Here is a 232,428-nt window from a genome sequence, read left to right as displayed (position 1 = left end):
TACTGGGAAGGGTGGGCACCCCTAACCACTGAGTTGTTGAAGGGTCAACTGTATTTATTTGTTGACATTATATTGTCAGGAAGAGCTTTCCTTGAAGAAAAATTTCCAATAAACACTTGGTTGCTAGGAACAGCATAAATCAAGACAGAGAATTAGAATGCCCAGGGGGTATTTGAGAGGGGTGGCAAACAGTCTAGCTGATTTGGTGCATTGAGTATAAATAGAATAATAGGTTGAAAATATTGGTTGAGGACAGATTATGGAAGGCTTTGAAATCCAAACTATGGAATTTGGACTTACTTTGTACTATATATGAATTTGTTGGAGGGGAATGACATCATTACATCTTTAAGGTAATTGTGACAATGGTGTTTTTTTGTTTTTTTAATAAATTTATTTTATTTATTTATTTTTGGCTGTGTTGGGTCTTCGCTGCTGCGCGCGGGCTTTGTCTAGTTGGGGCGAGCGGGGGCTACTCTTTGTTGCAGTGTGCAGGCTTCTCATTGCAGAGCACGGGCTCTAGGCACGTGGGCTTCAGTAGTTGCAGCACGCGGGCTCAGTAGTTGTGGCTCATGGGCTCTAGAGCACAGGCTCAGTAGTTGTGGCGCATGGGCTTAGTTGCTCCACGGCATGTGGGATCTTCCTGGACCAGGGATCGAACCTGTGTCCCCTGCATTGGCAGGTGGATTTTCAACCACTGTGCCACCAGGGAAGCCCTGTGACAATGGTGTTGATAAGAAGAATTGATTTCTACTGAGAGGGCTGTGAGAAAAGTAGTATGGGAGGAATACTGGATCCAGTTAAGAAGGTAGAAGGAGTCTTGGAGGAAAAAGTAGTGATTATGGAAAAGTCTGTTCTTAAAAGAATGATTCACCTTTAAATTACTAAATGAAACAAAAAGAAACAAATGAAGATGAATGTTATCACAGAAAAATGGTCAAGAGACATGGTCAGTCATTTTATAAAAGGAAACATTGAATGGTCAATAAATAAAATACTGAATCTTACTAGTAATTCGGGTAATGCAGTTGAAAATAAGTGAGATGCCATTCTTTTCCATCAGATTGGCAACAATTAATTTATGCCTAAAAAGTGTTGTCATAGGATAAATTGCTTTTATTTTAGAGAACATTTTGGCAATATCTAGTAAAAGTGAAGATGTGTACAACCTGTGACCCAGCAAGCCCAACTTTAAATTTATATCCTAGGAACTCTCTGAGAGTATATAAAATATTCTGTTTGTAGTAAAATTTGACTCCTATAGATTTAGAATCAGTTTGATGATTTATGTTACATACGGCATTTATAAAAATTATATACTTCATTGTTTCTAGTAGTAAAAAATTGAAAATTATATACATAGCTATCAATAGGGAAATGAAACTGTGATATGTTCTTATGGTCGAATTCTTTACATCAGTGGAAGTGATTTTTGAGACTCCTGTTGCCTACTCTGCAGAACAGATGAACCACTTTACATTCCTAACAGCAATGTTGTAAAGTACCTGCCTTACTGTACTGTACTCTTACCTGTGTTGTGGTGCCTCAAAAATGTTTTTGTAATTATAGACAAAAAAGTGCCTCATTATTATGTTAATTTACATATTTAGACATTCAGCTCTTTTTCCTTAAATTGTCTACAAGAAATGAAATTAATGAAATAAACTGATTTGAATTTGATAGGGCCAGATAGTAAATATTTTAGACTTTCGAGGCATACAGTCTCTGTGGCAGCTGCTGTGCTGTTGTAGTAGGAAAGTAGCCATAGACAGTACGTAAACAAATGGATACGGCTGTGTTCCAATAAAACTTTATGGACAGTGAAATTTGAAATTCATATAATTTTCACATGTCAGGAAATATTCTTCTTTTGATTTTATGTTTTACCACTTGCACTTTATTCCAGAAAAGCTACTTTTCACGAACCCATTCTAATTCAAATTATTTCAATTGAAAGAAAGGGTCTTAATTTCATGAAATACTGAATTTTTTTGGTTTTTACTTTTTCTTTTATTTATTTATATTTATTTATTTATGCATGCATGCATGCATGCATGCATGCCACGCCACGAAGCTTGTGGGATCTTAGTTTCCTGACCAGGGATCGAACCTGGGGCATAGGAGCGAAAGCACCGGGTCCTAACCACTGGACCGCCAGGGAATTCCCAACGTTTTCTTTCCTTTATAGCAGAGCTGACAGGATTGAACATGTCAGGAATCAAAAAATTTAATTTGTAATCTGTATTCTCCCAAAGGTTTTCAAAGTAACCTGTATTACTTGTTCGCTGTTCCTTTAACCTGAAAATACGAATAATACAAAACTCTTGTGGGGACTTCCCTGGTGGTGCAGTGGTTAAGAATCTGCCTGCCAATGCAGGGGACATGAGTTTGAGCCCTGGTCCGGGAAGATCCCACATGCCGCGGAGCATCTAAGCCCGTGCGCCACAACTACTGAGCCTGTGCTCTAGAGCGCACGAGCCATAACTACTGCAGCCCGTGTGCCTAGAGCCCGTGCTCCGCAACAAAGAGAAGCCACCACGATGAGAAGCCCGCGCACCGCAACAAAGAGTAGCCCCTGCTCGCCGCAATTAGAGAAAGCCCGCGCACGGCAACGAAGACCCAACTCAGCCAAACAATCAATAAATAAATTTATTTTAAAAAAAACTTGTGAAGCTATTGAAGATTTTTCAAAGAGAAGAATCATATTATTCGTCCAGATAAAATCTAACATGTGTTTCTCAACCTAATATTACTTGGTTCTCAGCTAAATCGTAAGAAATAAGATGGGATAACCCAAAATATAGCCTAGCACAATTTGGTACTTTCTGTATATGGTTGGTATTTATAAATGATTGTTGTGCTAACTCCAGGTGTGATTATTAACAACATAAGTTAGCCTGGGCTTCAAATTAAATAGGTAGTATAGTTGATAAATGCTATAATAGCTTAAGAAGTAGGGTAAATAGATTTTAAGGTGAGTTTTTAAGTAAGGGTAGGACTTGGACTAGAATGAAAAAGGAGACAGAATTTGTGTGGTTGGAGAGAGGAATAAGAGATAAACAGTGGAAAGATTATGTGTCACCTTGAGAAGGGCTTTTTTGAAGGGTTTTGAGGTTTCCAATTCTGTAACTAGAGTTAACACTAAATAGGTCATAGGAAGTATAATTTGAGTGCCACTCATTCTTGCAGATAGAAAAATTTGAAAGTCGGCTTGGACTGGGGTTTTCTTTTTACAGTGTGCAGCACTTATAGACTGCCATTGTGTGCTAGTTTGCTACTCCATCTAGTTCCCATTCAAGAAGTGGTATTTTTAAGGCCTCTGCAGTAATGAAGAGTATAATCTTATCTCTACATGTGATCTGATGGCTTAGCTTGATGGACCCAAAATATGGAGACAGTAAAGGACTGTCTTTATCAGGTTAGTTCTCACCCTGTGGAAAGCTTTATATTTGAGTGACCAACTTTATATATTAAGTGGCGTAACCTAGAGACCTTTTCATGCCTTTTGGTGCTAACAGGGCTGGCTTAGAAAAGAAAAATAAAATTTAAGTCAGTAAATATGATGTAGGAAAAAAATAATGTTGGTATATTTTTCATTACTGGAGTGTCATGGAATGAACAGTAATTATATGGTTGTATACTGTACAACATTAAACTCACAGTTATTTGGAATATAAGCAACAAGGAAAAGGAAGTAAACAGGCTTTGGGTTTCTTTTACATAATGCACTTTTATCAGCCATGACACATGGAGGTATGAGGTATTTAAAAAACAGTAATTTCTCGTGTCCTATATTTGGTACATATTCAGATCAGGCTACATTAGCAAGAGGAGTATACCAAAACTTCACAGTGATTAACCTGAGGCCTTTAAGATTCAGAATTTATTTCCCCATATAAAAATATTTTTTAAAGCCTTTCAAAAAATTTTAACATTAAGTGTTTAACTTTTTATTGTTATGTACTGAAGTGTTTGTTGACCGAGTAGATTATATTTCCTTGACTTTGCTATTATTGAGTTAACCAAAACGTTACCAAGCCTCAGTCCTTAATATTCTCTTCTGAGGAGGAGTTTTTCACCGTAACAAGGCTGCATAGGTGCACTGTTATTTGTAGAACTGTCTATCCCTGGAGTGTGACAGAATTTTAAGCTTGCTGACAGAACATGTTTGTGGGTTCTACCCTGCTTTGGAGACAGTAATAACTCCAGGAGGTAAAAAGAGACTGTTCTACATATTTAGAAAGGAGTGGGGGGAAAAGCCCAAAACAATCATTCCCACATCCTGGCCCTCATGGCCCTTTCATTCTGTAGATCCTCTCAAGCTTCTTTTACCTTTTGTTTTTCCATTTGAAGGGGATGTTGTGACTAGCATCTGTTGATCAGTAGTGTTATAACTCTTCTGGTTTTTCTTTCCCCAAAGCTCTGTGTATCACTATATTTGAACCAACTTTTCTGAGATGACTTTTTAAGGTAATGTTATGAGCTATTTCATTCCTCTGCTGGGATCTGATTTAACCTTTAGAAAACATGGGAGGGGCCTATATAATATGCCAGATTCCAGATTGTATTTCCACAGGGCTAGTCTTGACTGTTCACTTGGAACATGCTTGATCCTGACACAGAATAGATTCACTACAGATCTTATTGCTGTCCATGACACATTATAAAAGTTGTCTATATAAATTAGGTTTAGCACAAGCCTGAGCAGTGAGTGATAATTGAGTTTAAGTTAAGGTCCATTTCATAATAATATAAGACCGTGAAAATTTTCTTCTTGCTTTGTAAATGTTCTTTTTGGGTGAGCTTTGCCTATAATCAGTGCCTTGTACAGGACCAAAATAAAGTGGTTATTTATGTTGACTGATACCTGAGCCACTTATTGGCCTTTGATAGGGTCTTTATCTAATCCTGCTGGGATTCATATCAGTGGCCCTAGGGGGCTGAGATGTTTCTCAAAGCTGCCGTTTAAATGGCAAAACCACTCGTCTTATTTAGGTAATGCTAAAGTATATCCCTCTTGGTTTCATTAAAATCTGAACTTTAAATATTTGGTACAGTGGGTTGGGTTTAAACTTCTGCTTTAAAATTAATCTCTTCATGTTTGAGAAACGCCTTTACTTTGTGGCTTTTGCAATGCAGCTAGTTCACGCTGTTTTTAAAAGGTCAAGTTAAAAGGCAGGGGCCTTAAATCCAGGGTTGCTTGAAGATGTAAAACTACAGAGGAATCCTACAATGAAATGTTTTTCTGATGTGTCATTCCCATTGGAGGATATATATATATATGTATATATATGTAAAACAGGTCCTGGCATAAAATATAAAATTAGGGACACAATAAAGTTTTCTTGTATAGGTTTTGAGAAACTGGCACTCCTCAAAATAGCAGATGAGCAACGCAGTTTTTGCTAATGGCACTTGCTGTGACTCAGAGCAAGGACCTACTATTGAATATTCTGCTCAAAATACCTTCAAATTCAAAGAATTTGACGATTTATTTTATTAACATGGCTACTTTACTAAAACATTTTCTGAAACCAAAAGCCATGATGATAATACATTTATAGTCTTATTAAAAGACTGTCATAGTTGGATAACCTAATAAACCAGAAAACTTTTTTTTTTTTTTTTTTTTTTCTATCTTCTCTAACTTAAGGTAGTGCCTGAAAACAAAGGCATTCAGTTACTGTTCAGGTAACCGTTAACACTGACTCAGCCTTCGGGGCTTCTAACCCAAGTATTGACAACCTTTTGTCCTGCCTCTATACCTTTTGAAAGAACAGTGTGCTTTTCATGAAGCTCTCTCATTACCTCAGCCAAAATCATTAATCTTTAAAAGGCATCGGTTTGGGTTTTGGGTTTTTTTTTTTTTTTTTTTTTTAACGTTTACCATCTAGTACATTTTTTTCTCTTGGAAATTTTTGGATTTATTGATTTGAAGGACAGTGTTCAAAATGAGCTGGTATACTGGAATCTATTTTTCTTCCCTCTAAATGATTCTGAAAACAACGCATTCATTAGGTTTCTGTGTGATGACACAGCAGTCACTTTAACAGAATCTCAGTGCAGTTTTGGTTAGATATTCCACACACCAAATATCCAAGCTAAAATCAATTGCTTTGGGGATTCTAAACGTCTTTAAAATTACAGGTCTGTCTGAAAATGCAAGACAGTTACTGAGAAAGAAAATTTTGGTGGCCAGTTCATAATATAGCTCTTGTAACCCAGATTCTGAGATTGGAAATGTAACTTGGTTAAGCTACTGCTTTAACTGTAATAAAACAGTAACTCCTTTAGATTTTTAATTTAGAATTTGTATACTTCCAAAAAAGATTCAAAGTAGCTATACTGTTAAAGTGGTATTAGAAAGGTCATTTCAAATGCTGCAGAATACAGAACATCTTCAAGTATTTGGCTTAACAAAACATAATGAAATTTTGCCAAGCATAAATATTCACTCTGATGACATGGTGGCAAGGCTTTTCTTTGCAGAACAGTCTCTGTCTGCTCTCTTAACTGACAAAGATTCTTCTCTCACCCTCAGTATGTGAGGTATACTTTGGGGAAAACATTAAAAGCAATTTAAATGATTAAGCAAATTCTCAGCAAAACTGCTTAACACACAAAATTATTGTATACCTAATAGAGTTTTCTGTTTAACTGAAAAGGTTACTAAAAATAATGTGTACTTGAATTCTTCCTCAGGATCTTTCTGGAATAGCAATCACATCTCTTTAAGATGAAAAGCACGGAACGAAATTCTTTTATGCTTTATTATATTTGTGCTATTATGAAATATTATTACAGCTTATACTTTAGCAATAAAGTGCTGGGAAGGTTATTAATCGATAATGAATACCGTAGATACCTTAATGCTGTTAGAAGACACGATGCCCCCAGCTTTGAAACGCTTGCATTCCCAAACACTGCTAGTTTACACTGTTGAGGCGGACCCACTGAAATACAATGCTAATAGTTAATCCCTTTCTCCAAGAGTGTACCTTAGCCACACCGAGGAAAAACATGAAGGTTTTACAAACCATCTTTAACCTAATTATCTAAATCTTTGAGGCTCATTAATTATTTGATATGGCTGGGAAAAAAATCCTGCTACAATTTTAGTCCAATTCTTTAGCGTATTTATGACACTCAAATTCTTCACCCAATTTATTACTCAGCTAGACCCATATATATATACATCCGCCAAAATTTCCGCAGAAACGTTAAGAAAGGCTATCACAAGGCCAGTTTGAGATACCTCATAAATGGCCTTCACTGCCCTTTGAGTCAATTGTTTAACGTCCCAAGAGACTACTAGTTCTGTTAGAACCTAAGCGTCAGCTTCTCCAACCGTCCGAAGGGCGTGCGTAAGGGCAGATAGGATTTTTAAACCCCATTTCAGTGTTTCAGTGCCCCCCTCCCTGGGATGTAACAAACCACCCACCACATGAGACTAGGCGGGGGAGGAGCGCTGCAGCCGGCAGCCAAGAGCGCTCTGCAGGGGGGCCGTTTCCCTGAGTCACGGAGAGGGCGGGAGGCTGGGCCCATCTGCCCACGCCACGTCCTCTTCGTAAGGGACTACGTTTAAATAGGCAGGGCCCATTCGGAAAGGGACCAGCACCGCCATTCCTCAAGGCGGCCCAACAGCCACCTCATTCCCAGGAGACGCCGCACTTCCCTAGAACTCGTTTTGCATTCCGGCAGCAATCAGCAGACCTTTCCTGACCAGCGTCACGTGCACCCGGAAGTACGTGGGTGAGACCTAAAGCGCCCACGGAAATGACGTTGATCGCCCCTAGTCGCATGATGTGGCAAAATGCGAAAAAAAGGGGGGGGAGGGAAAAGCAGGCGGCTGGGGAAAGTGATGAGACAAAAAGTAGTCCCTCCGATTCCTCTATTTATCTCCGTGTCGCAGCAGTAAGCGAGGCCCTCAGCGCCCTGCGCCCCACGCTCCGAATTCCTGCGCCCCGATGCACCGCGGCGCTCCGTGGAGGAGTACATAAGGCGGAGGGGGTGAGGTGACCTGGGCGGAGTTCTGTCGCCAGGATCCTTCCGCAGGGCTCAGCCGTTTCCGGAGTCTGCGCTGCGCCCGGTTCCGCCATTGCGGCTCTCGCGGACCCTGGAGCCTCCGCCCCCGACCTGAGCTCTTTCGTCTGCCTGCCAGTTTCCTGCGTCCCCGGAGACTCTCCTGCTGAGCCCAGCCTCCCCCCCTCCCCCTTCTCCTCCTCTCCCTTGGAGAGCCCGGGCAGCCACTGCCCCGCAGCCCCAGTGACAGGAGGAGACCATACACCCCCGACAGCGCCATGGCCCAGATTCTGCCAATTCGTTTTCAGGAGCATCTTCAGGTGCGGTGGGCCCGAGCTAGTGAGGGCTGTGGAGAGAGGGAGGTAGGAAGGAAGAAGCTGGAGTCTGAGCCCAAGCAAAAAGAGGAGAACCGGGGGGGAGGGGGGATGGTGGTGGTGGTATCGGTTCCTGGGGTAGATGGAGGATGGGGCACTGTCTTGGAAAGCTTGAAGGGTTAAATGATGTGGGGCTTGGGTGGAAAGGAAGCGAGTCGGGGTGCATAGGGCAGTGAGGCCATACCTGGGTTTGAAGGCCTCTCTATCTTCGCTTCCTGGATGGCAAGAACTGCGCATAATAACCCTTCCACCCCCGGTTTTATTCAGTTCATTCATTTGGGTACGTTGCGGGGCGGGGGGGGGGCGCGTTCTCCCGCGTTTCTTCCGGAGCAAGAATTCTCTTCCCCTAGGGCAGCGCAGGCTGTCACCTCCCATTGCCCTCTTCCCTTTCCCCCATCGTGTCTGCACCCGGGAGTTGTGGCGCGGGTGGGTTGGGGAGAGGCGACCTTTTTTCTTCCTCCCTCTGCGGCTCTCAACGGGAAAGGCACCTTCCCCGGGCATGCGGAGAACGGCAGTGGCTCCTCTCTTGCCTTCCCCCAGGCAGTAGGAACAGGGAAGCTCACTGAAGGAAAAGAAAGTGGATAGAATGGGGGAACGTATTTCTCAGGGCGGTGTCAATTTCAGAGTGCGTGGGGTCAAGGTTCCTAAGGGGGCTCGCCTTTTTTCACTCTCTTGATGTCTCTGGGAATGGTGCGGCTTTTATGCCCTCTTCGGTTCTAGAAGGGAGAAAAGAGTTGTTTAGAGGTTATTTTTGGGTCTGCTGGAGTCTAGCAGCTAGTTGGCTTGGCGTGAGTACTTCCCTCAGGATTGCATGGAATTGAACGACCCCTGGGGATAGAGCACACCTGCCCTGAGATTTGCAAGGTTATTTGGTCTGTAATTGGTTTCCTTTAGTAGGTTCTAGAGTTCTTCCCCATGGTGCATTATCCTGTAGGCAACAGACTGTCTTATCTGGCAGCTTGCCCATAGCGGGCCCAGGCAGGTGATCATTGGAGGGCTTGACTGAATTAAGTCTCTTCTAAGCTTCTGATTTTCCTGGTTCACCAGTCCTGGTTTTACTTTGGCTGAAATAATTTATTCATAAAGTATGCTTTCTTTCTAATTACCTCCTTAAAGAGGTCTGTCTCAGCTCAGTCATTTGAAGGACTAATTTGTAATGAAAAGAGATGCCAGTGGTTTGATATGACACTAATACTAAGTGGCCTTTTGGACACTTTACCATTGAAGGCTGTTTACTTTCTGCCATTGTTAGAACAACAAATAAATGTTAATTAAAAGGTTTAATATTCTGGCTATCAACATGATTTCATTTTTTTTACAGGTATCACCTTTGCTTGCATCAGCAAGACTTCTTTGTCTTGAAATGTAATGAATTATAAATCTTTACTCAAAAAATGAGTTAAGTAGTGTACTTTATTCAGTCATTTTTGGTTTTCAGATAACTCATCTGATGTAATAGAACACTATTTTACAAAAGGTTAAAAAACATTGTGACAGAATGGACCCAGAAGTTTTTGTTTATGCTCCATCCAAATTTGTATTGCTGTGGTTACTTCTGTTGAATGTTAGGAAAATAATGTTTTTGAGTCTGAGGGGAAGACACAACCTTGTCCTGACGCTAAAGTGCTTCTGGAATATAATCTTCCTGCAGACAAAAATGTGTAAAATCATACACAAGAAAAGCAGTTATAGTTGCTGTTTACTTTACAAAACAGATATAGCCCACTAGTAAATCTTGTTTCTTGACTGGTGGTCGTTTGAGCAATAGTTTTGCATTTCTATTAATGAGGAGACAAGATTGTTGAATAATCCCAAAGACTGGACTCCAACCATGTCACTGATTGAAGACAGATTTAATATGGGTCTGATTTCTAAGTGGTTCAGAGTTTTTGCAGACACTTGAGTGAAGCCATTTCCTTCTCAAATACTTTGAAGAGTTGCGTATAAAGTAGCTTTGCAAATAAACTTGAAGAATTCAGTCATTCATTTTTTGGAGTAGTATATATGCCATGACTAAGTTTAAGCTTGCTTTGGTGGCTGTGTACTCAAGCTGATAATGATTAATTATTGTGCAGAGCCCCAATCACCAACCTCTTCCAGGCTAATATAATTCCTGACTTTTGATTTTTATCCCTTGCTGTATAAAAATTAATAAGGATTATTTTAATTGGCAACTTAGGTCTTTGACCTCTCAGCCCCTGCCAGTTTGCTAAGTAGCAGAAAACTTTCTGAAACACTTAGGATAAAAATTGGGAACAAGAATTGAGGAACTTGCGTGTAGAGTTAACCTGTGAAATCTTCAAAGGGTGAACTGTAAATGAATTTATTTTTATACCGTGGAACTACTTTGGCCAACTGAAGGGTCTGTCATCAAGGACTCAGAACTACATCAAGTGAAGCTTAATATTTTAAGTTATAAAGGAGTTTTTTTTTTTTTCTTTTTTAGGAGGTTTAGGCTGATAGCAGTGAACAGATGAGTGCCTATTTGAGCAAGATTTTGCTAGGATTGCAGGTTCTGAAAAAAATCCTAGGCTACCTATAGTGTTGCCTGCAACTCTGATTTCTTGGCTCATTAAGTATCTTTATGCCAATGGACATATTCTGCTGTATTCCCAGGTTCTTTGGGTCTGAAATTAAAAATCTCCCAACCCTGCTCTTTTCCCTTTGATCCATAAATGTGTTGTGCATTCAATGGTAGGGGTTCTTGCTATGATTATTTTAATTTGCAAAGAGAAAGCAATGCTGAGTATTACTGGGATATGTTATATGCTTAACCGTACTGCCTGGAAGAGGCATACTGCTTGGAATTATGTTGCAGTCTACTTTAGGAATAGCTTCCCAGTTTAAGATGTATCAAGGTTTTCAGAATTTTCCTAATGGTCAGTTTACTCAACTTAAAGGGGTGTGGCTAATTCTAGTGAATGTGCTTTCACTCTGTTTAGGAAATAATTTAAGGCATGAAACTCTGTGTGTAGAATGACAATCACTTTCATTTTGGTGTGCAGTGAAATACATGATTTCAGGAACCTTAACTTAATGATATTTGAATTATATTTAACAGGATGTTTTTCTGTCATTGTTACTGTGTGGCTTTTGCTTTTTGAGAGTTACTATCCAATAGAACTTTCTTCCATGATGAAAATTTATACTAGCTACATAGGCATATTGAGCACTTGAGATGTGGTTATTTTGACTGAGGGACTAAATTTTTACTTTTATTTCTTTTCAATTAATGTAAATGTAAATAGCTACATGAAGCTATTGACTACGACATTGGACTGCACAATTACAGGCCATTCTGATGTGCTTTTTTTTTTTTTTTTTTTCCCCCTCCCGGTACGCTGGCCTCTCACTGTTGTGGCCTCTCCCGTTGCGGAGCACAGGCTCTGGACACGCAGGCTCAGCGGCCATGGCTCACGGGCCCAGCCGCTCCGCGGCAGGTGGGATCCTCCTGGACCGGGGCACGAACCCGTGTCCCCTGCATTGGCAGGCGGACTCTCAACCACTGCGCCATCAGGGAAGCCCCTGATGTGCTTTTTAAGAGTGAAGATTTATCTGGCCACCCATATTTATATGTTTAGAACACTTTGCTACCTAAAATTAAAACATTCATTAATAGAAAGTGTTGGTTGAATACTGTCTCTTTTGGGAAGTGATAATGAACAGTGACTAGTGAATGGAAGGAACAGCAGACTTCCTTTCTTGTGAGAGTCTGTTGTGTCCTTTGAATGTGGCTGGGTGCTTCCAGGTCTTCACCTAATTCCCCCAGACATCCTTCTTAAACAGTAGGAGAAAGTGAGACTCAAACTAGTGCCCAAGGGAACCTGTCAGAGTGGGATTTGAACCTAGATCTTCTGACACTAAATATTTTGAAGAAAAACAATGATTGACCTTAAGAGGAGAAGGTATCAGTATCCTAGTGTGCTTTTTTATCTGTTGGACTTTTCCCTGAGAAGGTGACTTCTCTTCTGGTGTAACGTGTGGTTAATGATGCGGTATAGTAGACAGATCAGGGGTTTGGAGGTTGTTGAGACCAGTTCCATCCAGTAGAAAAATATGAGCCACATCTGTAATTTTATGTTTTCCAGTGGCCATATTAAAAGTAAAAAACAGGTGAAATTAATGTCTCATTTAACTCAGTGTACCCCAAATGTTATAATTTCAACATTGCAATCAGTATAAACTTTTCAGATGAGATATTTTACATTCCTTTTTGGGGGGTACTGAATTTTCAAAATCTGCTATATATTTTACACTTAGAGCACATCTCAATTCAGACCCTATTTTCATTGGATATATTTGACCTGTATTTAGCTTTCATAAAATTTACAGTTGGAAAAGCAGGTTTGCATATGTAGGTTGTTCCAAACATAAGTTTTCCATAATTGACTCGATTATCAGTTACTATTTAATTTTAATTAACTTAAACTTGAAAATTCAAAGTAGCCACATTTGACGTTCTCAGAACCACATGTGGCTTGTGAAATGTCGCTACAGTATTGGAGAAGGCAGGTTAAGACTAACCTCTTGCTCCGTTTTCTCTGTAAGAAGTGTGCTACCCTCACAAAGTGACCGTGAAGGTCTGAGGTCGTGTATGTGAAAGTACTTGGTGTAGCACTTGAAGGGTATTAATTGTTGGCTATATAATTTGTGTCCAATATATTTTATTCAGGTATCTCTTAACCAGTGACAACATTTTATTTTGCAGATTTAAGACCTAGATTTTTATGGTTTATAAATATTTGGTACTCACCTGAGATTTGAATATTTACTATATATCAACAGTTATGTTACACTAGGGACAAAGTGGTGAACAAAACTGACTGCAGCTTGCATATGTGCTTGCATTGATTAGTCGGCAGAGGCTGTCCTCACATAATTGTAACCATGGATGTTATTGAATGTTTGATATTGTGCAGGATTTAATACAAATATTCATATGACACAAAATTGATTCTGCTCTGAAACTGCCCAAAAGGAAGAAAAAATTTTAATTAATCTTTTATAATATCCCATGAGTGCTCACATGTGCCATTGGTACATCTTTAATTAATGTTCCTTGGTCAGACTCCTGATAAACCACATCTGATAAAATACCCACCTGGAATGCCAGTCAGGCCTTTGTTAGTATTTATATGTCCTATAAGATGGTAGTGCAGAAGTGTATGTTCTCACTTAGATAGGAAGTGAGTTCATAGCTGATATTTTAGTCCTTCATATTAGAACAAGGCTGTTTTTTAAAATTTATTTACATAGCCATGCTAAAGCTATTTCATAAAATCAAATTCTAAGCTGTAGCAAAGTTTCCAGCTCTTAGGTATCTTTTCTTTTTTTCCCCCCACCGTTACTTGGCCAAGTGCCTGAGGCTAATGCTCTTAACTCAGGGGGTGGCAGGAGGCTTGGATCTGAATGTATTATGCAAAACCCATCTGTCAGACTCAGATTTTTGTGTCTCATCTTTTGTGTTATGAAAGACATAACTTAAGATAGTTTACATAATTTATGATAGTTTATCCTAGTTCAGAGGGAATAACTATTCATCAAATCCTAATTGTCCTGAAATCTACAAGATCAAAATAAATTGACCATTATAGCTATTTGAGCACCTACTGTGTGCCAAGACCTCTGCTAAATCTTTTATGTTCGTGATCTCATTTGATTGGCAAGAGCATCCCTTCAGGTAGGTAGGGTTAGCCTTATTTTGCAGATGGGGAAACTGAAGCTCATAGCAGTTAACCTGTAGAGTCACACAGCTAGTGAGTGGTTGGTAATATTTGCTCTTCTTTCATTGTGGCACATTGCCTCATTTGGTGAATGATCTGTATAATTTGTTTGTATGCTGTGGTGTTCCTTGATGTATACATTCTACTAGTATGGTTTTTTGTTTGTTTGTTTTTTTGCGGTACGCGGGCCTCTCACTGTTGTGACCTCTCCCGTTGCGGAGCACAGGCTCCGGACGTGCAGGCCCAGCAGCCATGGCTCACGGGCCCAGCTGCTCCGCGGCATGTGGGATCTTCCCGGACTGGGGCACGAACCCGTGTCCCCTGCATCGGCAGGCGGACTCCCAACCACTGCGCCACCAGGGAAGCCCTTACTAGTATGTTTTTAGGTCAGTAGTTTTTATGAGAAAATTAGGGGCCAGTGAACCAACGTCTGGATTTTCTATGCCTTAAGTGGTTATTGAGATGATGTTTTTTAAAGGACTTTATCCAAGTTTCCACTAAAAAATTGTGCAGAATGATTGGAATTGGGTTAACTTGTAATAACCAAGATTATCTATATCCCTGTCATAAGGCTGAACTTCTCAAATTTCTCTTAGACTTTTCCTTAGTGACAAGAGAGTGAATATGTTCTAGTCTGAAGCCACTTGTGAAAGCAGGAAACTTCTGCTTTCTATTTTATTGTATTATTTAAGTTTTTCTGTTTATTCTAATGTAAAACTTGAATAGAACTCAGGGAAGACTGTTACGCTTGGGGAGGGAGGATGGGAAAAGCGGGAGTAGAACATGCTTGCTCAGTTTGAATAGCATAACTGTAGAGGGGAAAATGGTTACACATTTGTAGGATTGTGCTTTGGAAACAGAACTGCCAGTGATACTGGTACTTCCTTGTCTGAATCATTGGGTAAAGTAAGAACTTGTCTTTAAGTTCTGAAGTACAGCAGATTTTATTATCTATTTATTTATTTGGCTGCGGCGTGCAGCATGCAGGATCTTAGTTCCCCAACCAGGATCGAACCTGTGCCCCCTGCCCTGGAAGCGCGGAGTCTTAACTGCTGGACCACCAGGGAAGTCCCCTGAAGTACGGCAGATTTTAAAGCTTATTTTTGAAAGAATAGGAACTGGGTCCATTAAAACCATATGGTCATGTTAAAAAATTTAAATTCTGCAATATACTGTTGTGGAAAATGTTTCACATGTTTAATCCGAGCTCTTATCTTTTTAGCTCTTCTCAACTTTCTCTTTTATTAAATATTTAAAACAATACTTTCTGGCAGTTGTAAAGTTAGCCTATAGTATGTGGTTGTATTTATATCATGATACTTAGCCCGTACAGACACTCAGATATTAATCCTTAGCCCCTGTGCTGGAGGGGAGTCTCTCTTTATCCATTTGAGTTGAACATATATGCTATGCTCAAGGAAAAAATTACCCATTTACCCAGTTATTGAAGACAAGATCTTAGAGTTACAGCAGACTCTCTCCTCCTCATTTTGTACATCCAGTCCATTTATGAAGTAGGGAAGGTGATTGCAGTGTTTAATGACCCCCGTCTGTTGAAACTGGGAATCATGGTAGATGAAAAATGAGAATTGGGTTGAGAGTTGCCTTCATCTATTTCTGACCAGCTGCTCATCTTAGAAAGAGGACTTAAAAACCACTAAAGTGGACAGAGGGAAGCCAAAGGCTATCCACATATGCATAGCCTGGCAAAAAACTAACTTTGGGTAGATCTTATTATTTGAGGATTAATAATTAGGGGAAAAAACCTATAGGGAGAACATGGTTCAAAAAATCCATCTCTTTCCCAACTCTCTACAGTACTTTACATTCTTTCCTATTGAACTATGCAAATCTAAGGCAGGTGTCTTTTTTTAACCATAAAATATCCCACAGGAAAGAGTTTCCTTACATTAAAAGTCTTACCAAGTGTCTGTATTACTGAGTCCTTTACAGTTGCTTCTGTTTTAATTGAATACTACAACACTGTTCAGGGAAGGCTACCATGGACTTGAAATCAGCTGGATTGGTAAGAGGTAAATTTAACACACCTAATAATTATTCCTCTCTGTATGGCTTCCCAATTACAACTGTTGGATGTTGTAAGCAAACATTTTAAATTTCACTCAAAAACCAGTCCATTAGGGACGTGTTTCTGGAGATTGTAATCCAAAAACAAGTGTAAAAACACCTCTCCTAATACAGAAATAGAAATTTGAGGCATGTTATACATTTCCCATGATGGTACCATAATGAATTTTTAAAAAGCACTTTGATGGATGCAGATGACTTTCCACTGCTCATGAAGACACTGATGTAAACAATGCGCATGAAGAGTTTAAAATGGTTCCTGAAATATGAAGAGTAGAAACACATTTCCAAGTTAATTATTTTATAATTTTAAATGTCTATATAAACTGTCAAATGACCACATGAATTATATATTAAGCATATCTAAAATTAAAATTAACCATTTTAAAGTGAACAATATAGTGGTATTTAGTACATTCACAGTGTTTTGCAACCATCACCTGTATCTAGTTCCAAAACATTTCATTACCCCAAAAGGAAACTCCATATCCATTAAGCAGTCTCCTTCCTCCCTCCTCCCATCCCCCAGCAACCACTAATATGCTTTCTATCTCTATGAATTTATCTATTCCTATAAATGGAATCATACAATGTGTGACCTTTTGTGTCTAATTTCCTTCACTGAGCATACTGTTTGAGGTTTATCCATGTAGTATGTATCAGTACTTTATTCATTTATGGCTGAATAACACTCCATTGAATGGATATACCACATTTTATTTGTCCTTTCATTGATCGATGAACATTTGGATTCTTTCCACCTGTTGGCTATTGTGAATAGTGCTACTGTGAACATTACAGGTTTTTGTTTGAATACCTATTTTTAGTTCTTTTGGATATATACCGAGGAATGGAATTTTTGGCTCATATGGTAACTCTATATTTTAACTTTTTGAGGGACTGCCCAACTTTTTCACAGCAGCTACACCACTTTACATCCCCATCAGCAGTATATGAGAGTTGCAGTATTTCCACATTGTCTCCAGCAGCTATCAGAAGCTTTTTTGGATGACCAGGGAATAGTCTACTTGGGACAATGAATACCCTATTTGGTGTTTTTACTTCCGTGTGTTCTCTCCCAATCTTTGTAGTTCTGCCCTCCCTTAAATTGTGTGTCCTGCTTTAGATTGCATTTCCATAACCAGTCATAGCTTGGGTAGCATTCAGTTGTTCTGTGCCAGCTGAACGGCATTTATACAGGAAAGGGCATAACCTTGGGGAGTCATACCTATCTGCAAGGTTTGGGGTGTAAAAAACTTCCCTGTATTTCCCTGCAGCTTGGTCAGAATTGATATGTGATATTTCATCAAATTCTTGGATTATTATTTTTAAAGAAAGAGTCACATTTAAAGGTTTTTAATTTTCCAGTTAGTAGTTGGCTACAAGTAGGAAAAATTCTTCGAGTCTCTTGATAGTTTACCAAAGCTAGTAGTCTTATGGTTCCTGTCTCCAACTGTGGTTCCTTCCTGAATGTATTACTTAACAATATGGAGTGACCAGAATAAAAAAATTCTCCTGAGAATGATTGCCTCAAAGACTAACATGGAGTAGAAATAAATCTATATGTTTAAGTGTGGGGTCCACAAGGGCATTTTTATTTGTTGCTTAAAATGTGTGGAGCGCATAGAAAACAATGGCTGGTATACTGTTGATGAAAGAATTAAAGGAATGCTGCACTTTCAGCATTTTTTTTTTTATTTCCTGTAGAAGACAGAAACTGCAGTTTTTATTTGACATTCTGCTAGTTTCCTGGAAGGGCTCAATGAAGTTACTATTGTCAGCATTTTCTTCACTGTGATTAATACTAGTGAAGGTAGAGGATGTTTTGGAACTTTTAAAGGAAGTTATGCTGAGTGAAATCCTTGGGATAGGAAGTTAACCACATCTTGAAGCACCTAAAAATACCTGTATTGGGTGACATCCACGTATCAGCAGGACTCGAAAATTGTTGACCTCTTCACTCTGTAGCAGTAACACTTAAGTCTTTGTCAAGATACAAGATTCATTTACAGAAAAGGTAACTGAAATAGGATTCTACATAGAGCACAGCACAAAATTGCCTTGTCTGAAATACAGTAGCTGTACGTGCTTCCTTTACATTCTAACTATTCAGATGAAACGAGGAGGAAGGAACTGGAGAGTGTAAAGCCAAGCACTACTTGTGAAACACAACCCTTGATAATAATGCTGTCGTAAACACGCATGTTAACGTATTTTGAGTTTCAGCCGATTCAGCTGGTAGATTGAGGTCTGTTCTGAGTCTACTAGTCATTCGTTCGGAAGCATACTTACCGTGTGTGCTTATAAAGAAGCCTATTTCCAGTGAGTGTTCCTGTCTGACCAAATGTAATAAGCGCTGGTTGAAATTAGTAGGCTCAAAGCAAACTTATTACTCGTTTAATTATGTGAGATTTGTAGGCATAGACACAACTGTGATTGATTGCTGAGACAGATGTTGTGCTGGTGGAGAGTATCATCCTTAGCCAGTCAGAGAATTGGGCATTGAAAAAGTAGTCTGGTTTTCCTTGGTTGAATTGTCACATGCCAGAATTTTCTACCCTTTTTATTTTATTATTTTATTTTTTTAACTTTTGGCTGCACACTGTAGCCTGCGGGATCCTAGTTCCCCGACCGTGGATCGAACCCACACCCCCCACAGTGGAAGCTCGGAGTCCCAACCACTGGACCGCCAGGGAAGTCCCTCTACTGTTTTTAATACATGTATACTATTGGATTAAATATATATATATATATATATATATATATATAGAGAGAGAGAGAGAGAGAGAGAGAGAGAGAGAGAGACCATTCGGTTCCTTTAACAATATTTTCATAGTTTGATCACTAATGTATTCTACTAAGATGCTGACTCACCACCAGTGGGTTTCCTGATTCCTTGATATAAGAAGGCTTTGCTAACTGTCTTTAGTAACAAGAATTTTGAAAAAAGCAAGTTGGGTTTCCCTGGATTTGACTATGTAATGTTAATAGCATGACATCAGAGCCAATCTATTTTAGAATAGTTTGTCATGATACCATAGTCCCAGAGCTAAATAACTGTAAAAGGATAGAAATCCCTAAAATAGAGTGCTTATGTGCCCCCACTGTGTTCTAAGTGCTTGCTGTATGTTAAATCACTTAAACCTTTTATGCAGCACCTAGGCATGCCTTGCTCCCCCTCAAACAGGGATGGACACTTTCTCTTTCCTGTTTGCCACATGTACAATTAAATCAAGTACAGTTTCAAAACCAAGACAAGAAAAAACAAAGCTTAAAGCATTAAAAACTGATGAGCATGTAACTTAGATTTCTGAATCTAATATTGCTGAAGTTAAAAAAATTTTTTTTACCATATTTAATTTTAATACAATCTCTTTCACAGTTAACATTGTTGAAATGGGGGATTCATCTTACAGTTGTATACTCTTCCCCCAAAAGCTTTATGATATTGATGAGCATCTTAGAAACTGAGGCAGTGGTGGTTTCTCAGGCGCAGAGATGGGCCTTTCTTTTCTCATATTCTCTGAAGGAATTACATCTTATTATTATCTGTACCTTCTCAGTGCTTCTCAGCTCCGTATAACTTGGGCCTTAGCTATTTGAATGTTTAGTGATCTCTTGAAAGAGGCACCGAGACTTAGGTGGGCTCTTCCTTGTGCTACCACTGAACTTTGTAGATTTTTTTCCCCCAGAGCCTCCCGCAGCTATCTGGACTTTGAAACCTGAAAGTTCTAGTTTTCCCTGCTTCTCCTTGTCAGAAATCCTTATATAAGATGAAAGTGTTTCTTTGCCAACTATCCTTTATATTTTGCCAGAGTTTAATGTAAAAGAAGTTCTCCCTTTCTCCTTGTCGGATTCCCAAGAAAAACTTGTGAAAACAGTGCTCTCCAGTAGAACTGTGCAATGATGGAAATGTTCTATATTCTGTGCCTTCCAATACAGTAGTCACATGTGGCGGTTGAGTACTTGAAATGAGATTGATGTGAATGAGGAACTGAATTTTAAATTTTATTTACTGAACAAAATTAAATAGCTGCATGTGACCAGTGGCTGCCATAGTGGACAGTGTAGCAAACCTCTCAGTTCTGATAGGGCAGACATTATACAGCTCTTTTACAGAGCATAAACTCTTGCTCTGGAATTATATCACTCTTTGAATGGTTTGATTTTCATCTTTACCTTTTGAAGTTGTGTTCTTCCTTCCAGCCCTACAGGTAAATTGCCCAATAAAAGTCTAATCCCTACAATTGCAATTTAATTTTCAAGTTCTGTAACCTATAAGAGCAGAGATTCATCCCTTTTTTAAAACTTCAAAAAATAATAAATTTGCAAGTTGTCATAATACTGGGAAGAGCATATACCCAATGATCTAGATTTTTAATAATATTTTGCTGTATTTGCTTTTTTGTTTTAATGAAACATTTTTTTTTAATTCAGGCTATTATGACATTTTATAAATATTCCAGCCTGCATCTTTAGAAGATAAGGACATTTTCTTACAATCACGATATCATTATAGCATCCTAATAGTTAACAGTTCCTCAGTACCTAAAAACCAGTCGGAATTCAGATTGGCCCCAAATGTTATTTGGTTTGTTTAAAGCAGGATCCAAACAAGATCTACATGTTGCTTTCAGTTACAACTCTTAAGTTTCTTGTAAGAAACATTTTATTCATACAGAGTTTGAGATTTATGGAAAAGTTTGAAGAATGGTACAAATTCTTTGTACACTTTACCCAGATGTGTCAATTCTTTCATTTTTTACTACATTTGACTTATCCTCTTTAGCCTCTCTATGTACATTTTTTTACTGAACTGTTTGAAAGTAGTTTGCTGATGTGATGTCTCTTTGCCACTGCATACCTTAGTGTGTTTTTTTTTTTTTTTTTTTTTGCGGTACGTGGGCCTCTCACTGTTGTGGCCTCTCCCGTTGTGGAGCACAGGCTCCGGACGCGCAGGCTCAGTGGCCATGGCTCACGGGCCTAGCTGCTCCACGGCATGTGGGGTCTTCCCGGACCGGGGCACGAACCTGTGTCCCCTGCATCAGCAGGCGGACTCTCAACCACTGCGCCACCAGGGAAGCCCTAGTGTGTATTTAATAAGAATAACAAAATGGTCTTCTATAGCCATACTGCAGCAATCAAGGTGAAGAAATTGACTTTAACAGAATACTGTTATCTCGGGCTTTATTCAGATTTCATCAGTTGTTCCAATAATGTTCTTTATATCAAAAGAAAACTCAGGATCATGAATTGCATTGAGTTGTCCTGTTTCTTTAGTTGTCTTTAGTCTGGAACTCTTTGTATTTCAAGACGTAGATATTTTTAAAGAGTACAGATCATTTATTTTGTGGCACGTTCCTCAATTTGTGTTTATCTGATAGGTCATATGGTTTTGGCAGGAGTACTACAGGAGTGATGTGTTCTTCGTAACGCATCTCACTGGGAAGCACATGCTGTCGCTTTGACCCACTGCTAGTTACATTAACTTTCTCATCATTTGGTGAAGCTTATGTATAACAGGTTTCTTCACTATAAATCTCTTTTTCCCTTTGTAATATCTTGTGGGGAGATATTTTGAGACTTTGTAAATATCTGTTACTCCTCAAAATTTCATCCATTAATTTAATATCCATTGATGATCCTTGCCCAAATCAATTATTGTGTTGACTGCAAAATACTGACTTTTAAAGAATTCCATTGGTCTTTCACCATTTTTTTAAAATTAGGGTATAGTTGCTTTACAATGTTGTGTTAGTTTCTGCTGTCTTTCACCATTTTTAAGTTAGCTTTCTTCTCCAAGAAACAACTTTTCCTTTTATATTTATATTATTTATATTAGTGTGGACTCCTGGGTTTCATAAATCTCTTTTAATCTATAATTGTCCTGAAAAGTAATTAGCAGTATACATATAGTAAAGGAATGTTGTCCTTCTGTGTAAGAATATTTGGGCCTCCAGAATTCTAGGCATATTGAAAAGAAGAGTTGGGTAGGATGGGGAGGGTGGGAGGGAGGGAGACACAGGAGGGAGGGGATGTGGGAACAGATGTATATGTATGACTGATTCACTTTGTTGTAAAGCAGAGACTAATAAAAAAAATTAAAAAAATAAAATTAAAACAAACAAAAATATATATAAAAAAATAAATAAATAAAAAAGAAGAGTTGGGAGAGGCTTTCATTCTTTAAGAAAGTTCTTTTACCTGAGGAGCTTAAGGTTTAGTTGGGTAAATGGATCTGAAATTGTGGGGCATGGGCAGTGAGGAAAAGTTGGGAAATTCTAGTTTTGGAAAGCTACAGTAGAGGGGAGAGGAAGAGGCAGCGCATGTGTCTCTGGATCAGGCAGTTTCAACTCTTCTGCACACCAAGGGGAGAAACGCTGAGCCTGCTTTCCATTTCACCTTCTATTTCTTAGCCTTGAGCTCTTTACAGTAAAGAATTTTTTATGATACCGTATGCCTTTTGTTTGCATTAGCTTTCCCGGCTTGCTGCCTAAACAAAGGTGTAGGAGACATATTTGCCAAGTTTGTTAGAAAGCCTTAGCAATACTATTCCAGGGTGCCCCTAAAAATAAGAATTGAAATAAAATAGGGTTACTTAGCATGAATATGTTACATGCTTCCATGTTATGTGATTCTGAAGATTCTGATCTCTAACTTTATTTTTTAAAATTGTTTTTAAAAGTCTTTATTGAATTTGTTACAATATTGCTTCTTTTTTAATATAAATTTATTTATTTTATTTATTTTATTTTTGGCTGCGTTGGGTCTTCGTTGCTGCACACAGGCTTTCTCTAGTTGCGGCGAGCGGGGGCTACTCTTCGTTGAGGTGCGCGGACTTCTCATTTTGGTGGCTTCTCTCTGGGAGCACGGGCTCAAGGCACGCGGGCTTCAGTAGTTGTGGCTTGCGGGCTCTAGAGCGCAGGCTTAGTAGTTGTGGTGCACGGGCTTAGTTGCTCCGTGGCATGTGGGATCCTCCCGGACCAGGGTTCGAACCGATGTCTCCTGCATTGGCAGGTGGATTCTTAACCAGTGCGCCACCAGGGAAGCCCCTGCTTCTGTTTTATGCTTTGGTTTTTTTGCTGTGAGGCATGTGGGATCTTAGCTCCCCGACCAGGGATTGAACCTGCATGCCCTGCATTGGAAGGCGAAGTCTTAACTACTGGACCGCCAGGGAAGTCCCTCTACCTAAATTTAGTTAGGCAAATTAAAGAGCAGAGTTGGAAATTTTAAAGAGTAATTTCCTTCTCTTGAAAGAAAAAACAAACAAATTCAGTGTCTAATAAGTTAAGCACCCGGAGACCAGTAATCTTTTATCAGTAATCAAAAGAAATTCACACCCAGAATTTCAGCCAACTTCTAGGACAGCTGTATTAAGCAGATAAAATGCAAATACAAAACAGCTTACCTTGAGCTGGCCTAAGTACTGATGTGTTGTACGTACTAATAGTATCTATTGAAGTCTTACTATGTGTAAGGCACTGTTCTGAAAGCACTTCACAGTAAATCCTCACAATTGTGGGATAGGTACTGTCATCTCACATGTTTGAGGTGAGGAAATGGATATACAGAGAGAATTGATTTGCCCATGATCATTTATATGGCAAAACTAGGGCTAAACCCAGACGTTTTGGCTCTTACGAGGAACCCACAGAACTAATTCTGGATAGCACTTGTTTATAATCAGAGTTATACACGTGTACAGTAATTGTCTACTTGAATGAAGGACCCTCTGTGTTCTCTAGGTTATGTGGAATCTGAAATACTATTTTTCACTTCAAAACTAAGAATGCAGTGTCTCACTTTTTTCTCTTGGCATGTTAATCCATACTGGGGTGAGGAGGGGAGGAGAGGGAAAAGGAATCATTTTTGTATCGTTTGTAAAATGTAATTCCAGGGCACTCCAGAGTGTTGGGTGTGCTGATTAACAGTAAATCTATTAATATTTACAGTCAGCCCTCCCCTCCATATCTGTGGTTTCCCATCCATATGAAGGACTTTCCAGCATCTGTGGACTTTGGGTGTCTGCGAGGGGTCCTGAAACCAATCCCCAATGGATGCTGAGGGATGGGCAACTGTACTTAATTTTTGGAATCTGAACTAGATTTACGTGTCAAGTCCTACAGTATTGCCACTTACAGACCAGTGTCCAAAATCTAGCCTGGAAACTAAACAAATTACACAGTTCGGGTGGCTTTCTTTAAAGGGGGAGCAGTTGATAGTTTGTGTGCTTTTGTGCATGTGCCATTAATGTTCTTTTTAAAAGGGAGAATGGAAATACATACTTGCATCTGTGCATAGGATATCCAAGATGGAAAAGTATCTCTTATTGCTTGGGGGAGAGAGGTATTACTGGAAACATGGAGTGGGTGACTTTTCATAGTGTATATACCCTTTAGTATAGTATGAATTATTTGCCATGTACATGTAATAACTATTCAAAAAAAGTAATCCCTTTTCTTGGGCCTAAGTTTATTGACTCCATATTCTTATTTTATAACAGCAAAATAAAAGTTCTTTGAAGTTAAAAAAAAAACCCACTTAATTATAGAAACTTCCAAGTATATCTCAAAATAGAATGTCCCCATCTTCAACAGTAGCAACACTTTGCCAATTGAGAGGATAAAAAATGTGGCCAGAATTCTGATATTGTTGTATATTCTCTGTAAATAGCTGCAAGTTTGGAGATGCTTATACGGTCTCTGAATTTATTAGTGATTTCTTCCACAGTCTGTAATTCAGTTTCTGTGGTAGATAGCTCATACACCATCAGACCTTTATGATTGACTAGAATATTTTATGGCTAGTATGTGCTGTTTTGAAAATGAAATCTGTTTAAAAACATGACGGTGTTTTTTGGGTTTTTTTGTCTGCGCTGAGTGGCTTGCGGGATCCTAGTTCCCTGGCCAGGGATCAAACCCGGGCCTCCAGCAGTGGAAGTACGGAGTCCTAACCTCTGGACCACCAGGGAATTCCCTATGTTGTATTTTAAAGTTTTAATCTGTATGAATATTGCTAGACACAGTTATCTAGTATGGTAGCCCTTTTATATGATTCTATTTTAAGAGTGCACCTAACCCAGAATTGTGATTAATGATGGTGACCTGTCCTATGACTGTTTTGGGATGTTTTCCTTTTGAATATATCCTAGGAAAATATGGGAAGAATTGGTGAGCGTTCTGGGCATTCTCACTGAAAAGTATCACCAGAAAGGAAAAATTCTTACTGACATTATTTGAAGAGAAGGGAGCAAATGTAACTTTCTGTTAACTGATAGGAGTAGGTCACTTGAAGTTCTGTCACTTATCCTAACAACTGGGATAGGCTTTTTAGGAAGTAGAAGTTTCCTATTTAGTTGTATAAATGGGCATTACTTAAGTAGGCTTCTTAAAATGTTTAAATATGTGAATTGGTGAGAATTTGCCATCTACCTCTTGTTTAATTTTTTGTTGTTTTTTTGTTTGTTTTTTTGCGGTATGCGGGCTTCTCACCCTTGTGGCCTCTCCCGTTGCGGAGCACAGGCTCTGGACGCGCAGGCTCTGGACGCGCAGGCTCAGCGGCCATGGCTCACGGGCCCAGCCACTCTGTGGCATATGGGATCTTCCCGGACCGGGGCACGAACCCGCGTCCCCTGCATCGGCAGGTGGACTCTCAACCACTGCGCCACCAGGGAAGCCCTAATTTTGTTTTTTAAATAAAGGGTGTATGTTTGTTTCACATGAAGAACATTCTTGATAGAGAAGATTAAAAGTATATATATATGCATATAAAATATATATGCATAGCTTATATGCATATATGTGTTTAATGAGAAAAGAATATAAGGATTACCTAAATTGTGAGGAGTACAGGAACCCCACCCCCTTTGAACCAGATCTTTGCTTTTTCTGCAGATAAAACAGCTCTGAGGCTGAAGGTCAGTGCTAAATTTTGACAACATGTGCCTTTCTTGCTGCATTTATCTGGAGATCTAGCTGGGAATAAGAAACACATATTTCTTGACTTACCTTTTTTCCTCCTCTCTACTGCATTTTCTAATAGTGTTTTCTCTTACGGTTGTCTTGTACCTGCCTCTTTTGTGGAGGGGTGAAAAGGAATCTATTAGACTCATTTATGGGTTCACTTAGTAGTGTTTGTGGTTTGCATCCTTGTTTTACTTTTAATTTTACTGTTTGACTAACACTATTTATTTTTACTTTCTCAGACACTGTAGGATTTAAGCTGTGACAGTTGGGACTCAAAATTGCCTTAGGTGAATGCTTGGTAGTGACTTAGAAGCGTAGAATTCTTATTTTACAGAGTAGTCTAGAAGATAACTCGTTGCTTTTACATATATAGTTCTGGGAGCTCTAGGATCTACTGGAATATTTTTTTAATTATTGGAAAGGTAGCTATCAATTAAGCTTAAGAGTCTGAGGACTGGTCTACTCAGAAAAACGAATGTATCCACCTCACGTGAAATTAGACGAACAATTTGGTTTGTACGAGGCTTCCTTTAAGCCCACACACAGTGTCTTCATATATTGTTGAGGACCACTTATATTTATCTTCCTCCATTAGTTCTGAAACTAAAAGTCACTAAAAGTTAAAGTTAGGAAGAAATGAAAATTGATAATTAATAAAGTTTTGTTGTAACCAAACTCATGTATAAGTTACATATCTCACAGCTTGTGTATTTGGCTTGCACTGCAGCAGATACTTGAGCTTGTACAACTAGTTAATCTTCTACTTTATTACCATGTTTGTGTTAATAGTTAAAAAATTGCTTGTCTCCTTGCCCTGGTATTCAGTGACTAAGTTACTGTAACTATACTTCATAATTGGTTGTGCCTGCAGTCATTGAGGTACAAGGGGGAAGTGAAAGTAAAATGTAGTCTCTTAATCTTATGTTGTATCTTTTTGAGATCCTGGTCTAGTTATAGTTAAGCACTATTGGCAGAAGAGTTTGACAAAAGAATTTAAGTTAAATACATTTAATTTGTCTCAGCCAGTCCACAAGAGAGTAGTGACAGTGATGGTCTCTGGGAAGGGAAATAGGCTATCTGGGGAACAAAGGCAGGAGGAAGACTTGATTTTTTTTTTCTTCCTGTGCTTTTAAATTTTTGTTTGATTTTGTTCTGTGTGAATTTGTTGTCTATTGGAGGAAAGGAAAAAAACAAACAAAAAACCCTAGGCTGGTCAAAGCTAAGAAAGCCTTCAGATAGGCTTTGAGTGGTACTTAGTCTATTATACTACATTTAGTCGCTCAGAGAAATGACCCACTCTGGTAGAAGTCTTCTTTTAACAAGTGCCTTTTGTTCTTAACACACTTAACTAGTTTTCAAAGACCTGCTGTCTTTAGGTCCTATATATTTGCTTAGCAAATACTTTAATAGCTTCTGAGTACACAAAGCAAATGTGATTCCATTATTTTCCTTGTTAAAATCCCTAAGTAGCTTCCTTTGCCTATAGAATAAATTCAGGACTCTTACTGGGGTACATTTAGCTTATCAGTCTAGCCCTTGCTTGTGTTTATAACCTTAATTCTCTACTCTGAAAGCCTTTCATAGTCTATGTTCCCAATGTTACAAAAGTACTTACAGTTCCCTTAGCAGACCACACTTTTGTATCTCTAGGCCTCAGCATTTGTTCTTCCTTCATGTTGAGCGTTCATTCCCTTGTCTGTAGGCCTCCTTTGACAGGATCTCTCTTTCCTATCTTTGTTTTGGCACTTTTTGCAAAGTATTGTTTGTCTGCTCTGGCTAATCCACGTTCCTTTAGACCAAGAACCCTGTGAAATTTTTAAATCTCTCATTTTATGCTGTAATTTAATTTTCAGATACCTGAGGTCCAATGCATATGAACAAGTAACTACTAATGGCTAAAGGGGATTAGAGAGGACAGATGCAGTAGTTCAAAGATCTTAAACCAAGAAACACTGATTACCTCAGGTCCCTTAACCCATAAAGGCTAGCTCTCAGATGTAGCTCTTTCCTTTATCTTTATATCTATTTATTCTGCCTCTTAGTTGTAATCAGAGGGTTATACATCTCAAGTTACAACTACAAGGTTATAACAAAACAATTGAATGCCATATTTGTTGGAAGAGAGAAGGTCCATTATAGTAATTGCCTCACTTGAATCAATGGAGTTGTCACTGTTGACCTTGAAGCAACAGTGAGGATTTGTAATGATAACAATACGTGAATATCAAGTCTTTCTAATTTGCTTTGTAATATGGTTTATTAATATTTTTGTTTTTTTCCCTCAGCTCCAGAACCTGGGTATAAACCCAGCAAACATCGGCTTCAGTACCCTGACTATGGAGTCAGACAAATTCATCTGCATTAGAGAGAAAGTAGGAGAGCAGGCCCAGGTGGTAATTATTGATATGAATGACCCAAGTAATCCAATTCGAAGACCAATTTCAGCAGACAGCGCCATCATGAATCCAGCCAGCAAAGTAATTGCACTAAAAGGTATAAAAAGATTGTGGGTTTTTTTTTTTCTTAAAACACTTTTCCATGTATAATTTATTCAAATACAATAATTAGGACCTATTTTTTTAGTATATTGATTAAATTTGGTTAAATAGATCTGCAACGTTAAAGCTGTTACCGTATTTGATTTTTAACTACTTTCATGACTTTTACTTGGCATATTTCTGTGAGATGTCTTACTTTCTACTCATAAGATCTACTTGGAAAATTTTAAGTTTTAGATGAAATGAGTTTAAATTTTATACCTACAGTGTGATAAGATTGTACTGAAAACATAACTCCATATACAGAAGACATAAGTTAGTGATTCATATTCTGGAATAAAATATACTTTACTAATACTAGCACCTAAACATTGCAGAAGTTTGTTATGATGATAAACTTGCTCTTCATGCTGTGCCTTTTTTATGCTTCAGGCTTGTGTTTCATTTAGATTATCAAGTTCTAAAAATGGCTTGAATTTACACTCATTTTTAAAAGTGTGTGTGTGTATAGGTGGGTATTAAATTTTTGGAATCAACGGTGTTAGAGTTTATTCAGACTAACTTTTTAATTGTCACAACAGGGAACTGTACAGCCTGTCAATCTAAACAGAGTTCAGAGAACCTCATACTCTCTGGGAGTCTATGTTAATTTTTTTCCTTTGAATTATAGACTGAGTGAAATTGACCGTTTAGTAGAGTTTTTAAGAGGACTAGGTAACAAACTGGCTGAATCTGAAAGGCACATTTAATTGCCTATTTTTTGCTCTGTCGTTTTTCTTCTTGGTTGTAGGAGGAAGAGTTCAGATTCCTAGTAATTTCTTGATAAATTTGTGGGTGACTTGTTAGAGGTGCTGAAGTATTTAAATAGACTTTTAAATACATTTTTTTCCCACATGATTTATACTTTGTATTTAGTAGTAACTCTGGTTGGAGATTAAATTGGTTGGCTGAGGGTCGGGGGCAAGCATATTCAAACAAATAAGTTTCCATTACATATCCAAGATAGGAGTTGATCTCATCTCAAGGAAAGATGGTCCAGCTTTTTTAACTGGGATGCTTGTTTTGTGGCAGTGATCTATTATTTGCTTCCATTAAACAATACATATTATACTTTAAGGTATTAAGCTCCCTTTAGCCTCCTTAAAGAATTTGAATTCAACTGCTTAGCAGCTCTCACACCTCTATTAAAAGGCCATCGTTTTAATTTTCTCAAAATTCTTTGCTATTTTTAATGTTATTGTTATTTTATCACATTTCTTAATGCTTTCTTATGTGTGCAGATGGTGAGTTATCTTAATTTAGATTGTATTAGTTATTGTCCTGTTCTATAAAAAGAATAAATTGAAATGATTTGTGCCTGTATGTCTACGTTACAGAGTTAAGCTGTCATCCCTGCCCTCCTCCCAAAACCACCCTGCCAACGCCTTTCATGTAAAGAATAAACCGTGTAATTAACTAGGGGCTGGGGAAGACAGCAGAGGAAAGTACGTCATTCCCAAATCCTGCTTCCCTCTGAGTCCAGTTTCTAATCCCTTGGTTTCTTTTTATAAACAGGACTATAACTCTCACAATTGTTCAAGTCTGGTTGTGGTTTACATATTGTGTGGGATGGGAATAACATTTTTCGTTTTATGGAAGAAGCTTTGACCCATGTAGTAATTAGGAAGGGTCGTGGTACAAAGCTGTATGTTTTGTGTCCTGTCCCATCCCTCTCTCCACCCCGACTCCCACCCCCGTACTATCTTATAATTTTTGTTCTTCAGGAGCCAGATTCTCTGTGGCTCAGTAATGGAGTTTTCCTTAGTCTCTAAGGACTAATCTGAATTAGATAGCCTAGTGTCAGCCGTGGGCTTTTGACCTCTAGTAATTTAACCAAAATCACTTTTCGGACTGTGATGGATTTCAAATTATAAGTACAAGCCTTTGCATCTGACTCAGTGAACTATTAACATTCAAGGCGAATTTCATCCTTCTTTTACTAAATGTTTGCTGTCTTAACTGGATGAAGCTTGAATTTTGTTCTTATCTCTAGTATATTAAGATCTGAAACTGTCCTCCTTTGTCCCCCTGTCCTTTCCTCCAGCACCCCTACCGTCCCTTTGTATCTTAAACCAACTAAACGTAGCATGCACTTCTCTTATGTGCTAGTGGTACAAAGTAGAGTTGAAGTAGATCCTCTTCCAAAGAGAAGTTTCCACGAGATTTAGTTGAATGGGGCGGGGCTCGGGGGGGGCGGGGATGACTGCCCTTTAAAAAGTAGACATTTCCCCCATGTGCTTGAATCAGATTTGCTTTGCTCTGTGTACCTGCCACTAACTCAGTTTATGGGTAAGCATTCTTAATTAAGCATAAAGATTACAACTTGTTTTCCATTGTTAAGTGAGCTGTTCTTTAGACTCATTTTTAGTTGAGATTTAGAATTCTTTGGAAGTCATGCTGTCTGTTTAAAATGTCTTGATTAGAGGTGATAGAGTTTTTGTTTCACAGTTAGGTGTAGGTTACTCAGTTTCAGCTATCTCTTCAATGGTTGCTAGTCTGTCAGTGTGACTTCTGTAGTTGGTTATTAGTCTCATGATAGAACCATTTTGTTTGGAAGTTACAGATTTTGCTGCAGAGAGAGTCTAGTCTAGCTAGATATTAATTTATCCTGAACTTTGCTTTCTTAGTGATTCATAATTCTTAATTTTGTTTTTAGCTGGGAAAACTCTTCAGATATTTAACATTGAAATGAAAAGTAAAATGAAGGCCCATACCATGACCGATGATGTCACCTTCTGGAAATGGATCTCTTTGAATACGGTTGCTCTTGTTACGGATAATGCAGTTTATCATTGGAGTATGGAGGGAGAGTCTCAGCCAGTGAAAATGTTTGATCGCCATTCTAGCCTTGCAGGGTGCCAGATTATCAATTATCGTACTGATGCAAAGCAAAAGTGGTTACTTCTGACTGGCATATCTGCACAGGTAACATTTTTCTAGTTTTTAATAAAAGGTTTAGAGAATTAATGGGCTCAGAACGCAGTTTATTTTGAAATTAGGTTGTCTTTGCAAATCTGATTTATTTTGGAAGACTGGTTTTTTTCCTTCCTTTTTTTTTTTTGTTTTTAGGAAATAGAGGTTGCTGGCTTAATGCCTTTATACTAACATACAGTTCAGAGTACTCTTACCAAGGTGTTTTTAGGTCTTATTTGAAGGTTGAGTGGATAATGAGTTCCTGTATGAATGATTTGCAATTTATTGTGGATATTTACTGCAGAATAAGTACTCCTGTATCTTTCTTTTTTTAAAGATAGTGTAAAGAGATGGTTGTATATGAGGCACATTTTAAACATTCATGTTAACGCTTTAATAAGAGAGTGTTTGCAGCTAAATTTTAAATTAAGAGGTATCAAATCTACATTGAGAGACTAACAAGGAATTGTAAATCCTTGTAAAGCATTCTAGTTATTTCAGTAGTTGTTGAATCTGGGAGTTATTGGGTCCCCAAACTTTATTCTGCTTGATCTTTTGTAGCAAAATCGTGTGGTAGGAGCTATGCAGTTATATTCTGTAGATAGGAAAGTGTCTCAGCCCATTGAAGGACATGCGGCTAGCTTCGCACAGTTTAAGATGGAAGGAAATGCAGAAGAGTCGACGTTATTTTGTTTTGCAGTACGGGGTCAAGCTGGAGGGAAGGTAAGTTTTGCCTTTGGAAATTATTTTAGTGAGAACTTATCTTTTTTGTCTTTCTGTTACTAATTAGTTACCTAATTTCAAAATAGTCTTCTCCCTTTCTTGCTAATTTGTTTTTAACATTCAGATTTTTGGTGACTTAATTTGTTTAAATTCTGTTTCTAGTGATACTTGTCAAAAATGAATGTTCTTTAACAGCTTATTTGTATCAGCTGTTTATAGTAAGACTTTATTTTCATTGCCTTTACCAAAGGCCTTAATTAGATGTTTTTCAACTTTACAGTGCATAAGAATCACTAGGGTGGCTAAAGTGTACATTTGTGTGCCTTGCATCTAGAGAGTCTGATTCAGTAAGTGGAGCTCATAATGTGCTAAATTTTAAATGCTCTAGGTGACTAGACAGAATATGTGGACCACAATTTCAGTACCATCGCCTTAAATCAGAGCTTCTCAGCGCTGACTATACATTGAAATCACCTGGACAAATTGAAGTACTTTGTACGGTTCTTAGTTTCAGACAACAGAAACAGGGTGTGGTTGATTAGAGCATAAACAATTGAATGAAAGGATATTGGATAGTTTTCAATAGCTAGGAAGGTTAAGAACCAAGCTTGGGAAATTAGGAGGAACAAGGGAGAATGGGCAGCAGCCAAAAGCCCTGACCCGGAGCTCTGCGGACCTGCTGCTGCTGATTGCACCGCTGGATGCCACAGCTGGCACTGCTGCCCCTGGAAACTCAGTTTGCCTGCTTTTCTCATTGCCATAGCAGAATCTCGGACGTCTTAATGTTTTTCCATGCTAAGTAGTTTTTAAAAATCAAGACAGAGATTGCCTAAAATATGGTAATCGATAGCCTTTAAGCTGAATGGCTAGTCATCCTAATTAAGGATGAGACCACCCTAGTAACTTTCATATGGTTATATATCTTGGAAACGGAATTATTTATTGTTTAGTCCATTCCTGACATGACTAAGCAAAATATATAATACTCTTTCATTGATATTATTTGCTTTCTCTGGCCTCGCTCACCGATGTGAAGCATCGGACATTTTATTTTTTTTATTTTTTTTATTTTTTATTTTTTTTTCCGTACGCGGGCCTCTCACTGTTGTGGCCTCTCCCGTTGCGGAGCACAGGCTCCGGATGCGCAGGCTCAGCGGCCATGGCTCACGGGCCCAGCCGCTCCGCGGCATATGGGATCCTCCCAGACCGGGGCACGAACCCGTATCCCCTGCATCGGCAGGCGGACTCTCAACCACTGCGCCACCAGGGAGGCCCGCATCGGACATTTTAAATCAGAAAGTTCTCATCCAAATTTGTGAGGTGTATGTGATTAGAGCGACAACTCAGCTTAAGTGCATACTTATCTAAAGTGCATACTTTAGGGTAGGTGTGGGCAGAGAAGAACTTAACAACTTAAGTTAGATTTCTATTTGGAAAAACTAAATTATAATCAAAAGCCCTTTTGTGGGTATTGTTTTACCATTCTTAATTTAAAGTAGATTGAGGTGTGATGGAGCTATTCAACCGACTTTTTAAAATTTTTATCTTGAAATAATACATATTATTCATGGGAAGCTGCAAAGACGGTACGGAGAAATCCACCATCTTTAACCCCTGAAAATCACGAATTTACTCTCCATTACTAGAATTTTGTCTCTTCAAGAATGCTGTGTAAATTGAATCATATAGTATGTGATCTTCTGAGAGTGCCCTTTTTGTGTGTGTTCCCACTGGGCATAGTGTCCGTGAACGTTCATTTTATTCCTGAGGAGTTCCATGGTATGGTTGTACCATATAGTTTAATGTTCTCCTATCATAGGACATTTTGGTTGTTTTTAGTCTGGGGCTATAAATAAAGCTGCTATGGTCCTTTTAGCATTTGATCATAAGTTTTATTTTCTTTTGAACAGTTACATATCATTGAAGTTGGCACACCACCTACAGGGAACCAACCCTTTCCAAAGAAGGCAGTGGATGTTTTCTTTCCTCCAGAAGCACAAAATGACTTTCCTGTTGCAATGCAGGTATTTTAAGCAAAACAAATGAACTTAAAATCTCTCCTCTTAACACAATTAATTCAAAAACTACAACTGATAGTCAATATAATTTAAGTGGTGCCTTTACTCAAAAGTAGTTTGTTAGTGAAACTTTGTAAAGTAATACACTTTCTTTAATGTAATATATAAATTGGGTTATCCCAGGTTGTTCAAAATGATGTTTTTCTCTTTTATCTTATATAATTTATTAATATTCTTGTGTTTTATGTAAGAGCTTGGGATATTCCATATTTGAATTTGCTGTAAAAATGAGGAAGCCATAAATACTAGCTTTTAATTTTTCATATAAGCCTCTTGTCAAAGTTCTAGAATTTCACCATCTCTAAAATGGAATTGGACTAAATTTTCTGTTTATAGATTCATTATTTTACTGAAGTGTTGATCTTCTTTATACAGATCAGTGAAAAGCATGATGTAGTATTCTTGATTACTAAGTATGGTTATATCCACCTGTATGATCTTGAGACTGGTACCTGCATCTACATGAATAGAATCAGTGGAGAAACAATCTTTGTCACTGCACCTCATGAAGCCACAGCTGGAATAATTGGAGTAAACAGAAAGGGACAAGTAAGGAAACTTTGAAAATTAAATTAAGTGATATAATAAAATAGCACTTATTAGTGTTAGCTTTTTTCAAAAAGTAAATGGTAACTTTGGATGTCAGAAAATAATATATACCTAAAAATGCAGAAGCATATGATAACAGTCTCTCTTTAACACTGTCTCAGAGAGAGAAACTATTTGGCATACAGTATAGCCACCTAGGATTGTGTGTGTGTCTCTATTATCAAGAGAAGTAACTCTTCATGCAAAGAAACTAGTAGGTTCACATTTGACAGACTGTGTACTTTATTTTTTTTGGCTGCACCTTGCGGCTTGTGGGATCTTAGTTACCTGTCCAGGGATTGAAGCCAGACCCCAGCAGTGAAAGCGCCAAGTCCTAACCACTGGACCAACAGGGAATTCCCAGATTGTATACTTTTTATAGGGGTTTTCTTCCTGTGATCTCTCTAAGACAAATTATCAACTACAAAGAAAAGAATTCTTCTTACATCTTTTTCCCTACCTCTTTAATTATTACTAAATGTTTAATGTTGGAAGGTGATATGTTACAGTAGCTATGATATGTTCAGTGGGGGTACTTGAAAAGTTATCCAGTTAGGGAGTATATTAGCTGTTCTGAATTTGTCACATTTGACATACCTCCTCATACCACCTAACACAAGTGATCCTTCTTCTGTGTTTTAGTGTTTCAATGTAATTTAAAATATTATACCAGGAGGTATCTTTTTCCCTAAAAAAAAAAAAATGGTTAAAATTTCAAAAACAGTACTGTTACTGGCCTTGCCTTTTACTAGTTTTCCTCCAAATTAGTATTTTCCCTAGATGGTAAGCAAAAGAAGTAAATAGTTTTTTTCTCCTTTATTCTATTAATTTCCAGAAAATGGTATGTATATGAAGAGAGAAATACTCTAGAGAGAGAGTCTTTCCCTACTTACCCATCTCCTCCCTCAATTGCACACCTGGTTAGGTGCTTCTGCTCTGTGTCCCTAGATCTTAGGTAGCCCTCTTCGTGGCACTTACCACAATGAATTACAGTTGTTTCAGTCACTATTCTCCCTTAGGAAAGGGGCTTTTCTTTGTTTAATTGTATTTCTACACCAGTCAATGTCTGGCCCAAAAGCTACTTTAAAAATATAGTAGCGTTCATCTATTCAGTTGCATGTGTCTCTCTTGGAAAAAACAAGAATGAATGGGTCCTTTGGTGAACTAGGTTAGTGATAATTTTATAATGATAAATTTTTTAAGCCAGAGACTACTGTTTTTTGGCGTTTTTTTTGAGACTATTATTTTTTTTTTTTTTTTTTTTTTTTGCTATACGCGGGCCTCTCACTGTTGTGGCCTCTCCCGTTGCGGAGCACAGGCTCCGGACGCACAGGCTCAGCGGCCATGGCTCACGGGCCCAGCCGCTCCGCGGCATATGGGATCCTCCCAGACCGGGGCACGAACCCGTATCCCCTGCATCGGCAGGCAGACTCTCAACCACTGCGCCACCAGGGAGGCCCGAGACTATTATTTGAACTAAAGTATCTTGCATAATTTTACCATATATATTTAATATTCATAACTTTGATTCTGGGAACTTATTGATTGTTTTCCTCCCCTTCCCCCCACAAATCTTCTGTGCCAGCTGCTTTGAATAAGAAGATGAATGTTTACAGTGACCTTTAGGCTTCAGGGCTTTACTCTTTTGCTCAGAGCCAACCAACTATAGCTGGACCTATGCCCTGAAGGAATGAGTGTGTGGTTTCTGTTGGTTGAAAAATCAAAAGTGATCAAGATGACATTGTTGCCAATATCTAGCTTACATTCTGAACTTGGTAGAACTGAGTACTTTAGAAGGTACAGGAACCTTCTCTGTCCCCTGTAGATCTTAAATACAGGTTTCTAGAAATCTGCTAGTACAGTCTAAAAGTAGGATAAAGATGAAACTGGTTTGGTGTTTGGGGAAGACTACAGAAAGTATAGTTAGAAGCGGGTTTGTTCATCTCTCTTATTTTTCCTAGGAGGTAAGTATTAAATTAAAGATGGGTGGAATGCAAATGACTATAAAGAAAGTAATTCTTCCTTTTTTTAAAAGGTGGTTCTTAATACGGAGGAGAGTGACACATGGCAGATAGAGGGTGGCCTAAGCTTTTGGCGATGGGGTCAGATCTGTAGAAATGAAAGAATTTCGGAGGTTAAAATTTTTTCACTTTCCTCAAAAGGAATAATAGAATAGGCAAATAGATATTACCTATCTGTTTGATTATTGAGTTCTCATTTATTTAACAAATATTAAGCATTTACTTTGTGCTAAACACTGCCTGGTGCTAATAATACAATTAAAGATAAGTCCCTTTCCTTATGTGGAATAGTGACTGAGAAACACTTAGATGAGAAATAATAGTATGAGAACTGCTGTTGGGGTAATACAAGTAGTTTACTGGGATGTATACCAGCTCTGGTGTTGGGGAGAGGAATGGATGCATAGTGAAGGGCTCCCTTTCTCTTTGGCAATTGACAGGAATTCAGCTTTTAAGCAGTGTTCTGTGACTTATTAGGAGGACTGAGGGTAGGTAATTGTTCTTCAAAAAGAAGCAATTAGAAGTTCCTCTTCACTTCCGGGTAAGATGGCGGAAGAGTAAGACGCGGAGATCACCTTCCTCCCCACGGATACACCAGAAATACAGCTACACGTGGAACAACTCCTACAGAACACCTACTGAAGGCTGGCAGAAGACCCCAGACCTCCCAAAAGGCAAGAAACTCCCCACATACCTGGGTAGGGCAAAGCGGAGAGATCCTCACACAGAGGATCGGTGCCGAGCGGCACTCACCAGCCCGAGAGGCTTGTCTGCTCGCCCACCGGGGCGCGCAGCGCTGGAAGCTGAGGCTCGGGCTTCGGTCAGAGCGCAGGGAGAGGACTGGGGCTGGCGGCGAGAACTCAGCCTGAAGGGGGCTAATGTGCCACAGCTAGCCAGGAGGGAGTCCGGGAAAACTCTGGAGCTGCCGAAGAGGCAAGAGACTTTTTCTTCCCTCTTGGTTTCCTGGTGCGCAAGGAGAGGGGATTAAGAGCGCTGCTTAAAGGGGCTCCACGGACGGGCACGAGTCGCGACTGAAAGCGCGGAGCCCAGTGACGGGCGTGGGACGCTGGGGCTGCTGCTGCTGCCGCCAAGAAGCCTGTGTGCGAGCGCAGGTCACTGCCCACACCGCACTTCCGGGAGCCTGTGCAGCCCGCCACTGCCGGGGTCCCGGGATCCAGGGGCGGCTTCCCTGGGAGAACGCACGGCGTGCCTCAGGCTGGTGCAACGCCACGCCGACCTCTGCCGCTGCAGGCTCGCCCCGCACTCCGTGCCCCTCCCTCCCGCCCGGCCTGAGTGAGCAAGAGTCCCCGAAGCGGCTGCTCCTTTAACCCTGTCCTGTCTGAGCGAAGAACAGACGCCCTCCGGCGACCTGACCTCAGAGGCGGGGCCAAATCCAAAGCTGAGACCCAGGAGCTGTGAGAACAAAGAAGAGAAAGGGAAACCTCTCCCAGCAGCCTCAGAAGCAGCGGATTAAAGCTCCACAATCAACTTGATGTACCCTGCATCTGTGGAACACATGAATAGACAACACATCATCCCAAATTGAGGAGCCGAGAGTCAGTGCTGTGCCTCTGAGGTGAGAGAGCCAACTTCAGGACACTGGTCCACAAGAGACCTCCCAGCTCCACATAATATCAAACGGCAAAAATCTTCCAGAGATCTCCATCTCAACACCAGCACCCAGCTTCACTCAACGACCAGCAAGCTACAGTGCTGGACACCCTATGCCAAACAACTAGCAAGACAGGAACACAACGCCACCCATTAGCAGAGAGGTGGCCTAAAATCATAAAAAGTCCGCAGACACCACAAAACACACCACCAGACGTGGACCTGCCCACCAGAAAGACAAGATCCAACCTCATCCACCAGAACACAGGCACTAGTCCCCTCCACCAGGAAGCCTACACAACCCACTAAACCAACCTTAACCACTGGGGACAGACACCAAAAACAACGGGAACTACGAACCTGTAGCCTGCAAAAAGGAGACCCCAAACACAGTAACATAAGCAAAATGAGAAGACAGAAAAACACACAGCAGGAGAAGGAGCAAGATAAAAACCCACCAGATCTAACAAATGAAGAGGTAATAGGCAGTCTACCTGAAAAAGAATTCAGAATAATGATGGTAAAGATGATCCAAGATTCTATTTCCCAGATCCAAAATCTTGGAAATAGAATAGACAAAATGCAAGAAACAGTTAACAAGGACCTAGAAGAACTAAAGATGAATCAAGCATCGATTAAAAACACAATACATGAAATAAAAAATACTCTAGATGGGATCAATAGCAGAATAACTGAGGCAGAAGAACGGATAAGTGAGGTGGAAGATAAAATAGTGGAAATAACTGCTGCAGAGCAAAATAAAGAAAAAAGAATGAAAAGAACAGAGGACAGTCTCAGAGACCTCTGGGACAACATTAAACGCACCAACATTCGAATTATAGGGGTTCCAGAAGAAGAAGAGAAAAAGAAAGGGACTGAGAAAATATTTGAAGAGATTATAGTTGAAAACTTCCCTAATATGGGAAAGGAAATAGTTAATCAAGTCCAGGAGGCACAGAGAGTCCCATACAGAATAAATCCAAGGAGAAATACGCCAAGACACATATTAATCAAACTGTCAAAAATTAAACACAAAGAAATCATATTAAAAGCAGCAAGGCAAAAACAACAAATAACACACAAGGGAATCCCCATCAGGATAACAGCTGATCTCTCAGCAGAAACTCTACAAGCCAGAAGGGAGTGGCAGGACATAATTAAAGTGATGAAGGAGAAAAACCTGCAACCAAGATTACTCTACCCAGCAAGGATCTCATTCAGATTTGATAGAGAAATTAAAACGTTTACAGACAAGCAAAAGCTGAGAGAGTTCAGCACCACCAAACCAGCTTTACAACAAATGCTAAAGGAACTTCTCTAGGCAAGAAACACAACAGAAGGAAAAGACCTACAATAACGAACCCAAAACAATTAAGAAAATGGGAATAGGAACATACATATCGATAATTACCTTAAATGTAAATGGACTAAATGCTCCCACCAAAAGACACAGAGTGGCTGAATGGATACAAAAACAAGACCCATATATATGCTGTCTACAAGAGACCCACTTCAGACCTAGAGACACATACAGACTGAAAGTAAGGGGATGGAAAAAGATATTCCATGCAAATGGAAATCAAAAGAAAGCTGGAGTAGCAATTCTCATATCAGACAAAATAGACTTTAAAATAAAGACTACTAGAAGAGACAAAGAAGGACACTACCTAATGATCAAGGGATCGATCCAAGAAGAAGATATAACAATTGTAAATATTTATGCACCAAACATAGGAGCACCTCAATACATAAGGCAAATACTAACAGCCATAAAAGGAGAAATCGACAGTAACACAATCATAGTAGGGGACTTTAACACCCCACTTTCACCAATGGACAGATCATCCAAAATGAAAATAAATAAGGAAACACAAGCTTTAAATGATACATTAAACAAGATGGACTTAATTGATATTTATAGGACATTCCATCCAAAAACAACAGAATACACATTTTTCTCAAGTGCTCATGGAACATTCTCCAGGATAGATCATATCTTGGGTCACAAATCAAGCCTTGGTAAATTTAAGAAAATTGAAATTGTATCAAGTATCTTTTCCGACCACAATGCTATGAGACTAGATATCAATTACAGGAAAAGAGCTGTAAAAAATACAAACACATGGAGGCTAAACAATACACTACTTAATAACGAAGTGATCACTGAAGAAATCAAAGAGGAAATTAAAAAATACCTAGAAACAAATGACAATGGAGACACGACCACCCAAAACCTATGGGATGCAGCAAAAGCAGTTCTAAGAGGGAAGTTTATAGCAATACAATCCCACCTTAAGAAACAGGAAACATCTCGAATAAACAACCTAACCTTGCACCTAAAGCAATTAGAGAAAGAAGAACAAAAACATCCCAAAGTTAGCAGAAGGAAAGAAATCATAAAAATCAGATCAGAAATAAATGAAAAAGAAATGAAGGAAATGATAGCAAAGATCAATAAAACTAAAAGCTGGTTCTTTGAGAAGATAAACAAAATTGATAAACCATTAGCCAGACTCATCAAGAAAAAAAGGGAGAAGACTCAAATCAATAGAATTAGAAATGAAAAAGGAGAAGTAACAACTGACACTGCAGAAATACAAAAGATCATGAGAGATTACTATAAGCAACTCTATGCCAATAAAATGGACAACCTGGAAGAAATGGACAAATTTTTAGAAATGCACAACCTGCCGAGATTGAACCAGGAAGAAATAGAAAATATGAACAGACCAATCACAAGCACTGAAATTGAAACTGTGATAAAAAATCTTCCAACAAACAAAAGCCCAGGACCAGATGGCTTCACAGGCGAATTCTATCAAGCATTTAGAGAAGAGCTAACACCTATCCTTCTGAAACTCTTCCAAAATATAGCAGAGGGAGGAACACTCCCAAACTCATTCTACGAGGCCACCATCACCTTGATACCAAAACCAGACAAGGATGTCACAAAGAAAGAAAACTACAGGCCAATATCACTGATGAACATAGATGCAAAAATCCTCAACAAAATACTAGCAAACAGAATCCAACAGCACATTAAAAGGATCATACACCATGATCAAGTGGGGTTTATTCCAGGAATGCAAGGATTCTTCAATATACGCAAATCAATCAACGTGATACACCATATTAACAAATTGAAGGAGAAAAACCATATGATCATCTCAATAGATGCAGAAAAAGCTTTTGACAAAATTCAACACCCATTTATGATAAAAACCCTGCAGAAAGTAGGCATAGAGGGAACTTTCCTCAACATAATAAAGGCCATATATGACAAACCCACAGCCAGCATCGTCCTCAATGGTGAAAAACTGAAACCATTTCCACTAAGATCAGGAACAAGACAAGGTTGCCCACTCTCACCACTCTTATTCAACCTAGTTTTGGAAGTTTTAGCCACAGCAATCAGAGAAGAAAAGGAAATAAAAGGAATCCAAATTGGAAAAGAAGAAGTAAAGCTGTCACTGTTTGCAGATGACATGATACTGTACATAGAGAATCCTAAAGATGCTACCAGAAAAGTACTAGAGCTAATCAATGAATTTGGTAAAGTTGCAGGATACAAAATTAATGCACAGAAATCTCTGGCATTCCTATATACTAATGATGAAAAATCTGAAAGTGAAATCAAGGAAACACTCCCATTTACCATTGCAACAAAAAGAATAAAATATCTAGGAATAAACCTACCTAAGGAGACAAAAGACCTGTATGCAGAAAATTATAAGACACTGATGAAAGAAATTAAAGATGATACAAATAGATGGAGAGATGTACCATGTTCTTGGATTGGAAGAATCAACATTGTGAAAATGACTCTACTACCCAAAGCAATCTACAGATTCAATGCAATCCCTATCAAACTACCACTGGCATTTTTCACAGAACTAGAACAAAAAATTTCACAATTTGTATGGAAACACAAAAGACCCCGAATAGCCAAAGCAATCTTGAGAACGAAAAATGGAGCTGGAGGAATCAGGCTCCCTGACTTCAGACTATACTACAAAGCTACAGTAATCAAGACAGTGTGGTACTGGCACAAAAACAGAAAGATAGATCAATGGAACAGGATAGAAAGCCCAGAGTTAAACGCACGGACATATGGTCACCTTATCTTTGATAAAGGAGGCAGGAATGTACAGTGGAGAAAGGACAGTCTCTTCAATAAGTGGTGCTGGGAAAACTGGATAGGGACATGTAAAAGTATGAGACTAGATCACTCCCTAACACCGTACACAAAAATAAGCTCAAAATGGATTAAAGACCTAAATGTAAGGCCAGACACTATCAAACTCTTAGAGGAAAACATAGGCAGAACCCTCTATGACATAAATCACAGCAAGATCCTTTTTGACCCACCTCCTAGAGAAATGGAAATAAAGACAAAAATAAACACATGGGACCTAATGAAACTTAAAAGCTTTTGCACAGCAAAGGAAACCATAAACAAGACCAAAAGACAACCCTCAGAATGGGAGAAAATATTTGCAAATGAAGCAACTGACAAAGGATTAATCTCCAAAATTTATAAGCAGCTCATGCAGCTCAATAACAAAAAAACAAACAACCCAATCCAAAAATGGGCAGAAGACCTAAATAGACATTTCTCCACAGAAGATATACAGACTGCCAACAAATACATGAAAGGATGCTCAACATCTTTACTCATTAGAGAAATGCAAATCAAAACTACCATGAGATATCATCTCACACCAGTCAGAATGGCCATCATCAAAAAATCTAGAAACAATAAATGCTGGAGAGGGTGTGGAAAAAAGGGAACACTCTTGCACTGCTGGTGGGAATGTGAATTGGTACAGCCGCTATGGAGAACGGTATGGAGGTTCCTTAAAAAACTACAAATAGAACTACCATATGACCCAGCAATCCCACTACTGGGCATATACCCTGAGAAAACCATAATTCAAAAAGAGACATGTACCAAAATGTTCATAGCAGCCCTATTTACAATAGCCCGGAGATGGAAACAACCTAAGTGTCCATCATCGGATGAATGGATAAAGAAGATGTGGCACATATATACAATGGAATATTACTCAGCCATAAAAAGAAATGAAATTGAGCTATTTGTAATGAGGTGGATAGACCTAGAGTCTGTCATACAGAGTGAAGTAAGTCAGAAAGAGAAAGACAAATACTGTATGCTAACACATATATATGGAATTTAAGGAAAAAAAATGTCATGAAGAACCTAGGGGTAAGACAGGAATAAAGACACAGACCTACTAGAGAATGGACTTGAGGATATGGGGAGGGGGAAGGGTAAGCTGTGACAAAGTGAGAGAGTGGCATGGACATATATACACTACGAAACGTAAGGTAGGTAGCTAGTGGGAAGCAGCCGCATAGCACAGGGAGATCAGCTCGGTGCTTTGTGACCGCCTGGAGGGGTGGGATAGGGAGGGTGGGAGGGAGATGCAAAAGGGAGGGGATATGGAAACATATGTATATGTATAACTGATTAAGTTTGTTATAAAAAAAAAATTTAATCTTGCAAAAAAAAAAAAAAAAAAAAGAAGTTCCTCTTCACTGGTGCCACATTTATAAGCACCTGCTGTATACCTTGCGGTATATAAGGTGCCTGAGGATTCAGTGGTCCTCCCCTCATTGAGTATATAATCTGGACTCTGGGAATGTAAATGTAGTTAAAATTACTGAAAAACACTAGAGTTAGAAGGAATGTACCTTAAACTTCTTCCAGGTGAACTCATACCATGTTAAGAATGAATGAATGGTAGCAAAGCAGTTAGAGTTTGGACAGTATGAAGTGGGGAGTTATTTATATTATAAGATGGCCATATTTTAGGAAACCGCAAATAGCTTAGTATCCTTTAGTCTTCTCTTTTCTGCCCTTTTTTTTTCTTTTTTTTTAATGGCAATAAGAAAGCAGCTGTCACAGTTTTATTACCTTTGTGACTCAGTAGTCATCAGCTCTAAATGGATTTGGTTTCACTGATGCTCACATGAACACATTGCAGCTATTCATTAGATCTTAAATTGCAGGTTCTCTCAGTATGTGTGGAAGAAGAAAACATAATTCCTTATATCACCAATGTCCTACAAAATCCTGACTTGGCCCTGAGAATGGCTGTACGTAACAACTTGGCTGGTGCTGAAGAACTCTTTGCCCGGAAATTCAATGCTCTTTTTGCCCAGGGAAATTACTCAGAGGCAGCAAAGGTGGCTGCTAATGCACCAAAGGTAAATAGTTATGAAAGTGAAGTTGCCATGATTGGATTAATGCTAATATGCTCTATTTCTAATACTGTTAGAACTGGAACCAGCTTTCCACAGAGAAGCTAATCTTTTTTAGGATATGTTTTCCAGTAGAATGAGTTGCTTGTCAGTACCTCTAGATTTAATTACTTTTCTGTGCTCTAGATTTGGTTAGCTTCTTAAAACTCCGAATGTCAGAATGATATATAGATCTAACAAGCTCTGATTTACAGAGATGTAATACTGTTTAGTTACTCAGTTGTTATACTGTTTGATCTTACCTGTGATAGCTACTGATTTTATTTCTAAGAGTTGAAAATTAAACAGATCCTGTTCAATTTATGGTAGGAAGAGTTGTCTGAAATTGAGCTGAATTTATCCTCATCACCTTGGTATTATGTTGGACTGAATTAACACCTTACTCCCTGACCAATGTAACGAAATTTCCACTTAACCTAATGTGAACCTGGAATAATAGCTAGTTGTAACTTATTGTCTTACACATTGACATTATTATAATTAGGTTGGTAAGTTCCTGATTCAGGATAATCTCATAACATTGAACCAGAAGTGTGACTGAATCTTTACTATTCAATATATTGAAGATTTGAGGTTTGGTTTTAGTAGATGGAATCATGCCTTTAAAATTGACTTAAGAGACCCATGGAGTTATTAGTGTGATGTTGGATCATCTTTAAAAGGAGTGTGTAACATTTCTGTTTCTTAAAGGGAATCCTTCGTACCCCAGACACCATCCGTCGGTTCCAGAGTGTCCCAGCTCAGCCAGGTCAAACTTCTCCCCTACTTCAGTACTTTGGAATCCTTTTGGACCAGGGCCAGCTAAACAAATATGAATCCTTAGAACTGTGTAGGCCTGTACTTCAGCAAGGGCGGAAACAGCTTTTGGAGAAATGGTTAAAAGAAGATAAGGTATATTCTGTTAACATATTTTTGCTTTGATTAAATACCATGTTAGCAAGTTAAAAACATAGGCTGTGCCAGAATATCTCCATCCATTATTTATTGCTTGTAGGAATAGAACAAGAATAGACATTGCATGAGATGCATAAACTTACTTCCTTTTGAAAATGTATTTATTTTCTGGCATGTTGAGGGTAGGATATCTATTTTAAAATGGAATCCAGGATTACTTGCTTGGTGGTTAAAACTCTAATCTGGAAGCAAATTGCTATCCTTTTGCTTCAGGAAAAGCTTAGTGTGAGACGCTTTGCACATTCATGTTTGTCAATGTATGTAACACTCACTTGGACCTAAGAATGTATTCCTTTCTCCCACATCCCACACTTGATATGCCCAGTAGTTTCAACCATACAACATCATATCTTTTCTTGTAGAACTTCCCAGGTATCAAAACTGTGATATTTGCTGCTAGTAACCATGTTTGGGTGTGCAAGGGAAACATATTATATAAAATGTTGGCTCAGAAATATGTTAACAAGACAGCAGGGCTGTCTAATTAGCAGTGATATAGATTCCCAAAGAGATTTCACAGAATGTTAATTGGCATTACATGAAAAAATATTTAACTAGTTTCTTGAAATTATTTAAATATAAATCTTTAAAAACTGTTGTTAACCAGCTTTCTTTACTGTAGGATTTCTCTATGCCTTTTAAATTCACTCAGTACTTACTAATTTCTTTTTACATAGAGTACCTAGTGGTATTATGTTTTCTGGAGCACATTATGGAAAATGTTGCTTATTTGTAAGGCAACTAACAAGTTTAAACAGGCCTTTAGTGGTATTATTCCTTTCATACCACCATAGAAAGCCTTCCTCCACAAAGTGGCAATATTGAATTGCCATGTCTTATGCCAGTGTCAAGAACTGAGGTGGTACTGTTTATAGCACTCTGAGTAGTGAATAACTTTTAATGTTAGACTTTTTGGCTTTAGTGTTATGTTGGTTATAGTTTTGCATTACTACTTGTAAGTCCTTGTTTCTTGACCCAGCTTCTGGCAATCTTGTAGGATATTGGAGGATAGTACTCCAGAGTTGGGATGCTTGGACAGGAGTCTGCTGAAGAATAGTTACTAGCCACATAGCGAGTATTTGAGGTCTGTCCTAATTGCTTAAGATAAGGGAGGATGGGAACAGCCAAGGTAACTTAGTTGACCAATATAAGTGTGAAAGCTTTTTGGGTATCATTACCTTTTTTGGTGAATGGTCACATAGGATTCGTTGGTAAAAAGGACACTGATCAACTCTTCATTAGTTAACGTGTTCGGTTGAGAGGTGTAGACTCTGATAGAACTTCTCATTGAATGTCGGTGATAATCATAGAAAATCAACTCTAGTATATAAAGCAGAACTCTTTTAGAGAAGCTGCTTTCCAGATTGGGCAGCTGACTAAGACAGGTTGAATAGTACAGAGGAGGGTATCTGCAAGTATACCACCTAAAAATTCTAAAATTTTTATCTGTTTGACCTCTTGAAATTAATGTCCTGCTTTATAACCTTAAATCCAAAAATCAAGAAGATAATGAAGCTTAGATCCTTCAGACATACAGATTATACCCTAATTTTAGTAATGGCCTTTATGGTAAGCCTCATCTGGCTCCTTGAATATCAGATTTTCATTTCATAACATTACATTAGGAGCTGCATTATTCTTGAAAAATTAAGACCATGTGGGTCTTATATCTGAATACTCTTAATAGTTAGAGGTGCAAGATTCTGCTTTTTAAGTATTTATGTTCCTAACAAGGTAATTGGTAGTATCTGTACGTGTGAAGTCTTGGTGGGTTTTTATCCTTGATTAAGTAGAATGTGTGGAGAATGCTGAGTTACTGCTGTGAATACAAAATCAAGAGTCTCGGGCTTCCCTGGTGGCGCAGTGGTTAAGAGTCCGCCTGCCAATGCAGGGGACACGGGTTCAAGCCCTGGTCCGGGAAGATCCCATGTGCCGCGGAGCAACTAAGTCCTTGTGCCACGACTACTGAGCCTGCACTCTAGAGCCCTCGAGCCACAACTACTGAAGCCCGCGAGCCACAACTACTGAAGCCCGCGAGCCACAACTACTGAAGCCCGTGCGCCTAGAACCCGTGCTCCATAACAGGAGAAAGCCACCTCAATGAGAAGCCTGTGTTCCACAACGAAGAGTAGCACCCGCTCGTCACAACTAGAGAAAGCCCGCACACGGCAATGAAGACGCAACACAGCCAAAAATAAATACATTAATTAATTAATTAATTATTTAAAAAAATCAAGTCTTTATAACCACAACCCCTGTATATTTATAATACATTCTGGGACAACTGAGAAACTAAGTGCCTGTCATGTTAGTTATTATTTATAGTGGAAGTAGTGTCAATTGCTGATTTATACAACAGCTCATGGATTACTAAACAGTCTCTGTTTTTCCTTTGGACAGCTGGAATGCTCTGAAGAACTGGGAGACCTTGTGAAATCCGTGGACCCTACATTGGCACTTAGTGTGTACCTAAGGGCTAATGTGCCAAATAAAGTCATTCAGTGCTTTGCAGAAACAGGTCAAGTTCAGAAGATTGTTTTATATGCTAAAAAAGTGAGTTCAATGAAACAGATTCTCCACATAAATTCATTAAAACATTGAGAAATTAGCTTATAGTAACTCTCAGTGAGTTTAATAGTAAATTTCCTTAAATATAATTACTTGGAAAAGTATAAAAATGCTGTTACGGCTCACATATAGAATTACACTTCAAAAATGGAGATGGGCTCCCCTGGTGGCACAGTGGTTGGGAGTCCGCCTGCCAATGCAGGGGACACGGGTTCGTGCCCCGGTCCGGGAGGATCCCACATGCCGCGGAGCGGCTGGGTCCGTGAGCCATGGCCGCTGAGCCCGCGCTTCCGGAGCCTGTGCTCCGCAACGGGAGATGCCACAACAGTGAGAAGCCCGCACACCACAAAAAAAAAAAAATGGAGACAGTTACTCTTGTATGACTTATAGAATTTAAGCTGCTAGGGCATGTTTAACCTGTTAGAACAGATTTTTTTGGTGGTCAATGATATTGAATAAGCCAATTATAAAAATTTATAGCTATTTGTTCAAATATGTTATCACCAAGGTGTTTATTTGTCTTGTATAAACCAAGATCAAATTGAGCATCTAAGTTAAAACTGAATTTGTATTTTCACCATTAGCTCTGTCTGTAGTAGCAAGATTCTATTGCAGAAAAAGCCTTTAAAGGATATAAAAATGGAACTTTGCAGCAGGTCTTAAGTTTTTGTCTCTTTGTAGGTTGGATATACTCCAGACTGGATTTTTCTGCTGAGAAATGTTATGCGAATCAGTCCAGATCAGGGGCAGCAGTTTGCTCAAATGTTAGTTCAGGATGAAGAACCTCTTGCTGATATCACACAGGTAAAGGAGTTAAAATGTAATTTGTAGAAGTTGATTTAAATAGCGATTGGGGGAGATCTGAGTTTAAACAACTTTGGAGAAGAATGGGTTAACTTTTTTATTTGTAGAAATTAGAGCTGTGTTGATCTACATGGATAAACGTTAAGTACGTTACCAAAAAAAGCAACTTGCAGAAGATACCATCTATATACAGTTCTAAAACATGCAGAACAAATACCATCTCATTTAGAGTGGTATATGTGTTAAAAATATGAAAAATATATGGGAATAATAAAACACAAAGGATAGCCGCTGCCACTAGGTGAAGGGAGAGGGAAGAGATGCATGTATGAAGTGGGAGTCACAGACTCTTTCATTTTTATGCTTTTGTATATTTTAAATAGTTCATCAGGGAATTCCCTGGCGGTCCAGTGGTTAGGAGTCCGTGCTTCCACCACACGGGGTACGGGTTCGATCCCTGGTCGGGGAACTAAGGTCCTGCATGCCGTGTGGCGTGGCATGCATGCATGCATGCATGCATCAATCAGTCAATCATCAAAATTTTAAATCTATCAATTTTATTCTGCTATTATATAGTATCTTGAAATATTTTGTGGTAGTTTTTACTAGAACTAAAAGTAACTCCAGAAGACAAAAACTTACTCTTAAATTACAAGGTTATGCTGTCCAAATAATACTCTTTAAATCTGGGATTTGATCTGGCAGTGTTTTATATGTGAAGAAAGAGATAATGTTTCATTTCCTTTCATTTACATATATTGTCAACAGTATCATAAAGCAGTTTTTAAGTATCTTAAAACGATTTCCTTTAAATCTTTTTTTTGCAGATTGTCGATGTGTTTATGGAATACAATCTAATTCAGCAGTGTACTGCATTCTTGCTTGATGCACTGAAGAATAATCGCCCATCTGAAGGTCCTTTACAGACAAGGTTGCTTGAGATGAACCTTATGCATGCACCTCAAGTACGTGTTTTCATGCTTTTTAGGCATGTTTCCAACACTGTTTTTGTAGTTATTCAGAGCTTCTTAGATTATTTGAAGCTACTGAGATGCCTATTCCTCGTTTTAGAAAATTTTAGCTAACATTCTTTTGTACTTTCTCTCCTTTACCAATTAATTCACTGTTGAATCTTAATATGTAATCTGCATATGGAGTTACTGATATAAATGGAGTAGTAAAATAAACTCATCCTTTTTGTGGTTTTATAGGTCGCAGATGCTATTCTGGGGAATCAGATGTTCACACATTATGACCGGGCTCATATCGCTCAGCTATGTGAGAAAGCTGGCCTCCTGCAGCGTGCATTAGAACACTTCACTGACTTATATGATATAAAGCGTGCGGTTGTTCATACCCATCTTCTTAACCCTGAGGTATTTTAGGCTCTTACCTAACTGTTATGATTAATTGGTATACTGAAAATGTGTCTGTGTTACTGAATGATAGTAATTTCATACCACCATTAGGTTTAACATTGTTTCATTTATTTATTTACTTATTTATTTTGTCCTCTAGTGGTTAGTGAATTACTTTGGGTCCTTATCAGTAGAAGACTCCCTGGAATGCCTCAGAGCCATGCTATCTGCCAATATTCGTCAAAATCTACAGATCTGTGTGCAAGTGGCTTCTAAGTATCACGAACAACTGTCCACTCAGTCTCTGATTGAACTTTTTGAATCTTTCAAGAGTTTTGAAGGTAATTAGGAGTTTGAGTTGTTTTAAATTATTTAAGGTAGCCAAGAGGGGTACTGTTATACGGACAATGTCATAGGCTATATGGACTTGTCATAGGCTGTTGGAAATTCTTTCTACAAGCTTACTTTGATGGGATATTTTAAGTCTTATTATTCAGTAACTGTTGTCAGGCATATTCTATACCAGGTTCCAGGGACATGCAGTGAAGAAGACTGTCTGCATGGATATTTTATAGGTGAATTAAAGGCAAAATTTTAAGATACAAATATATGTAGTAGCTTTGTCATAATTGTATAAGATGAAAATACTAATGATTAGGTATGTAATGATTGTGTTTATATTGTCTGACTCTTATAATGGCTAATGATTCTAGCCAAGGAAATTTTGTGACTTGTCCCTGTAGCAGGTTTTCTCAACCTCAGCAATACAGACATATTGGGCTGGATAATTTGTTGGGTTGGGGGGTACATTTTTGTATGCATGCAGGATATTTAGCAGCATTGCTGGCTTCAGTCCACTGGATGCCAGGAGCATTAGCTCCACCAGCTGTGACCACTAAAATGTCTCCAGACCTTGCTCAATGTCTCCTGGGAAGAAAACCATCTTGCCCCCAGTTGAGAACCACGGTTGTGCTGAGTATTAATGTAATCACTGTTGGTGGCTTTTAGGTTCATTAGCTAAATATCTGGTCTCTACTTAACTTTTCCTCCCTCTTCTTGTAGTACTGCTCTAGACAGAAGGAATAAGCGATTCCTACTAGTTTTCTTAATTTTTTCAGTTTCTATGTTAACTGTGCACTACATTTATACTGTTCATTCAGTACAGTAGCACTAGCCACATGTAGCTATGTAAATTTAAAGTAATTAAAATTGAATACAATTAAAAGTTTAGTTCTTCAGTCACACTAGCTACATTTCAGGTGCTCAATAGCCACGTGTGGTTAGTGGCTACTGTATTACATAGTGTAGATATAGAATATTTGCATCATTGCAGAAAATTCTGTTGAATGGCACTGCATTAAATTCTTTTTAAGCTACTGATGTGTGTTTCCTATTAACTGCGTATAGAAAAACACCTGCTATTGTGGACTTCATTTAAAATTTCTCATATGGCATATGGTATGATATTAAGTAGCTGTCTCCTATTTCTCAACTACTAGAAAACATTGAATTTTCTGTTCTGTAGGGATTAAAGTACAAATCCATTTATTGAACTGATTAGTGGACTATTTAATATTCTTATTGAGCTTTTTGAGCAACCAGTTTTTATTTGGGACTATTCAGTATAACTGTGGTTTTTTTTGCTTGTTTTTTAAATTGAGGTATAATTGACATAATGTTTTTTAATTGCTTAAGTATTTTTCAGGTCTGGTGCTCTCAAAGGTACACCTGTGCTTAATTTCAATTATTTGTTTCTTTAAGGTCTTTTTTATTTTCTGGGATCCATTGTTAACTTTAGTCAGGACCCAGATGTGCACTTTAAATATATTCAGGCAGCTTGCAAGACGGGGCAGATCAAAGAAGTAGAAAGAATCTGCAGAGAAAGCAACTGCTATGATCCTGAGCGAGTCAAGAATTTTCTCAAGGTAAGAGTGGGTGATGCATTTTCTGGTTGGGTTGAAGATCAGCAGTTCTGCAAGGGTTTGCTCACAGTTTTAAAGTATTTTTTTTCCCCTAAAAGTGAAATTCTTAGCATTCTCAAATTGTATGCTGAATTATTTCTTCCAAATTTAATATTCTGTGGTTTCCTTTGAAATAAGGAAGGAAATTCATAAGTAGTACTTAGGAATGACCATCTGTTTAAATGAAGAGAAAAATAACACTATCTCTAAGAAATTTCCTTTCTTTAACTTTAATTTTAGAAGAAAATTTTTGAAAAGTGATTGTAGATGCTCAGTGTTTAGAATATCATTTAGGCGCTTTTTGAATATTAAGATCAACTTGCCCTCAGTGTTATTTTAAGGGGCTTGTATTATATGCCAAGGGTTCTGTTGTGTAAAGGACATGGGTTAACCTCTGTCATTGATAAGCCTAACTCTAGAAACTAAATATTAATCATGTGTAATTCATAAATTGAAGGTACAATCGAACAAAAAAACCCTCAGCTTTGTGACACGAATTTGGTTATGGAGAAGTAAGAACTGCCTGTGTTGGAATGAGGAGTAATGGTTTAAAGATTCTTAGACCTTTACAGCATACCTGAGGGCAGTTGATTTTTGTTTAATGGTTAACTTAACTTTGGCTTTATTCTCATACATACTAATTACTTTGTGAGGAAGGTAAGACTTTAAAATTGGCAGTCGTTTATAAAAATTAGGAAAACTACAGAACATTCAGATCCCCCCAAAATACATATTTACATACTTTACATTTATATTAAAAATATATTAAATGATTCCAGAGATTGTATATAAAGTTCTTAAGTATTTTTTTCTTCTGGAAGAATTTTAGATTGAAACTAAAACCAAAATGTTCATTGTGCAGTTTAGTAGGAAAGATCAGGCTTTTCTTACTCCTACACTGATCATTTTTAGATAATCTTTAGTTGTTTTAGCTGATTCTTCTTCTGAAGAACTTAATACCTAGATTAAATAGCGAAACCCTTAGGTGTTTTAGTGTAATGATGTAGTTAAAGTGCTGAAGTTGCCCTATGTTTTGGATTAAAAGATAAACATTCCCCAAAAGTATAGCTTTATAATGTCTTGGCCATCATGAATATTCTGAGGAGCCTGGCTAGTATATGTTTGAACCCATGACTTCCTGGTGTCATAAAAAAACGTCCAAATGAGAAAGATTTGATACTCTGTGCTTGACTAGTATACCCATAACACCAGTCCACTTCCTCCTTTGAGTAACAGTACTGTTTCCTTTTTTAAAAAATACTACCAGATCCACACTGATTTCTTTTTGTTTTCATTAAGCTCTCAGCTTTTACACTTCAATTGTAATTTCTTGAGCATTGGGTTATAATATTTGAGTTATATATATGTAAAGCAGGACTAAATTAACTATTTTCACCTAATTATGATGATCTTGAGCTTCATAAAAAACCCTCTGGAAACTAGGATGTGGCAGCCTTACATTGCTTAGCCCATGAGATCTAATTAGATGAGGAACCCCCCTCCACACTTGTGAATTGGATGCAAGTCTAATAGAGGAGAGTGGATGTGAATTATGGGCTTTTGAAAAGTCAGACCTGGTTCAAATTCCTTTTCTTTCTATAAAGCTGTTAACCTCAGGCCAGTTAACTAAGGTGCCTCAGCCTTGGTTTCTTCAACCATCAGCTGTGTTTATCAAGTACCTTGTATGCCATAGGTGTTCAAGTGATAACCGTGGTTAATAAGCTGTGTTGGTGGGCCTTGAAAATAAGGTATTGTCAGCCTTTCTATCAGGCAAGTTTTGTTTCTTTTTGGTTTTAAGTTATTCCTGACTCCTTGAAGGAATTTTAATACCAGCCTGACTTAGAGGAAAAAACCTAGTCTCTTATCATTAAATAATCTGAGATGGGAGCTCAGTGCTAATATGCTACTATTGGATATTCAGCCTTTCACCCCAGTAATGAGAATGAACATACTAAACCATTTACTCACTTTCCTTATTGATCTGTAGTTTGTAGCGGCATGCTACATTTCATCATCACCGTTATTAAACTTCATTTTGGTGTTACTAGCTGTATTATAACTGATGTTGTATGCAAACTGTGATAATAAGAAAAATACTTCTCTGAATCTAATCTTGAACATTAGACAAGTGCCAATTACATGCTAGCCACCAGGAATGCAGAGATTGATAGAATATGATAGCATATGAATTCTCCTTTAAAGAGGCCTGTAAGGATGAAATGGTGTCAGTAGCCTTGCATAGAAAATGTAAAACTGTTCTTTAGACCCATGCCTCTTGCTACCTTTGATCTTATTTTCCAGGTTTTGTATCAACCTCACTGGCCTGCTTGCTATTCCTGGAACTCCCCAAACCCTCTCCTGCCCCAGGGCCTTTGCTTGTGCCCTTTCCCACTTTCCTCTCAGACTTTCATGACCTGCTCCCTTACCTTCTTTCAGACTTCCAGTCAAATGTCACGAGAAAGGATGTCTCAGCTTATCCTTGTCTAAAATAAAGTCTATTCCTGTTCCATCCTCACTTCCCCCTTGTCTTGTTCTCTTTTTCTTTATAACACTTAGCACTGTCTCTTCCCACTAGAATGTAAGTCTCTTTGGGGAATGCTTACTTTGTTCTCTGCTATATCTCCAAACTTTATGTTTAAGAAAACCTGAATATGTTTATATAATTGCAATTTTGATCCTAAAATCTCTAATCATAATACCTAAAGGGTAACCTTTAAATAAAAATTTAAAATATTAATAGCATTATTTTCATATATGAAATCATATGCAAATTTAGGTAATCAAGAAAGTATCCCAGTTTTTGTCTGCTTTTTTCAAATTTAAATTTTCTTTGTGAATACAAATAGTTGTCTTTTGCAGCAGAAATCTTAAACCACCCACGCGTGAGACTAGAATACCTAAGTAATCTTAGATTACTTGCCAAGTATGTTTTATCCCCAAGTGGTGAAATGCAGAAGGTAATATTTTATATGTATATTAAACAAGATAAAGAAGATTAGTGTGTTGATGTTTGTTTAGTAGGAAAAACTTGGCCTGCTAAAATCTTTTGCATAGGTAGATCAAACATTCTCTTTAGAAATGATTATAGCAGCTCTTAGTACAGAGTTTCCATGGTGCTAAATAATACTTGCTTTAGACTTTCCTTGATGGGAAAAATCTGCAGCTGGACTTCCACTTCAGATTTACAGCCATTTTGTTTTTTTTTTAATTCAGGATTTCTTATGACTCCAGATGTAGTTTAGTGTTCTCTGAACACTTCATAGACTAATTATAATTGTTTATAATTGGGTGACTTATAAGTGCTAGACTTAGGATTTATTCTAACCTTGCAAATAACGTTTTTTGTGGCTGTCATTGAGGAAAGTCCTGCCCTGCTTAGTTCTTCTTCTTCAGTAGACAATCCATAGAGGAATCATTCACTGAGGAATGTTTCACTGTGTATAAATGAATTCCTGATGGAAACTGTTGTTTTTTGTGCTGTACCTAATGTCTGTGGAATGTAACAGGACATGTATCAGGTAAATGCCCAGTACAGGTGTTACCTACCTGTCTATAACATCTATGTCAATCTGTAAGTAGGATTATAGCTTGGTATTTGTAATGGTAAAAGCAGTTGGCAATTTTAAAGATGCTTTAAATGTTTTTTATCTTCTAAACCTTTTTTTTTTTTATAGCAACATGTGGTATATTTAAATTCATGGCCATCACTATCATGCTGCTCCTTGTAGGCTTCATTATAACAGTGTTAGAAGACAGTCATATAGATTGGAATGGGGAGGGGTAAAAAACAAGTCATCAGTTTGAAACAAATGTGAGCCAATATGCCTAATTTTGACAGTGTGATTATACCTCTTAAATCAACTACAAATTCAATTGTTACTATTAATGAAAGTCCCAGTGTGATGATTTTATATCCTGAGTGCCACTGATGGCTCACAAGTCTTGTTACTTTTTTGGCAAAGGATTATATGTGGGAAGGACCTGGTATTTTGCTGTGACTCTAGGTATTACTTCATAAAAATTTATGGAAACTGGGTTGGGCACTTCTAAGAATAGCCAAGTTTATGTGAGCCTCTCCCACAAGTGTAGAACAGATTCTCATATTTTACACTGATAAACTCACAGAAGAAGAAAATTAAGGTTTCTTTTTTTTTTTTTTTTTCCAGGAAGCAAAGCTAACAGATCAGTTACCACTTATCATTGTGTGTGATCGATTTGACTTTGTCCATGATTTGGTGCTCTATTTATATAGAAATAATCTTCAAAAGTATATAGAGATATATGTACAGAAGGTAAGTAATACTTAGATAACTTTAAAATATAATCTTGTGGATTTTGCTTCTCACACTGGAAATCTTCATCCTTTTGAAACTCTGTGTCCAGTGAGAGTGGTCTGCTACAGTGGCTTTCAACTTTTCTTTTTCCCAGAAGAATCCTTTCTTTGATTAAAATTTTACGTGCATTCCAAGTAGGTAGAACAAAACAGAACTGCTGTAGTTGAAAAAATTGAGTGGCCTACACCCTACTTATTTGATAGCCCCTGCGGTATCCGTATGGAGGCCATAGGCTGCAAAGCATAGTATTAAAACCATCTTAAATAAAGATATTAGAAACTTTACGTTCTAACTCCAGAAACAGAAAGGCAGTTTTGCTATGATGGAGGCCTTTTTATCAGATAATGTTTTCACAGTCATTCTGTGACTTTAGCTTCTTTGAACTTATTTGTCCTTTGGAGCAATGCTGAAGTAATTAATTAACCAAGGCAGACTTCCTGCTAAATTTCTTTGTCTAGTTGTAAATTTAGACTCAGTTTATTACTGAATTTTGAAACTGAGCTTGAAGAGGAAAATGAGTTTTATTTTTTAAAACTCCTTTTGGTTTTGCTTATTAGTAACGTAATGACATTTTTCTTCTTCTTCTTTTTTTTTTTTAAACCATAGGTGAATCCAAGTCGACTTCCTGTGGTTATTGGAGGATTACTTGATGTTGATTGCTCTGAAGATGTCATTAAAAACTTGATTCTTGTTGTAAGAGGTCAATTCTCTACTGATGAGCTTGTCGCTGAGGTTGAAAAAAGAAACAGGTGTAGTACTGTTTTAATCTTCATAACTAAAGATAAATTATTAGTCTCTTTTAGCTTGGTAATGAATAGAAGTATAACCTGTCAGTTGCCTAAAAGCTACTCAGTAACTCAGGGACCTTAATTCCTTGGAGATACCTAATTTAGAAGTGATAAGCTAGCTGTAGCTTGCTCTATTTCTGAAAAAAAAAAGTTTTCTTAACTATTACAGCTGTCATATAGAATATCTGTTAATCTAGTTGATCACCTTCTTTGCATGTTTATACACAGAGTCAGTGTAAACTATTTTAATGTAAACTATGTAAAAAGCCTCCTTTTGGTTAGGTATGATACCACCATATTTAATAACTAATTCTTCTCTGATAAATTCTTCTCAAGCCTGACAAAAGAAAAGAGTTCCCTGTGTAACTCTGGGTTAAACTCATTTTTAAGTTGAACCTTGATATGATAATATGAATTACGAATTTCTAGTAAAGGAGAACATAGTGTGAGTGCTTCTAATACTTATACTGTGAAGTCTTTTTTTAGCCGGGACATTTTGTGTTCAGAAAGTGCTGACGTAGTAAATGAGGTTAGTGGGTTGGTATAATAGTAGGAGGTTACTCTAGCTATGAAAAGATGATCAAGAATGGGGTTTAATTTTAACCTGGGGTGGTACAGGTGTTCTGTTAATGGTATTCATAGAATTTATATCTGAATGTTTCAAACATTCAGAAAATGTTTGAGAAATTCTCCCGTTAAGGACAATGGAGATGTAGAATATAATACTGATTTTTTTAAAGTTTGAGACTAAAGTGATTATAGGTTGTAACAATTTTGTTATTTAAACCATGGTAAAAGAGTGTTGGTCATCTGGACCATTGAAATATAAGCTATAACTTAGCAAAACCATGGCCCTTGGTGGAGTGATTGTATGACTGCTAGAGGTATTAAAGCTAGAGCTTCTAAAGCTACCAGATTTTGTTCCCAGTATATATTTAGGGTACTATTTCTTTTGGCTTTAGGTAATGTTGTATGTTACTTGCGTTAAAATTAAAAGGAACTTCAGATAATCAGGCCTATTTTTTCATACCACATCTCTATTCTACTCCTAAACAAAACTTATCCAAAGTCCAGCCATTTTGTCCAGTTTTAAGAACAATCTATGAACCTATAATCTTTTTTTTTCTATATCCTGTCTAGATAATGTAGCAGATAGATCTGGGAGAGTATGAAAGACAGTCTTATATATACCTTCTGTGTAATCTTGGGCAAATCATTTAACCATCTCCAAGTCTTAGTTTCACACTTTGTAGTAGGCGTGTTGAGAATTCAAAATAGTATATGGGAAAGTACATTATAGACCGTAAGGTACTTACATAGTGTGTCAAGAATGTGCTATTTATAATATAATATGTGTATATGTGGGGTTTTTTTGTGTGTTTCTTTTCCTTTTTTTTATTTTTTTACTAGATTGAAACTGCTTCTGCCTTGGCTGGAGGCTAGAATTCATGAGGGCTGTGAAGAGCCTGCTACTCACAATGCTTTAGCCAAAATCTACATAGACAGTAATAACAACCCAGAGCGATTTCTTCGGGAAAATCCTTATTATGACAGTCGTGTTGTTGGAAAGTATTGTGAGAAGAGAGATCCACATCTAGCCTGTGTTGCTTATGAACGTGGCCAGTGTGATCTGGAACTTATTAATGTGAGTACTGCTAGCTGAACGTGTACAGAGAAGACTGCATTTTTTTTTTCCAAAATAAATTTATTTATTTATTTTTGGCTGGGTTGGGTCTTCGTTGCTGCACGCGGGCTTTCTCTAGTTGTGGCGAGCAGTGCTGCTCTTCGTTGTGGTGCGTGGGCTTCTCGTTGTGGTGGCTTCTCGTTGCGGAACATGGCCTCTAGGCGCAGAGGCTTCAGTAGTTGTGGCTCGCGGGCTCTAGAGCACAGGCTCAGTAGTTGCGGCACACAGGCTTAGTTGCTCCGCAGCATGTGGGATCTTTCCGGATCGAACCCGTGTCTCCTGCATTGGCAGGTAGACTCCTAACGACTGTGCCACCATGGAAGTCCCATGACTGCATTTTTTTAAAACCTGTTATATAATGTTGGATTAGTGAATTTTGAGGGTTTCAGAGTGGTTTTAGGTAATATGGAGCATCTTTGAAAGATACATTCTTTTTTTAAAAACTTTGCTGATAATTATGGACTTAAACTGGCCAAAGTAGTTGATTAAGCTTATATTCACCCATTAACATTTAACCCCACTAGTTTTATCACTTATGTTCTCATACACTCATATGTACACACGCACATGTATGTATATATGTTTATATATGTATGTACGTATAGACACATCTAAATTTTTAACCATGTGAGAATAAATTGCATACCTCATGGTCTTATACCTCTTCATTGTGTACTTATTAAGAATAAGGATATTCTCTTTCATAACCACATTGTAGATGGCAACCTCAGTCAGTCTGACACAAGTAGAATACTTTTTACAGTCTGTTTTATTCCAGTTTTGTCAATTGACCCAACAATGTCCTTTAAAAGAAATTTTTTCCCTCCAGTCTAGGATTACATATTGCATGTAGTTGTCGTATCTATCTTGTCTCTTTTAATCTGAAACAATTCTTCACACTTTCTTTGTCTTTTATTGACAGACATAATTGTAAAAATAGTCTTTTTCTCTATTTGTAACTTTTTATTGAGGTAAAATTCACATTACATTAACCATTTGAAAGTGAACAATTCAGTGGCAGTTAGTACATTTACAATGTTGTGTAATCACTACACCTCTCTCTAGTTCCAAGTTTTCATCACCACATGAGGAAATCCAGTACTCATTAAGCAGTTGCTCCACATTCCCTGCCTCCTTCCAGCCCCTGACAACCTCCAAACTACCTTCTGTCTCTGTGGATTCACCTGTTCTGTATATTTCTTATAAATGAAAAGTCTTTTTAAAAAAAAAATAGAATGTTCTTCGCTTTGAGTTTCTCTTATTGTTCCTCCTGATTAGATTTAGATTGTACGTTTCCATCCAGAATTTATTACTTAAGTGATGTTTTGTTTTTCTCATGCTATAACATGCAGAAGCACCTAATGTCCTTTTGTCCTTCATTTTCGGGGTCACTTTTTATCAAGTTGTCAATTTCTCCTATTGCCTAAATATATTTCCCCTTGCAGATATATTTCCCCTTGCAGATATTAAGTAGTTTGTGAAGAGACATTTAAGACAATGCGAGTATCCTACTGTGTGTGTGTGTTTGCGTGCGTGTGTGTGTATGTATGGCTCCCCTGCCCCCCAGTTTTGAATCTATTGATTCTTATTCAACCAGTCTTAATGTGTTGGTTGCAAAATTGTTAACAATTTTCCAACTTTATCCCTTTCTCCACATTTATCAGTCAGCATATATTCATGCACTCATGAGTTCTGTGGGTTATCATCCATTGTTTTGATTTTCAAATTACTCCAGTTTTGACTGATAAAAACCCCATCAACCTGCCTCTCATGGCTTTGTGTCGTGGTCTCATTGCTCTTGGAGCACTTCTTTGTTTCCTGGCCCAACAAGTTATACCATGCTCATTTTATACCCTCCCCAGCCCTGAATCATTCATTTTTCTGGGGAACTTTGATCCCTTTTAGTGGGGAGTACCACTAGAAACCCAGATCTAGGCTCTAGGTATATTTCCTTCTAGGATCTTTCAGTCGTCAGAGCTAGGAAATAATGCATCTATGTACATACACATTCATATATGAATATATGTATGCATCTACACATGGGAAAATAAACACATAAGAATAGCTCGTAAAACACTGAAAAGAAAGCTATGAAGGTGTACTAGCCCTACCAGTTATTAAAGCACATTACAGAGCCTCTATAATGAAAACTTGGCATCCTGGTGCATGAATAGATAGTCCGGTAGAGTAGAATATGAAGTCCAAATATAGATCCCACATCAGGGTGCTTTTTCAAAGCCTCCAAAAATTAATAAGTATGTTTTTTCTGTTGATTGAATTTTAATAAGAAAAATATGGTTGTGACCTATTAAAGATACATGTAAAAGTAATGGATTTTTTTTTTGCTATAAAAAATAAACAGGGTATAATGATAGGAAATAACCTTTTAAAAGTAAAGTCAGTCTATAAAAAGGTTTTATCTTTTACCATGAAATTAATCTTTAATATCTCATTTAGGTTTGCAATGAGAATTCCCTCTTCAAAAGTCTTTCCCGCTATCTGGTACGGCGAAAGGATCCAGAACTGTGGGGTAGTGTGCTGCTGGAAAGCAATCCTTACAGGAGACCGCTCATTGATCAGGTAAAATGGGCAAGTGTGTTTAAGGCTCATCTTTTTAACTATGAATAAAACCTTTTGCCTCATCATATACCAAATGTACTCAAATGGACCATATTTAACCATGAGAGATGGCAGTAAAAAGTAGAAGAAAATAAAAATTGTACTAAAATGTATATATATATCATAAATGTTAACAAAAGTGAAATATATCCTCTCCAAGAAAATACATCCCGAAAGAGAGAATTTAATTATATAAGACTTCCTCAATTCATCACAGTTAAAAGGATAACAGTAAATTAAACATTTAATAAAATGAATAAGAACTGCTATTTATTAATACTTGAGAAGTGAGTCAGTTGATTAGAAACATTCAAGACAGTGGTAAATCAGCAAAGGATAAGAATTGGTGAGAAAATACAAACGACCTAGTGGGTACATGTTAAATAAATCTCAATAGAGTAAGCATAGACCTGCAAAGGAGATGCGGGTTTATATCTATATAAAAATTGAAAACATTTTTTAAAACCTTAAAAATTGAAGGTTGTTAATAATGGTTCTTAAATTGTTGGTAGAAGTATAAATATAGAAGAGAATAAATTGAAGAATATTAATTTTTCATTCTTAGGAAGTATTTCTAAGGAAAATTCCCAAGTTAATACAAAGCTTCCTAGAAAAAATGTTCATTGGTGCATCTGGGAACTATGCAAATAGCCAGAAATAGAGGAATTACTGAGTATATAATGCCACATCTGTATGGTTGAATTGTATGTAACCATTAAAGTGATAATGAGGAGTGGTTATTATGGATAATATTTTAATCAGGGAAAAGATAGAAATTATGTAATTAGGGTGATTTTTTTTTTCAAGAGAACAGAAGTATATGTGTTACAGGTATATGTGGATTTATGTAAAAAGACCTTTGGGTGGTAAATTTAAAGGTATTTTATCTCGTTCCTCCTTCTCTGCCTATTTCATTTTCTACTGAGGCCAGCTTATTCTTATTAGATAATATCGTCAAAACCACCTTGACTCTCAGTACTTATTCCCTGTATATCCTCTGCAGGTTGTACAGACAGCCTTGTCTGAGACTCAGGACCCTGAAGAAGTGTCAGTAACTGTCAAGGCTTTTATGACTGCAGACCTTCCTAATGAACTCATTGAACTGCTGGAGAAAATTGTCCTTGATAACTCTGTATTCAGTGAACACAGGTATCCTGTGAAGAGGGGTCTCGGCTCTTTAGAGTTAGTCTTTAATTATAGCCTGTCAGTTTGGAGAAGGAACAGAGACAAAGATTAGAGAATGTTGTCTAAATTCTCACTTTTCTAATACCCTCTTGTCACCCTACCTCCTGAGGCGAAATACTCTTTAGCTGCAGTGTTTTTTCTTTATGACTAATGAGCTTTTCAAACATTGCATTCAAATCTTTCTTTCTTAAAGGAATCTGCAAAACCTCCTCATCCTCACTGCAATCAAGGCTGACCGTACCCGTGTTATGGAATATATTAACCGCCTGGATAATTACGATGCCCCAGATATTGCCAATATCGCCATCAGCAATGAGCTGTTTGAAGAAGCATTTGCCATTTTTCGGAAATTTGACGTCAATACTTCAGCAGTGCAGGTAAATCTACAGATTACCTGAGTTGATTTACTAAGTGTAATACCTTCTCTTGATTCAATGTATGTATTGTCCTGTGTGAATGGGCATAATTTATTGCTGTGGCAACAGAAGAGCAATAAAATCCTAACCGTTTAAATGTAATTGCTGTGTGGTAAGATTCATTGTACTGTAACTCTGATTAAAAATTGGTTGCCTAGGTCTTGATCGAACATATTGGAAACTTAGATCGGGCATATGAATTTGCTGAACGCTGCAATGAACCTGCAGTCTGGAGTCAGCTCGCAAAAGCCCAGCTACAGAAAGGAATGGTGAAAGAAGCCATTGATTCTTACATCAAAGCAGATGATCCTTCATCCTACATGGAAGTTGTTCAGGCTGCCAATACTAGTGGTATGACTTCTCACTTTTATGTGTTTGCCACCTCAGAAAATGTACCTAAGCTAAGCATTAAGTTATATGTCTGTTCTGTATTAAGTAGGAGTTAGAGACTGCATGGCTGTTTGCCCTCCGTCTTAGTTCAGATAAAGAGAGTCTGTGTTTTGTGAATTTAAAAGCTCCATGGGGAAGTTTAATTTTCTGTTTTGAAGTCTCAAAATTCTCATCTATCTCTAATCCAATAACTTTAAGGAAAAAGGGGATTCCGCTATTCATTTGGTCAGTAATAATACAGAGGCATAATAGAAGTTTCACTATTTTGATGCCTTTCACTGTTTATATTTGTTATTCTCTATACTGTCTCTTTGAAAGGGAAATTAATAGCAATTCTCATTTGCTTCAGTGAAAAGATAAATGTTGGTACGTTCGTGTTTGGATTTACTTATTTGTTTTTCTATACCTAGGAAACTGGGAAGAACTGGTGAAGTACTTGCAGATGGCCCGTAAGAAGGCTCGTGAATCCTATGTGGAGACAGAATTGATATTTGCACTGGCTAAAACAAACCGCCTTGCAGAGTTAGAAGAGTTCATCAATGGGCCAAATAACGCTCATATCCAGCAAGTGGGTTTCCTGTTCCGATTTTTTTTTTAGGAGTGTAAAAATAGTTGAGCAACTTCATTAGCTTAGTAGGATCAACAAGTGGCAACTGAAAGTTTCTAAGGAAAAATATTGTTTCTTAGTATTAAACTGAGTTGTAACTTTGGAAAGAAGATGGAATTTAGGCTTACTGAAAATGGTTTTTGTTTTTTTTTTCAGGTTGGTGACCGCTGTTATGATGAAAAAATGTATGATGCTGCTAAGTTGTTGTACAATAATGTTTCCAATTTTGGACGCTTGGCATCTACTCTGGTTCACCTGGGTGAATATCAGGCAGCTGTTGATGGAGCTAGGAAAGCTAACAGTACTCGAACATGGAAAGAGGTAAACAGTTTGAGTGAAGAATTAAGATGCTATTTAGGAATGTTCTTTAAACTGATTAATTGAATTAACCAGCCATGTTTACACTTGAGTTCACATAATTGCAATTTTTTAAATTGTAGGTCTGCTTTGCCTGTGTAGATGGGAAAGAGTTCCGTCTCGCTCAGATGTGTGGGCTTCATATTGTAGTACATGCAGATGAATTGGAGGAACTTATCAACTACTATCAGGTAATGAACTGAGTCTTTTGTATTAACTGAGATCTTTCGCCACAGATATTCTTGTCTTTAATTGCATTTTTCTCTTACTTAGGATCGTGGATATTTTGAAGAGCTGATAACCATGTTGGAAGCAGCACTGGGACTTGAGCGAGCTCATATGGGAATGTTCACCGAATTAGCTATTCTGTATTCTAAGTTTAAGCCACAGAAAATGAGGGAGCACCTGGAGCTGTTCTGGTCCAGAGTGAATATTCCTAAGGTAACCAACCTTTAATTTTAAGGCAACTTTGTAGCTAAAACGAATACTTTAATTTAATTAAAAGAAAGGGTTTTTTTGCTATTAATTAGAATTAGAGACCCCTGTCTATCTAAAGCAATTAAATCTTTCTTATGCAGGTGCTAAGAGCTGCAGAACAAGCTCATCTTTGGGCAGAATTGGTGTTTTTGTATGACAAGTACGAAGAATATGATAATGCCATAATTACCATGATGAATCATCCGACGGATGCGTGGAAGGAAGGACAGTTCAAAGACATCATCACCAAGGTGTGTGCCTTCTGCAGAAGAGCAAGTCTTCAGAGAGAGAAAGCTCACTAGGAAGTAACTCTACCTCACGTATGGATTTTTGCTGTTTTAGGTTGCCAATGTGGAACTGTACTACAGAGCAATACAATTCTACTTAGAATTCAAGCCACTGTTGTTAAACGATTTGCTGATGGTGCTATCTCCACGGTTGGATCATACTCGTGCAGTCAATTATTTCAGCAAGGTAATACTTTTTAAAACCTCAAAACTTCATAGCAAGGAGGTAAGACATTCTTGGATAACTTTTGTCCATGGAACTTTAACAGTGTACGACCTTTGTAACAAACTCTTATTTTAAAGGTTAAACAGCTACCACTGGTGAAACCATATTTGCGTTCAGTCCAGAACCACAACAACAAATCTGTGAATGAATCACTGAACAACCTCTTTATTACAGAAGAAGATTATCAGGTAAAGCTTTTTGGTTCTTTCATGTATTCTCAAAACTCAGGTTATCATTGAGTTGTAAAGTTGGTATGTTCTGCAGTAAAAAAAAAAGCCCATCATCCCTTAGGACTGTAAATAGCAGGTACTTGAGTGCCGCGGATCTAAATTTAGTGAACTTTTCAGGATTGATAAATCCGGTGTCTCCTAATTAAATGCCAAGTTTGCAGAATTCTGCTTAGATCTTGTCCAAGTTAATGCTTTAGAAAAATACCTAAACATCTAGACTGTAGATTGAGTTGAAAAAGTTTTTGAGCTCTTAAACTAGTCCATAAAACTTACACAGTATTAACTCTTTTAGTCACTCTTTTTCTTGCCCAAGAGCGTATTAGTACCTGTCTTTTAGTAAACTTTCCCTTGTGAAGGATTTTGCAAAAACAAAATTAAAGTTAAGGTTAAGCTAGTTGCCTTTGTCTTTCTCTTACTGTCAACATGGGTTTTTTTCAGTCTCAGATCCCATGCTGATCTCTATGACTGAATATCATGTTGAGTTGTATCAGGAGTTTACCTAGAGCATAAAACCTTACCCTCCAAATTACAAATCCTTCCAATTTCATAACGATTCAAGTTAGTCCTTGATACTGAAAACTTTGGAGAAAAAAATTGTACCTTTAGAAATTTTATAGTGCCTTGAAGGACTTTATTGTTAAACAGTTAGATTGAGGAATGTTGATACTTGTTCATATTACAACTTTGTGGTTTGATTCTTGAATCTAGGCTGTCGTATTACAATAATGGCTCATTGATCAAGTCATATTATACATATATATCATGTAAGGTATTGATCATATTACATACAGTCAGTCATATACAGTAATGGCTCATTGATCAAGAACGGTGGGACATAAAAGTTAAACTAAAATGAAATACTGGTTTGGCATTTGAATGGCTTTGTTTTATTTTTTAAGGCTCTGCGAACATCGATAGATGCTTATGACAACTTTGACAATATCTCACTTGCTCAGCGTTTGGAAAAACATGAACTCATTGAGTTCAGAAGAATTGCTGCTTATCTCTTCAAAGGCAACAATCGCTGGAAACAGAGTGTGGAGCTGTGCAAGAAAGATAGCCTGTACAAGGTGAATAAAGTTGGTGGGGGTGGGGCTCTTAAGCCAAATACTAGATGATCTGTGTTAACCCTGGAATGGTATATTATAAGTGGTTATGGTCTATAAAAGTATTAGTTTTTGCAAGTATGAGAACTGCCTTTAAGCTCCTGCTTGAGGAGATGATAATTAAGTCGATTTCTTGATTCTGGAGGCTGTCTTATGTTTATGTCAGACGTCTCTCTGTTTAAAAAAAAAAAATGCTTTACCCTGTCTTTTCCTTTTCTTTCAGGAAATCCTTAATTTAAATGATATAACTGGGAGGTTTTTTCCCCATTCTATTACTTAGTTTACCAGTTCAGTGTATTTGAATTTAATGTTTGACCTTCATTCTTTCCTTTAAATAGGATGCAATGCAGTATGCCTCTGAATCTAAAGATACTGAGTTGGCTGAAGAACTCCTACAGTGGTTTTTGCAGGAAGAAAAAAGAGAGTGCTTTGGAGCTTGTCTCTTTACTTGTTATGATCTTTTAAGGCCAGATGTTGTCCTGGAAACTGCATGGAGGCACAATATCATGGATTTTGCCATGCCCTATTTCATCCAGGTCATGAAGGAATACCTGACAAAGGTAATGGCACCTCTGAGAACTAATTATCTTGAGGATATGTAAAATTCCATGTACAGACTTTGTTTTCAAATGTTTTTTTCTCTAGTAGAAGTAATTCAGTTGATCATAAAATATTCCTATCCTCCAGTAATTTTTAACATCTGACAAATGACATTGAATGGAAAGGGAACTCAAACATAACGTCAGAGTGTTTACCCTCAGAATACCTCAGAATGTATTTCTGAGGGGCGAATAGTATTATGTCCATGTTGTATGGGTTTTTTTTTTTTTTTTTTAATGTTTGATAGAAACCTTTTTGTCAAAATAATGTCTTCCTCAAATCAATTCTTGTAACTCAGATGACCATAACTTAGTAGTGTAGATTCCCTTCTGTTTGGTTGGTTCTTGACTTTAATATGTATGTCTGTTTCCCCTAGGGAAGCTACACCTATATTCTTAATACCCTGTTAATCTTCTCAATATTTTGATAGTTTAACCCCTTATTTAAAAATATTGTAGGAGGTTAACAATTAATGACACATTTCGTAAAAGTGCATTAAACAAGTTGGGGGTGTAATCATTTTATAAACTTCACTTATTCATCTTAATGTTCATTTTTGATGTTAAGATGTTTTTTACTTACCCCTGTCCTCCACAGTTACTAGCTTTCATACTATAGAACATATTTAAATGATGCTAAAGAATCCCTTTTGTCAAAGCGAAACATGCTTATTAAACTCAGAGTTTCCTATCTGATCTCTTCAGCATGCCTGGTTAAAGCGGGGGGAGAGCACTGCTAACAACCCCCAGCATGCTTGAATATTTCCTGGGCCGCCATCTAAGTAGACATCATGTGTTCGTTATGATTGTTTAAGAATTAACATTGTCTGTGTATAAACTGCTGAAAGTCCAGTGTGAGAGGAAGAACATTCGCCTTGTGTCTTAGCCGTACATGAGAATAGCTTCTTTTCTTATGCGTAATGCCGACTTGTGAGACCTGGCTCTAAGCTGCTGTTAACCGAAGTGCTGTAAAGTTTACTAGTGATTAAGCTGCTTTCTTTCACACTGACTCTAGCATAAACTCTTCTGCGATAAGCTCTGAAGTTAAAAACAAAAAAAAATCCTAAGTTTTGCTTCCAGTATGCCCTTTATTTTCACTTTCCTCATACCTTTTTTAGTGGTTAGATGTTTCTCCCCTAAACCTTTGTTGCTGATTCTACCTTTTTATGCTCAATATGGAATTTGATTTTTTTCTAAGCTGCACCTTCTGAATTCCTTTGCAGGTTGATGCAATAAAGGAAAAGGTGAAAGTTGATTCTTTTCCATCTTTAAGTCTGGAGGACTAAGTCTAAGGAATTTGCATGATTTTTTTTCCTTCCTTTTCTACACTGCTGCTGCTGCTTTTTCCCCCCGATAAATTTTCACTAAAGCCTCTGCAAGTCCCTTGAAACATAACTATAATAGAGCTCTAGGACATTAGTAGATGTTTGCTACTAATCGGCTAATAGGCTTTAGGAAGGGCAGGAGGCTAATCAGTAGTTGGTTCACAGTCTCTCTTAAATATATTATTAAAAACTGAGCATGTTGAGTTTCCATATTAATTCCAAAGTTTCAGGAAATTTCTCTTCCCTGTCAGGGTATCTGGACCATAATAGGATTTTCTCAATACTCTAAGTAAAATTAAACAGCCTCTGGTTTTATTTTGTAAGCGTGCCTGACAGTTGCTGAATTTATATATGTATATACATGCCCTAAAAGGCTTTTTGGGGTTTTTTTGGTATTGAAGGACTGTGATCCAGTTTCTGATCTCTTGATTCTTACTAATTTTTTGCTGAAAGTAGATACGAGAGATACTAGCTGCTTCCGAAGAGACTTTCCTCATGTTTCTCCAGGTGTCCAGTTCTTATGGTGCTAGTCCATTTTCAAGAGGAATCAAAACTTTTAAAACCATCAGAGTAGCTTGCTGTAATTGTTGCTAAGCAACATGGATTACTTCTGTATATAATGAAACAATATTAACTTATACTTTCTGTAATAAGGTACATCTCTGAAGCTACAAATTTGCTCTTATCCATCCGTTGGCTTGTCCAAGGTCAAATTTAGGTACCTTTTGGTCACTGCTCCCTTCATTGGCTTGTCTCCATCCCAGTATAAATGAAACAAACTTAATAAACTTACGTCTGGTATCAAATTGTGGTGAGAAAAGGGTGGGAAGGTAAAGGACAGCTGAAACAATTTAAAAGAATTTGGAGGGGGGACAGTGCCTTGGAATTATGTTGAACCAAACTGGAGTCACCATTGGAACTTAGGGCAAACCTGAGTAAAATGCATTGTGTGTGAGGCCCTTCAGCAGCTAGTAAGCAAGGCAGTTAGAAAGCGTGTGTGTGAAAAATAGGTAATTGAACTGCAGTGTTATGCATTGTTTTAAATCAAGCATGTACAACAGTCATTGCAATTACATCATACTACTTTTGAAACTCTTAAAGCATTGCTGTGGGCTGTGTGTGTTTCTTGAGAGCCTGTATAGCAACAGTCATCTTCAGATCTCACTTCTTGCTTCAGTACTTTTGCCTTTTTTTCATGCACACATACACCAAAGTAACTGACTGCATGTTAACTTTTCCTCTGCAGCATATTGCAGTCTTTGTGGAAAAGCCTTTTACATTATAGTGAATTTTCAGTAGTACAGATGGAACTGAACTCAGTGACATGCTTACCTGTAATTTTTCTTTTTTAATCCAAGGATCAGAAACTTTTGTTACAGCTCTTAACAAAAGCTTGTGTTCATAAAAGCCTTCTCTGCTTTTCTTTTTTGAGCAGTCTAAATTGGGTCAGTGGAAACAATAATTGGATGTTGCTGTGCCAGAGGCTGTCCCATTAAATAGAAAAATCAAAAATTTTTTTGCTTAGCTCGATACTACTCCTTCAAAGTTGTTACTTTTTGTTTCGTCCCTATGCCCAACCTGCCTGTGTCTGTGCCTGGGCATTGTGATATTGCTAGCTCTTCTAAGTCTTTAATGTACTTCTGTAATAGGACTTCTGTCTTCAACATCTGACTCAGACATTAACTTTTCAACACGTGTTCACTTTAGATTCCTTTCCTTGAAAGTCTAGAGATGTATTATGCAGTGGTGGTTTTTCGCTGTTGTTTGATTTCTCTTCTTAGAAGTTATCAGCATACACTCATCCATATTTCTTTTTGTATAACCTCTTTAGCTATACTTACAGTTTTGTATAATTATTTAGGTTAACAAAACCCCATCTGACTGCCCTTGATGGCACAAACTGTGCTTTAAAGTATAAAAAGCTGCAGTAAGTTTTGTCTTAAGTTTGGGTGCCAAACAGTGGGTGTTCCTCCTGGTACTTATACTGCGCAGTAGTCTTTAATTTGATATTGGGGTAATTTGTAACACATGAGCACTTAGGTTGTAAAATAGAAAAATGGTATACAAAAGCAAACTAACCCATCTTCCTAGGGTAGAAAAACCACATTTTATCTGGAGGTGTCTAGAGTCTACCTCAGCTTACTTTTGTCACATTTTGCTCCGTGACAAATTAGGATGGATTAGACCCACATTTATGGTATTTCATAGAAACAGTTAAAATATGTATAAAATACTGTCCTAACCTTAATGGCTTATGTGAGGATTGAAACACTATTTTAAATAATTTCAAATAGAGACTAGGTGCTGTTTTAACCTTTTTGGGACCCAGTCTATAATAGCCTTTTCACTGAAGTCTGCATGTCTTTTTTTGGGAGTGATTTTTCACTATTGGCTTTTTTGAAGAACACGCAGTGAACATTCATAAAAAAGTTCTTTCCTACACTCTCTGCCTCCCCATCTCAGCGCACTTAGGACTTTGAAAGCCACTCTAGGTAACATTGAGATTTGAAGTTTAGTTTTACTTCAAGTATAATGTTAGACCAACTATACGACTTTTAAATACAGTCTAAGAGACAAATACAGTACAGTTTAAAAGGTAAATGGAAGTGGTACGGTGGAGATTCCCTAATCCCAGTGTCCTAATGTCATTCTCCCAGTCCTTCACAGAATTCCAGATTCAAATCCTGTTAATCCTAGAAGGAACTCTGTAGATTATCTCATCCAACTGACTCACTATATAGACAAGGAAATTTGAGGGTCAGTACAATGGTTTGCCAAGGTCACACAACGAGTTAGTGGAAGGATCTATGTATTCCAGCTCTTTCTTCCACTAATATATTTGGACTCCTCTACAGTATTATTTCTGTCTGATACTATCCAGTTTTACTTAGAGTGGCTAGCATATAGTAGCCATTTGCTTCTTTGGCTTAATTAAAAGCAAAAAATGTCTCCCTCAAAGAAGTTGGGGGAAAATCAGGCATTCCTAGTTCCTTCTTAGAAAATAGAGCATCAACACATGCAGCCTGGCTTTATACAAAAAGATTGAATATGGAGCCACTTGAACCTTAAACTTCAGTCCGCACGTAATCAATATTGACAGAAGCTGTGCACAGTTGGCAAAAGATAGCTCATTCTGCACAAGTGCTTATCCAGTCACTAGGCTCATTTCACTTTTTTGAATACCATTTCCTTTGGGGAGGGAAGTCTTGCCAGGTCATGAGTTCATTATCATTATCTTTGATAGGGTTTAAACCTCATTTGAGAAAGTGGTTCCTTCTCGTTATCTACCTCCCTCAGGCTGGCTGCATCCTAGCATGCCCAGTTTTAGCCTGGCGTGAGCTTTTATGGCATTTATAAATCCCTCCTTCCTGAGGGTTTATAATGACAGTGCTAAAAATCACCTTGACTGAAGTATGAACATTGCCATTGAATTTGAGGGGGCCTGAGAATGTGCTTTCTACTCTAGTCTGTTTTATTTTGACAAAATTTAACATACTAAGGCTTTTCCACTTTCTGCCATAAACTAGGTTTATAATACTTTTGAGGTGCTAATTACCATTACCTTGTTTTTCTCCAGGTGGATAAATTAGATGCTTCAGAATCACTGAGAAAAGAAGAAGAACAAGCTACAGAGACTCAACCTATTGTTTATGGTAATCTCTTTCTCTCTTTAACCTCACAGAAATATAGTAGACAAACAGTTCATTCTGTGGGAATTCTATCTCAAAATAGAAATGTAGTAAGCTCTAAAGTGCAAAAGGCTCACTGAGTTAAGGAATAAGTCTATTATTTTTTTCTGAAAACAGTCTTAAAGCGGACATTGACATTATTCACTAAAATGATCTTTTTTTTTTTCTGTTGCTTTACTCACTAAGATAATCTTAAATGCAAAGGTAATTTCAAAAAACAGTCAGTTGAGATCATAACCTAATTTACCTAATGCCTGGTCACTGATTGCTTATTCATGAATTACTGAGAAAGACGTGTTGGTGAGCTCAATTTTCAGAAGTACAAAAGGTGAGAGAACATGCCAAGGTCATCTTAAGTGTGCTTTACAGAAATAGTACATCTCTTTAAATTCTGACTAGGACAGAGAACTGGATAGCGTTTCCATTTGAGAACTTTCCAGAGAGGTAGGATCTTCAGACTCTCAGTGAATATTTAAGGCAATTTAGTTTCTTCTTACATGTGCCTTTCTGAAATACTTCCCCTTTCCATTTCACTCATGGTGAACAGATTGATTTGAGAGCGAATTTGAAGGGTATAGTTTACAGCACTTTAACCAGGTGGTGTTGGGGGGAGGGTATAAAATTATGGCTGCTGTATCTCAACCTGCTAAAGGAAATGATAGTATACAAATCTATTATGCCATTATCTCCTTTTTACTATAGATAAGGACTTTGGGAATTTAGAGGACAGGGTAGTTTTGATAAAGTTGGAGAACATAAAGTAGGTTCTTAGAGATGGGAGCAAGATGTTTGACATATTTGATGTAGGAAACAAAGTAGAAACAGAAACAGGGTGGATGTAATAATTGGGGGGCATCTACTGAATTTGGCTTATCTTCGGGGTATTTAAATGCACAGTCCTTGTAGGCAGTTGAAAATGGGGTTGAGCCAAGGACAGCTGTGACAGTGCCAGCTTCTCACCATTCCACCTGCCCAGCTGGCTAAGGAGAGGCATGATGTTGGAACTACTTTGGCACTTCTTTCAAGCCTCTCCTTCCCTCCCCCTCAATTGCCTTGAAGTCTCTGCTGTTTGTCAGAGATTTGCAGACTCATGGGGTTTTTCTTTGTTGTTCTTGTTTTCTCATCATTCCATTGTGATACTAAGAAACTAAGAAACTTAATGAAAAAATAAAATGCTTACGTTGTTAAAAAATGCGGTTGAAATTTCAAGGTAGATGCCAGTATCAAGGTTAGAAGTGTTTTTTAAATAAACTGCTAGTACCTAAAGAGTTCACTCACTGAAGACGGTTTTGGTTGTTATTCACAAAAAGGAGAGACATGAGGTCACTTGTGGGAGAAATCTCGCCCTAGGTTTACTTTATAGTGGGAGATTAAGAGTAGTACCTCTTTTGCAGGGGGTGGGGAGAAGTGTTAGGTGTATTCTCCCTCTAAGTAAGCCAGGTTCTCAACAGGTCGTTTCCTGTATGTGTCAATAACTATTCAAACTTCATAAGAGTGTTAACTTAGTATTCGAAAGAGGTTGTTATCCTCTAATGTATTTCACACCTAATGCATATTTGAATATGTCTTGTCTTTGACTTCTTTTTTTTTTTTTTAGTACTGGATACTTTGCTAGAAATGCATCTGGTTTTGTTACCATTTAGACATGTCCAAATCAGGAATTTAAATCTAACTTTAAAAGTTCAGTTGTGTTAAAAATATATCTGTTAAAAAATTGTTTTCCTGTGCTAATTATATTGTCACCACATAAAATGTGCAAACACCATATGGTGATAGGCTTATTGCTAGATGTCTTGCCTAAGCATGTCGAGCATGCATGTGCTTATTGCTTTAAATGATGTATGAAGTAACATAATCACTGTTACAGTTCTGGCCCTCGGCCCTGCACGGTTTTTGTTGGCTGTTTAGGCAGGACCCTTCTCAGGGTGACTGTCATGGTGAAATTCAGACAGTCAGAAGTGCCCCCACAAAATTCATTCAAAGTAGAATGAATTATGTTGCTAGAGTAGGGAGACTGGGGTGTGATCATCCTACGATGCTAACAGTTTCTCCCACCTCCTTGCCCCCCACCCCTGCTCCTTTCTGTTTTCTTCTGTAGGTCAGCCCCAGTTGATGCTGACAGCAGGACCCAGTGTTGCAGTCCCTCCCCAGGCACCTTTTGGTTATGGTTATACTGCACCACCCTATGGGCAGCCACAGCCTGGCTTTGGGTACAGCATGTGAGACGGAAAGCTGATCCTGTAGTCGCCTATTTTCATACCGAAACATCGTCTCTACCCGCTTCTCAGTTTATAACGGGGGAAAACAGGCACATGTTCTTGTAACCTTTATTTCATGAAGGACTACTTTTTGTTTCTAACTGTAAACTTGGATCACCTATGTTAAAAGCTTATTTCACATTCCGCATCATTTTAGAATTTATTTTCAAAGGGGAATAGTTTCAGTGTTTTATTCACTTGGGCTTTTTTTCTTCCCTCTCATTCTTTGAAGAAGTGCTTAATATTCAATCTGTTGTGAAGAACCTGATTTGCACTCTGTAGTGTTTAAAGAAAAAAAAAAAAAAACTCTAATATTGAATCTCTTAAATTTAGTGTATGTAAACAGCTTACAGTATGTATTGTCTAAATGCATTTAAATCTCTTTTATTCAAAGAAAAGCTAAAGCAGACATATTGGTATGTGACCATGCAAGACTGTCAATGCCAACAAAGACAACACTAATCAGCATATCCTACACTGGATTGCAGTGCTCTCCAAATTGTTTGAAAAATGCATCACAGACAACTTGCCTGACTTTTAAATGAGCGTAAAAGGCCCTCTAACCTATGCAGGTTTCCTCATTACACATATAGAAAATGCTAGTGTGTTTTTGCTCACTTCATATGTAACAGGTGCCCTTATGTTGTGCTGTATCCTGTGCTTTTTTTGTGGGACCATTCCATTCAGGAACAAAGAGCACCATGATTCCAATCTGTGTGTATTTACTAACCCTTCCCTGAGGTTTGTGTATGTTGGATATTGTGGTGTTTTAGATCACTGAGTGTACAGAAGAAAGAATTCAAACAAAATATTGCTGTTCTTCAGTTTTGTTTGTGGAATTTGAAATTACTCAAATTTAAAATAAATTACTGGACTGTGGAAATAACATGTAGAATGGCAGTTTTACTTAAATATCTCTCAAACTTAAACCAAAAGAATCGTTTCATATTGGATACTGAGGCAGTATAGGAAGGCACGAGAGCAGAAGTGGAATGAGGATTGGGACGTGTGAAAACACTGCATTACACTGCGTGCATTCCAGTAGTTAATAAGGTACATGCAGTTGTCTAAAGAACCAGTCAGTGCTGAAGTGGGCTACACTTCTACTAACTCCATCACTTTAACCAAGGGGGACACTTTAGGTGTTTACCTAATCATTTCATTTATGAAGAGGTCATGGATGTTAAATTATATTAGCTTGAAGTAAGACTATACAAGCATGTAGTTAACATGCTGTTCTTCAGCATGAATTGTAAAGGCCCCCAAATTGTGGGTATTTTAAGTTGATTTCTTTTAAACCAGTGTTTGAATTCAAGTTTTTTTGCTTATGGCTGAGAATGTTACTCTAAGTTCATTTCACGGTTAATTCTCAATAGTTAGAGAGCCCCCTACCTAGCTTTGTATTGCTCTATAACTCTAAGTCAAGCCATTGACCATAAACTCCACAGAATGGTTTTTTAAAACTTAGAACTCCTGCTTTTCCCCACCTTCGCCTCCCCCCCCAACCCTCCAATATTCCTATAGGAAATTATAGTATTAGTTGGAAAAATCCCTTTTCCTTCCTTGGCTTGTCATAGGGAAAACACCTTGCTGCTCAGGTCCTGGGCATCCTGTTGTTTCTCCTGGATCTCGGCCCCCTTCCTTCATCTTTGTCAAAATCGAGAGATTTTTCTCTTTTCCCTTCCCATTTAATAGAAACAAGTTAAAATACTTTAGTAAAGGTTTTCTTACAGCATACTTAAGAGTTTTTTTGTTTTGAAGGCTTGTTTTAATCTGGTGCTATGTCTGTGATGCTGAGTTGCCCCTTAAAACCATCCATAATGGGCTACAGTAGAAAGAGAAACATGCAGCATATAACTTAGGTTCAAATTGAGAGCAAGCTGAACTTTTGAGCTTGTTCCTTCACCTGTATGTTAACACTATGAGTAATTTTCAGGATTATTTGTAGGAGTATGTTTAAATTACAAAACACCTAGCTCAATACTGGGCAGTAGTAAGTGCTGTACAATAAGAGACAATGAATTGGTAATAAACTGTAATTTAAGGGATCTTCCCTGACTTTCCTCTGAATAGGATGATGGTCGATGGTCTGGGAGAAGGAACTAGAAACAGAAAGCCAAGAGTACTAAGAGTTCGTTACCACTCTCTAAAGGTAACTAAAACAGGAGGGAAGAAGGGGAAAGAGATTCACAGGAAGCTTTTCAGGAGGTAAGCGTGCTTTCAGTTATCTGCCTCCCTAGGAAGAACACTGCTTCCTCTTCCTCCCTAGTATCCAAATACAGACATTATACCAAAAAACACCTGATAATTGTTGACAATCATGTCAACAGACATTAGTACAATAGCAAGAGACTGATGATCTCCAAGTAGGAGATCATCTACTTCGTGAATTTTCCATAAATTGATTTAGTCATGCAGATATTCTCACTGTTGTGCAGGGGTCCCCAACCCCTGGGGACCTGTTAGGAATGGGGCCTCACAGCAGGAGGTGAGCAGTGGGCGAGAGAGTGAAGCATCACCTGTATTTACAGCCACTCCCCGTTGCTCGCATTACCACCTGAACTCCACCTCCTGTCAGATCAGAAGCAGCATTAGATTCTCATAGGAGCGTGAACCCTACTGTGAACTGCACATGCAAGGGATCTAGGTTGCGTGTTCCTTGTGAGAATCTAATGCCTGATGATCTGAGGTGGAGCTGAGACAGTGACGCTAGCGCTGGGGAGCGGCTGCAAGTACAGATTATCATTAGCAGAGAGGTCTGACTGCAGACTCTCATCAAACCCTATCAGTGAGTGGCAAGTGAAAACAAGCTCAGGGCTCCCGGTGATTCTGCATTAGGGTGAGTTATATAATTATTTCACTATATATTACAGTATAATAATAAAGTGCACAATAAATGTAATGTGCGGGAATCATCCCCAAACCACCCCCTGCCCCCACCCCAGTCCGTTTAAAAATTGTCTTCCGTGAAACCAGTCCCTCGTGCCAAAATATTTGGGGACCGCTGCTGTAGCGGTTCTCAAACTTCTTCTTAGGACCCTTTTTATACTCAAATTACTGAAGATCCCAAAGAGCTCTCGTGTATGTGGGGTTTTATCTATTCATACTGACTGTACTTTAGAGTTTTAAAACAATTTTTTTAAACTATTAACCATTTAAATAGGACAAACTCATTGAACGTTAATATAAGCAATAATGAATGAACCGTATTTCCCCAACCAAGAGTCAGGCAAGAAGAGTGGCACTGTACTCTTTGTAAAGAGTCTCTTTAACGTTTGTTGTCACAGAAGACTGCTGGACTCTCATATCTCCTTCTGCATTCAATCTGTTATGTTGTGAAGTATATGAAGAAAATCTGGCCTCATACAGGTATTTAATAAGGAAGGGAAGGAGTATTTTAATAGCCTTTCCAGATACTTGTGGTTAGTTGAAATGTGGACTCTGAAATCATGAAGATGAACTTTTTGTAGTTATATCTGCCAAACATCCAGGTCGGGTTAACTAGATTTTGTCAGTTCTTGCAAGTAAAAATGTTTGATGACAAAAGCAGCTAGTTCACCTCAGGACTCAGCCACAAGTGTTTTTCCTCAAGATGACAGTCACACTTCAGTGTGCACCGGAAGTGTTTGGTGTTACATAAAATATAAAGACAAACAGTCAAGGATCAAATTTAATAATTTTTTTTACTGCTTCGTCAAGGACATGAAGTGAATTTTTTTTTTAAACTAAGTGTAGGGCAGTGAAAACTACAATGACTACTTGTACAGGTAGGTGCCCCTGCCTTGATCTGTGAAAGGTGCCAGCAGTATTACCCACCACTGCTTTTTTATCATCACTGCAAATGTCAAAACAGTGGAAAAGGAGAAGAATGTCTTAGTATTAGGAACATTGTTTAGACCCCCTGCCAGTGTCTTAGAGACCCCAAGGGCTCTGCAGAGTATACTCTGTGAACCGTAAGACTATGAACCCTATAAAATAAATATGAAAGGACAGGTGAGCTAGAAAACAAACACGATGTTTCCATAGCTACCAGAATTTGTGGACTATTCATCCTAGCAGATATGCCATGATTTATTACAATTACATCAGCCACGGCAGACCATCCTGTTGGGAATGCACTTTTGAACCTAGAACCCTGAGTCTGAGGCGAGCCTCAGGAATTACCAGAGCCAGAATCATACATGTAGGACTGGGTTCTCTTCAACTCAGTCACGTGCTGTGGCATCACCTTCCAATCCAGTATAAACATTCCATTTAGAAACAGTTGCTATTGTGGCATCCTTCATAGTTGCAATTTCTTCTGTGCTGTCAGATGCCAGTGTAAGCTACAAAACGGACAACATAGAACCTTTAAGGCTGGCTGCAGTAGTCTTTCGTGTTCTACCCAGACGCCGCTGACCTTAGAGCGTGCAGTTGTGCTATATTACTGCTTCTGTGGAAGTTAACTGCTAACCGATATTAACCGCTGAAGGTAACCATGGAGAGCTGCAGTCACTTAACGTGTGCCTGTTACCAAAATTCTCCCTGACATCATCATAGTCCTTAGGGATATACTGAAATTAGAAATCCTGTCAGGATCCCTTTTTGCAAAAAAGCGATCAGGAAGCTATGTGGCTCCTGGGAGCTGGAACCTTCATATTCTGGGCAGCTGGTATAACATAGTAATTATTGGAATTATGTCATGCTAAGTGTATAACGATCAAAAGGGAAATAAGGTGCCCTTAAACAATTGTCCAGTTCCTTAAGTTCTAGGTAAAGAAATAGTGGGATGTTGGGCTAAGCTACATTCACTTTACAATTACCATAAATTCTTACGTGGGCCCATTATCACCTTCAAGGTCCATACAAGTCACTTCGCAAGTTTCAATGCCTTCACTGTTAGGAAAGGGGGGGGAACTAAAGAGATGCAGGACCACTGCTGAGAAACTTTAGCCAGTGTGGGTCAGGGAATGAACATGAGACACAGCACGGGTGGGTTATATCAGTGCTATAAAACCTCAGCTTTAAGACAAATCCACGAAGTTAGATTTTAAACCCATGATCTATTAATAATATAGGCAGTCGTCCAAAAACTGAAGGCAGGAAAAACAAACTACAGTTTGCACCTAATGGTAGTACCCTTGACCCCTGATCCTCCAAGGTGGGTAACAGAAGAGCTATTAACACACAAAGGGACCAAACCACACATAGGAAATGCTGTTTCCCACCTCGTAATCCAATTCTGTTGTGACCTTTGCCTCTCATCTTAAATATTTCTTGTTTCAGCACCTATCTCTTGAACCACCAGGACTATTTATTAATCAAACTTTTTTTTTTTTTTCCAGCCCAAGATAACTGTGTAACCAGGCCAAGTACATGATAGAAGAACACAGGAATGAATTTTCATCTCAAGAATACATAAGTTGGGGGAAGAAATTCAGCTTTTATTGTTAGAATTTTAGTTTCAAACCCTTGTGGTGGTGGGATGACCATCATCATACAATATTCCACCTAGTAAAGTTTTAGGTGACCAGTGACCTTGTCAATTAGGTCTACTGGTCCTGGCCCAATTCCTAGAACAGTTCGAGAGCCTGGTGCAATCTGAGTACGTCCTGCATCTTGGATTAAACTTACAGTCAGTCCCAGCATTTTTGCATGGGTCAATAATTCAACTAGAGTTTCTTCATCGGGAGCTCTGACCACCACTTTGGGCTGGCCACAGTATTCCCATTGTTTGAGTAATTCAGGGTTTCTCCTTTGAATTTGCTTGTAGGCAGAAACAGCAGCATGAGCGCACTGGGCAGCCACTTTCCCTTTTCCCATCTTTAAGTCACTTCGAACCACAAGAATCATTTTGTACTCCCCATCCTCTCCTAAGATGCTCGCTTCTGTTTTCGTGTCAGTGTCTGTCTCGCTCACCGAGTTCTTGGGGATTGTTCCAAAGCGTACTCGGAGTCTCCAGCCCAGGCACATGCCACAAGCAACTCCGGCAGCCAAGCTGAGTGCACCAGGATTAGTCAAATATTCCATAACCAAGGGTTTGGAGAGCATCTGAAAGGAAAAGAAAGTTGTCACTATCTAGCAGTGGAAAGTTACAGGCTTATCAGATAAAACATCCTGACAGTATAGAAGCAGCAATATCTTAATTCATCCAGAAAAAAGGCAAAGTATGTTTTGGATCTTAGGCATGTACTATTTTTTCTCCCCTGTGTGCTAGAAAAGGTTCAAGAATACAGATGAAGCAGTTTAGGTCATTTTAATATCAATGTGAGGAGTACATCTCTTTCTTGGATACAACGATGCTCCGTTCCTCAATTTTTGCTAAGTCTTGTGGAGAAAGGAAATGTTCTGTTTTACCAAGATGCCTAAAGGATCTAGAGAAACCAAGATTCTCGCTCTTTCTGGAATATAGTGAGTGCTTATTTACTTGTGTCTTCGTACTGCATTAATTCTTAATGGGGATGGTACCAACCCCTCAGAGAAGTTCCTGGTTGTCACAACAACGGGCCTGGAGTGAGGTGCGCTGCTGACATTTACTAGACCTTGGCATGGAATGCTAAAAGCCTTACACGTGAAGATTTGTCCCACTGGACATTTCTGTAGATGAAAAACTATTCATGTCTGAGAGTAGAACCCAATTTCATTTTGCATACGAACACAAAGTATTTTTTGCATAGTTTTAACACTCAATTTACCAGTAGTATAACTATCATATAAATCAAAGGAAGATGATCCTTTATCCTTATTATTTTAGAAATTCCTATTACCCCAGCAAAGCTGTTCATGGTATTTGAATCATCAATAAAGCACTTAAATCAGTCTACATGTGAGGCTGTTGGATTCATGACGCTTCAGTGTATAGGCACAAACAGTCATCAGTTTCTTCTGGTGGAATAAATAGTATCTAAGCATTTATACATTGAAATACATGGGGCCATCATGTTTGTAGAACTTACAAGTGGTGCCCTTGGAATTGTACAGTGCATAATCTGCGTGGCATAGATGGCAGTCCTGGAAATACATATTTTACCATAAAGTTCTTTTTTATTCTTTTTTGTTAAAATTAGAACATACTAATGTTTTTGAAATTATATGGTAGGCAAAGTATGCAATGTTATCAAATATTTAAAATGAGGATAGGGGCTTCCCTGGTGGCGCAGTGGTTGAGAGTCCGCCTGCCGATGCAGGGGACACGGGTTCATGCCCCGGTCCGGGAAGATCCCACATGCCGCGGAGCGGCTGGGCCCGTGAGCCATGGCCGCTGAGCCTGCGCGTCCGGAGCCTGTGCTCCTCAACGAGAGAGGCCACAACAGGGAGAGGCCCGCGTACCACAAAAAAAAAAAAAAAAAAAAAAAGAGGATAATACAGGGAGTCAAACTTTTTTGAGATGTAATTCACATACTATAAAATTCACCTTTTTAGTGTACAATTCAGTGTTTTTTAATATATCTACAATGTTGTACAATCATCACCACTATCTAATTCCACAACATTTTCACTGCCCCAAAAAGAAACCCCTACACCCATGAGTAGTCCCTTCCCATTTCTCCCTCGCCCAGTCTCTGGTAACCACTAATCTACTTTGTCTTTATGGATTTGCCTATTCTGGACATTCATATAAATCAAACCATACAATATGTGGCCTTTTGTTTCAGGCTTCTATCATCCAGCATAATATTTTCAAGGTTCATCCACACTGTAACATGTATCAATACTTCATTCCTTTTTTTAAATACATAAATTTATTTATTTATTTATGGCTGTGTTAAGTCTTCGTTTCTGCGCGAGGGCTTTCTCTAGTTGTGGCAAGCGGGGGCCACTCTTCATCGCGGTACACGGGCCTCTCATTGTTGCGGAGCACAGGCTCCAGACACACAGGCTCAGTAGTTGTGGCTCACGGGCCCAGTTGCTCCGCGGCATGTGGGATCCTCCCAGACCAGGGCTCGAACCCGTGTCCCCTGCATTGGCAGGCAGATTCTCAACCACTGCGCCACCAGGGAAGCCCCTTCATTCCTTTTTTACTGATGAATAATATTCCACTGTATGGGTATACCACATATTATTTATCTCTTCATCAGTTGATGGACATCTGGGTTGTTTCTACCTTTTGGCTATTATGAATAATGCTGCTATAAATACAAGTTTTTGTGTGGACATTTGTTTTCATTTGTCTTGGGCTTATACCTAGAAGTCTAACTGCTGGGTCATATAGCAACTCTGTAACTTTGAGGACCTGCCGAACTATTATCTAAAATGGCTATACCACTTTATATTCGTTGCAAGTGACTTTATTTTTTAAAAAACTGTGTTGGGCCTGGTAGGGTTGAGAGCGACTTCTCTAGTGCCTTATGACTCAAGTTGCTAATTCAGAAACAAAAAAACCAATGCCTTTGCAAACAGATCTTCATATAAGTCATGGCTCTCTCCAGATCTCAAAGAAGGATTGGGAGGATTATGAGATAAACCGGGCTAACAGACCTTCAGTAATTGTTAGAGAATGATGGAGTACACTTAATATCTGAAGGAAAAGAAAATGACTATAAATTCTTTTGTCCCCAAACTATAAAAATATAACTTAACACATTACACTGCTATACTATGTATCTTGCTTTTCTAAGTCAAACGTACAGTTAATAAAAAAGTGAAACCACCCAATATCCCCACATTTGCAATCTCAAATTCAAACCCTGCCCTCCCCAGAACAAAACTAATTTCCCTGAAATTGCTACTTAATGTTATAAAACCTGTATCTCCACTTCCTTGGAGTCCATTAGAATCCTTTACTATTCAGTTACTTTCTGAAACACCTACCAAAAAAACTCTGCATTTTATAGTAGTTCATGCATCTCCTTCTCTAGTTGGATCCTGTCTGGAGCTCTTTTTTTTTTTTTTTAAATGGTTCAATTTCTCCATATCCTCACTAACACTTGTTATTGTCTTTCTTTCTTTCTTTTTTTAAATTTATTTATTTATTTTTGGCTGGGTTGGGTCTTTGTTGCTGTGCACAGGCTTCCTCTAGTTGCGTGAGCAGGGGGCTACTCTTCATTGTGGTGCATAGGCTTCTCATTGCAGTGGCTTCTCTATGTTGCGGAGCATGGGTTCTAGGTGCGTGGGCTTCAGCAGTTGTAGCACGCGGGCTCAGGAGTTGTGGCTCGTGGGCTCTAGAGCGCAGGCTCAGTAGCTGTGGTGCACGGGCTTAGGTGCTCCACGGCGTGCGGGATCTTCCTGGACCAGGGCTCAAACCCGTGTCCCCTGCATTGGCAGGCGGATTCTTAACCACTGCACCACCAGGGAAGTCCCTGGAGCTGCCTTCTTAAATGGCCAACTTTTACAGACAGAGGCAGGAATACCAGGACAATGTGGTGAGGAACATATTTCCAGAAGTTGATAGCACTCTGAGACAGTCTGTCCATTAGTTTTGGCAAAAAACTAATGTGGGGCAGTTCTGGGGCAGAAGCTAGTTTGAGGCGGGGTCAAGAAAGAGAAACAAAGTGAAAGCAAAGCAGAAAGAAAAAGCAACAGATACAAGGGGCTGTGAAGAAAAAGGTTTTTTTTTTTTCCCTCTTAGGATGGAAAGATGAATATATACAAATGTTGAACATATTTAAATGTTAATGGATGGACCCAGAGAAAAGGTAGGTAGATGTTCAAGATAGGGAAAGAATAAATAATAATACAAAGCAGTAGGTGGGAGGCACCTAAGTCCCTGTGAAGAGATTTGGTCTTGGAAAGAAGGGACACCTTTCCCAATGTGACAGGTTTAGATGCAGGTAGGGCTGTGGATTTGGAAGCAGGAAATTCTTCCTTGAAGGGAGTTATTTGTACAAAAGTCAAGCTGGAGTTGAGAAGAGGAAGACTGAAATAGAAGTTACAGCAAAACACAGCAGGATTGCAGAGGAACATTGAAAACGGTTAGGATTAGTAATGATTTTGTAACACTACCATATCTACCAGTTATGATCCTCTCCAGCAGTACTTAGCAGCCTGAGTATAGGTGAAAATATAGAAGAGATGACTTCATACTTCACAGAGAAAATAGAAGCCAGAAGACTAAAACCACATAATCACTGCCTCCAAACATATAAACTAAATCTGCTGCACCTATATTCTTCCTTCATCCTCCCCGTCTATGACAGATAGTTGGATTTATCCAAGTTTGAATTCTACTAAGAGTAAGCACCAAGACACAAGGGCGTAAGGGAATTTAGGGTGAAGGCAAGAATGTTTGAAATGAAAAGCCCTGAAATCCACATTCTTATAAAATGATTTAAGGACAGGAAGGTGACAGAGGATATGCACATGCTATTAAGAAAAGGTATGATGGAAGTAAGCTGGAAAGGCAGATGGCTGTGGTTAGAGAGAGATGTCTGGGGTTTTGAGTTTGGAAATGGAACATTATAATGTGATGGAAAGTCCCGAGTGTAGCTACAGGAATAGGTTATCTGAATTACAGTCGGACGTGTGTCATTAAGCTCATCTGCTTTCTGAATTCTTTTACTTTTATGACATATTGCCTCCTTCCACAAATACTAACTGGTTCTGCTCTAGGACCTGGGGGAATACAGGAGCACGCAAAGGAGAAAAAGTCCCTTCTCTCACGGAGCTTACGTTCTGGTAGTGGTTTAGAAATGACTCAGTCCTAATGTTGAATTTCTTTCATTTTATTTTAAGAAAACTTCATGTTGTCATAGCTCAAAGCTTCAATGGTACTTTGAATGTATTGTGTCATTTGATCCACCTAACTGTAAGAAGTTAGCATTAATTCTATACATTGAAAATGAGGAAACTGAGGCAAAGAGAAGTTAAAAAAAAACCCAAACGTTTGCTGACTTCCTATGTACCAGACACGTACCTTGTTAGACTAGGAATACAGTGAACAATACAGGCCACTGCCAGTTGTTCACAGACGAGTGGAGGAGAAGACAAATAATTACATGGCTGGTAAATGTTATGAAAAGGCATTAGGGAGGACTTCCCTGGTGGTGCAGTGGTTAAGAATCTGCCTGCCAATGCAGGGGACATGGGTTCAATCCCTGGTCCGGGAAGATCCTACATGCCACGGAGCAACTAAACCCGTGTGCCACAACTATTGAGCCTGTGCTCTAGAGCCCTTGAGCCACAACTCCTGAGTCCACGCACCACAACCGCTGAAGCCCATGCACCTAAAGCCCGTGCTCCACAACAAGAGAAGCCACCGCAATGAGAAGCCCGTGCACTGCAACAGAGAGGAGCCCCTGCTCACCGCAACTAGAGAAAGCTGGCGTGCAGCAACGAAGACCCAACGCAGCCAAAAAAGAAAAACGAAAAAACAAAAAAAGAGTCTGCCTTCTAATGCAGGGGACACAGGTTCGATACCTGGTTGGGGAACTAAGATCCCACATGCTGCGGGGCAACTAAGCCTGCATGCTGCAAGTACTGAGCCCATGTGCCGCAACTACAGAGCTTACGTGCTCTGGAGCCCACATACTATAACTAGAGAGCCTGTGGGCCACAACTACTGAGCCCTCGTGCCACAACCAGAGAGCCCGTGCATAACAACTACAGAGAAGCCCATGCGCCGCAACGAAGAACCTACGCACTGCAACGAAAGATCCCACGTGCCGCAACTAAGACCTGACACAGCCATAAATAAATAAATACATACATACATACATACATAAATATTATTTTTTAAAAAGGTGTTGGGGAGTACATAAAGTGCTTTAGCTCAGTGTAGGAGGTCAGGGAAGGCCTCGCTGAAGAAATATTTAAAATGCAACAAAGGATCAGTAAGAAGATAGAAGGATGGAAGATCATTTCAGGCAGAAAGAAGGCCAAGTGGGCAGGCCAGAGGAGAGAAACACAATATGTCAATGACCGGAAAGCAGTCCAGACTGCTGGAAGATGGAGAGAAAGAGCTGCAGAGAACCAAGTGAGAAAGAAGGGCAGATCACAGGAGGCCTTGTAAGCCATGTTAGACGGTTTGGAATTTACCCTAAGGACAATGAGAAGCTGCTGCAGGGAAATGACTTTTGTTTTCTAAGAGATCACCTGGGACTTCAGTATAAAGAATGAATTAGAAGCTGGTAAGAACAGATACAGGGGATTGATCAGGAGGCTGCTATAATGTAATCATAGTAACAGTTAATAATTGCTAAATTAGGTTTTATATTAGATATATATTAGGTATTGACACTCTACATGAATTGTCTCCTTCAATGTTCCTAACAGTCCTTTAAGGTAAATACAGAATTATTATCCCCATTTTTTCAGATGTGAAAATTGGGGTACAGAGAATATAAGTTTAGCTCACCCAAGTTCACAAAGCTAGTAAATGGTAGCCTGACTGCAGAGCCTGTGTTCTTAACACTACTCTGTTGCCTTTCCCAGTAGTCTAGATGAGATGACAGTCACTCAGAGAAGAGTAGTGACAATGGGAAAGGAAAGAAGTGGCTGAGGCACACCTGTATGATTTGGTGACCCACTGGAAGTCTGATGATAAAAGAAAGGGAGAAGTTTAGAATGACACCTAGATTTGAACAAATGGAGATTGGAAGTATACTATTTACTGATGAAAGGATTCTGGTGAAAGAGAAGGTTTGAAAGTAAAAGATACTAAAATCAGTTTTAGATATATTACGTCTGGTTTGACCAAAAGACATCCTGGTTGAGATGTCCAGGAAAAAAAAAAAAAAAAAAAAAATATATATATATCATTTAAGAGGTCAGAAGATAAGCTTAGGCTAGAAATACATATTTAAAAGAAATTAACATATAACTGAGATTACTGAAGTGATGAATGTGGGTAAGGCCACTGGGTCAAGTATATCGAGGGAAGAAATGGCTAAACAGAACCCTGAGGAAACAAGCATTTAGGGATAAAAGGAGAATGACAAGGAATGACCAGAGGGTCATAAATGGTTAAGTCATCAGCACCTAGTTTCAGTCCTCTTTCACTGGTGTACCTAAAATGGTGACAGGGCTGTACTGACATGGTACTTTAAGGCTCTAGATGTCTTTGCAGCCGCAAAAAAAAATAAAATTTAATTCTTATTAGAACCCACATTATCTCATAATGCATCTATCATTTAGTTACTACATTATGCTTACATATCAGGACTTCTGTGTGATAATCTAACAACCAGACTACAAATAGAACAAATATTCCATTATATATATATATATTTAAAAAAAAATACACACACACACACACACACACACACACACACAAACTTCTATGCCAAGAATTAGAAGGATTCTCTGCACCAATTTCTAGGTTGCAAAATAACCAAATATCCCACATACCAGACTCAGGTACTATCTGGAGAAAGGAACTACACATGAGTATATGTTGAACATACTCATCTAAAAGGTCATGATGGAAAGCTTCTCATTTTCTCAGCTTTATTTAAAAACAGATATACCAGTAAGAGTCATCATAAACAGAAAGCAGAAAAAGTTCCAGAAATAACCAAGCTTGTTTATCACTTCTGTCCCATATCTTATGAGGTCTCTAATTCTAAAATGTTGAAATTAATACTAACATCTCTGTTCTTCACGATGTTCTAATCTCCTATCAGCCTGATCAGATCAACATCTAACTCCTGTAACAAGTGTTCCAGCCTGTCCCCTGTTCTGCATATCTGTTATAAACATGTATCAGTAGACCCAGTGCTTGAGACTAAGGTAAACATAACCGCCTTAGTCTCATAGACAATCCCGGGCAATGACAGCACTGCCGAACGAACCTGTCCTATGAAACCCTCCTCTTGGTGCCTTCTACTTTCTCAGCCGGATGAAACCTCTTTCACCAATGCTCGCGATTCCATTACCTTCTGAAGCATGCTACCCCCATTTATCCTGTTCCACTGGCTCCTGCCCCTTGGCCTTTTCCAACCTAAACATCCTTCCTCTTTGACCCTTAAAGCACTGCCTCACTTTTCCTCTTCCCTTCATCTCTAAACGTCTTCAGTTACCTGTCTCCCTTCCCCACTCGACTGACACTGCCCAGGAATCAGACACTAGCTAATGGCCAACTGCAGTTGCCTCTGTTTAGGCCTCATCTTGAGTTTTCTGCACCACTCACTGATCACTTTTCTTTAAGCTTTCTTCCCTTGAATTCTTTTTTTTTTTTTTTTTTTGCGGTACGCGGGCCTCTCACTGTTGTGGCCTCTCCCGTTGCGGAGCACAGGCTCCGGACGCGCAGGCTCAGCGGCCATGGCTCACGGGCCCAGCTGCTCCGTGGCATGTGGGATCTTCCCGGACCGGGGCACGAACCCGCGTCCCTTGCATCGGCAGACGGACTCTCAACCACTGCGCCACCAGGGAAGCCCCCCCTTGAATTCTTTAACCCAACATTCACCCTATTATCATCCTATCTTTCTGATACCTTTTTTCCAGTCTCTCTTTCTGGTTATATGTCCTCTGTTGTCTCCTGATGTATGTATTACCCAAGCTTACACATTTGGTCCTCTTTTCAGTCTGTACCTACATTGTCCTATTCAGCAACCATCGGCCAAACGTAGTCATTTAAGCTTAAATTAAAACTAAATGAAGATTCAGTTCTTCAGTTACATTTAACCATATTTCAAGTGCTCAATAGCTCAACGGCTTACAAGTGGCTAGGTGCCACTCTATGAGTTAGCGAGGTATGGAACATTTCCATGACTGCAGAAAGTTCTGCCACTCCCTTGCTTGGGGCCCTGCAATAAAGACTGTGCTTTATTTCACCACAACCCGGCGTCAGTACCCTTTGGGTACCCGTCAAGTTCGGTGGGGTAACAATAAAACCTAAATCCCTTCGCAGGAATTCAAAGAACTACACAATTCGGTTTCAACCTACTTTATCCTCCTCTCCCGCTACACAGTGTACTCTTCAGCCACACCAAATGACGAGGTATTTTCAAGCAGCAATCTCACCCTGAAATAATTTTCTCCACTTAAAACACACAAAAAATCCTCTTCACCCATGAAGGTGTAGTTCAAACCAAACCTGTCTCTTAAGTCTTTACCACCCCCCAGTCAGTCTTCATTATTTACTTTCCAGAGCCGCTGTAACAATAACACATAACCACTGTAGAGCATAATTCTCAACGTCTAGTACAGTGCCTGGGATTGTTAAAGTATTAAATACCCCTTTAGACATTATGTCTGTGTGATACAGGGAGGCAATTTTTCGATCATATTCTTAGAGGCCTTTTCTCTCCTCGTAGGATTCAACAACTTGCTACGCTGTGGCTACTCAATAAACACTCAGCAGAGTGTGAGGCCTGCTCGGTATTTTCTCACATTCGGAGCGAATCCATCAATGCTGCCTCAAGGGAGGCGTTGCCTGGGAACTAGAAATTCTGGGTCCTTCCCCTCCCCAGCAGCTTGGTCCTTTCTTCCAAAAGACGACTGGCCGAACCGGAACAGTGGCTCCGGCGGCCACTGGGCGGAAGACAGTTTACGAAGGAGAAGATGAAAGGGTGAGGGGGTGGTTATAAAATTAGATGGGAAGAAACATTCCAATTGGAGACAGAATGAAGAACATCCCCCTACCTGTGAGAGGCTGACCTACCTAGAGAACCTCTCCTCCGCCTCAGTCGCGGCTCTGCGTTCTTCACTTCTGGGTAGCGAATACGCTTCTCTCGCGCGAGTTACCCCTTCCGGGGTCCCTTGACAACAAGTTCCGGATCAAGAACCGCGAAGAGAACAGTCATTCTTCCTCTCGCCCCGCCCACAAGTCCCTAACCCAGACTCGAACTGAAATTCCACGACGATCAGCTGAGGCGGCCGAAAAGAGGGGGGAACGCTTTTCTTCTGGAGGCGGTCTCCAGGAGGGGAAACGGACCGGAAGTGACGTGGCTAGTTCCGGTTGGCCGGAGCCCTGCGGCGGTTGTGAGAGTCAGTCGCGAGCCGCTTCCAGGATCTGAGATCCGGAGAACCGGAGAACCGGAGAAGCCGGAGTCAGAGCGGGTAGGTAAGCGAGAGCGGGGAATTGGGGACGGACGCCTGAGGCTATCCTCAGAGCTTGGCTTCTTCTGCATTTAGACGGTGCATATCTAGGGCACCGTGATTTCGACTTCAAGCAGTGCTTTAGAGCGCTGCTGACTGTCTCAATCTGGCAGTAGATTATTTGGGACACCTCCCCGTGGTTGGCCACCCGTACTGGACTCCCAACCATTCCCTCTCATCGTGGCGAACTTGGAAGCCGTTCTGAGCTTCTGTAGAGTACCCATCCTCTCTTCCTCTCTGGGTGTCTAGGACCTTAGAGTAAACGAGGAAGGTCTTCCCTGCTGATGACCAAGCTGTTTCTCAGCATTTGTCAGTTGGTTTCTTGCCGCCCCCCACCCGCCGCCAACCACTAGCACATGATTCTATTTTGTATCCATTTCTAAACAAAATTCAGACGTGCAAGTGCCTTCTAAAGCGTTGGTGGCCAAGGGAATGGGGCCTTCCCTCCGTAGATCTCTTGCAGAGGACCTTCCCGTTATTTCCCACTACTTTCATGAAGAATAGCGTTCTCTGCCTTTTCCAAATCCCTGACCCCCTGTATTTCTTTACAGTGGAGGTATTTGCAATAAAACATGAAGGTTAGCTTAATCTCTGAACTTTCAGTAAGCCATATGTGACCCTGTGTCACGCTGCTTAAGATTATTTGTGACCTCCAGTAAGTTTTGCACTGTTGTCTTTTGTTTTCCTGCAAATTGATGCAAAACTCTCATATAGGCTTTGGCACTGTTTACCTGTCTTAATAACATAGCTCCTTTGCCTAACTTTAATGTCTTTCAATTCTCCTTTGGGGCTTGTCAGAAATTCTGTAGACGGATTGCACTGATCCTTTGGAGAAGTTCGTACAAGTATTTCTAATGTTGTAATGATAAAGAATTTAATGTTCTGCTACTACCTATTAATTGTATTATCATTAGCCCTGATTTTAGTTGTGTATTCTTAGCATAAATGATGATAATAAGAAACTGTTATTTACTAGGCAACATTTTATGCATTATAGATTATTTTTTTATTGATCTTTGGAAGAGGTGGTGGTACCCAGACAAATGTGGCCAATTTGTGTAGGTGTGAAATGACTCTACAGTAGAAATCTTTTATATTTTACTTATTTGCCTATATTATTTTAAAACACTGGAGCATTTTTTTTCCTTTGAGGAATATATCCTATTTGATTAACATAGTTTAATTCCTTGATTCACAGTTCAGAATAACCAAGTTTCTGAAATACTTCAGTAAATGATTTAATACCTTTTAGCAATTTAATGCTTTATAGCTAGTTTAATCAATTTGTTGTTTATTTACATATTGTTCTTATTTTTGAGTTAGAAATTTTTTCACACTTGTCTTTGAAACGAGGCAACAAGATTTTTGAAATGTGAAATTATATAAATTAGATGTTATTTTTAACAGCTGGTAAATTTGCTTTTTTACTTTATAACTGCCACACCTGGTCTTATATTCTTTTTGTTCAGTCCAGTTATCCAGGGACTGATTATCCAAATTTTCTCACTTGCCAACTTCTTCCTGCCTTTGGCTTGAATTACCACTTTTTAGGATTGCAAACATCATTAAACTTTAAATCAGAAGACCTAGATTGGAATCTGGTCTCCAACATTTATTGAGCATAGTTTGGCAAGTTACCTAACTTTCTGAGCTGATCTTAATTGTGTTGATTAAAGTACTGCTCACTTCATAGGATTGTCACAGCAATGAAGGGAGATAGTAAATGTGAAATCACTATGTAAATGAAAATATGGTGATATAGTCATTTTACTCTGAAAGCAGGAAATATATCAGTGCAGAATACTGTTACTCTGCATCATTTCAAAATTTGATGTTTTATATTAAGTGTGTTATTTATCTGAAATTTGTCACACACTTTTCTGAGATGATCTTTGCCCTCCTTTTGAACGCAATAAAAGCTAATCAGGAATAGTTTGAAACTGTAATCCACTGTATTAGTCACCTTGGTTTATAAGTAGGTGACTTCAGAATGAGTTTAGTTTTGCATTTAATACCTTTTAGCAATTTAATGCTTTATAGCTAGTTTAATCAATTTGTTGTTTATTTACATATTGTTCTATTTTTGAGTTAGAATTTTTTTCACACTTGTCTTTGAAACGAGGCAACAAGATTTTTGAAATGTGGAATTATATAAATTAGATGTTATTATTTTTAACAGCTGGTAAATTTGCTTTTTTACTTTCTAACTGCCACACCTGGTCTTTAGTTTTGCATTTGGGAGTTTAAATTTGATCCTTTTTGGCCATCAGGTATTGTTACTTAAGAATTTCCAAGTGCAGAGGAAGTTGAACTTTTGGGTGCTTACATATAGTTAACTAAAGCCTTACTTGCTTATATTATTTCACTGAAACCTATTGAAAGCAATATTTAGAATTAGAAGCAACTTCTGTGAACACAGAGTTAGATTCTTCTCATTTAACAGGGGAGAAAATTAGGGCCCAGAAACAATCAGTAATTGGCTTGCCTGAGGTCATATGGCTTAGGTAGTGCCAGAGCCTGAACTGGAAATGAGGTCCCAAGTGTTCTTTCTTTCTGCTAAGATTGTCTCCAGACATCTTTATTTGGTTTCGCAGTATTTCCTGGTTTGCATGAAAATGGTTTTCTTATGTATTAAAGGGATCTATATGTGTATGTACATTTTTTTTCCCTTTTTACCTGATTTTCAGTCTTGTAAATTCTAGGAAAACAAAAACTATGCCTGGCAAAATTTGTGGTGGAATGGAATAAGGATAGAAAAAAGTTAGTTCTGTTCTTCAGAATAGTTATTCTGAGTTCATGCTTCATTACTATCAGGTATCAAGGTGTCTTCTTTCTGGCAAGTGGAAAAGACAGAGGATCTTTGTAACACATGTCTCTACTGAGTGAGTGTCGTTGCTAATGAGTAGGAGGAAACTATAATAATTTCTTTGCTCCTGATAAAAAATTTTCCCAAGCTATTTGTAATTTTAATATAATTATTTCATTCTGGGTAACTAGCCACTGTAGAAGAGTTTATTTTTTGTCTTGGTGAGAATCCTTTTGCTTCCATTGATTTCACAAAACTTGTTTAGTCTCTGACTATAATTTAAAGAGTTTGTCAGTATTCCAGAAATAAAAAATCTTCTTAGTAGGTCACCGTGGTGTTTTCTTTTGTTCTAGAGGTTCATTAATAAAACCTTGGTCTTTACAGGTTTTCCTGGAGGGACTGTGTAGATAGTGTTAAGAGCCTAGGCTATGAATTTAGATTGCCTTAGTTCAAATTCCAGGTCTACTACTGTGCAACCCTTGGGCTAGTCTAGTTACTTAACTTCTTATTATCTCAGTTTCCTCCTAGATATTGAAGTTAGTACACACCTTTATTGTTAGGATTAAGTGAAAAGATTTAAGTAAAGCATTTAGAACAGTGCCTGGCATATAGTTAACCATGATTGTTATGTCATCATTATCATGTGGCCTACTGAGCAGTTGCTAAGAACTTTTTCCAGCGCTCTTTCGAAAGCATATCTTTGTGTTCCTGCTTACTCGATTATTGTTTGCTCATTATTAATGAAGTTTCAGTAAATATATATATGTATATATTTACATTTCGTGAATGTTTTACAACATATGCGGGATTCTTAACCAAATGAGTCATTCTTGTAGGCCATTATCTCAACCTTTTTGTGTTATTAACAGTTTACATTATATGTGTAAGCCACAATACAGAATTTGAGAATTGAAATTTGGGGGTTTGATATTTAACAATGTCTTCCAGCACTTACTTTCTTTGCATGAGAAGATTATTTTGCAGTGATATCTATTGTCATATTTATCTGTTCATTCATCCAATCAATGAACAAACATCTTGTGTCTTAAGCCTTTTGCCAGGTTCTGGGAAAAACAGTGGGAAACAAAAACTAATAGATATTTTAGTTAGGAGCCTGACAGAGAGCAAAAAAAAAATACAAAAATGAAAGAATAAGCACAGTGTCATAAATGTTATGAAGGAAACAATCAAGGGTCTGAGAGAGAGTTAATGTGGATATATGCTTGTTTAAGACTCTAGTATCGTACACCTAGAATATAGTGACATGAGATGAGATAGGAAACATTCATGGTCCAAGTTATGTAAAACTTTGCAGGCCATGGAAATGAGTTTGGATTTGATTTTGAGTGTAATTAGGAAGTCATTCTACAGTTACAAGTAGGAGAGTAGTATGATTTATAAGTAGTTTACTCTTGCTCATGTGTGAAGGATGAATTGAAGGGGACAAGAGGAGAAATGGAGAGAGACGTTAGAAGTCCATTGAGTAGTCCAAGCGAGAGATGAAAATGGCCTGGACCAGAGTGGTGGCAAAAAAGTGGAGAGCAGTGGGTGGATACTACATATATCTGGAACAGGATTGGTCCTGGATTAGATGTGAGGTGTAAGGAATTGAGAAGAGTCAAGGATGGCTGTGCCTCTGGATTTAGTAACTTGGTGGATGGTTGTGCCAAGTAGTGGGAGAGGGAAGGTTTTGGGAGGGCCAGGTTTGTTACAGGAAGAGGGCTGGGGAGGGAGAAAAAAGCGCGTGTTAATAAATCTGAGGTGCCTAGGAATCATCTAAGTGCTGCTATTAGGTATTCCAGTCTAGAGGTCAGTTCAGGTCAAATTCAAGCTAGTATTTTAAACTGTGCAGCTAGATAAGTCACTTGGGGGAAACAGGGAAGAGGAGAAGTCCCAGGTCAGGTAAAAGAGAGCTGGCAAAGGAGACTAAGGAGTGTTTAAAGAAAGAATGATGGGGTACTCAGAACTCATACACGTGGTTCCACCTAGAGAGTACTAGACAGATGAGGGACAGAGGGGAGCAAGATTTTTCATTTTTTTTTAATTTTATATTTTAGAGCAGGCGGAAGTCTTTGTTTATTCAGAATTCTCTTAAGAAATGGTTGGGTCTTTCAAATGCCGCTCTCTGGTCTATATGAGGACAGAATAAAGTCCAGTAAGGTTGAATTGGTTGCTCTGACTAGCTACTTCTAACCTCATCATTTGAGTCTGGTTCCAGAAACTTTCAGGTCACCACATTTGAAAAGCGTTCAATCAAGCGAATATACAAGATTCTTCTGCTCCTTATAAGTTTTTTTTTTGTTTTTGTTTTTGTTTTTGTTTTTTTTTGCGGTACGCGGGCCTCTCACTGTTGTGGCCTCTCCCGTTGCGGAGCACAGGCTCCGGGCGCGCAGGCCCAGCGGCCATGGCTCACGGGCCCAGCCGCTCCGCGGCATGTGGGATCTTCCCAGACCGGGGCACGAACCCGTGTCCCCTGCATCGGCAGGCAGACTCTCAACCACTGTGCCACCAGGGAAGCCCTCCTTATAAGTTTTTAAGATCTATTTAGAGGAGATTTTATTTTTTATTTTTTTATACATATTTTTCAATTTTTGCTTTAAAGTAATTATAGGAAGTTGCAGAGATAGTACAGAGTATGATTGGTAGGTGTATGATAATTGCATGTTTAGTTTTTAGTTTTTAGTTTTTTTGAGGGGGGCCCCGCGCCACGTGGCATGCGGATGTGGAATCTTAGTTCCCCAACCAGGGATCGAACCTGGGCCCTTGGCAGTGAGAACATGGAGTCCTAACCACTGGACTGCCAGGGGATTCCCTAGAGGAGCTTTTAGTACTGCTTCTATGGGGCAGAGAAATTTTCTTTAATTTTTAAAAATAATCAGAGAGTATCTATAGTATTTCTATATCTATGAAACTGTAAGTTTTAGAAACTTGTGTTTGAATTTATCAGTAACCTTAATAACTATTGGTAAGTGGAACATGCCAGACAGACTCCTGCCTCAAAGTCTTTGCACTTCTTTTTTTTATTTCCCTACAGTGCCCTTCCCCATATTTTTCCATGGTCCTTTTCTAATGTCAGATTCTCAGATAAAGCTTCTCTATCCACCCTGTTAAATATTGTGCACAAACACATACATATGCACACATACCAAATTTCTTTATTTTTCATTTGTAGTACTTACTCCTATCTGATAATATGTTTGAATATTTGTCTGTTTACTGCTGTGTCTCTAGCATCTCACACTGTGCCTGGCACATAGTATGTACTCAGTAAATATTTGTTAAATGAGTAAATGAAAAAATTTATTTTCACAGCTGTGTAATATTTCATTGTACCTTAATTTATTTATCTGTTCTCCTGACAGTGGACATTTGAGTAGTTTATAGCTTTTGCTATTAAGACCAGTGTTGCTAAAAATATTATTGTACATATTGGCTCTTCACATGTGCAAGAGGTTCTTTTGGCTATATACCTAGGCATAGAATTCCAACAAGGGTATGCCAGGATTCAGCTTTACAAGTTGTTTCCCAAACTCTGCTATTGTCGTCCTTCCTAATTCTTGCCAAAGAATGCATGTAAAGAGTGATGTAGTGGATTATACATTCTTCTCGTCATCGTATGCATACCCCTCTGCAATGATTTTACTTCTAGAGTCTCTTATTCCATCCCTTGACTCTGTACTTGGCTGTGAGACTTGCTTTGGCCAAAAGGACATCAGCAAGTGTGACACAAGGAGAGGCTTGAAAAGCACTTGCACATTGGGTCCTGTCTTCTCTTACTGCTCTTTTGAACCCGTAGCCCACCATGTGGAAAAAGCCCAGGCTAACGTACTGGGGCATAGAGGACTAGCTGGACCAAAACAAGGCATCTCAGCTTAGACCTGCCTAGCTTAAGAGCCAAGCTAGCCCAGAGCAGAACTGCCCAACCTAATTCACAGAATCATGAAAAATACTAAATGATTTTTTAAGTTGCTAAGTTTTGGAGCTACGTTGTTAAACATAGCAAAAGATAATGGATATACAACACTGTAAATTAACTATACTCCAATAAAAATTTACAAAAAAAAGATAATGGATACAAATGATACCTCATTGTGATCTTGGTTTATATTTTTAGGATGTCAGTGAGGTCAAGTAGATCCTCTGACACATCTTCATTATTTATTACTCTAACATATGTACAGAGAGATAGATATACTCTGGATTCGAGAACTTTGTCAGATACATGTATTGCAAGTATTTTCTCTCATTCTGTGGCTTACCTTTTTTTTTTTAACAATGTTTCAAAGAGCAAAAGTTTTTAAATTTGTTAAAGTCCAGTTTATACATTTTTTCTCTTATGGTGCATGCTTTTTAAATCCTAAGAAATATTTGTCTACCCCAAGATCACCAAGATTTTTCCTGTGTTGTTGTTGTTTTTTTCTGGAAGCTTTATGGTTTTAGTTCTTGCATTTAGATCTATGATCCACTTCAAATCAGGTGTTACATATGAGAGAGGGTCAATGTTCACTTGTTTCATAAGAATGTCCAGTTGAAGTAGACATTCCTTTCACCATTAAATTGCCTTATACTTTTGTAGAAAAGTAATTGACCCTATGTATGTGGGTCTATTTCTGTATTATCTGTTCTGTTCCATTGATCTATATCTATCCTTTTGCCAAAGCCACACTGTCATGATTACTGTAGCTTTATAGTAAAGCAAGACTTGAAATCAATTAGTGCAAGTCTTCCACCTCTCTTCTTTATCCAAATTGTTTTAGCTATTCTAAATTCTTTGCATTTCCATATAATTTTGAATCCATTTGTCACTTAAAATTTTTTTAAAAGCCTGCTTGAGTTTTGGTTGAGATTGCATTAAAGCTGTACATTAGTTTGAGGGAAATTGACATAGTAACAGTATTGAGACTTCCAAATGATGAACATATGTATTTTCCTATTTATTTAGGCCCTCTGTGATTTCTTTAAAAAAAATTTTTAGAATAGGTCTTGTATGTATTTTGTCAAACTTACCTCTAAGTCCCTCTAAGTACATGAACTTTTTTTTTAGACCCACAGAATATTTTTATTGAATTTTTTTCTTTTTAACTGTATATCCTCACCTTGGTATAGGTGAAAATCTAAATATAAATCTCATAAAAACAGTAGTTGAAAACAGAATTATATATATATATATATATACACACACACACACACACACACATATTTATATACCTCAGAGATTGAATTGACAGTAAGCATAATTTTTCCTTAGAACCAAATGGATATATAAATCATATATAAATACCTAAGGATCATCTAAAAATGAGATATTCATGAATATTTCTAGGCCACATGCAGAACAAGTATATACATTGCGACATCAATAAATACTTTCTGAATTAATGAAAACAAAAGATCTCAGGAGGTTTGTGAGTCTTACAACACGTTGTCTTCAATATTTCTTTCATTGTTTGCTAAGTGGACACTCTAAAAGGCATAGCAATTATTTAGTCTATCCTTGTTCATGTGACAGTCACCCCCAAATTACAAAATTAATCTATATTTCTTCTGCTTTCATAGAAATCTATTTAACATTATGTCCTTAGACTTCTGCCAAAAGCCTGTGTTGAAATGACCATGGAAGGAATATTTTGGCATCTTTCATAAAACTGCAATTTGGGGACTACATGAACTTTTAAAAAATTCAACTTTCTGTGTATTCCAAGTATATAATAGAGTATTGATTTTGACCTTTAACCTGTGACCTTGCTAAAGTTCACTTATTAGTTCTAGTAGTTCTGAGCATTTTTCAATTTTCTCTTATTCTGACCCGAGTTATTTAGAACTGTGTGCATTAACTTCTAATTGTGTACAAATCTTATATTTTTGTTGCTAAAGTTTGACCTAATTTCTGGGTTGAGAATGTGGTCTGTGATGCCCATTGTTTGGAATTTGTGTGACTTATTTCTTGGCTTAATTGTGATAAGTGGCTTATGAAAAAATATGTATTCGCTAATTGTCAGATGCTGAATTTTATACATATCCCCCCTATATTTTATTTCTTAATTTTATTGTTAAAATCTTCTATCTTATTGAATGTCTTGTTTTTGTTTTTGTTTTTGTTTTGTGGTACGCGGGCTTCTCACTGCTGTGGCCTCTCCCGTTGCGGAGCACAGGCTCCGGACGCGCAGGCTCAGCGGCCATGGCTCACGGGCCCAGCCGCTCCGCGGCATGTGGGATCTTCCCAGACCGGGGCACGAACCCGTATCCCCTGCATCGGCAGGCGGACTCTCAACCACTGCGCCACCAGGGAAGCCCATTGTTTTTGTTTTTTGTTTGCTTGAAATATCAGTTATGAACAGTTGCTTTGAAATTTCCCAATATAATGTTGGATTTATTCATATATCTGTGTATCTTTATCTATTTTTATGTTGTCAATTTTGATGCTATATTCTATTAGGTGAATTCAAATTTACAATTGTTGTATCTTCCTGGTGAGTTGAACCTTTTATCATTGTTCTCTTTCCCTAATAATGACTCTTGTCTTTTGTTTTATTTTCAACCTTTAAAAAATTATTTATTTTTGACTGCATTGGGTCTTTGTTGCGAGTGGGCTTTCTCTGGTTACGGTGAGTGGGGGCTACTCCGTTGAGGTGCATGGGCTTCTCACTGCAGTGACTTCTCTTGTTGTGGAGCACAGGCTCTAGGCTCACAAGCTTCAGTAGTTGCAGCACGCAGGCTCAGTAGTTGTGGCTCGTGGGCACTAGAGCACAGGCTCAGCAGTTGTGGCTCATGGGCTTAGTTGCTCTGCGGCATGTGGGATCTTCCCGGACCAGGGCTCGAACCCGTGTCCCCTGCATTGGCAGGTGGATTCTTAACTACTGCACCACCAGGGAAGTCCTCAACCTTTTTTTATCCTTATTTTTAAAAGGGTGGAATTTTAAAAAATATAATTTGCAATCTTTTTCAAGTGATGAGTTTAATCTGTTCATGTTTATTTTGATTATTTACATATTTGACCTGTTTGGACTTGTTTCTATCAAGTACTGTTTCAATGCTCCCCAACTTTAGAACAGTTTAGCTCTGGTCTTTCGCTTTCTGATTTATATACCTTTGTCCAAATTTCAAAATCTGTTTTGTAAATCATAAATTTTAGAATTATCTGGATTAAATATTTTATTTTGATATAAGTAATCTGAAGCATGTACATTTGTCATTTGAAAATATTCTGTGACTTAACTTTTCATATTAATGACATGCATAGACCAGTTTATATTCCTCAGGTATTTAGGGGCAATAAAATAGTGAGGTCTATTAAGCAATCTGAATGTAAAATTTTGTCAGAGAAATATACAAACAGTAATAACCTACAAATGAGTCAGTTTGAGTAATGAGAAGCTATGGAAATGAGTGTTCTCTTAATTCTAGTAATGGGGAACATTTGTAAATACTAGGACAAGCTAAACCTTTAGGACTATTTTTTTTCTTTTTTTTTCTTTTTTTTTTTCTGTGACTCCAGAATTACTTGGTGAGCATTGAAAATACTATCATCAGACTGTTTTGTGTAGTAGAAGAAACATTGAATTTGGACTTGGGAAAGTGAGGTTGAACTCCTACTTTGCCGTTGATGTGCTGCTGAGTTGCTATTTGGGGCCCTTTGAGCCCTCAATTTCTCATTTGTAGAAGGCAGGAGTAAAAATAACGGTTTCCTACAAAGTGTTGTTAGCATCATATTAGCTAATCTATATGCAACCTATAACTCACTATACAGAAGTAGTTGTTATTACAGAAATCCAAAACCCTGGCCTTGGGCTGGGTAGGATTCATAGACTACTAGAAGAGAAAGAAAATTATGGCAGTCTTTTACTCTATGTGCCTGATAATTGGATGAGGAAAGGGAGAATAGGGGTGTGAAATGACATTCCGAAGTTCTTTCAGTTAGCTGAATGTCCCAAATCTAGACTGTTATTCCTTTTTCTACCTTAATTCTTTTTTAAAATTTATTTATTTATTTATTTATTTATTTTTGGCTGCGTTGGGTCTTCATTGCTGAGCGCTGGCTTTTCTCTAGTTGTGGAGAGTGGGGGCTACTTTTCGTTGCAGTGCGCGGGCTTCTCACTGAGGTGGCTTCTCTTGTTGCAGAGCACGGGCTCTAGGCACTCGAACTTCAGTAGTTGTGGCTCGTGGGCTCTAGAGCGCAGGCTCAGTAGTTGTGGCTCACGGGCTTAGTTGCTCCACGGCATGTGGGATCTTCCCTGACCAGGGCTCGAACCCGTGTCCCCCTGCATTGGCAGCTGGATTTTTAACCACTGCGCCACTAGGGAAGCCCACTACCTTAATTCTTGACTTCACTCTTACTCGCCCATCTTTTTGGTGAAAATGTTTTGCTAAAATTGCACTGGTTATGAAAAACTGAATGAACATTTAAGAAGTAGATTGAGAGAAAATGAAAAATGGGATTTTTCAAGTTGTAATTTTACAAGTTATGCATTTTCCCTGTGAAAATAAAATCATGTTTTTACGCATAGGAACATAAGATATTTTTACATATTGGAAAGTGAGAGATGAAGAAACCTTCCCCAAAGCCTATCAGACTCGCAAAAAGGGAGTCCCTAAAGTGTCTTCCAGGTTATATATATATATTTTTTGCGGTACGCGGGCCTCTCACTGTTGTGGCCTCTCCCGTTGTGGAGCATAGGCTCCAGATGCACAGGCTCAGTGGCCATGGCTCATGGGCCCAGCCGCTCTGTGGCATGTGGGATCCTCCCGGACCGGGGCACGAACCCGTGTCCCCTGCATCGGCAGGCGGACTCTCAACCACTGCGCCACCAGGGAAGCCCTAAAATTTGGATTTTTACCTAAAATTTTATCTAATTAAAAATTAGATCTGGAGCAGTGGCCTTTGTCAACAGTTAGACTGATGAGTTGAGTATACTTTATACTTCACTTAATTAAGTTGAGGGACATTTTAGGCCAGAAAAATATACACTTATAACCTGCTAACCCATTATTAGGAGATTTATGGAGATTTTGAAGTCTTTTAATTGTTACCTAACTTGGGATTTTAGCTTTTTAATTTCCCAAAGCTTTAGAAAGTTCAGAAAGATTCAAGGAATGTTTTTCATATATTCTCATTCAAATAATGACTTTTCAGAGAACACATTGTTAAACTGTCCGCTGCCATGTGATACATACTCTCTGGCTCTCAAAGCCAGATGATCTGATAATCACTCTGATACTGTGCATGGTGTTGGAATTATCTTTGTCTTTATACTCCTGCACAAGCAGAAAACTATATCAAAACCTCACTGGTCAAGACATATTACTCTTCGCTTACAGTATTTATTTATTAAGTTTCCAAGAATAAATTGCAGTTTCTTAACGGTTTTAGGGAAATCTACAGCTATTTTGGAACAGTCTGTGACTGAATGTACTAAGTAATCCAACCAAGGACACACACTCTGAAAGCAAGAAAGATTACTGAAAGATATAATATTCTCAAGTTGGATATCTTTATATGCCTTGTATGATTGAGAAAGCTGACTTGATATTTTTGCAAGAAAGTAGAATCATTTGGATAGATGATTTTCTCTTTTTTTAACATCTTTATTGGAGTATAATTGCTTTACAATGGTGTGTTAGTTTCTGCTTTATAACAAAGTGAATCAGCTATACACATACATATATCCCCATATCTCCTTCCACTTGCGTCTCCCGCCCACCCTCCCTATCCCACCCCTCTAGGTGGTCACAAAGCACCAAGCTGATTTCCCTGTGCTATGTGGCTGCTTCCCACTAGCTATCTATTTTACCTTTGGTAGTGTATATACGTCCATGCCACTCTCTCACTTCATCCCAGCTTACCCTTCCCCCTCCCCATGTCCTCAAGTCGATTCTCTACATCTGCGTCCTTATTCCTGTCCTGCCCCTTGGTTCATCAGAACCTTTTTTTTTAGGTTCCATACATGATTTTCTTAAAAGGAAGTGTGTTCATTTTATTTTGGAATTCAGTGATGAAGAAAATTAGAATCAGTGGCTTCACTATATTTTCTTTTTATTTTCATCTTGGTAAATTCTCCATTAACTCTTATATTACTCAGTGAATTGCCATTTTCATGTCATCCTTAAATGTTTTTTGTGTCGCTTTGGGGAACTCACAGTAATTTAGTTTTACATTGTTTTTGCATTACAAGGGTAGCTAATGTTTAAAATGAATGGAGTATTATAGTCTTAGCACACTGGATATACAGCCTACAAAGAACCTTTGTGAGCTGATTTTAGCAGTATTTTCTGAGCACTTCTGCCAGAAACAAACAAAAGAACTCCACATGTTTTAATATCAACCTTAGATTTTAAGTGCTTCAGCTGTATTTAAAATCTGCTAGTTACAGCCTTTTAAAGCATTTCTTGCATCTAGATATATCTTCACAATGAAAATAATTTGATGTTTGAGTTATGCTTCTTTTCTGTTTCTGTCTTCTCATCCCATCCACAGACCTATAGAGTTTATTTCAACAATTTTATTCTTAGAAACAAAACTAACTTAGATGCATTCTGTTCAAATTGATATTACAACAGTCTCACTACAAGGCTGCATTGAATGTCAAAATATGTCATGTGCTAGATTCCTTTTTGAGGAGATTTCAGTCTTTTAAACAGGCTAGTAATACTTTGGATTCACTCCCACATCCAGGAATCTGACTGACACCGTTTAGTAACAAATTTCCAAAATTTATGCTACCTCATTAAACTGTGAAAAGTGGTTCTCCTTAAAAATGATTATTTCCTCTTACCCTACCTACATTGGCTAGAGCTTTTTTACCCTGTAATAATTTTTTTAATATAAATTTATTTATTTAGTTTTGGCTGCGTTGGGTCTTCCTTGCTGCGTGTGGGCTTTCTCTAGTTGCAGCGAGCGGGGGCTACTCTTCTTCGTTGCAGTGCGCAGGCTTCTCATTGCGGTGGCTTCTCTTGTTGCAGAGCATGGGCTCTAGGCCTGTGGGCTTCAGTACTTGTGGCACATGGGCTCTAGAGCGCAGGCTCAGTAGTTGTGGCGCACGGGCTTAGTTGCTCCGCGGCATGTGGGATCTTCCCGGACCAGGGATCGCCCCCGGGTCCCCTGCCTTGGCAGGCGGATTCTTAACCACTGTGCCACCAGGGAAGTCCCTACCCTGTAATAATTTTTAACAGATTGTCCTTTTGGTACTTTTTAAACTGTTTGCATTGATGAAAAGTAACTTATTTTTGTTATCCAACATAAACTAAGATTTTTCTGTGGATGCTTCTGTAGAAATCAGTTGTGCAGTCTCTTCTATAGTATAGAAATACGGAAAACAAGTGTCTGTAAGTGAACACTTGGATAGTATTGACTATGATTATTTTGGAAAATTGAGACATTCATGGAAAGGGTGTGGAGAAGCTAACATTAAGTGCCTGCTATGTGCCAGACTCTGTGCAGGACAATTATATATAATTGTTTTTTGACGTAGAGAAAATAAATAACCGAGAGTCCCCCAAAGCAACACAAAAGACATTTAAGGATGGCATGAAAATAGGAATGGGGATATTTTACAAATAAACTCAAATGCAGAGGCTTAAATTACTTACCCAAGGCTATGCAACTAGTAAGTGATGTTGGTAGGATTCTTTTAGCTCCAAAGAAGTTAAACTACTTTCAGGTGGGAAGGTGAACAGACTTAGAATAGCGTGGATGCATTCAGTCTTGGAGTGTGGAGTACAGGTGAAATGCTGCTTGCCCTGATTTGGCCCTCGAATAGACATATTGGCAGCGTTGGGGCACCGAATTTATGTTGTCAGTTCTCGATGCTGGAAGGCCACAATTAAGGTGCTAGCTGTCTTCCTGGCTTGTACATGGCTGCCTTCTTGCTGTGTCCTCACATGGCCTTTCCTTTGTGTGCATGCAGAGTATATCTCTTTTCTCCTCTTATAAGGACACCAGTTCTATCGGACTAGGGCCCCACCCTTAGAACCTCATTTAACCTTAATTACCTGCTTAAAGGCCCCAACTATAAATACAGTCACATTGGGGATTAGAGCTTCAGCATATGAATGGGGGAGGGATACAATTCAGCCCATAACTAGCATATTCTCTCCTGACGGAGTAATTGTGGCATAAGAAATCTATATTTGATCTTTGTCCCAGTTCCTGGCACAAAGCTCCTAAATCCTTTGTAGTTTTCCTGAGTAATGTGAGTGATAAGAACATCTTCTTTTCTAATGAGGCAACTTTTGTCCTGCCCCTAGTTACCTCCAGGATGGGGACTAGTCACCAAAAAAACCAAAGCAAGATTAGAGGGTTAGAACTTTCAGCCTCAACCCCCAACCTCTTTGTAGGGGAGTGGGGCTAGAAATTGGCAAAAGTTTTTCAAAAATTGTTTTTTATTTTTATTTATTTTTAAATTTATTTTATTTTATTTTATTATTATTATTTTTTTGCAACTCTGGATACTTTATTGTATCAAAGAGGAAATTGAAAACAGTTACATATTATCTAGGAAATAACATAATGAGATCAATGTATATTCATGTCTATGGGAGGTGGCCAAAGCCAAATTTATGAGAAAACATCCTGAATAACTGAAAAAGAATAAAAATTAAATACTTTACTTAAGAGTATTAAAAGGAAACAATGAGGGCTTCCCTGGTGGCGCAGTGGTTGAGAGTCCGCCTGCCGATGCAGGTGACACGGGTTCGTGCTCTGGTCCGGGAAGATCCCACATGCCGCGGAGCAGCTGGGCCCGTGAGCCATGGCCACTGAGCCTGCGCGTCCGGAGCCTGTGCTCTGCAACGGGAGAGGCCACAACAGTGAGAGGCCCGCGTACCGCAAAAAAAAAAAAAAAAAAAAAAAATGACACTGATTTTGTAGAAATGTAGTCAATATTGGGAAATCTGTTAGTAAACAGTAAAGGAATTAAAAAGACACCTCTAATAAAATTCGACATCCATTCTTTTTTTTCTTTTTAACATTTTTTTATTCAAACAGAAAGTCACAAAAATTATAATCATCCTCATCAGTTCACTCAGTCCCATGTAATTAATTTTTTTCATCTTAATCTTTTGTTAGCACTTTTATGAATTCATCAGTTTTCCGTTAGAGTTCTGAAAATGCTTACTCATTCAGTTCAGCAGTATAGTCAGTTACCAGAAACCTGTACTTGTCAGTCTTTTCCATGAATTCCTTGAAGATGAAACCCTTTTATAAGAACATTTTTGCAAAAGCATCAGAGTACACCCAGAACTGTCTGTAAATGACAAAAGACTTAAAAATGACCACGTTAAAGATTTGATGAAAGTTCATAATAATGCAATTGACAAGGAAATTTTGTTATTTCTGAGATATACATTTTAAAGTAATAATTAGAATTATGACTTATAACATTATACCGGAACTTATAAGATTTTTAGGAATTTCATGTAATGTCTGAGACATTTATATTAACATATTTCCATACAAATAACCCAAAGAAAGTTTAGTATTAGTTTTTTTATTTTATTTTTTATACAGCAGGTTCTTATTAGTCATACATGTATACATGTATACATGTATACATGTCAATCCCAATGGCCCAATTCAGCATACCACCATCCACACCCCACTGTGGTTTTCCCCCCTTGGTGTCCATACATTTGTTCTCTACATCTGTGTCTCAACTTCTGCCCTGCAAATCGGTTCATCTGTACCATTTTTCTAGTTCCACATACATGCGTTAATATACGATATTTCTTTTTCTCTTTCTGACTTACTTCACTCTGTATGACACTCTCTAGATCCATCCACGTCTCAACGAATGACTCAATTTCATTCCTTTTTATGGCTGAGTAATATTCCATTGTATATATGTATCACAACTTCTTTATACATTTGTCTGTTGGTGGTCATTTAGGGTATGTCCATGACCTGGCTATTGTAAATAGTGCTGCAGTGAACATTGGGGTGCATGTGTCTTTTTGAATTACGGTTTTCTCTGGGTATATGCCCAGAGTAGTGGGATTGCTGGGTCATATGGTAATTCTATTTTTAGTTTTTTAAGGAACCTCCATACTGTTCTCCATAGTGGCTGTATCAATTTACATTCCCACCAACAGTGCAAGAGGGTTCCCTTTTCTCCACACCCTCTCCAGCATTTGTTGTTTGTAGATTTTCTCATGATGCCCATTCTAACTGGTGTGAGGTGATACCTCAATGAAGTTTTGATTTGCATTTCTCTAATAATTAGTGATGTTGAGCAGCTTTTCATGTGCTTCTTGGCCACCTGTATGTCTTCTTTGGAGAAATGTCTCTTTAGGTCTTCTGCCCATTTTTGGATTGGGTTGTTTGTTTCTTTAATATTGAGCTGCATGAGCTGTTTATATGTTTTGGAGATTAATCCTTTGTCTGTTGATTCGTTTGCAAATATTTTCTCCCATTCTGAGGGTTGTCTTTTCATCTTGTTTATGGTTTCCTTTGCTGTGCAAAAGCTTTGAAGTTTCATTAGGTCCCATTTGTTTATTTTTATTTTTATTTCCATTACTCTAGGAGGTGGATCAAAAAAGATCTTGCTGTGATTTATGTCAGAGAGTGTTTTTCCTATGTTTTCCTCTAAGAGTTTTATATTGTCCGGTCCTACATTTAGGTCTCTAATCCATTTTGAGTTTATTTTTGTGTATGGTGTTAGGGAGTGTTCTAATTTCATTCTTTTACACGTAGCTGTCCAGTTTTCCCAGCACCACTTATTGAAGAGACTGTCTTTTCTCCATTGTATATCTTTGCCTCCTTTGTTGACCATAGGTGCACGGGTTTATCTCTGGGCTTTCTATCTTGTTCCATTGATCTATGTTTCTGTTTTTGTGCCAGTACCATATTGTCTTGATTACTGTAGCTTGGTAGTATAGTCTGAAGTCAGGGAGTCTGATTTCTCCAGCTCCGTTTTTTTCCCTCAAGACTGCTTTGGCTATTTGGGTCTTCTGTGTCTCCATACAAATTTTAAGATGATTTGTTAAACTTCTGTAAAAAATGCCATTGGTAATTTGATAGGGATTGCATTGAACCTGTCGATTGCTTTGGGTAGTATAGTCATTTTCACAATGTTGATTCTTCCAATCCAAGAACATGCTATATCTCTCCATCTGTTGGTATCATCTTTAATTTCTTTCATCAGTGTCTTATAGTTTTCTGCATACACGTCTTTTGTCTCCCTAGGTAGGTTTATTCCTAGGTATTTTATTCTTTGTGTTGCAGTGGTAAATGGGAGTGTTTCCTTAATTTCTCTTTCAGATTTTTCATCATTAGTGTATAAGAATGCAAGAGATTTCTGTGCATTAATTTTATATCCTGCAACTTTAGCAAATTCATTGATTAGCTCTAGTAGTTTTCTGGTGGCATTCTTAGGATTCTCTATGTATAGTATCATGTCATCTGCAAACAGTGACAGTTTCACTTCTTCTTTTCCAATTTGTATTCCTTTTATTCCTTTTCCTCCTCTGATTGCCGTGGCTAGGACTTCCCAAACTATGTTGAATAATAGTGGTGAGAGTGGACATCCTTGTCTCGTTCCTGATCTTAGAGGAAATGCTTTCAGTTTTTCACCATTGAGAATGATGTTTGCTGTGGGTTTGTCGTATATGGCCTTTATTATGTTGAGGTAGGTTCCCTCTATGCCCACTTTCTGGAGAGGTTTTATCATAAATCGATGTTGAATTTTGTCAAAAGCTCTTTCTGCATCTATTGAGATGATTATATGGTTTTTATTCTTCAATTTGTTAATATGGTGTATCACATTGATTGATTTGTGTATATTGAAGAATCCTTTCATCCCTGGGATAAATTCCACTTGATCATGGTGTATGATCCTTTTAATGTGTTGTTGGATTCTGTTTGCTATATTTTGTTGAGGATTTTTGCATCTATATTCATCAGTGATACTGGTCTGTAATTTTCTTTTTTGGTAGTATCTTTGTCTGGTTTTGGTATCGGGGTGATGGTGGCCTCATAGAATGAGTTTGGGAGTGTTCCTTCCTCTGCAATTTTTTTGGAAGAGTTTGAGAAGGATAGGTGTTAGCTCTTCTCTAAATGTTTGATAGAATTCACCTGTGAAGCCATCTGGTCCTGGACTTTTGTTTGTTGGAAGATTTTTAATCACAGCTTCAATTTCATTACTTGTGATTGGTCTCTTCATATTTTCTGTTTCTTCCTGGTTCAGTCTTGGAAGGTTATACCTTTCTAAGAATTTGTCCATTTCTTCCAGGTTGTCCATTTTATTGGCATAGAGTTGCTTGTAGTAGTCTCTTAGGATGCTTTGTATTTCTGCAGTGTCTGTTGTAACTTCTCCTTTTTCATTTCTAATTTTATTGATTTGAGTCCTCTCCCTCTTTTTCTTGATGAGTCTGGCTAATGGTTTATCAATTTTGTTTATCTTCTCAAAGAACCAGCTTTTAGTTTTATTGATCTTTGCTATTGATTTCTTTGTTTGTATTTCATTTATTAATGCTCTGATCTTTATGATTTCTTTCCTTCTGCTAACTTTGGGTTTTGTTCGTTCTTCTTTCTCTGGTTCCTTTAGGTGTAAGTTTAGATTGTTTATTTGAGATTTTTCTTGTTTCTTGAAGTAGGCTTGTATAGCTATAAACTTCCCTCTTAGTACTGTTTTTACTGCATCCCACAGGTTTTGGATCGTCGTGTTTTCATTGTCATTTGTCTCTAGGTATTTTTTGATTTCCTCTTTGATTTCTTCAGTTACCTCTTAGTTATTTAGGAAAGTATTGTTTAGCCTCTATGTGTTTGTGTTTTTTACGTTTTTTTCCCTGTAATGGATTTCTAATCTCATAGCATTGTGGTCAGAAAAGATGCTTGATGTGATTTCAGTTTTCTTAAATTTACTGAGGCTTGATTTGTGACCCAAGATGTGATCTTTTCTGGAGAATGTTCCATGCGCACTTGAGAAGAAAGTGTAATCTGCTGTTTTTGGATGGAATGTCCTATAAATATCAATTAAATCTATCTGGTCTATTGTGTCATTTAAAGCTTGTGTTTCCTTAGTAATTTTCATTTTGGATGATCTGTCCATTGGTGTAAGTGAGGTGTTAAAGTCCCCCACTATTATTGTGTTACTGTCAATTTCCTCTTTTATGGCTGTTAGCAGTTGTCTTATGTATTGAGGTGCTCCTGTGTTGGGTGCATATATATTTATAATTGTTATATCTTCTTGGATTGATCCCTTGATCACTATGTAGTGTCCTTCCTTGTCTCTTGTAACATTCTTTATTTTAAAGTCTATTTTATCTGATAGGAGTATAGCTACTCCAGCTTTCTTTTGATTTCCATTTGCATGGAATATTTTTTTCCATCTCCTCACTTTCAGTCTGTATGTGTCCCTAGGTCTGAAGTGGGTCTCTTGTAGACAGCATATATATGGGTCTTGTTTTTGTATCCATTCAGCCAGTCTGTGTCTTTAGTTTGGAGCATTTAATCCATTCACGTTTAAGGTAATTATCAATATGTATATTCCTATGACCATTTTCTTAATTGTTTTGGGTTTGTTTTTGTAGGTTCTTTTCTTCTCTTGTGTTTCCCACTTAGAGATGTTCCTTTAGCATTTGTTGTAGAGCTGGTTTGGTGGTGCTGAATTCTCTTAGCTTTCCCTTGTCTGTAAAGCTTTTGATTTCTCCATGGAATCTGAATGAGATCCTTGCTGGGTAGAGTAATCTTGGTTGTAGGTTCTTCCCTTTCATCACTTTAAGTATATCATGCCACTCCCTTCTGCTTGTAGAGTTTCTGCTGAAAAATCAGCTGTTAACCTTATGGGAGTTCCATTGTATGTTATTTTTCATTTTTCCCTTGCTGCTTTCAATAATTTTTCTTTGTCTTTAATTTTTGCCAATTTGATTACTATGTGTCTCAGCGTGTTTCTCCTTGGGTTTATCCTGTATGGGACTCACCGTGCTTCCTGGACTTGGGTGGCTATTTCCTTTCCCATGTTAGGGAAGTTTTTGACTATAATCTCTTCAAATATTTTCTTGGGTCCTTTCTCTCTCTCTTCTCCTTCTAGGACCCCTATAATGTGAATGTTGTTGTGTTTAATGTTGTCCCAGAGGTCTCTTAGGCTGTCTTCATTTCTTTTCATTCTTGTTTCTTTATTCTGTTCCATGGTGAATTCCACCATTCCGTCTTCCAGGTCACTTATCTGTTCTTCTGCCTCAGTTATTCTGCTATTGATTCCTTCTAGTGCAGTTTTCATTTCGGTTATTGTATTGTTCATCTCTGTTTGTTTGTTCTTTAATTCTTCTAGATCTTTGTTAAACATTTGTTTCATCTTCTCTATCTTTGCCTCCATTCTTTTTCTGAGGTCCTGGATCATCTTCACTATCATTATTCTGAATTCTTTTTCTGGAAGGTTGCCTATCTCCACTTCATTTAGTTGTTTTTCTGGGGTTTTATCTTGTTCCTTCATCTGGTACATCGCCCTCTGCCTTTTCATCTTGTCTGTCTTTCTGTGAATGTGGTTTTTGTTCCACAGGCTGCAGGATTGTAGTTCTTCTTGCTTCTACTGTATGCCGTCTGGTGGATGAGGCTATCTAAGAGGCTTATGGAAGTTCCCTGGTGGGAGGGACTGGTGGTGGGTAGAGCTGACTGTTGCTCTGGTGGGCAGAGCTCAGTAAAACTTTAATCCGCTTGATTGTTGATGGGTGGGGCTGGGTTCCCTCCCTAATGGTTGTTTGGCCTGAGGCAACCCAACACTGGAGCATACCTGGGCTCTTTGGTGGGGCTAATGACAGACTCTGGGAGGGCTCTTGCCAAGGAGTACTTCCCAGAACTTCTGCTGCCAGTGTCCTTGTCCCCACAGTGAGCCACAGCCACCCCCCGCCTCTTCAGGAGACCCTCCAACACTAGCAGGTAGGTCTGGTTCAGTCTCCCCTGGGGTCACTGCTCCTTCCCCTGGGTCCCGATGCGCACACTACTTTGTGTGTGCCCTCCAAGAGTGGAGTCTCTGTTTCCCCCAGTTCTGTCGAAGTCCTGCAATCAATTCCCAGTAGGCTTCAAAGTCTGATTCTCTAGGAATTCCTCCTCCCATTGCCGGACCCCCAGGTTGGGAAGCCTGACGTGGGGCTCAGAACCTTCACTCCAGTGGGTGGACTTCTGTGGTATAGTGTTCTCCAGTCTGTGAGTCACCCACCCAGCAGTTATGGGATTTGATTTTACTGTGATTGTGCCATTGTGGCTTCTCCTTTGTCTTTGGATGTGGGGTATCTTTTTTGGTGAGTTCCAGTGTCTTCCTGTCAATGATTGTCCAGCAGCTAGTTGTGATTCCGGTGTTCTCGCAAGAGGGAGTGAGAGCACGTCCTTCTACTCCGCCATCTTGGTTCCTCCTCTATTTTATTTTATTTTTATTTTTGGCTGTGTTGGGTCTTGGTTGCTGCGTGCAGGCTTTCTCTAGTTGCAGTGAGCGGGGGCTACTCTTTGTTGCGGTGCTTGGGCTTCTCATTGTGGTGGCTTCTCTTGTTGCAGAGCACAGGCTCTAGGCACACGGGCTTCAGTAGTTGTGGCACATGGTCTCAGTAGTTGTGGTGCATGGGCTTAGTTGCTTCACGGCATGTGGGATCTTCCCTGACCAGGGATCGAACCGATGTCCCCTGCATTGGCAGGCAGATTCTTAACCATTGCAGGGAAGCCCCCCAAAATTGTTTTTTAAACTGTGAATTTATTTTGTTTTTAAAGAAGTAGATGGATTAAAAGAAAATAACTTAGCCTCCTATGCTATTTCTTTTTTTTTTTTTTTTTTTTTATGCTATTTCTTACAAAACAAAATTCCAGACTATTTTTTTTTCTAGAGAATTTTTTGAGTAGGAGATGTCTGTAGACTGTTTTCTTTTTTAGCATATTGTGTAAGAACACATTATTTGCTCAAATAAAAATTCCTGTTGAAATGTCTTTAAAAACATCTTTGCATAATACCATTGTTATTAAGTAAGAACTTAAATGGACCCAAGTTGTTTTGGATAAAACTCTTTCTGTCAGGGCTTCCCTGGTGGCGCAGTGGTTGAGAGTCCGCCTGCCGATGCAGGGGACACGGGTTCATGCCCCAGTCCCGGAGGATGCCACATGCCGCGGAGCGGCTGGGCCCGTGAGCCATGGCCGCTGAGCCTGCACGTCCGGAGCCTGTGCTCCGCAACGGGAGAGGCCACAGCAGTGAGCGGCCCATGTACCACAAAAAAAACCCCCCAAAAAAACCTCTTTCTGTCTCTTAAAGATGATACTATGGGAAGGAGTATAACTGGGGAAATGAGCTCAATTATCAGTGTTTTGCAGGGGAAAGGTTTTAGAGTGTTTTCTTCATAACACATAAGCTCTTTTGTGCCTTCTTATATCTTTTCATCACAAATTAATTAAATGTTATTTTTTGTGATGTAGGTGAAGGGCTATTCATCTGTAAAATGAATTGCCTATAGAATTTGGCTGAATATGAGTTCACACAGTTTTAAGTATTTACAGAAGTTAAGTATGGCTTCAAGTTGAATGATTGGAAGATGGAAAATCTTTAATTCCTTTATTATATGGTCCATTTTAAATATATTCAATTAATTTTATTAATAAAACCAGAAAGCATGATTTGTGGAATAGATATACATTTTGCGAACTTATTGTGATGCTTTGATCTTATAGATTTTCACAATTTATCTTCATCTTTCTTTTTTTGTAATTGCTTGTCTTTTGAAAACATCTTCACAGAACTCTGACTTAAATTTGCAGAATCAAATTTCATCTTCTAGTACTACTCTGAATGTATTGACTTCTGAGCTCTCATACTTTTTCCTGTACTTTCTTTCTCCTTATCATCATTATAAACCAGTATATATTGAGTTCTTATAAAAGGTGGGAAAATATACTAGTATTTTATGTACATTACGTTATTTAATCCTCAGAGTAACCCTTTGTGTGTCGTGTTATCTCTGTTTTACAAATTAAAGAAACTGATATTTAGAGAGATTTAGAAACTTGCCAAAGCTCAAAATAGATAATTGTGAAGTTTGAGTTTGAATCCAGTTCTGTTAGATTCTAAAACCTGTTTTCTTCCCACTAAGTTATTTGCTGTATATCTGTTTCATTGTTTTATGTTATAATTGAAGTCTTGTGCTCATCTGGCTTCCCTACCAGATTATGACCTGCTGGAGGAGAAGGATCTTGTCTTACTCACATTTATATCTTCAGTGCCCATTACTGACCCCAGAACTTTTATAATGAGTGTTGAATGAAAGGCACTGCCATCACTGATATGGTAGCAGTGAGGCATGTGCTATGAAGTAGTTTCTCTAGTATAGACAGTTTCTAGGTTTACTGCGTCAAATACCTCCTACCCTTTCCATGTATTGCCATTTATAGTTATACACACCCTTGCATGCCCAGACACACACTCTTTCATCCTCATTAATCCTGTGAAAGTGAGAATTTTTGTCCTCCTTTTGTAGATCCAGAGAATCAAGATCTAGAAAAAATGAGACTTGCTTAAGGTCACACAACTAGTTAGTGGCAAATCTGGTATGCAAATCCAGATTTTAGACTTATAATCACCTGCTCCAGGCTACCCAGCTGTGCTAATGGAAACCTATACTTTATTTCCTAATATGTTTATTTGTTTATTGAGAAATGAAGGCAACAAAACAGAGGTGTCCACAAATGGATTGTGTCTAAAAGAAGAAACCTTCTGTTGGAGTGATGAATGTATGCTCTTTGTTCTGTCTTTATAGCCTTTCACTTATTTTCCTTTATGAGGCCTAAATTATGGTTAGAATTTTAGTCAAGGGATAAAATAGCTCCAGCTAACAAACCATAGGAAGATTGAACCCATGACCATGTCATATTCTAATCAGCTGAGTATAAGAGTAGCAGGACTCATGGCACATGCAGAGGACTCAGCATTGAGACTTTGAAGTGACACGCTTTTTGAGTAGAAAGATTTGCTTTACCAGCACCTGAAAGAATGATACCTGCACAGGTAATCTGGTGTTTTTGTGTAGAATAATTATGTCAGCACAACTTATATGTTGTAATACAGGGATTTAAAGTAAAAATGTATATCATACCTATAACTGTAGTATGAATCATGCTATAAAAAGTACATTTAACTTATCTTAAACTTTAAAAATTTTCACCTTCTGTGCCCATATCATTTTTTTTTCAGTAGAATTGTTTCCTAAATAAAATTGATCTTGGATCTGTGTGTCAGCATTTTTGACATGTTTGATAATATAATCATTTTTTAAAGTAATGCTAAAAGGACTGAAAGATTGGTAAAATTTGTGTAGATAGTATGTATAATATTCAGTTTTGAATTAGAAAGACTTTAGACCTTATAGGTTATCAGTACTTGAAGGTGCTAGTATTTTATATCCTTCTGTGGACAAATTGCCTCCAAATTTTAATCTGGAAAATCACTGGGATAACTGTTTGGAAAAGGATTACAGCAACATGGCTTTTATATTTTTAATACTTCTACTACAGTTTCTATACAAATTATTAAATCATGATTATAAAAGAGAAAATTAAGGTGTAAACACATTATTGAGATAGCATGTGGGGATTACTCCCATGTTGTTTCTGTATTCAGTTTCATTCAGCCACAGATGCAAAGCAGAAGTATGTAACATATCACTGGATTTTATTTTGTTTTATTAGCTCCTCAAGAGTTATTGATCTATGAAATGGCAGAGAATGGAAAAAATTGTGACCAGAGACGTGTAGCAATGAACAAGGAACAATATAATGGAAACTTCACAGGTGAAGTATGGTGGTTTGGAGGGAGAAGATCTGTGGGTTTAAATGATAACTTTTTCATTGGAATAAATTAGAAATATATTATATCTAATATTTATTATCTTTTGTTAATAAAATAATATCTTATATAATAATATAGGATACATAAAATTCTTATAAATCTTGTAAAAGTTTGATTATCTTTTGTTTCATCTTCATAGTAAATTAAATTATGGGTATATAAGGGCCTATGAGGTGATTTTTCACAGTGATAGCAGAAGCAGCCTGGCCATAGTCACATCAGCAGTGTTCTAGGTACAAGATTATTATTTTTTAATCTTGTGGTGTGGTAAATATTTATTTGGCTTTGTTTGGCACTTAGTTTTATCATGCTATTTTGTAACTTTAGAAGTAGATTATAAATTTACTTATTATGCTAATCCTAATTTTATAATTATCCAAAAAGTCAGAATGTGATTATTTTGGATTTATTTTTAAATTTTAGTTTGAAACAAATAAATTTATATTTTAACCAAACTAGGAATTTGTGGTAAATTTCAGTATATTTGACTCTTATTCACATATTTACCCTGAAAATTACAGCTATTACTTATATAGATGATTTAAGTAGGAACTTTCCTTTTCGTGTTTAAAAGAAAATGAAAGGTTTTCCTTTTCTGTTCATTGTAATGGTTTTCTTTTTAACTTCTAAATCATTTGGCATCTCAAACACATTGCAAATAATACTTCAGCATGGTAATATTTTACCATAGAAATTTTCTTCTATTGGAAGAATTGCAAGCTATCTGAAGTAGCAGTTTCCATTTGTTTGTTTTGATCACTGCATTGCCTTGCAGAACATATTTTGCAGCACTTACTGACTTTTGGGTTACTTTGATTGTCAGTAAGTTTTGCATCGTTTCACCAGGAGTTTCAGGATTCGGAAATAGACATTGCATGTATCATAGTCTCATCCCATTAGGAGCTTTTGCATGTTATTTTTTCTTTCCTTTCTTTCAACAAGCACATACATTTATGTATTCTTCCACTACTGCCCACCCCTTTGGAATTTAAACTTAATGTTAGAATGACACACTTTCTATTCTATACCATGGTGTGTGTTGTTTGGGGTTTCTTACTTAATATTTCCTAGAGATTGAACGTGAAGAACGTATTCTTTGTTACGGCTGCTTCGTATTCCACTGTTCAAGTCTGTCATATTTTAATGGCTCCTCTGTTCTCTGTTGGTTACATTTGTTTATAACCTTTTGCTAGAACCAGTAACACTGTATTGAGTAAACTTGTACAAAAGTCATTTCTCCTTACAGCTAATCATTCTTAGAAATGGAATTATTAGGTGACAGGGTATATGCATGTATAATTTCGAGAGATGATGCTGAGAGAGTTACTATTATTACCAATAATAACTAACCTTAATTGCACATATACATACATGTATTAACTCATTTAATCTTTACGAGACACTAAAAAATAAGTACTACTTTAATCTTCATTTTAGAGAAGAGAAAACTGAGGCATAGAAAGGTTAATTAACTTGCCCAAGATCACATGACTAGTAGACGGCAGTGCCAGGATTTGGAACCAAGTAGTTTGCCTTCACGTTTTGAGCTCTAAACCGCTTTGTCCTATGATATGGTGCTAAATTGCCCTTCATAGAAAGTGGGCTAATTTAGCATTCCAGTAACGTATAAGAAAAGAAACTTGTGTCCTGACAATAAAATAATTCCAAAAATAATGGTAAGAGGAGAACAGCAGGACATAGCCTAGACTTGTCACAAGGTGAACCAGATTGTTTTTTGAGGTTTATATGCAGTCCTTCAAATGTGGGATGGGAAGGTAGGTGAATTTTGAAAGTGACTGGAAAAAGTGAGCATCGTGTTTTAACTTCTACACTAATGTTTTTCAGATCCCTCTTCAGTGAATGAAAAGAAGAGGAGGGATCGGGAAGAAAGGCAGAATATTGTCCTGTGGAGACAGCCACTCGTTACCTTGCAGTATTTTTCTCTGGAAATCCTAGTAATCTTGAAGGAATGGACCTTAAGGTAAAGAGTCTTCCGTTTCCTTTTATATAAACCATATTTACTAATTTTAGAAATCTTCAACAGTCTCCCTGCCACCTGCTCTATCAAAATGGATTAATTAAATTTAGAATGTTATAGGAACATACTTATTTTCCTTTTTATGTGTAGTTTGAAGAAAAATAGATTAGGGAAACTTGTTGCTATTTGTTCACTGGATTGTTACAGTTGACCATTGTCTCATGTTGAATCTTTTATGCAGAGGAGAGCACTGAAAACAAGAAGTTTTTTCTTCTGGCTTTACCTTCAGGAGAAATCAGGCCTGTGTACATTAAATACACTGATTCTTTAGTAGGTCAAGGTTCAGGATACGTGGCACTACTGATAGTTTGAGCCAATAAAAAAGGACTCTGCCACGGAAATTGTGTTCTATCTTTAAATTTAGTGCTTGTAAGCCCTGTTTCTGATACCATAAAGAACAAGTTGAACTTTTACTTGCCTTAATCATTTTCTGGTTTACTTTTCCAAGTTATCTGTAATAATATCTTACCTTTTTATGTGCTTACAGTTTATAAAGCATTTTGTAACACTTTTTAAGTTCATTTGATCCTTATAGCAATTCCATGAGGAAGGTAAAATAAGTATACGATCATCATGATTTTAAAAACAAGAAACAGAATCAGATTGGTTGAGTGTCTTACTCAAAGTACAGTACTTAAGGGACTCTGATCCAAGTCCTCTGACTAAAGGCCAGTGCCCTTTCCATTATATCATAATGCCTGTCCCAATTAGAAGTTGGGGTGTATATAAAAGATTAGTTTTGGGGTATGGGAAAGGCTATGATGGAATTTCTTTTTATAAAGTTGTTTATGTTTGTTTGTTTGTTTGTTTGTTTGTGGCTGCATTGGGTCCTCGTTGCTGCGCAGGCTTTCTTTAGTCGCGGCAAGTGGCAGCCACTCTTCGCTGCCGTGCGCGGGCCTCTCATCATGGTGGCTTCTCTTGTTGCGGAGCACGGGCTCTAGGTGCGGGGGCTTCGGTAGTTGTGGCGCACGGGCTTAGTTGCTCCGCGGCATGTGGGATCCTTCTGAACCAGGGCTCGAACCCATGTTCCCTGCACTGGCAGGCGGATTCTTAACCACTGCGCCACCAGGGAAGCCCCTACGATGGGGTTTCTAATAAGTCAATCCAGCAAGAACAACTTCTAAAGCTGAGCTAAGTAATCTAATTGCTTCAATAAGAAATGTTTTGAGAGTGATGAATCCTGAAAATGAGACTGTGACATATTTCATTTTTTTAAAATTTGTTTTTAAGATTATGGCATCGTCAAAGCGTTGTGGTGTCTTTTTTACTGCTGCTTGCTGTGCTTATAGCTACGTATTATGTTGAAGGAGCACATCAACAGGTAAGAGGTTCAGCACCTCTGTTTCTATTCTTGTACCTTCCCTAATCCCAAACAGTTTCAAAATGGAGCTTTTGTGGATTTCATTGATTTTTTAAAAATTTATCTCATAACTGTTATCTTAATGTCTTACTTTTAAGGCCAAATATTAAAAATATTCTTGTGGTAGTTCATGGCTGCTCAGCATTTATATTGGACATATATCAATCCCTTTTACCTTTAAGGATTTAAATGTAACTTTCCTAACAGTGTTTAGTCAAAGCAGCATGAATCCTTTAATCACTACCAAAGTCTTCATATTTTTTATAACACACTCCTGTGATCCATCCAAGCTGATATCCTCATCCTAGATTGAAGATTAGGTTTTATATGTATAAAGTGGGGGGAAGTTCACTTGCCTATCATCTGTACAGCATAAATGAAGGGAAAATAGGACATTTTGTTAATAACTTTTGATAAAACTGCAAAACGTTAATGTATTCTATTAGGAAATAGTTCTAAAATGGTATCATTTCATATTTTAGAGCAGTTTACCTCTAAATGCATCAAAATGCTGATGGTGATTATCTCTGGGGGGGTGGAGATTATGGGTAATTGTTTTTTACTTTACGCTTTTATGTGTTTCTAGTTGTCTGTAATAAACATATATTGCCTGTAAAATTAGAACAACAAATGGCATTAAAAATGGGGAGGAGCAGCAGTTTACCTCTAATCAGAGAGGTTTTTATACTTATAAATGCAGTAGTTGTGGCTCACAGGCTTAGTTGCTCCGCGGCAAGTGGGATCCTCCCGGATCAGGGCTCGAACCCGTGTCCCCTGCATTGGCAGGCAGATTCTTAACCACTGCGCCACCAGGGAAGTCCCTATCATGCTTTCTTAAATTTTTTTAACTTTTAAATATCTTTTTATAACTTAAAAAGTTTTATCTTTTTATAACTTAAAATTTTTATAACTTTTAAGTATCTTTAATTTTTTTATTCTCATAGTTATCAATAACTTGCATTTATTGTATAAATGTCATTGTAATAATAGGACTTATAAAATGTAGAAATGAGCTTTATTGCCATTTTTTTTGCCATCTCTGCTACCACATATTAGAGGAACTTGGACTCTTCAAGGAGCTTTTAATCTTAATACTTTCTTCCTATTGGAAAATTAGTTGGTTTGTTTTATTTTTATTATAGTTGACAAATACCATATTTCTGCTTAAGAATTCTGATTTTGTTTTCACGTCATCCCTTTTGTTTTTCAGTATGTGCAACGTATAGAGAAACAGTTTCTTTTGTATGCCTACTGGATAGGCTTAGGAATTTTGTCTTCTGTTGGGCTTGGAACAGGGCTGCACACCTTTCTGCTTTATCTGGTAAGTAATTTTAATAAGCAAGATTGAAAGAGATTATGTTTTAGTTGGTGCTTTTACTATAGAAGTTAAAATTCTAGGATTTTTACTTAATTACCTTTGTGTTTTATATGTATTCTGATCCTCAAGGCAGTGATTTGGAATTCTGTTTTGTTTTTCCTTTTGGGTTGAGAATTTAAAAAGAGAAGGGAGGAAGAACCCTTAGGCAAATGAGATTGTTTACTTATATTAATTCAGCCAGGAAATGTTTTTTCCTTCCAGATTTTGGAATAATGGTTCTCTTGCTTATGCAATTGTCTTTGTAATAGTTGAAGTTATTTAATTGTACAAAATTCCATGTAAGACCTAGAATTAATTTGGTCAGTTATTTTCTTTGTTAATCTGCAAATGAGAAATGGTATCTTCCCTCACGTCCTCACACACCATGTACATACTGGATAGTTATTTTGGTAATCTTATTGAGTGCAGTTAAAGAAGTATTACATGCGTACAGCTAATGCTTTCTTAAACTCTTTTAAATCAAAGTATAAAATGTACCCCTCCTAAAAAATTTTTTTTTTACTTAGTTGAAATGAGAGAGATAAAAGATAGGTTTTCTTTTGGCTATTTGCAAATATACTGAAATAATGGCAGGGCTAGGACTAGGGGGTGACAAGCAAGACATCTAGGGCACAGAATTTACACTGGCACTTTTAGGGTCATGTAAATGTGGGGTTGATGAGTGAATGTCTCATTAAATTTTGTGCCCTGGATGCCTCTCTTGTTTCACTCTATTCCTGTCTCTGAATAATATATTGAAAACAATTTCATATTTGAAAACAGCTTGATCTTGATGGAGAAAACAGGTGAAAAGTTGTCACAGCAGTACTGATTCTGAATATAGTTCAACAGTGCAAACACTTCCAATCTCTGTGCTTCAGTGAATTCATTTCTGAAGCAGGTATGATAAATATTAAGAAATGATTATTCAGAAGACTGCTGAATTAATGGTCTGAAGAATAATTTAAGAATTAATCTATAATACATAACTTCTGTAAGTTTATGGGAGTTTAAAACATGGAATTTTAGAATTCCATTCATGATTGCTTGCTGATTTTATCCCAGATAGAAACATAAATCCTAGATAAGTAACCCATATCAGTGTTTCTTTAATAACCACATTCTAGGGCTTCCCTGGTGGCGCAGTGGTTGAGAGTCCGCCTGCCGATGCAGGGGACACGGGTTCGTGCCCCGGTCCGGGAAGATCCCACATGCCGCGGAGCGGCTGGGCCCGTGAGCCATGGCCACTGAGCCTGTGCGTCCGGAGCCTGTGCTCCGCAACGGGAGAGGCCACAACAGTGAGAGGCCCGCGTACCACAAAAAAAAGAAAAAAAAAAAAACTACATTCTAGAAGTATAATGCTATACTAGAGGTTGAAGCAGAGGGAAAAAAAGGAATTACAGGTTACAGGTTACCTTTCTGTTCTTTTCTAGACCTGTCCTCTTAGAATCCTTAGGAAAACCAGACTAAAGAACTCATTTGTAGCATTTGATTTATTTGGAAGTATTTGAAAAGCAACCCAGAGAGCAGATTCTGCTGAATTCTAATGAACCTTATAATTCCCATAATAAGTAAGAATAAAGAAATTTGAAACATGGAAGTTTCATGTTTCCTGTTTCTTTTTATATCCTTGAGAAACCTTTATAAAATGTGTTGATGTGAAAACATTATTTTAATTCCATTGATCCATGTATCCAGTAGAGAATTTAAAACATATAAATAAGAATTTATTACAAAATTCATTTGAGGGAAAAGTCAAGTCTTTGCTTCCATAAACTAAGTAGTTATTTCTGCCCTTGATCAGAGTGCAGGTTTAAGGGAATGTAGTTAGATTTTTCACAAGTTTAGAAGGAATTCTTCAAGAGCTATTTGAAGGAAAGTATCACTCTCTCATTATACTCAGGGCCATATGTATTATACTAGTTAAGCAAGTGTGGAGATAAAATCAAGGAACATCTGAAGCTGTGTTGCATTATACATAAAAGCCATATAAAAACATTGTGGGATTATCATTGCTAATAATAAACTGGGGTCCAGAGTGGATCAGGCCATGTTTTTCAGCATTAGGTTAATTTGATTTCTGTTTGTGAGTAGTGATTAGAATTATTTTAAATGCCCTAAAATTAAATAGAAGCAAAATAACCAGATCTGTGTTTTATGAATATATAATTCTAGCTATAGTGTGGGTGATAGATTGAAGGTGGAGGAGAAAATGGTCAGTTAATGGTAATCCTTCTGAGGACACAGGCTTCCATGGAGGTAGCAAGAAGTATGGAGAGGAAGAGGTATTTACTAAAAAAAGAATATGCAGAGAAACTAAGCAGAATGAAGGCAAAAGGTGACATAAACCTTTAATATTTCAAGAGAGTGGTTGGAGTGGCAGTGGCACTGGATGAAACAGGGCAAATCTTAGGGAAATTTTATTTGTTTAGTGTGGAGGAAGAAGGAGCCAAAGATTACTGTTGGTTTTTGACTTAAATGAGAAGATGTTGATACCATTAACTGAATAGAAACCTGTCATGTGGTCACTTGTTCATTCAGTACATAGTGTAAGTTCTGAAAAGAGAAATTTAAAGGGATTTGTAATTATGTTGCAAGGTAGATGAGATCTTCACCTGATCCCAGTGGGTTGCTGGTGCCAGTGGTTGGATGGAAAGGAAAGGGAAATTTGTAAAGGACTAAGAACACTTTCTTTTCCTTTTTCTTTTTAATTAATAGGCTTTATTTTTCGGACCAGTTTTAGGTTTATACAAAAATTGAGCAGAAAGGATAGAGTTCCCTTATACCTTTACACATACACAGACACGCACACAGAGCATTTCCCTATTTTTTTTTTAACCTGAGGTATAATTGACATATAACATTATATTACTTTCAGGTGTACAACATAATGATAGTTTCCCCTATTATTAGTATTATTAATATTATATTTTTCACAAGTCTAATGATTAATTAGTGTTATTTCCCCTATTATCTTGCTTTACTGTGGTACATTTGTTACAACCGAGGAACCAATACTGATACATTACTAACTAAAGCCCATTGTTTACACTAGAGTTCACTCTGTGTTTTATAGTTCTGTGGGTTTTGACAAGGGCTTAATGTTATGCATTCTCCATTACAGTATCACAGAATAGTTTCACTTCCCTAAAAATACCCTGTGCTACACCTGTTTATTCCTACCCTTCTCCTTCCCCCTATCCACAAACCCTTAGAAACCACTGATCTTTTACTATCTGTATAAGTTTTGGCTTTGTCCAGAATGTTATATAGTTGGGATTATGCAGTATGTGCCTTTTTCTGCCTGGCTTCTTTCAGTTAGCAATATGGTTTTAAAGTTCCTCTGTGGTCATACAGAGTGAAGTGAGTCAGAAAGAGAAAGACAAATACAGTATGCTAACACATATATATGGAATCTAAGAAAAAAAAATGTCATGAAGAGCCTAGGGGTAAGACGGGAATAAAGACACAGACCTACTAGAGAATGGACTTCAGGATATGGGGAGGGGGAAGGGTAAGCTGTGACAAAGTGAGAGAGTGGCATGGACATATATACACTACCAAACGTAAAATAGATAGCTAGTGGGAAGCAGCCACATAGCACAGGGAGATCAGCTCGGTGGTTTGTGACCACCTAGAGGGGTGGGATAGGGAGGGTGGGAGGGAGGGAGATGCAAGAGGGAAGAGATATGGGGATATATGTATATGTATAACTGATTCACTTTGTTATAAAGCAGAAGCTAACACACCATTGTAAAGCAATTATACTCCAATAAAGATGTTTAAAAAATAAATAAATAAATAAATAAAGTTCTTCTGTGTCTTCATGGCTTGATACCTCATTTCTTTTATTGCTGAATAATATTCCATTTTCTGGATGTACCACCACAGTTTGTTTATCCATTCATTTATTGAAGGATATCATTGTTGTTTCCAAGTTATGACAATTAGGAATAAAGATGCTGTAAACATTCATGTGCAAGTTTTGGGGGGTATATAAGAATTCAGCTCATGTGGGTAAATACCTAGGGGCATGATTTGTGGATCGTGTATGTTAATTGGTGATATATAGGAAAGCAATTGACTTTTGTGTATTTACCTTGTATTCCATAACCTTGCTGTAATCACTTAATAGTTTCAGGACTTTGTCGTCAATTCTTTAGGATTTTCTATATAGATAATCATGTTGTCTGCAAATACGGTTTTACTTCTTCTCAGTCTGTATACCCTTTCCTTTTTTTTTCCCCCCTCTCTTATTGCACTAGCTAGGTCTTCCAGTCTGATGTTGAATTGAAGTGGTGAGAGGGACATTCTCCCTTGTTCCCAGCCTTAATGAGGAAGCCTTTACTTTCTCACCATTAAGTGTCATGTTAGCTGTAGGTTTTATCAAGTTGATAAAGCTCACTTCTATTCCTAGTTTGCTGCGAGCTGTGTTTGTTTTGGAGGGTTTTTTTTTTTGAGAGTTTTTATCATGAATGAGTGTTGATTTTGTCAGAAGAACACTTTTTTAGACAATAGTGATCAAAAATGGATAAAAGGCCAATATAGCAAACAAATTCAGTATGTAAAAGCTTGAAGAGCAATATGTTAACGTTAAAAAGAAATATAAAGAGATACCCAGCATATGCCATTTCCATTTGAGCAGATTATCTTTAGATCTTAGATCTGTTAGTTCTTGGACACAGGATTCCTTCCAGGATTCCCTAGGTATAACAGGGAAAATGAAGGAAAACAAGCATTTGCAAAAAATAATTTTCAGGGAAGTCAAGCAAAAGAAAGACAAAAGATGTCACTGGTTATGGTTTATTTTCAGTTACCTGGTTGGGATGGAAGTCAGATTACAAGAAGTTAACTATAGCTGCTACTACTACAAATACTGAAAATGGCAAACCTTATCATCATCATTGTCATCAGAGTAATGCTAGTTGAAATCAGGTCTATTTTTTTTTAAATTAATTAATTAATTTATTTATTTTTGGCTGCATTGGGTCTTCATTGCTGTGCACGGGCTTTCTCTAGTTGCGGCGAGTGAGGGCTACTCTTCATTGTGGTGAGCAGGCTTCTTATTGTGGTGGCTTCTCTTGTTGTGGAGCACGGGCTCTAGGCGCGTGGGCTTTAGTAGCTGTGGCACGCGGGCTCAGTAGTTGTGCCTCGCGGGCCCTAGAGTGCAGGTTCAGTAGTTGTGGCACACAGGCTTAGTTGTTCTGCAGCATTTGAGATCTTCCTGGACCAGGGATCGAACCTGTGTCCCCTGCATTGGCAGGCAGATTCTTAACCACTGCGCCACCAGGGAAGTCCCAGTTTATTATTTTTTATCCATATTTGGTATTCATTTTTGTGGGGAGATGTTGCATCCCCATCCTGTTGAACTCCAGCCATATGATTTGCTTTGAAATGTGAGCATAAGTGATAGGTGTTGCTTCCTGGCAGATGCTTCAAGGTTTGTCATACTGTCTTTCACCTGGAGCCTGAGTCTCTGACTGTGATGAACAGATTCCCTTTGCTAGCCTCTGATGGATATGTAGAGTAAGGGAGAAATAAACTTTGTTATCTTAAGCTACTGAGGTTTTTGGGCTGTTTGTTGTTAAAACCTATCCTGACTGATAGACTAACTAACACTTATTGAATGTTTTCCACATGCTAGGCTTTTTGCTCAGCACTTTACATGAATTATCTCATGTAGTCCTCCCAAGAGCCACGGTAGTCAATAACCAATAGTGTAGCAAATGTATAGTAAAAAAATTTCATGAGTAAGTATAGACTGTGTATTTTGTGAACTTTGGCAATTATGGAGAAAAATAGCCAGGAAACCAAAGGCAAAGCAGAATCAAATAAAGGTTTAAGAATTTGATCTCTGTTATTATTTAAGAAGCTATTCAAAATAATCTCTGGTTAGATTTTTAAAACATAACATTTTCTTGGTGATAGATGGTTGACACAGTTTTATCCTTATAGATCAGCATTCCTTTTGTTTTATATTTGTCAAATGTGATTGTATCTGGAAAGTCCTAATTACATCTCCTTTCATTTATGAGCCCTTACATAATCACCTAGGGAGATGTGACATTAACATTCTCATGTCATACATTTTTGTGCTGATGAATTAGGCACTCTTTCCATATACCCATATAACTCCTCAGTCAAGAAAGTAATTAACTGTATTGGAAGTCTGGTCAGAAAAATGATCCTTCTTTTGACAATAATTTACAGCAAAACAGGTGAAAGAGAAACTGAGTTTAACAAAGGGAAAAGATTTAATTCATTCTTGATCACGGTTCTCTTTACTGGAAATCATGGCTTTAAAGTGAAATAGGAAAATTTTTCCTGCATAGACAGACTTTCTCAATTACATTCTTCCCAGCATGGAAGTTAACCTCTTTTGGAAGTAATCATTTAGTTAATTTTAACTCATTGTGCAACTAAATGGTGATCTACAAATGTTAACTATATTTCCTAAAATATTATATACCTATATATCTGCCTTTAAAATGGAAAAGTTATCTTGATTTTTAAGTTTATCAATCAACGATTTCATTTATATTTTTAGATATAATTGAAAAGTTTTAACTTAATTCAGATGTCCTGAAAATTGTCATCACTTCTTTAAACATTAGATGTAAAAATAGTTGTTTGATTAAATTTAAAAATTAAATTTAGTGAAAATCAACAGGGAAAAATGACTACTATCAAATTTTGTAAATTGATTTGGGAACAGTAGAAATCTAGTAGTTTGCCGAGAACAGATATGTAGCCACAAAGGAAGAGTTAGATACTGTTTATGCAGGAATAGTGATTGCTAACCAGAGAGGAAGAGATGAAGGGAAAAGTGAATGGATTCCTTCTCAAGGCTCAAGGGGTGTTGGTTGGGCCTCTAGGTTAGTTGGTTTGTTCCATTAATTCTAACAGGCAACACATGGGCTTCAGGAGGTCTGTTAATTCCCTGAACACTGTACCTGTTATGTGTCTTCGCAAATATGCATCTTTCTGGCAGAAAGGGCCTATAGTATTAGATTCTCCAGATTCTGTAACCCATAAAATGTTAAGAACCACTCTTATAGGACTTTTTTTTCTAACTATGGCTATATTAGTTTGCCACTAGGTGGCATTGCTAATACAACCAATATACTCTACTATATTTGCAGGTTCTATTCTGGATAAATATGAAACCCTCAAATAAATTAGAGGCATATTCTATTATTTATCGGCATTTATGACTATATAATGCCAGTTAATGCATGTGAATGAAAATAAGTTTTCTTAATAGTTTTGCACATTCATTAATTAGTTTCACAGTTATTAGACTTTCCATTGTGATATATATTTACATGCAGGACATACTCCCATGGCATGCATAGTTTCAGATGTAATGCCATAATTCTATCTTTTTCTTTAATATTTAAGAATATGCAATTGATGGAGGGTGATTTTGTTATGGCACTAAAATCTTTTATTCCTATCATGGGAGATACTTAATAGGGCATATTCAGAGCTGGATTTGAATGCATAGTCAGATATTACTAACGCTGTGATATTTGGCAAATATCTTAACTTTTTAAGCCTCAGTTTATTCAACTGTAAATGGAAAAGATAATAATAGTACCTATCTCATAAGGCTGTTTGGAAGATTAAATGAAATAAAACATGTACACTTTTCATTCAGTGGCTAGTATATATAAGGTGCTCAGTAAATGTTAAGCGACTATTATAATTATTATTGTCATTTTTCTTGCTCTGATTTTATTTTTAAAACAATCATTTTCAATTTTCATGCTTTAGCTATTATTCTTAAGAAACTATAAGCAAGATTTCCCACAATTGATTTTAATGTAGCAGAATGTAATACCATAGTTGAAAACCACAGATTACTGTTCCATTTTCAGTGACAATAGATTAGGCAGTTTGGATCAACTCGCTTGTGAAAGTATCTTAAAAAGGTTGATAAAAATTTAAAACATCTGTTTAAAGGCACCATAGAGATAAAAAGATAGCAAAGAATTACAAGGCCAACATCTAGATTAAAGGGGAAACCCAGAGAGGTGAAACCAGTCAAGTATATGGCCTAATAAACCCACAGGCTTTGGATTGGAACCTGATGGGCCACACTTTAAACATAAGGATGAACTAGATACAAATCAGCCCATACAGGGACTGAAGCTCAGGCTAAATCTTAAGTCTGGAGGAAAATAAAATAATCCTAGGCATCATATTATATTAAAAAAAAAAAGTCTAGCCCTTAATCAAAAGTAATCAGATATCTGAAGCAACATGTAATTTGGTCAAAACAAGAAATAAGAGAAATAGATCCATAGGGGATCTATTTAATGAAGTTATTAAATGTGTACTTTAATCCAAAATCAATGTGTTTCAAGGAAGTAAAAAACAAGTTTGAGTATTTTTGCAGAGATTGAAAACTACAGAGGAGAGCAAGTGAAAATTTTGAATTAAAAAAACATTATCTGAAATTAAGAACTCAATTAATGGACTTCAGTAGACAGCAGCTAAGACAGGACTAATAAACTGCAAAATCGGCCAGAGAGAAATATCCAGAACAAAAAAGGAGAGATGGAGAAAAAGACATACTATCTTCAGAGGAACTTCAATAAGACTGATTTGCTGTCATTGATTTTTTTGTTTGTTTCAGAGATGAAGGACAATTTATTTTTCACAGCAATAGCAGTAGCAAGTGCATCAGCTTTTTTTTTTTTTAATTGGGGTATAGTTGCTTTACAATGTTGTGTTAGTTTCTGCTGTACAGCGAAGTGAATCAGCTATATGTATACATATATCCCCTCTTTTTTGGATTTCCTTGCCATTTAGGTCACCACAGAACATTGAGTAGAGTAAAAGTCAGCTGACAGTGGAATGTCTTTAAAGGGCTAAAAGAAAATAACTCAATGTATCCCCTGAACAGTATAAAATAAAGATACTTTCAGAAAAACAGAGCAGTTTGCCACCAGCAAACATGCTCTAAAGGAAATACTAAAAAGTGTTCTTTGAATGGAAGGAAAGTGATTCTAGATTGAAGCTCAGATTCAGGAACAGGTATATATATGGGTAAATTTAAATGAAGATTGACATTATGGGTTTTTTTCTTTTTTTGTTTTGTCTTTCTATTTTTTTGACATTATGTTTTTTAAATGTATTTATTTTATTTATTTATTTTTGGCTGCGTTGGGTCTTCGTTGCTGCGTGCGAGCTTTCTCTAGTTGTGGTGAGCAGGGGCTTCTCATTGTGGTGGCTTCTCTTGTTGTGGAGCACGGGCTCTAGGCGCACAGGCTTCAGTAGTTGTGGCTCACGGGCTCTAGAACGCAGGCTCAGTGGTTGCAGCACATGGGCTTAGTTGCTCCGCAGCATGTGGGATCTTCCCTGACCAGGGCTCGAACCCGTGTCCCCTGCATTGGCAGGTGGATTCTTAACCACTGCGCCACCAGGGAAGCCTGACATTATGTTTTTAATGATAATGTAGTGATAATGTTTTGAGAGATTTAAAGTATTTAGGGGGAATTAAAATACATCATCTGCAAATCACGTGTGGAGTAATTGAAATTAAATTATTCTAAAGTCTTTGCATTGCCCTAGAAAAGGTAAGATATTAATTTATATGACATTAATTAATAAAGATCTATATTATAATCTTTAGGGTAAGCAGTACAAGAATATATAACTATCAAGCTAATAGGCACAAGTAAAAACCAAGTAATTTTTAAAAAGCCAAGCCAAAAGAGGGAAAGAAAGCAGATAAAAGGAACATAGAACAGACAGCATAAGTAGTAAGCATTCAGTGGTATATTTAAATCCAAATATATCAATAAATGGAGTAAATGTTTCTTCCAGTTATCCAAATAAATATTTTAAAATATTCAGCTATTTGCTAAATCCAGCCTTCATACCTAAAATATACACAGAAAGAATACACAGAAAGATTAACGGTAAAGGATGGAAAAAGATGAGCCATTTGATGCCAACCAAGAAGAAGCTCATGTAGTTATATTGAAATCAAAGTAAAGTATGGGGCAAGAAGTGTTAATAGATAGGATGTGTTTGTTGGTAATAATAAAAGACTCAGTTCACCAGGAAGATATAACAGGTCTAAATTTGTATTTAATAATATATACTTAACTTATGGAAAGCAGAACTTGGCAGAAATTTAGAGAAGGAGATAACTTCCACAAACTTGGAGAATAAGGAAGTGTAACACAGTTACTGGCTATACGGTCAACGTGTATGTAACAATTGTGTTTCTGTATACCACAATAAACATTTAGGGAGTGAAAATTTTGGAAAGCATCATTTATAATAACATTGTTTTGAAAAGCAAATACCTAGGAATAAATCTAACAAAAGATGTGCTTGGCCTCTATATAAAATTATAAACTATTGTTGGAAGCAAAAAGATGTAGGTAACAGAAGGTATATATTATTTTCATGGATTAGAAAACACAATATTGTAGCTGTTCTTCCCAATTTTGTTTACATAATCAATGTAATATCAGTCAAAACTTGAGTAGGTATTTTTGTAGAAATTGACAAAGTAATTGAAAAAAGATTTTCATCCTAGCAGCTTTGTAGTAAATCTTGACAACCAGTAGGATATGTCCCTCTTGTGTGTTTCTAATATTTCTTGATCTGGATAGAGGATACCTGTGTCTGAAATAATTCATTAAGATGCTTGCATTATGCACTTTTCTATATTTACTATACTTAAATAAATATTCTGTTTTAGTACATCTGCTCTTTTGTTTTAGAATTTTGAAGTCATTTTGCATAAATACACCTGTAATAGATGTCTAATTCATGAGCTAATTTTGCCTGGCAAGTAGTGCAAGTTTGCTGATTTCATTCATTTACTTTACTCATGTTTTTTGTAAGTAGATCAGATGCAAAAAAAGTTTCTGTGGCTGGTAGTTTTTTCTAAGATCATACCTTCTGAGCCCTCTTCTCTTGGATACTAATTTCCAGAAATCCATTAATGAATTTATTTTAGTCTTAGCATTTATGTAGCAGGTTTCCATTCCAGGCCATCCAGGAATGCTTATTTACCTATGGAAATAATGCCCAGAGTGAAAACAAGTTAATGAAGAGAACATGGCTGCTGTTAACCTCTTTGATGTATCTCTGTGGTTGACTGTGTCAAAATTTTCACCTTAATAATGATTTGACCCAAGGGGAGGCAGCCCAGGGGCAGCACTTTTGCTGAAAATGGACCGTAAAGGGATAGTAAATATTTTAGGCTTTGCGGGCTATGCAATCTCTTTTGTAACTCCTCAGATCTGTCATGGTAATAAGAAAGCATCCAGGGACAGTGTGTAGGAATGAATGTGACTGTTTTCCAGTCAACCTTTATTCACAAAGAGAGATAGCAGACTGGATTTGATCTGCCGGCTGTAGTTTGCTGACCGTTGCTCTAACTCATGGGATGACAGGAGTACACCAGAAGAAGCATATTGAGCTTGGGAGCCTTAGTGAGCTAGCCACCCCCTAAGGATTTTTACGTGACATGTTATGCATTTGATTCCTCCATTTACCAAAAAAGGATTATCACTTCTCCCAGGTCATGATATTACACTTAACATGATGTTTTAGAAGAGAATATAGTTGTGTGAGTGCTTGAGTGGTCTGTAAGACCATCAAGGGGAAAAAAAAACAACCTCTCATGAAGAGAAAAGTAAAAGAATTTCTTCCACATGAGCTGCCTGATGACAGCAAAATTTAGTTCTAATCTCATGTTTTAAACCATTGATGTGTGCAATTATTAAATACCGGTCTTCACAACACAGCACTTATTTAGAGAAATAAATAATTTGTGGATTACATTTAGATTAATACAAACAATTAGGAGAAGTGATAGGGTCATTTCAGTAGCCACCTTAAAATTATTTCCCATTACTAGAATATATGATTCATAATATATTCATAATAATAACCTGGTAAAAAACCAGTTTAACAAAAACAAGAACTTTGGTACTTCATAATGAGAAATATATCTCAGACATGCTCCTTATATGCATTCACATTATTATTCCTCAAGTTATAAGACAAGCAGATGATTTAAGAGCCATTTGTAAACTGCGTGCCATTAATGATTATAAAGTCTGTTCTATTTAACAGTAACAAAGGAAATGAGTCCTTCGGCAGGAATTTACAAATAATGTGATACATGAACAGTTTTTGACACTAGGTGGAGGAGTTTCCCGGAGAAAGGCTTCCCAAGCCCTATATTCCTTTCAGAATAAGCCCAGCTCTTAGACAAAGAACTCTGAGAACAAAAACTATCAACAATCATTAAAAAATGTTAAAGGCACTCAAATATTGAGCTATAAATAGAAGGCTGAATATATTTTGCAGATAATTTTTCTCTTTGTCATGTATTTTAACCACTGAATTCTCTCACCTTTGGGGATCAAAATGGTAGGGGTTTTCTTTTTTTTTTTAATTTTTATTTATTTTTGGCTCTTCGTTTCTGTGCAAGGGCTTTCTCTAGTTGCAGCAAGCGGGGGCCACTCTTCATCGTGGTACGCGGGCCTCTCATTATCGTGGCCTCTCTTGTTGCGGAGCACAGGCTCCAGACGCACAGGCTCAGTAGTTGTGGTTCACGGGCCCAGTTGCTCTGCGGAATGTGGGATCCTCGCAGACCAGGGCTCAAACCCGTGTCCCCTGCGTTAGCAGGCAGATTCTCAACCACTGCACCACCAGGGAAGCCCTGGTAGGGATTTTCACATTAGAACTGCCCTATCTAGATGGCAGTTGGTATGTAGAAAAGTTTAGGAACAATTCAGTTACATTGTAGAGTAGATCAAGGTTTATAAGAAGATATAACATCAAGACATTATTATCTGAATGGTATTTATGAGTCATTTGTTTAATATGACGATTTTAAATTAAGAATATAGTTTTATAGATAAAAATTGGTAGTTTAAATTCACTGGAATTAAGTTAGTAGATGTCAAGAGTGTTTTAAGTACCATGAGAAACCATGGCCATAAAACTGTAAGTTCAGAATGCCGTTATCAGGTGTAAAAATAAGATATAAATGAATAAAGAATTCTACTTAAAAACAAAAACAAAAAAATGACCTTTTTAAAATATTTTATTTATTTATTTTTGGCTGTGTTGGGTCTTTGTTCCTGCACGCAGGCTTTCTCTAGTGGCGGAGAGAGGGGGCTAGTCTTCGTTGCAGTGCGCGGGCTTCTCACTGCAGTGGCTTCTCTTGTTGCAGAGCACAGGCTCTAGGCATGCGGGCTTCAGTAGTTGTGGCACACGGGCTCAGTAGTTGTGGCTCGCGGGCTCAGTAGTTGTGGTGCACCAGCTTAGTTGCTCCGCAGCATGTGGGATCTTCCTGGATCAGGGATCGAACCCATGTCCCCTGCATTGGCAGGAGGATTCTTCACCATTGCGCCACCAGGGAAGTCCCCCAAAATGACCATTTTAATAGAAAAAAACTTTGGAAAAAAAATGTTTGGCTCTTTGTTATAAAATAAGTACAGGGAAAGTTAATTGTGAGATATTTGCCCCTGTGTAAGACTCAGAGGTCTCTTTCTGCCTTAACGTTTAGGATCATTTCATCACTAAAATGGGGTAAAAATTGTACATTAAAAAAAATCCAACATCTTGATTACTATCAAATGTTTATAGAACATCTCTGTCTATAGCACCCTGTTTCCTTTAGTGAACAAGTACTTTATAGTATGTATATAATACTTTATAGTACTGTTTTATATATATAAAGCTGTTTCTTACACTTTTTGACTCTTGGCTATTTATTGCCTAAAGTAAGTGTTATTTGGAAAACTGCATGGACATAGGTTGAAGTGAAATAGCGAAGCAGTTTCAGTAAGAGAACTACTGTAGTAACTGTTTAATGCCATGAGGTGGAATAATTCTTTTAAAAATTGTTAGCCAAAAAAAAAAAAAAACAAAAGAAAAAATAAAAAATAAAAAATAAAAATTGTTAACCAACCTGTTCACTATTTTTCCTGCTTGACTTCTGATTGTTGCTCCACAGCTTACGTGTCTACCCCTCGATAAGACAAAAAAAAGAGAAGAAATTGCCAAAAGTAAGGTTCTAGTGTGACTTAATATTGCTCTGTATAGGTATAATGACTCTGGCTATAAGCATGCAGTGACTCAGGGTTCTTGCGGGAAGACCAACAGGCCCTTCTTAGAAAAGAACTGTTTGCCTTTTTTTGATGAGGGCATGATCAGCTATTCTCCCTGTGTTTCCCCAAGGAATGACTCATGTATTAACTCTTAAGAGCATCACCACATCAAAAGTAGAAACCAGGGTCTCCAGGACATAGGGCTGGGTTTTCACCAAAGAGAAGGGTATGCACAGACTGACTGACTTCCTGCCCTTAAGTCACTATTTATTAATGTGTGTTTAAATGAAAACTAAGAAGATTCAGTTTTGCTGAAATCTGTTCTGTTGGGTATATATTTTAAACAATTTATAACCTTTTTAAAAGCTCTCTTTATAAATATGTGGTCCATTCCTCCTAAACACTTAAACCAACTTTATGATCAAAATTGCTCAGGCTTAGAGAAGAAAAGTGAAATATGTCTTTATTTATGGATTCATTGAATATAATAAAAATGACTTTAAAAATAGGTCCTTATAACCTGAAGCATGGACTATAGAGTTTACACATTTTTTGTTTTGGTTATTTTATGCTTATCGTAACACTTTTACTACATAATCTCATACACTGCCGTGTTACCTAGGTTGTGCAGGCGTTATTATCATTATTATTTCCAGGCTTTTCATCAAATGAGGAATGTGAGATAGAAGTCTGATTACATCTAGTAAGTTACTAACAGGTTTAGAAAACTAAACTCCACATTAACTAATGGCCAAATTCCTGCTTTTTTACATATTATACTGCATTTTATAGGGAGGGACCAGGGGCTTAAATCTGTGAACTCGGGACCTTCTTCACAAAAAGAATATAAACACTAGTTAAACTTCTCAGTGCCCATTTGGAATCAACAGTTTTATCCTCTAGCCTTCTAGAATTATTTATTGTATACCATAACCTTAGGTAAGTTGTTTTCTGACTGCGATGAGAAGAGCAATGATTAAAAGAATTTGAAGCGTACAATTCCTGTTCGTAAAAGCATTTCTAAACTCCCCTAAAAGTTGGACTTAAAGGAAACAAAGGTTTTGCAAGTCATACAGACAACCATCTGTCATCTCCTTTCATTTATTTATCACCCAGATATTCCTAATGAATCACATTCCAGACTAACCACTGACTCCTTTTGTTCCTCAGTGAAGGAGTGTGGCAAACAAATGTTTTCCCAGTGACTCAGCAGAGGATTCTTGATTTTATTACCTTTGTCCTGAACTTTCCAGACAAAACTAATTGGGAATTTTGCCTTTGGGATCTCAGTTGACTTCTGTGTGTGGATGATGAATTAGGCTATGAACTGACATTACAGATGTGCAAACAACTCCAGTCTTTAGGAATGTTTTATCGGTTCTGAGGGAACTGCCTAGAGTGGAAGAATGTCTGTCTGTCTGTCTGCTCATCTTCCTTAAAAACCTCATGCAGGGACTTCCCTGGCGGTCCAGTGGTTAAGATTCTGCACTTCCAATGCAGGGGACACAGATTCGATCCCTGGTCAGGGGAACTAAGATCCCACACGCTGCAGGGCGCTGCCAAAAAAAAAAAAACAAACCCTCATACGTACACATACTGTGCTCTTAATGTGACATCATATTCTGCATCTTGGTTGGTAAAAAGGCTTGGCTAAATTAGGCTCATAATTAACTAATATGATCATTTTAGGTTTTCACTTTTTAAAAAATGTCTCTGGAAGAAAGGGCCCCCAAATGAACTGAACAATAAAGTTAAAAATCCAGAAAACACTTTTCCTTAAATGAAGTAGCAATACACAGACTAGTTTGTCATTTACTAATATGCTTTTTTTTCAGGTTTTAAGGTGTGACTGTCCCACACCTTTCTTACAAAGACCCTAATTTGTATTTGTGGCACCAGGACTGCTTTCTCAGGGCTTACATAGGTAGTACATTATTATCAGGGCACGACTTAGAACTTCTCTTCTCTACCGGATTAAGATATTTTTGTGTGTTATAATTTCAGGAATGATAATTTTACCTCTAGGATAATTTTTTTTAATTCTAAATTTCTCTTAATTTGACAGAGCTAGTAGGATATTTACTATTCCTGAATGAATGTAAATTTTAGAAGTGTAACATTTAAAATTTATCTTAAAAGAATGTCTTAAGTTAAAATACTTTTCCACAAATACCTATATCTGCTCTTATTAGAAATCCTACCCCCTGATCTAACTATGGTTTTGCTCTCACCCAGACATCTTCTTGCCTGGCCAAGCACTACATCTTTTATCCTGGACAAAGCAAAATTATTCCATTATCAAAACTTTGGAAAATATAGTGTAATGCGGCTCATGAGACTAAGATATATGAGGCTTTGAACTGAAGCAAAACCAGATGTTTGATATGTCACAAATAGCTGAACTATCTTGTTGAGTTGACTTCACTTAGCATGAGTATACTGAAGTACCCACCCACCCCAAAAAAGGACCCTAAAAACCTGTCACTGATGAGAGTGTAACTTTTCATCACAGTCATAAAATTTGACCTTCGTATCATTAAAGGGAACTTCCACTGGCCGTAATTAGGAACTCTCAGGGGCAGTTAGTGAATGTTACTTATGACCTGGTTGGTAACTAGGAAATTTATAGAGCTTCCTGTGCTGGGGAATAACAACCCGGGCTGTATATAGCTGTTTAACTTCCTTTGATTACCACTATATAGATTAAAGGACACTGTCCTTAAATAGAAGAATTAACCTTTGAGGACTATCATTTGCTACTTTTCCTTAAGAAGTACTCCTCGTATTGATCTTTACTTACCTTGCCACATGGCACATTCTTTTCAATGTGCTGAGATTTGTTTTATACCACAGTATATGGTCTATCTTGGTGATTGGATTTCATGTATACTTGAAAAGAATATGTATTTGGCTATTTTGGGGTGTAGTGTTCCATATTGTTCAAGTGTTCTATATCCATACTGGTTTTCAGTCTACTTATTCTATCAACTAAAAAGAGAAGTGTGTTGAAATTTCAACTCTAACTGTGGATTTGTTTATTTCTCCTTTTAGTTCTATTAGTTTTTGCTTTATGTATTTTGATATTCTATTATTAGGTGCCTGCACATTTAGGATTATTCTGTCTTCCTGAGAATTAGCCCTTTTATCATTATGAAATGTCCTTTTTCATCTCTAGTAATATGCCCTCTCCTGAAATCTACTTAATCTGGTATTAATGTAGAATACTCTGTCTTTTGTATGATTATGTTTACATGGTTTATCTCTTTTCATCCCTTTACCTTTACTTTTGGATCTGGATATTTAAAATGGGCGTTTTATGGACAGCATGTACTGAGGTCTTGCTCTTTAATTCAGTGTGACACTCTCTGCCTTTTCATTTGTATGTTTGGCCCATTTGCAATTAATGTCGTTGTCAGTATGGTTGGGTTTAAGTCTGTCCTCAAACTGTTGGTCCCCCCTATTTTTTATTCTTTTCCTGCCTTCTTTTGAATTGAACTTTTTTTTTTTTTGGTAAATATAATGCAACCACATTACAGTATTATACTCCATTTTCTCCCTCCCATACTTTATGCTCTTGTTGTCATGTATTTTACTTCTACATATGTCATAGCTTTTGCTTTAAGCAACTAGTTATTTCTTTAAGAGATTTTAAAATGAGGAAAAAAGGTATTCTCTATTTCCAGTGCTCTTCAGTCTTTTATGTACATTAAAGTTTCCATCTGGTATCACTTTTCTTCTATCTGAGAACTTCCTTTAACATTTATCTCCTGGAACAAATTCTTTTGGCTTTTGTTTGTCTGAAAATGTTATTATTTCATCTTTATTTTTGGAATATATTTTCCCTGAATTCTAGATACACAGATTTTGTTTTTTCCTTTCAGCACTTTAGAGAAGTAATTCTATTGTCTTTTGGTCTGTTTCTGATGAGAAGTCCTATCTGTATTTCCCTGTAGATGACTCAGTCACAACTTGGACATATTGTGGGTTTGGTTCTAGACCACTGCAATAAAACGAATATGCTGATATATAGCAAGTCACACGAATTTTTTGGTTTCCCAGTGCATCCAAAAGTTATGTTTATAATATCATGTACTCTATTAAGTGTCTAAAAAACAATATATGTACCTTAATTTAAAAATAATGCTGTTGGAAAAATGGTACCAATAGACTTGCTTGATGCGGGATTGCCAAAACTTTTAATGTGTAAAAATCACAATGTCTGCAAAGTGCATTAAAGTGAGGTATGCCTGTAATGTGTTTTTATCCCCTCGGATTGCTTTTAAGACTTTCTTGATATTGCTGAATTATAGAATTTGATTATGATGTGATTATGGTGATTCTCAACAATTTGATTACGTGTTTTATTTTCTTTATGTTGATCTTGACTTAGGTTTGTTGAATTTCTTAAATCTGTGAGTTGATGGATTGATATTTTACATCAAATCTTGAAAATACTTGGCCATCCCTTCCCCAATGTGTGTGTGTGCGCACACACACACACACACACTTCACCCTCTCTTTCTGGGGTTCCAGTTACATGTATATTAGACTGTTTGGTATTATTCCACAGGTTACTGAGGTTCATTTCTTCCATAGCCTTTACTCTCTGTGTCCTTTAGTTCAAATACTTTCTATTGCCTTGTCTTCAAGTTCTCTAATATTTTCTGCTGTGGCATTTAATCTGTTGATTATCCAATGAATTTTCCTATTCGTATATTATATTTTCAGCTCTATAAGTTCCATTTTGTTTTTTTTATACTTTATATATATATATATATATTTTTTTTTAAACTAGCTTTATTCAGTGGACTGAATCCAATACACCCTCTACATCCGCTGTTCTTTTTTTTTTTTTTTTTTTTTATTTTTGGCTGTTTTGGGTCTTCGTTGCTGCGCATGGGCTTTCTCTAGTTGTGACGAGCAGGGGCCACTCTTTCTTGTGGTGCACGGGCTTGTCACTGCGGTGGCCTCTCCTGTCGCAGAGCATGGGCTCTAGGCACACGGGCTTCTGTAGTTGTGGCTCATGGGCTCTAGAGCGTACACTCAGCAGTTGTGGCACACAGGCCTAGTTGATCTGCGGCATGTGGGATCTTCCCAGACCAGGGCTCGAACCTGTGTCCCTTGAATTGGCAGGTGGATTCTTAACCACTGCACCACCAGGGAAGCCCATTTTGTTTTCTTTTTATACTTTATATTTCTTCCCTCATTGTGTTTATCTTTTCCTTTAAATCAGGGATCAGCAAACTATTTTGTAAAGGGCCATATAATAAGTGTTTTAGACTTCATAGGCCATAGAGTCTCTGTCAGAGCTACTCAGTTTTGCCATTATAGCACAGAACTAGCCAGAGATGATATGTAAATGAATATACATGGCTGCATCCTTTGAAACTTTATTTATAAAACTGGTGGTGGGATGAATTTGGCCCCTGGGCTGAAGTTTGGCAATTGTTACTTTAAATCTTTGAACATATTTATATTCACTGTTTTTAAGTCCTTGTCTGCTAATTCCATAATCTCTGACATTTCTGAGTCTGTTTCTATTGATTAATGTTTCTTCAGGTTATGTGTCATATTTTCCAGACTGCTTCACATCATATCTAGTTATTTCTTATTGGATGCTGAATGTGGTATTAAGTTGCTGATTGTATGGATTTTGTTACCTTCTTTTACAGAGTGTCAATTTTTTGTTTTGGGGGCGGTACCAGTGGGTCAACTTGATCTATTTAAGGCTTTTTAAGAAACCCTATTATGGTCTGTCTAGAGTAGCTTTTACTGTAGGCTCTTTCCAAGGTCTTCCCTGAATGTTGAGTCTCTCCACTCTAGCTAGATGAAGTTCAGGTGTTTCCCAGCGCCGTGTGAAGTCTAGGAATTGTTCAGCTTACAACCCCCTATTGTTCTTTTCTCACTAATTGTACTTTGCCTGGCCTTATGAAATCTCATCATAGCATGCAGTGGAGCTTTGTGTGCCAGAGTCTCAAGGGGACCCCCATGCACACATGTAGAGTCCTTTCTCTGCATAGATTTCTCTTCACTAGTATTCTACGCCACAGATTTCAACCACCCAGCCCCCCTGAACTCAGATTTTCTTCTCAATGCAGCAAGACCACCATGCTTTGCTTAGGGTCTTTGTCTTTGGACTATGGGTTTTACTGCAGACACAGAATGTCTACAAGTGGAAAGCCAGAGTCATCACAAGGCTTCTCATTTGTATCCCTTCTCTCAGCAGTCAGAAGTATTATACTGTGGTACAGCCTGTGGTACAGTGTCTGAAAAAAATTGTTCCACGTATTCTGTTTAGTTTTCCAGTTGTTTAGTGTAGGAGTGTACATCTACCAGTCACTTCATGATATGAGGCAGAAAGCCCTCAGCCACAGGCCAGACTCTCTAGCCCATACATATCAATACTTGCATACTCCCATGAGAGCTGGAACGGCCTGCTCAGTACACTGTGTTCTTTTTATGTTTTATAGTGGATCTTTCCAGGTAGACTTTGCAGCTTATACTGTAGCTGTGTGTCTTTATCCCTCATTTCTTCATTTAGTATGGTTTAAATGTGATTCTTTCATACTTGATACATTGTAGTAGGAATTGTAGGTTTTAGAAAACAGACTTAAAAGGTAGTTTGAATATGTGTAACTTTTAAAATTCTCTTAATCAAAATGATTGTTTTTTAGTTTTTGTGTTTGGATTTTTCATGTAAACTAATATTTATCTCAGTCAATTCTGTTATATTTAGGAACCATTAACCTATAATGTTGAAAAGAACTTGTGAGGTTTCCTATCAGTTAACACAGTCTAAACTAAAATGTCAAGGTACAGGTTAAATGGGCTCTTGAGAATGAACAAAGGACAAGAAGCTGAGTTATTCATGTTCATTTTGTCTGGGAACCACCACATCTGCCTCTAAGGCTAAGTAATCATGACCTATTAGTGTGGTTATGAAAAGTATATATCAGTTTAACTGTGTGAACCATCCTTTCTTTAGGGAAAATATTCTCATCAGATTGCTGAAAATTTCCCTTTTTAGAACATTTAAAATTAAAACTATGAATCAGTCTTTTATCTTGTTGGATAACCTGTTTAATCTGTTGGGGTGCATATTTTATTTTTGTTTCTGGAATAGAAATGTAGGTTTTTCCTTCCTATATAATCCCAGAAATCTTATTTTAGTGTCTAGGATGGTTCAATTTTTGTTCACCTAGGGTTCATTTCTAGAGGACAGTTGTAGGGATATCATGGACAGACTCTTGAATTTCTTTTGTTTTGCCTAGTAGTATCACATTTCTCTTTTGTGTTTTCAAACAGTAAATGTGGAAGTTACAGGGGTTTATTTAAAAAATTTGTTTATTTTCTTTATTTTTTTTGGTTGTGATGGGTCTTAGTTGTGGCATGCAGGATCTTCATTGAGGCACACGGGATCTTTCGTTGCGGCATGTGGGCTTCTCTCTAGTTGTGGCACACGGGCTCCAGGGCATGTGGGCTCTGTAGTTGTGGCGCGCAGGCTTCAGAGCACATGAGCGCTGTAATTTTGTGGCAGGTGGACTCTCTCATTGAGGCACACAAGCTCAGTAGTTGTGGTGTGTGGGCTTAGTTGCTCTGCAGCATGTGGGATCTTAGTTCCCTGACCAGAGATCGAACCCGTATCCCCTGCATTGGAAGGCAGATTCTTTACCACTGGCTGCCAGGGAAGTCCCCCCCTCCTTTTTTTTAATTGCATCTGATGTTAGCTATAAGTAGGTGTACAGTGAGAAATTTTCCACTAATTATTTAGTTACTCTGAATTCTACAAACTTTAAACTTGGTTTGTGTGTGTGTGTGTGTGTGTGTGTGTGTGCAGGATCACAAAATAATTCTTTATTCTTTAACTGAAATCTCTTGTGCACATAATATTCAAAGAAACAGTTGTAGATTTCATGGTTAATCACAACTTTTCAAAAAAAGAAGTTCCTTTTTTAGAGATTCTATAATCATTTTTTAAACTTATTATCACTATTTATTGATTTCTGTGAATTAAAATTCAAGCAAAAGATGAACAGACTAAAAATTCACATAGTTTTTTTTTGTTTTTTTTTTTTTTGGTCCAGAAGAAAACGTTATAGTTAATTGAGTCAGTGCTTAGTGTAGGATTTCATTTTTTAGATTTTTATTTGAACACAAAATGCAACTGTATTTACGGAGAAATGTAGCTTAGATTTATGAATGTCTTTCTTTTTCGTATTAACATGCAACAGAAAAATTTGTTTAATGTCACCTTTTATCTAGATAGCAGTAGGAGTTCTTTAATGTTTTATTTCCATCACTACATCTTATGCACTTTGTCTTTGAGCCACAAATTCTTTCACCATGTGGTTTAAAAAGACCTTCTTATGGGCTTCCCTGGTGGCGCAGTCGTTGAGAGTCCGCCTGCCAATGCAGGGGACACGGGTTCGTGCCCCAGTCCGGGAAGATCCCACAGATCCCACATGCCGCGGAGCGGCTGGGCCCGTGAGCTGTGGCCGCTGAGCCTGCACGTCCGGAGCCTGTGCTCCGCAACGGGAGAGACCACAACAGTGAGAGGCCCGCATACCGCAAAAAAAAAAAAAAAAAAAAAAGACTTTCTTATATCCAAAGATCACTTACTGTATGTGTATCTATATATACATACATATGTATGTGTGTGTGTATATAATTTTATTCTACAGATACAGTACTTTTGTTCATAACAGCTAATGGCTAATACTTTTTGAGGGCTTATTATATGCCCAACACTGTTCTAAGCCTAGTACTTTATATGTGTGTTACAGTAACATGTTAAGAATATCCAACTTCTAGAGCTTACACTTCATGAGAACTTTGGAAATTAGCAATAGATTTTATTGACATCTTGATTATGTTAGGGGTTTTTGAATTTTGGAGCTAGATAAAAACATAAGATGAATCTAATTCTTTAGCCTTACAGAAGAGTAGCTTGAGGTCCAGAAAGGTTAAGTGACTTGCCTGAGTTCGCTTATTTTCTGACACCTAATAGCCTATTAGAACCTAACCTATTTGAAACTCTAAAGGAGCTTGTTTAAAACATACAGGTTGGGGGGCTTCCCTGGTGGCACAGTGGTTAAGAATCTGTCTGCCAATGCAGGGGACACAGGTTCGAGCCCTGGTCTGGGAAGATCCCACGTGCTGCAGAGCAACTAAGCCCATGTGCCACAACTACTGAGCCTGTGCTCTAGAGCCCACAAGCCCACGTGCTGCAACTACTGAAGCCTGCGTGCCTAGAGCCCATGCTCCACAACAAGACAAGCCACCTCAATGAGAAGTCCGCACTCCACAACGAAGAGTAGCCCCTGCTCGCCGCTACTAGAGAAAGCCTGTACTCAGCAACAAAGACCCAATGCAACCAAAAATAAAAATAAATAAATTTTTTTAAAAATCAGTTAGTTAAAATAAATAAATACATAAAACATACAGGTTGGGAATTCCCTGGTGGTCCAGTGGTAAAGAATCCGCCTTAAAATGCAGGGATGCAGGTTTGATCCCTGGTCAGGGAACTGGGCTTCCACATGCTTCAGGGCAACTAAGTCTGCACGCCACAACTACTAAAGCTCGCATGCCTCAACTAGAGAGCCTGTGTGCCCGCAAACTACAGAGCCCACATGCTCTGGAGCCCGCGTGCCACAACTACAGAGCCCAGGCACCCTGAAGCCTGCGCGCCACAACTAGAGAAGCCTGCGTGCCACAACGAAAGATCCTGAAAGATCCTGCATGCCTCAACGAAGATCCTGCGTGCCGCAACTAAGACTCGATGCAGCCTAAAATAAAACAAATAATAAATAAATCTTAAAAAAAAAATAAAGTAAAATAAAACATACAGGTTCCCGTGTCCACCTACTGAATCAACTTATGCTTAGGGGACCCTGAAATTTATATTTTTAGCAAAGTCCATAGTTGATTCTTATGCAGACACCTCGTCTTGGCATACATGTTAATTTGGGAACAACTGTGTTTAAACCTTTATCACACTTCTAAATGTTAATTCATTTTAATCTATATGATTATTATTAATTTGTAATATTTCAAAATAAAGGTACAAAGCAGCCCAAAAGCTTCCATAGAAAAAATTAATTTAAAAGAAAAACTAACTGATACTCGTTCCACAGTTTTATTTTTGTTTTAGGATGTCAGTGGGAAAGATAAGTGAGGTAATTACTTCATCAACTATTTTTTTTGAAGTATAGTTAATTTACAATGTTGTGTTAGTTTCAAGTGTATAGCAAAATGATTCAGTTATATATGTATGTGTGTGTATATATATATATATATATATATATATATATATATATATATATATATATGTATGTATACTTTTTCAGATTCTCTTCCGTTTTAGGTCATTGCAAGATACTTAGTAGAGTTCCCTGTGCAACACAGTAGGTCCTTGGTTACCAGTTTTATATGTAGTAGTGTGTATCTGCTAATCCCAAACTTCTAATTTCCCACCCCCACCCCCACTGTCCCCTTTGGTAACCATAAGTTTGTTTTCTATGTCTGCATCAACTGTTTTTTAAGTAAGGACAAAATATAGTATTCTCAAATTATGCCTAAAGGAATAGGGGCATAGGAGGTTTTTATCACAGGGGATGGCATTCTTACAGATGAGATATGTGGATAAATAAAATAAGAATCAAGACAGAAATCATATGGTTTCCAGGCTCTAGTGTTGGGGGAAGGAGATTGACTACAAAAGGACACAAGGGGACTTTTTGCAGTGACAGGACTATTCTGTATCTCTATCTTGATAGGTTATGGTTATACGACTGAATATAATTGTCAAAGCTTATTGAACCAGTGACCTAAAAAAATGGCTCTTACTATATGTAAATTATACCTCAGTAAATTTGAAATTGGTTTTTAAGAAAGCAAACCATGAAGAGATTCTGGAAAGGATTATTTTTTCAAATTATCAGTTGCATCTTGAAATATTTAGTTAGGTAGATTCTTGTTCTTTAAAAGCTAACATTTTTCTATTAATGTAGAGTGATTAAGGTACCATTAAAATAACATGTCTATTAATAATTGCTTTCTCTTTAATATTTCTCATCAGAGATTTCTCATATTTTTTTGTAGGGTCCACATATAGCTTCAGTTACATTAGCTGCTTATGAATGCAATTCAGTTAATTTCCCTGAACCACCCTATCCTGATCAGATTATTTGTCCAGATGAAGAGGGCACTGAAGGAACCATTTCTTTATGGAGCATCATCTCAAAAGTTAGGATTGAGGCCTGCATGTGGGTAAGATGTCCGTTTTCATATTTGTCCAAAATTAACCTCACTGTCTTGATTCTTTGTACCTTATTGAAATTGAAGCCAGACATATACCAAGTCAGTAGATAATTAATTCATAAAGTTACCAGCTACCTAGCTTCCATGTAAAAGAAACCTTTAGAGCTTCTCCTGTTCATGAATAACATTCAGAAGGAAGGCAGGAAACCTTAGGTACCAGGAAACATTGATACCAAGTAGACAATAGCAGGGAAAAGGAGTATAGATGGTGCAACTATACTACTTTGTAAAGTTTTACTAACGTTTATAAAACTTGATAAACACATAGCAAATGGTTATTATCAGTCCAAATTAGGTAAGTATTATATGTCTCTCTCCTAGATTTAAATACTCTCTGTGTTTATTCTTAGAAGACTCATTTCATTTTCTGAGTTGTTGTAATACTAAAGTAAGGTCAGACATTTCTTAATAAACTAAGCTTTACTGTATTGGAGGTATCAGACTATATGGTGACCTTACTTTCAGAAGTTCCAATTATTCTTTTTATGGCTTGCTTAATATATTTTGGGACATTTTGGACTACATGATCAATGGTAGATGTATTTTAATCTGCATATCCACACAAAGCATTTTTTATATGCTTAAATTCATTCACATGTATATCATTGAAGAATAGTTCATTTGCTAAAGACTTCCGACTACCATTTGAATTCTTTTTTAATTCATCATTTGGAATCATTAAGTTTTCTGTTCCCTGTAACTTTTTTTCCCCTAACAGTTTCTCATAAAATGAAAAATGTGGAGCACATCACTTAAAACTCTTAATTAAAATGAACGTGGGTAGAATGCCCACAGAAGAGGCAGAGTTTTCAAGCACATTCAAGCGTTTATGTCGTGTTTTAAAAGAATTAAAAGGGAAATGCCATATATTGAATTGGTTGGATGTGAAAGACAGGAAAAATTGTCATATTTCCTGTTACTCTTTTATAAATGCTGGAAACAAATTCATTATACTAGTTGCATATGTATTATAAATTTTACCACATTAGTCTTTTTTTGTTTAACATCTTTATTGGAGTATAATTGCTTTACAATGGTGTGTTAGTTTCTGCTTTACACATTTGTCTTTTGATGAAAAGCTATTCATAAGATAACTAGATACTCAGAACATGCTAGAAAAGGAGTATGTATATAGGCTTCAATTTTCTGTTGTTCTTTTGTTCTTTCAAAAATGATTTACGTGGCTAGATTAAGACTAATGCCAACAAAGAAAAATTTTCATCCCAGCTGGCAGTGATAACTGCCTCTTCCGAAGTGCATACTGTCTGAAGCACTCATTTGGCCTGGCTCCATGCATGCCTCAAATTAGTTAAATTGGCTGGTGTAGTGGCTTACTTCCCCAAATAAATTTTAAGCTCCTCAAAAAATTCAGACTGTACCTTAAATTTATTACTCACAGCAATCAGCATTAGGCTTTGCTCATAGTTCAAGAATACCAATAAATACTGATTGTCTGAATGTTTGTTCTTCATATTCCCTTCTTTGAAACTGTCTTTTGTTATGTAAAAAAGGTAGCACATATCAAGTTATGCTTAAATTGGTTCCTTTTGTTACAGTCCTTTCATCAGAGGGTGCTGGGAAAACTGAATATCCACATGCAAAAGAGAGAGGTTGGATCCTTACCTTACACCATATGTAAAAATTAACTCAAAATTCATCAAAGACCTAAACTTAAGAGTTAAAAACTATAAGACACTTAGAAGAAAATATAGAAACAAATCTGCCTGGTGATTTGGCAGTGGTTCTTAAATAAGACATCTAAAGCAGAGGCAACAAAAGAAAAAAATAGATAAATTGAACTTAGCTAAAATTAAAACTTCTTGTACATCAAAGGACACACTATCAAGAGAGTTAAAAGACAACCCACAAAAAGGGAGAAAATGTTTAAAAGTCATATATCAGATAAGGGTTTAATATTCAGTATGTTTAAAGAACTACACAACTCAACAACAAAAAGACAAACAACCCAATTTAAAAATAGGCAAAGGGGGCCTCCCTGGTGGCGCAGTGGTTGAGAGTCCGCCTGCCGATGCAGGGGATACGGGTTCGTGCCCCGGTCTGGGAGGATCCCATATGCCGCGGAGCGGCTGGGCCCGTGAGCCATGGCCGCTGGGCCTGCGCATCCGGAGCCTGTGCTCTGCAACGGGGGAGGCCACAACAGTGAGAGGCCCGCATACCGCAAAAAGAAAAAAAAAAAAAAAAAATAGGCAAAGGATTTGAATAAACATTTCTCCAAGGAAGACATACAAATGGCCAATAAGTGCACAGAAAGATTCTCAATATCATTAATCATTGGGGAAATGCAAATCCAAACCAGAAGGAAATACCTCTTCACACAGATTAGGATGGCTATTATTTTTTTAGAAAATGAAAAATAATAAGTGTTGGTGAAGATGTGGAGAAATTGGAACCCTCATAGATTGCTGGTGGAAATGTGAAGTGATTTAGCTGCTGTGGAAAAGAGTTTGGTGGTTTCTCAAAAATGTAAGCATAGATTTACTATGTGACCCTCCTCTAATTCCATTCCTACATAAATACCCAAAAGAACTGAAAACTGGGACTCTAATATGCACAGAAACTTGTAGTTCATTGTTCAGCAACATTATTCACATTATCAGAAAGGTGGAAACAATCCAAGTGTCTCTTAACAGATAAATGGATAAACAAAGAGTAGTATATACACATAATAGAGTACTATTCAGCCATAAAAAGGAATGAAGTTCTTATACATGCTGCAATATAGATGAACCTAGAAAACATTATGGTAAATGAAATAAGCCAGACATAGAAAGACAGATATTGTATGATTCCACTTATGTGAGCTATCTAGACAATTCAAATTCATAGAGACAAAAAGTAGGTTTGAGGTTACCAGGGTTGTGGGGAATGAGAAGTTAATGCTTAATGCGTATACAGTTTCCATTTGGGTGAAGAAAAATATTAAAAATATAATGATGATGGTTGCACAACATTGTGAATACAATTAATGCCACTAAGTCTTATATTTAAAAATGGTTAACTGGGGGCTTCCCTGGTGGCGCAGTGGTTGAGAGTCTGCCTGCCGATGCATGGGACACGGGTTCGTGCCCTGGTCCGGGAAGATCCCGCATGCCGTGGAGCAGCTAGGACCGTGAGCCATGGCCGCTGAGCCTGCGCGTCTGGAGCCTGTGCTCCGCAGTGGGAGAGGCCACAGCAGTGAGAGGCCCGCGTACCGCAAAAAAAATAAAAAAATAAATGGTTAACTGGGATACACTCATAAAAAGTCAATACTGGGACTTCCCTGGTGGTCCAGCAGTTAAGACTCCACTGCGTTCCCAATGCAGGGAGCCCGGGTTCGATCCCTGGTCTGGGAACTAGATCCCGCACACCACAACTAAAGACCTGGCGCAGCCAAATAAATAAATAAATGTTAAAAAAAAAAAAAAAAGTCAATACTACTAAAGTTGAGAAATGTTGATTTAGAGTGTATTGGCCTTGATTCTTATATTTTACCCTTTCATAAAATTGATCACATTTGTGTTCACATCCATTTTTTTTTTTTCAGGGGAATGTCTTGCTTGATTAAAAACTGTTATGTTATTTAAAATTTTTACCTAATTTGTACTTTGCAAAGTAAAATATCTTTACAGACTTCACTATCATTATAAATATAGTAAATCAGTAAAATCAGTAAAATGCATAGTACCTCCAATTATAAGATAAAGATCAGGGTCAACCTCAGTTTCAACTTGTTGACGTAAGTCTTTGGAGCCCATTAAAATGAATTGTTTGGTGTTGCTGATAAGTAGGTTACCTTTTTTCAGTTTGTATCTTTTTCATCTTTCACAATTTGACTATATCACTAGTGAGTGTAAGGCTTCACAAATTTTCTTTGCAGTTATAAATTCCAATAATAGTTATTAAGCCTCCAAGCATTGGAGATTCAGACTGAGCAAAACTTAACAGTCTCTACCCTCATGGAGCTTTACATTCTAGTGAGGGAAATAATTATGAAAAAATGTATATATAAGTATTGTCGAAAATTATATATATAAATATTTAAACAAATTGAGATAAGTGCTATGAAGGAGAAATTTATTGCATAACACAAAAATGTTTTCCTAGTCTGTGATTCAGGGAAGATTTCCTTGAAATAGCAGTGTTTCAATGGATATCTGAGGATAATAAGGAGTACAGTGAGGAGGCAGGATGGTGGCAGGACAGAGGAGAGGAAGCATGTATGATGACTTTCAGATAGAGAACATCACCTTTTTTTTTTTTAACATCTTTATTAGAGTATAATTGCTTTACAATGGTGTGTTAGTTTCTGCTTCATAACAAAGTGAATCAGTTATACATATACATCTGTCCCCATATCTCTTCCCTCTTGCATCTCCCTCCTTCCCACCCTCCCTATCCCACCCCTCTACATGGTTACAAAGCACTGAGCTGATCTCCCTGTGCTATGCGGCTGCTTCCCACTAGCTATATATTTTACGTTTGGTAGTGTATATATGTCCATGCCACTCTCTCACTTTGTCCCAGCTTCCCCTTCCCCTTCCCCGTATCCTCAAGTCCATTCTCTAGTAGGTCTGCATCTTTATTCCCATCTTGCCCCTAGGTTCTTCTGACCTTTTTTGTTTTTTTTGGATTCCATATATATGTGTTAGCATACGGTATTTGTTTTTCTCTTTCTGACTTACTTCACTCTGTATGACAGTCTGTAGGTCCATCCACCTCACTACAAATAACTCAGTTTCATTCCTTTTTATGGCTGAGTGATATTCCATTGTATATATGTACCACATCTTCTTTATCCATTCATCTGTCGATGGACACTTAGGTTGCTTCCATGTCCTAGCTATTGTAAATAGAGCTGCAATGAACATTGTGGCACATGACTCTTTTTGAATTATGGTTTTCTCAGGGTATATGCCCAGTAGTGGGATTGCTGGGTCGTATGGTAGTTCTATGTTTAGTTTTCTAAGGAAACTCTATACTGTTCTCCATAGTGGCTGTACCAGTTCACATTCCCACCAAGAGTGCAAGATGGTTCCCTTTTCTCCACACCCTCTCCAGCAATTATTGTTTGTAGATTTTTTGATGATGGCCCTTCTGACCAGTGTGAGATGATACCTCATTGTAGTTTTGATTTGCATTTCTCTAATGATTAATGATGTTGAGCATTCTTTCATCTGTTTGTTGGCAATCTATATATCTTCTTTGGAGAAATGTCTATTTAGGTCTTCTGCCCATTTTTGGACTGGGTTGTTTGTTTTTTTTGATATTGAGTTGCATGAGCTGCTTGTAAATTTTGGAGATTAATCCTTAGTCAGTTGCTTCATTTGCAAATATTTTCTCCCATTCTGAGGGTTGTCTTTTCGTCTTGCTTTTGCTTTCCCTTGCTGTGCAAAAGCTTTTAAGTTTCATTAGGTTCCATTTGTTTATTTTTGTTTTTATTTCCATTTCTCTAGGAGGTGGGTCAAAAAGGATCTTGCTGTGATTTATGTCATAGAGTGTTCTGCCTGTGTTTTCCTCTAAGAGTTTGATAGTGTCCGGTCTTACATTTAGGTCTTTAATCCATTTTGAGTTTATTTTTGTGTATGGTGTTAGGGAGTGATCTAATCTCATCCTTTTACATGTCCCCGTCCAGTTTTCCGATCACCATTTATTGAAGAGGCTGTCCTTTCTCCACTGTACATTCCTGCCTCCTTTATCAAAGATAAGGTGACCATATGTGTGTGGGTTTACCTCTGGGCTTTCTATCCTGTTCCATTGATCTATCTTTCTGTTTTTTTGCCAGTACCATACTGTCTTGATTACTGTAGTTTTGTAGTATAGTCTGAAGTCAGGGAGTCTGATTCCTCCAGCTCCACTTTTCGTTCTCAAGATTGCTTTGGCTATTCGGGGTCTTTTGTGTTTCCATACAAATTGTGAAATTTTTTGTTCTAGTTCTGTGAAAAATGCCATTGGTAGCTTGATAAGGATTGAATTGAATCTGTAGATTGCTTTGGGTAGTAGAGTCCTTTTCACAATGTTGATTCTCCAATCTAAGAACATGGTATATCTCTCCATCTATTTATATCATCTTTAATTTCTTTCATCAGTGTCTTATAATTTTCTGATACAGGTCTTTTGTCTCCTTAGGTAGGTTTATTCCTAGATATTTTATTCTTTTTGTAGCAATGGTAAATGGAAGTGTTTTCTTAATTTCATTTCAGATTTTTCATCATTAGTGTATAGGAATGGAAGAGATTTCTGTGCATTAATTTTGTATCCTGCTACTTTACCAAATTCATTGATTAGCTCTGGTAGTTTTCTGGTAGTATCTTTAGGATTCTCTCCATATAGTATCATGTCATCTGCAAACAGTGACAGCTTTACTTCCTCTTTTCCCATTTGGATTCCTTTTATTTCTTTTTCTTCTCTGATTGCTGTGGCTAAAACTTCTCAAACTATGTTGAATAATAGTGGTGAGAGTGGGCAACCTTGTCTTGTTCCTGATCTTAGTGGAAATGGTTTCAGTTTTTCACCATTGAGGACGATGTTGGCTGTGGGTTTGTCATATATGGCCTTTATTATGTTGAGGATTGTTCCCTCTATGCTTACTTTCTGGAGGGTTTTTATCATAAATAGGTGTTGAATTTTGTCAGAAGCTTTCTCTGCATCTATTGAGATGATCATATGATTTTTCTCCCTCAATTTGTTGATATGGTGTATCATGTTGATTGATTTGCGTATATTGAAGAATCCTTGCATTCCTGGAATAAACCCCACTTGATCATGGTGTATGATCCTTTTAATGTGCTGTTGGATTCTGTTTGCTAGTATTTTGTTGAGGATTTTTGCATCTATGTTCATCAGTGATATTGGCCTGTAGTTTTCTTTCTTTGTGACATCCTTGTCTGGTTTTGGTATCAAGGTGATGGTGGCCTCGTAGAATGAGTTTGGGAGTGTTCCTCCCTCTGCTATATTTTGGAAGAGTTTCAGAAGGATAAGTGTTAGCTCTTCTCTAAATGTTTGATAGAATTCGCCTGTGAAGCCATCTGGTCCTGGGCTTTTGTTTGTTGCAAGATTTTTAATCACAGTTTCAATTTCAGTGCTTGTGATTGGTCTCTTCATATTTTCTGTTTCTTCCTGCTTCAGTCTCGGCAGGTTGTGCATTTCTAAGGATTTGTCCATTTCTTCCAGGTTGTCCATTTTATTGGCATATAGTTGCTTGTAGTAATCTCTCATGATCCTCTGTATTTCTGCAGTGTCAGTTGTTACTTCTCCTTTTTCATTTCTAATTCTATTGATTTGAGTCTTCTCCCTTTTTTTCTTGATGAGTCTGGCTAATGGTTTATCAATTTTGTTTATCTTCTCAAAGAACCAGCTTTTAGTTTTACTGATCTTTGCTATTGTTTCCTTCATTTCTTTTTCATTTCTGATCTGATCTTTGATTTCTTTCCTTCTAACTTTGGGGTTTTCTTTGTTCTTCTTTCTCTAATTGCTTTAGGTGTAAGGTTAGGTTGTTTATATGAGATGTTTCTTGTTTCTTAAGGTAGGATTGTATTGCTATAAACTTCCCTCTTAGAACTGCTTTTGCTGCATCCGTAGGTTTTGGATCATTGTGTTTTCATTGTCATTTGTTTCTAGGTATTTTTTGATTTCCTTTTTATTTCTTCAGTGATCTCTTGGTTATTAAGTAGTGTGTTGTTTAGCCTCTATGTGTTTTTGTATTTCTTACAGATTTTTTCCTGTAATTGACATCTAGTCTCATAGCGTGGTCGGAAAAGATACTTGATATGATTTCAATTTTCTTAAATTTACCAAGGTTTGATTTGTGACCCAAGATATGATCTATCCTGGAGAATGTTCCATGAGCACTTGAGAAGAATGTGTATTCTGTTGTTTTTGGATGGAATGTCCTATAAATATCAATTAAGTCCATCTTGTTTAATGTATCATTTAAAGCTTGTGTTTCCTTATTTATTTTCATTTTGGATGATCTGTCCATTGGTGGAAGGGGGGTGTTAAATTCCCCTACTATGATTGTGTTACTGTTGATTTCCCCTTTTATGGCTGTTAGTATTTGCCTTATGTATTGAGGTGCTCCTATGTTGGGTGCATAAATATTTACAATTGTTATATCTTCTTCTTGGATCGATCCCTTGATCATTATGTAGTGTCCTTCTTTGTCTCTTGTAATAGTCTTTGTTTTAAAGTCTATTTTGTCTGATATGAGAATTGCTCCTCCAGCTTTCTTTTGATTTCCGTTTGCATGGAATATCTTTTTCCATCCCCTCACTTTCAGTCTGTATGTGTCCCTAGGTCTTAAGTGAGTCTCTTATAGACAATATATATACAGGTCTTTTTTTTGTATCCATTCAGCCAATCTATGTCTTTTGGTTGGAGCATTTAATCCATTTACATTTAAGGTAATTATCGATATGTATGTTCCTATTCCCATTTTCTTAATTGTTTTGGGTTTATTATTGTAGGTCTTTTCCTTCTCTTGTGTTTCCTGCCCAGAGAAGTTCCTTTAGCATTTGTTGTAAAGCTGGTTTGGTGGTGCTGAGTTCTCTTAGCTTTTGCTTGTCTGTAAAGGTTTTAATTTCTCTGTTAAATCTGAATGAGATCCTTGCTGGGCAGAGTAATCTTGGTTGTAGGTTTTTCCCTTTCATCACTTTAAATATGTCCTGCCACTCCCTTCAGCTTGCAGAGTTTCTGCTGAAAGATCAGCTGTTAACCTTATGGGGATTTCCTTATGTGTTATTTGTTGTTTTTCCCTTGCTGCTTTTAATATTTGTTCTTTGTATTTGATTTGTGATAGTTTGATTAATATGTGTCTTGGCCTGTTTCTCCTTGGATTTATCCTGTATGGGACTCTCTGCACTTCCTGGACTTGATTAACTACTTCCTTTCCCATATTAGGGAAATTTTCAACTATAGTCTCTTCAGATATTTTCTCAGTCCCTTTCTTTTTCTCTTCTTCTTCTGGGACCCCTGTAATTCGAATGTTGGTGCGTTTAATGTTGTCCCAGAGGTCTCTGAGACTGTCCTCAATTCTTTTCATTCTTTTTTCTTTATTCTGCTCTGCAGTAGTTATTTCCACTGTTTTATCTTCCAGGTCACTTATCCGTTCTTCTGCCTCAGTTATTCCGATATTGATCCCTTGTAGAGAATTTTTAATTTCATTTATTGTGTTGTTAATCACTGTTTGTTTGCTCTTTAGTTCTTCTAGTTCCTTGTTAAATGTTTCTTGTATTTTCTCCATTCTATTTCCAAGATTTTGCATTTTTACTATCATTATTCTGAATTGTTTTTCAGGTAGACTGCCTATTTCCTCTTCATTTGTTAGGTCTCGTGGGTTTTTAGAACATCACCTTTTAAGCTCATTTCTTTTCTTTTTTTTTTTAAGACTTATTTTATTATTTATTTATTTTATTTATTTTTGGCTGTGTTCGTTCTTAGTTGCGGCATGCGGGATCTTTTGTTGAGGTATGCAGGCTCTTCGTTGCGGTACATGGACTTCTCTCTAGTTGTGGCATGTGGGTTTTCTCTTCTCTGGTTGTGGCATGCACGCTCCAGGGCATGTGGGATCTGCAGTTGTGGCTTGTTGGTTCCTGAGCACATGGGCTGTGTAGTTGAGGCTCGCGAGCTCATTAGTTGTGACGCACAGGCTTAGTTTCCCCTCAACATGTGGGATCTTAGTTCCCTGACCAGGGATCGAACCCGTGTCTCCTGCATTATAAGGCGGATTCTTTTCCACTGGACTACCAGGGAAGTCCCTAAACTCAATTATTTGTTAAGTTCATGGTTTTGTTTTTTGGGAGTTTTTTTCCTATTGTGGTAAAATGTACATAACATAGTTTACCATTTAACCATTTTTAAGTGCACAATGTACTGGCATTAAGTACATTCACAGTGTTGTGTAACCATCACCAATATCTACTTCCAGAACTTTTCTGTCATCCACAAACAGAAACTCTGTACGCATTAAACAGTAACTCCTCATTCCCTCCTCTCCCCAGCCCCTGGGGAGAGAGTAACCTCTCGACTTTCTGCCTCTATGAATTTGCCTATTCTTGATAACCAGTATAAATGGAATCATACAGTATCTGTCTGTTTGTGTCTGGCTTATTTCACCTAGCGTAATGTTTTCAAGTTTCATCCATGTTGTAGCATGTATCAGAACATCATTCCTTCCTGAAGTCATTTTAAAACTGACCTTAAGGGAAACTGGAAGCACATTTTCTCTCTTTTTTCGTTTGTAAAACAATCTGCTAATTTTACTAAAATTGGTATAATTGTTTTTTAAACATTGCTGTAAAAGCCTTGAATTTCACAGTGGTTCCAAGTTACCCTCCAAACTTTGGCTTTTAGCCTCTGTTTCATGTTTGCAGTTGGAATATTTAATAGAAAATGGTTTTGTTTTTAAAGATTATTAACACACTGATAATACCAAACTACTGTAATTTCTGAGTAGTCAGCATATGTAAAATTTTCTACTCCCCAGATTTTTACCATTAAACTTATAATTCCTACATAGAAAAGCAAGATGCTGGTGATTTACCTGTGAATCCAGTTGACAAAACTTTTGAAAGCACAAAAATTTAGGATTTTTGTCCTCCCCAAAATCTTTTAATAAAATTGACACTCCAGTAAGATATTGTGTTTCTCTATTGGTTTTGCATATTTTGTGCATATTAAACTCTCCTCTAATTCAAGAAGCAAGGACTTCAGGGTAATAAATTGATATGCAGTGGACAGTTTTTAGAAGAGCTTTCTGAATTATTGCTTGACTAAATACCACTTGTCTTTCTTTTGCAATAAGGAAGCCAGTCATTTCTTCCCCTTAATTAAACTTGGGCTGACAGCTTTTAGTGTTCCACAATTTAGTTTTGTTTTTTTATGTTGATTTTGCAAGAATTATAAAATTGTTTTGAAAGAATCATGAAATTATGGGACTTCAGTATCTAATTTGAGATAACTGACTAAACACACTTCTGTGTCTGGAGTATAATGTGTCTTAAGGGGACCTGTCTGGATGACTATATTTCCTTTTTATTTATATGCATAAAAAATAGAACACTGGCTCATGATCACCATTCTTACTCCTTGCTAATATGGGAAAACATGAACAGAATTAAAATATAACAATGAATATGGTCAACTAAGTATAAGACAGTATGTAGCTCTTGATTTCATTTCAGTCCATTATTACTTCCTTTTTAACTTTAGGGAAACTTGTCATGAGTTTGAATCATATGATTGCTTTCAGAACTATTGAAATTTGACTTCACATGTTTTAAGAGAAGTTTATGTTTTGAATAAAATGTTGCAATTAACTTTTCTTCCTACTTTTTGTCATGAAAATTTTTTTTTTGAGTACAGGGAATTATATAATTAATTCAATATATTATCACCCAACTTCCGCTAATATTAACTCCTGGCTAATACTTTCATCTAGACCCCTCCTCACACTGCTCACAATTATCTTGAAGCATATTCCAGGTAACATATCATATTTTATCTGTAAATATATCAACCTTAGGACTTAAAAAACATTGTCATGCCTAAGAGAATTTAGGAATAGTCTCTTCAAATCAGTTACCCAGTTAGTGTTCAGATTTTTCTGATTGTGTTTATTTCTTTGTTTTTCTTTTCAAATATATTTGTTGATGAAACTGGATTGTTTGTCAAGTATAGTTTTCCACGGTCTGAATTTTACTGATTGTATTCCAGTTGGTGTAATTTAAATATGTTCCTCTGTCTCCTGTGAATTGATAGCCGGGTTGAGAGGCTTGAAAAAAAAGTTTTTTTTTTTACAAGAATACACTTTATAGTCTTACGTATTCTATCACAAAGTGCAATAATGTCTGGTTGTCTTTCTGTTTACGATATTAACACCATTATTATATAAGTCCATTATTTTACTAGGGTTTATAAAATGGGGGCATTCCAGTTGCATCATTTTTTTCTTTAGTTATTGACTGGAATACTTTTATAAAGAGAAACTTCTCCTTATCACCAATTTGGTTACCCTGAGATATCTTCCATATAGGTAAGACAGGATAAATAATTGATTATTTCTCTTTATTTACCAGTTTTTAAAATAATTAGTTGGTTCTCTAACATCCTCCAAAAGTGACTAAATTAACTTCTCTTATTTAGCAAAATATGATTTGTGTTTTCTTCCTATATCCTTCTTTGTATATATATCTCTCTCTCCTCTCCCTCTTCTCTCTGTTCTTTAACTAAATATGGTCTTATTCTTTTGGCACTTAAGTATGTTCTTTTCATAACTCTTGGTTCACATGTGGATAATGCAGTTACACTTGGAGATGATTGATTTCACACACTGGAGTATAACACTGTGATTGTAAAATGTTTGAATTTCGTAATGTCCCTTGGGGATTCTTGTCAAGGCATTTGCAGGCAGAGCCATAGGACATAGCCAACATAAAGCCTAAAGTTGCTTCTGAAAACTACCAAAGCTTTTTCATTCACTATGACTCAAGGCAGAGAAGCATAGCTCAAAGTTAAGAATTCTCCCGGAGACTACAGGCCTCTTGCATTATTATCTATCCTGTATTTAAGCCATATATGTCCAAACCAAGTTCCTGATTCTTTTACCTTTGTTTTCATCCTTATGTTCTAAGTTGATTAAAAAAAAAAATTTCTCTTCAAAAACAAGAATCCACAAAGTGACTGAAACATGAGTCACTCAGTGTCCTGAGGAAATCAACATTTTTCCTGTGGTGAAAATTTATCCGTCCTAATGTTGAGATTTCAAGGGGCTTCCTGACCACAGTGTGTTAAAAGCTTTAACTCTGAACAAAAAAGTTGTATTGGGATTAAAACAACATCCTCAATATCAGAAGATTTCCTATATATCAAACAGCTATACTAGTGAATGCTCATTAGCAAATCATTTGAATATTTGAAAAGAGGGGGAACTGACAAAAATAACAGTGTGTATATATATATATATATATTTACATATAAAATCTAAAAAACTAAAACAAATGAGTGGTTATAACAAAACAGAAACAGAATTTCAGATACAGAGAACAAACTAGTGGTTACCATTGGGGAGAGGGAAGTGGGGAGGAGGGGACAAGATAGCCATAGGGGATTAAGAGGTACAAACTACTGTGTATAAAATAAATAAGCTACAAGGAAAATAGGCCAACAGTTTATAATAACTTTAAATAGAGTATAGTCTATAAAAATTTTGAATAACTGTTTTATACCTGAAACTAATATTATATTATAAATCAGCTATACGTCAATAAAAAAAAGGAAATAACATTTCAAAAGTCTAGAAAACCATGTGCTATTTCTTTTTTTTTTTTTAATTTTTATTGGAATATAGTTGCTTTACAATACTGTGTTAGTTTCTGCTGTTTCTTTAGCAAGTTCTTGTTTAAATTATCATTTATTTGACGAGTGAAGTTTTTAACTTGCTTTGCTGTGTGAAATTTTAAAAAGGGATGTTTTTCCAGGCTGAAACAATAAATGTCACTGTGCAGTTAAAAAAAAAATGGTGTTTTTTTTTCTTATTCTCTGACAGGTTTATTAGTTTTCAAATTAATGTAGGTTTTTAATCCCAACACAACAATATTGTGTTGTTTCAGCAAAGTGAATCAGCTGTACGTATACATATATCTCCTCTTTTTTGCATTTCCTTCACATTTCGGTCACCACAGAGCACTGAATAGAGTTCCCTGTGCAATACAGTAGGTTTTCATTAGTTATCTATTTTATACATAGTATCAATAGTGTATATATGTCAATCCCGATCTCCCAATTCATCCCACCCACCCCTGCTATTTCTAAACTTAATAAAATGAAAAGAGATGTAAAAAGTAAGAACAGAGGATACAAGTAGAGATGCTAGAGAACTAACATTAATTTAGTGTCTGCAGCGTACCAGGGATTGTCTAAAAGTTTTATGTATGTTATCTGGCCTGGCATTGTGTAGGTCAGTATTAGGGTATGATTCAAACTCATGTCCTCCTGATTGTGTGATATATCTTTTCCTCCCTAATACATACATCTTAACATGCTTTTGGTGATATTGAAAAATAAAGATTTGATCTGCTTAGTTTCACTGTGTTGAGAAAATCTCATGTAAGTATTTTGGTTTTTTTACGTAGGGTATTGGTACAGCGATTGGAGAGCTGCCTCCATATTTCATGGCCAGGGCAGCTCGCCTCTCAGGTGCTGAACCAGATGATGAAGACTATCAGGAATTTGAAGAGATGCTGGAACATGCAGAGACTGCACAAGTAAGATCAGTGGGGAAAAAAGTAGAATACTTTATTTATCCCTTAAAGAGGTTATGATTAAGGTAAATTTTTTAATAGTTACTCTGAAGAAGAAAACTGCCAATGTAAACACATAGTTTAGTATAAAATATTTAGAAAAGCTGAAATATGAAAATGATTATACTCATGATCTTAGAATAGAGAAATACAGAAAGAGGCAACAAGACAACTCAGACTAAACCAGGGTAAATTCATGTGGCCAGGGAGGATAAGGAACTGAAACATTATTTGTCCATTATGTGTTTATAAGTATTATCAAGCAGACCAGTGAATAAGTAAGGGGGATAAATAGGTGGACCAGGCTGTGAATCAAAAATAATAGAACTTCCTAATTAACTTTTTGAAAATAACACCAAAATACTTTACCATGTTTAGAGGAAACTTAACTCCCAATTAAGAAGGGGCAATTAGGGCTTCCCTGGTGGCGCAGTGGTTGAGAGTCCGCCTGCTGATGCAGGGGACACAGGTTCGTGCCCCGGTCCGGGAAGATCCCACGTGCCATGGAGCGGCTAGACCTGTGAGCCATGGCCGCTGAGCCTGCGCGTCCGGAGCCTGTGCTCCGCAACGGGAGAGGCCACAACAGTGAGAGGCCTGTGTACCGCAAAAAAAAAAAATAAAATAAAAAGAAGGGGCAGGGCTTCCCTGGTGGCGCAGTGGTTAAGAATCCGCCTGCCAATTCAGGGGACACGGGTTCGAGCCCTGGTCAGGGAAGGTCCCACATGCCATGAGCAACTAAGCCCGTGCGCCACAACTACTGAAACCCATGTGCCTAGGGCCCGTGTTCCGCAAGAAGAAAAACCACCGCAATGAGAAGCCCGCTCATCACAACAAAGAGTAGCCCCCACTCGCTGCAACTAGAGAAAGCCTGTGTGCAGCAACAAAGACACAGTGCAGCCAAAAATAAATAAATTAAATTAATTAATTTAAAAAAAAAAAGAAGGGGCAATTAAGATAAAATTATCCTTTGTTGGGGGGGGGTGGGGGAGGCTGAGGCCTTTTACACCTGAGCACAAACTACATATCAACATGTATCTTAGTGTTACAAAATAGGTGTTGTTTCTTTGTAGGAAAATTCCTACGAACATTATCAACTGATTGAATCTCCATCTTAGGGAGGATAGTAGAAATCAACATAGACATAAATAAAAAGGATATAAAAGAGATTCTTGAAAGTTTTCATATAAAATACATCTCACTCCCCAGATTTGATCTAAATTGTCTTATTATTGTGCGTCTGTAAGTGCATGTGCCCACGTAAGTACGCATAGATTTTTTTGTTCAATTAGTTCATAGTTTTCTTCTCAGTGGAATCTGAAACCCCAAACCCACTACCCTAGAGAGGGAAAAAAATATTTTTTTTAAATGACAGATGTCCTTTTTTTAAAAAAGCGTTATTAAATGGAAATCAACTACGGATAGTTATAGTTTTTAATTGAAAATAAACTTTCAAATATGAATGTAGAATAGCCAAACATCAAACAAAGCAGTCAAAGAGCTATGGCCATCTGCCCGGAAAGAGGCAAATTGTCCTTGTATCTGCTTTGTTTTAACCAAATATTGTGCCTTTCTTCCTCACATCATAATGTTTCTATTAATGCTAATAATTATTACTAATAATACTTTTTAATTATTTTTAATGCTTTTTAAAGTCCACTCTCTGATTTGACCCTAGTGTTAACTCTGAGGTAGTATGGAAAGGTACCATTTTTCTAATTTTATAGAAAACTGCAGATCTAGACATTGTTCCCTCCCAGGTTTCACGTGCTTAGAAGTAGAGCTGGAACCAGACCTCAGAATGGCAGCGTCACTGGTAAATTCCATTTCCTGGAACAATGTCCAGCTATAGACATAGGTGGTTGAGTATCCCGATTTGTGATAACTGATAACCTCTGTCATTTGTGGCACTAATTAATGCATGTCCTCTAACATAGCACAACCTTTTATCATCTATATAAAATCAGCAAGTTGAAGTAGGATCAGTCTAAGATGGTGTGCGGCTTTAAATTTTCATGCTGTGGTTGGATCCCAAACAGGTATAAGTACTGTTCTCTGTTAAGCCAACTAATGTATTGTGATTATTTTCCTTCAAGTTTTTTTGTTTTGGAATGAATATTTTTTTTTATTTGCATGGTTTCTTCAATCTCTTCTTTCTACCAGCTCTGTGAAACACGTCTCAAGATCACTTTCCACTTGGTAATGCACTTTTCTTGGAGTCATCACTCTGGATTCCCCCACGCTCCCACTCTAGTCTGTATGTGGTGTTTTCTTGGCCCTCTGCGCCATTGCTTCTCTCTTGATTTGGATCCCTTATCTTGCTCTTTCTTGATTTACTCCCTCCTTTTAGTTGAACATATTCTGCGGTACCTTTCTGAGAAAGGATAAGTAGAAGGAAAATTCTTAAAATGCTGTATTCTTCATTCACACTCAGTCAGTTAGATGAATATAGGATTCTACGTTGAAATCATTTTTTAATTTAGGATTTGGAAGGCATTTCTCAATCATCTTCAGGCTTCTGGTGTTGATAGTGATATACCTAATGCCATGCTGAGCCCTCTTTATAGGTAGTCTTTTTGGTTGTTTTGGTTTTTTCTGCAGAAGCTTGTAGATTCATTATCTGAGGTATGGGTCTTTTTTAATATTTACTCTGCTAGGCACTCAGGAAACTTGTCAACCTAGAGTCCACTAGTTTTGGGAAACCTTTTTTTTTTTTTAAATAAATTTATTTATTTTTGGCTGCCTTGGGTCTTTGTTGCTGCACATGGGCTTTCTCTGGTTGCGGTGAACAGGGACTACTCTTCGTCGCGGTGCGCGGGCTTCTCATTGCAGTGGCTTCTCTTGTTGCAGAGCATGGGCTCTAGGTGCGTGGGCTTCAGTAGTTGCAGCACATGGGCTCAGTAGTTGTGGCTCGCGGGCTCTAGAGCACAGGCTCAGTAGTTGTGGTGCACGGGCTTAGTTGCTCCGTGACATGTGGGATCTTCCCGGACCAGGGATCGAACCCGTGTCCCCTGCATTGGCAGGCAGATTCTCAACCACTGCTCCACCAGGGAAGCCCCATTCTTGTATTTTTTCTGTGTCAGTTTACCGTCTTTGGTCTCTACTCTTGCTTTCTGGAATTACCATTATTTTGATATTGGGACTCCAACACCCATCATTTTAATTTTTTTTATAATTTTCCTCCTAATATTTATCTCATTTTACTGTGTATGCAATTTCCTCAACTTTATCTTCTATAATCTAATATTAAAATGTTTTTCCACTGTCATATATTTATTTTCAAAAAGCAATTTGTATTATACTTCCCCAAAAATGGCTTATCCTATCTTTTTGAAGGTATTTAGTTTCTTCAAGTTTTCAATACTCCAGGCATTTCTTTTTTTTTTCCCCCTTTGTCTGTTCTGTTTCCTGTTGGAAGCTTTCCTCAAAGTCTGGTGATCCTTGTTTTTCTATTTATATGTAAGAATAAGGCACATAAAAGCCAAATGGAAACTATGTGTGTGGAGGCAAGGTATAGGAGTGGCAGGCCACCTGGTTTATTGGAAACTCTGTATATCAGTTTTTGTGCATCTTTCCTTTGGGATAGTTCAGTTTCTTTAGTGATGGATCTTCCAGTTCCATACTTTGGGGATATAAATCTTGCTGCTGACATTCTAAAGCTAAGTTGTAGAAGGCGGGTTACAGATCTTCATTTACTGAGTAGACTTTCACTTAACCTACTTTGTGGTAAGACCGTGGATGCCTGCGCAAAGATATCCTGAGTACAGAACCTTTGGTATACTTTCTAGAGACTATACTTGATGTCTTTTTCGGGACTAGGGGAGGAAGATGTCTGGCTATGCTAAGTACTTTGTATACAGTCTCCTTGTTTTCAGCCCTACCCCAGTTTCTTCTGCAGTTCTGCTGATGATCCTTTGTGGAGTTCTGTAGTGCAAATCACTTTGCTTCTCTTCTATATCTTCCACTGCAGCCTCTCTGGTATAATCTTTCCTTCCCATCTGCCCGTCTTCATTTATTAATACTAGTTTCATCAAAGACAGAGTTCAGTGTTTCTATTTGGGGTTATTATTAAGATAAAGGGTGTTCCAGTTATCTATTGCTGAGTAATAACCCCCCCCCCATTATTTAGTGCTTTGAAACAAGAATAGTTTATATTGCTCACAGCTGTGCAATTTAGGCAAAATGGTTTGACTGTAAATCGGAGTATCTACTTCCAAGATGGTTTGCTTATATAACTGACAAGTTGATTCTGTCTGTTGGTTTGGAGTTCAGTTGGACTGTTGGTTTGGGACCTCAGGTTACTCTTCATGGGGCTTCTTGGGTTTCCTCATATCATGGCACCTGAGTTCTAACAAGTGTTCTGAAAGAACCTTGCTGGAAGATGCAAGGCTTCTTGTAACCTAACCTAGAAATCCCAGTCACTTTGCCACACTGTTGGTGAAGTAGGTCACTAAAGCCAGCCCATGTTCAGAGAGGGGAATTAGACCCACCTCTCAATGAGAGGAGTAAGTAAAGAATTTGTAGCCATCTTTAACCTATCACAGGGGCAACGGTCTTATTTGGTCATCTTGAAATAGAACACTTACTATACAAACTAGAATTTCTCTAGGAGGGGGAATGGGATGGTAATTGATCTTGAAATCATATAATGTGAGAAACTGTTGAAAAGAATTTAGACATGTTTCCTTGAAAGGGGGAATTGATGAGCTTGTGAAATATTCAGAAGTTGTTATACTCATGCTGAGAAACAATAGAGGTAAACTTTGTCTTAGAATTAGCCAGTGAAAGTTTTCTGAGGCTCACATTGGCTCAATATTTTTAAAAAATTCCTATAAATTTTAATTGTGTACAAATGGAATTGCTATTTCAAAAAAGAATGAGTTCCTTGTCTCCCTCTATGTGATACCTTTCATGGATCCATGCATAGCGACTCCCTGCATTGAGTAGAACATTAGCTGGATGACTCATTTCATTCTTCACTATTTTTTGATTCTTGGATTATAGATAATACATTCTGTAAATTTGTTACCATCTAAAAGCTCAACTTCCAAAAATTCAGGTCTCCTAGAATTTGATGAAGAAGTAAATCACGCTTCATCTTATACGTGTAATTTGAGCTCTCGAAGACTTTTACATCTTGAAGACTCTAAATCTTTATCTACCATTAGGGTAATAATCTTTTTCCTTCATCCCTTATGGTCATTATTATTATTATTATCTTTTTTTTTTTTTTTTTTTTTGGCTGCGTTGGGTCTTCATTGCTGCATGTGGGCTTTCTCTAGTTGCGGTGAGCAGGGGCTACTCTTCGTTGCAGTGTGTGGGCTTCTCATTGTGGTGGCTTCTCTTGTTGTGGAGCACGGGCTCTAGGCGCACAGGCTTCAGTAGTTGCAGCACGCGGCCTCAGTAGCTGTGGCACGTGGGCCCTAGAGCACGTGGGCTTCAGTAGTTGCGGCACGTGGGCTCAGTAGTTGTGGCACACAGGCTTAGTTGCTCCACGGCATATGGGATCTTCCCGGACCAGGGATTGAACTTGTGTCCCCTGCATTGGCAGGCGGATTCTTAACCACTGTGCCACCAGCGAGGTCCCCACAATACTCTGATGGTCATGAGGTTTGACTGTTTTCATCCTATAAGGCCAATAATTACCATCACTGTTTTAGGATAAACTTTATATTTCTTATTCCCTAATTTCATATTTGCTTATATTAAAAAATCAAGTAAGCAAAACGTACACTTCTGTTTCATGTTCTTTAGTCAGAAATTATATACTCTTTATGAACATTTTATTTAAAATTTTTACCCCAAATTACAATTGTATGTACTGTCAATTGTTTATATAAACTAGAAAACAATATAATAAACGAGTAACTTATTCCTGACAATTTTGTCATCTTCCCTATTAATTTTCTTTGTCAATAAAAGAAGGTCAATAAAAATCTGTGTGTAAGGCACTTGAATGAAGTGCCTCGGTACAAACAATGAAGTAGAAGATATTTTGCCTGATTTGAATAGGAAAAACATTCAGGAGCACACAGCTGGTGAATCTCAGAGCCAACACCCAACCCAGTTTTCTGACTTTGAGATTAGTGCTTTGCTTACTGTAAGCCAGCATAGCAACATTTTCATCCAGGTTAATGCAACAAAAAATGAAGAACAGATTAAAAAAATTTTTTTTCTTTCTGTTACATTTGATTTGATTTTTCTTTTCTTTCTTTATTGCCTTTCATGCTTTTTTTCACCAGTATCCATCAGTTTTGTGGCTTATTATAGATTTCAGTATATGTAGGTTTACTTATCCGTACATACTTTTTCCCAGGTGTAGACAAAGGCTTATGAGGTTTTTAACTTTTGTTTATTTATTTTGCAGGTTGGGGAGGGGGCTGTTGCCAGTTTTCCACATTTTAAATTAGCTGAGAGAGTACTAATGTTTTAATTCATTAGTCAAAGAAGAGTTTTGCAAAATAAATTTGTCAAATATAAGGTTTTTGTTTTTGTCTGTTCTTGCTTAACACCGTGTAGAATATTACTATATCCAAGTAAGATACCTCACCTGCTTTTTTTTTGTGTGTGTGTGTGTGTGTTTTTTGTTTTTAATTTGGCTGAGTTGGGTCTTAATTGTGGCACGCAGGATCTTTCATTGCAGTGAGTGGGCTTCTCTCTAGTTGTGGCGTGTGGGCTCCATAGTTGTGGCAGATGGGCTCAGTTGCCCCATGGCATGTGGGATCTTAGTTCCCCGACCAGGGATCAAACCTGCGTCCCCTACATTGGAAGGCGGATTCTTAACCACTGGACCACCAGGGAAGTCCCTCCTCAGCTGTTCTGATACACTTTTGTGATGCATCCTTGTGTTTGTTTTTCATTTTCACTATGCAAATAAACTTACAACAGTTTTGTCATTTTATGTCTAGATCAGTGACATTGCAAACATTTTTTGTTTTTAGTAACAAATTTGTCTTAGGCTCTTTGCTTCTGTTACTTTTCCCAGGTTTGCATATCTTCAAATTATGTTAGTGCTTATAAATTGAAACATTCCAGAAGTATTAAAAGTAAAAAGTGAAAGCGCACACGCACCTACTCCCCAAAGTAGGATGATAACCACCATATTCTAGACTGTTTTCTGTGTATGGAACACTTTTTTTTAATAAAAGCTAAAGTCATGCCATATATATTAGTCTTAGATTCCTTTTTCACATATATATCGTAGACATTTGATACTGATTTTTAAAATTGTGTTCTTATTACAAAGTGATTACGTACAGCTCATTGTAGAAAATTGGTATTTGTATACATAAAAAAAATCCCTTCATCCTTCATTCTTTTTCTCTGTAAATATTTGTGAGTGAATCGTATTCTATTTATTATTTTATGACTTGTTTTGAATATAAAAACATACAGTGAACATTTTTCAGTCATCAAATATTTTCCACATCTTTTTTTTTAGTAATTTTCTTTGTGACTATGAAGTATGTTTATTGTATAAAATGTTGAAACCACAGGAAAAGAAAAAAACCCTTTCGTCTAACTGGTTCGTTTACCCATTTTTTTATATTTAGTGTATTTTTCATTTTCTTATTGATTGACATTTTTAAGGGGATTCCTTTTGTCATATGCTGGCAGTAATTTTTCCATATTGTTCACTGTGTGTTTTACTATGTTTTGCTTTTTGGATAAAGAAGTTCACATTTTTGTCTTTATTCCAATATCTTAGATGTTTCCTTTTGGAGTCCTGCCTAAAATTATCTTCCTGAACCCTTATGATTATGTAGTAGATATTCTGCTGCATTTCCTTTTAGTATTTTTATGGTTTTATTCTCTTACCTTTAAATCTTTTATCTGTTAAAATATTTTTGCCAATCATATAATGTAGGAATCTAAGTTTCCCTTTTTCAGGTCATTACCTATTTGTGTATTCTAACACTATTTTCCCAGTGATTTTAACATGTTAGTTTTCTCTTAGGTTTTTTTTTTTTTTTTTTTTTTTTGCGGTACGCAGGCCTCTCACTGTTGTGGCCTCTCCCGTTGTGGAGCACAGGCTCCGGACGCGCAGGCTCAGTGGCCATGGCTCACGGGCCCAGCCGCTCCGCTACGTGGCATGTGGGATCCTGCTGGACCGGGGCACGAACCCACATCCCCTGCATCAGCAGGCGGACTCTCAACCACTGCGCCACCAGGGAAGCCCCTCTCTTAGGTTTTATTGTCATAAGTTGGATATTATATTTTTGTAAATAGTTATTAATGGTGTATAAAAAGATACTAGGTTTTTATTTGGTAATCTGTAAGTTTCCTGACATCTTTTTAGTTATAGCTTATTGATTGTGATTGTGATTTAAAAGTTTTTATAGTAATCAGTTCCATAAAAATCCAAAAGTTTATGTGACTTTGGTGCTGGAATTTCCTCATAGATGCATGTATTTTGTAAAACCCCCAGTTTGACAAGAGCAATAAAAAAGTTGGATCAACTGTAGCTAAAATAGCAAATTAAGTAAAATGAAATGGGGTGGGAAATGTGTTTTTTATTCTTGAAGGTAAAGGCCTTTGGTAGAATAAGTTTATCAGCAGGAAGAGTGAAAAAAACCTTGGCTCTCGTTGCTTTACCATGTGCTCTCCAACTAGGTTAAAGGGTGTATATGCTTTTACTAAGAAACTGTTTCTAGGTAACAATTTTAAAGCTAAGTATTTACTTAAATTCCAGTTTTGACTGATGGTTGGATTTTGTTCTGTAGGTATTTGGGGGAGAAAATAAGATTATTAATGCATTTATTTGATTTCTGATTCTTTATGGTACCTACTTTAGTTTTGTGACTACAATATTGAGATTGGGCAGTATTTTTCCACTAAGCTGACTTCCTTTTGCTCTTGGCTTTCTATCATGTTTTTACTAAATGTCTGTGGGAGGTAGACATGAATGAATGTAGCTTCCTATGACCTTGAACAATTCTAGCATCATTTATAAGAGTTACGTCTAGAGAGCTGTTATGTACTTCGTGGACTGTTTCATGCAAGGTTTAATTATTCCCTTTATGATCTTTTTCTTCTTTGTTCCCGATTTCTGTTAATGATATCACTGTCCTCATAATCACTTGGAGTCAAAATTTGAATCCTCTGACTCCCTCCTCACTTCGCATATCCAGTCATTCTTCAGGCCTGTTGATTCTACCTCCACGGTATCTTCAAATTCGTCCTCTCTTTTCACTTCCCACTGCTGGTTCATGCCTTTATCACTTCTCCACTGAACATTTATAGTGGCTTCCTAATAGGTCTCCTCTTTACTAGCCTTTTTTCCCCCCAGTCTATTTCCACAGAAAGCAACAAAAAACAATTTTCTGAAAAATACCTCTGGTCATGGAACTTTGCTGCTCAAAAATCTTCCCAGTCCCTGGAAATTGTCTCTTGCTGTATCTTTCTTGTGTCACTTATCACTTTCTACCTTCTTTTAGAACTGTCTGTGGGCTTTTCTCATCTTACCCAGGAGTTTGTAAGCTCCTTGAGAGGAGGCCACAAAAATATTTGTATTTTTGGCTGCGCCTGCATGGTCTTGCACATACTACTCATGCAGTAGATACTTTGAATGAACTAAGAAATATCAGTTAAGAGAGAAAAGGTACCATTACATGAAACGTGTTCCCTTAATATTCATTCTTTTTTATTAACATCACAAATCAGATTTTTTATTTGTCACCCTTACAAGTCTGAATTTTAAACAGTTTTTTGGACTGGTGGTTCATATCCATCAGCTTGTTCAAGTTTAGCACCTATCTCATCCCCAGTAGTTTTTCCAGAACTACTGCCTTTATCATGAAACATGAGTTTTCCCATTTCAAACTAGGGGTTTACTTTTCTAATAGAGACATCATAGAGCAGATAAATAGATTGGCAAGCCTTTTCCATGTCTTTTCCAATGCTGTCTGGAATCAGTTTTTTGACAATTTCTTTCAAGTCATCTTCTTCTGGTTTTGGCAGACCTGTTGGTGCTAACAGGGAAGTTTTCTGAATCTGATTGTTGCATTTCTCAGTAAAAACAGCACTGGATAGACGAAGTTAATAATCATCAGTAGTCTTGACATCAACAGGAGCTTCAGTCATGGGCTGCCATTTTTTGACCGTGGAACACATTTTGTCATAAGCAAGATCCATGCCACGGAAATTAGACAGTTTTTGCCCTGAACATCCTCAGTAATTAGCTTGAATTTTCTAAATGCAACTTCATCATTCTGCAGATCAGCAAAGCTCACTTCAAAACATGACCCTTGAGGCCATCCAATGTGATTTTGTTTCCTTGAGTTTTTCTGACCAGTTTTTCCTGTATTTTTATGTTGAACGTATCTGGTGCCTTCATATCATACCGATCTTTCTTAGAAAATGGATCAACCACTTTCCTCTAGGCTCCCTTTTTGCTGCCTTTTGTAAGGTGCTTATTCTTGCAGACTGCCGTGTTGCTGCTCAGCCAAAAGGGAATATTCAGTCTTACTCCACTGCAAAATAAAATATAAAATATGGTGAACACAGAAATCATCTTACATAAAAAAGATTGAACTGTTTTGCATCTTTGAGTTTAATAACCATCTGACTGTAAAGCACTACAGAATTTACAGAATCTTTCATTCAAAAAAAATCATCTGAGAGCAAGGGTTGAAGATAATATAGTAGACATCATTAAGTTAAATGACTTATAATTTTGAAATCACATTAAGTAAAATAGTGCTTGTAAAGTTTTATACTTTAGAAAAAAATAAAGGTTATTGTGGTGACTTGTTTATTCTGTAAGCTATATAACCAAAGAAAAAGGTAAAGTAAAGACATGAGGAATAAAAGAGTTTGAAAAAATAAAGTAACTTATTTGCTTGATGTACCCTAAAAGATTAGGGCAGCCACTGTTATTGAAGTAATGGGGAACTGGGAGCATGGGTGGTTGTACTTTTGTGTTTAAAACTTACACAATAGGGTAGGAATGTTGTGCATATTTACTTAGAAGAATATGGTTTGAATAAGTTTGCTTTCCTAAACGACATCTGTCCAAGTGACCTAGCTGCTTGGATTCTTTTTCATAAAATATTAGGTTGCTGACTGTGAAAGTTACTATCACTATAGAAAATTGAGAATTAAGTTAGAAATAAGAAATTTAAATTTCTTAGAACTTATCTTTTAAAATAATACAGTCTTTTCCTCCATATTTATAGTGGTTAGCTTTTCTTTCTATTGGGTATAATTCATGAGTCTGTACACCACCTTAGATTAACTAGTTCCTCAAAGGCTGTTTTATAATTTCTGGATTTAATTTTATTTTAAGGGAACGTTTCTTAGCTTCTGTTTAGGACAGCAGTATTTAAATTAATTAATACTTGCCTCTTACACTTAGTCTGATTTATTGAAACTAAGTCCCCAAGTTAAGTTTAAATACTAATATCTTTTACTAGCTTGTATTAAATATATTTAAGGCTGAAAATACCTTTTTTGGGGAGTTTAATAGGATCCATTTCCTATTCAGAAATTTCAGGTTATTTACATTATTTTATTAGCGAAAACATGTAAGTGATGAACCAAAAAAAGTTCATCAGTTGTAATGTAGTTTTTTTTTTTAGAATACTAAATAATATCTTTTTTTAATTGAAATATAGTTGATTTACAGTGTTTCAGATGTACAGCAAAGTGACTCAGTTATATGTGTATATATATATATTCTTTTTCAGATTCTGTTCCATTGTAGGTCATTACAAGACATTGAATATAGTGTAGTTCTCATTCTTATGGCTATAGTGCATTTTCTTTGTATGCAGAATAGATTACCCAGTGATCATCCCCCAAAGTACAAGGTGATAGTTAAATGGGGTTTTGGGGGGGGGTTTTTGACATTCTTTTGATAATGATAGAATATATGTTTGATCATTTGAGTTTAGAGACAATGGGAAAGCATTTAATAATGATTATTTATACATTCGCTAAAGTGCTTTAACCATCCTTTGATGCTCTATTTTGTTAAGCACATTCTCCTATGAAGTATTTGTAGTTGCACACACCATGTCAGTGCCTGCTGGTTTTTCCTCCTGTGAAGTATCTGTTCTTTTATATACAGAGATTTATGAAAGAGTTCATGGTGTGGATGATCAGAAACTCAACAGGACTCATTTTCATATAATTTAGTGCCAGTTGAACACTCTGGGTGCTGGTTGTTGCTGGGACCTGTTTTTGACTCTGTTGAACCTTTACTGGCTGTGGTTTGTCTGGCCATCACATGACTTCTCTGAAAATTCCCCCTCCCCTTCATTTCCAGTAAACTGTTTGAGTAGGAGTGAGTCAGAGTGAAACCAGCTTCCCTGTAACCACAGGGCTTGTTAAAGAATTTGTCAACGTGGACTCTAGAGGGTTTGCATTAAGCTTTGCAGTAACTGCTATGGTTTGTGTTGCGTCAGGAGTTCCACAGAAAAGCTTCCTGTCCTCAAGATTTCCTGCTTGTTTGCGAAGGGTTAAACTGATCAACTTCACCATAATGAACATTAGAGACACATTTATTTATCACTTAAAGGCTGTGTCAAAGCTACCAAGGCTTATTGTAGTTTCTCTTTTCAGAATCAACCAACCACACCCAACAACGTTAAGGTTTTGAAAAGGCAGGCCTGCTAGATCTTCTTTCAGAGCTGGCTCATAAGTTTACCACAAAGTACCATCAAGATTAAGCAATTTTAAGTGTCTCTTTTGAAGGATTCTGTTGCAAGATATTGCGACTACTAGCGCGGTTAGCTTTTTGTACACAAAGGTCACTTACTTGCGTTTGGTTCAACAAGAAAAGGTAACACTTAAAATAGTCCTGTAGTTGTAGTTTCTAAGCACACTTAGCATGATGTATGGTGGAATTCTTAATACCTCATTTTATTTGCTTTCGCAGGAAGATTTCACTTTATTTTGAATTCTTCTCTTGCCCCTCCACTCCCAGACTTTTAATCTTTCTTCATTTTCTGACTCTTCTCATTTTCTTTAACCCATTCTTATAGTAGTATTAACAGGAAAGAGAGTTGCAATTTGATTCAAACTGCCAAATGAATGGCCACTGGGAAACTTGTCTGCTCATCGTGCACTCCTGAACCCGTTTATTTTTACACGTTCATTTCTGTATTTAACCACGTCATCTTGGCCAGACTTTTATTTTAAAAATAAATTTAAAGAATACATTTAAACGTAACCTCCTAAAAATCATTTTTATTCTGCTTACCTTTTTTGTAACAGAATAAATTTAGGGAAAAGAACATGGTAGAAAATTTTGAGTTAATTATTCCTCACAGGAAAGAATACTACAGAATAATGGAAGTTTAAAATAGTTTATATTCTAACAATGCTCACGAACTCTCAATGATCAAATTAAAATAGAAGAGAAACATTAGTTTTGATGAAGTAGCATTGTAATTGAAATTAGATGATATAAAAATGAAAATAAGAGGTTAATACAGTCATTTACAAAGCGCAATAAGTAATAGATGTTTAAGATTTTTCTTGTTAGTTTGCTTAGACATTGGAGAAAAATATAGTTTTGTTTTATGTCTGCTTCATTCTTCTCATTTGCACACCTGTTTACAGCTATGGGGTGGAGGGGATAAGCATTAGACAGGCATTAGGTTACCTTTGTTAAACTAATTTAAAGATTTTACTCAGGTTTGTGTTTCAAACACCTTTTGTAAAATGCCTTTAGAAAGGCCCCTTTCATTGAAACTTAGACCAACAGACTGTATGTATGCTATGCTTTTGCTCGAGTTTGCAAATCAGTAACACACTAAATACACATCCACCCTCTGTTGTAACTGCTGAATGCTCCTAGGGATCCTGGCCTAAGATCAGAGTTAGTGCAAGACATGGACAGCAGAGTAACTGTTATGCTCATTTCCTATTACAAAAGGTGTTTTTGTTTCTAATTCGTCAAGGTGCTTCGTTTGTCAAAACAGATATGTAGTTCTTTCTTGCTGAGTATTTAAGAAAATTTCTCTTGGTAGAGTGTTCTTCCCATTTTCCTGTCTTGGGCCTTACCATGTAATACACATGACTGTCGTGCTTTTAAACTAAAGGGCTATGTAGAGACACCAGGAAGTAGGCATGGTAATTAATACAGTGCTCCCCTCAAAAGTAGGCATGTACTCTAGACTTCCTTGTCCACTTTCCCTGATAAGGGTCTGCATCCATTAATTTATCAAAACTTGTAAAAATTTATTTTTACTACTTCTTGAGGTAAAGACTTCAGTAAGTTCATAGGCTGTTATTTAAAGTCATACTTCCATTTGTTTGTTTTAAATTTGCCTCTTTCACGTTATAAAGGGCGCTACCCTCATTCTAGTATTGTAAAAAATTTTTTAAACACTTTTCCTTTCCTCTTTCCATAACTTTATAGATTTTAGTCAGTTACCTTTTCAGCCTTTCTAAAAAAAATAATCATTTACTTTTTATATCTAATAACCCCAAACTCTTTGATCATTTTAATTCGTGCTCCCCCCATGGATCTTTATCTAATTCTTTTACATTTTTTCTGACATGAAGTTGTCAGAACTGCATATGATTTTTCAGGGACAAATACACTACTGTACCTGTGTTTTTTCAGATTTCTACAACCACAGTCCTGTTTGGCAATGCATTTTGCTGATGTGTTTAATAAATTGTTTACTTCATGTTTACTTCAATAAACTGTTTACTTGGGAGACCACTCCCAGTTCCCTTTCTTTTTTCATAACTGGAAACTTTTGTAGCCCATCACGTTATCTATCTATCTATCTATCTATCTATCTATATATATATATATTTTTTTTAGCCACGTTGCGTGGCTTGCAGGATCTTAGCTCCCTGACCAGGAATCGAACCCAGGTTCTCAGCAGTGAAAGCACAGTGTCCTAATCACTGGACTGCCAAGGAATTCCCCATCATTTTACATTTAAATAATTTTTCCCTAAATGTGTTATCTTACTGTTATCCACTTTGAAACTTACCTTCCACGTTTCCTTTTTCTCTCTCAAGTTTACATGATCTTTAAATTTATTGCCATGATTTTGGCACTTTATAATTTTAATTTCAGCCATAGGTTTAGAACTTAAACTCTGTTCCTTTTTTCAGGACCATTTATAAACTTGTTAAGTGGGACGATTGGGTCTATCTTAGGAAAGAATCCCACTATTTACATTTCTCATCATAGAGATGATCCCATTTATCTTTATCCTTTGTTTTCGGTCTCTTAAGTTTCCTGTCCCTGACAATTTTGTAAATTCTGTACTGACCTAGTTTTCATAGCTTTGCATGTCTGAGTTCATCTCAAACCATTTTTACTTTTTTCCCCCTTTTTTTTCATTCACAGTATTATTGTTCTTACGTACACAGTAGATTGTCATATGCTTTTTGTTTAAATTCCAGTTTTAATCTGGAAATAAAAGTTACTCATTAGTTACTTACAACCAAAATGCAATCAATTATAAATGCTAAAAATGAAGGGTGATTTTTCCCCCCCTAGCATCAACTAAGATTTGGTAAATACCCTTTCTGGTGAGACATGAGAAGATCACATGAGGAGATATTGGCTTCAGACAGGAAAGAGAGAGAGAAGAAAAGAAAAATGCATTACTTGTGTAATGTGTCATTTCTAATAAATCCTGCATACTCAGACATGTTCCCTGAGTGTCTAGAACACTGTTGTTCTTCTTGGGCTACAGTGTTCCGTTGTTATTTCGAGTAGAGGCCAGGCAGGCACTGATAGGAGTGGATGCCGGCCTGCCTGCCTTCCTAAGAATTACCATATGGTTTCTTTTCAACAGAAAGCTAAGCAGGGATAGAGAGAGGAAAAGGAAGCAGCAGATACTGGCTGGTTTTACTGCTGGTAACTTGGACTGTGAAAAGGAGGAAAAAACTCTGTGTAGTTATCTGGAACTTCCAAAAATACTGCTCTACTTTTTATCTGAAAATGTGAGCAAATGCTGATGGTCAGACCCTGAGAAAGTCTCCTGAAACCTTATTTCTTCATCTCTTCTTTGCTCCTAGACTACCCAAGAGATATTTCATGTCTAATAGATGATTTGTGAGTTTTACAATTAGTAATCATGGTGAGGTGACCAATACAGTTGTAAATAACGAAAGAATTTCCTCTTATTTTCTGGAGACAAGAATCTGTTGATTAAGAACTAGCATTCATGTGTAGTAAGCTCATCCATCATTACCCTCTTGTCATGGAGTGTTTGGTAAACTAATTGCTTGCACTGCAAGGCAGATTTGATAAATTTTCAGTTCTTAATGCATTTCCTTCCTTTCCAACTTCCTGCTTTAGAGCCCTCTTCCTTCCTTGACATGAACATGTTGCTCTTCTCTTTTTGAAATTAGAAACAAAACAAAACAAAAGCCTCCTATCCCCTTAATTTGTGATGTTGCCCTAGAACTGAGCTCACATAGTGTCTAAGAATTCTGACAAGATATTTTATTTCATTGGTTCTCAGGGTTTCTTTCTTGATAGTAATGTCAACTAATATCAGTCTAAACAATTTTGTCCCATAATCAGTTTTGTCTCTTAATTATCATGGTGAAAGATATTATCATCATTTTGCAGAAAAGATGAAGAAACTGTGGCTCAGGGAAGTTTGAAGACCACAGAGTTGGCGCTCTGTCATTCGATGTTGCAGTAAATCTGTAGAGTTGGTGTTTCTTATATTCTGTTTCTCTTTTTCACGCTTTCCTTTTCATTTTTTCAGTTTCCTTTTCAAACTCAGTAGGTAGGTTTCCTGAGTCATCCCTTTCCCCATCTCTACCAATTGCAACCCACCCACCATCCACATATACACACTAGATTATTTATTTATCTCTCAAGGGAAAAAACTTGCTGGAACAGTCTTCCTGTACATTCTTAGCCTGGCTTATTCCCTCACCTCCTTTAGGTTTTTAATCGAATGTCACCTTTTCTGTCAGGCCTTCTCCAACCATCCTATTTAAAATTACAACTTGCCTGCCGCCCCATTTTGTAGTTGTTGTCTTCTCCCATTAAACTGTAAGCTCCATGAGGATCCAGATTATCAGTTTGATTCAGTGTTGTATCCGTTGCTCCTATAATAGCATTTGGCATGTAGTAAACACTTGCTAAACGTTTATAGAATTAATGGTCAAACCACAATGCCCTCATCTTTATATTCTTTATTACCATGCATGCATATACCATATATATATGGTAGTTACCAGCTTTTTTGAGTTGAATTTAATTGCTTTTAAATAAGAATTTTGGTTCTAATTTTGTCTTCTAAAATTCTGTATGGGTAAAAACTATATGTAGTCTTCCCAAAACTCAGCACTTAAAGCTTTTCTTTTCCTCCTCTTTTCATGGTTGAACTTATTCAGTCTTCATATGTTTGAGTTATCAAAGCTACTAATTACCACAGACAGACTCATTAGAACCATCTGTAGGAAAGTAAAAAGGTTTTGATTTTTTTTCAATTGAGATTTATTATCAACTGGCAACCTGGAAGCAGTATTAAGAGTAATTTGTGTTACAACCGCTTTTGAAAAGTGTTTGGCACTGTCTACATAAACATACCCTACGATCTAGCAGTTCCATTTTGTAGATTTATACCTAGAAGAAAGATGCTCCAGAAGACTTGACAAGAGTAGTCATAGCAGCATTATTTGTAATCGCCCCAAACTAGAAACAACCCTAATGTCCACCAACAGTAGAATAAGTAAGTTGTGGTATATTCATACAAAGGCAGCAAATTGATTATTGCCACGTGCAACAGCAGGAATGAATCACATGGACATACTGTTGACCTACAGAAGCCAGAAATAAAAGAGGACCTACTGTATAATTCCATTTATGTAAAGTTCAAAAATAGGCAAGCTACATTTATAGTAACAGAAGTCAATGATAGTGGTTATTTTGGGAGAAGAAGTAATTACTAGTAATGCCACCAGTGGGGTCTCTGGAGTTCTGGTAATGTTCTGTATCTGGATCTGGGTGGTAGTTACATGGCTGTGTTCATTGTAAAATTTCACCTGAATGTATATTTTAGATTTATGTACGTTACTGTATATCTGCTGTACAGCTAAAAAAAAAAAATAATTTTACCACCCTCCCACCAAAGTAAATTTGGTAATAAATATATGAGTACACGTAGAAATTCATTTAATTATATAGCTGATATAGCTTGATACCTTTCTATTTTAGGCACAACTCTCTGAAATGTGTGTCACTCATGGACCTTTATTTTTTACCATACTCCATGTTACAGACTACATTGATTGTACTTAGGGCCTATGCGTGTGTAACTGAAATAATGTTTTGTGAAACAGTATTTACTTGTATCACATGTACTGATCTCACATTTTTATTCTGTTTATTAAAAAGATGCTATTTGTGACCAACTAAATTTTCACAATATGCAGTCTAATAAAACCATGCTAAATAATAGAAATGTATGAACATGAACAGGAGCAAAATCTGAATTTTCAGATCTCTAGATGGATCAGGTTTTTAGTACTTATTAAATTTAGCTAGTTGCCAAAATAAATGGTTCTTACTGTTTCAAAAAATACATAGATCTTCTTCATGTTCATTTTTAGGCATGACTTCATAGATTTTGATTAATGTGTGATCTGACTTTTATATTTATTATGTTTTATATAAAACATATAAATCCCCCCTTTTTCAAAGGGGAAAAGATGGTGTTTATGTTCTTCAGTTTTATTCTTAATGTGTCAGAGAGAAGGAAATCATATCCCATTTTTAGATAATGACAAAAGCAAGCAATAGATAATTCTAGCTAGAAAATACAATACTGTTTTATAATCATTATTTTTAACTTCCTAAAAAGTAGTGTACCAGATGGGATATGAAGACAATAAAACAAATGTTTACTCATTACACATTGGAGTACACAGATTTCTCATATCTGTTATTTACAGTTTTGATTTTTGCCCCATCTGTGAACCATCTAAGGGAGCATTAGTTCCTTATTGTTTTTTTTCCTTCTTTTTAACTGCTGAATCCTTATTTTTCTTAATTGAGATATAATTGACATCTAACATTGTATTAGTTTTAGGTGTACAACATAATGATTTGATGTATGTACATACTGCAAAATTATTACAATAAGTTTAGTTAACATCCATCACCACATATTGTTACAAATTTTTTTTTCTTGTGATGAGAACTTTTAAGATCTCTCTTAACAACTTTCAAATATACAGTGCAGGCCTGTTAATGAGAATCACCGTGCTGTACATTACATCCCCAGAACTTATTTATCTTTTAACTGGAAGTTTGTACCTTTTGACCACCTATGCCTGTATCACCCATCCTCCATCCATCTGCCTCTGGCAGTCACCAACCTGGTTTTCTGTATGTATGATCTCAGGGGTTTTTTTTAGATTGCACATATAAGTGAGATCATATAGTATTTGTCTTTCTCTGACTAATTTGACTTAACATAATGCCCTCTAAATCTATCCATGTTGTTGCAAATGGCAAGATTTCCTTCTTTTTTATGACTGAATAATATTACAATGTGTGTCTTTCTATCTTTATGTACATATCCCACATTTTCTTTATCTATTCATCCATCAATAGACACTTAGGTTGTTTCCATGTCTTGGCTATTGTAAGTAATAATATTTCAATAAACCTGGGGGGGGTAGATTGCAGATATTTTTTCAAGATAGTGATTTCATTTCTTTTGGACCAAAACCCAGAAGTGAAATTGTTGGGTCATATGGTAGTTCTAATTTTAATTTTTCGAGTACCCTCCATACTGGCTGTACCCATTCCCACCAACATTGCACGTCTTTTTCTCCTCATCTTTGCCAACACTTTTATCTCTCTCTTTTTTTTTTTAGTTTTTAATGTTTATTTATTATTTATTTTTGGCTGCATCGCGTCTTAACTGCGGCACACGGGATCTTTCATTGCGGTGCACGGGCTCTTCGTTGCAGTGTGCGGGTTTCTCTCTAGTTGCGGCATGCAGGCTCCACAGTTTATGGCTTTGCAGTTGCGGCATGTGGGCTTAGTTGCCCCGCGGCATGTGGGATATTAGTTCCCTGACCCGGGATTGAACCCGCGTCCCCTGCATTGAAAGGTGGAATCTTAACCACTGGACCACCAGGGAAGTCCGAACACTTGTTATCTCTTGTCTGTTTTATGATAGCCATTCTAATAGTTGTGAGGTGATATCTCATTATGGTTTTGATTTCCCTGACGATTAGTGTTGTTGAGCACCTTTTCATGTACCTGTTTGCCATATGTGCGTCTTTTTGGAAAAATATCTGTTCATATCCTCTACCTTTTTTTTTTTTTTTTTTTTTTTTTTTTTGCGGTATGCGGGCCTCTCACTGTTGTGGCCTCTCCTATTGCGAAGCACAGGCTCTGGACACTCAGGCTCAGCGGCCATGGCTCACGGGCCCAGCTGCTCCGCGGCATGTGGGATCTTCCCAGCCGGGGGCACGAACCCGTATCCCCTGCATCGGCAGGCGGACTCTCAACCACTGCGCCACCAGGGAAGCCCCCTCTACCTATTTTTTAATCAGATTTTCTTTTCTATTGAATTGTGTGAGTTCCCTATATATTTTGGATATTAACCCCTTGTTAGATACATGGTTTGCAAAAATTTTCTCCCAGTTGTTACATTGCGTTTTCATGTTGTGATGGTTTCCTTTGCTGTACAAAGCTTTTTAATTTGATGTAATCCTACTTGTTTATTTTTGGTTTTGTTGCCTTTGCTTTGGTATCATATCCAAAAAATCATTGCTAAGACCAAGGTCAAGGGGCTTAACCCCTATGTTTTCTTCTAGGAGTTTTATGGTTTCAGATCATATGTTCTAGTGTTTAATCCATCTTGAATTGATTTTTGTGTGTGGTGTAAGATAGGGGTCCAGTTTGATTCTTTTGCTGTGGCTATCTAATTTTTTTCAACACCGTTTATTGAAGAGACTATTCTTTCCCCATTGTGTATTCTTGGCCCCTTTGTCATAAATTAATATTTCATATATGTGAGGGTTTATTTCTGGGTTCTCTATTCTTTTCCATTGATCTCTGTGTCAGTTTTTAAGCCAGTATCATACAGTTTTGATTACTGTAGCTTTGTAATACAGTTTGGAATCAGAAAGCATGATGGCCCCAGCTTTGTTCATCTTTACTAAGATTGCTTTGGCTATTCTGGGTCTTCTGTCATTCCATACAGATTTGGGGATTGTTTGTTCTATTTCTGTGACAAATGCCATTGGAATTTTGTTTGAGATTGCACTGAATCTGTAGATTGCTTTGAGTAGTATGGACACTCGAACAATATTCTTCCAACCCATGAGCATATAATGTCTTTCCATTTATCTGTGTCTTCTTCAATTTCTTTCCTCAGTGTCTTATAGCTTTCAGTGTGCAGGTTTTTTACCTCCTTGGTTAAATGTATTCCTAGGTATTTTATTCTTTTTTGGTGCAATTGTAAATGCAAATGTTTTCTTAATTTCTCTTTCTGATAGTTCATTATTAGTGTATAGAAACACAATAGATTTTTTTCTTTTTTGGATGCATTGGGTCTTCGTTGCAGCACACAGGCTTTCTCTCTAGTTGTAGCGAGCAGGGGCTACTCTTTGTTGTGGTGTGTGGGTTTCTCATCGTGGTGGCTTCTCTTTGTTGCGGAGCATGGGCTCTAGGCACATGGGTTTCCGTAGCTGTGGCACACGGGCTCTAGAGCACAGGCTCAGTAGTTGTGGCGCACAGGCTTAGTTGCTCTGCAGCATGTGAGATCTTTCCGGAGCAGGGCTCAAACCCATGTACCCTGTATTGGCAGGCGGATTCTTAACCACTGCACCACCAGGGAAGTCCCCACAATAGATTTTTGTATATTGATTTTTTATTCTCCAACTTGAGTGAATTAGTTTATTAGTTCTAACAGTTTTCTGGTGGAGTTTTTAGGATTTTCTTTGTATAACATCATGTCATCTGCCAACAGAGAGGGTTTTACTTTTTCATTTCCCATTTGAATAAAAATGATAAGAGAGTGAACATCCTGTCTTCTTCTTAATCTTAGAGGAAAAGCTTTCAGTTTTTCACAAGACTATGATATTAGCTGTGGGCTTGTCATATATGGCCTAATTCCCTCTGTACCCACTTTGTTGAGAATTTGTATGATGATTTTCCTTTTTTTTTGAGGATTTTTGCATCTGTGTTCATCAGGGATATTGGCCAATAATTTTCTTTACTTGTAGTGTCGTTGTCTGGTTTTGGTTTTGGGGTAATGCTGGCCTCTTAAAATGAATTTGCAAGTGATCCCTCCTCTTCAATTTTTTGGAAGAGTTTGAGAAGAGTGGTGTTAGTTCTTTAAATATATGGTGAAATTCACTAGTGAAACCATGTGTTCCTGGACTTTTCTTTGTTGGGAGATTTTTGATTACTAATTCAATCTGCTTACTAGTAATTAGTCTGTTCAGATTTCCTATTTCTTCATGATTCAGTGTTGGTAGGTTGTAGGTTTCTAGAAATGTATCCATTTCTCTAGGTTGTTCAGTTTTTCAGCATGTCATTGTTCATAATAGACTCTTATGAATCTTTGTAGTTATATGGTGTCAGTTGTCATGTCTCCTCTTTCATTTTTTACTTTCTTTATTTAAGCCCCCTTTTTTCTTGGTGAGTCTAGCTAAAGTTTTGTCTAATTTATCTTCTCCAAAAATCATCTTAGTTTCATTGACTTCTTCTATTGTTTTTCTAGTCTATTTCATTTATTTCCACTATGATCTTTGTTATTTCCTTCCTTCCACTAACTTTGGGCTTAGTTTGTGCTTTGTGTTCTAGTTCCTTGAGGTATAAAGTTAGGTTGTTTGAGATCTTGTTCTTAATATATGCATTTATCACTATGAATTTCCCTCTTAGAACTGCTTTTGCTGCATCCCTTAAGCTTTCCTATTTTGTGTTTCCAATTTTATTTGTCTCAAGATATTTTTTTAATTTCACTTTTGAGTTCCTTGAGCCATTGGTCGTTCAGTAGCATGTTGTTAAATCTTCACACATTTGTGAATTTTCCAATTTTCTTCTTGAAATTGATTTTTAGTTTCATACCACTGTGGCCAGAAGAGATACTTGATATGATTTCAGTCTTCTTAAATTTATTAATACTTGTCTTATGTTCTAATACATGATCTGTCCTGGATAATGTTCCATATGTGCTAAAGAAGAATGTATATTCTGCTGCTTTTGGATGGAATGTTCTGTAAATGTCTGTTAAGTCTCACTAGTCTTATGTGTCATTTAAGTCCAATGTTTCCTTATTGATTTTTAGTCTGGATGATCTATCCATTGGTAAAAGTGGAGTATTGTATTGAAGTCTCCTACTGTTATTGTATTCCTGTCTATTTCTCCTTTTAGATATGTTAATATTACTTTCTGGGCTTCCCTGGTGGTGCAGTGGTTGAGAATCCACCTGCCAATGCAGGGGATACGGGTTCATGCCCTGGTCCAGGAAGATCCCACATGCCGTGGAGCAGCTAGGCCCGTGAGCCATGGCTGCTGAGCCTGCGCGTCCGGAGCCTGTGCTCCGCAATGGGAGAGGCCACAACAGTGAGAGGCCCGTGTACCGCCAAAAAAAAAAAAAAAAAAAAGTTCTAAATCTGTAAATTATTTCTAGAATAAAATTGCTTTCCTGAAATGTGTTTATATGATGTATTCTATTTGCACTATTATAGAATTCTACCCTAATTTCCAATTTAAATAGGAATTGCAGGGATCATCTCTGATTTAATAATGTAAAAGCTATAAATGGGATATTGAAACTTGCATTTTCAAAAGTAGTTGCACCACTCTGTTCTGATCACTTTTTTTGGTATATGTGTGTGTATTTTGTAATCCAACATCCTGTAGGTACTGAATTAAAAATTTATTAATTAGTTTCTATTGTCACAATCACTTTACTTCATCAAATTAATATCCCTACTTTATCTTGTAATTCTAGAGTTTGTTTCTTAGCAATCTTCATCTTATAAGTTTGTGTGAGTCCATTATAATTCAAAAAAAGAATAAGGACTTCCCTGGCAATCCAGTAGTTAAGACTTCGCCTTCCAATGCAGGGGGTGCAGGTTTGATCCCTGATTGGGAAGCTAAGATCCCACGTGCCTCATGGCCAAAAAAACCAAAAACAGAACAGCAGCAATGTTGCAACAAATTCAACAAAGACTTCCAAAAAAATGGTCAACATCAAAAAAACCTTTAAAAAAATCTTAAAAAAAAAAATAGATGATATGTGACTCTTTTGAAATTATACTACATTTAACAAGTCATTTTTAGATGCCAAAAGAACTTCACAAATACAGTAGATATTAACACAAATTCCTCTTATACACAAGAAATTATTGAAACAGTTGCTCTGTGGTTTTTAGTATTGACCCTGCAGCCACTTCAGTGTCAAACCCAAGAAGAGCAATAGCTCAGCAGAAGTTTTAACATAGGGAATTAATTCCCTGGTGGTCCAGTGGTTAGGATTCCAGGCTTTCAGTGCCGGGGGCCCGGGTTCAGTCCCTAGTCGGGGAACTAAGATACCGCAAGCCACACGGCACAGCCAAAAAAAAATAAAAATAAAATAAAATCCTTTAAAAATATATTTTTTTTAAAAAAAAGAAGTTTTAACATATAACGTGTTAAGAAGGCAGTTAATTTATAAAACTGCTGACCAGTTACCTCACACTGATGGTGACAGTTCAGCTCAAACTAACATAAGGTATTAACCGAATACATACTTATCACCAGTAATAATGCATTCATTTAACATGTTTAGGGATTATCTGTTGCTTTGAAAGAAATCTTGGAATTTAATGTGATCCCTTATCATGAAAATGAAAAGATTTTCTGTTACCATTTGAAGATAAACGTTATTTTATACATTTAGATCTAAGTTGACTTCTTCAATTCAAAAATTAGTATTTTGCAAGCTAATTATTATTATTATAATTAGCTGTACAGTTTCTCTTCTCTTAATCTTAAATATATTTCTTAGGAAGACGAAATGTGAAACAAAAGTAGTGCAGGAATATTCATACTTGAAGGCATTGTCTGTTTTTCTTTATTAATCCTTGAAATCTCAGTAGTAAGGACTTACTGTAACTTTTCTCCATCTGCTTTCTGTAGTCATTGGAGAAATGTTCCTGGTGCCTCTCATTCTTACTTTCAGAAGCATGATTGGCTACATACAAAATCACTATCAGTGGGAGTGGGAAAGATAATTTTATTTACTTGTACTTTGTTTATTTACTTTTAAAAAGTAGAAAATTATATATGATTACTAGTTGTAAATGCATGCTGCTTATTTAGATAGAGCTAGAGGATGAAACCCCTCTCAGGCACTTAAAATTGTGAAATACTTGAGTGTTGTGAAATGTGAATCCAGCGAAATGAAACTATTAAAGGGAATTTGGTTTTAGTTGTACAGATTTTTTTTTTAATGAAGAATGACAGTTGAGGAAGTAATCAAATTGAACTTGCTACACAGTTCCCACAAACGCAAAAAAAGAAAATGATTAAAATGAAATATTAATTTCCTTTGATATTTAACTTGAATTTTGAATCTCACATATTAATTTGTTAAAATTTTCCTTTAAATTATTGTTGTTTATTATTATTGGTGCATAGTTTTTCTTGGCTAGTTTATTTTATCTGATGGCCTAAAAAGAATAGCAAATTTTGTTTGAAATTGTTCTTTTTAAACTTTAGTAAAAGAAGGGTTTTTTTTTCCTGTTTTTGTGTGCATGTCTGTGTGTAAGAGAGTTGTGTTTATTGTCTAATATTATACGTATAGTACATTTTTCTCTCTTTACTTTAAAAGCAAACACAAACAGAAATATTTTAATACATAGAAAATGTTAGCTTTACATCATTAGAAAGCTGTCAAATTAATGCAAATAATGAAGAAGTACTGAAGTTGTTTAAAAATAACTTGTAAAATTGCAGAGCAACAAACAAGGAACATATAATTACCTTTAAGATGTAGAACATTTTAGACAATTAAAAAATGATGTTTTTAGTAAATATGTTAACAAAGCCTTTAAAGCCATATCAGTAAGTTTTGAATATGACTTTAAATGTGAAATAAGTTTAAAATAAAAACAACAAAATATAGTTGTGTTTATGAAATCTAAACATGAGTTAATTTACCATTGTAAAGTATTTCAGATTTGGTGCAAATACTAGTGTGATGCTGCCTTGAGTTTGTTTTCATTAACTCTGGCAAGGAAAAACATCAAGAAAATTCTTCCTCGAGCTGCATACTCAGCTTCTGTTGGTTTCTTGTGATGAAAGCAACCGTGCAGACTTATTAGCTTAATTTAAACTTTTATGAATTATTTAATATATAAATGTAATTTTAATTCCAAGAATATTGTGAAAGACCTGGAAAATAAATTTTAGGAAGTGAAAGCATGGTCATGGTGTGTATATGTGTGTGTGTGTGTGTGTGTGTGTGTGTGTGTGTAACGCATAGTAAGATTTATGAAATCCATTTTCAGTAGATGACTTTCAGACTTTTTAAAAAGTAAAACTCCCCATTAAAAAGGCACTTAACTTATTTTCCTTGTAAAATATGCCACCTAAAAATTAATTTAAAAAAAAAGAGTAAAGGGAACTTTCTATTATACTTCTTTGGGTAGAGTAACTCTTTTCCTTCAAACAAAGATTCCTGAAGCACCGTTAAGGATAATTGATGATGGGCACCCAGGCATCCGAAAGAACAAGAGTTTATTTTCATTTTTTCTTGTCTAATTTCTGTTAAGTAAAGAGATTCTGCCAAGGGATAAAATTGTTCCTTACTTTCAGGATGTTTTTAAAAATATGATTTCTTGAACTTCTGTAGGCTTAAATATTTTTGTTAGTTTGTATGTTAGCTGATCTGCATAATGTTAAACGTTTTTTCCTTTATATAAGCCAATTAGTATAATCATACCTCTTTTTCAATTTAAATGTATGGGTGTATGTATCTCTAAAATAGAAAAATACCATCAGTTTAAAATGATGGCACTATCATAGTCACTTGGTTGAAATAAATATAAGAATCTAAAGCCTTGAAATTAAGAGAAAGGAAAACAGGATAGCATACCTTTTAAATACAACACTTTGTTGATCTTGTCTACACCATTTTATGCAAAAGACTAATTTTTTGTAATTTTATATACTGAAGACTGCATAAATGCTGTGATAGAAAAATGTTCCCACATTAGTCTGACTTGGCAAATAGGTTTATAAAAAGTTTTGTTGTCTTTAAAATAAAATTTGTATAGTTTTTGTTTTCTTTGTTTTACTTTTTCTTCACAATTGAGTACCATCTTTCACTAAAGTAGATTTGCTATGAAGATATCAAGGACTGTGAAGGAAGGCATTTTCCTGAATTTATATTTTTAACTCTTGGGCTATATTAATTAAAATTTCATTACTAATTTATAATCTAATAGTATTGTTTGGTATTTTTAAAATTCAAAACATTTCTATTCATTATGGCCAGTTTTTATTTAGTGCTCTGATGAATTACAAATTTAATAATTTGTGAATTATGTAAATTATTCAAGGCAATTGGATGTATAGTTTGTTTCAAAATAAGTTATATAGGAAAACTGATTTCATTATATATTCCTAAACAGTTTTTAAATCAATAAAATCAGTATTTCACTCTCAATGCAGTAAATGTTAATTTAAGAAAACAATTAAATCTTCAGTTAGAAATATGAAAAAAAATACAGAGAACCCTTTGCTGCAGTAATTTAGTTGTTTAAAAATATTAAATCCAGGGCCTCCCTGGTGGCGCAGTGGTTGAGAGTCCGCCTGCCGATGCAGGGGATACGGGTTCGTGCCCCGGTCTGGGAGGATCCCATATGCCGCGGAGCGGCTGGGCCCGTGAGCCATGGCCGCTGAGCCTGCGCGTCCGGAGCCTGCGCGTCCGGAGCCTGTGCTCCGCAACGGGAGAGGCCACAACAGTGAGAGGCCCGCGTACAGCAAAAAAAAAAAAAAATATATTAAATCTGATATATTTTATTTACTAGACGAGTAAGCCTAATCCCAAAAAGAAAAATTCTGTCTTTGAAAATACATTGCAAAATTACAAAATTGCATTGTAGAATTTAGTTAATGATTAACTTTGATAGCCTATATGTTTGAACTTGAAAGTATTTGCCTTAACTGTTAATATCTGTTAATATCTTTTTTAAAAAATTTATTTTATTTGTTTATTTTTGGCTGTGTTGGGTCTTCGTTGTTGCGCACAGGCTTTCTCTAGTTGTGGTGAGCAGGGGCTCCTCTCTGTTGCGGTGCATGGGCCTCTCATCGCAGTGGCCTCTCTTGTTGCTGAGCACAGGCTCTAGGCACGTGGGCTTCAGTAGTTATGGCACGCAGGCTCAGCAGTTGTGACTCTTGGGCTCTAGAGCGCAGGCTCAGTAGTTGTGGTGCACGGGCCTAGTTGCTCCCCTGCATGTGGGATCCTCCCAGTCCAGGGCTCGAACCCATGTCCCCTGCATTGACAGACGGACTCCTAACCACTGTGCCACCAGAGAAGCCCTGTTAATATCTTTTCAAATATATATTATTGGTTTAATTCCTTTGACTTTCTCACCATCCTCAGCAAGTAAGTAGGAGGAAGGTCATTTTTTTTTTTTTTTTAATTTCAGTCTTCACTGTTGTACTTTGATACAGCTGTTCAACATAATATTACAGGTTAAACTGGTTTTGTGTGTTTGTTTTTTGTCTTTTGAATCTACAACTTCTGTTGTGGATTAGGGAAGTGCTTTAAACCCTCTTCCTGGTCTATGAAGGAACCTTCTATCATTTATATTATGACCATTCCATAAGATTGTTGACTATTAGAGTATGTTGAGCTAAAGAGAGAGGAGTGTTCTATGATGTGAACACTTCTAAAAAGACATTCACACGTTAGCTAATACCTTTTAATTGTACCAATTATTTTCATTGAAATTTTGATTGGAGTATATACCATTTCAAAACCAGAAAACAGGTAAAGTCAAATTTCAGATTGGTACTTTTAAGAAAAAATATATACATATATATAATTACAGCATCCTCATGCTAGAAGAAGAAAATCGTGGAAATAAATTAGCCAGCCAAATGCATGTTTCAGCCTGGGAGGTAGAAGAGTGAAATAAAAAGAGCAGTGATTTTAGAGTCTGAAGTATCTACTCTGCCTACACTGAGAGTTATTGAAGGGCTCCAATAAAATGTTTGTGAAAACCGTTTTATATAACTAGCACAAACTGTAAATGTAGGATGTTCTTTGTTTTGTGGGATAATGAATGGTTAGTTATTGCCACATAACTGTTTTTTTCCATCTTTTGGCCAATGATCAGTAGAGGTGTCTTCATTGGCTATCTTGAAAAATCCTGTGGTTTCCTACCCTGATATTAATGAGGGAGTAAGTCTGATGAGTTAATTAAAGGAAAGAGAAAGAGATATGTGGTAGACTAGCATTTCCAAAAGAATGGGTTGGTTCATGGTTGGTTTATAACATTTTGTTCATCCCTGGTTAATCCAGAGAGAACCCAAAAAATAAAGTAACAGTGTTTTGGCTTATTCTTGAAATGTGATAAAAGTTTATCTTTAAGGATGTGTAGTTAATGTTTTATCAGGATTTTATTTGCATGTTTTTCAGTGCACCCTGCTGTGATTTTTTTTAATCCTTCATCTTATTAAATGAATCAATGCTTTCAGATTATGAGACATTTGATATTATAAACTCTGTAAAGAGCCATCTTTCTTTCTTCCTTCTACTTTTCATTAATGTTTTGATATCCTCCTTTTATACAGGACTTTGCCTCCCGGGCTAAACTGGCAGTTCAAAACCTAGTACAGAAGGTTGGATTTTTTGGAATTTTGGCCTGTGCTTCGGTAAGTGAATTGTATTTAAATAGTAGATTTAATGAAGAGTGGCCCCCGCTTGCCACAACTAGAGAAAGCCCTCGCACAGAAATGAAGACCCAACACAGCAAAAATAAATTAATTAATGAATAAACTCCGACCCCCAATCTTCTTTAAAAAAAAAAAAATAGTAGGGCTTCCCTGGTGGCGCAGTGGTTGAGAGTCCACCTGCCGATGCAGGGGACACGGGTTCGTGCCCCGGTCCGGGAAGATCCCACATGCCACGGAGCGGCTGGGCCCGTGAGCCATGGCCACTGAGCCTGCGCGTCCGGAGCCTGTGCTCCGCAGCGGGAGAGGCCACAACAGTGAGAGGCCCGCGTACCACAAAAAAAAAAAAAAAAAAAAAATAGTAGGTTTATATTTCGATCCAATTTGTTTTTAAAGGTACATGACTGAATGAAAAAAAGTTATCACTTTTAACAGGTATATAATGTTATTAATCATTCACCTTACTGATCAAATGAGCTGTTTGCTGTTGGATAGGTTTCTATGTTGTTTATTGACTTTCAAACATTTCATCATACCATGATGACTTCAGACCTAAATGGCTTGATTCAGTAAGAAAAAAGAGACAAAATCCATCTTTCTCATGAAGAATATATAATGAAGTGCATTTAAGCAAATAACAATGACTTCATTCTTTCCAGAGTTATAGATAAGTCGTCTTTTTCCAAAGCTTCAGGCATTAGTTATAAGGAAGAATTCATATAAAACCTCCTTAAGTGACTTTAACACCTAGCTAGGTAATTGAAACATCTGTGGCAAGGTTAAGGACATCTTTGGCTACAGTGAATTAAGAAGCTATTTGTGTCAAAAACTTAATTAGGACTTCCCTGGTGGCGTGGTGGTTAGGAATCTGCCTGCCAATGCAGGGGACACAGGTTCAAGCCCTGGTCCAGGAAGATCCCACATGCCGCGGATCAACTAAGCCCATGCAAGATGACTACTGAGCCTGCGCTCTAGAGCCCTTGAGGCACAACTACTGAGCCCGTGTGCCACAACTACTGAAGCCCGCGCACCTAGAGCCCATGCTCCTCAACAAGAGAAGCCACAACAATGAGAATCCCACACACCGCAACAAAGAGTGGCCCCTGCTCACCGCAACTAGAGGAAGCCTGCACACTGCGACAAAAACCCAGCACAGCCAAAAATAAAAATAAAATTAAAAAAAAATAAAAAGAAGTTACTAACTGTATATAAAAAAATAACTATAAAAAATAACTTAATGTCTCAAATTTCAGATTTATGAAATTGACATTCCTTGATGAGTTGGTGTTTATCCTGGTCCTTTTCTAATATAATAGATACAGTTACATTTGAAATGGGGTGTTTTGGTCAAAGTTTTCTTTGGTAGTCTGTACACAATTCTTGGTAGTTCAGTGGTAGATTTGACCAGAATAACTAGATGCATCTAGTTGATATGATAAAAGCTGCAGTTATAAGTAAAATTCAGAAAATTATTGTCTACTGACCCACAGTTACTTTATCCATTATGTATTAGAACTTGAATATATCCTTGAGTACCCCTTTCCTCACCTTAGCAAAGTAAATGGCCAAAAAGGGAAGACATTTGGTGCCAAAATTTCTAATGCGATATCAACATTCTAGAGATATTCTAAACTATACATGTGCCTCAATTACTATCTTTTGACCCTGGCAATACTAGAAATTTTTGTAATCTAACTTTTCTTTTCAGTGTAGAAGCTCTTTATCACAATATTGATCTCAACTATTTGAGCAATGTATAGGTATGTTGTAGTGTGATATAGTGGGATGAGAATTGGCTTTGGAGTCAGGCTTACTTGGGTTCCTAAACCAGTTTTGCCTCTTAGCTATGTAGTCTCAGTGTCAATTTACTCTCCTTGAGCCCTAGTTTTCTAATGTTTAAAATGGGGCAATAGGGACTTCCCTGGTGGTCCAGTGGGTAAGACTCCGCACTCCCAATGCAGGGGGCCCAGGTTCGATCCCTGGTCGGGGAACTAGATCCCTCATGTATGCCGCAGCTAAAGATCCCGCATGCCACAATGAAGATCCCACGTGCCGCAACTAAGACCCAGTGCAGGCTAAATGAATAAATTAAAAAAAATTTTTTTTAAAGAGGCAGTAAGACACTCATTACAAAGGTTGATGTGAGGATTTAAGATATATATGAACTAACACAGTGCCTGGAAGGCGAACTAAGACAGAGCTCAACCATTTTTTGTTGTTATTCATCAGCTTTGTATCAACCCCTGAGTGCTTAGATGAAGAAGTGAAAGCTGTATTCCCTTTCCTCAAGGATCCTTAAGTCTAGTGAGGGAGACAATTTAAATACAATAATAAGTGAAAGGTGCTGTGGAAGCCCAGCAGAATAGGATTAAGCTGAGAGGCCTAAAGAATGATAATGTCCTTAGTTTAGAAGCTAAGAGAACAGTGTGAGAGCCACGTTGCCTGGGTTGAAATCCTGAAATCATGCTCTGCTGCCATTAATACTGGACAGATTGTTTAATCTGTCTGTCTCACTTTTCCTGTCTATAAAATGGATGTAATATCATATAGCATTGTTTTGGAAATTAAGTGAGTTGATGATGTAGAAACCTTAGAAAAGTACCTAACAATTCAATAAAAGTTAGCTTTCATTATTCCTGGGGAAAATACAAGAATCTTTGATTTATTAAAGCAAAAAATATTTATTCTTTGGCACTCATCTATGCCTGTGTCTTCCCTGCTAAAATTCCACTTTCTATACTAGCCAATCTTCTTTATATTTGACTAGGAATAGTCAATAGCCAACATAAATTAATAGATCGATTTGACCTTCTAAGAACTTTTTACTAGGAAATTGTTAATACTTATATTAAAGTATTAAAATTATGTGTACTTGATTTAAGGTAAGAAGTAAGTAGAGGGTAAGGTAGGAAGAAGTTTGTTTTTGTTTTTGTTTTTTATAAATTTATTTATTTATTTTATTTATATTTGGCTGCATTGGGTCTTTGTTGCTGCGCACGGGCTTTCCCTAGTTGAGGCACGTGGGGGCTACTCTTCATTGTGGTGCGTGGGCTTCTCATTGAGGTGGTTTCTCTTGTTGCGGAGCATGGGCTCTAGGCACGCGAGCTTCAGTAGTTGTGGCACGCGGGCTCAGTAGTTGTGGCTCACTGGCTGTAGAGCTCAGGCTCAGTAGTTGTGGCATATGGGTTTAGTTGCTCTGCAGCACGTGGGATCTTCCCGGACCAGGGCTCGAACCCGTGTCCCCTGCATTGGCAGGCGGATTCTTAACCACTGTGCCACCAGAGAAGCCCAGAAGTTTATTTATTAATTAGTTATTTTGTTGTTAATATTTAAACTAAGGTAAAACTCGTAACTGAGGGAAAATCTCAAAGCTACTTAATAGTTCTTTTAATTCTAATATTCCTTTCTGTGTATTTAGTTAACAGTTGAAAAAAAGGATAAGTAACATGCATATGTAACAACAAATTCATTGATTATGCTCTTCTGAGAGTATCCAACATAAAACTTCTAATTTTTATCTACTCTGATTACATATCTTGTATACTTTTCCATTTCAATATGCTGTGGAGCCTGATAATAAAGGAAAACAATTAAAATTTTAATTCATGGAGTTGTGAGAGTCATATGAGAAAATATAAGAAATGACAATTGTAAGGATGTAGAAGTGACATTGTTATTAAATGGTTGTAAGACAGATGAAATTATGTATAGCATTTGAATTTGGATAAGAAAAATAAAATTGAGTTATTGAATCTGAGTGTTATTAACAGAAGAATACATGAATTCTGATTTAGATATGTCACTGTTTTTGAAAGAACATTTGTAACAAATATCTTTTAAACAACTGGGCTTTTATTTGAAAGTCCAAACACAAAATTATGTAAATTAATTAGCTTATAAATGGTTCCACCAACAGACACAAGGACAAGAGTACCTCTGTGGGAGAAAAATGGATGAAGTGCTCAAAAAGAGCTTGTGGTTTCTTTGCATTTTTACATGAAATTATCTATTAGCATTCTTGAAATGTGGGAATGTTCAGAAAAGGTATTTGTTGTGAATCACTTCTTTGTCTGGGACTGAGTATTCACAACATCTGAATCTGTGCTCTTGTATTTCCACCCTTGATTTTCTTCCTAGAATGAATCACATGACCCCATGGCCTTGGGCTGTCCTAGATAAAAAAAATTCATTATTTGTATTTTACTTTATGTTGAGAAATTAAAGCACGGCCACCTATAAATGTGTTTGTGAATTTACAAGAATGTTTTCTGTAGATGTGAGTACTTTCTAGATAATCTTTTTCTTCATTTATACCTCACCTTATAAAACAGCTACCAAATGGTCAAGTATCTACTGAATGGAATTAAATTCCTGTTGATCCATTGGCTTTATCCAGTTTTAATGTGATGAAAAAAAGTATATTTATGGGGCATTAGTCATAAGTAATGCAAACAAAAGGACAGCTGTGTTTGCTTTGAACAAATTAAACGACCACCTGGGATGAATATGTGACACAACTTAATAGAGACATTAGAATACTTGTCTAACTATCCAGACAGTCTAGTACTGATCAGGGAACCCATACCTCTCTTTCCAGTGGTAGACAAGGCTTAACACATAATTCCACACACCTATAGGTGGTAAAATTAAACTGTTTTTGGGATTATATATGGATGCTCCATTTTAATTTTTTCTTTTTTTAAATAGATTCCAAATCCTCTGTTTGATCTGGCTGGAATAACATGTGGACACTTTCTTGTACCTTTTTGGACTTTCTTTGGTGCAACCCTGATTGGAAAAGCAATAATTAAAATGCATATCCAGGTAATTATACCCTTTGACTCCCTGTTTAATGATGATGAACCCCTTAAAAGACAATGAAAACATATTCCCCTTGCTCTCTCCAAGGCAAATTGTTAAGATTTTGGTTCTGCTTCTTTGTTGGTAGCATGCTTAGGTATTCAGCCACGGAACATCATTTGGAAGTTAGTGGATTTCGGGCAGGTTTTCCTACTCCTATTGGAAAGTTGTTCCCCTTTATTATTTTTTTCCTTGTTTTATTTCTTTCCTTCTTTATTCCTCCCTCTCTTCCTTTCTCTCTTTCTTTCTTTATTTCACTTTTGCCTTGTGAAACTGTTTATCCAAGAATTTTACCAAACAAAAATAGTGTTCCTGTATAGGAAAATGCACACCATATTAACATACGTAGTCCAAAGATGTTTTATCCTTACTGACCATAGGCTGAGGAAGTATTCCCTTTCATTAATTCTACTTTTCTTTCACACATTCTATATATAACACTTCCTCTCAAGGCACAAATATGCTTTACAAAATACCAGCCAGATGTTAATGTGGACAATGGGGAAGAAAGGGGGCCCTGAGGAGGCGAAGAGATGTGGGTTTTGGTTAGAGATGTGAGAATCTGTTGGTCTTCAAAGACACTCTTAACAAAATCTTTAGGATAGGGCTGTGTGTGTGTATGTGTGTGTGTGTGTGTGTGTGTGTGTGTAAATAGAGGAGAGAAAAGAGGCCAATAACTTAAATGAGAGGAAATGGATATATGCTTCTAGGACTGTGATACGAATTGATAGGTGTGGTATAAAAGGCAAATCTTACTAGAATAAAATAAAATTAATGTGGAAAGAATGACTTCATTAATGAGGTTTGCAAGAAGGAAGCATTCACCAAAGGAAGGGCAAGAACAGTGAGTAGTGTCTGTGCCCTGGTCTGATTCCGTAATAATTAAAAGCACATCTATCCCCCAAGTTTCTGCTTACCACCTCTTTACCTCCAGTTCTTAGAAGAGAAGAATGAAAAAGGAAAACTTCAGCTGCTTCTGCCTGCCCAGTTTCTCATATTAGACTTTGGCATTTAGGATGAGTTTATTGAGCTTGTCATCTACTCTCTGGCCATGCTAATCACTCAGAATTTCAAGGCTTTATTTTTCCTCCTTCAAGGAATATGATTTCCTCCTACTTACGTTAAGTGTGTTGTTCAATGACGATGGTTTTTTTTTTTTTTTTTTTTTTTGCTGTACGCGGGCCTCTCACCGTTGCGGCCTCTCCCCTTGCGGAGCACAGGCTCCGGACGCACAGGCCCAGCGGCCATGGCCCACGGGCCCAGCCGCTCCACGGCATATGGGATCCCCCCAGACCGGGGCACGAACCCGTATCCCCTGCATCGGCAGGCGGACTCCCAACCACTGCGCCACCAGGGAGGCCCGACGATGGGTTTTTAAATACTGGAATGCTAGTTACTTTGGGAAAGATTTAAAATACTATAATAGGGTTTTTCAAATGATAAAATCATTTAGCTTTTTGAAGTCCTTTGAAAGTATTAATACCTAAGGAACAATAACAGATTATTTTAATTCCCTTTATAACAGCAACTTTTCTAGGAATCCATAAATTTAATGCACCCTGCTTTATGTACTAACTTTCTATAAAATACGGTAAAATATATTATGCTAAAAGTACCCTATAGTTATAGGGTATGTAACTTATCGGACCTTTCATTATAGCATATTCAAAAATAGTATATTTTTTTAACATTCTCAGTAGATTTTTTCAAGTTATCATAATAATGCTTAATGTTTTAATATAGTACTTCACACTTTAAAGTACTTAGTGTATGCCACCCGATTTAATTCTTACAATCCTGGGATAGAGAAATTACTACTCCCATTTTGTAATTATCAAACTTAGAGAGGGAAATAGGTAATAGTTGCCTAAAAGAATAAGTAGCAGCTGGAATTTGAACCTGAGTCAGCTTCAAGTTCAGTGTTCTTTTCACTCTTTTGCAATGCCTTCTTAACTGTATTTATATGATCACAAAAACTGAATTGTTGAATACCTGCTGTTTATCAGGACCTGTGCCAGGCAGTTTGCATTGGTTATCTCAGAACAATCCTGTGAGGTGGTTATTATCCCCATTTCATAGATGGGAGGGACTAGAATTCAAACGAAAATCGTGCTATCTTTTAAACCTCCCCTAAAAGTTTGAAATCAGCCCACCTAATAATGTTAATTAAGGATTTCTCTTTCTACTGGACAAGTTCAATTCCTCAGCCTGTAGAAGTTCCCTTAGAAATATTTCCTTTCTCCTAAATGATGAAGAAAATAAGGAGTCAACATACTCATATAATATTTCATGTACCATATAATTTACTTATCATGTGTATTATTTATTGCCTTTCAACTTTCCCCCTGCCGCCACACACACGTGTACAGAAATATAAGCTCCATGAGGGCAGAGGTTTTTGTTTCTTGGCTCCCTAAGGTATTCTAGTGCCTAGAATAGCATCTGGCATGTAGTTGGCACTCAGTAAGTATTTAATATATGAATCAGTCTAAGATGCTTCTTTCCATCGGAGGACCCTTCTTTTATAGACACATAGTTTCTTCTTTGTTCATTCTGGCACCATTAGTTCCCTACACCCATATCTTTTTTTTATTATTATTCCTACTCTACCCTTATTTCCTCTGTGCACATGGTTGACATGGCTGACTGGGCTCTTTGGGGATCTGTGCCTTTTGTTTATTTGGTAGAATCCCCACCCAGACCTCAAGCCTGAACGATTCTGAGACATATGTTCTTAAATGTCTTGCCCAGCACAGTGAATTTTCAAGCTGTTATATATAAGAAGAAAGTCTTGTTTTGTTTTCAAGAAACGAAATTGTGCAATTATCTGAGCATTGGCTTATTTTGAATGTTAGGAAATGATGGTAGGGAACACATGGTGGTGAAATCACTGAGAGGCAAACCATTAGCTCTGTTTCTTAGTAAAAGATTTATAGCTCCAATTAACTGGCTTTTAGTATGGATACTAGAAGAGTCCCCATATATTAATGCTTTTCTCCCTAAATGATCTCTTGTAATTGTCTTATTAGCTTCATAATCTTCATATACCTTTTGTGTAGGATTGTTGATAAATCATCCATCTTGTAATTGTTTGGTATCTATATGTGCTTACTTTTTTCATGAGATAGGTAAATACCTTTTTCATATTAATAGATACATAAACAAACACCAAAAAGGACTGTGAACTTATTTTTTTAGTCTTATTTCCTCACACATATCCAGCTGTGCAGCTGCCAATGTCTTTGTTAGCTGTAGGACATTAAGAAAATATCATTGCCTTATTAGTCTTCTACCTGAAATAATGAGCTTCAGTCTGAATTAGCCACTTTCCTGAGATTCATAATGGATGGCTAAAAAGAAGACTATTGTTATTTATTTTATTTCTCTTCCCTCCCATTTGGTTACATAGGCTATAGTTACTATTTAACAACAGTAACAAAGCACTGGGAGTTTGTTATCAGGAACTGGGAGAGAGAAGCTAGAATTACTCATATTTATTTGGAGAATTATTATCAGTCCTTTAAAGCTAAACCTTAATATCACCTTCTTGAATCTCTAATTAATTGTACTTATGTGACCTTTTCTTTCTCTCAACTTCTGTAACACATTGTTTTCACTGCTAATGACATTTACAGTTTATATGTATATCTTTTGTACTTAACCATCTTTCTACTACGTATAGAAAATTTTTTTAATTTCTTCAGGGTATTGAAGTATTCTTCCCATCTTTGTGTTCCCTGAAAGCCCTTAATAATGCTTATATTATCCATAGTAAGTACTTTTTGTAATATTTGTTGAGTTGAAAATATTTGCTACCTGTTAGCCTAAAGGCATCTTTACTTGTAAGTTAAGTATCAACATCTTTAATTAATGAAGAATACCTCAGTAATACCAAATTGACAATGACACAGGTCTAATAAAGATCCTCCAAAACTTGTTGATGCCTTTGCTTGTACCCTAAGCCTGAAATTCCAAGCTCATTCAGGATATGAGAATGGAACTTTTGATACTTTTATAAGAACTTTCCAGGAAGGACATAGTCTTTTCAAAGATCCTCTTGATTAGATTTAGCCCAGACACCTATCATCAGGCTGATAAGCTTTAATTTCAGTGGTGGAGGCTATATGGGAACCCATGACTTTAGTTGTATACACCATTCTAAAACACATAGAACGGGCTTCCCTGGTGGCGCAGTGGTTAAGAATCCGCCTGCCAATGCAGGGGACATGGGTTCAAGCCCTGGTCCAGGAAGATCCCACATGCCGTGGAGTAGCTAAGCCCATGAGCCACAATTACTGAGCCCACATGCCACGACTGCTGAAGCCCGCGTGCCACGAGTCTGTGCTCTGCAACAAGAGAAGCCACCACAATGAGAAGCCCGTGCACCGCAAAGAAGAGTAGCCCCCGCTCTCTGCAACTAGAGAAAGCCCACGCACAGCAATGAAGACCCAACATAGCCAAAAATAAATAAATTAATTAAAATAAAACACATAGAACATGTGGAACATCCACCCAGCCTTGGGTTTCATGACTCACATTTCTCCCTCAGACATGGTCACGTATCCTGGCAAGATTAGAACTGTGCTTAAGGAAAAACATCTTTAAAATACAAAGTACATAGCATTTGTCAAATGGTGTTTTGTTTCTTAAAATTTTTTTAAATTGCAATTAGCAGCAGCATGGTCACCTTTTTAGACTATTAATCAGAATTGTGAATTTATATATATATATTTTTTGATGAGAAATATTTATTTTAACTGGCATTTTCTTTACAGAAAATCTTCGTTATCGTAACATTCAGCAAACACATAGTGGAGCAGATGGTGGCTTTCATTGGGTGAGTAATTCTTTAAGGACTAATATTAATATCATCATGGTTTGAATGGGAGGAAATGTATAAAAAAGACTTTATTGGTATAGAATTTTTGTGATAGCTCTTTATTTTTTGAGAAGGAAAAATCTTTTGCCCTGTTACTATTTAAATTGAAGATGAACCTCATTCCCTACAGCAGGGAAGGATGATGCTCAGATTATCCTTGTTTAATTTTAAACCAAACATGTATCAAGTCATATAATTCTTGATTTAAAAGAAGCTTTGCAGTTTGAGACTTGCCCCTCCAAAGAAGTATGAAATTCTCTTTATGTAAAAGACATGTGTATATAGTTAGAGTTTAATGGTGCTTTGGTACAATGCTATGACTTTTAGCCAAAATTGGATGCCAGATACACAGTTGTATTTCATTTATATATAAATCTTACATAAAATATTAATATTTCATTAAATAAGGCAGGATAAGATATTACCAAAATATGTGTTATGAATCTATTACTTCACTAGAGAAAAATTAGACCATTTTAAAAGGCTAAACTATCCAAAGCATTTATTTTTGTGTTTAAAGAAGTAAGACCAGTTTTAACATACGCTTTAAATGACAGTGTCACAAATTTTTTGGAGTTTAGTTTAATAAAACAGTAAAGAAAGACCTGTTTAGTTAATCAAATTAATGTCAACTGGAATGTGAATCCTACCGGATATTAAATGAACCCTTTTTTTTTTAATATATGATTTTTTATTCAATGTTTACACGTGAGAGGTTTTCTTTTCATTTAATAGCGTAACTGCCCTATGGTGGAAAAGTGTTAAGTTGGAATGCCCTTTATGTAGTTTTAACACAAATCTTTATTTTAAAAGCCATTTATAAAACAAGACCTTTATGAAAATTTTCACTATTAAACAACTGCCACTTGGTAGTGAGTTCATGAGTATTAGTTTTATTATTCTTTGAACCATGTACTATATATTATACTTACTCTTTTCTATGTATGATTTTTCTATGATAAAATAGTTTTTAATATTTTCTACTTAGGTATTAATGTAATAATTGAGGAAAAACATATTCTTGAGAATATACTCGGTGGAGTCAGCTAATGATTTTATTACTTCCTAAGCTTCTGATTAGAAATATGGATTCTGGCTTGTAAATTAAATTTTAATTACTCCAGCTTTTTGTTTCCTGAATTCTTACAAAGTGGCTTATAAGTCACCATATATCACATTCGAAAAGAAAGAGGGAATATTCTTGTCCCTTTTTTTTTAAAATAAGAAGACAGGGCCTCCCTGGTGGCGCAGTGGTTGAGAGTCCGCCTGCCGATGCAGGGGATACGGGTTCGTGCCCCGGTCTGGGAGGATCCCATATGCCGCGGAGCGGCTGGGCCCGTGAGCCATGGCCGCTGGGCCTGCGCATCCGGAGCCTGTGCTCCGCAACGGGAGAGGCCACAACAGTGAGAGGCCCGCGTACCGCAAAAAGAAAAAAAAAATAAATAAATAAAATAAAATAAAATAAAATAAGAAGACATTTCATCCGTTCCTGGAGATTATTGTGCCACCTTGAGAGAATTCTGAGGGACACATAGGACTACCACACAGACCCACACGTTGTAGGAATGACTTTGCATGCAGCATCCTACGTTCTTTCTTTCTCCTTTTTCCATACTGAACATTTATAGCAGGAAGTTTTCCAGCTACTTCTGCATCCTCACCACTACCACCTTTTGTTTCCCCAGCCTTTGGAGCTTCTAAGAAGTTATATTAGTTAGCTACCTATCTCAAACACCCACATCCAGTTCCATTTCCTTCCAATCACTTCATCATACTGCAGTTCGTAACCTTGTAAAAATCATATCTGAGCCTGTCGCCACCACTGTCCTCACTCCCCAGTTCCTCCACTTCTTGAAACCCTTCACTTGTTTTCCCCTTCATTCTTAAGATAAAGCTAAAACTCCTTACAGGGTCTCTATAGCCTTGAATGAGCTATCCCCTATAGTTTTCTCTGCTTGAGTCTCTCACCATTGGTCTTTGCTCAGGCTTTTCCCTTTGCCCTGTTCAGGGTTTCTCAACCTTGGCACTATTGACATTTTAGGCCAGATAAGATGTCTTTGTTGTGGGAGACTGTCCTGTGCATTGTAAGATATTTAGCTGCGTCCTTTTCCTCTACTCACGAGATGCCAATAGTGTCTCCCAGTTGTGACAATCAAAAATGTCCCCAAACATTGCCAAATGTTCCATGGCAAGTAAACCGCCACTGTCACCACCAATTCCATTGAGAACCACTGGCCTAGATAATGTCCTTTGGATTTCAGCTACTATATTCACAAAAACACCGTCCCTGACTAGGTCACAATTACCCTCTTTCCTAGGGACCTCTTTTCTCAGCAGTATGTACTTACTACATGCACTGACAGTTGTATTTTTTTTGTGTGTGTGTGTGGTATGCGGGCCTCTCACTGTCGTGGCCTCTCCCGTTGCGAGCACAGGCTCCGGACGCGCAGGCTCAGCGGCCACGGCTCACGGGCCCAGCCGCTCCGCGGCATGTGGGATCTTCCCGGACTGGGGCACAAATGCGTGTCCCCTGCATCAGCAGGCGGACTCTCAACCACGGCGCCACCAGGGAAGCCCTGACAGTTGTATTTTTACATTCATGTCTGAGGGTGTATGATTACTGTCCTTTTACAACTAACCTGTAAGCTTCTTAATGGCAGAGGCCATGCCTATTTTTGTTCGCTGTTGTGTCCATAGCATCTGGCATCTTGATTGACGCATAGCAGGTGCTTGATAAATATCTGGTGATTAAATGAACAGGTGGTGTCCAAATAAAGATCTGGTCAGTAAGAATCAGCAAATTATTTGTAGAGCCCAGATTCTTCTGTTAACCCAGCCTTTGGAGTTTCTAAGAAATTATATTAATTATCTACAGTAAATAGCAATAAACGTATCTTTAAGCTTAGGCCAATGTATCAAAGTTAGAATTTCTTATTCCTTATGTTTTTCAAAATCAGTAGTCCTGGGCTTCCCTGGTGGCGCAGTGGTTGAGAGTCTTCCTGCCAATACAGGAGACACGGGTTCGAGCCCTGGTCCGGGAAGATCCCACATGCCGTGGAGCAGCTAAGCCCACGTGCCACAGCTACTGAAGCCCACTTGCCTAGAGCCCATACTCTGCAACAGGAGAGGCCACCGCAGTGAGAGGCCCGCACACTGTAACGAAGAGTGGCCCCCACTCGCCGCAACTAGAGAGGGCCCGTACGCGGCAACGAAGACCCAATGCAGCCAAATTTTAATTAATTAATTAATTAATTAATTTAAAAAAATCAGTAGTCCCTCCCCTTAACTATCTCCTCTAGCACAGCCCCTCAAAAAAAAAAATTCCAGTGATTCTTCTTAAAGATGGTTTTGCATAAAGTTATTCTAAGATATTCAAGGCCTACTGGAATGGGTGGTGGTTTTGTTTTGTTTTGCGTGCATCATATTTTAAAAACTGTTTGCAAGAGACAAATGTTGCAACATCCTGATATCTTCATCTTTTCCCCAGTACTGTCTACAGGGTTTACCCATCAACTTCTTATTAAGCAGTATAAATAATTAGACTTAGCTGTAATAATAATTCTTTATTACCACATGCTAATGGGTATCTTTTTCATCTTAGTCTGTAATAAAATTATCTTTTAATCAGATTCTCTAATTGAGCTTGACATGGTTTGTTTTCCTACATTTTGAAGTAGGAAATACTATATAAGTGATCAGATGATAATAAATGATAATAAATAGTATCGCCAAACCTAGACTGAAAATTGAGTTAAACCAGGAGAATGAATTTTTAGAAGACCTAAATTTGTTCTTTTATATCATAATAAATAGCTTAGCAATTTATTTCAGAAAAGGGAAGAACAGTCAGATTGATTCCCTAGACTCATTGTTGAGCTGAACTGAAAATACTACATGTAATTTTCTATAGAAACATTCTCCTTTGATTGTTAGTTCTCCCTTTTCACACTGTTAAAACTACTGATATAAATGGTGTGTGTGTGTGTGTGTATATATATATATATATGGCAAATCATCAAACTAAACTAGAAAGTTTGGAATACAGTCTTTTTTTTTGCGGGGGGCTGTGTTGGGTCTTGTTGCTGCGCGCGGGCTTTCTCTAGTTGCAGCAAGTGGGGGCTACTCTTAGTTGCGGTGCGCGGGCTTCTCATTGCGGTCGCTTCTCTTGTTGCGGAGCACGGGCTCTATGCGCGCAGGCTTCAGCAGTTGCAACACATGGGCTCAGTAATTGTGGTATGCAAGCCCTAGAGCACAGGCTCAGTAGTTGTGGCGCACGGGCTTAGCTGCTCCGCGGCATATGGGATCTTCCCGAACCAGGGATCAAACCCGTGTCCCCTGAATTGGCAGGCAGATTCTTAACCACTGCGCCACCAGGGAAGTCCTAGAATCCTTTTTTTTTTTTTTTTTTTTCTTTTTGCGGTATGCGGGCCTCTCACTGCTGCGGCCTCTCCCGTTGCGGAGCACAGGCCCCGGACGCGCAGGCCCAGCGGCCATGGCTCACGGGCCCAGCCGCTCCGCGGCATATGGGATCCTCCCAGACCGGGGCACGAACCCGCATCCCCTGCATCGGCAGGCGGACTCCCAACCACTGCGCCACCAGGGAGGCCCCCTAGAATCCTTTTGAAGGATGTTTAAAACTATGTGCCCACAATTAAGAGGGTGGTGAATTGCCATGGTAGAGTAAAAATCAAAAGAAAAGACCAAGAAAAAGTCAGCAACAGTTCAAATTTAAAATAAAATTATGAGATACTAAGGCAAGGAAGAATGAAAAATGAATCCCAAGAGTAAGGACAGCTATGGAGTGAAATATGAAAAGAACCCACAGGCTTTAGACAAAACCAATCTAGGTTTGAATATAAACTCTTCCACAGGCCAGTTATTTATTTCCTCTCTGCATCCACTTTTAGCTGCTGTCCTCTCAAATAATATATTTTCTTTGAGTAGCATTTCTTCCCCAGTTCAGGAGGCCACTGGTAATCTTTCCAACTTCCAGTCAAAATGTAAAATGTCCTGTCTCAAAATATCTTACAGTTTAGTTGAAATGTACTCATATCAAGTGATTTAAAATTCTAAGGCATGTGGATTTTTTAAATGCCTTTCCTCTCAATTTTTTTTTTTTTTGCGGTATGCGGGCCTCTCACTGTTGTGGCTTTTCCCGTTGCGAGCACAGGCTCTGGACGCCCAAGCCCAGCGGCCATGGCTCACGGGCCCAGCCGCTCCGCGGCATGTGGGATCTTCCCAGACCGGGGCACGAACCCGTGTCCCCTGCATCAGCAGGCGGACACTCAACCACTGTGCCACCAGGGAAGCCCCCTCTCAATTTTTATGTTGCCTGTGTTCTCACCTCATTTTTCAAAGTTTCTACCGACTGTGAATGGAAAGATAGCCTGCTAGGTGACTACTTTGTATGCTCTCAGAGAAGACTGAGGGAAGGCCTACTTCTCCTTAAAGGAAGTACCCATTTCTTTACTCTCTGATCAGTAAAACACCTTTTATCAGGACAAAGTTTTTCATCAAAGATTATACAAATAATTCTTGAGGGTACTATTTATTAAACATAGTGAGCACTTTATATACAATTGTTATTACTATCTACTTCTTTTTTTTTTTTTTTGGCTGCATTGGGTCTTCGTTGTGGTGCACGGGCTTCTCATTGCGGTGGCTTCTCTTGTTACAGAGCACGGGCTCTAGAGTGCAGGCTCAGTAGTTGTGGCGCACGGGCTTAGTTGCTTCGCGGCATGTGGGATCTTCCTGGACCAGGGCTCGAACCCATGTCCCCTGCATTAGCAGGCGGATTCTTAACCACTGTGCCACCAGGGAAGTCCTTTTTTTGCAGTTTTGAACAGTGCTTCTGTGAGCATTTCTTAGTGCAAGATAGATGAGCACATAGTGGAACCTAGAATATGATAAAAGGGACAACATAAAAGAGGGAAAAGGTGAATAAAAGAGAGACTGGACATAAGTAAGATAACCTTCATTGTGATAAGTTAACTTAGTTTTTTGTCTAGGGTCAAATTTTGTCTAGGCAGGTGTGCCTGTGGCCCGCCATGTCAGGCTACTCACCTCCCCAGGTGTCAGGGAAAGAATTATTTAGTGTTGACCATTACATCTCTGGTGGTGAGGTTTAGGATCAGTTTTATACAGGTTTGAATGCTATACTGATGACTGAAAGAAATACCCCTTTCCCCAAACGGCTTCTAGTCTCAGTGTAACTGTGGAATGGCCCAGCTGCATAAGTGTGCCTTTGGACTGTGGTATTTTTAGTATAGTATATCATGGTATGACAGTCCTAAGGTCCCAGAGAGAATATAAGCCCTACCTCCAAAATTTATTGTCATTTTAAGAGTAAATAATTCCCCTCCCTTGACCAGAAATAATTATTTGTAGATTTATTTCTCGGACAGTTCTGGAAAGTAATCATTAGTATCACTGGGTTTAGGGAAAGGTATCCCTATTACCTATTCCTAAATCAAAGGGTTTGTCTAGTTATATATGAAAATCTGAATAGATGTAACGAATCAGTTACATATTCTGAAAGGTTAGAACAGATAATAGCCTTGAAGAAGCCTTTTGGTTTATGGTATGTTTGGCAAGAGGACAGAGAAAAGGTTCTGAAAAAAGATTAGGCATGTAATGGGGTTTTTCACTCTCTGATATCCTAAGCTGAAGTAAGTCAGAGGACAGAACCAAAGAACCAGGGGACTTTAGAGCTTCAAAGGCATTACGTTTTTTGCAGTCTTTCGTTCTTGCTCTCTTTCTTTTTTCTTAAGATTTTAAACTTATTTTTATTTAATTTTAGATTTTCTCCAATGAGAGAGACCTGGACATATTTCTTAAAGAGCATGACCAAGTCTAACTTGAACATCATGATTAAAATGACATGTTCTGATATTCTCACCAAATAGAGGATGAGAATTCCCAGAAAATAACATTAAGCGTATGACTCGTAACAAACCATATGCAGAACATTGGCTCGTTGTCAGGTTGCCAAAGTCTTATTGGAAGACAAAGTCCCCAGTTTTACCACACAAGAAAATTTCCATAACTCAGTCATTGAACTCGGGGGATGGGGTTAGCTGGAGCAGGCAGGGACTTTTTACCAGATACAGAATGTTCCGTGCTCCTCTTTGCTGTCTCCTATTTCTAAGTTAACTTGACATTTGACCTCAAGAGTCGGACTTGCCTGTGGCAAGAGAGATCATTTCAACCAGTGAGTAATTAAGTGCTTGAATCTTAGTGTTGTTTCTTGTTCCTCACTCTGTAAGTGGTCAGAATGAGCTACATTGGTCTGGACTTTTTCTTCTACAGAAAGAAAATCTATCCTTTCATTTTATTTTATTATTATTATTATTTTTTTTTTTTTTTGGCTGTGTTCGGTCTTCATTGCTGCACGCAGGCTTTCTCTAAGTTGCGGCGAGAGGGGGCTACTCTTTGTTGCAGTGCGCAGGCTTCTAATTGCAGTGGCTTCTCTTGTTGCAGAGCACAGGCTTTAGGCGCGTGGCCTTCGGTGGTTGTGGCACGTGGTCTCTGTAGTTGTGGCTCACGGGGTCCAGAGCGCAGGCTCAGTAGTTGTGGTGCGTGGGCTCAGTTTCTCCGCAGCATGTGGGATCTTCCCAGACCAGGGCTTGAACCTGTGTCCCCTGCATTGGCAGGTGGATTATTAACCACTGCACCACCAGGCAAGTCCCTACCCTTTCATTTTAAAATACACAAACCTGCTTTATGTATTTGATTCTCTTTGACTTTTTTTGATCATTGTGAAATAATCAGAAAAAGTTATGGAAGTGTGGAACACAAATAACTGTATTAATCGGAGGAGGATACAGAGGTTTTAAGACCCCAGCTGCTGAGAATCAGTTGTACATGCTGATTTTAATATAATCTTCTGTACTTCAGGTAGAAAACTCCTTCTTTTTCATGTCCTCTTCCTGTAGTTTATCTTCTCTTTTGACTCTTAACTCCTTTGTATTTTTCTTATAGATATTGGGAGGCAGATAGTTAAAGGTTAAAGCAAGAACTCTGGAGTTAGACTGTAAGGTGAGAAATGGACATTGTATTAGGAAGTTACTCTTAATCATAATTAGAGCATTTCTGTAGAATGATGAAAACTAAAACCCAATTATATTAACCTACATAGTGGGTAAAGAAAAAGTCAGGCTAAGGTCATACCTGACACATTTTAACTGTTCTATAAATATTTGTTGACTAATTGAATTCATTTATTCGTTATTAGGAGAGACCTCTGTGCATTTTAGGCTGAGGGAAATACTCTGGTTAAAAGCTAGAGACGGAAAATACAAATGAAGAAAAGGAAGGACGTGGGTTGGATATAACATTTAGTAAGCACTCAGTGTGCCAGATGCTTTACATTTGTTTTTATGGATATGCATAATAAAACCTATAAGGTACTTACTATCACTGTCTTCATGGGGAAACTGAAACATATTTAAATTCATGTAAATGGTAAGAGCTGTAAGGAGATAGGATCAAAAGCCTGAGTGGTTTGATTTATTCTCCTTAACCACTTCTTCCTTCAAAACTGGAATGAAGGGACTTCCCTGGTGGCGCAGTGGTTAAGAATCCGCCTGCCAATGCAGGGGACATGATTCGAGCCCTGGTCTGGGAAGATCCCACATGCCGCGGAGCAACTAACGCCATGCCCACAACTACTGAGCCTGCGCTCTAGAGCCCGCGAGCCACAGCTACTGAAGCCCGTGCGCCTAGACCCTGTACAAGAGAAGCCACTGCAATTAGAAGCCCGTGCACTGCAACAAAGAGTAACCCCTGCTCACTGCAACTAGAGAAAGCCCGCGTGCAGCAACGAAGACCCAACGCAGCCAAAATTAATTAATTAGTTAATTAATTAATTAAAAAAATAACTGGAATGAAGATTTCAAGATCTTTTGAGGTGGAAAAGACGGACATTGAGAGAGTGCTGTAGAAGTCAGTGAGGTAATCTTGAAGTTGGGAGATTTGGACGGGAGTGCTAGTTTCAAATGGCTGCCTCGTGAATGTGATAGGGAGTCAGCATGAGTTCTTTCTGTCTACTCTCCTTGTTCACACTTGTAGTGACCTGGCACAGCTGAAACTAGTTACTACCGGTGTTACTTTGAGAAACCTACTGGGTTTTGTACTGTAGGTTTAAATGCATTTTTTTTTTCCTCTCCCTCTCATCACCCTTCTAGATTAAGTTCATTGAGAGCAGAGATCCTGGCTTTTGTTTTTAAGGTTATCTACTGCATTTAGCGAGTTTCTGCCTAATGGTTGGAGTAACTAGATTTTTCTTGATGAGTTTAAATTCCTTTTTAGTACTGTCACTTTTTTTTTTTTTTTTTTTTTTTTTGCGGGCCTCTCACTGTTGTGGCCTCTCCCGTTGCGGAGCACAGGCTCCGGACGCGCAGGCCCAGCGGCCATGGCTCACGGGCCCAGCCCCTCCGTGGCATGTGGGATCCTCCCCGACCGGGGCACGAACCCGTGTCCCCTGCATCGGCAGGTGGACTCTCATCCATTGCACCACCAGGGAAGCCCAGTACTGTCACTTTTTTCACTCACACTCAAGCCACTTTGAATGATATAAAGGCCAGTGAGCGTCCATGCTATTTCACCTTAAATTTGAAATTCCGCAAACTATTCTTTATTCTTGACCTTTGGGTCTGCGGGTCCCTGTTGCTGATTTCTTTCTTTCTTAGAACTCGGGGGGTCATCCAACCAGCCGCAGATGGATTTGTCACCCTATAAAGCTGCCATCCGTGTGTCATTTTCTGTAACTGAAATCCGTTGGTTTTTAACAGGGTTTTGTTTTAGCAGCCAATCACTTTTACTTGGTTCTTGTAGACCCACTTCTTTAGCTCGGCCCTCATTTGTTAACATAAATGCCTGTTGGGCTTCTATTGCTCAACTCAGAATCCTGAGATGAGGTTTTGTTTTCAAAAGCTTCCCTTTAATGATAGCGTATTTCAAAGAGTATGTGCTCATTGTAAGGAGGTCTTACCTTCATCCTGATTCTTACAGAAAACAATTCCAAATGTTCATAAGCAAGTGCAGGGCTTCCCTGGTGGCACAGTGGTTAAGAATCCACCTGCCAATGCAGGGGACGTGATTTGAGCCCTGGTCTGGGAAGATCCCACATGCCGCGGAGCAACTAAGCCCGTGCGCCACAACTACTGAGCCCACGTGCCACAACTACTGAGCCCGCGTGCCACAACTACTGAAGCCCGTGCGCCTAGAGCCCATGGTCCGCAACAAGAGAAGCCACTGCAATGAGAAGCCCGCGCACTGCAAAGAAGAGTAGCCCCAGCTCACTGCAACTAGAGAGAGCCTGCGCACAGCAACGAAGACCCAATGCAGCCAATAATAAACAAATAAATAATTTTTTTTAAAAAAGAACAGCAAGTACAATTGAGGGTTACTTTTTCTGAAAGATGCCTATGATGGAAATATGCTGTGAGGCGGTAGACACAGTGCACCTGATGTTTCTGGCTAAAGCAGTGGTCTTCCTTCTACACAGCCGCCAGGAAACTGATGGTGTCATGGGTTTATAATTCTACTCGGCGCACAATGGACTAACTTGAGTACCAAAGAGGTGTTAAGAATTTGAAAGGGGCACAGCTGTGAATGGAATTCAAGATGTTTTAATCCCAAATCCTGAGGTTGAATCACAACGAATGTTAGATGGTGCCAGAGACTATCAATTCAAACTTACATATATGAGAAAGCCCTAGATTTTAACTCATTTCAGTCACATGGGATTACTGGATCCCATTTTTACTGGGTTAAATATGTTTATTTGCAGCCAACACCAGTTCATTTACTTGTCATATTCCTGGGTTAATGGATTAATTAGGGATCAATTTGTATCTTTTTTTCTTTTTTCTTTCTCTAATCTCTGAGGACTGAAAAGCTCTAAATATTAATGGATGTTAGCATGATGGCCTTTGGCTTCTTCAGAAAGATTGTTTGATAAACTACCTCCCCTCTGCCTTGCCTGCCTCTTCTCCTGAGCAGTCTACCTAAGGAGGAAAGACTTTTTTTTTTTTTTCATTCGCAGGGAAATCTATCATTGTTGAATCAGGCCAGGAGTCTGAGATCCATTCTGAGTCACTATGAATAGAGTTCTAGTATTGGTTGGGGCCCCAGGGAAACTGGTGGTTAAATACTGTGAGAATCTTTATCAGACAGGAAATGACAACTCATTAAAGTACTAACCGTTAAGCTTGTTTAGATCCTGGCCTCCGTGCCCAGTGGGGGCAGGGCCGGGGGTGGGGTTGGTTATGGCGGTGTGGTGTTTAACTCTACGGTGTTTGACCAACATGTGCACGTTTCTGAAAACAAAGAATTATTTATAAGACTGTTATCAAGAAAGGGACTTGCTAGGCCATCTTGTCACTGAACTTCTACCTACCGTACTGTCATTGCCTCTTTTGTTCAGAAGACAGATCAGCATGTAATGGAGGTGGGATAGGGAGGGGCTTTTATTTCATCCCTGAAAATATATCCTACCAGTACCTTAATTGTAAAATTTAATCTCTTTAGCAGAAGAGCCTGTAGCTTCAGTCTAGAAGAGTCTGTTTACGGCTCTACTTACTTCTCAGCTCCCAGGACAAATCTCAATCTCAATTGATAGAATTCTCTGGAGTCAAATTTGACTTATTGATTTACATTTACATACAATGATCCTCACCCAATAAAGAAAATTCTAAAGACCCTGATATTCATTTTAAACATAAATATAAGTTTAACTGTGGGCACAGGATTTCAGTCTCTTGAGATTTGGCTATTCAGGTTCTTAAAGGCCCTCTTTATAGTGGCCTATAGGAGCCACTATAAAGGATGGAAGGATGAGCAAAAGAGAGACACTTAATCTGGATCTTTGTAGAAATAGCTTTCCTTTCTCTAATATGTTACCTAACAGTTTTGCCTTGAGTTGGTCTGCTAACTAAGCCTTAAGATATTTTTGACCTTTTGGGAACAAGGTATAGTATCTGTACCCCTTGCAGTTTAGTTTCCTGGTCTAAACAAGCGGTCTCCACCATTGGAGTGGGACTAAAATAGAACTTCTATTTATATTTATTTTCATCTTTGTTATTTTCTTTTTTGTGTATTTTTGTAATGTACATAACATTATTATGGTAGTATATGTACATATAATTTATGTGGCTGTACATACATGGAGGATATAGCTTACCATCAGTCTGATTGGCACTCCCTCAGTCCACATATCAGAAGATCACAAATCATGGATTACAAAAATAAGCTAGGGTTAGAGTAAGAGTTCCATGGTACAAAAGGGGCTTACAGTGGGCATGCTGCAATTTATTGTTTTTTCTATGTCCCATTAATCAGAAGTATTTGCTAATGATAGCATGAAAGCTGTCATAATTAGTAAGACATTTAGTAACAATTTTAAAAATTTTAAGATTTCATCCATATTTTATCCATTTTAATTTGTATTTGTACGTTTTACTATTTGCGTAAGTATTCTACATCTGTCAGAACTGTTCGCAGACCATTGGTCTAGGCTCCTCTGCCCTTAAAGGCTGCTTTTGCTGCTATCAAACAGTAGTCTACTTCAAAAGATGTCTATTATGCTTTCTGAATTATAGCAGCAGTAGACTTGATTAACCCTTTCCTTTCCCTTTCTTTTAATACTACCCCTGACCTGAATCTTCTTCTAAAAACATTTTCTCACATTCATAAGCTCTCTGTGGTTTAACTAACCACACCCTGAGAGTGTTATTTCCATGTTCTGATTAATCATTAGAGGAATGTTAAATAAATCAGCCTCAAAGTACTGCACAAATAGTGAAACGAAGGTTAAAAAAATTTTTTTGCCCATACTTTTTTTTTCCAAGAAAGATAAAGGCTTACTGCCCTATAGCCTTACTAGGAATCCATGTCAGACAGTATGTTTTCTGGAACGCCAATGATATGACTTACACAATCACATTAATGCTAAGATCTTCAAAAAAAATGGCTAAGAAAGCAGAACCTGTGTTAAAACTTTACTTTATTAATACCTGTTTAATTCCCATAGGCATTTCCACTGCTTAACCTTTATATATGCCCTGTGTAAATAGGGCTAAACAAGACAAATCAATTTTTTAAAAGTTTATGTTACTTCTGTGTTACTAAGCACTGTGCCCCAGTTTTATGATGGCACATAATAATAAAAAATACTCATCTGGGTGGAAAAATCCAAACAGAATCATGAACAGGAAAATTTCAGGTCTTTTAATAGCAAGTCCTAGATTGATGACTATGTCCGTGATGGAGAAGAGATTCAAAGTAAATCAAATGGTGTGTTTTTTATATCTGGTGAACCAATTTGTTTGAGAGTTACAAAATTTGAAAGGAGTCCCTTGAAAACAGAATAACAATGACCGATGAATTTTTTGGAATGGGTGTATGCTCATAAAATGAAAATGTAAGCATTGTGAAAAACTGGAGTACTCACATCACCCACTCTATGCAACCTCTGCCAATTGTGATGCTTCCTCTGGTAGATTTTCTGGCTTTTTGTGGGAACACAATGCAGACCTTTATTTATAATGAGTCAATATGGGGAGAGTTTAAAATACAGATTTCTTATCAGATAAGTGATTTCCACAAACAGAGTCACAGATGCATTAAAAAACATAGAAAAATAATAGATTTTGTTTGCATAATGGTCAGGGCCCTTGACAGAATTTTGCAAAGAAGTTTGTCTTGTTTTTGTTTTAACACATACTTAGGTATATAAGCATGGCAAAATATTGTTCCCATGAAACCACTTTTGAGCTCTGAGTGGGTTTATTAGACTTATGTGGAATTTTTTCTTTACTTTTTTTCCCCTCTTTTGTTTGCATTTTCTGAGGTGTTCTGTTTGTTTGTTTCTTTATTAAAATCAGTAACAAAAGTTCAAAAATTGCCATTAGAATAACTTGTTGGAAATTTGTTTCTTCATGAGTTATATTATCTGAAAAATGTGTGTGCCAAGAAAATAAATATCAAGATATTACTATCCACAAAAATTTTTTTACCCACTATGCTGAAGGTCTACAGCAAGGAAAAGTAGATGAGATCAATTTTGTTCTTGCTTTTGTTTTCCTTTGTTTTTTCCTTTCTTCTTTAAGGCTTTCTCACCTAGAGAAAATGGCTGTTTATGGCTAATTTAAGTATATTTAAATCCAACCACTGACTGGAAAATAGTAACTCTAATACTTTGAACTTAATCAGCACCTAATGGCAGATGGAGAACTTCACCCACCTACCATGGGTTGAGATGAGGGTCCTTAGCCAGGTGCACAAGGTACTCTGAATTTAATGGCTTTCAGAAAGTGGCATTTCAGTTATTTCCTGAGCCAACTATAAAAAGACACTGAACTGTGATGCAAGTTATTCCTTCCTCATGTGTGTACCTTAAATTAATCCTAAATGTCAGAATGGACTCTTACCTCTGTCTGCTGCTTGAAAATAACTTGAGGGATGAAGTCGTGAGATGGTGTTATTGTTTCTCTTAAATGTATGTTAAGAGTGAAAGCTGTAATTTCAATTTTTATCTAAAGAACTTAAAGAACTTTTGTGTTAATTAAGAAAACTTTAGTATAAGAGTGCTTTGTATAAGCTGAGGCATGTGTGGCCTTAAGTCATTGTTTGTAGTCATAGAGAAATGAAAATAAAACTAAAATTTTGATGAATATATTTAAAAAATTAAGAGGACCTGACAAATAATTCATTATGTAACACTTAATACCTAGTTTTCAAATATGTTAACTTTTTAGATTTTTTCAGATCATGTGGCATTTGTTCATAATAGCTTTGGTTAATATATTGCTGTTAAAACTTTTAACTTCTCTATTTTCACCTGTTCCTAGTCTCTTATGAAAAACTGAATCTCCCATCCCACCACCAGAAACTCTCTAAAGCATTTAACAAACACCATAGCCCCTTGAAAAATTAATCTCTGCATTAGCCCAAGATAATTCTTTGAAAGTTACACATCATGTAAATGTGTAATGACATATATTCTCTATCAGCTAAAAAAGTAGGTCTTAATGGACTTACAATGGCAAATCATTTATGGTTTCCAGTTATTTTGAAGGGAATCTAGAATGATTGTTGCCAGTCCCTTCCTCATTCCCCTCAACAACAACAGCAAAGTAGAACCTTTCTACCATTGGGTCTTGGTTCTTAATTTTCTCCTTAAATAATGGCTTGACCCTGGAGCCCAAGAATGATTTGAGGAAAACTGTAAGCCATATTTTTGCTTAACATCAGTCTGAAGTTAGAAGTCTGAAGAAAGAACAAGACACATAATGGAACCCAACTCTCGGAGGACATCAAAAAGGGAATTTTCAAGTCATTTCTTGTACAACCTAGCTGTTCAAATAAGCATACAATCATTTCAGCCTCTCTAAATGTTTTTTTTAACTTTCAAAAGAAATGGCTTGACTATAGCCATCCTTGGGAGTTTAAAACAATGACATAAGTTATTGTTATTAAGGGTGAAAGAATCAATTTCTGGGAATTCCCTGGCAGTCCCCACTTTCACTGCCATGGACCTGGGTTCAATCCCTAGTCGGGGAACTAAGATCCTGCAAGCTGTGCCTGCAGGCAAAAGAATTTCTGAAGGAAAGTTCTTATAAATCTGTAATCTTCAAAGCCAATCTTTTTGTGCATTTATTTTACTGGATTTTTTTTTATATTCATGTGGTTTATTTGAAGTGTAAGTGGATGAGCTATTTGCATTCCTTTATGCATTATATAAAGAACTACCCAAGGGAAATCTGTTTTAAAGAGAAAGTTTGTACCATTGTTGCTCCTTTGTAGAAGAATCATTACTAATAAACAGCAACAGAGCTCAGAGACAGCTCTTCTGGTTTATCGTACTAATGTAAGACCACGTAAAAGTCTATGAGAGGACTTACTTAACCCACAGTCTCCCTCCCTTCTCCGCCTTTTTTTTTTTTTTTTAATATTTACTTATTTATGTGGGATCTTTAGTTGCGGCACGCAGGACCATTTTTTAGTTGCGGCATGTGGGATATAGTTCCCCGACCAGGTATCGAACCCAGGCCCCCTGAATTGGGAGTGCAGAGTATTAATCACTGGACCACGGGGGAAGTCCCACTTCTCCATCTTTGATGTCTGTCATACAGGTCTTCTAGAATCATCAATGCACTCATTGCCTCTACTACATATGTCTATCCAGGCCTTTTTACATATCCTTCAGTATTCATTAAAGGACTTTTTAAACAACTTCACCCCACACTGATCTCTCTTTTTTCCCTTCAATTTCTTTGGAATATATCTTCTGTACCAAAAAGTTGAGAAATTTATTATTGACTTATAAATTCTTTTGTTTGTAAATCAGGTCGTGTGTGTGTGTGTGTGTGTGTGTGTGTGTGTGTGTGTGTGTGTGTTTTGAATCCCTGTAATGATTTTAAGTTCTTGGACATAGACTATTTCTTGCAGTTTTTTTCTTTCCCCATAGTACCAATTACAGTGTTGGATATAAAATAAGGACTCCATTAAGGGTGTGGTGGTTGATAATTAAAAGGATCAAAGAAAAGTATCAGCCAGGAGTTATGTATTTGTTCACCTCTTGTAAACACAGGAGCAAGAAATGTCTCTTCCTCTACTCCTGCTTTTTGTTACAGAAAGCAGCAACTGAACTGTTCTAGAAAAAGGGCAGTGAAGTTCATTTAATACTTACTTTAAAAAAGAGAACATAAGGCACTGTTGCAAATACATAAAATACCTTTTGCTGGCCCCAGGAAAAAGATTGGGCTCACTTAGCTTTTAGCCCTATTATTATCAGATGAGAAAATAAAGGGTATAGAAAATAGAGATGTTTGGTTTTCTAAGTTGCCCCAAGTTACCATTTTTTAAAAATGCCTGCAAGCATTTCTAAAACGGGAGCCTGGTACCTACAGTTGCCAAACCGGTTTAACAGCACTATCTCCACATATTCTAGGTGAGAGGGAGCTCCGAGTACATAGACTTATCAGAGATCACTGTCCCAGTCATCTCAGAACAAGTTGTTTAGTAAAATGTAGTGTAGTTTCTGTGCAAACCATCTACCATAAGCCACGAAGTGATTCAAGGTTCGCAGTCCCTTCTTTGTTCCTTTGTTAATCACTGACTTCTGACTAGTGGGAGGTGCCTCCCAAATTTGCTAATGCATTCTTTTTGGATAAGGATGACGCACAGATTGTCCTAATAAGGACTTGGATTGAGAAAGGACCGCCCCCTCTGAGAAGATGGGACAAGTCAGAGAGAGGGCGGGCAGTTTCTTTTTCAACTAGGGATGACACAAGCATAAGTCATTTCCTTATTAATCGGTTCAAACCAGTTCTTACAGGAACTGGTGGTGATAAATGTGAGACTTCTCAGAAGTCATTCATTTTATTCTTTGTACCACACCAGTGTGCAGCATCAGCTGAGAGCTGGCCTCACTCTGAGAACTAACTCTTCTACTAGAAGGGACTCTCAGCTCCTATTTTCTTCTTAAACATTTGGAGGGAGAGCTTTTTCTCCTTTATGGGGCTGTGAAAGGATGAATTCTGATCCATTGAAAAGAGTTCACAGGATTTCGCCAGCTCTGCTGCTTGTTGTTGGTTTTTTTCCTCCTATCTAATCCCTGCTTTTTGAGTTGAGGCGGTAAGTGGATTTTTCTTTAACATTTTTCCTGCCTTTCTTCCCAAATGTATCTTTTTCCTTGGGTTATTGTACCCTGCTTCCAGTGCTGTCCCTGGCATAGGTCCATCTCTGCAGAAGCCATTCCAGGAATACCTGGAGGCCCAGCGTCAGAAGCTTCACCACAAAAGCGAAATGGGCACACCACAGGTGAGACTTTCCTCTATCTTCTTCTCTTCTCCCCACCCCCCACAGTTTCAGGGCGAAGTTACATTCACAGCACTCACTGGCATTTTTAGGCAAATAGAGTGAGGTTTGTCAGTCTTAGCAGAAGTTTGAGGCTCGGTTTACTCTCTACTGGCAAATGTGCCTTTGTCTAGATCAGAAAATGTATTGATAACTTCTATTTTGTACATCTTCTCCCAAAAACAAGCCTTGGGCTAATGGAAAATAATGGATCTGTTATGTAGAATGAGTTATTACCTTGATCTTAAATGATTTATTTATAAGTAGCAAGTATACTTTCCAAGTGAATTAAAAAGTTAAAATTTATAGCATAACAAAGTATTGGACTTAATGAGTTCATTTGAATATCTTCCTTCATTTTTGCTCTATTTTTCTTTTCACAGATGGGAAAATAATTTTTTTCTAATATAAACCAAAGCTGTTAACATAACTGAACTTAAAAACTTAATTAAGTTAAGCCTGCCTTTTCTATAAACAGTTCTGCGGCAAAGGAAATGACTAGAAGAGGATGAGTAAGCAATAACCTGAAATGGGAAACTTGAAGGAAGCATAGTGTTTTCCTTGTTTGGTTGGGGATTTTTTGTTTTTTTGTTTTTTGATGGCCTTACACTCTTTACCTGGCCCTTTGCTGCCCTCAGTTGACCAAACATGACTCCAGAAATAGATAACATTTATATTTTAAAAGCTGCTCCTAATCCTGGAACAAGAATATATATACATGTAACTATCTTGACACTACTCTCTCCAAGTATCTCCATGGTGACTTCAGATAGTAAGATTTAATCAAAGACTTTATGTAGTGAAAGATAAGAGATGACTTCACACTCACCCTATTCTAAACTATATGAATCAACATTGACTTTATATCTAACAAAGTGAAATCTTAATAGCTGGGTATAAGAAGGCCTGAATGTAGATTTCACAGTAGCTGAAGACACAAGACTTTTCATTTTTAATTGTTTAGGCTTTATAAGTTGTAAGCTCCAGGTTCTCATTATTTTCATTAAAACATGGTGGGTGGTCCCCTTTTTACTACTGAACTAATGAAGCATTTCTCGTGGATTGTTCTGCCTTTCTTCCTGCAGGGAGAAAACTGGTTGTCCTGGATGTTTGAGAAGTTGGTTGTTGTAATGGTGTGTTACTTCATCCTGTCCATCATTAACTCCATGGCACAAAGTTATGCCAGACGAATCCAGCAGCGGTTGAACTCAGAGGAGAAAACTAAATAAGCAGAAAAGTTTTAACTGCAAAAATTTAAATGGACGGGTTCTGCCTTAAATTGGGAGGACTCCAAACCAGGAAGGAAAATTCCCTTTTCCAACCTGTATCAATTTTAATTTTTTTTTTTCCCCTGAAAGCAGTTTAGTCCATATCTTGCACTGACATACTCTTCCTTTGTTAAGGTAAGGTATCCACCGTCAATTCAATCCAAATTGTATTTTATTAGGGTGGAATGTGATATTAAGCAGCAAACTTAACAAAAACTGGCCTTCTATTTGTTATTTTCAAAGGCCCACATGGTACAATTAAAGAATTCCGGACACCAAAAAAAAAAAAAAAACGGTTCCTAAGTATGTCAAATATGTCAAGCTTTTTAGGCTTGTCACAAATGACTTCTTTGTTTTTCTAAGTCATCAAAAGTGTATATAAATTATACTAGATTGGATAACAGTCTTGCATGTCTATTATGGTAAAATTTAATATGCCATTTTGCCCAACCCTTCCTATCCCACCTTTGAAAAAAGGACATTTTATGATGCATTGCACACCCTCTTGGGAAACTGATCTTTCCATTTTGAGACAGTATAAGGAAAATCTTGTTGGTGTCTCGCAAATGAGCTGACACCATTTTTTATTCTGTATATTTAGAATGGAGTCATGAAAAAACTTTATAAAGACATCTTTGATCATTCCAAAATTGTGTCCGTTTTCTTGAGCGTTTTGATATTTTTACTTCCTTTTAGCTTCTACCAACTAAATGCAACCTTGCCATATCCACCTACAACCGCAGTTTCTTAAGCCTTCATTTATTTGCATGAAAGGGCCACCACCAAAGCATTTTTTGTTGGGCTGGAATTGGGCAGCTGGCTACACACTGCTGAAATGGCACCTTAGGGACTGGTATATCAATGGGGACTTCTTGGCTTGTGAAAACAGGAGGGATGATAGTATACACATCAAAGGACATGGAGAGAAAAATGACTCATTTTATAAAAAAACAAGCTTTCTCATATCTTAATTTTTAGCCCAGCACGTACTCTGATTTTAACAGACAAATTTACTTTTATATGTAACCTAATTTTCTTGCCTTTCTTCAGTAAGTGTTTTGTTCTTATGTGGTTTTTCCTTTGGGATGTTTCTGGTTGAACTTGGTCATTTTGTTTTGCTTGGGAAAAAATAAACAGTTTCACTTTTTTCCTTTAGGAAAATTGGTACTGACATTATGTTGAGTGTAGAATTGGGTTTAAATCTCAACAGGCCAGAAATGCCTGGTTTTATCAAATCCTGCCTGAATGTCTGCTTGTTTTGCCTACCGTCGTGACATCTCCATGGCTGTACCACCTTGTCGGGTAGCTTATCAGACTGATGTTGACTGTTGAATCTCATGGCAACAGCAGTCGATGGGCTGTCTGACATTTTGGTATCTTTCATCTGACCATCCATATCAAATGTTCCCATTCAAACATTACCGAGCATCATGGTTTACGATTAAAAAAACTGGTCCTTATGTCTACTGGCACTTTGAATCTTTTATGCCATGATATTGTAGCAGTATCATGAGGATTCTGTGGAAAATTGGGATAGTCTCTGTGATCAAAGCTAAATAAATAAAGGACAAGCAACGTGCCTTGTGGGTTTTGGAAAGGTGACTTCTTAACAGTCTTTTTCCCCCCACCCAGAAACTTTCTAGCAGTATGACAGTTACTTACATGAAAAGCAGTACCCAAATGCTTTATTTTAAACAGATTCACATTAACCAGTATAATTTTTTAGATTCTTTAGCGTTAGTATAAGTCTCTAAATCAGCTTCCAGTTGTGTTTCATCTCCTTCACCTGCATTTTATTTGATGTTTGTCTGAAGAAAGGAAAGAGGAAAGCAAATATGATTTGTACTGTTTGTACTAAGTCTTTGGGAATTGTTGGTAAATTTATTTCAGGGTAAAGTATAAGAAAAACAAAGACTTGTTTCTTAGGCTGAAGGTCTAAGTGCTTTATATCATACATTTGACTTGTGATGATGGCTTGTTCGCTCTTTCAAATGAATTTGCTTTGAAAACAAAAGAAGAGCAGCCGTCTTCCTTCCCTCCACTAAGTGTTCAGGTGTGACATGTTCAGGTGATTCTGCTGGATTCCAGCTGGAGCAGTGTGCTACCCTTCTGTTCCTGCGGTTGGTCTGTTCCTTTCTTTTATCCACCAAAGTGGACGCAAACAACATGATCCCAAAGACATGCCTAGTTAATTCCAGCTGATTGGAGACCAGAAAATTTGTAAATGGATGGTTTGATGTTACTGCAAATAAAAGAAAGGGCCTGGGAATTCTTTTGATTCCATCTCTACTTTGTTTAAGTCTCATTTTGTGCCTTAAATATCTGCAGTGTCTTATCATGTCTCAACTCAGTGACTGACAAGCAACACAATACAGTACAACACATCAGGGTTTATACCCTAAAGTACTGAGGAGCACCTCCCTCAGGCAATGCCATGTGGGAACTTGCGGTGTTTTCTGTATTCTCTGTACCACCATAATCCAGAGTGTGGGATTTAGAAGGAAGGGAGAATTTTAATTTCATCTGGACAATGGCCACTATTTGCATTCTCTAAAAATCCAGAAGACGACAGGCCGGAAGTGACATTGCTGAATTACACTAGTTAATTCAGTGTATATAGTAGCGAGTACTCCTTACAAACAAACTCAGCCTGTGTTCCCAGTGTGCTCAGTGCTACCTGTAGCTTTGGTAGGACAGCTTGAGGCTTGTTACTCAAAGTGATTCCTTAAGTACAAATTACTCATTAAGCTAAAAAAAAAAAATAACTGATTGCCCTCTTGTAAACTGCGGTGAACTGTGTTTTGACTGACCGGTGTGTCAAGAGCTCATGGAGTCCCCTTTTTAGCATCAAAAAATCTTTCCATATATTTTGAAACCTGCCGTTTGCCTCCTGTGCATTAGTCTGTTAATGATGGTTTAGATCTCTGCCTCTAACATAATGTGACCTTGAGAAAGTTTTTAACTGAGCCTAGATTTCATCTGTAAAAATAGAGATATATAGCCAGGTTGTCCTAAGGATTAGATCAGATAAAATGTAAAGAAGCTGTAAATGTTAGTATGTTACCAATTTTTTAATTCACCAAAGACAGCATTTGCTACACATGTAAGAATTTTACAACATTGCATTTACTCACTTCACTTCAAAAACAGAAGTAGGGGGCTTCCCTGGTGGCACAGTGGTTGAGTCCGCCTGCCGATGCAGGGGACACGGGTTCGTGCCCCGGTTTGGGAAGATCCCACATGCCGTGGAGCGGCTGGGCCCGTGAGCCATGGCCGCTGAGCTTGTGCGTCCGGAGCCTGTGCTCCGCAGCGGGAGAGGCCACAGCAGTGAGAGGCCCGCGTACTGCAAAAAAAAAAAAAAAAAAAAAAAAAAGTAGGATTTAAAATGCTGTCTGCAGGGACTTCCCTGGTGGTCTAGTGGGTAAAGACTGTGCTCCCAATGCACGGGCCGGGGGTTTGATCCCTGGTCAGGGAACTAGCTCCCACATGCCGCAACTAAGAGTCCGCATACCACAAGGAAGATCCCTTGTGTGCCGCAACCAAGACCCAGTGCAGCCAAAAGAATAAATATTTAAAAATAAGTAAATAAATAGATGCTGTCTGCGTATATGCCCTCATTTGGGAGTAGATATGCTCTGTCTAAAGAAGTTATTAACTAAATCCAAGATACAAATTAATAAAAAGAAAAGCAGAAATTAATGAACTAATGACTTGATTAGTAAGACCAAAACCTTAAATCTAAAAATAGCTCTCCAGGCCTCTCGGCTTCTGAGATGGCCCACACTTTGTGGAGTGTGTTTCTCCCATGGCCGCTCGAGCCTGAGACAGACTGTGTTCTGCATCTCTCGAAATAAATCCACTTCTTACCTATCAAAAAATAAAATAAAAATAGGCTCCCAGCTAGCCTAGTTAAGGTACAAAGCACAGATACACAAAATTTACTATGAATAACTGAAAATACTTGTCTAATCTTACCAGCTTTAAATGTTGACATTTTCTAATTTTTTTTATTATAAAGACAGTTAATACTAAAAAAAACTAGAAGGTAGATGAGGAAAAAGGGAATGATCAGCTTTTAATACCTTGTTGGAAAAGCTCCACCTGGAATATCCAGTGAGATTTGCTGGGTGTAAAGAGGTTTTAAACAGTAAAAGAAAAATTTGATTTGGTGGCACGCCAGGTCTTCCTCAATAGACCTGAAAGTCTCATTCCTGTTACAAAAACACACAAGATTGGTTTATTTTATTGATAAATAATTAGTTATTAATGTGCTCACAAAAAGTTAAGACAACCTAAGCAGGAGTTTAATAGCCATTTTTGAAAGCCAAGTAACATTCCGTCTCTAGCTCACATGATCAAAGCTTCTCTGGTAGTCACAAAACATAGTCAATGAAATGCTACACAAAACTGCTGCATGTGAAGTGTTTTGTTCCTTTATTCTCAAAGACAGCAAGAAAAGAAAGCACATAATGTACTTTAAACTTCTAGAAGCAGTTGAGTCATTTGTATCTGGTAGTCAGGGGCTTGGGTTCCTGTCCCTCCCTTCCCAGCAAGGCCAGGAGTTCACCTAAGGTAATGCATTTGCGTTGAGGGTGAGGACTTGAAGTGCAGCATATAACCTACATGTATTTGCATATTTAACCAGTACTCCTAAGAGGGATTATAACAGAAACGTGTTCTGGGTAGGTGCTTACTCATTGCCTTTAGAACTGTGGCGCTGGGACAGTCAAGTGCCAACTGTTTGCTCCTTTTCTCTGACCTACTGGCCTTCCACAGCTTGCTGTGTGGGTGTTGATGCTACTAAAATTAAATTTTTTAAAAAGTTGTTTTAGATGGCCCCCACTATCTACCCTAACACCCTGGATTTATTTGAGATCTGGGATTCTAGTTCTGTAGTTGGGATACTGGCCCAAACTGTGGCCCAGAGAGAGTGAGTCAGTTCTAAGTGGCTGGCTGACTCTCTGGGAACAGAAATGAAATGCAGCTTAGAGGGTTTGTCAGCCAAATCCACAAATGTGTGGCTTTTTGAAACATTGGACATCTGTTCCTCTTAATTTAAAGAAAACCTTTTTTAAAAGCACAGAGTTGCTTGGCTCCTTGTTTCTTTGTGTCAGCAGCAGTTGCTGCTGTAATTTAGTAAGCCTAGAATCGACCGTAGTTAGAAAATTTGGAATCTTTAGGGCACACTTCAGAGAAAGTGGAACTGAATTGCTTGGGGAAGGGAAGAGATGATTTTACAGCATAGTCTGTTTGGAAATCCCCTTCTGGGGTAATCAGCCCAGGTGTTCAACCCGTTTGTTAACCATTTCCAAATGACTCAAAGGACATAAAGGGAAGGCTTGGATACACTCCAGCACTATTTTGACAATGTAGTATCTGTTTGTGTTGGAAACCATATTCCTGAATTCTTGAGGGGAAGGCTCGGGCTTATTCTGGGCATTTTTGGCCGAGAGGGACCCCTAGGCCACCTGTCTAAGCTAACAGTCATGGCCTTTTGAGAGTTTCCAGGGAGGAGTATGGACAGCTTGCTTTGATGGCCTTCCACCCAAAGCCCTCTGGGGAAAAGCCTTGTTTATTCAAGGAGGCCTCTGACGGCCACTTTTCTCTCCCCCCAACCTAATCCCAAACGTCATTTCCCTTTGTTGCCATCTATCCCCCTTTAGGGAACAGCATGAGCAGCTTTTTCCTTCAGGCCACTTTTGACTGACTCAGCCCAGCAGCATTGCTTAATTGTGTCCCAGTCTGTTTCTGATGGAGGGAAAAATTGTTTTTGTGGAGCGAGTTTGAAAAGAGGGATGGGTTCTGCCTTTCCCCAAAGGTGGGGGAATGGCTATTCAGATTATTCTTCTTTCTCTGGCTCCTCACCAGGTTGTGTTGGAAACAAAGAGCAGCTCAGGTTCACTTCTCTTGGCAGTAAGTGCTGAAGCCCAACGCTCCGTGTCACCAGAGAACCTTGCTGTTCTCAACCTCTTTTCACCTTAAAAAGATGAAAGCCAAAAATAACGAGAGGAGGCCCTTCTGTGCCTTTCGTTTTTTTAGTGCACCTCGGAGCGTCTTGAGAATCACTTTCACTTGAGTACAGTCCTAAACCTCTTACAGCAGCCAGACTTTCTCTACTTAACCTCACAGGGTTTGGCCACACTCTTGACGCTCTTCAGACTGCAGTGCTCCATCCTGTCCCTTGCACCAGGCCCTTCCCACTCCCATGTCCCCTCCACAGTATGTTCTTTGTACACAATCACACAACACCAGCAATCAAGATTAGCTCCCAGGAACCTACTCTGATGTGCCCTGTACCAGGAAGCACCGTGGATTTACTGTAACTTTGATGATTGCTTGCTTGCTTTGGACCAGGCACTGTTTCCAATGTTGTTTTATGTGTATTGTATTTAATCTTTAAATCCTTCCAACAGCCCCATGAGAGGATTAAGGCAGAGAAGTTCAGTGATTTGCTGGAGGAAGCATGGAAGCAGAGCTAGAGTTCAGACCCAGGCGTTCTGGCTCTTAGCCACTCAGTTCTGCGGAGAAGTCCATTGCAAAAGTCCAAGCGTCTGCTTACTTGTTTCATCTTGTGATCACAAGGTAGGTGATGGGACAAGGGAGACAGCAGAAAGTCAAGGCCACAGCCAAAAAAGTTTTGCATTTAAACAGATGAACAGCTTTTGTGTGTCCCTATACCAAGGGTTAGAAAAGCCAGTTGTGCTCTTAGCCATCCTGTGTGGGCAGGTTCCCAGAGTGATGTTTGCTATAATTATGATTATAAAGCAATCCGTACAAAGGTACAGACCTTTTTCTTTTTTAAAGCACTGTCACATCTTGAGTTTTATTTGATCTTCATAACAACCCTATGAAACAGTTAGGGCCAGTAGTGGTATTAGCCACGTTGGGGGAAAAATTTTTTTTTTACTCACTTTTTAAATCTCTAATAGTTTAGGGCTTCCCTGGTGGCGCAGTGGTTGAGAGTCCGCCTGCCGATGCAGGGGACACGGGTTCGTGCCCCGGTCCGGGAAGATCCCACATATACCGCGGAGCGGCTGGGCCCGTGAGCCATGGCCGCTGGGCCTGCGCGTCCGGAGCCTGTGCTCCGCAATGGGAGAGGCCACAACAGTGAGAGGCCCGCGTACCACACACACACACAAAAAACCTCTCTAATAGTTTAAAGTACTATAGGGAAGAGGCAAAGCTGTTGAAAAATGATCTCCCTCCAGGAGCTTACAGTCTTCTTGGGGGTTATGCAAATATGCAGGTGACTACAATGTAGAGTAGTAAGATGAAGGCCATAAGAAAAAAAAAAAAAATGGGAAGAGGAAGAAAACTGCCAACTAGGAAGGATCAGAAAAGGTTTCATGAGGACGTGGCATTTGAATTGCCAGGTAGGGGTTGGGGTGAGGGAAAAGCCCTGTGAGAGACACCAGGAAAACACCAGTGAGGGAGCTGTGAGACAAGGCCAGTGAGCCTTCTACCTCTGTTATTCTCTGCCTAGCTTCGTTTTTTTTTCCTTTAAAGTACCGACATATAATTCACAACTAGTCCATTTTCTTGTTTTTGCTCATTCCTCCACTAGAACCTAAGCCACATAAGGGCAGACACTATTGTGCTCTCCTTTGTATGCTCAGAGCCAAGCACAGGGTGGGGTCACACACAGTATTTGCTGAATGGATATTGCAACAGCCCAGGTGAAGCAGCAGCAGAGATTCAAAGCCAGGCAGGAGGTGCTACCTAAGTAGAGTCCAGGTAACGGTGGAGTGAAAGAGGTGGAGTATACATGAAGGAGGCACCAGAGAACCCTGAGAAGACAGCAATAATCACTGATCACCGAGCCAGGAATATAGGAGGAGGACCAAGTTTGAGAGAGAGAGTCACTATTCCGTTTTGAACATATGAAGGGAAGATACCACTAGAATGGTGGGGCCTAGTATAGGGGTGTATGTCAGTTCTCCTAACTCCTCAACCCACTCCCTGTCGGAGAATACACCTGACTTTTTCAGAGAATTCTCTAGAGTAGTATGTCCGCTGTACTTTCCTGTAAGTGATCATCGAAGCCTCACCTTGTTATGTAGCACTGTTCTTGAAGAATGGCACTGTGACTGGACCTTGGAGCCACAGGAAACTGCTTTAAAATTCCTCTCCACAGTTGTATCCTGCCTGCTTTGCCAATGGCTCCTCCCTCTGAGAACTGGGAGGATGGTAATTCCTGGATAGATTGTCTTTATAAGGAGAAAAGTTTGGCAGCGTGATTTCCTGTATATTTCTACTAGAGTCCAAGATTCCAGTAGTGCCAACCTGGACAGCAGTGGCAGCCACCTAGAACCCAGATGTCATTAGTACTCCCAAGTACGAGGGCGTCCTCCCAACTGCCTTTGCCAAGCCACGAGGCAGAATCACGGCTTTATTACACCTTCTAGAGCATGTGGTAAAGGCGGCTTTCCATTTGGCTGCTTTGGTGCCGGGGTTGTTTACATGTTTCAGTAAGTGAGTTACGCTTATTGAAGTTGGCTGGGTAGGAGTTCAGAATAAATGACATATGACCACAATCATACCATTCATCAGGAGCACCAGAGTTCAGACGGAGAGAGATTTACTTGTGTAATGACCCTTTGGTAGAGAAGAGAGGCGCAAAACTTGAGTATTCCACTCTCAAGAAGGTACACAGTTTTTGAAGCCTTCGAGAACTGGGGTGTGACTGTCCCTGGCTTTCTGATGGAATCAGACAAAATGAGACGCCTATCTGGTAAAAGCACAGGTGTGCGAATACTTTGCACAATTTCAGAAGAAGGAAAAAAAGGAAGCTGAAAAATAGTGCTTGTAGAAAAATGTAGAGATCAAAGAAATTTGCAGATGTTCTGCATTTTCTTCTTCAAACATAATCTGTCTGAGCATAAAAGACATCCCTGGTCTCTGCAAGGAAGAAATAAAAGGTTCTTTCATACATAAATGATTTCCTACTTTATACACCTCTTTTCAGGCTGCTCCCAGACTTTGTGTTTGATATATTTACTAGTCTTCCCTGCAGTAGGCAATGTTCATTAGAAGACCATGTTGAGACAGGAGGACCCCAAAGTTAGTCTTTAATTTCTCCCTTCCTCCTCTGCCCCTGACTGAACCTGGAGCATCCTATAATTCCTACACCCTATTTCTGTGATAGTTTACAGAACGATGAGGATGGCTATTCCACCCCTTGTTGCTGCCTTCTGAGTCACTTGACTTATTCCTCCATTCTTCAAACTGTCTCCAGGTCTTAACATCCCTTGAAAGATCATTTTTTGAGTTATTTTATCTTTATCTTGGGTTTTTATGGCTTTGCTTAAAAAAAAAAAAGCAAGCCAAAGAAATGCATAATATAAAAAAGAAGGAAATCCCCTAAGATATTATCCCAAAGAAATTACTATGAAATCTAGCATGTGTCCTTTGAGTCCTGCTCAAAAATGTTCTGAGCCTCCCATTCTTCTCGGTCTTGGGATCCTAGCAGTAGGGCAGAGCTGGGCCAGGCAGGGTCACTGGGGCCTGTGTCTCTCATCTGTATCTTCAGGTCAGTGATAGCTCCACCCCTGTCCTTACTGAACAAAACTAAACATAACCATGTAGGTGAATCTATGTGTTTCTCATAACCACATTTAACAGCCATTTCTGTCAGCTTTGGCTACTACAGTACACAGAAAGGAAATGGTGGGAGAGGGGGAATGGCCGAACATTAGAAGGCTTAGAATTCCAGGACAAGGAATTTAGATTTTAGGCAAGGACTTGCAAACAAAGGCAGCTGTACACTCTCTTTTAATATATTGTTTGAATTTATATTGCCTTAAGTGGCTCTTAATTATATAAGATGACTTCAGAAACAAAATATTTTTAATTACATTTCCAGGTCCTTAGTTTCATCTAATAGTTGTGAGATCTGTTGCTAATATGGGACCTTTAATAAGCTTTATTGTGTCTCTGTAGTTTTGCAGCTTTACGTCTCTTCCATCGTTTTTCAGACATTTATATTAATCTGTTCAGTAAACAGAGAGTCTCTACATGAGTCAGGCATATGATCTGCAGCAAGGAATATACCAAATGGTGAACTCCTAAAGGGCAGGGGCCAGGTTTACCTCATTTTTTTATTTCCCCATCTTTGCACAGTGTCTTTCCTTGCAGGTGTTCAATGGATGTTTGTGGAATTAAGCTCATATCCTGCCCCTTTCATACTGTTCACATGAGCGGAGCTTAAGCAAGGCCCCTCTTTTTTAAAAAAAGGAAAACTTCCATCTTTCTGCCTCATGTCATGTTTCTTACTATCATGTTCCCATGAACTCTCACCTAGTAAGGACAAGCTTTGTTCAACTCCAGTTTCTACAATTCCCAGGATTTTGCTCCTGAAATGTCTAGAATAGCTCTGTCCAATAGAAATATCATGCAAGCCATATATCTAATTTTTAAAATTTTAGTAGCTATACTTCAAAATTAAAAAAAACAGGTATTATACCAATTTGAATAAGTTATTTAACTTATTATGTCCAAAATATCATTTCCACAATTTAAGATATTAATATTTTACATTATTTTATTTGTATTATCTTCAAAATCCAGTATGTATTTTACACTTACTAACCACATGTGGCTAATGGCTACCTTATTGGACAGCCAATATTGGACAAAAAGATTGGACAAAAATCTTTGAATTTCTGTGTACTTACCATGTAAATAATTAAATTCACAGGACAAGAGAGCCATGAAAGTATCCATTGTATTGGCTCCATCATTGGCAAAGGAGAAAAATTCAGGTAACACAGAATTATTTGCTAAGCAACATGTAATTTAGCTTCTTGTTTTTCATGCTATTCTTGTAAGCTATTAGATTTTTTTATCATTAGGTAAAGTCCATAATTCAAAAACCATCGAGTATTTCTTTTTTTTTTTTTAAATGCTTATAAGCTATTAGCAGTTCTTTGGGATCATCATCAGTTCCCCTGACCTTCCTTTTCATCTCTTCCCCTGCTTCACTGGCTCCCTAGAGTCTAAATGATTAGGATTTTCTCTCTTTTCCCTCTTCTCCCGTGAATGCCATATCTTCTGCAACACTGACCCAACACTGCGTTCTTAAAATATTTACATTGTTTATCTTAACATTCCTGCTAGTGGAAATGGGATTCCATTTATTAATAAGGTTGACACTGCATCGTCTGAGACATTTCAGAGTGTAGGAGTAGGAAGTTATTTAGTTAAAAATATAAAGCCAGATTTTTAAGCTCACATTCCTAAAACCCATAGGAAACAATGTGATTGATACAGATGAGCAAATATCTCTTAAATTAAATAACGGATTATTTGCAAAAATGACAAGTTAGTGGGCAAAGCCATATTTGGAAGGTAGGTGGAAGAACAAGGAAGGGTTGACTGCCAAACCTTGAGCTCATGCGGAGAGAATAGCGGGATGGGAACATATGGAGCATGTTTTAAAACAAAATTTTGGACAGGAATGCAAGTGTGATAAACATGGTGGTCAGGAGAAGAATCACTGGTATGTACACTGCACAGTAAAATCTACAGAGCCAGTGAGGAGGCTTCAGACAAATTTAGAGCCTAGACTAAAGGTCCCAGTTCACGGTTCTTTACCTTGTACCACATCTTTACTGTAAAAAAAAAAAAAAACTGAACATGGACATGGGCAAGATAATAAGCAATAATTAGGAAGCTAGAATCGTAGCACCAGGTATGGAAGGAAACTGAAGTCCATTGTAAGCTTCTTCATTTAGACTTTGTGGTATTGATCCCCATATACTTAGCATTTGTTCAGTGCCTGGCAGTGAATAGATACTGGTTGAATGAATTAATGGACTGAGAATAGTGAATCATGGGCACACTTACTGAGTTCTAAGTGACAGGTTAAAGAAAGGAGAAAGGGATTGTCGGCTGACTGGATAGTAGTGGTGAGGGGTTGCGGGCGAGTACTCAAAGCTAGAAGCAAGAGGGAATGAATGGGAAGAAACAGGTTCTACCGCTTAAAGAGCTCTTAAGAAAAGCACAAATGGGGGAGAGCGAAAAGGTTTGAAAATAAGAAACAGTTTGAATTTATACTGTACTCACTGCCTATAGGGGTGCATCTTGGCTGTGTGGGATAATGTCTGAGTGACACATAGTACGCCAGTTACCCAGTAATCTAAGAAATTACATGTTCAAAGCTTTTGGCTCTCTATGCCCGGGAAGTTATGATTCTAATGTTGTCCTGGTTGATTGGCCATTATCTCCACACAAATCAAAGTACATTTCCAATGCCACCCCTTATTTTGAAGCTTTGGCATCAACTTCTTTGTGTTAATTTTTAAGTTATCACAATAGCAAAAATTTTTATATTATTCCAAATAGACAAGAAAAAATTTCAATGTAAACATTTAAAACAATTTTGCAAATATTTAGGTATCCACACATACCAAATAATGCAGTTGTGCATTAAACAATCATGTGCATAAGAAAGGGTCAACTCACATAAGTGAATGGCTCTGTCTAATGGGAGTTTACTTCCAATAGTCACCTGCCATTGATTCCATGA

General features: G+C 37.7%; 3 protein-coding genes and 1 pseudogene across 15 annotated transcripts; 2 read left to right on the top strand and 2 right to left on the bottom strand.

The window, feature by feature from the left end:
* Nucleotides 1–7,886: 7,886 nt before the first annotated feature.
* Nucleotides 7,887–76,036, top strand: CLTC (clathrin heavy chain). Of its 2 annotated transcripts, XM_082603167.1 has the most exons (33): nucleotides 7,887–8,342; nucleotides 28,458–28,665; nucleotides 31,366–31,634; nucleotides 32,184–32,345; nucleotides 34,256–34,369; nucleotides 34,799–34,972; nucleotides 44,677–44,874; nucleotides 45,619–45,819; nucleotides 48,283–48,435; nucleotides 49,132–49,254; nucleotides 50,082–50,219; nucleotides 50,466–50,630; nucleotides 50,773–50,953; nucleotides 52,374–52,537; nucleotides 56,740–56,865; nucleotides 57,514–57,656; nucleotides 59,106–59,340; nucleotides 61,837–61,959; nucleotides 63,002–63,147; nucleotides 63,377–63,560; nucleotides 63,758–63,950; nucleotides 64,400–64,557; nucleotides 64,753–64,917; nucleotides 65,037–65,144; nucleotides 65,227–65,394; nucleotides 65,532–65,681; nucleotides 65,773–65,904; nucleotides 66,021–66,131; nucleotides 67,073–67,243; nucleotides 67,618–67,839; nucleotides 69,102–69,122; nucleotides 72,781–72,856; nucleotides 74,991–76,036. In XM_082603167.1, the coding sequence occupies exons 1-33, from the start codon at nucleotides 8,301–8,303 to the stop codon at nucleotides 75,113–75,115; spliced, it is 5,049 nt and encodes a 1,682-aa protein (XP_082459293.1). In that variant the 5' UTR covers nucleotides 7,887–8,300; the 3' UTR covers nucleotides 75,116–76,036. The 2 variants fall into 2 exon arrangements, with proteins under 2 accessions (XP_082459293.1, XP_082459294.1); XM_082603168.1 differs by lacking the exon at nucleotides 69,102–69,122 and having other exon boundaries at nucleotides 7,890–8,342.
* Nucleotides 76,037–79,340: 3,304 nt separating this feature from the next.
* On the bottom strand, nucleotides 79,341–90,827 carry PTRH2 (peptidyl-tRNA hydrolase 2). 2 transcript variants are annotated; one of them, XM_082603225.1, is made up of 2 exons: nucleotides 90,649–90,802; nucleotides 79,341–81,180 (listed from the first exon to the last, which is right to left on the bottom strand). In XM_082603225.1, the coding sequence occupies exon 2, from the start codon at nucleotides 81,178–81,180 to the stop codon at nucleotides 80,641–80,643; it is 540 nt and encodes a 179-aa protein (XP_082459351.1). In that variant the 5' UTR covers nucleotides 90,649–90,802; the 3' UTR covers nucleotides 79,341–80,640. The 2 variants fall into 2 exon arrangements, with proteins under 2 accessions (XP_082459351.1, XP_082459350.1); XM_082603224.1 differs by having other exon boundaries at nucleotides 79,344–81,180; nucleotides 90,668–90,827.
* Nucleotides 90,828–90,906: 79 nt separating this feature from the next.
* On the top strand, nucleotides 90,907–220,195 carry VMP1 (vacuole membrane protein 1). 10 transcript variants are annotated; one of them, XM_082603217.1, is made up of 12 exons: nucleotides 90,907–91,069; nucleotides 116,553–116,654; nucleotides 118,558–118,693; nucleotides 119,981–120,071; nucleotides 121,321–121,431; nucleotides 146,664–146,831; nucleotides 161,009–161,140; nucleotides 190,935–191,015; nucleotides 195,741–195,857; nucleotides 200,669–200,730; nucleotides 218,496–218,598; nucleotides 219,720–220,195. In XM_082603217.1, exons 2-12 carry the CDS (start codon nucleotides 116,579–116,581, stop codon nucleotides 219,861–219,863), a joined length of 1,221 nt encoding a protein of 406 aa, XP_082459343.1. In that variant the 5' UTR covers nucleotides 90,907–91,069; nucleotides 116,553–116,578; the 3' UTR covers nucleotides 219,864–220,195. The 10 variants fall into 10 exon arrangements, 6 of the variants coding, with proteins under 6 accessions (XP_082459343.1, XP_082459346.1, XP_082459342.1 ...); XR_014291860.1 differs by lacking the exon at nucleotides 146,664–146,831 and adding an exon at nucleotides 216,909–218,412 and having other exon boundaries at nucleotides 90,978–91,069; nucleotides 219,720–219,740; XR_014291861.1 differs by lacking the exon at nucleotides 146,664–146,831 and adding an exon at nucleotides 216,909–218,412 and having other exon boundaries at nucleotides 90,978–91,069; nucleotides 218,513–218,598; nucleotides 219,720–219,738.
* LOC309793812 (small ribosomal subunit protein eS1-like) lies at nucleotides 170,870–171,742 on the bottom strand (annotated as a pseudogene). Its single transcript has one exon. The product of its transcript is annotated as a small ribosomal subunit protein eS1-like (transcript).
* Nucleotides 220,196–232,428: the final 12,233 nt, after the last annotated feature.

Source organism: Mesoplodon mirus (genome assembly GCF_964341445.2).
Source record: "Mesoplodon mirus genome assembly, chromosome: 18".
Lineage (NCBI taxonomy): Eukaryota > Metazoa > Chordata > Mammalia > Artiodactyla > Ziphiidae > Mesoplodon > Mesoplodon mirus.
This window is presented reverse-complemented; position numbering and strand designations above follow the sequence as displayed.

Bases quoted from the DNA above. Each gene is read 5' to 3' on its own strand.
- CLTC (XM_082603167.1), top strand. From the start codon at position 8,301: ATGGCCCAGATTCTGCCAATTCGTTTTCAGGAGCATCTTCAG. The intron at 50,631-50,772 runs GTATTTTAGGCT...TTTGTCCTCTAG, and splicing joins CCCATCTTCTTAACCCTGAG to TGGTTAGTGAATTACTTTGG. The intron at 66,132-67,072 runs GTAAAGCTTTTT...TTATTTTTTAAG, and splicing joins TTACAGAAGAAGATTATCAG to GCTCTGCGAACATCGATAGA.
- PTRH2 (XM_082603224.1), bottom strand. From the start codon at position 81,180: ATGCTCTCCAAACCCTTGGTTATGGAATATTTGACTAATCCTGGTGCA.
- VMP1 (XM_082603217.1), top strand. From the start codon at position 116,579: ATGGCAGAGAATGGAAAAAATTGTGACCAGAGACGTGTAGCAATGAAC. The intron at 146,832-161,008 runs GTAAGATGTCCG...TTTTTTACGTAG, and splicing joins GGATTGAGGCCTGCATGTGG to GGTATTGGTACAGCGATTGG. The intron at 218,599-219,719 runs GTGAGACTTTCC...TTCTTCCTGCAG, and splicing joins GCGAAATGGGCACACCACAG to GGAGAAAACTGGTTGTCCTG.